This window comes from Nerophis ophidion, unplaced genomic scaffold (genome assembly GCF_033978795.1).
Source record: "Nerophis ophidion isolate RoL-2023_Sa unplaced genomic scaffold, RoL_Noph_v1.0 HiC_scaffold_159, whole genome shotgun sequence".
NCBI classification, from domain to species: Eukaryota; Metazoa; Chordata; class Actinopteri; order Syngnathiformes; family Syngnathidae; genus Nerophis; species Nerophis ophidion.
This window is the reverse complement of record NW_026907081.1, coordinates 1-206,397: the sequence shown is the minus strand read 5'-3', so window position 1 is coordinate 206,397 and position 206,397 is coordinate 1. Positions and strand designations below refer to the sequence as shown.

General features: G+C 33.0%; 3 protein-coding genes across 12 annotated transcripts; all 3 read left to right on the top strand.

Annotated features, from left to right (window-relative positions):
- Positions 1 to 14,125: 14,125 nt before the first annotated feature.
- On the top strand, positions 14,126 to 33,524 carry LOC133547701 (pre-mRNA-splicing factor 38A). The gene is made up of 10 exons (XM_061893260.1): positions 14,126 to 14,364; positions 19,578 to 19,737; positions 23,841 to 23,962; positions 24,315 to 24,400; positions 24,475 to 24,582; positions 28,729 to 28,832; positions 28,965 to 28,991; positions 29,102 to 29,187; positions 32,153 to 32,201; positions 33,071 to 33,524. Exons 1-10 carry the CDS (start codon positions 14,235 to 14,237, stop codon positions 33,114 to 33,116), a joined length of 918 nt encoding a protein of 305 aa, XP_061749244.1. The 5' UTR covers positions 14,126 to 14,234; the 3' UTR covers positions 33,117 to 33,524.
- An 862-nt stretch (positions 33,525 to 34,386) lies between these two features.
- LOC133547700 (TRMT1-like protein) lies at positions 34,387 to 65,591 on the top strand. 7 transcript variants are annotated; one of them, XM_061893258.1, is made up of 16 exons: positions 34,387 to 34,439; positions 38,733 to 38,828; positions 39,049 to 39,111; positions 41,727 to 41,840; positions 42,360 to 42,424; positions 47,823 to 47,991; positions 51,054 to 51,174; positions 51,249 to 51,328; positions 53,138 to 53,390; positions 54,426 to 54,638; positions 54,708 to 54,898; positions 57,755 to 57,821; positions 62,931 to 63,094; positions 63,161 to 63,226; positions 63,308 to 63,434; positions 64,143 to 64,312. In XM_061893258.1, exons 1-16 carry the CDS (start codon positions 34,397 to 34,399, stop codon positions 64,309 to 64,311), a joined length of 2,001 nt encoding a protein of 666 aa, XP_061749242.1. In that variant the 5' UTR covers positions 34,387 to 34,396; the 3' UTR covers position 64,312. The 7 variants fall into 7 exon arrangements, with proteins under 7 accessions (XP_061749242.1, XP_061749237.1, XP_061749241.1 ...); XM_061893257.1 differs by lacking the exon at positions 64,143 to 64,312 and adding an exon at positions 64,448 to 65,591 and having other exon boundaries at positions 34,392 to 34,439; positions 41,730 to 41,840; XM_061893256.1 differs by lacking the exon at positions 64,143 to 64,312 and adding an exon at positions 64,448 to 65,591 and having other exon boundaries at positions 34,392 to 34,439.
- Positions 65,592 to 71,737: 6,146 nt separating this feature from the next.
- On the top strand, positions 71,738 to 133,927 carry LOC133547703 (protein Niban 1-like). Of its 4 annotated transcripts, none has more exons than XM_061893261.1 (14): positions 71,738 to 71,952; positions 85,791 to 85,921; positions 89,489 to 89,617; positions 89,735 to 89,855; positions 91,967 to 92,131; positions 94,969 to 95,084; positions 103,095 to 103,199; positions 106,837 to 106,999; positions 107,110 to 107,297; positions 107,486 to 107,617; positions 112,971 to 113,081; positions 114,201 to 114,308; positions 118,686 to 118,797; positions 130,995 to 133,927. In XM_061893261.1, the coding sequence occupies exons 1-14, from the start codon at positions 71,898 to 71,900 to the stop codon at positions 133,307 to 133,309; spliced, it is 3,951 nt and encodes a 1,316-aa protein (XP_061749245.1). In that variant the 5' UTR covers positions 71,738 to 71,897; the 3' UTR covers positions 133,310 to 133,927. The 4 variants fall into 4 exon arrangements, with proteins under 4 accessions (XP_061749245.1, XP_061749248.1, XP_061749246.1 ...); XM_061893264.1 differs by lacking the exon at positions 130,995 to 133,927 and adding an exon at positions 118,868 to 118,985 and having other exon boundaries at positions 71,739 to 71,952; XM_061893262.1 differs by lacking the exon at positions 71,738 to 71,952 and adding an exon at positions 72,376 to 72,407.
- The last annotated feature ends 72,470 nt before the right edge of the window (positions 133,928 to 206,397 follow it).

Here is a 206,397-nt window from a genome sequence, read left to right as displayed (position 1 = left end):
CACCTATTTATTATTAATACCTTCACATTTGACAACCAAACATGTATACACCTATTTATTATTAATACCTTCACATTTGACAACCAAACATGTATACACCTATTTATTATTAATACCTTCACATTTGACAACCAAACATGTATACACCTATTTATTATTAATACCTTCACATTTGACAACCAAACATGTATACACCTATTTATTATTAATACCTTCACATTTGACAACCAAACATGTATACACCTATTTATTATTAATACCTTCACATTTGACAACCAAACATGTATACACCTATTTATTATTAATACCTTCACATTTGACAACCAAACATGTATACACCTATTTATTATTAATACCTTCACATTGACAACCAAACATGTATACACCTATTTATTATTAATACCTTCACATTTGACAACCAAACATGTATACACCTATTTATTATTAATACCTTCACATTTGACAACCAAACATGTATACACCTATTTATTATTAATACCTTCACATTTGACAACCAAACATGTATACACCTATTTATTATTAATACCTTCACATTTGACAACCAAACATGTATACACCTATTTATTATTAATACCTTCACATTTGACAACCAAACATGTATACACCTATTTATTATTAATACCTTCACATTTGACAACCAAACATGTATACACCTATTTATTATTAATACCTTCACATTTGACAACCAAACATGTATACACCTATTTATTATTAATACCTTCACATTTGACAGCCAAACATGTATACACCTATTTATTATTAATACCTTCACATTTGACAACCAAACATGTATACACCTATTTATTATTAATACCTTCACATTTGACAACCAAACATGTATACACCTATTTATTATTAATACCTTCACATTTGACAACCAAACATGTATACACCTATTTATTATTAATACCTTCACATTTGACAACCAAACATGTATACACCTATTTATTATTAATACCTTCACATTTGACAACCAAACATGTATACACCTATTTATTATTAATACCTTCACATTTGACAACCAAACATGTATACACCTATTTATTATTAATACCTTCACATTTGACAACCAAACATGTATACACCTATTTATTATTAATACCTTCACATTTGACAACCAAACATGTATACACCTATTTATTATTAATACCTTCACATTTGACAACCAAACATGTATACACCTATTTATTATTAATACCTTCACATTTGACAACCAAACATGTATACACCTATTTATTATTAATACCTTCACATTTGACAACCAAACATGTATACACCTATTTATTATTAATACCTTCACATTTGACAACCAAACATGTATACACCTATTTATTATTAATACCTTCACATTTGACAACCAAACATATATACACTTATTTATTATTAATACCTTCACATTTGACAACCAAACATGTATACACCTATTTATTATTAATACCTTCACATTTGACAACCAAACATGTATACACCTATTTATTATTAACACCTTCACATTTGACAACCAAACATGTATACACCTATTTATTATTAATACCTTCACATTTGACAACCAAACAATTCCACACTTCATCTGTAAACATCTGTTCAGTGTTTCAAGATAAAAGTGTTTGATTGTGAGGCATTAAAAGCCACAAAACACAAGGGGTCCATCAGACCCACAAATGCTGGCTGAGAAACAACAATATGAACATTACACAAGGGTTAAATGATTATATTATAACTGTTAATAATGTATTTTTCAAATTAGCTTTAATTGGAAAAAAAAGATTTAACTTATTACCTTAAGCTATTTTATCTAAAACACTGCCATTTTGGGGAAGCCATTTCCGGGTACAGTCACATGACTGCCACGTGACAACTAAACGTCATTTACACTCCTTGTCAACTAGGTAGCTAAATAGTTCAATTCAATGCTCTTAACACTTGTTTAGAGTTGTGGCTTCTTTTAGTTTTGAATAGTGTTAAGTCACACTAGTTATTGCTTGTTTAAAACCCAAATAAATGGCGGGTAAAGGTTATTAAGGTGTTATTGACAATAAGTAAAGTTGAACAAACGACAAAAAATAGGACATAAGTTGGAATATCATCATCTTGAAAGGTGAAATGCACAAAAATGCCATACATAGGCTGGATATGTGGATGAATGTGGTATAATAGACTTGTGCATGTTTTATCGTGTTTTGTGTGAGAAGATCTTACCCATATTCAAAGTTTCTCAGCTTCCTGTCGAAGTGCAGAGGTTCTCCTTTCCACTTGTAAACTCGTCTGACTCGCATTCTAGTCTTCATCCCGGCTCACCAATAAAACTAAAAACAACGTAGAAATAAATCCAAGGAGTTTAGGACGAGACCACGACACGTTTTCTCTGGAGTGTGCTTGCAGCGGAAGACGTTTCCCGCGAAAATGTAGTCATTTCCGGTAACGTGATAGACGTTTCTCGGCATTAATTTTCAAATTTTATTTGTGTATTTTGAATGCATTCAATATTCAACTGTCATCTAAAGCGTTGCATTTCGTGTTTTTTAGAGGCAAAATTGATGCCTTAAAAGATGGGCTTTCGGGTAGCGGAAGTGACGCATGGAATTTCACAATAAAATCCCAGTGAACCGGATTTAACTTGATTTAATTGTTATTGTATATTGTTACTTTGTTTTACTAGACTCCCCAAAAAGAGGACACATATATGCGTGCCAAGGCCGGGACTGGGTGAAAATTTGCCAATGATACTCGAACTTGCTTTGTAAACAAAATATTTATTTAAATAAAGCATTTTTCTCCTCTGTTGACCGCCCTGTTGTCGCTAGGAATTTCCAAAATGGGCTCCCACAGTAAACTTTTGGGGACCCACTTTTTTGTAAGCGTTTTGAGAAAGAAAAGATAAACATATGCATTATCCTTTTATATCTCACATTCTATATTGTGTTTTGGAAAAAGGTTGTCATGAACGTTACTTATTTCATAAAAAAAAAAAAAAAAAAATTGTATGCATAGGTAAATGTATTCAGTTACAAACATTCATTCACTTTCTTATTTCCTTCTTGGATCTGAACTTTACTGCTGCTGGTACATTTTTTTCCATGTTTTTATTTAATAAGTTGTATTTATTTCAATATAAAAGTGTAAAAAGTGTTTTGCTTCGGTCATGAAATGATGATAATGGTGTGCCAAAGCATACAAAACAATTTATATTTAATACTTAAACCAAACAAAACTATGTTTTTAATGTCAAACACACAAAATATGCAAAATCTTCCACCAAAAATATTTTTCCAAGTGGAATATTTGATGTGACGTAATCAGAACCGTGGATAGGTCAATAATTCATAATAACATTGATTTTAATTCAATATTATGTTTTGAGCAATGTCAGTTTGAAAGAAAAAAAAACAGCTTTGTTTTATTAGTCAACATTACAACTTTTTCTAAATTACATTTCACCTTTAAGCTTTTTTATTTTACTTTTGTTATGTTTTTATTTATTTCAATAGTATTATTAGAATGTATTATAGGCTTTAAAACATTCGCTGTGGGCCGCTAATGGCCTCCGGGGCACACTTTTGACACCACTGCTATAGATAATAAAACATGTAATCTGATAAATCTATTTGAAAAAAGCAGAGCCTGGCGACGCATGCATGTTTATCATAACTCTCTCGCTCTCTCTGTCTCTGCCCCTCCCTCACGAATGATGCAACAAGCTCACACCTTCACAATTTGTTTTGTTTTCAAACCCTTCTCAACCCTGAACGTACATTGAAAATACACGCAACCCTGACTCAAAATGCCAGACATTTGAGGCATTTAGGAAACTCCGGACAGCCCTGCAAAAGAGGGCATCCATCCATCCATCCATTTCCTACCGCTTATTCCCTTTAGGGTCGCGGGGGGGGCTGGTGCCTATCTCAGATACAATCGGGCGGAAGGCGGCGTACATCCTGGACAAGTCGCCACCTCATCACAGGGCCAACACAGGTAGACAGACAACATTCACACTCACATTCACACACTAGGGACCATTTAGTGTTGCCATTCAACCTATCCCCGTGTACGGGGGAAAGAGGACGTATGGTCAGTGTAGTTTTACATCATATGGAATATTCACATCATCAATAGTATACATCCAATAACAAGTTGAAGAAGTATACACTATAATTAATGCATTGCCAAAAGTACGTGCCGGAAATGGTTAAAACTGTTACAAAGAAAAGAATGCATACAGTTTAATGTTTGATTGACTTAGAGGAAAAGCTACACTTGATATATATTCTGTGAGAACTTATTTGATTTGGCAGGTGTGTCAAAAGTCCGGCCTGAAGGTCGTTAGTGCACCCATTGCAAGTTGTTTTTTTTTATTGGCCAGCATCACATCATTTGCTAATAACAAAATAACAATGCAAAGGGGAATAAGATAATTATTTCCCTCAAATCGGAAAACCAAAAATAAAAAATCTATTTTAAAGCTAAATTAAGCAACTATAAAAAAAAAAGAAATAGCAGTGTTTTATTTGCATTATAATTCCATTTTAGAAAATGGATGGATGGATGGATGAAATATTTGTTAAATTATGAACAAAAATGTAAATTGAGAAATGTGTAATCATTAGTAATCTACCACCAACTATTATATTAAATCTAACTGTCCAAAAAAAAAGAGAGAAAATCACAAAGAAAAATGTAATGGCGATTACAATACAATATATTGTAATATAGTAATATAGGCTAATCCCCACAGAACACCACTTCCCTCCATCCTGAAGCCGGATTTAAATGGAAGATGCGAGACTACTGGTCTGGGTAAGGAGTCAGTTAAATTAGAACAAGTTTTTTCTGCTTTGATTGTTTCAGAGTTGGACATGCGTTCTACTGAGGTGGCAAACTATGATGCGTTCAGTTTATCAAAGCAACATACAAACAATCGGAAAATTCCCGTCGTATCAATTCCTAGATATGGTCGTAATTATACTAAATGCACTGGGCATAATAAACACAACATTATTAATATTGCTACTACGGATAATTTGATCAAAAAATTCCTAAAACAGCCCACTTCCGATAATATAAGTTTTTTAAACATAAGATCATTGTCTCCCAAAACGTTGTTAGTTAATGATAATCTTAACGTCATCGGTCTCAGCGAAACCTGGCTTAAACCAAACAACTTTTTTGCGCTAAATGAGGCATGTCCTCCTAACTTTACACATGCGCATATTGCCCGTCCCCTTAAAAGGGGTGGGGGGTCGCACTAATATACAATGAAAACTTTAACCTTAGTCCTAACATAAATAATAAATACAAATTGTTTGAGGTGCTTACTATGAGGTCTGTCACACCGCTGCCTCTACACCTGGCTGTTATCTACCGCCCCCCAGGGCCCTATTCAGACTTTATCAATGAATTCTCAGAGTTCGTTGCTGATATAGTGACGCACGCCGATTATATAATTATAACGGGGGACTTTAATATCCATATGAATACCCCATCGGACCCACCGTGCGTAGCGCTCCAGACTATAATTGATAGCTGTGGTCTCACACAAATAATAAATGAACCCACGCATAGCAATGGCAATACGATAGACCTAGTGCTTGTCAGGGGTATCACCGTTTCCAAAGTTACGATACTCCCGTTTACTAAAGTATTGTCCGATCATTACCTTATAAAATTCGCTAACCCAACAAGGGACCCCTTCCAGTAGCTCCACCCACTCAGCTGATGACTTTATGCAATTCTTTAATAAGAAAATTGAAGTAATTAGAAAGGATATTAAAGACAATGCGTCCCAGCTACAACTGGGTTCTATTAACACATATACGATTGTATATACGGTGGATACTGCCCTCCAAAATAGTTTCTCTCGTTTTGAGGAAATAACATTAGAGGAATTGTTACAACGTGTAAATGGAATAAAACAAACAACATGTTTACTTGACCCTCTTCCTGGGAAACTTATCAAGGAGCTCTTTGTATTATTAGGTCCATCAGTGCGAAATATTATAAACTTATCACTCTCCTCGGGCACTGTTCCCCTAGCATTCAAAAAAGGGGTTATTCATCCTCTCCTTAAAAGACCTAACCTCGATCCTGACCTCATGGTAAACTACCGACCGGTGTCTCACCTTCCCTTTATTTCAAAAATCCTCGAAAAAATTGTTGCGGAGCAGTTAAATGAACACTTAGCGTCTAACAATCTATGTGAAACCTTTCAATCCGGTTTCAGGGCAAACCACTCTACGGAGACAGCCCTCGCAAAAATGACTAATGATCTATTGCTAACGATGGATTCTGATGCGTCATCTATGTTGCTGCTCCTCCATCTTAGCGCTGCTTTCGATACCGTCGATCATAATATTTTATTAGAACGTATCAAAACACGAATTGGTATGTCAGAGTTGAAGTGAATTATATTTATATAGCGCTTTTTCTCTAGTGACTCAAAGCGCTTTACAAACCCAATATCAAAGTTACATTTAAACCAGTGTGGGTGGCACTGGGAGCAGGTGGGTAAAGTGTCTTGCCCAAGGACACAACGGCAGGGACTAGGATGGCGGAAGCGGGAATCGAACCTGCAACCCTCAAGTTGCTGGCACGGCCGCTCTACCAACCGAGCTAAACCGCTCCTTAGCCCTGTCTTGGTTTAACTCTTATCTTACTGACAGGATGCAGTGCGTCTCCCATAACAATGTGACCTCGGACTACGTTAAGGTAACGTGTGGAGTTCCCCAGGGTTCGGTCCTTGGCCCTGCACTCTTCAGCATCTACATGCTGCCGCTAGGTGACATCATTCGCAAATACGGTGTTAGCTTTCACTGTTATGCTGATGACACCCAACTCTACATGCCCCTAAAGCTGACCAACACGCCGGATTGTAGTCAGCTGGAGGCGTGTCTTAAAGAAATTAAACAATGGATGTCCGCTAACTTTTTGCAACTCAACGCCAAAAAAATGGAAATGCTGATTATCGGTCCTGCTAGACACCGACCTCTATTTAATAATACAACTTTAACATTTGACAACCAAACAATTAAACAAGACAACTCGGTAAAGAATCTGGGTATTATCTTCGACCCAACTCTCTCCTTTGAGTCACACATTAAAAGCGTTACTAAAACGGCCTTCTTTCATCTCCGTAATATCGCTAAAATTCGCTCCATTCTGTCCACTAAAGACGCTGAGATCATTATCCTTGCGTTTGTTACGTCTCGCTTCGACTACTTTAACGTACTATTTTTGGGTCTCCCCATGTCTAGCATTAAAAGATTACAGTTGGTACAAAATGCGGCTGCTAGACTTTTGACAAGAACAAGAAAGTTTGATCACATTACGCCTGTACTGTAAATACCTTTATATACATATATACATAGATATATACCTATACTGTATATACCTTTATATACATATATACCTATACTGTATATACCTTTATATACATATATACATACATATATACCTATATTGGCTCGCCTGCACTGGCTTCCTGTGCACTTAAGATGTGACTTTAAGGTTTTACTACTTACGTATAAAATACTACACGGTCTAGCTCCATCCTATCTTGCCGATTGTATTGTACCATATGTCCCGGCAAGAAATCTGCGTTCAAAGGACTCCGGCTTATTAGTGATTCCCAAAGCCCAAAAAAAGTCTGCGGGCTATAGAGCGTTTTCATTTCGGGCTCCAGTACTCTGGAATGCCCTCCCGGTAACAGTTCGAGATGCCACCTCAGTAGAAGCATTTAAATCTCACCTTAAAACTCATTTGTATACTCTAGCCTTTAAATAAACTCCCTTTTCAGACCAGTTGATCTGCCGTTTCTTTTCTTTTTCTCCTATGTCCCACTCTCCCTTGTGGAGGGGGTCCGGTCCGATCCGGTGGCCATGTACTGCTTGCCTGTGTATCGGCTGGGGACATCTCTGCGCTGCTGATCCGCCTCCGCTTGGGATGGTTTCCTGCTCTGTTGGATCCGCTTTGGACTGGACTCTCGCGGCTGTGTTGGATCCATTATGGATTGAACTTTCACAGTATCATGTTAGACCCGCTCGACATCCATTGCTTTCGTCCTCTCCAAGGTTCTCATAGTCATCATTGTCAGCGACGTCCCACTGGGTGTGAGTTTTCCTTGCCCTTATGTGGGCCTACCGAGGATGTCATAGTGGTTTGTGTTGTGGTTTGTGCAGCCCTTTGAGACACCAGTGCTTTAGGGCTATATAAGTAAACATTGATTGATTGATTGATTGATTGATATTATTTGTATAATCGGAATAATTTGTCATTCCTTAAAAATGAGTAATCCTGAGTTCAATCCCGGGCAGGGGATCTGTGTATGTGGAGTTTGCATGTTCACCCCGTGACTGCGTGGGTTCCCTCCGGGTACTCCAGCTTCCTCCCACCTCCAAAGAGATGCACCTGGGGATAGGCCCCTCCCACCTCCAAAGACATGCACCTGGGATAGGTTAATTGGCAACACTAAATGGTCCCTAGTGTGTGAATGTTGTCTGTCTATCTGTGTTGGCCCTTTGATGAGGTGGCGACTTGTCAAGAGTGTACTCCACCTTCCGTCCGATTGTAACTGAGATAGGCGCCAGTGCCCCCACGACCCTGAAGGGAATAAGCATTATATATACATATATATATATATATATATATATATATATATATATATATATATATATATAGGCGCCAGCGCCCCCCGCGACCCCGAAAGGGAATAAGCGGTAGAAAATGGATGGATGGATATATATCAATGTTTATTTATATAGCCCTAAATCACCACAACACAAACCACTACGACATTTTATATATATACATTATATATGTATATATATATATATATATATATATATATATATATATATATATATATATAAATATATATACATGCATATATATATATATGTATATATATATGCGTACATATATATATATATATATATATATATATATACATATATATATATATATATATATATATGGATATACATATATTTGTATATAGAAAAAAAAAAATATATATATATTTATATATATATATATATATATATATATATATATATATGTATATATATATAGACAAAGACAAACAACAACACAACTTTATCTCCTTCGACATTGAAGAATTTTACCCTTCCATCACGCAAGACCTACTGACCCAGGCACTAAACTTCGCCTCGGACTACGACTCAATCACAGGCAACGAAAGAAACATCATCATCCACGCAAAGAACTCCATACTCATCCGCAACAGTACACCATGGCAAAAAAAGAACAATTCAACATTTGACGTTACTATGGGGAGTTTTGACGGCGCAGAAACGTGCGAACTCGTTGGGAGTTTCCTCCTCTCCCAGCTTGCTAGCCTCAACCTGAACCTTGGTATTTACCGTGATGATGGACTGGCAGTGTGCCGCGCCTCGCCAAGGAGCAGCGAGAACACCAAGAAGCGCATATGCCAAATCTTCAAAGAAAACGGCCTACGGATCACGATTGAAGCCAACAAGCAAACCGTCAACTTCCTCGACGTCACTTTCAACCTGAGAAATAACAGCTACCAACCATTCACGAAACCCAATACAACACTCCAATACGTGCACCACGACAGCAACCACCCACCCACCACCACGAAAAGAATACCTACCGGAATTAATAAAAGACTATCGATGCTGTCATCCAGCAAAGCTGAATTCGACCAAGCAACCCCCCCGTACCAGAAAGCACTTGATGAAAGCGGATACAACTTCACCCTCACCTATGAACCCACTCCAGGAAACCAACCAAAAAAGAGCAGAGAACGAAACAACATCATCTGGTACAATCCACCATTCAGCAAAGACGTCTCAACCAACATCGGCCGCAAGTTCCTCACTCTGATCGACAAACACTTCCCCAAAGGCAACACCCTAAGAAAAATATTCAACAAGAACAACATTAAATTGAGCTACAGCTGTATGAATAACATGCAACAAATCATTTCAAACCACAACAAAGCAATTGCAAAAGGACTGCCTACCCCCAGACTAAACGACTCTGAAACCAATAATGAATGTAACTGTCGCAAGAAACCTGATTGCCCTCTCAACGGAAGGTGCTTACAAACATCAGTCGTTTACCAAGCAAAGGTAATACGCAAGGACATTAACACATCCGACACGTACGTAGGATTAACCGAAGGAGCGTTCAAAACAAGATGGAATAATCACAAGGCCTCCTTTAGAAACCAGACTTTGCAGAATTCTACAGAACTCAGCAAACACATTTGGAACCTCAAAGACAATAATGTTGAATATTCAATAACATGGCAAATTCTTGCATCCAGCACACCTTACAACAGTGGTAATAAAAGATGCAACCTATGCTTAAAAGAGAAACTGTTTATTATATATCATCCAGATCTATCATCTCTCAACAAGCGCAGTGAAATCATTTCAACATGCCGCCATAGACGGAAACACCTCCTAGGTAACACATGAGCCAATCACCACACCCTACGCCTGCTTGTACCCACCCACTCTGTGCTCTATATAAACCATTGTATGTGAATGCTTCCATTAAAATCCCCTGATGATTGAGGGAACCCCTCATGAAACAGATCTGTAGAGATGAAGTAGTCTTGTGATTTTTCCCACACCTACATATTGCGCTCTACCACGGTATCGAGCACTATTCTCTGGATAATCCAATCAAGACATATGTATATATATATATATATATATATATATATATATATATATATATATATATATATATATATGTCTACTTCATCCCTACAGAACTGTTTCATGAGGGGTTCCCTCAATCATCAGGAGATTTTAATGGAAGCATTCACATACAATGGTTTATATAGGGCACAGAGTGGGTGGGTACAAGCAGTTGTAGGGTGTGGTGATTGGCTCATGTGTTACCTAGCAGGTGTTTCCGTCTGTGGCGGCATGTTGAAATGATTTCACCGCGCTTGTTGAGGGATGAGAGGTCTGGATGATATATAATAAACAGTTTCTCTTTTAAGCATAGGTTGCATCTTTTATTACCACTGTTGTAAGGTGTGCTGGATGCATGAATTTGCCATGTTATTGAATATTCAACATTATTGTCTTTGAGGTTCCAAATGTGCTTGCTGAGTTCTGTAGAATTCCGCAAGATCTGGTTTCTAAAGGAGGCCTTGTGATTATTCCATCTGGCTTTAAACGCTCCTTTGGTTAATCCTACGTACGTGTTTGTATGTGCTAATGTCCTTGCGTGTTACCTTTGCTTGGTAAACGACTGATGTTTGTAAGCACCTTCCGTTGAGAGGGCAATCAGGTTTCTTGCGACAGTTACATTCATTATTGGTTTCAGAGTCGTTTAGTCTGGGGGTAGGCAGTCCTTTTGCAATTTCTTTGTTGTGGTTTGAAATGATTTATTGTATGTTATTCATACAGCTGTAGCTCAATTTAATGTTATTCTTGTTGAATATTTTTCTTAGGGTGTTGCCTTTGGGGAAGTGTTTGTCGATCAGAGTGAGGAACTTGCGGCCGATGTTGGTTGAGACGTCTTTGCTGAATGGGGGGTTGTACCAGATGATGTTGTTTCGTTTTCTGCTCTTTTTTGGTTGGTTTCCTGGCGTGGGCTCATAGGTAAGGGTGAAGTTGTATCCGCTTTCATCAAGTGCTTTCTGGTACGGGGGGGTTGCTTGGTTGAATTCAGCTTTGCTAGATGACAGCATCGATAGCTTTTTATTAATTCAGGTAGGTATTTTTTTCGTGGTGGTGGGTGGGTGGTTGCTGTCATGGTGCACGTATTGGAGTGTTGTATTGGGTTTCGTGAATGGTTGGTAGCTGTTATTTCTCAGGTTGAAAGTGACGTCGAGGAAGTTGACGGTTTGCTTGTTGGCTTCAATCGTGATCCGTAGGCCGTTCTCTTTGAACATTTGGCATATGCGCTTCTTGGTGTTCTCGCTGCTCCTTGGCGAGGCGCGGCACACTGCCAGTCCGTCATCACGGTAAATACCAAGGTTCAGCTTGAGGACAGCAAGCTGGGAGAGGAGGAAACTCCCAACGAGTTCACACGTTTCTGCTCTGTCAAAACTCTCCATAGTAACGTCAGATGTTGAATTGTTCTTTTTTTGCGATGGTGTACTGTTGCGGATGAGTATAGATTTCTTTGCGGGGATGATGATGTTTCTATCGTTGCCTGTGATTGAGTCGTTTTAATTTAGATTCAGCATTAAATATATATATAGATATATATATATATATATATATATATATATATATATATATATATATATATATATATATATATATATATATGTATATATATACATATATATACAAACCCCGTTTCCATGTGAGTTGGGAAATTGTGTTAGATGTAAATATAAACAGAATACAATGATTTGCAAATCCTTTTCAAGCCATATTCAGTTGAATATGCTACAAAGACAACATATTTGATGTTCAAACTCATAAACTTTTTTTTTATGCAACAACAACACGTGACAAAGAAGTTGGGAAAGGTGGCAATAAATACTGATAAAGTTTAGGAATGATCATCAAACACTTATTTGGAACATCCCACAGGTATGCAGGCTAATTGGGAACAGGTGGGTGCCATGATTGGCTATAAAAGCAGCTTCCATGAAATCGTAAGTAATTGACAAACAAGGATGGGGTGAGGGTCCCCACTTTGTAAGCAAATTGTTGAACAGTTTTAGAACAACATTTCTCAACGAGCTATTGCAAGGAATTTAGGGATTTTACCATCTACGGTCTGTAAAATCATCAACAAGTTCTGAGAATCTGGAGAAATCACTGCATGTAAGCGATGATATTACGGATCTTTGATTCCTCAAGCAGTACTGCATCAAAAACCGACATCAGTGTGTAAAGGATTTCACTACATGGGCTCAGGAACACTTCATTAAACCACTGTCAGTAACTACAGTTGGTTTCTACATCTGTAAGTGCATGTTAAAACTCTACTATGCAAAGCGAAAACCATTTATCAACAACACCCGCTGGCTTGGCCGGGCCCGAGGTCATCTAAGATGGACATATGCAAAGTGGAAAAATGTTCTGTGGTCTGACGAGTCCACATTTCAAATTATATTTGTAAACTGTGGACGTGGTGTCCTCCAGAACAAAGAGGAAAATAACCATCCGGATTGCTATAGGTGCAAAGTTTAAAACCCAGCATCTGTGATGGTATGGGGGTGTATTGGTGCCCAAGGGGTGGTTAACATATGTTGTCATCTAAGCAACGGTATCATAGACGCTCCTGCTTATTTCAGCAAAACAATGCCAAGCCACATGTTACAACAGCGTGGCTTCGTAGTAAAAGAGTGTGGGTACTTTCCTGGCCCGCCTGCAGTCCAGACCTGTATCCCATCGTAAATCTGCAGCGCATTATGAAGTGTAAAACAACAAGACCCCGGACTGTTGAAGGACTGAAGCTCTACATAAAAGAAGAATGGGAAAGAATTCCACTTTCAAAGCTTCAACAATTAGTTTCCTCAGTTCCCAAACGTTTATTGAGTGTTGTTAAAAGAAAAGGTGATGTAACACAGTGGTGAACATGCCCTTTCCCAACTACTTTGCCACGTGTTGCAGCCATCAAATTCTAAGTTAATTATTATTTGCAAAAAAAAAAAAGTGTATGAGTTTGAACATCAAACATGTTGTCTTTGTAGTGCATTCAACTAAATATGGGTTGAAAAGGATTTGCAAATCATTGTATTCCGTTTATATTACCATCTAACACAATTTCCCAACTCATATGGAAACAGGATTTGTATATTAAATATATAAATAATATGTAAATAAATACATTAAAAAACAACAACAATGTATTGATATAATGCCTTTTAATTTAGTTTTTCGTCAACTATAGTTTAAGAGTAATTTTAATTGTTTGATTATCAAAACCTTAAGTAATTGAAAGTAACCACTTTAATATATTGTCCTCATCCCTTGGATCAATATTTTAGTTGAAACCAGGTCGTTTTTAATAGATTTGTTTTATTTTAAAATGTCCTGAACTCGGTGTTTGAGCCTGAATCACACTCCTTACCAAAAGGGGGCAGTGATGTACACTAAATGACTTGCCTACTGCTAATACACGACGAGGAAGAAAGCGAAGTAGTAGAAGAAGAAGAAGAAGAAGAAGAAGAAGAAGAAGAAGACGGAGAAGAAGTCTAGTCTCCAAAAAGAAGCAAAAGCAGACTAGAAAGAAGCACAAGCAGAATAATGGCCAACAGGACAGTCAAAGATGCAACCAGCATCCACGGCACTAATCCTCAGTATTTAGTGGAGAAGATCATCAGGACCAGAATCTATGAGTCCAAGTACTGGAAAGAAGAATGCTTCGGTCTGACAGGCAAGTCGCATGTTTGCATGCTAACATGTGTTTGTAGCACATAGTAGTTTTAAACATGTTTGTAGTACATAGTAGTTTTAAACATGTTTGTAGTACATAGTAGTTTTAAACATGTTTGTAGTACATAGTAGTTTTAAACATGTTTGTAGTACATAGTAGTTTTAAACATGTTTGTAGTACATAGTAGTTTTAAACATGTTTGTAGCACATAGTAGTTTTAAACATGTTTGTAGTACATAGTAGTTTTAAACATGTTTGTAGTACATAGTAGTTTTAAACATGTTTGTAGTACATAGTAGTTTTAAACATGTTTGTAGTACATAGTAGTTTTAAACATGTTTGTAGCACATAGTAGTTTTAAACATGTTTGTAGTACATAGTAGTTTTAAACATGTTTGTAGCACATAGTAGTTTTAAACATGTTTGTAGTACATTGTAGTTTTAAACATGTTTGTAGTACATAGTAGTTTTAAACATGTTTGTAGTACATAGTAGTTTTAAACATGTTTGTAGTACATAGTAGTTTTAAACATGTTTGTAGTACATAGTAGTTTTAAACATGTTTGTAGTACATAGTAGTTTTAAACATGTTTGTAGTACGTAGTAGTTTTAAACATGTTTGTAGTACATTGTAGTTTTAAACATGTTTGTAGTACATTGTAGTTTTAAACATGTTTGTAGTACATAGTAGTTTTAAACATGTTTGTAGTACATTGTAGTTTTAAACATGTTTGTAGCACATAGTAGTTTTAAACATGTTTGTAGTACATTGTAGTTTTAAACATGTTTGTAGTACATTGTAGTTTTAAACATGTTTGTAGCACATAGTAGTTTTAAACATGTTTGTAGTACATAGTAGTTTTAAACATGTTTGTAGTACATAGTAGTTTTAACATGTGTTTGTAATACATTGTAGTTTTGAACATGTTTGTAGTACATTGTAGTTTTAAACATGTTTGTAGTACATAGTAGTTTTAACATGTGTTTGTAATACATTGTAGTTTTAAACATGTTTGTAGCACATAGTAGTTTTAAACATGTTTGTAGTACATAGTAGTTTTAAACATGTTTGTAGTACATTGTAGTTTTAAACATGTTTGTAATACATTGTAGCTTTAAACATGTTTGTAATACATTGTAGCTTTAAACATGTTTGTAATACATTGTAGTTTTAAACATGTTTGTAGTACATTGTAGTTTTAAACATGTTTGTAGTACATAGTAGTTTTAAAATGTGTTTGTAATACATTGTAGTTTTAAACATGTTTGTAGCACATAGTAGTTTTAAACATGTTTGTAGTACATAGTAGTTTTAAACATGTTTGTAATACATTGTGTTTTAAATGTGTTTGTAGTACATAGTAGTTTTATCATGTTTGTAATACATTGTGTTTTAACATGTGTTTGTTGCACATAGTAGTTTTAAACATGTTTGTAGTACATAGTAGTTTTAACATGTGTTTGTAATACATTGTAATTTTAAACATGTTTGTAGCACATAGTAGTTTTAACATGTGTTTGTAGTACTTAGTAGTTTTAAACATGTTTGTAATACATTGTGTTTTAAATGTGTTTGTAGTACATAGTAGTTTTATCATGTTTGTAATACATTGTGTTTTAACACGTGTTTGTAGCACATAGTAGTTTTATCATGTTTGTAATACATTGTGTTTTAACACGTGTTTGTTGCACATAGTAGTTTTAACATGTGTTTGTAGTACATAGTAGTTTTAAACATGTTTGTAATACATTGTTTTAACATGTTTGTAGTACATAGTAGTTTTATCATGTTTGTAATACATTGTGTTTTAACACGTGTTTGTTGCACATAGTAGTTTTAAACCAGTGTTTGTAATACATTGTGTTTTAACGTGTGTTTGTAGCACATAGTAGTTTTAAACATGTTTGTAATACATAGTAGTTTTAAACATGTTTGTAGTACATCGTTTTAACATGTGTTTGTAGTACATAGTAGTTTTAGACATATTTGTAGTACACAGTAGTTTTAAACATGTTTGTAGTACATGGTAGTTTTAAACATGTTTGTAATACATAGTTTTAACATGTGTTTGTAGTACATAGTAGTTTTAGACATATTTGTAGTACACAGCAGTTTTAAACATGTTTGTATTACATAGTAGTTTTAAACATGTTTGTATTACATAGTAGTTTTAAACATGTTTGTAATACATAGTAGTTTTAAACATGTTTGTAGTACATAGTAGTTTTAACATGTGTTTGTAATACATTGTGTTTTAACATGTGTTTGTAGTACATGGTAGTTTTAAACATGTTTGTAGTACATAGTAGTTTTAACACATGTTTATAGTAGTTTTAACATGTGTTTTTAATACATAGTAGCTTTAACATGTGTTTGTAATACATAGTAATTTTAACATGTGTTTATAGTAGTTTTAACATGTGTTTGTAATACATAGTAGTTTTAATTTGGACTATTAATATGTGTCATCATTTTAACTTTAATTTTCAAACCAACTTATTAAATATACGCTGTCTTGACCAAAGTCAATAAATGAATGAATCAGACCCACACGTGTATTTCCACCATCAAAAACTATTAGATATATTGTTAACATCTGCCTGTAATTTACATCTATTTAATACACTCATTTTTTTTTTTTGCATCAGTTTTGGTATGTGCGCCATTTTCCTGTTACTTTCTTTCTTTCTTTTAGTTTATTTGGAACATGAACACACTTACAGCATAATACATCACACCATTTCATATCATTTATGTTTACATCATGTCCGAAAAGGAGTAGGAAGAAGCAATCAATCAATCAATCAATCAATCAATCAATGTTTATTTATATAGCCCTAAATCACAAGTGTCTCAAAGCGCTGCACAAGCCACGATATCAGCGGTATGGAGCCCACATAAGGGCAAGGAATAACTCACCCCAGTGGGACGTCGGTGACAATGACTATGAGAAACCTTGGAGAGGACCGCATATGTGGGCAACCCTTCTCACTTTTTGTAAGTTACCGCCAACGATGTAATGATCCATCTTAATAGCTACGGCTATAGCATATAGCAGTTAGCATTCCATGACCCACAATGCACATCTGCCATGACCCTCCCCTGCCAAATTCTTATTGGTTGACGTGTCTGTGACGATTGCTGACATTTTCTTCGTCTGTTCCACGAATGAGATAAATAATATTGTTTGATATTTTACGGTAATGTGTTAATAATTTCACACATAAGTCGCTCCGGAGTATATGTGGCACCCCCGGCCAAATTATTTAAAAAACTGCGACTTACAGTCTGAAAAATACGGTACCCAGCACCCCTTGCTGCACTTACTCTTCCGGGACGCTGCAATATACACCCACCCGCTACCGCCTACCCTGCCCACCTCAACGTCCTTATGCTCTCTCAGGGAGAGCATGTTCCGAATTCCAAGATGCTGTTTTGAGGAACGTAAAAAAAAAAATAATGCACTTTGTGACTTCAATAATAAATATGGCAGTGCCATGTTGGCATTTTTTTTCCATACCTTGAGTTGATTTATTTTGGAAAACCTTGTTACATTGTTTAATGCATCACAACAAAACTAGGCATAATAATGTGTGTAAATACGTATCGGTTGATATCGGAATCGGTAATTAAGAGTTGGACACTGTCGGAATATCGGAAATCGGCAAAAAAGCCATTATCATGCAACTCTATTTTCAACCCTTTGTGAGGATTATTATTATTTCCTCGTCTAAACTGGAAGATATAAACATCTCATCACCCGTAATCCCACCCAGTGAGAGCAAATATTGTACAGTAAGCGTTTTTTTTATTATTTGTATTTCTTGTTTAGCACTGTGCAATACTGCTACATGATGCTTAATGTTTCACTAAAACTGCATCAGTTTTAGCATACATTGTCTCACACGTGTAGCTCATTCTCCTTAGATTCAGAATAGAAAAAATATAAGGTTCTTGATCATCATTCAATCAATCAATCAATCAATGTTTACTTATATAGCCCTAAATCACTAGTGTCTCAAAGGGCTGCACAAACCACCACCACATCCTCGGTAGGCCCACATAAGGGCAAGGAAAACTCACACCCAGTGGGACGTCGGTGACAATGATGACTATGAGAACCTTGGAGAGGACGAAAGCAATGGATGTCGAGCGGGTCTAACCTGATACTGTGAAAGTTCAATCCATAATGGATCCAACACAGCCGCGAGAGTCCAGTCCAAAGCGGATCCAACACAGCAGGAAACCATCCCAAGCGGAGGCGGATCAGCAGCGCAGAGATGTCCCCAGCCGATACACAGGCGAGCAGTACATGGCCACCGGATCGGACCGGACCCCCTCCACAAGGGAGAGTGGGACATAGGAGAAAAAGAAAAGAAACGGCAGATCAACTGGTCTAAAAAGGGAGTACATTGGTACTAAAGTACTCTTTCTTGTCTCTTATTAAGTCTGTTATGATTAGTAGTGTTGTTGTTGTGGTTGAAGGGACACACAGATGTTGTGATGCGCCTGTAAAATGAATACCCCACCAAAATACGTAAATATTACATGTTGTTATGAATGTGCCTCCCACATATGGCCTGTTTATTTCTGTTTCGCTTTCCTGGAATTCCCCCTCACATTCCAGTGATATATCTCGAGAAATGGACAGACGACAAGAAATCTCTGGCTTCAGCCATGATATTCTTTACTTTCTCTCCGGAGCACACCGCTGAATTTGGGTCATGATCAAAATCCCCAAAAATATTTGTGAATCTCTGTAAAAATGTATATTTTGATCATATCTGTTTCCTCGCAAACTGTAAGTGTCTTGGTCTTATAAATCAGAAGTATATGATAATAGCGACAATAAAAAGTCAACATATTTTACCATTTTACTGCTACTTTAATCCGATTCTTTTTCCAATGCCGCGTCTCAATTGGTACACTTTTGTACTTTACATTTACTCTTTTTAGTGCCTAAGTGCAATCCCTTTGGAGCGATCTGCACTCTGAATAGTCACCATCTTGGCTACATGGGGGAAAGACTATCCAAAGAAAATTTCCGTAAGGTGGTGTAAGACACAAAAAATAAAAAACCTCTTGAACGATGACAAGGAAACAAAGCGATTTGGCGCTCTGGCCCTTACTAAGTTGATATCTGGCAGGGCCTGTTTGTGCGTCCCTCATTTAATGATTTAATGCATTACTTTTTCCTTTTGTTATTCCACAGCTGAGCTGGTTGTGGATAAAGCCATGGAACTGAGATATGTTGGCGGAGTGTTTGGTGGAAACATCAAGCCCACTCCCTTCATCTGTCTTTTGCTGAAGCTGCTGCAGATCCAACCCGAAAAAGACATTATTGTGGAGTTCATCAAAAACGAAGATTTTAAGTGAGTAGAATCTAATGTTTGATGTAGGGCTGGGTGATACGGCCTTTTAATTATTATCTCGATATTTTTTGGGCCATGTCACGATACACGATATATATATCTCGATATTTTGCCTGAGACTTGAATAAACACTTGATGCATATAATCACAGCAGTATGATAATTGTATGTGTCTTCATGAAAACATTAATACATGCTCATTTTAAACTTTCATGCAGAGAGGGAAATCACAACTAAGTCAATTGACCAAAAGTGTATTTATGAAACAGTTATTAAGCAGTGGCACAAACATTCATGTCATTTCAAAACAGAAAGTACAAGATTGTCAGAGACATTTTAAAACAAGCTATCAGTGCACTTTTGTGCATGATGTCACTAAGATGACATATCAAAACAACACTAAATTAAAGTGCACTATTTGTACAGAATGCCACTACAATAGTTTAAAACAAATAAAGTGCACTTTTGTGCATGATGTCACACAAGATATTTAAAAAACTGTCAAATAGAAATGAGTTGCATAATAGAAAATCAAATAGTGTATGTCCTTCGTTCTGTGGTAGGTTCCTGCGGACGTTATCTCCTTCTGTTGCTGATTTTTTTTTCATACGGTGTTGATCTGGAAATTGTTGTTTCGGCATTTTGTGGATGTGGCACAGAACGGAGATGTTGACATGTAGTTTCAAACACTCTTCATTCTCTAGTAGGTGACTTTTCAAATGATGCTACATTAGTAGAGCTGCTACTTTTTGTAGCAACGCTTTTGCTGCATAATTGTTCAACTTATTCCCGCTTAAAGCCAAACCACCGCCTGACGATGCACCCCGTGCTGTTTTTCTTGGGAATTAACTCTACCTCCATTTGTTACCAGATTCGCACCTTCTCTCTCTCGTATTACCACTCTCAACGCACTGTTAGCATCACAGCTAATGTTACCCATGTAGGCTTCCTCTCTGCTCGGGGAGGGCGTGTGACGTTGCACACGTGACGTATGTAAGAAGGTGCGCTTGCTGTCTGAGAAGGAGAGACGGGAGAGTGGGAAGAGCCTGTAGTGTAATGCCAGCAGCTAAAAGCAACTGCGTGAGAATGTATACTAGAATATCACGATATAGCCATTTTCTATATCGCACAGAGACAAACCCGCGATATATTGGGTATATCGATATAATGTCCAGGTCTACTTGCCTAGCTTGGCAAATATGCATGGTATGGCACGTGAATGGGGCATTGTTTGGTTTTGTTATTATTTTTAATTTCTCTATTGCCGCAATAGATTATTCCTTTTACCTGCATTGTTAGCTGCCATGTACTAGCATTTTTTCACTATTTAAAACACATTAAAAAGTGCAATTCCCCTTTTAAAGGCCTACTGAAAGCCACTACTACCGACCACACAGTCTGATAGTTTATACATCAATGATGACATATTAACATTGCAACACATACCAATACGGCCGATTTAGTTTACTAAATTACAATTTTAAATATCCCCGGAGTTTCCTGTTTAAAACATCGCGGAATGATGATGCGTGTTTGTGACGTTATTGGTTGGAGGGGACATATTAGCCCCGCACCACTTGCGGCTAAAAGTCGTCTCTTTTCATCGCGCAATTACAAAGTATTCTGGACATCTGTGTTGCTGAATCTTTTGCAATTTTTCAATTAATAATGGAAAATAAAAGTCAAAAGATGGAGGTGGGAACTTTTAGCCTTTGGCCACACATCCACACGGTGTTTCCTTGCTTAAAATTCCCGAAGGTGAAGCTTTACTATGGATCAGAGCGGTCAAGCGAACATGGATCCCGACCACTTGTCAACTGGCAGGTTTCGGTGACAAAATTGTAGTAAAAAGTCGCCATTTACCGGGGATCAGCGTAGCTTCTGTCCTGCTGCAGCTTCCAGACTTCTCTCAGACACTGGCGTCAACACACCCGTCAATAGTACCTCTCCAACACTCAGGTACTATTTAACACACTAAAACACTAGCAACACAATAGAAAGATAAGGGATTTCCCAGAATTATCCTAGTAAATGTGTCTAAAAACATCTGAGTCACTCCCAATACAATCACCTTTTTTTTTCTTCCTTCACTCTAAAGTTCCTCATCTACAAATTTTTCATCCTCGCTCAAATTAATGGGGAAATTGTCGCTTTCTCGGTCCGAATAGCTCTTGCTGCTGGAGGCTGACATTATAAACAATGTGAGGATGTGAGGAGCCCTCACTCCAGTGACGTCATCGTCTGCTACTTCCGGTACAGGCAAGGCTTTTATATTAGCGACCAAAAGTTGCGAACTTTATCGTGGATGTTCTCTACTAAATCCTTTCAGCAAAAATATGGCAATATCGCGAAATGATCAAGTATGACACATAGAATGGACCTGCTATCCCCGTTTAAATAAGAACATCTCATTTCAGTAGGCTTTTAAGCAATGTCGCTTAACACCTCAACCCTCACTTAAAAAACCCCATCAAACTAGGGCAGATACTCGATATATCGTGGGTTTGTCTCTGTGCGATATAAGAAATGACTATGTTGTGATATTCGAGTATACATTCTCACGCAGTTGCTTTTAGCTGCTGGCATTACACTGCAGGCTCTTCTCACTCTTTGTTGTCTCTCCTTCTCAGACAGCAAGCGCACCTTCTTACATAGGTCACATACCTATACACCCTCGCGGAGCAGAGAGGTAGCAGCATGGGTAACATTAGCTGTGGTGCGAGTGGTAATATGAAAAGGTTCAGATCTGGTAAAATCTGGTGCCAATCTGGTAACAAATGAAGGAAGAATTAATTCCCAAGAAAAACAGCAGGGGTCCATCGTCTGGCGGTGGTTTGGCTTCAAGTGGGAATATGTCGAACAGACAACAGTAATTTGTCAAGTGTGGGGCAAAAGTGTTGCTACAAAAAGTAGCATTACTGCTATAATGTTACATCATTTGAAAAGTCACGCACTAGAGAATGAAGAGTGCTTGAATATCCGCATGTCAACATCTCCATTCACTGCCACACCAACAAAATGCCAAGACAAACATTTCCACATCAACACCGTATGAAAAGAATAGTCAACAACAGAAGGAGATAACGTCCACTGTAACCTACCACATAGCAAGTGATTTCCTATTATGCAGATCATTTTTATTTGACAGTTTTTGAAATATCTTGTGTGACATCATGCACAAAAGTGCACTTTACTTGTTTTAAACTATTGTAGTTGCGTACTGTACAAAAAGTGCACTTTAATTTAGTGTTGTTTTGATACGGCGTGGCGCAGTGGGAGAGTGGCCGTGCGCAACCCGAGGGTCCCTGGTTCAAATCCCACCTAGTACCAACCTCATCACGTCCGTTGTGTCCTGAGCAAGACACTTCACCCTTGCTCCTGATGGGTGCTGGTTGGCGCCTTGCATGGCAGCTCCCTCCATCAGTGTGTGAATGTGTGTGTGAATGGGTAAATGTGGAAGTAGTGTCAAAGCGCTTTGAGTACCTTGAAGGTAGAAAAGCGCTATACAAGTACAACCCACTTATCATTTATCATATGTCATCTTAGTGACATCATGCACAAAAGTGCACCAATAGCTGGTTTTAAAATGTCTCTGACAATCTTGCACTTTCTGTTTTGGAAATGACATGAATGTTTGTGCCACTGCTTAATAACTTTTTAATAAATACACTTCTGGTCAATTGACTTAGTCGTGATTTCCCTCTTTGCATGAAAGTTTAAAAGTAGCATACATGAATGCAGTATGAAGAAGAATGTTTGAATGTAGACACAGAATCATCATACTGCTGTGATTATATGCATCAAGTGTTCATTCAAGGCTAAGGCAAAATATGGAGATATATATCTTGTATCGTGATATGGCCTGAAAATATTAAGATATTAAAAAAAAGCCATATCGCCCAGCCCTACTCTCTACTATACTTTGAACTTGACATGATTTATTTTGTCACCCGTTACTACAGAACCAGAATAAGTCTGACATGCTGCTGCTTCTGCAATAGTGACAAAACTCCACTATTAGCTATTGTTCTATGGAGATCTTACATTTGCGAAAGTTTGGCAAATGTAGAAAAAAAACATAATTGATTTTTTTTTTTGTTTCAGATATGTTCGTTTACTTGGAGCCATGTACATGCGGTTAACAGGCACGGCAGTGGATTGTTACAAATACCTGGAGCCCTTGTACAATGATTACCGAAAAATAAAGACGCAAAACAGAAACGGGGGTAATGTATGTTTTAAATATTGAATGATATCTGTCTGATTCATTTAATTTGTCATCTAGTAACCATAGTAATGTTAATGTGCTTTCAGCACCACAATAAGAAATTCTAATAGTTCATCTATATGTATATAAAAAGTGTACAATGTGTGTGTATGTGCGTGCGTGCGTGGCAATGATTCACACCTTGGGTTCATTTAATCAGCGCAATCGCTCCTCCACATGCAATACATAGTAGATATGATCAATTGTAGACATTGTCATTAACATGAGAAACAAAATGACATAACAAAGATCAGATTATGCCATTGCAAGAATGAGGTGGTGGGTGTTTCTAATAAAGGTCTCCATTCCAGAGTTTGAGTTAATGCACGTGGATGAGTTCATCAACCAGCTTCTTCACGAAGAGCGAGCATGTGACATCATCCTGCCCCGGCTTCAGGTATCTTAAAGCGTGTCTTACTGTATATCGCCACTTGTTCCACTGAAGTATCTGCTGAAACTTTTGTGTCTCAGAAAAGACAAGTCCTTGAGGAGGCCGAGTTGTTAGACCAACGTATCAGTGCTCTGGAAGAGGACCTCGATGAAATGGAGAGCAGTGAGGAAGAGGACGAAGAAGAGAGGGTAACGATGCACTTAGGGATGGGTATCGTTTATATTTTAACCGATACTAACACCAAACTAGACATTCCATTTGAACAGACTAGTAATTCAAATACTTCAATTATACAAATGACATGATAACCACAACAAATTGTCATAACCATTGCAGCAACACAAAACATAAAGAATGCGCTAAAAATGATTGACTTGTGTTGTATTATTGATGCTCATAATTCCGGGCGCTCCTAAATGCAACCTCGTTCATTTCGAATAGTTATTGGTGCATAATAAGGAAGTGCTGTATTGTTGTGGCTACTGGCTAGCACCGTGGCTTTTGCCATCTTTCATAATCTTTATTTGAGCATCACATGTTTCTGGTCTTTTTTGTTTAATATAAATGTTAAAAAGTGATAACAACACAGGAAAAGTAGAATCTCTATTCACAACCGTAATTGGTTTTGGAACAGGGTCGTGAATAGAAAAGTATGTATACTGAAGCAAATTTCTCACTAAGAAACAACGTAGATATGAATAATGGGTTCCAGCCTCAACTAAAGTCCGTGTTTTGATGAAAGTATGTACACATTAGGTAGGGCTGGGCAATATGGCCTTTCATTATTATCTCGATATTTTTAGGCCATGTCACGATATACATCTGGATATTTTGACTTAGCCTTGAATGAACACTTGATGCATATAATCACAGCAGTATGATGATTCTATGTGTCTACATTCACACATTCTTCTTCATACTGCATTAATAAATGCTCATTTTAAACTGTCATGCAGAGAGGGAAATCAGAACAAAGTCAATTGAGCAAAAGTGTATTTATTAAACAGTTATTAAACAGCGGCACAAACATTCATGTCCTTTCAAAACAGCAAGTGCAAGATTGTCAGACATTTTAAAACAAGCTATTAGTGCACTTTTGTGCATGATGTCACTAAGATGACATATCAAAACAACACCAAATTAAAGTGCACTTTTTGTACAGAACGCCACTACAATAGTTTAAAACAAATAAAGTGAACTTTAGCACATGATTTTACACAAGATATTTCAATAACTGTCAAATAAAAATGAGCTGCATAATAGGAAATCAAATAGTGTATGTCCTTTGCTATGTGATAGGTTACTGCGGATGTTATATCTTTTTTTTGACTATTTTTTTCATACGGTGTTGATCTGAAAATGGTGTTGATGTGCAAGTTGTTTTGGCATTTTGTTGGTGTGGCACCGGCCGAGATGTTGACATGCAGAGTTTCAAGCACTCTTCATTCTCTAGCGGGTGACTTTTCAAATGATGCTACAATTTAGTAGTGGCGCTACTTTTTGTAGCAACGCTTTTGCCGTATACTTGACATATCCCACCGCCAGATGATGGACCCCGCGCTCTTTTCCTTGGGGATTAATTCTTCCTCCATTTGTTACCAGATTCGCATCTTCTCTGTCTCGTATTACCACCTGCACCTGCCACAGAAGTTAGCTGCCACAGCTAACTTTACCTATGGTACATTCCTTTCTGCAACCTTTGTATGACATTGCACGTGCGACATCATGTGATGTATGTAACAAGGTGCGCTTGTTTTATCACTTTTTGAGAAGCAGAGACAGAAAAACGTGAGAAGAGCCTGTAGTGTGATGCCTGCAGCTAAAAGCAACTGCGTGAGAACGTATACTCATTATAGTTATTTTCTTTATCGCACAGAGACAAACCCGTGGTACTGTATATCGAGTATATTCGATATATCGTCCAGCCCTTCTTTGAAGACAATATAACGTGGTGTACAGTAGTGTATATCAAATAAACATAAGGAGGTGATGAATTAACTATCTCTTTATTAACAAGCTAAAACAACGAGTAGCTTAAACTGTGCTCTATGCACTGCTCTGCCATTGCACAAAAGTCCCGTTGGTGCCCTCACAAACTATCATTAATCACAAAAATCCTGACCCTTTAACAACCATATTGCCACAGTGAGAAACAAAATGAGCTGCTGATGAAAGGAGAGAAAGGAGCAATACCACAATAATATCGTGACGTGAGATTTTGATATCAATACATCCCTAATATTCAATATTTCCTAAGTGTGTGACAATTGGTTCATGACTGCTTCATTAATCATTGTTAGCTTGAAATTAGCAACTTGCTAGTCTTGGGGCAGGGGTCTCAAACTCAATTCTCCTGGGGGCCACTGGATGCAGAGTCTGGGTGAGGCTGGGCCGCAAGAAAAAATGTATTTAAAAAAAATGTTGCATACTCCTCAGCATGTCTAGTTGTATAATGACGTTTCAAATTGTATCCCTTGTGCAGCGCAACTTTCTCTGTGCAAATAAGACACGTCATGGTGCTCCTGTGCTCAACAAAGAAATATTGCATCTCCCACTTTTCCTGGAATTGTCTTTGATCATCACTGACCTTTCTCTTCACTGCAGGCTTTGAAAAAGACATGTCTGGTGTCTAGCCGACGCAAGGAAAATAATTTTATTTCCGCAATGTCTGTAGTTCCGCTTTTCCTCCCTACAGCAACACGGCGGGGGTCACTATAGACAGCAATTTTAAACTACACAAACAAGTCAATGGCGTTTTAAAATCGTGTTTTTATCACCTTCGTCTTTTAGTAAAGGTTAAACCGTTTTTATCTTTTAACCTTATTGAACAAGTGGTTCATACTTTTATTTCAAGTGGCCTGGACTACTGCAATGCACTTTATGCTGGCATTAGCCAAAAAGCTCTCTCCCGGTTGCAGTTAGTCCAGAACGCAGCAGCAGGACTTTTAACAGGGGCCAGGAAACGCCAGCATATAACCCCAATTCTTCAGAGTTTGCACTGGCTCCCTGTTCATTTTAGAATTGATTTTAAAACATTGCTGTTTGTTTTTAAATCTTTACATGGACTGGCACCTCAATATATCTCGAACCTCATCCAAATTTACATTCCTGCGCGCGCTCTGAGGTCCGAGAGCCAGTTCCAGCTCGTGGTGCCCAAGACCAGAGTTAAGACCAGGGGAGACAGGGCCTTCTCTGTGGTCGGCCCTAAGCTCTGGAACACTCTGCCCCTCCATGTTCAAACTGCTTCCACAGTGGAGTTTTTTAAGTCTCGTCTTAAGACCCACTTTTATTCTTTGGCTTTTAACACTACGTGAGTTGTGTGGTCCTCTGTCCTCTGTTGTCCTCTGTGTTTTTTATACACTTTGATTTCTATTTTATTGTTTTAATTGATTTTACACTTTAAAATAGTTTTTAATCATATTTGTTTTTATATTGTTTTTATTGGTTTTATATTTATTTATTTTTTGTTTTTATTCAGTCATTGGTGGAGAATAATATTGTTTTTTGTTTTCTTAATATTGTTTTTAACATGGCTGTGCAGCACTTTGGAAACGTTATTGTTGTTTAAATGTGCCATATAAATAAAGTGGATTGGATTGGATAATAGTCGGGAAAGTACCTGGATAGTTAGCGCAAAAAAGTGACTGCTCCTGGAGGGTTCTCCGGCGTCATATAGAAATATATGTAGTGTTCATCGTGTGAGGCAATGCAAATTAATCAAGAAAAAAAAAACAATAACGGTTTGAATTGGTCCAGATTATCAGGGACTGTTATTACTGACGGACAGGTGTCGCGGTGTGACTGCAGCCAGGCACGTAAGAAAACCCTCGTCTCCATGGCAACGTATCTGTGGCTTTCACTTATTTGCCGCTTTTCCACTAATGCAGAGGTAGGCAACCCAGAATGTTGAAAGAGCCATTTTGGACCCAAATAACACAACGCTCTCAAGCGCCATTCACATAAAACTCGCGAGCCCCACCAACATTAAACTTTCATAATAAGGTGGGGGCCGCAAATTAACGTCTCGCGGGCCGTGTGTCTGGGAACCCTGTCCTGGAAGGGTGGGGTCATGTGTGAACACAATCCACAGAACCCTGCTGTGCACCAACCAAGCGGGTCGAGAGCGGTTGAGAGATGGGTCTCAGTCCGCTTGCACGTGAGTCTTTGTTTGACTTGAACACAAGACCAACCGTCTACATCTTCTATTTATGTCATAACGCTTACTCGACTTGTGATATCTATCCATTTTCTACCGTTTGTCCCTACCAGGGTCGCACATTCGCACTCACATCATGTGAATTTTGGCTTTGCTGACTTTGTATTTCTGCTTCCAGCCAGAGAGAGTCGTCACTCCTGAACCTCACAGACGTGGTTACCGTGAGGACCGAATTCGCCGTTCCCAGTCGCCTCGTCATAAACGGAGTCGCTCACCGAGACGGTTGGTCTTTTAGTTATGACAAAAAAGTTATTAATGCAACTATTTTATTATTGACAGCTATTAAGAAGGTTAAGTGTGTATTCAATCGGTATTCTAATACTCAGCTATTTTGTGTGTGTTTTTTGTTTTTAGGAGGAGCCGATCTCCAAAGAGACGAAGGTGTGTGTGAATTCCACATATTAAACATTAACAATGCCGACCAGTGGTGTCCACAAATTGTCTTGGAGATTTCTAACAATGTCATTAATAAGACTATCATGTTTTTAAAGCCTTTCTCCTAGAAGAGAGCGCCATCGCAGTAAAAGCCCCCGTCGCCACCGCAGTCGGTCTCGAGAACGACGCCATCGATCCCCAGGTAAGCTCTGTGATGTTTTTAAAGTGGACAAGCACATTTTTGCCTCAGAGGTTTTACAATCCATGAAGAAAACATAATTTCTCTCTTCTTAAAGGAGAACTGCCCTTTTTCCCCCCTATAATTACAAATCCTTTTGTAAGAACACATATGTTTTTGTTTTTTATGCATTCTAAATTGTAAATACATTTTAGCAAAAATCAGCTGACAATAGAGTCAATGGGAACTTCTATATGACGCCCTCGAAATAAACATCTTGAAAAACGCCAGTAATACTCCATTTACATCTCAAGACCTGAATATCAAGCAAGTATTAGCAATAGTGGTATTTTAAGCTATAATCACAGAGTGCTAACTGCTTTATTGACATATTGAGCCGCTAAGATGTTGCATCGCCTCTTGGTTGGTAAAAGTTAATTCTTGATTGTAAATCATGCTTCTCATCTGGATAGTAGAAAGATGTAGCCATAAACCAAGAAGTCGCTCAACTTTGACAAAAAAAAAAGACGCTCGTTTGCGGCAACTTTTTTTTTGTAACCTGGGTGACAATTGTGATTAATTTTTTATCCAAACGGGAAGATATAAAGGTCCCAACATTTGGCATATTAGTGAGAGCAGACACTGTAAAGTGATTGTTTTATTATGTTGGTAGTTTTTATTTCTTGTTTAGCACTTAAGAATACTGTTACGTGATGCTTACTGTTTCCCAAAAGGATCGGCTTATCACACAGATTGTAAAACTTGTAGGTCATCCTCTTTATATTCAGGTTTGAAAAAATATAAGGTTTTGGATCACCATTTTTCCTAAAGTAGTAGTGTTTGTTGTCTCTCATGAAGTGTGATACAAGTAGTAGTTATTGTTTATGGAAATAGCATTTGTTGTGATGTGTCTGTTAAATCAATACACCGCCATATGCTTAAAATGAGCTTAATATGTAAATATTACATGTTCTTATGAATGTGCCTCTAACTAAATTACATCTATATTTACAGGGTGTGTATCAAACCCTGTAAATATAGATGTAATATAGTTACTTGTGCCTGTTACTAAATTACCTATATATTTACAGGGTGTGTATAAAACCCTGTAAAAATATTTATGTAATTTAGTTACAGGCACATTTATAAGAACATGTAATATTTACGTATTTTGCTACGGCGGTGTATTAATTTAACAGACACATCACAACAAATGCTATTTCCATAAGCAATAGCAACAACATTTACAGGGTTTGTGTTAAACCGGGCGGCACGGTGGATCAGGGGTTAGTGCACGTGCCTCACAATATAAAGGTCCTGAGTAGTCCTAAGTTCAATCCCGGGCTCGGGATCTTTCTGCATGGAATTAGCATGTTCTCCCCGTGGCTGTGTGGGTTCCTTCCTAATGATGTGACGACTTCTCCAAGGTGTATACCGCTTTCCACCCAAATGCAGCAGAGATAGGCTCCAGCACCCCCCGTGACCCCGAAAGGGACAAGCGGTAGAAAATAGATGGATGGATGGATGGTGTAATAAACCTTGATGGAGGCTTTTGGATGTTTTTAGAGTGCTAGAATGCGGAATAGAGCGATTCCCGCTGGCTACTTTGTTAGCTGACTTTTGCTAGCATTTATTTATGACTTAGAATGCATAGAAAAAACTAAACATATATATGTTCTTGTCTTACATAAGGGTTATAATGAAAATCCCCCAAAAAGTGCAGTTTCTCTTTAAATATATTTTTATTTCAAGATTTTTTCAAGTATATATTGAATATGGAATTATAATCTATATTTCAAAAAGATGTATCAAATTAATTAATGTTAATTGTGATTTAATTTATTAATATCTTTTAGCTATGTTAATCTTATTTTTAACTTGAAATGTTATATGCCTGCAAATTGCTCCGCCCTCTTCTTGTGCTCCACTGTGGGCAACAACACTGTGATATCTATGAAGCACACTAAGGCCATGCAGCACAAAGATTATATATTTTACCAGCTGCGAAAAAGAGGTCTCACTCTGTCACGAGACTTGGCTGGTGATTTTGGCGGTTTTAGGATAAATTATATCGAATAAATAGTGTCAAATATTCATTAGAAACTTCAAAGGTGTGTGAGGAGTGTGTAAAATGTAGACAACGCTTTATTTTATTTACTTTTTTTATGTAACTCATCTATTTATTACACAAGCTATTGAGAAATGGCGTCACATCAAGCTGACTTAATACTATGATGTAACACAGTGTATCAGTATAGTGAGATAGTACATGTACTTTAAACTGTATTTTAAATGAGAGCATACTTACATTGAGGAAAATGTTAATTGTGTGTGTCATAAGTCGCTGGCACGCGTCTGCAGCCGGACAAAAGGAAACCAAAACCCCTACGTAATAAAGTTCATGTTCTGTTGTTTAATAAGGTTTAAAACAGCAAATAATGTTGCATATTGACGTACTTGACAGCTGTGGAAAGTCAATCAAAGCCAACATTTCCTCCAATCCATGGGAAATATTTTAAAAAGACTAACCTGAAATTGTGACCAGTATAGACGTTTATTTGTTAAGTGTGTTGTCTGAAACCACAGTTTGTTCAACTATGCTAGCACTGTGATTGGTAGGCGCGGACGAGGAAAAGCCACAAGTTCAACATTCAATACTTATTACTCAAAAAACTGTTCAGCACTTTATATTGACCAGATGTTTTATTTTAGTGAATAAAACACACTACATTTGTTCAAAAATATACCTTTTAAAGCAACTCTTTGTTTATTTCTGTTTTTATAACAATGTAATTAATTTACATGAAATAGTACAATTTAAAGGCTTTTCTCAGTATTTTGTAGGTGAGCATAATTAATTACTAAACACAATTAATTACCGTAATCGCTTATTACTTCATTAATTTTATAATTTGTTTGACAGCACTAATTTGAACGCAGTGAGTTTTGGTGGTGAATTATTTTGTCTTTTTTCTTTCTTTTGAAACAGGTCACCACCGAAGCCACAGACATCGCAGCCACTCAAAGTCCCCAGAGAGGTAAACTTACTTTAGAATGACTTAGTCTATATCAATGGTTCCCAAACTTTTGCAGGCTGCCGCCCCCTTGGCTCCCCAGTGAATTCCTAGCGCCCCCCCCCCACAGACACATATGGAAACAAACACCTCTATCTTGATATTTGGTATGCTGCAATTTGAAAAGAGAAAGGTTAAACACAAATGTGTATTTCACAAATAAAACCCAATTTAGTAAACCAATTAATTTTTTAGCAGTTTTAACTGTTTCAGCAACATAGAATGGTAAATAAACATTCCACCAGTAACCTTCATTGTCTCACACTTAATATTAATGGTATGGATGTGCTTGATGCAGGGACATAAGCTTCTCAACATCAGGCTGGAACTCATTAAGAAGAAGTCGTAGATCCCCGCGGTCAGTAATTTTCAGTCGGTTTCTTTGCTTGGAAAGAAGCAAGGCGACTGCACTGAAGCCCCGTTCTACTAAATATGATGTTGGCGTGTGGTAACCGAACCCTGATGCGTCGTCCACTGACTCGTCCTGCTGCAGGTGTTGTGTAAAAATCGTCAAACAAACGTTCGAACTTCTGACTTCGACTTCGGACTGCCGCCCCCGTACCGCCCCCTTCTTCCTCACCGCCCCCCCAGATCTTTCCACCGCCCCCAGGGGGGCAGTACCGCCCACTTTGGGAACCACTGGTCTATATCTATCTAGGGTTTATATCTTTAAAACTATCCATAAAGCTTTATAACTTACTTTTTCCCATATCCCTTGATCTATAACTTACTCTATAATTATCCATGTATTTTTATAACTTACTCTGTAATTATCTATATATCTCACTCTTGAGTTAAATTCACATTTAAATCTGTTTGCTTTCTTTCCACAGGAGTTCCAAAAAGAGTCACAAGAAGAGCCGAAGAGGAAAGGAATAGTTTATTTGAATTGTTTTATTTTTTATGTTTTTTTAAACCTACTAACCGGTAACTGAATTTCAATTGAGAGTTCTGGGAATTGGACTGCCTGTGTGATGTGTCTTTATGTGCCAGATTACAAACTGTCTTGTTGATACTTCAGCTCATACTGTATCATTTTCTCATGATTAAAGTCACTTTTGAACGCATGCAAATGAAAATACTGGCACTGAAAGAAAAGTAATACCATATTTCTGAGAAAAGGTTGACTGCAAAAATGTGTACATTCCAATTAGTAGAAAGGGATCACTCTTGTTTTAGACAGTAGTGAGTAGTAGGTAGTACAGTCACATCTTGATAGTAAAAAGAAAATACCTGAGCAATATGTTGAATCAAATGGAACATAAATAAATCTTTGAATTTTTTAAATGTGGTATTGTATTCAATATAATTGATATTTACATAGTTTTTTTACATACTAGTGATTTAGGGCTATACAAGTAAACTCTCCTTTGTGGAGGGAGTCCGGTCCGATCCGGTGGCCATGTACTGCTTGCCTGTGTAAAGGCTGGGGACATCTCTGCGCTGCTGGTCCGCCTCTGCTTGGGATGGTTTCCTGCTGGCTCCGCTGTGAACGGGACTCTCGCTGCTGTGTTGGATCCGCTTTGGACTGGACTCTCGCGACTGTGTTGGATCCATTATGGATTGAACTTTCACAGTATCATGTTAGACCCGCTCGACATCCATTGCTTTCCTCCTCTCCAAGGTTCTCATAGTCATCATTGTCACCGACGTCCCACTGGGTGTGAGTTTTCCTTGCCCTTAAGTGGACCTACCGAGGATGTCGTAGTGGTTTGTGCAGCCCTTTGAGACACTAGTGATTTAGGGCTATATAAGTAAACATTGATTGATTGATTGATAAACATTGATTGATATTAAATGCATAAATGTTTCGTTATTGTATTTGATGTAAAAGTACATTTTACCTGTGTTGCAAGACTTTTCAAATTAAAAAAAAATCAGCCGTCAAAGTTGGAAACAAATCTGCCTAGGACACATTTAAAAGATTTTGAGATACATATTGGATGTTTTGAGTTTACATTTTCCTCGTCACTTCCAGGACATATGACGTAACTACGTACGTACGTAACACGTGCACGCGCATGATCTTTGAGTGTTGTTAGTTGTTGAATAGCAATTTAGATTGCTGTTATTAAATGTAATTGCATGTCCATAATGTATTTTATCAGAACAACAACATGACTGTAAATTGTTTGTTGCTTCTCTTGGATTACGTTTGCATGTGTGCACGCGCTCCATGCGCGTACGTGTTGAGGAGCGCGGGTGAGTGGCAGCCTTAAACACCAATCTCTTTTTTAAGTAATTATGAAAAATATAGACTGTTTTAAAAAAAAGCATGCTCTGTTAAACTACTAATGGTAACATAAGCTGGAGGAAAAAGTTTTAAAAAGGCCCTCTAAACGGAATTAACACATTAATTTGGGTCAAAAAACATAACGTTGCGAAACGGAGACGTAGTTGCATGCGGTATTACGAACATTGCGTACACACACAGCGGGTTTAGTAACGTAACAATGACGTAGTTGCGTGCGGTATTACGAACATTGCGTGTACACACCGCTGGTTTAGCAACGTAACGGTGACGTAGTTGTGTGCGGTATTACGAACATTGCGTACGCACACTGCTGGTTTAGTAACGTAACAATGGCGGACACGGAGCAAAATGAAGCAGACTCCGCTCAGCTGCACCAGGAGGCCGTCGATAAGAAACGTAAGTTAAATTCACATGTTTGACCTTTTATTTATTTTTTTGTACTCAAATATGAGCTGGGCCTATGCTTCCGTACTAGTAATTTTAGCCCCGCTTCACAAATTCAAGTTTATCATCGCTTAACTTAACATTGGCCTCACCGCGGAGCTCCGCCGTAGGACCCAAATAATAACAAAAGGCTAGCTTAGCTTAGCACATGTAGCCAACTTCACTAAACTTTCTCTTTTTATAAGCAAATTAATGCATTAAAATAATTTGGACTTAAATATTTTCTTTTGGAACTGTACAAGACTGCCTAATTACACTCGCAACATATGTTTAAGGATCAACGTTAAACGACGTAAGTAGTGTACTTGTTTAATGGTTTTGTATCATAAACAAACGAACATCTCCATTTAGTCTACATAACATTTAACAATATTCTCTTAACTAGGATTTTGGAAACTATTAAAAGTTTCAGTCATTGTTCTATGAATTCTTCCTCACCATCAATGATTATATTTTCACAGCATTTTGTTTTTGAGAAAGCATTGGATGTTGAAAAGTAGGAATTTTTTTATGATGGCTCAAACATAATATATATCTACATTTTCTTGTGCTATAACGAGAGGGATTAAAAAATTGGGCCGTCAAATTATACGAATTGACTCATGTGATTAATTACCAAAAATGATGACATAAATCATGTTCAAGCTTAGTATTGCAACTTATTTTGACCGTACAAGCTCTTGTAGCTTTACCGCTGTACGGTCAATGCATTCGTCTACAAAAATGGGTGCGGAGAACCCGACTACTGTGCTCGCTGGAAAATGTTTCTCTAAAATACAGCCTGAAAGAACTTTATATAAAACTGTTACCAAATTTAAAAACATTCCTGGACGACATTCTGACAGTAAAAGTTAATTTGTGTACATATGTTGGGGTCTTTTCTTCCGATCATTTTGATTATGCAAGCTCGTCATTAAACATGATTAATCCAAATTCCAAAATGATTAAACAAATTTATTATTTGATAGCCCTGAAAATGTAAACATGTATTATTTTGAAGCAGGGGTGTCAAATCTACGGCCTGCGGACAGGTTTTATCCGACCCACGAGATGAGTTTGCCAAGTATTATAGTGAGCTGCTTTTTTTTTACAAAATAAACTGCTGTTCTAAATGTGTCCACTGGATGTCACAATAGCAATTCTGTTAGGCAAGCAAACAGTTTATACTGGGGCCAAGCAAGAGGTACACAGTAAAGCGGGACTGTGGCTCCTCCTCCTCCACCCACATGAAACTTAAAACCTGCCGTTTTATGTCTTCTGCTTCGAACACATCGTCATTTGGCGCCCTCCTTGCCCCAAAATGTCTCTGTCAAACACGAGAAAAATAAACTTAACCCTTTTGAATAGCTTTTACCTCCGTTTGTTACAGTTTGTTGAGTTAGCTCCGGATTGATACATGGACATGACAAAGGAGGTATTCGATACCTCGGCGTAGGGCTGGGCGATATATCGATATACTCGATATATCGCGGGTTTGTCTCTGTGCGATATAGAAAATGACTATATCGTGATATTGGAGTATACGTTCTCACGCTGTGGGCATTACACTACAAGCTCTTCTCACTCTTTCTTGTCTCTCCTTCTCACAGAGACGTAAACCAAGCGCACATTCTTACATATGTCACGTGTGCAACGTCACATGCTCACGCGGAGCAGAGAGGTAACGACATTGTAACGTTAGCTGTGATATTAAAGGTGAGGTGTGAATCTGGTAACAAATGGAGGAAGAATGAATTCCGAAGAAAAACAGCCCGGGACCCATCGTCCGGCGATGGTTTGGCTACAAGCGGGAATATGTTCAACATTTATGCGGCAAAAGCGTTTCTACAAAAAGTAGCAGCACTGCTAATGTAGCAGAATTTGAAAAGTCATCCGCTAGAGAATGAGGAGTGCTTGAAACTCCGCATGTCAACATGCCCGGCCGGTGCTGCACCCACAAAATGCCGAAGCAACCATTTTCAGATAAGCGGCGTATGAAAAAAAAAGGTCAACAACATAAGGAGATAACATCCGCAGGAACCTACCACATAGCGAAGGACATACACTATTTGATTTCCTATTATGGAGCTCATTTTTATTTGACAGTTATTGAAATATCATGTCTGACATCATGCACAAAAGTGCACTTTATTTATTTTTAACTATTGTAGTGGCGTTCTGTACAAAAAGTGCACATTAATTTAGTGTTGTTTTGATATGTCATCTTAGTGACATCATGCACAAAAGTGCACTAATAGCTTGTTTTAAAATGTCTCTGACAATCTTGCACTTTTTGTTTTGAAATGACATGAATGTTTGTGCCACTGTTTAATAACTGTTTAATAAATACACTTTTGGTAAATTGACTTAGTTGTGATTTCCCTCTCTGCATGAAAGTTTAAAAGTAGCATATAGGAATGCAGTATGAAGAAGAATGTTTGAATGTAGACACATAGAATCATCATACTGCTGTGATTATATGCATCAAGTGTTCATTCAAGGCTAAGGCAAAATATTGAGATATATATTGTGACATGGACTAAAAATATTGAGATATCAAAAAAAGGCCATATCGCCCAGCCCTACCTCGGAAAGTTTACATGTTGTGTTTTTTGTTCAATCCCAGAAAGACTTTGACTTAAAGTTTAATCCTGGTTTTGTAGAGACACTGAGAATTTCTAGAGCTGTCTCATAATATCTGCCAATAAATGCTTTAAAATGTAATATCGGAATTTATCGGTATCTGTTTCAAAAAGTAAAATAAATGATTTTTTAAAACACTGCTGTACGTAGTGGTACATGGACGTAGGGAGAAGTACAGATCGCCAATAAACCTTAAACGCACTGCTTTTGAGTGCCGGCCCAATCATATAATCTCTACGGCTTTTCACACACACACAAGTGAATGCAAGGCATACTTGGTCAACAACCATACAGGTCACACTGAGGGTGGCCGTATAAACAACTTTAACACTGTTACAAATATGCGCCACACTGTGAACCTACACCAAACAAGAATGTTAAACATTTCGGGAGAACATCCGCACCGTAACACAACATAAACACAACAAAACAAATACCCAGACCCCCTTGCAGCATTAACTCTTCCAGGACGCTACAGTACACCCCCCCCGCTAAATCCTATCCCCCCGCCCACCTCAACCTCCTCATGCTCTCTGTCCCAAATTCCAAACTGCTGTTTTGAGGCATGTTAAAAAAAAAAAGCACTTCGAAACTTCAATAATTGTTACTTGTTACATTGTTTAATGCATCCAGCGGGGAATCACAACAAATTTAGGCATCAGTATCGGTTGATATCGGAATCGGTAATTAAGAGTTGGAAAATATCGGAATATCGGATATCGGCAAAAAAGCCATTATCGGACATCTCTACCAGTTTCCTCAGAATTTTCAACAAACTTGAAGTGTTTTTTTCAGCGGATTATTTGTGATTTGTACATTTTCAGAATGTGCTTGTTCTATTTTTGGCCAAAGAAAACAACCGAGAAGTGTGTTTATTTTTAAGTTATCATGCCATGATTTTATTATTCCAGCCCACTTGGGAATAGATTTTCCTCCATGTGGCCCCTGAGCTAAAATGAGTATGACAACCCTGTTTTAAAGGCTAAACTATTCCTATTAATCTTAATGTTTATGGATTTTAGAACACTTTTTCGAAAGAGACTGTTATAAGTGTGTGTTTTTCTGGCACAGTTTACCTTTTTTTTTTTTTTACCTGTCACTGAATCATTACTTTTAGAATAATTAGCATTTTTGTAGATGATAGAATGTTTTCTTAATCTTTCACATGTTTAAAGAAGCTGATGGCGAAGGTGAGCCCTCAACTGATGACGTTTCCAACAAGGCAGCAGAGAATGAAGCAGACAGCGACACCAAACCCTCCACCACTACTGGTGACCAAATACAACTCATGTCCACGACATGTTATGTGTCATTGCAAAGCTTAGTTTAATGATATACAGTACCTCATTACACTATACTTTTGTAACCACAGGCTACGTTAACACTAATTATTAGCTGTCATCTTATAGCTAAGATAGTAAAGATTGCAACTTTGCAGCTTTAGGTGTCTTTGCATCAACACAGCTTCAGTAACATGTTTGTCGCCCACAGACCGACACATCTCCATCCAAACCAAACTGGAAGATCTTGAGATGCTGGTGGACCTCAATGGTGGTGAGTTAAAATAAAATGATAATTCACAATAGGGCTGTATGATTTTGAAAGAATAAATAAATGATAAAAGCTGCCTGGGTGTCTACAGGAGAGGTCCAAACATAGTTAGAGTCCCTATGACCTCAGAGGCTCAGCTGTCTTTCAGAAAACAGACAAAAGTAGGGGGGTTCATATGTGGAACAGCTTGGATCAGAACTGGGCAATTATTTTGACTCAGGCGCCAAATTTTGTGAAATAAATGTGTCTGGGGGCATATATGTCTATCTTTAGGAACAAAACCTCCCAATAATGTCTGATTGAATGCTTAAAACTTTATAACAGACCGCCTTAAAATAACGGAATGGAACTTTAGTTTTTTTTTTACTGAATGACACACCCTGAATGTACATGGAAATGTGGGATTTACAATATTAACCATGACCGATAAAACACTGAATATTGACAACATAAAAACATCACACCCCCTCTCAATCCTCATATTTTACAATCAAGCAAAATGCAACAAACGCAGTGAAATATGAACGCGAAGAGTTAAAAAAAACCCACCTACAATGTGATATATTTGATATGTCACTAAGCTTTAAAACTTTGTTGTAAAACTGTCCCCTTCTGCATCCGTCCCTGACACCCACATTTTAGGCTGGCCGCTCTGGAAACACTCTGTGGAAACACTCCCCGCCCACACTGCTTGGTGCCTCGTCTCAGCTGCCGTGACTTACATTACCATAGTAACTCATTACATGACCACAGTAACTACTTACATGACCATAGTAACTCATTACATTACCATAGTAACTAATTACAAACCCCGTTTCCATATGAGTTGGGAAATTTTCTTAGATGTAAACATAAATTGAATACAATGATTTGCAAATCATTTTCAAGCCATATTCAGTTGAATATGCTACAAAGACAACATATTTGATGTTCAAACTCATAAACTTTTTTTTTTTTTTTTGCAAATAATCATTAACTTTAGAATTTGATGCCAGCAACATGTGATAAAGAAGTTGGGAAAGGTGGCAATAAATACTGATAAAGTTGAAGAATGCTCATCAAACTCTTATTGAGAACATCCCACAGGTGTGCAGGCTAATTGGGAACAGGTGGGTACCATGATTGGCTATAAAAACAACTTCCCAAAAAATGCTCAGTCTTTCACAAGAAAGGATGGGGCGAGGTACACCCCTTTGTCCACAACTGCGTGAGCAAATAGTCAAACAGTTTAAGAACAACCTTTCTCAAAGTGCAATTTCAAGAAATGTAGGGATTTCAACATCTACGCTCCATAATATCATCAAAAGGTTCAGAGAATCTGGAGAAATCACTCCACGTAAGCGGCATGGCCGGAAACCAACATTGAATGACCGTGACCTTCCATCCCTCAGACGGCACTGTATCAAAAACCGACATCAATCTCTAAAGAATATCACTACATGGGCTCAGGAACACTTCAGAAAACCACTGTCACTAAATACAGTTGGTCGCTACATCTGTAAGTGCAAGTTAAAGCTCTACTATGCAAAGCGAAAGCCATTTATCAACAACATCCAGAAACGCAGCCGGCTTCTCTGGGCCCGAGATCATCTAAGATAGACTGATGCAAAGTGGAAAAGTGTTCTGTGGCCTCAGGAGTCCAAATTTCAAATTGTTTTTTGAAATAATTTACATCGTGTCTTCCGTACCAAAGGGGAAGCGAACCATCCAGACTGTTATCGACGCAAAGTTCAAAAGCCAGCATCTGTGATGGTATGGGGGTGTATTAGCGTCCACATCTGTGAAGGCACCAATAATGCTGAAAGGTACAAACTGGTTTTGGAACAACCTATGCTGCCATCTAAGTGCCGTCTTTTTCATGGACGCCCCTGCTTATTTCAGCAAGACAATGCCGAGCCACATTCAGCAAGTGTTACAACAGTGTGGCTTTGTAAAAAAAGAGTGCGAGTACTTTCCTGGCGCGCCTGCAGTCCAGACCTGTCTGCCATGGAAAATGTGTGGCACATTATGAAGCGTAAAATACGACAGTGGAGACCCCGGACTGTTGAAGGACTGAAGCTCTACATAAAACAAGAATGGGAAAGAATTCCACTTTCAAAGCTTCAACAATTAGTTTCCTCAGTTCCCAAACGTTTATTGAGTGTTGTTAAAAGAAAAGGTGATGTAACAGAGCGGTGAACATGCCCTTTCCCAACTACTTTGGCACGTGTTGCAGCCATGAAATTCTAAGTTAATTATTATTTGCAAAAAAAAATAAAGTTTATGAGTTTGAACATCAAATATGTTGTCTTTGTAGCATATTCAACTGAATATGGCTTGAAAAGGATTTGCAAGTCATTGTATTCTGTTTATATTTACATCTAACACAATTTCCCAACTTATATGGAAACGGGGTTTGTATAATATATCAGTATATATTATATACTGTACATATATTATGTAAATATTACGTTTATATGTAATATTTTATATTGCTTTTAGTGTGTTTTATACCTGTATTGTCTTTTCCATCATTTGGAACTGAGCTACTGTGTGGAACAATTTCCCTCGTGGATCATTAAAGTTTGTCTAAGTCTAACATAAAAGGAGGATGCTCATATTTTTTTCCCTCCCATCAGCAGGACGTAAGTCCTGTCCCCTGTGTCCGGAGGAGAAGTTTAAAGCGTGTTACAACCACAAGCTGCGGAGACACCTGCATAACCTCCACTGGAAGGTCTATGTGGAATTTGAAGGTGGGAAATGAAAGACAGTAATGGTTGTTTAAACAACTCAAATGTACTTCTAATGTATATACTTGTTCTTATGCTATCTGAACTCACTATGTTCTCTGCTGGCTGTACATATCCTACTAAATAAGACCTACACTGTTTCAATGTCCACATTTCTCTGTTGATGCAATTGTTGATGACCGAAGTTCTGATATCAACCAAAGCTCCTCATCCCACCCCCCGGATGGTAAATAATGTAAATAATTCAATGTACATACTATGATGATTAACTTGTGTGATGACTGTATTATGTTGATAGTATATATTTGTACCAGGAATTGATTAACGTGGACCCCGACTTAAACAAGTTGAAAAACTTATTCGGGTGTTACCATTTAGTGGTCAATTGTACGGAATATGTACTGTACTGTGCAATCTACTAATAAAAGTATCAATCAATCAATCAATCAATGTTCACCCAGGCTTGGGGTGTTCTAGTAACACGTGTCCTTTTTCTCTATGGCTCTTTTTTACTTGTATTAGGCCAGAAGATGTGCATCTGCCATCTGCCTTGTAGAAATCCAAAACCAAGCCTGAGTGGAGAGCAGGTGAGTTGACGCTGAATGTATCATGTTCTGTAAAATGTCTTCCCTTCCAAATATGCTGTGCTTTACAGCAACCTCCTTATTCAGATTTTTGTTGTTTATTGCTGGGAATTTTTGCTGAGAAACAAGAAAATGGAATGCAAGTGCAGATTTTCATTATTTGTGTGTTCACTATAGTATTCATTTAATCAGAATCAGAATAGTTTTTATTGCCATTGTTTGAGAACAGGTTCACAAACTAGCAATTTTTCTCGGTGCAATGGTGCAACATAAAAGAGATATAAAACAGAATAGAATAACATGAGCTGTAACTGAGCTATCATATATTGTTATTGTTATTATTTACTATTATTAGTTATTACTTGTTATTATTAGAACAATAGACAAGCCCGCAGCTAGGTGGCAGCAGTAATAGTGATTTATTTAATAAACAGGGGCACTGTTCTACTAAGTAGTAGTAAGTACACTGCAGGAGGTGGAGAAATTGAGAAGTTTTTCAAATAAATAGATCTTAAATTAATAATAATTCAAGTCTGAACAATCGGGTCACGTTCATCCGACCCGCCATAGTTCTTCGCCAAAATAGACGGTCGCAAAAGTAATAGCGGGCAAATGAGCAGCAGACAGGTGACAAGAAGATGTTTTCGACATCAGGTCAATGTCCCACCACTCCTGTCACGCTCCTTGATCACACGTCTAAACAAATCCCAACAAGCGAGAATGAGAGACAAAATTCTTGCCCTCTTTTTTTCCTTATGTCCAATGCCAAACAATTTGAGTTTGAGTTCATTTATAGTTCCAGTTTCTCTTTTCAACATGTTCGAAAATGAAAAGGAAGAAGCAGAGCTTATTTAGTCCCATCCCTTTTCTTTGACATAACAGTTGCTAAAACTTTTGTTCACTTCCTGTTCTCAATTTGGTTAAGAAAATATTAACTCGGGTTGCACAAAATCTTTCAAATGTCCACAAATGCGATGCAGCGTGTGTGACGTCATGGACCCACTTTAGGGACATACCCTATCCATTTGCATTAAAAAATGTTTTTTTTTGTTAATGTTGATGCCTACAGAAAAAGATTGGACTATGCATTGCGAGCGTATCTCTAGTCACAGACCTCCTGCAGTTGGCTGGTTAATACACATGGCAGATGTTGTTGCCGTTGCTCTTACCTCCTCAACAGTTTCAATGACAAAATTGTGAAAGTGGAGCTTTATTTCTTGTTCACGATCATGACTGACTGCAGATGTTAGTTTCTCTTTCGCACCATCAATTATGTTTTGACATGGCGACTTGTCCAGGGTGTACCCCGCCTTCCACCTGAATGCAGCTGAAATAGGCTCAACAACAATTTCAAAGTAGAAATGGTCTCAGCTAACGAGATGCTTAATAAATTGAGCGCGCTCCACCCAAACAAGACCATTGGCCTTGACAATATCCCCTCCAGATTCCTCATGGACTCTGCCACCACCATCGCCCCAATAATCACTCATATAATAAACCACCATTGCCCCAATAATCACTCATATCATAAACCTCTCAATCAAACAAGGCCAAGTACCCAAGGATTTCAAGTTACCAAGAGTAACCCCCCTTTATAAAAAAGGAAGCAAATTAGAACCTGGTAACCACCGACCTGTTTCTATTCTCAGTTCCATTTCCAAAGTAAAGGAGAAAATAGTTTATGAACAGGTTGATAGATACCTTGCTACTAATAAATTAATGTACAAATTCCAATCCGGCTTCAGAACTAACCACTCCACTGACACATGTCTTCTCTATCTGACCGACCACATCAAACATGAGGTGGACGCCACCAAATACTGCATTATAAATACTGCGGCATGGTCATGCTGGACATTATAAATACTGCGGCATGGTCATGCTGAACATTATAAATACTGCGGCACGGTCATGCTGGACATTATAAATACTGCGGCATGGTCATGCTGGACATTATAAATACTGCGGCATGGTCATGCTGGACATTATAAATACTGCGGCATGGTCATGCTGGACATTATAAATACTGCGGCATGGTCATGCTGGACATTATAAATACTGCGGCATGGTCATGCTGGACATTATAAATACTGCGGCATGGTCATGCTGGACATTATAAATACTGCGGCATGGTCATGCTGGACATTATAAATACTGCTGGACATGCTGGACATTATAAATACTGCGGCATTGTCATGCTGGACATTATAAACACTGCTGGACATTATAAATACTGCGGCATGGTCATGCTGGACATTATAAATACTGCGGCATGGTCATGCTGGACATTATAAATACTGCTGGACATGCTGGACATTATAAATACTGCGGCATGGTCATGCTGGACATTATAAATACTGCGGCACGGTCATGCTGGACATTATAAATACTGCGGCATGGTCATGCTGGACATTATAAATACTGCGGCATGGTCATGCTGGACATTATAAATACTGCGGCATGGTCATGCTGGACATTATAAATACTGCTGGACATGCTGGACATTATAAATACTGCTGGACATTATAAATACTGCTGGACATGCTGGACATTATAAATACTGCGGCATGGTCATGCTGGACATTATAAATACTGCGGCACGGTCATGCTGGACATTATAAATACTGCGGCATGGTCATGCTGGACATTATAAATACTGCGGCATGGTCATGCTGGACATTATAAATACTGCGGCATGGTCATGCTGGACATTATAAATACTGCGGGATGGTCATGCTGGACATTCAGAAGGCCTTTGACACCGTTAACCATGCTATACTGTTGGATAAGCTCCGAGCAATCGGATTCGACGAAACCTCATGGAGCTGGATGCAATCTTACTTGGAGGGGAGGAATCAGGTGGCAGAGGTGAACAGCAGCGTGTCCCCTCCCCTCTCAGTAAGATGTGGAGTCCCCCTAGGCAGTATACTAGGACCTTTACTGTTCCTAATATAGGTAAATGACATGCCATCAGCATGCCACTGTGAAGTGTTCCTGTTTGCGGATGACTCGGCCCTGCTGGTATCCGGCAAGGACAAGTCACAGGTGGAACAAATCCTCAGTGCTGAACTCCTCAATATTTGCACCTGGCTCGCTGACAACAAGCTATCCATACACTTAGGTAAAACGGAACCCATCCTATTTGGGTCCCATATCAAACTTAAGAAGGTCAGTGACTTCACTATAAAAGTGGGTGACATTGTTATCACCAGGAAGGATGAGATCACCTGCCTAGGTTCCATTCTAGAGGCTAATCTTTCCTGTGATAAAATGGCAACCAAGGTGATCAAAAAGGTCAACCACAGAACGAGATTCCTCTACAGAATCTCCTCTCTGGTCAATAAAAGCACCTTGAGGATTCTAGCGGGAACTCTCATTCAACCCTTCTTCGATTACGCTTGCACCTCCTGGTACCCCAGCACCTCCAAAACCCTCAAATCTACACTCCAAACATCCCAGAATAAGCTAGTCCGGTTACTTTTAGACCTCCACCCCAGATCACACCTCAATCCAACCCACTTCTCCAAAGTGGGCTGGCTCAGGGTGGAGGACAGAGTAAAACAACTTGCACTGAGCCTAGTCTATAAAATCCGCTACACCTCCCTGATACCGAAGTACATGTCAAACTAATTCCTTAACGTAAATGAGCGCCATAACCACAACACCAGGGGGAGCTCCACAAACCACGTTAAACCCAGGTTCCCATCTAACAAAGGTCTTAACTCATTCTCTTTCTATGCCACATCAATGTGGAATGCACTCCCAACAGGTGGAAAAGTAAGTGCATCTCTATATTCCTTCAAAACTGCTCTAAAACAACACCTCCAGGCAACTTCAACACTTTACTAATACCCTCCTCCATTCACATCCCATCTCCCCAGATTGTAAACAACTCAAATGTACTTCTAATGTATATACTTGTTCTTATGCTATGTGAACTGACTATGTTCTCTGCTGGCTGTACATATCCTACTAAGTCACACAGACACTGTTTCAATGTCCACATGTCTCTGTTGATGCAATTGTTGATGACTGAAGTACTGATATCAACCAAAACTCCTCATCCCACCCCCCGGATTGTAAATAATGTAAATAATTCCATGTACAAACTATGATGATGAACTTGTGTGATGACTGTATTATGCTGATAGTATATATTTGTACCATGAATTGATGAAGGTGGACCCCGACTTAAACAAGTTGAAAAACTTATTGGGGTGTTACCATTTAGTGGTCAATTGTAGGGAATATGTACTGTACTGTGCAATCTACTAATAAAAGTATCAATCAATCAAAAAAAACCCCGCAACCCCAAAAGGGACAAGCGGTAGAAAATGGATGGATGGATAAATATTTGATGCCGCCCACAAATTGAGATACGATTGAAAACCTGATATTTATTAATTTAGATATTTATTGGTGTATCTACAAACCATTGTGAGTTGCTGGGACCAGCACCTACATGCCACCTAGCTGAAGACTTTTAAATTGTTTTCTCATGCCCCTCCCCCTTATAACTATGAAGAGGTACCGGTTTAATGGTTATAAATTGAGCGTCTAATTCAAAATCTAATCCATTATTATTATAAAACAATAAGGATATTCCTATTTCATATATGCAAGCATGTTTTGGCAACAACCAATAGGGGGCGTCATAAATGCTATTTAACCCTTGTTCCTCCTCCTGTGTAGGCCTGCTGTGTGTGTGTGTGTGTGTGTGTGTGTGTGTGTGTGTGTGTGTGTGTGTGTGTGTGTGTGTGTGTGTGTGTGTTAAAGTTAAAGTACCAATGATTGTCACACACACTCTTGGTGTGGTGAAATTATTCTCTGCATTTGACCCATCACCCTTGTTCACCCCCTGGGAGGTGAGGGGAGCAGTGGGCAGCAGTGGTGCCACGCCCAGGAATCATTTTTGGTGATTTAACCCCCAATTCCAACCTTTGATGCTTAGTGCCAAGCAGGGCGGTAATGGCTCCCATTTTTATAGTCTTTGGTATGACTCGGCTGGGGTTTGAACTCACAACCTGCCCATCTATGGGCGGACACTATAACCACTAGGCCACTGAGTAGGTGTGTGTGTGTGTGTGTGTGTGTGTGTGTGTGTGTGTGTGTGTGTGTGTGTGTGTGTGTGTGTGTGTGTGTGTGCGTGTGTGTGTGTGTGTGCGTGTGTGTGTGCGTGTGTGCGTCTGTCCATTCAGTTCACTTCTATGTGATAGAAATGTGTAAGGGGGGTGTATGGTGTGTGGTCATTAAATATGTATTCTGATGTATGTTCTTCACAGAAAATGAGCCAAAATCAGTGAGTCTCAGTTTGAAAAATTAATTAATTGTATAATTTTTCTTTGAATAAAAAATGAAAACGGGTTGACTTGTTTTGTTCGTATTTAATAATAATGTGTAGGAATCCTCGCAGGTGTCGGGGAGACACGTGGCCCACTACCACTGTGTCGTGTGTTCGGTCACCATCGCACGCAAGACGGACATGGTCAGCCATTTGAAACGCCACATCAACAAGGGAGAGACAAAGTCCAGCTACCCGGGCAGTTTGGATGTTCTGCTGGAAGAGCCCGGTAATCATTTTTATTGAGAGTATTAACGTCAACTTAACAATGAGTCTGTTTGCTACGGCTATAGATGTGCTTCTCAAATAGTGGTCCGGGCCCCCAATTAGGGGAGGCAGCGCGTGATATGCCTGGGAGGGCGCTGTAGTATGTATGGGGGGCGTGAGAGGCTATCAGCGTAATCATGTATATCTTCACACTTATAGATAAATAAATTAACATCCACAAGTTCTGTGCCCTAGAAAAATGGTACTGTGAGCAAGTTCCAAACAGCCCCTTTAATGCATTGCTTAAGGAGTCAGGGGAAGGGGAGCCTGAGAGGCAATAACCTATTAGCCTCTTTAGTGTTAGTAAAGAATTATCTTGACATGTACTAATAAAGAAATAAACATTAACATCAGGTGGGGTGTGAAAAATATTATTTCCCCCTAGGGAGGGCGTGACAGGAAATGTATGAGAATCCCTTTTATTGAGTCTAATCGAGTCCATTGTTCTCTCCCGGAAAAGGGTGGAGTGCCATCTCCAGGTTGGGGAGGAGTGGAGGATTTTAAGTACCTAGGAGTCTTGTTCACAAGTGAGGGAAGAGTGGATGGAGAGATCGACAGGCGGATCGGTGCGGCGTCTCCAGTAATGCAGACGCTGTATCGAATCGATCCATTGTGGTGAAGAAGGAGCTGAGCCGGAAGGCAAAGCTCAATCAATCAATCAATGTTTATTTATATAGCCCCAAATCACAAATGTCTCAAAGGACTGCACAAATCATTACGACTACAACATCCTCAGAAGAACCCACAAAAGGGCAAGGAAAACTCACACCCAGTGGGCAGAGAGAATTCACATCCAGTGGGACGCCAGTGACAATGCTGACTATGAGAAACCTTGGAGAGGACCTCAGATGTGGGCAACCCCCCCCCCTCTAGGGGACCGAAAGCAATGGATGTCGAGCGGGTCCAACATGATACTCTCAATTTACCGGTCGATCTACGTTCCCATCCTCACCTATGGTCATGAGCTTTGGGTTATGACTGAAAGGACAAGATCACGGGAACAAGCGGCCCAAATGAGTTTCCTCCGCCGGGTGGCAGGTCTCTCCCTTAGAGATGGGGTGAGAAGCTCTGCCATCCGGGAGGAGCTCAAAGAAGATGGATGGATGAATGTTTCCAGGCCTGACTGTGGTCAATTTATGTTTGGAAAGTAGGATTACCGTATTGTCCGGACTATAGCGCGCACCGGTATATAAACCGTACCCACTACATTTTAGGGAAAAAAAAATACATTATTTATATTATCTTTAAGCCGCAAATATATACGTTGAAAAAATGTATAATTTACACAAAAATATTTTGTAAATGTTTATATACATACCTATATACATACCTTAATTGTTTCAAAACAGCGTCCCTAACACCGTTAGGCTGATGAAACAAAACAGAAGTCATGGTCATGGACCCACGAGCTGCGGAAGCTAGCTTTCCAATCAGCTAAACAGACACGATGAGACGCCACAGTGACGTTTTGGCGGATTTACTGAAGAATTTGTGAAACTGAAACAATACAAAAATAATATTATGGTATGTTAACAATACTAACACAGACACTCGACATATCAGCTAAAGCTAACGATGCTAGCTAATTACATTCCGATAGCACATACAAATATGCATGAAAACACTCCTACATACATCACACTTGGGAGGATGTAGTAGGTATAAACAGTTTTAATTATATTATAAAACTTACAAACATTGCTTGAAGTGATAGATGAAGAATCCATGAGAGTAAAAACGCTATGGATGGCTAGAAAACTGAACGACACTTCTACTTCCGGTTGAAAGCATGAAATGGAAGGACGCCGCAGCACCTGCTGTGGGCAAATTCGTCCACAAGTTGGCCGCATAGAACAAACAAAAAAAACCACCCTTTTAGTGTATTTGCTTGTTTTTTTTAATTATTTGTATTATGGTCGTCAGCGAAGAAGCCGCAGGGTTCAGAGTGTAGGAAAAAAGTGGCAGCTTATAGTCTGGAATTTTGGGTACTATTAGTATTTCAAACATTTTCATAGTTTACGACCTTCTAAATAAGTTTTTAACATTATTAGAGCACCCCTACAGCCCATATACTCACTTTTTAAACTAGTTTCACCCAATAAAGTAACCTAGAGTTCCTAACAAGCAAATGGTCATCGCAAATGTTATTTTAGCACGGTTACTACGTGGACATACTTTATGTCCTTGGTAATTCCTCTCTGTTAAAACTGGGCTTCGTTGTGCCGAAACCGGGTGTGGGTTTACCGCTAAAAGCTGGTACAACTTGAAAATCGCAGCGAAGAGAGCCGCCGACATTAACAGTGTCGTTAGCAGGAAGTGTCACATCGAGTCCTGTACACGTTGGTCCTCCCGTTGTTCACGTCAAAAGCTCACCAATGAGAAGAAGGAAAATAATGTTACAGGTGTGGCGGGAGTCAAAAATGACCTGGAATAATCTGTTTTATACTCTCCGTTTAACGTCTGTTGAATAGACATGGCAGATGTCTATTTGGAACTATGATAACAGGTCATCTGCTGATTGCATTGATAGTTCAGAAGATGACCGGCGGGCGTTTAAGGACCACAGAAGCTGCTACTTTGGCAAATTTATGCATTGAATCGCAGATTGTATAACATCGGAGAAGCTTTCCGCTCTGCAAGGCGAAATTATGATCAATTTGAGAGTCAAAATGGACAACTACAGCACACAAATCATTGGAATTTGTCTTAACCAAAACAATCCTTATCTATAATTCGCCTCCCTCCGCCTTGGCTTTGGCTACGCCTCTCAGTGAGACACCCCAGTGAGACCATTACAGCAAAAGAGGTTTTGAAATCCCTCCCCCCTTCATCTAAGACACCTGGGATGTTGATGTTGCGACTTCCAGGCCTATGGACAAAACATATTTTCATACCCAAGACAGAAAAAAATCAGTTTCTCAGTGCAAATAATACATGTAAATAGTTGACTGTACATCATAATATAAACATAAGGTATTCAGTAAATCTATGAATGAATAGTACATTGTGTGATTTTATTGACAGCATCATCTGGTCAGGTGTATGAAATCATGAAAGAACTGGACACAAATGTGCAGCTGCTTCCAATGTACAACACTCCTCAGAAAAGTGACACGTACTTCAACCGCAAGATGAAGAGCAACAGGTGTGTTGGAAACATTTATGACGTTCCTCACGTGTACCAAACAGCTTTCTTCATGTTATATGCATGTTCTGTAGACAGCTGGTGTTCTGCTCGCTGGCAGCTCTGGCTAAAGAGAGGAACCATCTGGAGTGTTTAGACGCTTTCGGAGCCACAGGTGAGACCTTCAATATCTTTGTATTACATTTGCAATCTTTTTCACACAATTGTACATTTTAGGGTTTTAGGGTCTTCATTATGATCGATTTATTACAGTAATTCACAGAATGTGAGTGATGTGGTCACATGACAGTAAAACAGATGTTTGTCATCAAGTGGACTGAACATGTTTGTTTGTGGAGAAATATTAAATATGAATCAACCACAACATCTCTGCTGTCAAACATGGATGCGCAAACTTTCTCATTTTGAGAATTTCGCTCACTAAAATACACACTGACATGTTTGTTACCTGCTGAGCAACTATGATGAACGACAATAAACGACTACAAGTACAGGGAACTGCCATGTAACTACAATGTCTTCCACATGTATTGAAACTACAAGTACACTACCGCAAGTACTACAAGTACACTGTCTTCCACATGTATTGAAACTACAAGTACACTACCGCAAGTACTACAAGTACACTGTCTTCCACATGTATTGAAACTACAAATACACTACCGCAAGTACTACAAGTACACTGTCTTCCACATGTATTGAAACTACAAGTACACTACAGCAAGTACTACAAGTACACTGTCTTCCACATGTATTGAAACTACAAGTACACTACCGCAAGTACTACAAGTACACTGTCTTCCACATGTATTGAAACTACAAGTACACTACCGCAAGTACTACAAGTACAATGTCTTCCGCATGTATTGAAACTATAAGTGCACTACTGCAAGTACTACAAGTACACTGTCTTCCACATGTATTGAAACTATAAGTGCACTACTGCAAGTACTACAAGTACACTGTCTTCCACATGTATTGAAACTACAAGTACACTGCCGCAAGTACTACAAGTACAATGTCTTCCACATGTATTGAAACTACAAGTACACTACCGCAAGTACTACAAGTACAATGTCTTCCGCATGTATTGAAACTACAAGTACATTACCACAAGTACACTGTCTTCCACATGTATTGAAACTACAAGTACACTACCGCAAGTACTACAAGTACAATGTCTTCCACATGTATTGAAACTACAAGTACACTGCCGCAAGTACTACAAGTACACTGTCTTCCACATGTATTGAAACTACAAGTACACTACCGCAAGTACTACAAATACACTGTCTTCCACATGTATTGAAACTACAAGTACACTACCGCAAGTACTACAAGTACACTGTCTTCCACATGTATTGAAACTACAAGTACACTACCGCAAGTACTACAAGTACACTGTCTTCCACATGTATTGAAACTACAAGTACACTACTGCAAGTACTACAAGTACACTGTCTTCCACATGTATTGAAACTACAAGTACACTACCGCAAGTACTACAAGTACACTGTCTTCCACATGTATTGAAACTACAAGTACACTACCGCAAGTACTACAAGTACACTGTCTTCCACATGTATGAAACTACAAGTACACTACTGCAAGTACTTCAAGTACATTGTCTACCACATGTATTGAAACTACAAGTATACTACCGCAAGTACTACAAGTACACTGTCTTCCACATGTATTGAAACTACAAGTATACTACCGCTTGTACTACAATCTAAAACAAATGTATACTTTATTTACATACTTTGTTTACATTCTGTTTCTTTGTTTGAATTAGTCCGCTGTAAAAAATGCTTTCTTGTTTATATCTTTGTAAAGGGTTAACATGCTTATTGTTACTAATTATATTTACATTGTTGTCATCAGGGTCTCAGGTCATTACAATTGTTTGTCAGCACTAAATACTAACATACAGCCTTTTTGTGTGTTTGTGCGTGTGTGTCAGGTATCGCAGGCTTGCAGTGGGCCAAGCATCTTCACAACGCAGTGAAAGTGACCATTACGGATATCAGTGAGACCTGTGTGAAAATGATCAAAGAAAACTGCCAACTCAATCAAATCCAGGTGGACAGAAGTTCGGAAGGACCAGATTGTTGTGAGGAGGCTCCGGGTGAAGTTGAAGGAGAAGGCGTCACGGCGGTGGAAGTGGTCAAGATGGACGCCAATGTCATGATGCACTTGCGGGCCTTTGACTACATGTAAGTCGTCAGCTGTTTGAAAGATCCTCCGTGATTGATGGATTGTCAATTGTGGACCGCATATGGTTTGCCCGCGGTTACACGCAGAAAACTGCTGAGCGTGCACGTGAGTGACCCGCAGTAAACAAGGAAGAAAGGACGTAAATGTGCGATGCATGGACGCATTTCAGTGGTCAGCATAATAATTTGAGTTAGTCTCCCCCAGAATATTTGTTAGTTAAGGTGGTGTCTCTCCAGGGGGAAGGGGAGGCGTCGCGAACGCAAGGGATTTTTTTCCCTAAAGTAAAAACAAAACAGTCCTAGTTGCCTGAGATACTAAGTATGCAATTATTTTGACTTTGTAAATATTGACTTACTAAGACAAAATAACGACTAAGTTAAATTATTGACTTACTGTAAATAAGCGTTTGAAATAAAGGGTTAAAAGTAGGGCCACATGCTGACATATGCTCAAATCATCATGCTTCATTTATTACAGCATTTGGGAAGCGCTAACAGCCAACTACTGATTGGCTGTTACCGCTCTGCGTGTAACCAATCAGATGCTTGTGTGGGTGGGACAATGCTGGCTGCTGCAGAGACCTACTGACAGAGGCAGAGGCAGTACGAAGCTTAGCAGCTTGTTAAAACTTTAGTTTAGCACCAAATGATAATATAAATACATTTAATAAAGTCAAACACAAATAAGGCAACAAGAGAAGTATCCTACACTTGTCTTTTGTAAAGTAAATGTGTACAGCCGATATGAGCATCGACATCAACTATATGATTTGCCTGAGAAGCTGGATAAAACAAAACACAAACAACTTAAAAAAAAAAAAAAATTTAATACTTTAGTTTAGGCGATGGCCATTAGTTGTTAACAGATTCTTATAAAAAAAATACATCAAAACAATTTTTTTTATCGATTTTTGGAAAATAGAAATCGATATAGAATGTGGGTGAATAAAATCGTGATTCAGCTAGTAAAGAAGTGCACAAATGCTTCACGAGTTGTGTTTCTTAATAAATAATACATTGTTTGTATTCTTTCAGTCACTTGGATCCCTTCGGCACTGCCGTCAATTACTTGGACGCTGCTTTCAGAAATGTCCGAAACATGGGCATCGTCTCGGTGACGTCCACCGACACCGGGTCGCTGTACGCTAAGTCGCCCAATGTCACCCTCCGACACTACAGTACTCACATCGTGCGCACGGAGTACTTCAAAGAGCTGGCTGCACGCATCGTTCTCGCCACAGTGGCTCGGTAAGATGAGGGACGTCGTTGACGCAAAAACGTCATCTTGATTTCTTGCCGTGCGGTTTTACCCTGCAGAGCAGCTGCCCGCTGTAACAAAGGCATCGATGTGCTGCTGGCGGTGGCACTGGAGCATTTCGTCTTGGTGGTGGTTCGAGTCCTCCGAGGTCCCACGCAAGCTGATGAGTCGGCAAAGAAGCTGAGGAAACTAGTCCACTGTCAGTGGTGTGAGGAACGAATCTTCCTCAAACAAGGCAACCTGGTGGACGGTCAGTTCACAAAGCCGATTCAACATAGGAATTTCCACTTTTGCTGAATTGTAGTTCACCTTAAAAACTAGTAATAATGCTTTGCCACTCTGCTCTTATTATTTTCATTTGTCATTGACATGACAAAATAGGTATATACATACAAAGTGCGGCTCATGGGCAATTTGCAGCCTGCATCTAATATTTTTAAGGCCCGTGGCACATTTTAAAATATTACAAAAAATACATTGAAAAGTGGACTAAAAGAGCAAACAGGTGTAATGCAATGAGAAAAGGTTACAATATTACGGTACACTAATAACACAAAGTTTCCATGTAGGCAGTTTTTTACATTAAAGCGCTCATTGCTCAAAAAATAATAAAAACTTATAATTGACTGATAAATCAGAAGTTGATTTGTAGATTTGAGAGTTTCAACTGCGGAACCTCTTTCCAGAGCAGGCTTCCTTAATTGAACAATATTGCAGTCTAAAACAGCACATTTGTCAATATAAGCAAGTAAGTATCAAATAATTATAGTTCCATATTACTAACACATACAAAGTCTACAAGGCAGAAGCATATTGGAAGGTACATAGTATCAAACTTGTCTGCATCATTTAACTTACAAAGATTTAGGGTAGGTCTGGGCAATATAACGATATTCTGGATATATCCCGGGTTTGTCTCTGTGCGATATAGAAAATGAATATATCGTTCAATCAATCAATGTTTATTTATATAGCCCTAAATAACAAGTGTCTCAAAGGGCTGCACAGACTACGACATCCTCGGTAGAGCCCACATAAGGGCAAGGAAAAACTCACCCCAGTGGGACGTCGACAATGATGACTATGAAAAACCTGGGAGAGGACTCCATATGTGGGTACCCAACCCGCGACCCCAGGGGACCGAAAGCAATGGATGTCGAGCAGATCTAACATGATATTGTGAAAGTCCAATCCATAGTGGTTCTAACATAGCCGTGAGAATCCAGACCAAAGTGGATCCAATGTAGTAGCGAGAGTCCCGTCCAAAGTCCATAGCATTGCACACATTAAACATGGTAGGTATATCACACCAACTTGCAACAGAGGGAGGGGTGGGTTTGAGGAGACACCGCTGCCGCTATTTAGCGCTGCTCAGCCATCTACAGCCCCAGAGGAATTAAGCGGTGGTGAAGGTGTTGATTCGAGGGTGAGGGTCGTGTGTGCATATATACCCAATTAACTTGGGAGAGATGATGAAATGTTATTATATGGATTGAGGCCGATCTCGAAGTTCGACCACAGGTGTTGTTGACAAAAAGGAAGGTCAAAAGCGTCCATCTTTGAGGAGTCCTCGGGAGAGTTTCTTCAGAACAGCCTGTTCCTGATTGTGTCAAGGCCATTTGAAGGAGTCAAATCATAGATTAAGAAGTTGTTTTTCTTCCAGAAGACAAAATAGTGACTTATCTCCGCTGTTTGTCCATGCTGGATTTCTTCAATTCCAATTTAATTATTCATTCTCCGCAAGCTTTTCCAAGATGAGATCCATTTTGCGATTCAACTCAGAAATCGCCCCAGTCTGTGTTCCCACAGCCCGACCCAACAGCCGTTGGGCCCCTTGAGTGGCTGCCATCGTCTTCCGAAGTTGTCGATACACCAGAGTAATGCCCAGCCCAATCAGCAAGTGCCCCGCGATCACAGCTCCAAATAGGTAGATGTCTTCCACGTCCTCAATGGAAAGGACTGAGAGGCACATAATCCTCCATCTATCCCAGGAGTCTCTCACGTACCCCGCAGCGATGGTTCCATCAGGGCAGCCAGGCTCCCTCCAAACCTCTTTTCCTTCTCCAAAAGACTGTCAATTGCGTCGAGAGTCCAGCTGGTCAAATTCATATTTGATGTTTAGATCAGAGGACAGCGCAAAGAAAGAGGCTTTAGAAAAGTTCAGACAAAGACAAGACACAGAGAGCAAGCAGGGAAGGAGGGAGCAGAGAAAATTGCAACGGCCTCCACCAGAGGCAAGACAAAAAGTTTATTTGTTTTTAACTATAGTAGTGGCCTTCTGTACAAAAAGTGCACTTTAATTTAGTGTTGTTTTGATATGTTATCTCGGTGACATCATGCACAAAAGTGCACTTTATTTGTTTTAAACTATTGTAGTGGCGTTCTGTACAAAAAGTGCACTTTAATTTAGTGTTGTTTTGATATGTCATCTTAGTGACATCATGCACAAAGGTGCACTAATAGCTTGTTTTAAAATGTCTCTGACAATCTTGCACTTTCTGTTTAGAAATGACATGAATGTTCGTGCCACTGCTTAATAACTGTTTCATAAATACACTTTTGCTCAATTGACTTAGTTGGGATTTCCCTCTCTGCATGAAACTTAAAAATATTAATACAGTATGAAGAAGAATGTTTGAATGTAGACACATAGAATCATCATACTGCTGTGATTATATGCATCAAGTGTTCATTCAAGGCTAAGGCAAAATATCCAGATATATACTGTATGGTGTATCGGGACATGGCCCAGAAATATTGAGTTATTAATAAAAGGCCATATCACCCAGCTCTAATTTAGGGTAATGATCAGATTGGAGTCTATGTGTATGATTTCCACACTGTGTGGATTCAAAAAAGTACCTTCAAACTTGTGCACCAAATTCTTGTATTCAAAAGCATTCAAAAAGTTATGCTGCATAATCCTTCCACCCTGGAAATACAATGGTTTAAAGAAATCATGACGCTCTAAATTAGTGATATGAGTGTGTCTTAAGTACATATAAAATGCTAGTTATAAGATGAATGATTCCTTCGGAACAAACGGTTGAAATGAAATGGGACTGCTCCTCATGCATGAAAGAGAAAATGTGTTGGTTTCTTTCAGGAACGTTGCCATGCAAGTGTCATGGAAGCCTGCCTGGAAAGACGGCCGTGCAGCTGGGACCGTTATGGTAAAGCCATAGAATTGTAGTCACTTGGTGCTGTTGATCTTTCAAATGAATATGGATGACTGGTAACGCATGTTTGGGACTCTTGGGAATGCGGACTCATTGTTGTCCTTCAGGCTTTTTTGCCCATATCCGATATTTGGATATTGTTCAACTCTTAATTACCGATTCCGATATCAACCAATACCGATATATAGAGTGGTGGAATGAACACATTATTATGCCTAATTTTGCTGTGATGCCTCGCTGGATGCATTAAACAATGTAACAAGGTTTTACTAAATAAATCAACTCAAGTTATGGAAAGAAATGCCAACATGGTACTGCCATATTTATTATTGAAGTCACAAAGTGCAGCATTTTTTTTTTAAATGCCTCAAAACAGCAGCTTAGAATTTGGACATGCTCTCCCTGAGAGAGCATGAGGAGGTTGAGGTGGGCGGGGTTGGGGGGTAGGAGGTAGCCGGGGATGTATATTGTGGCGTCCCGGAAGAGTTAGTGCTGCAAAGATTTCTGGGTATTTGTTCTGTTGTGTTACGGTGCGGATGTTCTCCCGAAATGTGTTTGACATTTTTGTTTGGTGTGGGTTCACACATATTTGTAACAGCATCAAAGTTGTTTATACGGCCACCCTCAGTGTGACCTGTATGGCTTTTGTCCAAGTATGCCTTGCATTCACTTGTGTGTGTGAAAAGCCGTAGATATGTGATTGGGCCGGCACGCAAAGGCAGTGCCTTTAAGGTTTATTGGCGCTCTGTACTTCTCCCTAAGTCCGTGTACACAGCGGCGTTTTAAAAAGTCATACATTTTACTTTTTGAAACCGATACCGATAATTTACGATATTACATTTTCAAGCATTTATCGGCCGATGATATCGGCAGTCCGATATTATCGGACATCTCTAATTTCAGGAGTGGAAAATATTGTTCTTCAGCGGGATGTATTAGATATACAGTATATAGAAGTATAGGGAAGTTTGCAATATCACAATTCAGGCAACTTTATTGACATTATTTACATGAGATGTCATAGAATGTGGTATCGTACGTCCCAGATATGACCCCATAAGTACTAAAATGAGAATCGATGTAAAATATTAAAGTTAAAATAGCAATGATTGTCACACACACACTAGGTGTGGTGAAATTTGTCCTCTGCATTTGACCCATCCCCATGATCACCCCCTGGGAGGTGAGGGGAGCAGTGAGCAGCAGCGGTGCTGCGCCTGGGAATCTTTTTGGTGGTTTAACCCCCAATTCCAACACTATTGTAAAAAAAAAAGATTTAGACAAAAAAAGCCAAAGGATCCGTATGGAATTCAATACTTTTGTAGGTACCGACCGTATTCTATCGATACTGCCGAGTACAGATTCACGTAAAATGAAACTGAACCATCATTTTTTGATACCATTTATTGCACTTTGCGTGCATACAGGGGGACTCAGCCGGACTGCCTTTAAGTAATGTTGCAATTTTCCATGCAAACCAAGCAAGCACGACTGATAAAAAAAAAGCGCTCAAAACTGAGCCCCCAATTTTCAAAACGCGCAAGCTCTTTGCTAAATTACGCGGGTTGTGCCATATACATGCTATCGATTAGCATTACCGATTTTACATGCCGATTTGTACGCCTTCACATTTGGTAGTCAAAACTACAACTAAGATGCACGTTACAATCAAACAGCTTGTAATAAGTACAATTCTTAGAGTATAAAGACTTTGTAGGACTCAACAAAACGCAACTTAATGGCAAAGACTCGTACTTGCAAATGAGACTCAGAAGTGTAAGAAAACAAGATATAGCAAGCACAGTTATCAGCTCACTGTTAAATCCCATCCATCCATCCATTTTCTACCGCTTATTCCCTTTGGGGTCGCGGGGGGCGCTGGTGCCTATCTCAGCTATAATCGGGCGGAAGGCGGTGTACACCCTGGACAAGCAGATTAAAAAAAAAATTGCCCCATCCATCCATCCATCCATTTTCTACCGCTTATTCCCTTTTGGGGTCGCGGGGGGCGCTGGTGCCTATCTCAGCTACAATCGGGCAGAAGGCGGTGTACACCCTGGACAAGCAGATAAAAACAAAATTGCCACATGAACACACAAAACAGTACCAATAATATTTTTTCTGAGTACCGGTATTGATTCCCGGTAATTATTACTACCACTATTATGATCCACTTCAAGAAACTCTTCAAACTTAGTGTTTACAAAGTACAAAGAAGAAGAACCATGAGAAACATTCTGAATGTATTCATCCATCCATTCTTTCATTCTCCAAATAATCTTACTTATCTCACCATATGAAATATGACTTACTTCACCAATCATTATTTATTTATTTTTATTGCGATTACTGATGAAGTATATTGTGAATACATTGAGAAAAGGAAGTGGACAAAAGTTTGAGCAACTGTTATGTAAAAGAAAAGACGTAAGATTAATAAATAAGCTCGGCTTCTTCCTACTCCTTATCGAACACGTTGAAAAGAGAAACTGGAAATTGTGATGTATCATGTTGTATGCTTGCATGTTTCAAATAAACTCAACCTCAATATAGCTCATCAAATCTCAACAACAATCTGTAATATCTTACTGAGATCATTAAGGACCAAAACACTTAAAAGAAGTCAAACACTCTAACATCAAATCTGCTTAGTGAGAAGAATGATCTTATCAGACAGAAAATAAGCAAATATCACACTTATTTGAGACATTTCATCTTACTTAGATTTCAGTTTTTGCAGTGTAGTAACAGTACATTGAAGTACACTGCAAAAAGTCGGTGGTCAAAAACAAGAACAAAAAATACAAAAATGAGGGGTATTTTATTTGAACTAAGCAAAATGATCTGCCAATAGAACGAGCTCGTCAAGACTTTCCAAAACAACTAAAATTAGCTAACCTCAATGAATCCCAAAATACTTTAAAATAAGTATATTCTCACTAATAACAAGTGCACTTTTCTTGATAGGAAAAAAAAATAGACCTCTTTGGTGAATATGTTGAAAACTATTCTTAAATGAAGTAAATGCTAGTGCGATTATCTTGACATCATGATATGCGCTCGGCATTACATCTCTTGAAACCAGCAAACTTATACTAAAAACTCCTTTATTGTTCTTAATGGAAAGGCAACAAGGCAACTCTCGGGGTTTACTAGCCGCTCAGGCAAATCATATTGTCTCAAAATGCATTTTCCCATCCATAACATGACATCATCGCGCCAAGTGCGTGCTCTGTCATTCAATTAGTGTGCATGTATACAGCCCGGCCCCTGGCCCAAAAAATGTTTATTGTAATTTTGAAGAATTTATCTGAATGTGCATGAACTATTTCTGTTCAAAATTGTATGAAATGTCACATGTCAAATGTTAAAATATTAACTGTCAGTTTCCTGTACTGTGCCAACTCTACTATTATAAGAGTACCGTATTTTTCGGACTATGAGTCGCAGTTTTTTTCATCGTTTGGCCGGGGGTGCGACTTATACTCAGGAGTGACTTATGTGTGAAATTATTAACACATTACCATAAAATATCAAATAATATTATTTATCTCAGTCACGTAAGAGACAAGATGTATACGATTTCATGGAATTTATGGATTAGGAGTGAGAGATAGTTTGGTAAAAGTATAGCATGTTCTATATGTTCTAGTTATTTGAATGACTCTTACCATAATATGTTAGGTTAACATAGCAGTTGCTTATTTATGCCTCATATAACCTACACTTATTCAGCCTATTCTTCACTATTCTTTATTTATTTTAAATTGCCTTTCAAATGTTTATTCTTGGTGTTGGCTTTTATCAAATACAAAAATGCGACTTATACTCCAGTGCGACTTATATGTTTTTTCCCTTCTTTATTATGCATTTTCAGCAGGTGCGACTAATACTCCGAAAAATACGGTACATATTTTCTATTGTTTCATTGAAAATAGTACGGCAAAGTCCATTTGGCTGTCATCTGTTTTAATTATGAGACACAATTGTGTCAAAGTCATGATTTTTATTTTCATGCTTGAAATAGGAAATGATTACTTTAAAAAGGTAGTTTTATACTTTTGAGTGTTGATGACACAGCTTTGCAACACTTGATATTCTAGTTTCAAGCATGTTCTACTCAATATAGGTCCTCACATCTTAGCAACAAGCTGTAATATCTTACTGACATCATTTAGGACCAAAACCCTTATAACAAGTACCGTATTTTTCGGAGTATAAGTCGCACCTGCCGAAAATGCATAATAAAGAAGGAAACAAACATATATAAGTCGCACTGGAGTATAAGTTGCATTTTTGGTGGAAATTCATTTGATAAAACCCAACAGCAAGAATAGACATTTGAAAGGCAATTTAAAATAAATAAAGAATAGTGAAGAACAGGCTGAATAAGTGTAGGTTATATGAGGCATAAATAAGCAACTGAGATCTTGTTAACCTAACATATTATGGTAAGAGTCATTCAAATAACTATAACATATAGAACATGCTATACCTTTACCAAACTATCCCTCACTCCTAATCCATAAATCCCATGAAATCTTATACATCTTGTCTCTTACGTGAATGAAATAAATAATATTATTTGATATTTTACGGTAATGTGTTAATAATTTCACACATAAGTCGCTCCTGATTATAAGTCGCACCCCCGGCCAAACTATGAAAAAAACTGACTTATAGTCCGAAAAATACGGCAGTATCGGTTAGAAACAGAAAGATCACCATTCATCCATCCATCCATTTCCTACCGCTTATTCCCTTGTGGGGTTGCGGGGGGTGCTGGTGCCTATCTCAGCTGCAATTGGGCGGAAGGCGATGTACACCCTGGACAAGTCGCCACCCTATCGCAGGGCCACAAGTAAACACTCTAACATAAAATCTGCTTAGTGAGAAGAATGATCTTATCAGACAGAAAATAAGCAAATCTCAGCCTAATTTGAGACATTTCATCTTACTGAGATTTCACTTTTTGCGGTGTAGTAACAGTAGATGGAAGTAGAGTACATGCATTGTCGTCTACTGCTTGTTCCTCTTGAAAAGCAAAGGTCTCTGCATCACAGACAATCACAAAGAGTGACTTACCCCCGTGCTCGTGTACAGGTCCGGCGCTCTGTTCAACACGGGCTTCCTGAGGAAGATGCTGTTGGCGGCCACGCAGCACAACATGGACAACATCCAGACGCTGGTCAAAACTCTGATTTGTGAGTCCGAGTGCACCACCCTGAAGCCAGTGATCCACGGAGCGCCTGCGCTCATCAACCAGGGTAAAAAAACCAACATCCTCTCACCCATTGACATCCTGATTCACCTGTGTGGGTGTGACCTGGCAGTCGAGTGTGGCGTCATCATTAGGACCTTGCAGAGTGAGGAGGAGGCGTGTCCTGCTGACTCGTCCGGTCAGTCGCTTTCACCGTTTGACCCACCAACCGCTTAGCGCAGCTTCCACTTCATTGCGGTCTGTTGTTTGTGGGCTGCAGGAAAGAGGAAAGCGGGCGAGGAGTCAAGCAACGCTGTAAAGAAGCTCAAGCCTGACGCGTCCCTGGAACATCCGCCATTTTACTACAGCATCCATCGCCACAGCATGCGTGGCATGAACATGCCCAAGTGAGTTATTTTGGTCTTCCTACACACATTTGCACATGGACATACATTTGTGAAGCACAGGCATGGGAACTAAACTTTCCAATGGATTTTATTAATACTTGAGTGCATGGATTTGAACAATTTCCTGCACTCTGCTGCTGGCCAAGGTGAAGATACAAAGTAGGTACCAGATGGGCCAGTGTCCTAAAAAAATGTGCTGCTTCATTAAAAAAAAATGCAACTAGTAACGTAATCCGGTAGTCAGTAACATAGGTAGGACAGATTTTGATGACAATTTCAAAAAATCTCCAAAATAGGTTCTGGAACAAATGCTTTTGTAGTTTATTATTCAGATATAAGCCTGTCATAATGCATATTATGTTCCTTCTTGACTGCACTTAAATGTACAACACTGTATATATATATATATATATATATACAGTATATATATATATATATATTAATTTTCCTGAAGGAAAATCGAAAGAAATGTGTATATATATATATATATATATATATATATATATATATGTTATCCATCCATCCATTTTCTACCGCTTCTTCCCTTTCGGGGTCGCGGGGGGCGCTAGCGCCTATCTCAGCTACAATCGGGCGGAAGGCGGGGTACACCCTGGACAAGTCGCCACCTCATCGCAGGGCCAACACAGATAGACAGACAACATTCACACACTAGGGACCATTTAGTGTTGCCAATCAACCTATCCCCAGGTGCATGTCTTTGGAGGTGGGAGGAAGCCGGAGTACCCGGAGGGAACCCACGCATTCACGGGGAGAACATGCAAACTCCACACAGAAAGATCCCGAGGCTGGATTTGAACCCAGGACTGCAGGACCTTCGTATTGTGAGGCAGACGCACTAACCCCTCTGCCACCGTGAAGCCCATATATATATATAGATATATATATATCTATATATATATATAGATATACAATTTTACTAAATGGACTTAAAGTGTTGTTTTGTCGAGGATGTGAATATTATGTTGATATTCTGGTGGCCTTCTCATCCACAGGTTAAATAAGTTCCTCCAGTACCTGAGAGAAGCTGGTTTCAGGGTGAGTCGCACTCACTTCGACCCAACTGGGGTTCGAACAGATGCCACGCTGGAGGAGTTTAAGTCCGTCCTGAGCAAGTACAGCATTCCCTCGTGTCCCAGCCAGGTTTGTGCCGCTCAGGCGAGTGTCAGCTAAAACTCCACAATGTGAACGACTCATAGATTTTTACTTTAGATTTTTTAGCACGTTAGCACATTTGAAGAAAAGCCATTGACGTACGATCAGTACTAAAGTCCTAAACGTGTTTTGTTTTTTGCGTCCCTGGCAAGCACTGACTCTCAGAGCATTGAGTTGATGGCAACTGGAATGTTCGGATTGTCCTGGAAAACGTTTCGCCTCTGATCCCAGCAGGCTTTATCGGTTCATGCTCACAGACTTAGATTGGACGGATGGCGTCTGGGCGCTTGATCCCAAGTATTTATCCTCGACAGGAGCAACTTTCCCCGAAAAGAATGATTTTGCTTGGGAACTGTAAGCTAGTTCAATCCCGATTCTGTGAGCGTAAACTGATGAAGCCTGTTTGAATTAAAACGTCGAAGACAAGTTGACATCCATTCAATGGCTAATGTGGATGAATGACAATATTCAGACATAAGCTCACCTAATTGATTCATGTTCCTGTTTAAAAAATAGTTTTGTATTTTGTTATGTCATAACATATTTTTGCTTCATGATAATAAAATGGTTGTGCAAAACCTTTTAGTTTGTTTGAACTCAGCAGCACCTGACAGGTTTCTCCGGCGACATCAGATAATGACTGCGTACTCGGGTCCAAGAGTGTGATCTAGTTCTGAATACATGTAGCTCTACAGCCTGAATAAGCCCTACTGCTAAAACTGTTAACAACACTCCAATGTCTGCTAACTACAAAGGGATAACATTTTGGTTTTTTTACATGAAGGATCAATGTAGGTCAGGGATGTCAAACTGGTTTTCATTGAGGGCCACATCAGAGGGCCGTTTGTAACCGTGAATAATCTATGAATATGCATCTGGATTTCATTATTAATTATATCAATTGTTTTAAGTAGACTGTCCATTTTACAGTAAAAACTTGACATTTACAGAAAAAGCTGGCAGCTTTGTTGCCAGAATTTTAAATTGTGTTATATTTGGTTTCGATGAGGTGGCGACTTGTCCAGCGTGTACCCAACCTTCCGCCCCAATGCAGCTGAGGTAGGCTCCAGCGACCCCAACCCGCCCCAAAAGGGACAAGCGGTAAAAAAATGGATGTATGGATGCGTCTGAATTGCATTATTAGTTATATTGATTGTTTTAAATGGATTTTACAGTAAAAAAATTAACATTTATATTTTACTGTAAAATATGGTGGTTTTTTTCTTTTGTTTTAAATATTTAACGGTAAATGGAAAAAAAGTATCACTGTTGTTTTTTTTTTGTTTTTGTTTTTTGGAGGGGGGGTGTAAACAGAAAAAGCTGGCAGCTTAGTTGCCAGAATTTTAAATTGGTTTCGATAAGGTGGCGACTTGTCCAGTGTGTACCCAGCCTTCCACCCAAATGCAGCTGAGATTGGCTCCAGCGACCCCCGTGATCCTGAAAGGGACAGGAGGTAGAAAATGGATGGATGGGTTTTAAAACATTACATTGTTAATGGCAAAACAGTACTTTTTTTTTTTTATTCTGGCAACTTTCCTGACAGTTTTTCTACCGTTAAAAACGAATGTAGCGTCTTTCCATTTACAGTAATACACCGCTAAAAAGCCACTCTAGATTTTACAGTCAAAAACCGGCCGCTCAGTCAACAGAATTTTGACCAAAAACAGTAGTAGTTTTTTTCAATTTACAGTAATCAGCTGTAAAGCACGTACATCCATTCTACTGCTCGAATGCAGCTAAGATAGGCTTCAGTGACCCCAAAAGGGACAAGCGGTAGAAAATGAATGGATGGATGGATGCTGTAAAGCACAACGTTTATTGTCATTTTAAATAATTTGATGGTTAGTTTGCTGTAAAGTTAAGTATTTTTATTTAGACAAAACATGTTTGTGGTGAAGAAGGAGCTGAGCCGGAAGGCAAAGCTCTCAATTTACCAGTCGATCTACGTTCCCATCCTCACCTACGGTCATGAGCTTTGGGTCATGACCGAAAGGATAAGATCACGGGTACAAGCGGCCCAAATGAGTTTCCTCCGCCGGGTGGCGGGTCTCTGCCTTAGAGATAGGGTGAGAAGCTCTGCCATCCGGGAGGAACTCAAAGTAAAGCCGCTGCTCCTCCACATGGAGAGGAGCCAGATGAGGTGGTTCGGGCATCTGGTCAGGATGCCACCTGAACGCCTCCCTAGGGAGGTGTTTAGGGCACGTCCAACCGGTAGGAGGCCCCGGGGAAGACCCAGGACACGTTGGGAAGACTATGTCTCCCGGCTGGCCTGGGAACGCCCCGGGATCCCCCGGGAAGAGCTAGACCAAGTGGCTGGGGAGAGGGAAGTCTGGGCTTCCCTGCTTAGGCTGTTGCCCCCGCGACCCGACCTCAGATAAGCGGAAGATGATGGATGGATGGATGTTTGAAAAGTATGATTATACTGTAATATGTGTTGCAATATTTGATACTATTAAAGTTTAAAGGGTATGCAATTTCTGTCAAAATGAAAAAAATAAATTACATTTAGTGAGAAAATATTAAGTACTTCATTGATACATCATCTCCAGGTGTTTGAGGGCCAAATAAAAGGATGTCACGGTAGGGCTGGGTGATATATCGATACGCTCCATATATCGTGGGTTTGTCTCTGTGCGATATAGAAAATGACTACCGTATTAGATTAGATTAGATAGTACTTTATTTATATACATGGTGATATTCCAGTATACATTCTCACGCAGTTGCTTTTAGCTGCTGGCATTACACTGCAGGCTCTTCTCACTCTTTCTTGTCTCTCCTTCTCAGACAGCAAGTGCATCTTCTTACATACCTCACATACTGTCACCTCACACCTCACATACTGTCACCTCATACCTCACATACTGTCACCTCACACCTCACATACTGTCACCTCATACCTCACATACTGTCACCTCACACCTCACATACTGTCACCTCATACCTCACATACTGTCACCTCACACCTCGTCACCTCACACCTCACATACTGTCACCTCACACCTCACATACTGTCACCTCATACCTCACATACTGTCACCTCACACCTCACATACTGTCACCTCATACCTCACATACTGTCACCTCACACTTCGTCACCTCACACCTCACATACTGTCACCTCACACTTCGTCACCTCACACCTCACATACTGTCACCTCACACCTCACATACTGTCACCTCATACCTCACATACTGTCACCTCACACCTCACATACTGTCACCTCACACCTCACATACTGTCACCTCATACCTCACATACTGTCACCTCACACCTCGTCACCTCACACCTCACATACTGTCACCTCACACCTCGTCACCTCACACCTCACATACTGTCACCTCACACCTCACATACTGTCACCTCATACCTCACATACTGTCACCTCACACCTCACATACTGTCACCTCATACCTCACATACTGTCACCTCACACCTCACATACTGTCACCTCATACCTCACATACTGTCACCTCACACCTCGTCACCTCACATAATGTCACCTCACACCTCACATACTGTCACCTCATACCTCACATACTGTCACCTCACACCTCACATACTGTCACCTCATACCTCACATACTGTCACCTCACACTTCGTCACCTCACACCTCACATACTGTCACCTCACACTTCGTCACCTCACACCTCACATACTGTCACCTCACACCTCACATACTGTCACCTCATACCTCACATACTGTCACCTCACACCTCACATACTGTCACCTCACACCTCACATACTGTCACCTCATACCTCACATACTGTCACCTCACACCTCGTCACCTCACACCTCACATACTGTCACCTCACACCTCGTCACCTCACACCTCACATACTGTCACCTCACACCTCACATACTGTCACCTCAAGCCGCACATACTGTCACCTCACACCTCACATACTGTCACCTCACACGTCACATACTGTCACCTCACACCTCACATACTGTCACCTCACACCTCACATACTGTCACCTCATACCTCACATACTGTCACCGCACACCTCACATACTGTCACCTCACACCTCACATACTGTTACCTCACACCTCACATACTGTCACCTCACACGTCACATACTGTTACCTCACACGTCACATACTGTCACCTCATACCTCACATACTGTCACCTCATACCTCACATACTGTCACCTCACACCTCACATACTGTCACCTCATACCTCACATACTGTCACCTCATACCTCAGATACTGTCACCTGACACGTCACATACTGTCACCTCACACCTCACATACTGTCACCTCACACGTCACATACTGTCACCTCACACCTCACATGCTGTCACCTCACACGTCACATACTGTCACCTCACACGTCACATACTGTCACCTCACACCTCACATACTGTCAGCTCATACCTCACATACTGTCACCACATACCTCAGATACTGTCACCTCATACCTCAGATACTGTCACCTCACACGTCACATACTGTCACCTCACACGTCACATACTGTCACCTCACACCTCACATACTGTACCATCACACCTCACATACTGTCACCTCACACGTCACATACTGTCACCTCACACGTCACATACTGTCACCTCACACCTCACATACTGTCACCTCACACGTCACATACTGTCACCTCACACGTCACATACTGTCACCTTACACGTCACATACTGTCACCTCACACGTCACATACTGTCACCTCACACGTCACATACTGTCACCTCACACGTCACATACTGTCACCTCACACGTCACATACTGTCACCTCACACGTCACATACTGTCACCTCACGCGTCACATACTGTCACCTCACACGTCACATACTGCCACCTCACACCTCACATACTGTCACCTCACACCTCACATACTGTCACCTCACACGACACATACTGTCACCTCATACCTCACATACTGTCACCTCATACTTCACATACTGTCACCACATACCTCAGATACTGTCACCTCATACCTCAGATACTGTCACCTCACACGTCACATACTGTCACCTCACACGTCACATACTGTCACCTCACACCTCACATACTGTACCATCACACCTCACATACTGTCACCTCACACGTCACATACTGTCACCTCACACGTCACATACTGTCACCTCACACGTCACATACTGTCACCTCACACGTCACATAGTGTCACCTCACACCTCACATACCGTCACCTCACACGTCACATACTGTCAACTCACACGTCACATACTGTCACCTCACACCTCACATACCTTCACCTCACACGTCACATACTGTCACCTCACACGTCACATACTGTCACCTCACACGTCACATACTGTCACCTCACACGTCACATACTGTCACCTCACACGTCACATACTGTCACCTCACACCTCACATACCGTCACCTCACACGTCACATACCGTCACCTCACACGTCACATACCGTCACCTCACACGTCACATACTGTCACCTCACACGTCAAATACTGTCACCTCACACGTCACATACTGTCACCTCACACGTCACATACTGTCACCACACGTCACATACTGTCACCTCACACGTCACATACTGTCACCTCACACGTCACATACTGTCACCTCACACGTCACATACTGTCACCTCACAGGTCACATACTGTCACCTCACACGTCACATACTGTCACCTCACACGTCACATACTGTCACCTCACACGTCACATACTGTCACCTCACACGTCACATACTGTCACCTCATACGTCACATACTGTCACCTCATACCTCACATACTGTCACCTCATACCTCACATACTGTCACCTCACACGTCACATACTGTCACCTCACACGTCACATACTGTCACCTCACACGTCACATACTGTCACCTCATACGTCACATACTGTCACCTCATACGTCACATACTGTCACCTCATAGGTCACATACTGTCACCTCATACGTCACATACTGTCACCTCATACGTCACATACTGTCACCTCATACGTCACATACTGTCACTTCATAGGTCACATAGTGTCACCTCATGTCAATACTGTCACCTCATACGTCACATACTGTCACCTCATACGTCACATACTGTCACCTCATAGGTCACATAGTGTCACCTCATAGGTCACATACTGTCACCTCACACGTCACATACTGTCACCTCACACGTCACATACTGTCACCTCACACGTCACATACTGTCACCTCATACGTCACATACTGTCACCTCATACGTCACATACTGTCACCTCATAGGTCACATAGTGTCACCTCATAGGTCACATACGTATACGCCCTCACCCAGCAGAGAGGTAGCAGCGTGGGTAACGTTAGCTGTGATGCTAGCAGAGTTGTGCGAGTGGTAATACAAGAGAAAGAAGATGCAAATCTGGTAACAAATGAAGGAAGAGCTAATTCCCATGAAACACAGCGGGGGGTCCATCGTCTGGCGGTGGTTTTGCTTCAAGCGGGAATATGTCGAATAGATAAGTTTAATTTGTCAATTGTGGGGCACAAGAGTTGCTACCAGAAGTAGCATTACTGCTAATATATAGCATCATTTGAAAAGTCACCTGCTAATAACTGTTTCATAAATAGAGTTTTGGTCAATTGACTTAGTTGTGATTTCCTTCTCTGCATGAAAGTTTAAAAGTAGCATATATGAATGCAGTATGAAGAAGAATGTTTGAATGTAGACACATAGAATCATCATACTGCTGTCATTATATGCATCAAGTGTTCATTCAAGGCTGAGGCAAAATATTGATATATATATTGCGTATCACGATATGGCCTAAAAATATTGAGATATTAAAAAAAGGCCATATCGCCCAGCCCTATGTCACGGGCCAGATGTGGCCCCCGGGCCTTGAGTTGGACACCTGTGATGTAGGTCAATAAATGCTAAACTATCTGAACAAAACATCCACAGCTTAGCTTTGTGTTAAAGCTATTGAAGAAAATTAAATCAATTCATGATTACTTCAGAGAATACACATTCACACTTTTAGGAAAACAACAAATAAAAGTGTTCAAGCTGTGCTCATAAATGACTTGGTCCAAAAATAATAAAAAAGACTTGTTTAAAGCTGATGTACTTTTGGAGGGAATAAAACAAAAATGGCGTCTTTGGATGACGTCGACCATGACGTAGTAGAGGAAGACAAGAGGACGTCGTGGCTCCTCCCACTGCATGCTGGCCACTGATTCCACGGCCGACTCACCTGTGGCGTGGACGACACCTGAGGACCTCGCACTGCATTCTGGCCACTGATTCCACGGCCGACTCACCTGTGGCGTGGACGACACTTGAGGACTGAGGAGTGTTCTTTTTGCAAGGATGGGCGCCAGTAAATCCAGTCTGGTGGATGAGGCCACGAGTGTTTATATTACCGGTAAGATGTTCCACTTACGAGTGTTTATATTACCGGTAAGATGTTCCACTTACGAGTGTTTATATTACCGCTAAGATGTTCCACTTACGAGTGTTTATATTACCGCTAAGATGTTCCACTTACGAGTGTTTATATTACCGCTAAGATGTTCCACTTACGAGTGTTTATATTACCGCTAAGATGTTCCACTTACGAGTGTTTATATTACCGCTAAGATGTTCCACTTACGAGTGTTTATCTTACCGCTAAGATGTTCCACTTACGAGTGTTTATATTACCGCTAAGATGTTCCACTTCCGAGTGTTTATATTACCGGTAAGATGTTCCACTTCCGAGTGTTTATATTACCGCTAAGATGTTCCACTTACGAGTGTTTATATTGCCGCTAAGATGTTCCACTTACGAGTGTTTATATTACCGCTAAGATGTTCCACTTACGAGTGTTTATATTACCGGTAAGATGTTCCACTTCCGAGTGTTTATATTACCGTTAAGAACACAACTTGTTCCACTTTATTTGATGCTCTGTTCACAATGAATCTGGTTTCAGTTCATGTTGTTTGAGTGACAGCTTGGCTAAAAATGTCGTCTTTAGTTGCTCTTTGTTCAAAGTTGTGTTCGTCTTTTTCTGTTGTTGCTGTCGTTAAACCTGTTCAACCACTTTTCTGTCACTCTTCTTAAACAGCGACGTCTGGTCCATTTTGGACATGTTTGCATGTTTCCTTAAGTTTATTATCTGAACAATATTGAATGACAGCAAAATATTTGTTGTCTTTCTAATTGTTGTCCTGCCGGCTGTGTCCGTGATGACCTCACTGTTGTGACTCAAGGTTAACACAAGTATGTCTTCTCTTATATTGGACTACTTGCATTGCACATTTTGTGTGTGTTTTCATAAGCGTATTATCTTAATTTTGAATGACAGTAAACTATTTTGGACTTTGTAATTGTTGTCCTGCCGGCAGTGTCCCCGTGATGACGTCACTGTAGTCTCCAGGTTAACACAAGTAGAAAGTCTTCTCTCATATTGGACTAACTTAATGTCTTGTATTGCACTGTATGACAATTTCATTTTACAGTTAAGTTTATTCTGAGTATACAGTAACAAAATGATACATTTGACACATTTAATTTCTCTACATGTCCAAAAGGGAGTAGGAAGAAGCAAAGCTCATTTAATCCACACAATTAATATCAATTTCTGACACATGTTGACTTCCTTTTCTCATTTTGTAATTTGTAAATACAACAGTTCTGGTAAATAAAGAGCTAAGCCAATTATGATTCACATAATGAGATGAATAATATCTCATTTTCAATAAAATTCAAGACATTTAGCAGAATTCTTCTTTGTATTTTGTAAATTCATTGAGTTTGAACAGTTTCTTAAACTGGATCACATTAGTACTTTGACTTATTTGCTTAATCCATTCTTGATTAATTCATCATACTGAAATGCTAAATGTTGTTTGCATACATACAAATGTTTTAAGTTGGATTTATCGCTAAGGTTTTGTGTGTTTTCTCTTGTTAAGAAGAATTGTACATTCTTGACTAGGTTATAGTTTGCTTTATGCAGAATTTTAGCGCACCAAATCATTGAATTTCAATATTGTGTATTCAATAAATAAAACATATAGGTGTATTTGTATTTTTTTTTTTAAGGGACAAGCGGTAGGAAATGGATGGATGGATGCATCTTACTGATTTTTTTTGCAACACAGTTAGCGAATGACATGTACTTTTGTACTTATTTCTACAGCATAACTCAGATATTGTAACACCAATAATCACCATCATCTTTATCACAGTATTATTTGAATGTGCTCAACTAGTACACTGAAATATTGTTCAGCATCAATGTGTCTTGTATTCTTGTTAGCATCAATGTGTCTTGTATTCTTGTTAGCATCAATGTGTCTTGTATTCTTGTTAGCATCAATGTGTCTTGTATTCTTGTGAGCATCAATGTGTCTTGTATTCTTGTTAGCATCAATGTGTCTTGTATTCTTGTTAGCATCAATGTGTCTTGTATTCTTGTTAGCATCAATGTGTCTTGTATTCTTGTGAGCATCAATGTGTCTTGTATTCTTGTGAGCATCAATGTGTCTTGTATTCTTGTTAGCATCAATGTGTCTTGTATTCTTGTGAGCATCAATGTGTCTTGTATTCTTGTTAGCATCAATGTGTCTTGTATTCTTGTGAGCATCAATGTGTCTTGTATTCTTGTGAGCATCAATGTGTCTTGTATTCTTGTTAGCATCAATGTGTCTTGTATTCTTGTTAGCATCAATGTGTCTTGTATTCTTGTGAGCATCAATGTGTCTTGTATTCTTGTGAGCATCAATGTGTCTTGTATTCTTGTTAGCATCAATGTGTCTTGTATTCTTGTTAGCATCAATGTGTCTTGTATTCTTGTGAGCATCAATGTGTCTTGTATTCTTGTGAGCATCAATGTGTCTTGTATTCTTGTGAGCATCAATGTGTCTTGTATTCTTGTGAGCATCAATGTGTCTTGTATTCTTGTGAGCATCAATGTGTCTTGTATTCTTGTGAGCATCAATGTGTCTTGTATTCTTGTTAGCATCAATGTGTCTTGTATTCTTGTTAGCATCAATGTGTCTTGTATTCTTGTGAGCATCAATGTGTCTTGTATTCTTGTGAGCATCAATGTGTCTTGTATTCTTGTGAGCATCAATGTGTCTTGTATTCTTGTGAGCATCAATGTGTCTTGTATTCTTGTGAGCATCAATGTGTCTTGTATTCTTGTGAGCATCAATGTGTCTTGTATTCTTGTGAGCATCAATGTGTCTTGTATTCTTGTGAGCATCAATGTGTCTTGTATTCTTGTGAGCATCAATGTGTCTTGTATTCTTGTGAGCATCAATGTGTCTTGTATTCTTGTGAGCATCAATGTGTCTTGTATTCTTGTGAGCATCAATGTGTATTCTTGTTAGCATCAATGTGTCTTGTATTCTTGTTAGCATCAATGTGTCTTGTATTCTTGTTAGCATCAATGTGTCTTGTATTCTTGTGAGCATCAATGTGTCTTGTATTCTTGTGAGCATCAATGTGTCTTGTATTCTTGTGAGCATCAATGTGTCTTGTATTCTTGTGAGCATCAATGTGTCTTGTATTCTTGTGAGCATCAATGTGTCTTGTATTCTTGTTAGCATCAATGTGTCTTGTATTCTTGTGAGCATCAATGTGTCTTGTATTCTTGTGAGCATCAATGTGTCTTGTATTCTTGTTAGCATCAATGTGTCTTGTATTCTTGTTAGCATCAATGTGTCTTGTATTCTTGTGAGCATCAATGTGTATTCTTGTTAGCATCAATGTGTCTTGTATTCTTGTTAGCATCAATGTGTCTTGTATTCTTGTTAGCATCAATGTGTCTTGTATTCTTGTGAGCATCAATGTGTCTTGTATTCTTGTGAGCATCAATGTGTCTTGTATTCTTGTGAGCATCAATGTGTCTTGTATTCTTGTGAGCATCAATGTGTCTTGTATTCTTGTTAGCATCAATGTGTCTTGTATTCTTGTGAGCATCAATGTGTCTTGTATTCTTGTTAGCATCAATGTGTCTTGTATTCTTGTTAGCATCAATGTGTCTTGTATTCTTGTGAGCATCAATGTGTCTTGTATTCTTGTGAGCATCAATGTGTCTTGTATTCTTGTTAGCATCAATGTGTCTTGTATTCTTGTTAGCATCAATGTGTCTTGTATTCTTGTTAGCATCAATGTGTCTTGTATTCTTGTGAGCATCAATGTGTCTTGTATTCTTGTGAGCATCAATGTGTCTTGTATTCTTGTGAGCATCAATGTGTCTTGTATTCCTGTGAGCATCAATGTGTCTTGTATTCCTGTGAGCATCAATGTGTCTTGTATTCTTGTGAGCATCAATGTGTCTTGTATTCTTGTGAGCATCAATGTGTCTTGTATTCTTGTGAGCATCAATGTGTCTTGTATTCTTGTTAGCATCAATGTGTCTTGTATTCTTGTTAGCATCAATGTGTCTTGTATTCTTGTGAGCATCAATGTGTCTTGTATTCTTGTTAGCATCAATGTGCCTTGTATTCTTGTTAGCATTTAAGCTCGCTAGTGAATAATGCATTTGCTGCTTCCTGTGGAAAGGAGTAAAATCACTAAGTTGTCCAACGCTTGGTAACCAATCCTGGTTTTACGATCATTCAATCTATCAATCAATGTTTATTTATATAGCCCTAAATGCTAAGTTTCTCAAAGGGCCGCACAAGCCACAACGACATCCGCGGTTCAACACCCACGTTAGGGCAAGGAAAAACTCACAACCTAGTGGGACATTGATGAGAATGACTGAGAAACATTGGAGAGGACCACAAATGTGGGTAACCCCTCCCTCTAGGCCAGACTGAATGCAATGGATGTTGAGGGTCTGACAATATTGTGAAAGTCCAGTCCATAGTGGATCTAACATAATAGTGAGAGTCCAGTCCATAGTGGATCTAACATAATAGTGTGAGAGTCCAGTCCATAGTGGATCTAACATAATAATGAAAGTCCAGTCCATAGTGGATCTAACATAATAGTGTGAGAGTCCAGTCCATAGTGGATCTAACATAATAGTGAGAGTCCAGTCCATAGTGGATCTAACATAATAGTGTGAGAGTCCAGTCCATAGTGGATCTAACATAATAGTGAAAGTCCAGTCCATAGTGGATCTAACATAACAGTGTGAGAGTCCAGTCCATAGTGGATCTAACATAACAGTGTGAGAGTCCAGTCCATAGTGGATCTAACATAATAGTGTGAGAGTCCAGTCCATAGTGGATCTAACATAATAGTGTGAGAGTCCAGTCCATAGTGGATCTAACATAATAGTGTGAGAGTCCAGTCCATAGTGGATCTAACATAATAGTGAGAGTCCAGTCCATAGTGGATTCAACATAAAAGTGAGAGTCCAGTCCATAGTGGATCCAACATAAAAGTGAGAGTCCAGTCCATAGTGGATCTAACATAATAGTGAGAGTCCAGTCCATAGTGGATCTAACATAATAGTGAGGGAGTCCAGAATGCAATGGATGTTGAGAGGGTCTGACAATATTGTGAAAGTCCAGTCCATAGTGGATCTAACATAATAGTGTGAGAGTCCAGTCTATAGTGGATCTAACATAATAGTGAGAGTCCAGTCCATAGTGGAGCTAACATAATAGTGAGAGAGTCCAGAATGCAATGGATGTTGAGAGGGTCTGACAATATTGTGAAAGTCCAGTCCATAGTGGATCTAACATAATAGTGTGAGAGTCCAGTCCATAGTGGATCTAACATAATAGTGAGAGAGTCCAGTCCATAGTGGATCTAACATAATAGTGAGAGTCCAGTCCATAGTGGATCTAACATAATAGTGGGAGATTCCAGTCCATAGTGGATCTAACATAATAGTGAGAGTCCAGTCCATAGTGGATCTAACATAATAGTGAGAGTCCAGTCCATAGTGGATCTAACATAATAGTGTGAGATTCCAGTCTATAGTGGATCTAACATAATAGTATGACAGTCCAGTCCATATAGGATCTAACATGACCAACTTCAGACCCAGTAACCCTTCGGCTGACGGCGACGCCTCTCGAGCGGGGGAGTTAAACAGCTTCTTCGCCCGATTTGAGAGAAAAACACCTGCAGCCGTCACAACAGTTCCACCCAACACCCACAGCAGCTGCACCCTTATACTGGAGGAGCATGAGGTGAGACGCACGCTGAAGGCAGTGAACCCGAGGAAGGCTACGGGCCCAGATGGAGTCCCGGGACAGGTACTAAGAGACTGTGCAGACCAGCTGGCCGGAGTATTTACGAAGATCTTCACCCAGTCCCTCTCCCAGGCCGTCATCCCATCATGCCTGAAGACCTCCACAATAATCCCGGTGCCGAAGAAGAACTCTGTCAGATGTCTGAATGACTACCGTCCAGTTGCACTTACACCTATAGCTATGAAGTGCTTCGAGAAGCTGGTACGGACCCATATCACCTCAGTCCTCCCTCCCGAGCTCGACCCACACCAGTTTGCCTACAGAGCCAACAGGTCCACAGAGGACGCCATCGCCACAGCCCTACACTCCTCCCTGGGTCACCTGGAGACGGGGGGAAGCTACGTGCGGCTGCTTTTTGTGGATTATAGCTCGGCATTTAACACCATTATTCCTGATAGACTGGTGTCCAAACTGTCAGACCTGGGTCTCTCGAACTCCATCTGCATGTGGATTAAGGACTTCTTATCCAACCGCCCCCAGAGGGTGCAGTTGGGTCGCCACATGTCATCAAGCCTGCACCTCAGTACCGGCTCTCCACAAGGCTGCGTGCTGAGCCCCCTTCTCTACTCCATCTACACATACGACTGCACACCTGCCCACTCCAGCAACTCCATCATCAAATTTGCGGATGACACCACCGTAGTGGGGCTCATCTCGGAGGGAGACGAGGCTGCATATCGGGATGAGGTGGAGAAGCTGTCGGATTGGTGCAAAGTCAACAACCTGGCCCTGAACACCTCCAAGACCAAGGAGCTGGTCATAGACTTCAGGAGGAAAAAAACGGACATCCTGCCCCTGATCATCAGTGGTGACTGTGTGGAGAGGGTCTCCGACTTCCGCTCCCTGGGAGTCCACCTGGCCAACGACCTATCCTGGAGCACCAACACCACGGCTACCATCAAGAAGGCACACCAGAGACTGCACTTCCTGAGAATACTCAGGAACAACCACCTCTCACAGGAACTGCTGGTGTCCTTCTACCGGTGCTCCATTGAGAGCATCCTGACCTACTGCATCTGCGTGTGGTTCAGCAGCTGCACGGCCGCAGAGAGAACGGCGCTCCAGAGAGTCATAAAGACCGCCCAGAAGTTAATCGGATGCCTCCTCCCCCCCCTGGCTGACCTGTACAGCTCCCGCTGTCTCAGGAAAGCACAGAGCATCCTGAAAGACCCATTCCACCCCGGGCACAGCCACCTGGAACTGCTACCCTCAGGCAGACGCTACAGGGTGCTAAAAGCGAGCACCAATAGACTAAAAAAATAGCTTTTACCCAAGAGCCATAGTAGCACTAAACAGGCACTGAGTGTCCATATGTCCATCATGTCCTCATGTGTAATGTTTAAATGTTTTTCTATTTTTTTGGACTACAATGTGAAATGTTTTATGTATGTATACATAGATACATCTGTCATCTCTATCTTTTTTTTTTTTTAATTTATTTTTTATTTATTTATTTATTTATTTATTTATTTTTTTAATTTATACTACCATATTGTATATGCACATTAAGAGGATCTGCTCCAATTTCGTTGTTCTTTGAACATGTTCATTGCAATAATGACAATAAAACTCTATTCTATTCTATTCTAACATAATAGTTTGAGAGTCCAGTCCATAGTGGGTCTAACATAATAGTGAGAGTCCAGTCCATAGTGGGTCTAACATAATAGTGAGAGTCCAGTCCATAGTGGATTCAACATAATAGTGAGAGTCCAGTCCATAGTGGATCTAACATAATAGTGAGAGTCCAGTCCATAGTGGATCTAACATAATAGTGAGGGAGTCCAGAATGCAATGGATGTTGAGAGGGTCTGACAATATTGTGAAAGTCCAGTCCATAGTGGATCTAACATAATAGTGTGAGAGTCCAGTCCATAGTGGATCTAACATAATAGTGAGAGTCCAGTCCATAGTGGATCTAACATAATAGTGAGAGAGTCCAGAATGCAATGGATGTAGAGAGGGTCTGACAATATTGTGAAAGTCCAGTCCATAGTGGATCTAACATAATAGTGTGAGAGTCCAGTCCATAGTGGATCTAACATAATAGTGAGAGAGTCCAGTCCATAGTGGATCTAACACAATAGTGAGAGTCCAGTCCATAGTGGATCTAACATAATAGTGAGAGTCCAGTCCATAGTGGATCTAACATAATATTGGGAGATTCCAGTCCATAGTGGATCTAACATAATAGTGAGAGTCCAGTCCATAGTGGATCTAACATAATAGTGAGAGTCCAGTCCATAGTGGATCTAACATAATAGTGTGAGATTCCAGTCCATAGTGGATCCAACATAATAGTGTGAGAGTCCAGTCCATAGTGGATCTAACATAATAGTGAGAGAGTCCAGTCCATAGTGGATCTAACATAATAGGGAGAGCCCAGTCCATAGTGGATCTAACATAATAGTGTGAGATTCCAGTCCATAGTGGATCTAACATAATAGTGAGAGTCCAGTCCATAGTGGATCTAACATAATAGTGAGAGTCCAGTCCATAGTGGATCCAACATAATGTTGTGAAAGTCCAGTCCATAGTGGATCCAACATAATGTTGTGAAAGTCCAGTCCATAGTGGATCTAACATAATAGTGAGAATCCAGTCCATAGTGGATCTAACATAATAGTGAGTCATAATTAGATTCCTAATTATGACTATAAATTATCTCGTGATTAAAGTTTGAAACATTTATACTAACCGTTAGAATTTTACCGCGATTTATCATTATACTGTTATCTGTTATAGCTCCAGTTGTTTCATATATTGTACTATTATGTCTTACACTGTAGTATTGTACTATTATGTCTTACACTGTAGTATTGTACTATTATGTCTTACACTGTAGTATTGTACTATTATGTCTTACACTGTAGTATTGTACTATTGTCTTACACTGTAGTATTGTACTATTATGTCTTACACTGTAGTATTGTACTATTATGTCTTACTCTGTAGTATTGTACTATTATATTTTACACTGTAGTATTGTACTATTATGTCTTACTCTGTAGTATTGCCTTGCAGTGTCTCTAAAGTATACAGTCTTTTGAAAAGATATGTGTAGAATGATATTTTTAATCATTCATTTTAAAAGTGGCAGCAGTGTGCACAAAGATGCACATAGTTGTATTGTCTCTTATATTGTTATTATTTTTCAATGGACAAAATACTACTAGGCCGCTAAGTACAGTGCAGCTAATGAGGCAGCTTGTCCCGACACAACTTGCCCCAAGTTAGTCATCACTGGAATGATTCATTTTACTGGTAGATATTTGCAGTCCCAACCCTGTGGGCAAGTGTATTATATTTGTGTGTTTAGCATAGTTTGTTGCACGAGATGAAAGACAGACTTGCAATGGCGGCAGAAAGACCATCGGAGGAGATATCCTACACAAGGCCTAGTCGGAATGATAACTGAGTCAGACGCTTCGCAACTTTAGGTTTGAGCTCCCTCCACAGATTTGTAAGTAGATCAAGGTCCAGTAACAGGTTAGGCCACTGCAGGATTGTAATGTGCTTCTTCTTGAGCCACTCCTTCGGCTGACTCACTCGTATGTCGTCTGTCTTGCTAGAAGAAGAACTGAGACCATGCAGGATTCTGCACTTCATGACTGCTGTGTATCAAGCCCTCGATGAGGTCCACCTGTACTTGTAGCCAAGAATGTTTTGTCCTCCCTGTTAGACACTAGACCACTTGTGAGTCATTCAGGTGTTGTCAAACGTCAGAGAGTACTTGTCTTCTTGTGCAATCCATCACAGCAAAGTGTGACTAGAGCGACTCCTCCCTTGGAATTCTGGGCGGCACCTTCCCCTTTCTCACAGCCCGCATAGCAACGGCCGGGTCTGCAGTGTTGTTAAGACCGTCGCTGGGGAAAAACTGCCATTTAGGTGACATCAACAAATAAAGGGAAAATTCCACATTGATGCAACTTTTGGACGGGATAGATCCAAGTCTTTTGAACAGCTCTTGTAAGTGAACAGAGACAACTGATCCACAGTTTCAAGATGTTGGTTAGGGAATTTTTTTTTTTTTTTTTTTTTTTTTTTTTTTTTTTTTTTTTTTTTTTTTTTTTTTTTTTTGTGCATGCAAATTTTTTACCCACTCTGCCTGTGCGTGCAACCCGACTAGCAACTGGACCAGCAAGTTTCCTTTAACGCTGAATAGACATGTCCGATGATATCACCCTGCTGATATTATCAGCCGATAAATGCTTTAAAATGTAACATCGAAATTATCGGTAGTGCATGATCCTCACAATACGAAGGTCCTGAGTAGTCCTGGGCTCAATCCCAGGCTCGGGATCTTTGTGTGGAGTTTGCATGTTCTCCCCGTGAATGTGTGTGTTCCCTTTGGGTACTCCGGCTTCTTCCCACCTCCAAAGACATGCACCTGGGGATAGGCCCCGCCCACCTCCAAAGACATGCACCTGGGGATAGGCCCCTCCCACCTCCAAAGACATGCACCTGGAGATAGGCCCCTCCCACTTCCAAAGACATGCACCTGGGGATAGGCCCCTCCCACCTCCAAAGACATGCACCTGTGAATGTTGCCTATCTGTGTTGGCCCTGCTATGAGGTGGCGACTTGTCCAGGGTGACCCGCCTTCCACCTGATTGTAGCTGAGATAGGCTCCCCAAAACAGGACAACCAGTAGAAAATGGATAGATGGATGGTTTCAAAATTATCGGTATCAGTTTTTCAAAAAAGTAACATTTATGACTTTCTAAAACTCCGTTGTGTACACGGACGTAGGGAGAAGTACAGGGCGCCATTAGACCTTAAAGACACTGCCTTTGTGCGGCGGCCCAGTCACATAATATGTACGGCTTTTCACGCACACAAATGAATGCAAGCATACTTGGTCAACAGCCATACAGGTCACACTGAGGGTGGCCGTATAAACACCTTTAACACTGTTACAAATATGCGCTACACTGTGAACCCATACCAAAAAAGAATGACAAACACATTTTGGTAGAACATCTGCACCGTAACACAACAAAACAAAAACTCAGACCCCTTGCAGCACTAACCCTTCGGGAAGCTACAATATACACCCCCCTCCCACCCCCCTTTAAATTCCAAGCTGCTGTTTTGAGGCATGTTAAAAAAAATAATGCACTTTGTGACTTCAATAATAAATATGGCAGTGCCATGTTGGCATTTTCTTCCATAACTTAAGTTGATTTATTTTGGAAAACCTTGTTACATTGTTGAATGCATCCAGCGGGGCATCACAACAAAATTAGGCATAATAATGTGTTCATTCCACCACTCTATATATCGGTATCGGTTGATATCGGTATGGGTCATTAAGAGTTGGACAATATCGGAACATCGGATATCGGCAGAAAAGCTTTTATCGGACATCTCTAACGCTGACGTGTGTGTGTGTGTGTTGTGCGCATTTCTCAGTATATATAAACAGTTAATAAAACTATCCATTATAACCAGACACTCTTGAACGGCTGCTTGATAGGCTCCCTTCAAACTGCATTAAATCTCAGTTCTAGTTCAGACGCTTACACATTTTTCCCCACAGAGCATCCATCAAGTATTATGACTTCTTGCACATTTTCATCAGTATTTAATCCTATTGTTTGTATCTCCAAGTATTATGACTTCTTGCACATTTTCATCAGTAATTAATCCTATTGTTTGTATCTCCAAGTATTATGACTTCTTGCACATGTTCATCAGTAATTAATCCTATTGTTTGTATCTCCAAGTATTATGACTTCTTGCACATTTTCATCAGTAATTAATCCTATTGTTTGTATCTCCAAGTATTATGACTTCTTGCACAGTTTCATCAGTAATTAATCCTATTGTTTGTATCTCCAAGTATTATGACTTCTTGCACATGTTCATCAGTAATTAATCCTATTGTTTGTATCTCCAAGTAGTATGACTTCTTGCACATTTTCATCAGTAATTAATCCTATTGTTTGTATCTCCAAGTATTATGACTTCTTGCACATTTTCATCAGTATTTAATCCTAATGTTTGTATCTCCAAGTATTATGACTTCTTGCACATTTTCATCAGTATTTAATCCTAATGTTTGTATCTCCAAGTATTATGACTTCTTGCACATTTTCATCAGTATTTAATCCTAATGTTTGTATCTCCAAGTATTATGACTTCTTGCACATTTTCATCAGTATTTAATCCTAATGTTTGTATCTCCAAGTATTATGACTTCTTGCACATTTTCATCAGTAATTAATCCTACTGTTTGTATCTCCAAGTATTATGACTTCTTGCACATTTTCATCAGTAATTAATCCTATTGTTTGTATCTCCAAGTATTATGACTTCTTGCACATTTTCATCAGTAATTAATCCTATTGTTTGTATTTCCAAGTATTATGACTTCTTGCACATTTTCATCAGTATTTAATCCTAATGTTTGTATCTCCAAGTATTATGACTTCTTGCACATTTTCATCAGTAATTAATCCTATTGTTTGTATCTCCAAGTATTATGACTTCTTGCACATTTTCATCAGTAATTAATCCTATTGTTTGTATCTCCAAGTATAATGAGTTCTTGCACATTTTCATCAGTATTTAATCCTATTGTTTGTATCTCCAAGTATTATGACTTCTTGCACATTTTCATCAGTAATTAATCCTATTGTTTGTATCTCCAAGTATTATGACTTCTTGCACATTTTCATCAGTAATTAATCCTATTGTTTGTATCTCCAAGTATAATGACTTCTTGCACATTTTCATCAGTAATTAATCCTATTGTTTGTATCTCCAAGTATTATGACTTCTTGCACATTTTCATCAGTAATTAATCCTATTGTTTGTATCTCCAAGTATTATGACTTCTTGCACATGTTCATCAGTAATTAATCCTATTGTTTGTATCTCCAAGTATTATGACTTCTTGCACATTTTCATCAGTAATTAATCCTATTGTTTGTATCTCCAAGTATTATGACTTCTTGCACATTTTCATCAGTATTTAATCCTATTGTTTGTATCTCCAAGTATTATGACTTCTTGCACATTTTCATCAGTATTTAATCCTATTGTTTGTATCTCCAAGTATTATGACTTCTTGCACATTTTCATCAGTATTTAATCCTAATGTTTGTATCTCCAAGTATTATGACTTCTTGCACATGTTCATCAGTAATTAATCATATTGTTTGTATCTCCAAGTATTATGACTTCTTGCACATTTTCATCAGTATTTAATCCTATTGTTTGTATCTCCAAGTATTATGACTTCTTGCACATTTTCATCAGTATTTAATCCTAATGTTTGTATCTCCAAGTATAATGACTTCTTGCACATTTTCATCAGTAATTAATCCTATTGTTTGTATCTCCAAGTATTATGACTTCTTGCACATTTTCATCAGTAATTAATCCTATTGTTTGTATCTCCAAGTATTATGACTTCTTGCACATGTTCATCAGTAATTAATCCTATTGTTTGTATCTCCAAGTATTATGACTTCTTGCACATTTTCATCAGTAATTAATCCTATTGTTTGTATCTCCAAGTATTATGACTTCTTGCACATTTTCATCAGTATTTAATCCTATTGTTTGTATCTCCAAGTATTATGACTTCTTGCACATTTTCATCAGTATTTAATCCTATTGTTTGTATCTCCAAGTATTATGACTTCTTGCACATTTTCATCAGTATTTAATCCTAATGTTTGTATCTCCAAGTATTATGACTTCTTGCACATGTTCATCAGTAATTAATCATATTGTTTGTATCTCCAAGTATTATGACTTCTTGCACATTTTCATCAGTATTTAATCCTATTGTTTGTATCTCCAAGTATTATGACTTCTTGCACATTTTCATCAGTATTTAATCCTAATGTTTGTATCTCCAAGTATTATGACTTCTTGCACATGTTCATCAGTAATTAATCCTATTGTTTGTATCTCCAAGTATTATGACTTCTTGCACATTTTCATCAGTAATTAATCCTTATTGTTTGTATCTCCAAGTATTATGACTTCTTGCACATTTTCATCAGTATTTAATCCTAATGTTTGTATCTCCCACAGAGCAGGCCAAGGCTGAGCTGAAGGAGTTCAGTCCGTACTACAGGAAGCAGTTCTCAGTGGAGTGGTTTTCTCAGCTGCAGTATGAGCTGCAACAGCAGAAGGAAGAGATGGTGCATCTGCTGCAACAACGGGTAGAAACTCTGAAAATGACATTATGATAGTTTTGTTACGAAGGAGCTTGACAAAAAGTGGGCCTTCTTTGATTGCTCATTATGAGAAACATACAAAGTACACCAAAACAGCCATTCCAAACCAAATTGTGGATCAACAGCTGGACTTCAACAAAAACAGAGGCCAAAAAAATAATCAAATAATTCAATGACAATAGAGCATACATGGTTATTTTTTCTTAGATTTGTTTGATTTGATTAAAAAAGATGAATAAAATCCAGTCTGCATTGACAACATAAATCCGCGGTCATTATTTCTGCACGACTACTTAGCCTGCGTGTGTTTGACGGGGGCGGCCGAGTGGCTATGGAGACAGATGGCTCAATGAAAAACAAGGGTGAAAGAGAGCAAAGGGCCCAAAGAAAACGCCAAAAGAGATCATTGCAAACTGAAAAAGACAAATGCTGGCGTTTCACAATAGCACTACATTATTTCTGCTGCACGTCACTAGAAAGCAGGTCTATTTTGATGTTGTATTTCTACACTTGATCCCACTTTTTGTGAGGAGAGAAGTTCTTTATATTCCAAATATGTCCGGTTCCTGTGTATCAGGAACAATATTAGGGCTTTTATTTTTTGTCACGCAAACTTCCTGCTTCCGTTCCCTAAGGATCATGGGAAATTGAGGTCATTTGGCCTAAAGAATGAACACTTTTAAATTGGCCATCGACAGTCGTATCGACAGATAAGTACAAATGAACATTTATGAATAATAATATAGCATTGCTCTTCAAATGAAATGAGCTGTTAAAACATACTTCACAACGAACACCATGGGCAGGTTTGGAGCTCAGAACATCTTCACATGTTGAGGGTTTTGTACTCAATTATTGACTTTTTATTAAAAAAACAACTGTTGTTCTAGTTCTTAATTATAGAACCTTTCTTTTTAGTTTGGTTCTTTATTATGTGATAACTGGTTTAAAGCTAGAGTTTAAACTTTTAACTGATTTTTTGTATTTACTTGTATATTGATGCGCTCATGTTAAAGTGCAATTTCAACATTTATGATGTGCATTTCTAACAGAAAAACATCGTACTTTATTTAAACTATGAGTCTATAAAGGGTGTTTAATTCGATTACTCCATTTTTTAGATGAAACACAAGATCAATGAACAGTTCCAAAACTGACAGGTGAGGCTAAGCAACAAGGTGAGCAGGGAATCGGTGTAGATAAAACATGATAGCAAGTACAAAAACATGGAGGCAAAAAAGAAAATACTGCAGGCGGACTGGAAAGGAAACCAGCTCAGAAAGCAGAAGAAGTCAGAAGTGAAGTATAATCCGATGTCTTCCTGCTGCATCTCCTTTTCTAATAAGCACAACTAATTGGCTGCTGGTCTTCAAAAACATGAAAATAAGGAAATCTGAAGGCAGGAAACATAAGTAAAGGAAAGTACAAAACACAAGACAACACATCATCAGGAAGCAGATTAGCGCCTCCAACAGCCAGTCTTGAATAATATTTATAACCTTTATATAAAGTTATTTTTTGACATTGTGTCTAAGATATAATAAATGTAATATTAAAAAGATGTAATTTTCATTAAGGATGGGTACTGATTAGAGATGCCCGATAATGGCTGTTTTGCCGATACCTGATATATATATATATATATATATATATATATATATATATATATATATATATATATATATATATATATATATATATATATATATATATACATATATATACATATATACATATATATATATATACACACACACACACACACACAGTCGTGAAATTTACACATTATTATGCCTAGTTTTGTTGTGATGCCTCGCTGGATGCATTAAACAATGTAACAAGGTTTTCCAAAATAAATCAACTCAAGTTATGGAAAAAAATGCCCACATGGCACTGCCATATTTATTATTGAAGTCACAAAGTGCGTTATTTTTTTTTTTTTACATGCCTCAAAACAGCAGCTTGGAATTTGGGACATGCTCTCCCTGAGAGAGCATGAGGAGGTTAAGGTGGGGTTGGTAGAGGGTAGCGGGGGGTGTATATTGTAGCGTCCTGAAATAGTTACTGCTGCAAGGGGTTCTGGGTATTTGTTCTGTTGTGTTTATGTTGTGTTACGGTGCAGATGTTCTCTCAAAATGTGTTTGTCATTCTTGTTTGGTGTGGGTTCATAGTGTGGCGCATATTTGTAAAAGTGTTAAAGTTGTTTATACGGCCACCCACAGTGTGACCTGTATGGCTGTTGACCAAGTATGCCTTGCATTCACTTGTGTGTGTGTGTGTGAAAAGCCGTAGATCTTATGTGATTGGCAGTGCCTTTAAGGTTTATTGTGGTGCTCTGTACTTCTCGCTACGTCCGTGTACCACTCTGTACAGCGACGTTTCAATGAGTCATAAATTTTACTTGTTGAAACCGATGTCGATAATTTCCGATTTTACATTTTAAAGCATTTATCGGCCGATAATATTGGCAGTCCGATAATATCGGACATCTCTAGTACCGATCACATATGAAACGTTGCAGTACCAATTGCCGGTACCTGGGAGTCGATACTGGTACCCAATGGTACCAATTTTTGGCAAAGTTGTGGTTGTTGATAGATATCAATTGTTTTTAATGATACAATCTAATTTTAAATTGCAACATTTAAAAATGAACTGATTATGATAACTACTGTCCAATTATTATATCTTGTTTCATCATCACATTTTTGAGTCTCAATTACAGTTCCAAGTCCAAGACCTTAGTGACAGTAGTGTACAGTTTAAGGTGTTTTGGCTAGTCGTTTCAGTCTTGATTGTCTAATTTTTTGTTACGCCCCACAAAGGGCTTATACTGTATCTTACCTATTACGCACAAGCTGTTTGTGACGTTCATCTTATTAGTTTCAGCATCAGCTGTTGGAATTGGGGGTTAAATCACCAAAAATGATTGCCGGGTGCGGCCACCGCTGCTGCCCACTGCTCCCCTCACTCCCCAGTGGGTGATCAAGGGTGATGGGTCAAATGCAGGGAATCATTTCGCCACACTGCGTGTGTGACAATCATTGGTACTTTAACTTTAACACACACACACACTTTAATATGTAGTTTTCCTTTTAACAAATTTGTAGGTGTTGAAGTCGTTAATGCTAATCAGTAGCACATCGATAGCAAAGCCAATTAGCGTCAAGGTAGGGAATTTTTGGAACATTAACACCTTGCTTTACTTACGTTGGAGCGTTTTTTTTCTCAACAATTTCTTTGTTGGCATTGAAAATTCCAACAATACCGAGAGGTAGTTTTGCTGAGTCCGCTCTCAGTGCTGCTGGAGTGATTGTCTGGAGTCCTGGCTGAGTCGGCAACCGGGCGTAATGTCACACGGAACCATTTGACGCAAATCTGTGACCGGCAGGATTCAATTGGTGCCCATCCCTACTGCAAATATCTTCTGTAAGGCTAAACTTACTAAATCAGCAGAGGATCAAATACTTACTTTTCACTCTACGTACAGTATGTGAAATATGAGCAAACTGATGAAAGGTGTGCATAATATGGTACCTGTGTGCTTACCAGGAGTCTCCTGCAGGAAGTGAGGTGCTGTATGAAAAACAGTTACATTTTTTTGACGAGAGCAGAAAATGGAAGGAGAGGTACATAGTAGTGAGGGCCAACTACTGCTTGGAGTGTTATGAAAGCATCGAGGTAAGTTACACTTGCAGTACCTGCAATCACATTTCAACAACGTGGACATTTCAAATCACTCAACTAACTTCCTTTTTGTTGTCCCAAAACCTTGTTTTTCTGTTTTGGTTTCGTCAGACTTTTCTCAAAGGAAGTCCTCCATATCACACACTGCTACCAATAGGAGGAAATGTACTAACCAATGAGAAAAAGTACATGGCTGTCGTGGACAACTGCTGCCCCAATGATGACTTTACTGGTAATACAGCTTCAAATAGCAAAATAAGCCAGCCAATCACAGGTCACTTATAGCTAAGAAACCATTCACACGTACATTCATGGCCGCAGAGTCTGGGTGAGGCTGGGCCGCAAGAAAGGATTTAAAAAAAAATGTTTTGCATACTTCTCAGCATGTTTCAAATTGTATTCCTTGTGCAGCGCAACTTTCTCTGTGCAAATAAGACACGTCATGGTGCTCCTGTGCTCAACAAAGAAATGTTGCATCTCCCACTTTTCCTGGAGTTGTCTTTGCTCATCACTAACCTTTCTCTTCAATGCAGGCTTTGAAAATGCATGTTTGGGCTTGTGGAATATATTTGTGTTTACGGAGAATAATGTTATGTCCGCAATGTGTGTTGTTCTGCAATTCCTCACTACAGCAACACGGCGGTCGGCGGGCAAAAAAGTGTTATCCGGCGTCATATAGAAATATATGTAGTGTTCATCGTGTGAGGCAATGCAAATTAAACAATAAAAATAAACAAATAACGGTTTCAATTGGTCCAGATTATCGGGGACTGTTATTACTGACGGACAGGTGTCGCGGTGTGACTGCAGCCAAGCATGTACGAAAACCCTTGTCCCCATGGCAACGTCTCTGTCGCTTTCACTCATTTGCCGCTTTTCCACTAACGCAGGGGTAGGCAACCCAGAATGTTGAAAGAGCCATTTTGGACCCAAATAACACACCGCTGTCAAGCGGCCTTCATATAAAACTTCGGCTTCGCACTAACATTAAACTTTCATATTAAATTGGTGGTCCCAAAATAACGTCTCACAGGCCGCGTGTCTGAGAGCCCTGCTGTAGACTATTTAGACTCTCCAATGAACCTAACATGCACATTTTTGGAATGTGGGTGGAAACCGGAGTACCCGCAGAGAACGCAAACACACGAGGAGAAAATGCAAAGTCCACACACAGAGATGTCCAAACAGAGATTTAGAAGATGCACACGGTGTAAAGTTAGACTTTGCTGTCAATAGTAATGGCCAAAATTGGGATAGTTTTCACAGGCTCAAACAAGGACTGCCTTTCTTCTGTCCTTACTTTTGCTGAGTGCCAACTCCATAAGATCAACGTTTAGATGGAGCATTTATATATGTTACTTGAGATGTTTTCAAAGTCTGCCAATAGTGTGGAAATAATAAACTATCTGATGTATCCATCCATACAACACATTACTTAAATTTGTTTTTGCATAAAAAACACATTTTTAAGGTGTGGCTTTTATTTTGCCGTGGCGGGCGCACGGTCAATGCCATGTAGGGGAATAGAGGAAACCTTGATATGTCTAAGTTACCTTAATCTTATTGGGTAAACATTTGTAATATTTTCAAAATGATTGGGATGCTAATTTTCATTAGCCTGTCAATGGGATCGTTCATTGTATGTTAGCATCAAGCGAGCGACAAAAGTTTCAACTTTTTTACTGCAAGGTTTGGTAAATGGTAAATGGGTTGTACTTGTGTAGCGCTTTTCTACCTTCAAGGTACTCAAAGCGCTTTGACACTACTTCCACATTCACACACTGATGGTGGGAGCTGCCATGCAAGGCGCTAACCAGCACCCATCAGGAGCAAGGGTGAAGTGTCTTGCCCAAGGACACAACGGACGTGACGAGGTTGTTAGAAGGTGGGGATTGAACCAGGAACCCTCAGGTTGCTGGCACAGCCATTCTCCCAACTGCACCACACCGTCCCCAATACTAGTTTTAACACCAATTTCAGTTCATAGCAGTTTGTATAGTTGGTTTTAACATGCTTCATACATGTTTTTGCACTTCATGTGTATATTAATGTACTTTGTATTGGAAGCAACTGGTTAACAACCTCAACTTGGAATTTAGCAGCTGTTCACCTACTAAATTAAATACCCACATTTTGGGAAGGTAGAATATTCACCGTGGGTCAACTTTTAAACTCTCCATATTCTCGACGTTACCAAACCATCCTTTTATTTGACATCTGTCAGTTCTGTTGAATGGGATTGTGCTGAAAATCAGAATTCCCCCTCTGGGGATTAATCAAGTATTTCTGATTCTGATCAATGAAAATGTTTCTAATCACACAATCTTTTTTTCTTTGGTTTAGATTTGAAGGAAGAGTTTTGTCCTCCTCTGTCTGGGATGCCTGGACCGTTTCCCGTCTACCTCCGCCTGCCGTACAGGAGAGATTCTTATTTCTGCTTCAACCAGCAGGACAAACAACTTCAGTTCATAAGCATCCTGTCTGAATGCATCAGACACCAGAACCAAGGTAGGACTTGGCAACAGTAGATTGAAATACTAAACATTTCACAAGAAAAATCGTCAATATGGCGACAAACGCTCACATTCAATCAAACACCTTTTTTGCAGACTTTTGTCGTGTAAATTGAGTAATATTTAGGAGAGCATGTGTTCTTACCAGTGTTGGGTTAGTTACTGAAAACCAGTAACTATATTATTTATTTCAAGACTAACTCAGTTACTTACACCCCCAAAAAAATGTGTTGCTGCGAAAAGTAACTATTTAGTTACTACTTTTTTTTTTAATGCTCCCATTAATGACCTTTTAGCCTTCATTTCAGTCCTGTTATTGCAGTGGAGAATAATACAATGTATTGATCAACTTGACATGCATTTGCATCACTGAACTTTGCTAAGCCATGTGGTCTACATACAACACATATACAAAGATAAGTTTCAAAGGGACAATTTATTTCAGGGAAGAACAAATTGACAAAAGTATTTGAAATAGCTGCAACATAAAATACATAAGTAAGAAACAGCATAATAAGAATATACTTTTAAACCTGGCTTCACCATAGAAGGCACACATGACACACACAAAGCCTAACCAGGCAATTTTTTCTCTCAAGGAATTGTGAAATAAAATCATGTCTTTAGGAGATCAACACTGTACTGAAGCCCAGAACACTCTACGCATTTCCCCAGTTTTAGTTTAGAGATAAGGAAAGATTGGCCTGGCCCACTAGGATCCCTCTTTATGTTTGGGAACTTTATAGTCTGTCTGCAACCCGCATGCGGCTCTTAAGCGCCGCCCTAGTGGCTCTCTGGAGCTTTTTCAAAAATGTATGAAAAATGGAAAAAGATGAAGGGAAAAAAATATATTTTTTGTTTTAATATGGTTTCTGTAGGATAAACATGACACTAACCTCCCTAATTGTTATGAAGCACACTGTTTGCATTAAACACGCTTCACTGATTCCAGCGCCGTTTTGTCCTACTCATTTTGGAGGTCATGTACAACTTTCTCCCACTTTCTAGGACATGTTTTATGCCACTTCTTTTTCTGTCTCATTTTGTCAACCAAACCTTTAACGTTGTACATGAATGCACAAAGGTGATTTTTGTTGATGTTATTGACTTGTGCGGAGTGCTAATCGGGCATATTTGGTCCCTGCATGACCGCAAGCTAATCGATGCTAACATGCTATTTAGGCTAACTATATGTACACATTGCATCATTATGCCTCATTTGTAGCTATATTTGAGCTCATTTAGTTTCCTTTAAGTCCTCTTAATTCAATTTAAATCTCACGACACACTATCTGTATGTAATATGGCTTTTAAATTTGTTTTGCGGCTCCAGACATATTTGTTTTTGTATTTTTGGTCCAACATTTTGGGTTGCCGACCCCTGGTCTATACATTTGAAGTGATGTGATAATCAAACACTCTAGAAGTCTAGAATGAAAGAGTATATATGAGAATTGACAGAGTGTGTGTATCTTCAGTGCTGAATGATGAGCAGAGGCCTAGTTTGGAGTGTCTTCTTTAGCTTGCTTATGTTCTCACTGTCCACTGTGTCCAGCTGCCTGAAAGCGGGTGACTCCACTGTAGAAATAGCCTGCATGTCTTCCAGCACATACGCTGCAATTTCTCTATCAATGTTGTCCTGGCTAGCAGTTCCCCCGTTAAAATCCTGCCTCTGTTGGAGGTGAAGTGTGTCTATCTTTACTTGCTTCGTCGAAGCATGTTGCTTTTCTAGCTGTTTCAGCAGATTTGAATTGCTGTTTTGGGCAGGAGATAGGTTCTTTGATCTAATGCACAACTTACATTTAACTCAAATGTTCTTTACTTTGTGCTCGACAAAAGAAAAGCTGTGAGAATATCTCCATGTTAAGAAACTCGGCTTCTGGCTCCGCCATGTTTTGTTTTCAAACACAGACACCCGCCCCCATCCACACAGAGAACGCCTTTTCTTTTCCGCAGCGCTCCAATAAAACACACTGAGATCTTTCTGTTTCTAACCGATACTGACGTATTTTTCGGACTATAAGTCCCCGTTTTTTTTCATAGTTTGGTCGGGGGTGCGACTTATACTCAGGAGCGACTTATGTGTGAAATTATTAACACTATCGTAAAATATCAAACAATATTATTTATCTCATTCACATAAGAGACTAGATGTATAAGATTTCATGGGATTCATGGATTAGGAGTGAGAGATAGTTTGGTAAAGGTATAGCATGTTCTATATGTTATAGTTATTTGAATGACTCTTACCATAATATGTTAGGTTAACACAGCAGGCACCTTCTCAGTTGCTTATTTAGGCACCTGCGACTCCAAAGGGAATACGCGGCAGAAAATGGATGGATGGATAACGTAATACTTATTCAGCCTGTTGTTCACTGTTCTTTATGTATTTTAAATTGCCTTTCAAATGTCTATTCTTGCTGTTGGGTTTTATTTCCCCCAAAAATGCGACTTGTTTTTTTTTTCTTTATTATGCATTTCCGGCATGTGCGACTTATACTCCAGACCGACTTATACTCCGAAAAATACGGTACATAAAAAGTAACGTAAAAACCGCAGTAATGCATCATGTAGTAATGGTAACTGAGTTACTGATTATAAAAAATAATGCGTTAGACTACTAGTTACCGCCGAAAATAACGGCGTTACAGTTAGTCCCAAGACTAGTTCTCACGTCATTTATGCATAGCATGTTTGTTTTGTTGTCATGGTAACCGCTCCTTGTCTTGTGAATAAAAATAATTAGAAAGTCGTTACCTGCTGGCTCTTTTGAATGTTTGAATATGTAATGTACGGCGAGGTAATAATTGACCCATCTAACTCTTTCAGATTTCCTAAAAAAGAAGACGTGTGAGGTCCAGGCCTTCCTCAAAGCCATCCAGCTCTACAGACAGGACAAGGGCAAATATGAAGCTTGGGAAATGCTGATTGGCAGCGATGTCAGGGTAAACCACAAATTGTCCTTCTACCTCAGTACGCGTTCATTCATGTTCTATTCAGGCATACAAATCATTTGACTACTTGCCATGCTCGTCTTGGTTCAAACAAACTGGTCTCAAAGGTGTAAACTAGCATGACACACCTTGGAAGCTTGCTGCCGGCGTCATTAACAATCACTTGGCAACCCCACTGCAGTGTCCTTAATCATGAGGCACCAAGAAACCCTGCTGCCGTAGTCTGTAACGACCAAAATTCTGGCAACCCTGTACCGCCGTTAGTAATAAACACACTAGTCTCTAAGTACTAGACTAGCAGGACACACCTAGAAATCCTGCTGCCGGTGTCGTTAACAAAGACACACCTGCATTAATGATGATCATTTTGCAACCCTACTGCAGATGTCATTAACAGTCACACACCTTCCTAGCCACCCTGCTGTCGTTGTCGTTAACGATCACACACCTTCCTAGCCACCCTGCTGTCGTTGTCGTTAACGATGACACACCTTCCTAGCCACCCTGCTACCGTTGTCGTTAACATAGACACACCTGCTGCCGTCGTTGTCAGGTTCAAACACTGATGACATCTATTAAACAGACAAGAAGCAAGGAATTAAACAGAGACAGGATTCAATTTAGCTCAATGAGGAGAAACGTGTAGATCTGTACCCTTGTACAGTGTCATTCCACACTGATGAAAGATTGTACGCCTGCTCTTTGATTTGGACTGTCCCTGATGACATGACAACAGCTGTTTCTAAAAGAAGGGGGATCGTAAACAGCTTTAGTTACAAAACAGTTCAAAGAAAAGGTGCCTTGAGGGGGGTCAGGTCCTGCTTCCTCTCCGCTTTGTAGATCTCTGGTCAAGACAAAATCCTCCTGTGGATTACAATACTTCAAAGAAACCGACACCTTCATGTCGCTTTCCATCCTACACAGTGGAGTTTTACAAGCCTTTTGATTGGTAAGATCAAAGACGACAGCTTTTGTCTTCTGGTCGGGAACTCATTGAAACACAAAAAGTTTTGTGATGATTTGGAAACAATCATTCTGACAGTCATTAGTAATAATAGTACATCTGGCAACTCTGCCAGATGTACATTACTGGTATTTGTAATGGTGACACACATAGCAAACCTGGCAAGCCCGCTGCAGGTGGTAGTGATGATAAGCACACCTGGCAACCTTGTTGAGGTGTCATTAACAGTGAGACACCTGGCAACCTTGTTGAGGTGTCATTAACAGTGAGACACCTGGCAACCTTGTTGAGGTGTCATTAACAGTGAGACACCTGGCAACCTTGTTGAGGTGTCATTAACAGTGAGACACCTGGCAACCTTGTTGAGGTGTCATTAACAGTGAGACACCTGGCAACCTTGTTGAGGTGTCATTAACAGTGAGACACCTGGCAACCTTGTTGAGGTGTCATTAACAGTGAGACACCTGGCAACCTTGTTGAGGTGTCATTAACACTGAGACACCTGGCAACCTTGTTGAGGTGTCATTAACAGTGAGACACCTGGCAACCTTGCTGTTGGCGTCGTCAGCGATGACACGAATGGAAGCCCGACTGCACCCTGCTGGAGTGTCGTTACCAATAACTTACAGTTGTGATTAAAATGATTCAACCCCCACACAATTTTGGTGTTTTAGCAAGTTGGACATTTATTCCATATTTAGTTTATAGTCATATCAAATAAAGATGTGTCAAATAGACAAATGCAACTTCAATTGTAACACTGTATTTGACAAAATAGCTAAAAAGGACATTTTTCTTAATATCTCATTGACAAAATGATTCCACCCCCTAGTTCCATGCATCTTTAGTACTTAGTAGAACAGTAATGACATCCTTCAAAGGTGATACACAAGCTTCTTGCAAGCATCTACAGTATTTTAGCCCATTCCTCTTGGGCAAAGGCCTCCAGTTCATTCATATTCTTGGGCTTGTGTGCTGCAACTGCCTTCTTCAAGTCCCACCACAGCTTTTCTAGAGGATTTAGGTCTGGCCACTCCAGAGTCTTCCAGCCCTTCTTCTGCAACCACTCTGATGTATGCTTGGGATCCTTGTCCTGTTGGAAGGTCCAACGTCTCCCAAGCCTCAGCTTCCTCACTGACTTCATGACATTTGCAGCTAATATATCCTGCTAGGAAATAGAATTCATAATGCCTTGAACGTGCTGGAGATTCCCGGTACCTGAGGCAGAGAAACAGCCCCAGAGCATGATTGACCCCCCACCATGCTTAACAGTAGGAAAGGTGTTCTTCTCTTTGTAAGCTTCATTTTTTCTCCTCCAGACATAACGTTGATTCATAGGCCCAAAGAGTTCCACTTTTGTCTCATCACTCCATAGAACAGTTTCCCAAAACCTTTGGGGTTTGTCCAGATGATTTTTGGCATACTGGAGTCTATTTTCCTTGTGCCTGGTAGTCAGAAGTGGGGTGGGCCTGGGAGTTCTGGCATGGAGGCCTTCATCTCGTAGTGCGCACCTTATTGTCTGGGACGAAACCTGCGTTCCCCCCTCTGCAATGTCCTGTTGTAGTTCTTCAGCTGTTACCCGGGGGTTTTTCACCACTGTACGCTTCAAATACCGGACAGCAGTTGCACACAGCATCCTCTTTCTAGCTTTAAACTTGCCAATTATCCTCCCAACTGTGTCTCTTGGAATGTGTAATGTCTTTGCTATTTTCTTATATCCATATCCTTTCTTATGAAGAAAAATGACCTCCTCTCTTGACTTCTTTGACCACTCCCTGGACTTCACCATGTTGCAAATACACCATTGACCATCTACAAGAAGCTGAGCGTCACAGTCTTTTTCAATCAGTTTAATTGTTGCTGGTTATGGTTCTAATCACATCTACAGGTGTTTTCAACACCTGATTGAAAAGACCTTATTCAAATTCTGTTCTTAAGAGTTATGATCTTCAAGGGGTAGAATAATTTTGTCAATGATATATTAAGAGAAATGACACTGTTTGGTAAGTTACAAAATATAATGTTGTAATTCAAGTTGCGTTTGTCTATTTAATGCATCTTTATTTGATATGACTATAAACAAAATACAGAATAAATGTCCAACTTGCTAAAACACCAAAATTGTGTGGGGGTTGAATAATTTTGATCACAACTGTACCTAGCAACCCTGCATTTGGCACTGGTAATAACTAGAGATGTCTTATATCGGACTGCCGATATTATTGGCCGATAAATGGTTTAAAATTTAATATCGGAAATGATCGGTATCTGTTTCAAAAAGTAAAATTTACGACTTTTTAAAATGCTGCTGTACAGACGTAGGGAGAAGTACCAAGCAGTTGTGTCTCCCAGTCATACTTGCCGAATCCTCCTGATTTTCCCTGGACACTCCCAAATTTCAGTGTCCCTCCCGACAATTTGCCGGGGCAACCATTCTCCCGATTTCCACCCAGACAACAATATTGGGGGCGTGCCTTAAAGTCACCGCATTTGCGTGCCGGCCCAATCACATAATATCTACGGCTTTTCACACACACAAGTGAAAGCAAGGCATACTTGGACAAAAGCCATACAGGTCACACTGAGGGTGGCCGTATAAACAACTTTAACACTGTTACAAATATGCGCCACACTGTGAACCCACACCACACAAGAATGACAAACACATTTCGGGACAACATCTGCACCGTAACACAACATAAACACAACAGAACAAATACCCAGAATCCCTTGCAGCACTAACTCTTCTGGGACGCTACAATATACACCCCCTTGCCCACCTCAACCTCCTCATGCTCTCTCAGGGAGAGCATGTCCCAAATTCCAAGCTGATGTTTTGAGGCATGTTAAAAAAAAATGTTGCACTTTGTGACTTCTATAATAAATATGGCAGTGCCATGTTGGCATTTATTTTTCCATAACTTGAGTTGATTTGTTTTGGACAACTTTGTTACATTGTTTAATGCATCCAGCGGGGCATCACAACAAAATGAGGCATATTAATGTGTTCATTCTACGACTGTATTTATCGGTATCAGTTGATATCGGAATCGGTAATTAAGAGTTGGAAAACATCGGATATAGGCAAAAAAAAGCCATTATCGGACATTTCTAGTAATAACACCAACCGGGTGTTGTTGAGGACATGTGGCAACTCTACAGCTCTGATGGTTTATTGAACACTGCAGTTGAAGCAAGAAACTTAAACAACAAATGAAGAAGTTCAACTGCATTATTTTTCTAGATAACGAAAAACCTTGTCCACTAACATCACTCAGTAGTAAAAGTCATGTGAAAAGGAGGTGATTACCTTTTAATGAGCCGCTGATTAAATGTTATCAAGCATTAGTAGCTGTAGCTTTTTACTCTGTAAAAGTGTATCATTAAGATAAAAGATCCCGAAAGTGCGGGGGAAAAAAGGGCACTACTGGATGGAACTTTTTTTTTTTTTTTTAAAGATTTTCAATCAGTGGACAAACAAAATAAGACCATATAGAAACGAAAATGAGCATAGACCATGTAGACTCCTTGACAAACTTGACAGCAGAATCAAATCAAATAATTCATGTAAGAAACACATTTTTACAAAAAAGAAAACACACACTGCAGAATTAAAGTCCTACTGAAAGCCACTACTAGTCTGATAGTTTATATATCAATGATGAAATATTAACGTTGCAACACATGCCAATACGGCCGCTTTACTTTACTAAATTACAATTTTAAATTTCCCGGGACTTTTTTCTTGAAAACGTCGCGTAATGATGACGTGTACGCGTGACGTCACAGGTTTTTAGGAAGTATGAGCGCTACGCACAGCTAAATGTCGTCTGCTTTAACGGCATAATTACACAGTATTTTGGAGATTTGTGTTACTGAATCTTTTGCAATTTGTTCAATTAATATTGGAGAAGTCACAGTAGAAAGATGGAGTTGGGAAGCTTTAGCCTTTAGCCACACAAACACACGGTGATTCCTTGTTTAAAATTCCCGGAGCTGAAACTTTACTATGGATCAGAGCGCGGTCAAGCCAACATGGATCCCGACCAAGTGTCAACCAGCAGGTTCTGGTGAGAAAATTGTGATAAAAAGTCGCTTCTTAACGGAGATCAGCTGAGCTTGTGCCGTCCATAAAGCTGCTGTTGAATCCCCTGAGACACTGGCGTCAACACACCCGTGGACACACCCCTCCGACTATCAGGTACTATTAAACTCACTAAAACACTAGCAACACAATAGAAAGATAAGGGATTCCCCAGAATTATCCTACTAAATGTGTCTAAAAACATCTAAATCTGTCCCAGTGCAATCGCATTTTTTATTTTATTTTATTTATTTTTTCTAGTCCGTCGCTATCAATATCCTCAAACACGAATCTTTCATCCTCGCTCAAAGTAATGGGGAAATTGTTGTTTTCTCGGTCCGAATAGCACTTTTTGTTGGAGGCTCCCATTAAAAGCAATGTGAATATGTGAGGAGTCATCAACATGTGACGTCATCGTCTGCGACTTCCGGTAGAGGCGAGGCTTTTCTGTTAGCACCAAAAGTTGCCTACTTTATCGTGGATGTTCTCTACTAAATCCTTTTCAGCAAAAATATGGCAATATGGCGAAATGATGAAGTATGACACATAGAATGGAGCTGCTATCCCCGTTTAAATAAGAACATCTCATTTCAGTAGGCTTTTAACTGGGGTTAAAAACAACTTGTCCTCCTCAGTATTGATGATTACAACATCAAGACGATGTTCATGTTTTCCACCAAGAGGACGACCGTGTCATGTTTCATGAGAGTTTACTTTGAAAGTGGATCCACCTTCTTTTGTCCTGCAACAAAGTCGTGTAAACATGCAACAAAGTGATCACATAAAGGCGCCCAAAAGTCATGGACAATTATGTTTACAAATGTGGTTTTGCACCATTTAAAGCAGGGGTGTCATAAGTGTGGCCCACATAAATATTTATTGTAAATATACAATAAAAAATAAACATAAAAATATGAAATAAAAGAGCAATTGGGTGAAATGTAAAGAGAAAAAGTTGCAGTGTTGACTCTAATAACACAAAGATGCCATGCAGGCTGTTTTATTTTTTATTTTTTGAGCTGTGATTGCTCAAAAAATAATAATGAATCTAAATCAACGTTATGAATTATTGACCTATTCAATGTTTCACTTACCTCACATCAAAAAATTTCACTTTGCAATACTTTTTGGAAAAAAAATATGAAGTTTTCTTTGAAGAACAAAAAAACCCACGTTAAAGTTAAAATACCACACACACACACACTAGGTGTGGCTAAATTATTCTCTGCATTTGATCCATCACCCTTGATCACCCCCTGGGAGGTGAGAGAGCAGTGAGCAGCAGCAGTGGCTGCGCCCGGGAATCATTAACCATGAAAAAAATAACCTATTGAGGGATGGATATGAAGTTGATCTAGAGAAAATGTATGACTCATTTTTAATACTTTGATGAGTAAGGCCCTTTTTGGATCCCAAATACTTAAAACTTCAAAATAAATGTATATAATTGCTCAAAAAATGACAATGAATTAAAATCAATATTGTTAATTACTTATTTAAAATGCTCCAATTACTTCACACATTGAATTTTCTTGTGGGGGGAAAATTTGCATATTTCATGTTTTCTGCCATTAAAAAAAGGGTTTTTGACAAAAACGGCATAAAAAAAACTTTATATCAGCAGACAGACCTGAAGTTGATCTGGAGATAAAAGTGTTGAATGAAGAAGAAAAAATGGTATATGAAAAAAAAATTTTTAATGCCTTTTTTTTGACCAAAGCTTCCCGTCCAAGCTGATAAAGCATATAGATGCTGCAAAGAGGAATGGGCAAAGATAGGTGTGCCAAGCTTGTGCCATCACATTTATAAATCAAGGCTGTAATTGCTGCCATTGCTCCATTGAGCAGAGGCTGCCAATACTTATGCATGTGATTTTTAAAAAAATGTTTATTTTAAATACATTTGTGAAAATGTAAACTTTTCCTATTTCCATTTTGGGGTATTACATCTAGAATGTTGAGGACTAAATTAAATTAATTCAATTTTTGAAAAAGGCTGTACACTGCAAAAAGTCAGTGTTAAAATACTCGAAAAAAAATACAAAAATTAGGGGTATTTTACTTTAACTAAGCAAAATTATCTGCCAATTGAACAAGAAAATTTGGCTTGTCAAACCTTCCAAAATAAGAAAGAAAAAAAACATTTGTATTTTACCTAAACTAAGCACAATTATCTGCCAATAGAACCAAAAAAATTGGCTTGTCAAGACTTTCCAAAACAAGTAAAATTAGCAAACCTCAATGAACCCCAAAATACCTTAAAATACGTATACTCTCATTAATAACAAGTGCACTTTTCTTGGTTGAAAAAAAAAGACCTTTTTGCTCAATGTGTTGAAAAATATTCTTAAATGAAGTAAAGTGCCATTATCTTGACATAACATGCGCTCGGCATCATGATTTTTTTTTCATGCTCGAAGTAAGACATTACTTTAAAAAAGCAGTTTTATACTTGAGTGTTGATGACACAGCTTTGCAACACTTGATATTCTAGTTTCAAGAATGTTTTACTCAATATAGGTCATAATATCTCAGCAACAAGCTGTAATAACTTACTGACGTTATTTAGGACTAAAACAAGTAAAACACTAACATAAAATCTGCTTAGTAAGCAGAAATATCTTATCAGACAGAAAATAAAAAAATATCCCCCTTATTTGAGGTATTTAATCTTACTTACATTTCAGTTTTTGCAGTGTGAATATTTTCCAAATGCACTGCCTGAAGTGGATATTTGAACATTTTAAATTGATTAAAGTAGTGGCAAAATGCAAATGTTCTGAGGACAACCAGTACACAAATTAAACGAACACAACAATCTTGTGACAACTTTTGGTCACATAATAAAAATGCTACAGGATGCTGAGCCAATCAAGTATGAAAGGTTGTGTGTAATTCTATTCTAAAATGAATACCGGGTGAGGATTTTTTTTTTTACCTTGCTAATCCGTCAGGTGTTGGCCAACCTCGTGATGGAGAAGCTGCTGCCGTCTTTGGAAAAAGAAATGCTCCCATACCTCAAAGCCAAGAAGACAGAGAAGAAGAGAGTTTGGTTTGCGGTGAGTTGCGTTGCTGTTGAAGTACTCTGCAAAAAGGCAGTGTTTAAAAACAAGAAAAAAAAATAGGGGTATTTTACTTGAACTAAGCAAAATCATCTGCCAATAGAACAAGAAAACTTGGCTTGTCAAGACTTTCCAAAACAAGTCAAATTAGCTAACTTCAGTGAACCCAAAAAGACCTTAAAATAAGTATATTCTCACTAACAACAACTGTACTTTTCTCTTGTTTCATTGAATATAAAAGAGCAAAGTCCATTTGGCTGTCATCTGTTTTAATATGAAACACAATTGTGTCAATCATGATTTGTTTTTCTTCACATGCTTGAAATAAAAAATGATCACATGCTTGAAATAAAAAATGATTACTTTAAAAAAGTAGTTTTATACTTGTGAGTGTTGATGACAGGGCTTTGCAACACTTGATATTCTACTTTCAAGCATGTTCTACTCAATATAGGTCATCACATCTCAGCAACAAGCTGTAATATCTCACTGGCATCATTTAGGACCAAAAACGCAAGTCCCGCCGCCGGCCGGGATGCCCAAAATGTCCAAAACGCGCCCAGCAAAGTCCCACAGGAAGGCGAGGTGAAAAGTGAGAAAAGTCGGTAAATGTTCAAAAATCCCACCCGGCTTGTGGCACTTCATGTGGGACTCAAAACTTGATGTGGGACTCAAAATTTAAGACTTGTGACAACCGGGTGGGATTTTTTCCATGTGGAAGTTGAACCTGGGTAGTAGAGATGCACGGTTTGCGGTCTCATCTGCGGATAAACCCCGGGTCGGGCGGGTGACATGACGAAAAAATAGATTTTGATTAGATTCGGGCGGGTGGCGGTTGAACCATCCAGAAATATTTGATATACATGGTTCTGGAATCAGTATCCTTTACCATTCAAAGAGCCACTTAAGACCCGTGTCACAAAGCGAAGAAGACAATAGGAGTCGCTAATATTCTCTAGAATGACTGCCGGCAGTCACCCAGTTAATAAGTATTAGGGCGTGCTATGAAGCCATTGGCTTTGTCGCCTTCTACAACTTGTGCGATCTGCTTGTCAGTCCAGCATCATGTTGTGTGTGGTTTCCGCGGCAACACGCACACAACTGCAAGGCATACTGGGTGACACACAGTACACTAGTGGTTGTGATATAAACAATTTTAACACTCTTACTAATATGCGCCACGCTGTGAAGCCACACCAAACAAGATTAACAAACACATTTCGGGAGAACATCCTCCAAGTAACACAACATAAACGCAACGCAACACAACAAATACCCAGACTCCTTTGTATCCATGACAATTCCTGACTATTTTATACACCCGCTAGCAGCAAACCCCGCCACCCTCCGTGCGTCAGTAAGGTGGGCGGGGTTGGGGGCGCGGGGGTGTCAAATATATTCAGGATGTCTCACGGACACAAAGGATTCTGGGTATTTGTTGTGTTGCGTGTATGTTGTGTTACTGGGAGGATGTTCTCCCGAAATGTGTTTGTCAATCTTGTTTGGTGTGGCTTCACAGCGTGGCGCATATTAGTAAGTGTTAAAGTTGTTTATATCACAACCATCGGTGTACTCTGTATCACCCAGTATGCCTTTCAATCTTGTACGTGTGATTGCGGAAGCTGCACACATGTTGCTGGACTAACAATCAGTTTGTACGTGTTGTTGAAGGTGTCAAAGGCAATGGCTTCACAGCACGCCCATATTCTTGTCATCAGGATGAACGCTATTGGATATTCGCGAGAATGTTAGCGTTTCCCATTGTCTTCATTCATCTGTGAAACGGGTTTAAATAGCTCTGTGAGTGGTAAAGGCGGCCAACCTATTTCAGCGGGCGGCTACGGTCCTGATAAAATGTTGGTTCGGGTGGACGGCGGGTGGATGACGACTTTGGTGATGCGGTTGCGGATGATATAATTGCCTATCCGCGCATCTCTACTGGATAGGTATTTTGAACATTTTTGGGGACTTTTGCTGACTTTTGTCACTTTTCTCCCTCACTTCCCATGGGGCTTTGCTGGGTGCGTTTTGGACATTTTTTGTATCCCAGGATTTATGCGGCGGGACTCGTGAGACTGGAACCCGGGGAGGTATTTTGGACACAATGGGACTTTGGAACATTTTGGCCACCTCTTCCCCGCCTTCCTGTGCACCATTGCTGGGTGTGGACAAAACTAGTTTCAAGCATGTTTTAAAGTTAAAGTAGCAATGATTGTCACACACACACTAGGTGTGGTGAAATGTGTCCTCTGCATTTGACCCATCACCTTGTTCACCCCCTGGGAGGTGAGGGGAGCAGTGAGCAGCAGTGGTGGCCGCGCCCAGGAATCATTTTTGGTGATTTTAACCCCCAATTCCAAGCCTTGATGTTGAGTGCCAAGCAGGGAGGTCATGGCTCCCATTTTTATAGAGTTTGGTATGACTCGGCCGGGGTTTGAACTCACAACCTACCCATCTCAGGGCAGACACTCTAATAATAATAATTATGGATTAGATTTATATCGTGCTTTTCTATTACTAGATACTCAAAGCACTCACAGAGAAGTGGGAAGCCATCATTCATTCACACCTGGTGGTGGTAAGCTACATCTGTAGCCACAGCTGCCCTGGGGTAAACTGACGGGAGCGTGGCTGCCCTCCGACCACCACCTATCATTCATTCACCAGTGTGAGCGGCACCAGGGGCAAGGGTGAAGTGTCCTGCCCAAGGATACAACGGCAACGATTTGGATGTCAATATGTGGGAAGCGAACCTGCAACCTTCAGGTTGGTGGCACGGCCGCTCTACCCACTACGCCAAGCCGCCCCACACCCTACCCACTACACCATGCCGCCCCACACTCTAACCACTACACCATGCCGCCCCACACTACCCACTACACCATGCCGCCCCACACTCTACCCACTACACCATGCCGCCCCACACTCTACCCACTACACCATGCCGCCCCACACGCTAACCACTACACCATGCCGCCCCACACGCTAACCACTACACCATGCCGCCCCACACTCTACCCACTACACCATGCCGCCCCATACTCTACCCACTACACCATGCCGCCCCACACTCTACCCACTACACCATGCCGCCCCACACTCTACCCACTACACCATGCCGCCCCACACTCTACCCACTACACCATGCCGCCCCACACTCTACCCACTACACCATGCCGCCCCACACTCTACCCACTACACCATGCCGCCCCACACTCTACCCACTACACCATGCCGCCCCACACTCTACCCACTACACCATGCCGCCCCACACTCTACCCACTACACCATGCCGCCCCACATTCTACCCACTACACCATGCCGCCCCACACTCTACCCACTACACCATGCCGCCCCACACTCTACCCACTAGGCCACGGAGTACTCAATGCAGGTCATAAAATGTCTGCAACAAGCTGTAATATTTTACTGAGATCATTTAGGAGCAAAACCCGTAAAAGACTAACATAAAATCTGCTTAGTGAGAAGAATTATTTCATCTGACAGAAAATATGCAAATATCAGCCTTATTTGAGGTATTTCATCTTACTTAGATTTGAGTTTTTGTGGTGTGAATATTAGTGTCATGTCGTGTGCTCAACTGGAATCCATTGAGATGCACTTTGCCAACCAGACGGTGGAGGCAGCCTACATTTTGGTCCTGGAACATCTGCTGGTTGCCTTCGCAGCCTTGAAGGAGGAATGTCGGAAGCGTGTGGAGAAAGAAGAGGTGGTGGTCCACTCGGACATGGACCACATCCTCAACTCCCGGCAGCAGCTGCAGGAAAAAGTCAGAGGTGAAGGATTTTGCTCTTCCCTGCTTTAGCTCCGTTTAGGAATTTTAAGTACTTTCAATTTTGGATCCTTGTCAAGTGTCCTCAGTCACGGAAAAGTTTGGTTCCTCCAGCTAAAGTATGGGCGGAAGCGGAGAAGGAGTTTGCTGAGAGCATCCAGCCACACCTCGGAGCCGTCCTGGAGGAACTCATGGAGCCAATCAGCTCTGCTTTTCTGGAAGGACGTCAGCTCAGCGAGAGCCTGATGGACAAGTTGTTCCATGAAGTTCAGCAAGGCAAAGACATCCAGGAACTCAAACAGGTCAGACATTCGTACGCTTGGTGCCTGGTTGGAGGTGATCTGGTCTCATTCATTTCAATGACAAAAAAGGCAAATGAGTATCGTTGGCTTTGTAGTACTTCCTGTCTGTGGGCCTGTTTGCAGGTTTAAATGCAGTTCTGCTCTACAAATAACATCTTTATTGGCCTTTTCCCAATCCTGTCCTTCAGACTCGGGCTGCCATGGCAAGACCTGAACTACAAAGTTGCTACCAAAGGATTGACTCCCTGCAGGGAAGGAATCTGTTTGCCTTCTCAAACATCAAAGGACTCATTCATAGTACTCAGATCCACCTGCAGCAGGTACATGTTTCATTATTAATAATAATAATATATCACATCACGTCTTTTGTCCACTTTCTATTCTACTATTATCTTATTAGGATCACATTCATTTGGATGATTTAAGTTCTAGTGATTCTCTGTTGTATTACATTGTTTATATCATCTTCTTCTTGTTGTATGTCATGTTGTAGTTTTTATGTCTTGTATGTCATGTTTGTTTTATTTCATGTTGTTCTTGTTTTTTGTCATGTTGTATTTCATGCTGCGCAGTATTCCATGTTCTTATTTGTTGTCGTCATCTTTACATTATGTTGTTTTATTTCATGTTGTTCTTGTTTTTTGTCATGTTGTATTTCATGTTGTGCAGTATTCCATGTTCTTATTTGTTGTCGTCATCTTTACATTATGTTGTTTTATTTCATGTTGTTCTTGTTTTTTGTCATGTTGTATTTCATGTTGTGCAGTATTCCATGTTCTTATTTGTTGTCATCATCTTTACATTATGTTTTTTGTTTTATTTCATGTTGTTCTTGTTTTTTGTCATGTTGTATTTCATGTTGTGCAGTATTCCATGTTCTTATTTGTTGTCATCATCTTTACATTATGTTTTTTGTTTTATTTCATGTTGTTCTTGTTTTTTGTCATGTTGTATTTCATGTTGTGCAGTATTCCATGTTCTTATTTGTTGTCGTCATCTTTACATTATGTTGTTTTATTTCATGTTGTTCTTGTTTTTTGTCATGTTGTATTTCATGTTGTGCAGTATTCCATGTTCTTATTTGTTGTCATCATCTTTACATTATGTTGTTTGTTTTATTTCATGTTGTTCTTGTTTTTTGTCATGTTGTATTTCATGCTGTGCAGTATTCCATGTTCTTATTTGTTGTGTCGCCATCTTTACATTATGTCGTGTTTGTTTTATTTCATGTTGTTCTTGTTTTTTGTCATGTTGTATTTCATGCTGTGCAGTATTCCATGTTCTTATTTGTTGTGTCGCCATCTTTACATTATGTCGTGTTTGTTTTATTTCATGTTGTTCTTGTTTTTTGTCATGTTGTATTTCATGCTGTGCAGTATTCCATGTTCTTATTTGTTGTGTCGCCATCTTTACATTGTCGTGTTTGTTTTATTTCATGTTGTTCTTGTTTTTTGTCATGTTGTATTTCATGTTGTGCAGTATTCCATGTTCTTATTTGTTGTCATCATCTTTACATTATGTTGTTTGTTTTATTTCATGTTGTTCTTGTTTTTTGTCATGTTGTATTTCATGTTGTGCAGTATTCCATGTTCTTATTTGTTGTCATCTTTACATTATGTTGTTTGTTTTATTTCATGTTGTTCTTGTTTTTTGTCATGTTGTATTTCATGCTGTGCAGTATTCCATGTTCTTATTTGTTGTGTCGCCATCTTTACATTATGTCGTGTTTGTTTTATTTCATGTTGTTCTTGTTTTTTGTCATGTTGTATTTCATGTTGTGCAGTATTCCATGTTCTTATTTGTTGTCATCATCTTTACATTATGTCGTGTTTGTTTTATTTCATGTTGTTCTTGTTTTTTGTCGTGTTGTATTTCATGTTGTGCAGTATTCCATGTTCTTATTTGTTGTCATCATCTTTACATTATGTCGTGTTTGTTTTATTTCATGTTGTTCTTGTTTTTTATCATGTTGTATTTCATGTTGTGCAGTATTCCATGTTCTTATTTGTTGTGTCGTCATCTTTACATTATGTCGTGTTTGTTGTATTTCATGTTGTTGTTTTTTGTCATGTTGTATTTCATGTTGTGCAGTATTCCATGTTCTTATTTGTTGTCATCTTTACATTATGTTGTTTTATTTCATGTTGTTCTTGTTTTTTGTCATGTTGTATTTCATGTTGTGCAGTATTCCATGTTCTTATTTGTTGTCATCATCTTTACATTATGTTGTTTGTTTTATTTCATGTTGTTCTTGTTTTTTGTCATGTTGTATTTCATGTTGTGCAGTATTCCATGTTCTTATTTGTTGTCATCATCTTTACATTATGTTGTTTGTTTTATTTCATGTTGTTCTTGTTTTTTGTCATGTTGTATTTCATGCTGTGCAGTATTCCATGTTCTTATTTGTTGTCATCATCTTTACATTATGTCGTGTTTGTTTTATTTCATGTTGTTCTTGTTTTTTGTCATGTTGTATTTCATGTTGTGCAGTATTCCATGTTCTTATTTGTTGTCGTCATCTTTACATTATGTCGTGTTTGTTTTATTTCATGTTCTTGTTTTTTGTCATGTTGTATTTCATGCTGTGCAGTATTCCATGTTCTTATTTGTTGTCGTCATCTTTACATTATGTTGTTTGTTTTATTTCATGTTGTTCTTGTTTTTTGTCATGTTGTATTTCATGTTGTGCAGTATTCCATGTTCTTATTTGTTGTCGTCATCTTTACATTATGTTGTGTTTGTTTTATTTCATGTTGTTCTTGTTTTTTGTCATGTTGTATTTCATGTTGTGCAGTATTCCATGTTCTTATTTGTTGTCGTCATCTTTACATTATGTTGTTTGTTTTATTTCATGTTGTTCTTGTTTTTTGTCATGTTGTATTTCATGTTGTGCAGTATTCCATGTTCTTATTTGTTGTCGTCATCTTTACATTATGTTGTTTGTTTTATTTCATGTTCTTGTTTTTTGTCATGTTGTATTTCATGCTGTGCAGTATTCCATGTTCTTATTTGTTGTCGTCATCTTTACATTATGTTGTGTTTGTTTTATTTCATGTTGTTCTTGTTTTTTGTCATGTTGTATTTCATGTTGTGCAGTATTCCATGTTCTTATTTGTTGTCGTCATCTTTACATTATGTTGTTTGTTTTATTTCATGTTCTTGTTTTTTGTCATGTTGTATTTCATGCTGTGCAGTATTCCATGTTCTTATTTGTTGTCGTCATCTTTACATTATGTTGTTTGTTTTATTTCATGTTGTTCTTGTTTTTTGTCATGTTGTATTTCATGTTGTGCAGTATTCCATGTTCTTATTTGTTGTCGTCATCTTTACATTATGTTGTGTTTGTTTTATTTCATGTTGTTCTTGTTTTTTGTCATGTTGTATTTCATGTTGTGCAGTATTCCATGTTCTTATTTGTTGTCGTCATCTTTACATTATGTTGTTTGTTTTATTTCATGTTGTTCTTGTTTTTTGTCATGTTGTATTTCATGTTGTGCAGTATTCCATGTTCTTATTTGTTGTCATCATCTTTACATTATGTTGTTTGTTTTATTTCATGTTGTTCTTGTTTTTTGTCATGTTGTATTTCATGCTGTGCAGTATTCCATGTTCTTATTTGTTGTCATCATCTTTACATTATGTTGTGTTTGTTTTATTTCATGTTGTTCTTGTTTTTTGTCATGTTGTATTTCATGTTGTGCAGTATTCCATGTTTTTATTTGTTGTCGTCATCTTTACATTATGTTGTTTGTTTTATTTCATGTTCTTGTTTTTTGTCATGTTGTATTTCATGCTGTGCAGTATTCCATGTTCTTGTTGTCGTCATCTTTACATTATGTCGTGTTTGTTTTATTTCATGTTGTTCTTGTTTTTTGTCATGTTGTATTTCATGTTGTGCAGTATTCCATGTTCTTATTTGTTGTCGTCATCTTTACATCATGTCATGTTGTTCTTGTTTTTGTTTCGCATTATTTTTTAGATGTTGTGTGTTTTGTCATGTTGTATTTCATGTTTTACAGTCTTCCATGTTCTAGGGGATATTTGTGTTTTATGTCATGTTGTTTACATTATGTCATGTTTGTTTTTTCATGTTGTTTTAGTTGTATTTCATGTTGTACAGTATTCCATGTTCTTGGTGATATTTGTGTTTTTATGTCATGTTGTTTACGTAATGTCATGTTTGCTTTATTTCATGTTGTGTCATGTTTGTTTTGTTTCACCTTATTTTTTGGATGTCTTGTGTGTTTTGTCATGTTGTATTCAGTGTAGTTCTTATGTGTTGTATTTCATGTTGTATTCCATGAGTTTCTTATTTGTGTTGTATGTCATTCCAGTGTTTCCCCCAGAAAATGTGAGTTAAAATGGTGTCTCTCCCGGGGGAAGGGGGTGCCACCCGGGACAGACGGGGAAGGGGGGAAGGGGCTTGGTGGGTATAAGGATCAGTGTAATTTGGCCTGTCGCCACCATCACGACTCCATTTCACCACAGCCTGGAGGGCAATAGACTACAGACTGTGGTGAAGTAGGCCGGCTTCGTCGCTTGAAGAAGCCTACAATTTTGGGTTGTGTTTTCCACTCCGTATGCTGAGTAGCAATATACGATATATATCTCGATATTGTTGCCGTAAAGTAAAAGTAAAAAACAGTCCTAATTAGCTGCGATATACTATGTATGTCATTATTTTGACATAGTAAATATTGACTTACTAAGACAAAATAATGACTAAGTCAAATGAATGACTTACTGTAAATAAGCGTTTGAAGAAGAGTTAAAAGTGGGGGCCACATGCTGACATTTGCTCAACTCATCATGCTTCATTTATAGAACAGAAAAAATGTTAAGACTTTTGTTGAGGCAGTGGCTCTTTGTTGCCTTAACAACAAAGCGCTGCGGGAAACCTTGCATTTATGTTGTATGACGTGTTTGTTTTATTTCATGTTGTTCTAGTTGTATGTTATTTGTTATATGTCATGTTGTTTGTTGTATTTCATGTTGTACAGAATTCCATGTTCGAGGTGATATTTGTGTGTTATGTCATGTTTTTTTTATTTCATGTTGTGGCGTGTTTGTTTCGTTTCACCTTATTTTTTGGATGTTGTGTGTTTTGTCATTTTGTATACAGTGTAGTTCTTATTTGTGTTGTATTTTGTTTATGTTGTATTTCATGTTGTATTCCATGTGTTTATTTGTGTTGTATGTCATTCATGTTGTATGTCGTGTTTTATTTCATATTGTTCCAGTTGTATGTTATTTGTTATGTCATGTTTGTCTTTTATTTTTTTTGTTGTATTTCATGTTGTACAGTATTCCATGTTCTAGGTGATATTTATGTTCTATTTCATGTCCTATTTTGTTTGTTTTCACGTTTATTTTTTGGATGTCGTGTGTTTTGTCATGTTGTATTCTGTGTAGTTCTTATTTGTGTTGTATTTCATGTTGTATTCCATGTGTTTCTTATTTGTGTTATGTCGTTTATTTCATTTCATGTTGTTCTAGTTGCATATCATGTTTTATTTGTTGTTGTTCATGTTGGATGTCAGGTTTGTTTTATTTCATGTTGTATTTCATATTTATTCTGTATGCCATTTTGTATTCCATGTTCTTATTTGTGTTATGACATGTTTGTTGTATGCCATGTTGTTGTACTTATTTATGTTGTCATGCTTTCTTCAGCTGGTTGAAAATTCAACGTTTACGTTTAATCAGCTGGTCTGCAAGAACCTCCAGGATGACAGTGAAGAAGCACTCTCTCTGATAGAAAAGGCCAAACACCGAGTTCTCAAGGTCATACAAAAGCTGCAATGTTTTATACATACTGTATATACAGTACATACACTCTACATGTTTCTTGTTGTAATGATTATTGAAAAGGTTTCATGTTAGCTTGTCTTATTCATTTTTCAAGCACTTTAGTCAATGCCCACGCGCATTAATGTATTATAATATTACAGCACTGTAATATTACCATTAACAAACGTATTACTGTCTTACTCCAGTTTTTGTGCACTTTCTGGCTTATCACCAAATATTTTACCCTAACAAAATTCAATATTTCGTGATCAGAGCCTTATGTTTAATAAATAAGGGACACTCCTTTCTCTCTCGCCGACAGCTGTTTGAGTGCAGTGTGTAATGTCTTACCAACGTGTCATCATGACTTGTTATTACAGTACTTTGGTTGCATACATTATGGACAAAATGAGCAGATCTTGATAGTTTTTGGCAATGTCATAAGAAACAATATTGATAAAATGCTGATAACCATGTGTAGTTTCCTAATGAAGCCTTAGCTTGATGTCCCTCTACTTTCTCCTGCTCTGCTTGCTGCGGCAACAACAAACAAAACTCCAGACGCTCCTCTTCGTTTTGTATGATATACTTGTGAACTTCATCATTCAAAACCTCAAACAATAACGATGTGGGAGAAAATGAATGGCAAAATAAAGCATGTGTGTTACAGTACAAAGTAAGAGTACAGTCAAAAATAGTTGTGATAATTACAAAAAGTGTACGTTATATTTATTCTAAACATGCAATTTATATATTTTTGTATTATTTAAATAAAGTAAACAGTCCCCTTTTGGCTGAATAAACAAAGCACCTTCCATAAAATGTAAAGGAACTTAAATAGCCTTCAGGCTTCTACACCTTGTAAACTGTAATATTTGTATCACTTGTGGAAACAAACACATCTTGCCTTAAATATAAATTAATATTGTAAATGAAGATTATGAAAATGGTGGAGAGTTGGTTGTTATGATGAAGTAGAGGTTGTAGCGCTGTAGATGACAACATATATTTATGAAACATCTTTTCAGGTATTTAGACAATTATGACTCTTATTTGAATGTCAACTAGTAAGGTGGTCTGAGCTGCACGTTGAAGGTTCCATTGTGCTTGCAGCAATATGACTATGACAGCAGCACCGTCAGGAAGAAAACCTTCCAACAAGCTTTGGTGTCCTTCACGCTGCCCGTCGTCAAGAAGATGCTGGCCGACACCTGCAAACCTGTGAGCAAGGCACACACACACATTTCAACATACTTTATGTGGAGCAGCACAATCCTAATACATTTAAGAGAACTGACTGAACATTACTTAAGCAAGCACTTTGCGATGGAGGCAAGGAAAAACTCCCTCGAGGGACGAACCCAGACTGTGGGGCGGCTGTCTGTCTGGACCGGGTGGCTTAAGCAAGAGTGACTGTGGCTAGATAGTGGGAGAAAATAGGATCAGGGGGTTAAGCGATGGGGGAGGGAAAAGAGAACTATAGGCAATACATCGTAACGACAAAAGTAATGTGATGATGCTAGTGATACTAGCACATTATGCTGGTTATTATGTGAATGTGGAAATGGTGTCAAAGCGCTTTGAGTACCTTGAAGGGAGAAAAGAGCTATACAAGTCAGTGTTTCCTCCAGCATATTTGTTAGTTAAGGTGGGGGCAATATACTATATATGTATATGTATGTGTGTATATATATATATATATATATATATATATATATATATATATATATATATATATTATATATTAGGGCTGCGGATCTTTGGGTGTCCCACGATTCGATTCAATATCGATTCTTGGGGTCACGATTCGATAATATATCGATGTTTTTCGATTCGATTCAAAAACAATATTTTTCCGATTTAAAAGGATTGTGTAATCATTCAATACATAGATTTCAGCAGGATCTACCCCAGTCTGCTGACATGCAAGCAGAGTAGTAGATTTAAAAAAAAGAAGCTTTTATAATTGTAAAGACAATGTTTTATCAACTGATTGCAATAATGTAAATGTAACTATTAAAGGAAGCAAAAATATGACTTATTTTATCTTTGCGAAAACATTGGACACAGTGTGTTGTCCAGCTTATGAGATGCCATGCAAGTGTAAGCCACTGTGACACTTTTGTTCTTTTTTTTTATTTTTATAAATGTCTAATGATAATGTCAATGAGGGATTTTTAATCACTGCTATGCTGAAATGATAACTAATATTGATACTGTTAATCATTTTTGTTTCACTACTTTTGTTTTGTTCTGTGTGGTGTTTGTGTCTCCTCTCAATTGTTCTGTTTATTGCAGTTCTGAGTGTTGCTGGCTCAGCTTTGCTTTTGGAATTGGATTGCATTGTTATGATATTGCTGTGTATTGTTTTGTTGGATTAATAAAATAAAATTAAAAAAAAAATAGATTTTTTAAAAATGAGAATCGATTCTGAATTGCACAACGTATTTGATTCGTATTCGAATCGATTTTTTCCCACACCCCTAATATATATATATATATATATATATATATTTTTTTTTTTTTTTTTTTCTCCGTAAAGTAAACCCAAAACATTCCTAGTTACCTGAGATACTAAGTATGTCATTATTTTGTCTTAGTAAGTCAATATTTACTAAGTCAAAATAATGACATACTTAGTATACATATTCCGTACAATTGACCACTAAATGGTAACACCCGAATAAGTTTTTCAACTTGTTTAAGTCGGGGTCCACGTTAATCAATTCATGGTATGGTATTCATACATAATAAAAATCAACTGCAGGCTTCCCAAATGTTGTAATGAATTAAGCATGATGTGTTGAACATATGTCAACACGTGGCCCCACTTTTAACTTTTTTTTTCAAACGCTTATTTACAGTAAGTCATTAATTTGACTTAGTCATTATTTTATCTTAGTAAGTCAATATTTACAGTAAGTCAATATTTACTAAGTCAAAATAATGACTAAGTCAAATTAATTGGATTGTTTTGAGCATCTGTAACGGTACAAAATGTATCAACGTGTCCCTCATCAATTCATATTTATGTAAGTCGACTTTCATAAAAAAGTTTCGACACCCTGATGTAAGACTACTTGAGTTTAAAGTGGAGTTTGAGTTTAGTTGGAACATGCAAGCATAAAATATGACACGTCACAATTTCCAGGAGTAAGAAGAAGCTGATCTTATTTAATCCTACCCCTTTTTCTTTTACATAACTGTTGCTAAAACTTTTGTTCACTTCCTGTTCTCATATTATTCACAATATACTCCATAAGTAATCACAATAAAAATAAATAGATAAATAATAATTGGTGAAGTAAGTTATTTTATATGATGAGATGAGTAGGATTATTTTGAGAATAAATGGATGAAATAAATTCAGAATGTTTATCATGGTTCATCTTCTTTGTACTTTATAAACACTTTAAGTTTGAAGAGTTTCTGAAGTGGATCCTATTAGTACATTGTTTGATTGCTTTGCTTAATACATTCCATCATTTAATTCCACATCCTGATATACTGAAGGTCTTAAGTGTTGTATGTGCATACAAATGTTTTAAATTAAATTTTTCTCCAAGATTATATTCCTCTTTTTTTTGAGAAGAATTGTTGTATATTCTTGGGTAGCAGGTTATAGTTTGCTTTGTGTATTATTTCAGCTGTTTGCAAATTCACTGTCGTGGAATTTCAGTATTTTTGATTCAATGAATAAAGGGTTTGTATGTTCTATATCATGGGTGTCAAACTCTGACCCGCCGTGTAATTTAATTTGGCCCTTGAGGCAATATCAATTTAGCATTCCAGCTGGCCCGCCGCTGTTATACAGCGTCTGTGCTGCTGCAACACCGCATTCACCGCTAATACTCATACTTGCCAACCCTCCTAATTTTCCCGGCAGACTCCCGAAGTTCAGTGCCCCTCCCGAAAATCTCCCGGGGCAACCATTCTCCCGAATTTCTACTGATTTCCACCCGGACAACTATATTGGAGGCGTGCATTTAAGGCACTGCCTTTAGCGTTCTCTACAACCTGTCGTCACGTCCGCTTTTCCTCCATACTAACAGCGTGTCACATATTTGTGGCCTTTAAACACACACACACACACACACACACACACACACACACACACAAGTGAATGCACAGCATACTTGGTCAACAGCCATACAGGTCACACTGAGGGTGGCCGTATAAACAACTTTAGCCCTGTTACAAATATGCGCCACACTGTTAACCCACACCAAACAAGAATGACAAACATATTTCGGGTGAACATCCGCACCGTAACACAACAGAACAAATACCCAGAACCCCTTGCAGCACTAACTCTTCCGGGAAACTTCCAGCAAACTGACCAATAATTAACGTTTTATTCATGCATTTTCTATTGCTACTTCAAGGCTTGAATGTTTGGTTCATTCATTATTGTTTTTTTTTTTTTCAAATTTATTATTAGCCTGTGGAAAAAATGTATTTACCTCAGAAGATTGCAAATAGAAAAAAAGGCATACAATTTTTATTTAAATTGTATTTGATATGCCATTGATATTTTTTTAATTATTATTTGAAACTGGATTTTGCATGTCACTAAAGTTATATAAGCCTTGCTTGTTCAATATTTAATGCAAAACTTGTTTGGGTCCCTATTAAAAGGTTCATTTGTTCAACCTTTGTTCCGTTGAAAATTTTGGCCCACTCTGTGTTTGAGTTTGACACCCCTGTTCTATATCCAACATTATGTATTATTCTAACTCATCTTTTTTGTAACACTGTTAGTGAATGACGTGTACTTTTGTAGTTATTTCCCCATATTTCTACACAATAACTCATATGTAACACTAGTGAGCAGTAGAGAATATGAAGTGATTTTTGGTCTAGAACATGTTTTGCTTTATTCATTATTGACGTGTTTCTTGCTACTCTGTTGTATATTTTTACATGAGATTTCCAGTTCAATTTATCATCAATCATTAGACCTAGTGTCAGGTTCAAACACTGATGACATCTATTAATCAGACAAGAAGCAAGGAATCATGTAGAGACAGAGTTCAATGTAGCCTATGAGGAGAACGCATGGAGCTGAACACTTAGTCACTGTCTCGCCCTAACCCGTCCCTCTTTTTATTCAGAGTTCCATAGTCAACATCACTTAAGCCGCCTCTTAAAGGAGTGTTCTCATATATTACGCAAAGCGGGTCCAGGAGACACAGTATGTGACAGAATGGGCTGGGGGCCTTGTGATTTCGCCTTGTCCCCGCTTCGTCTGCGTGTTATCTTTTCTTCGTTGAGGTCCTTGAAGAAGTTTTGTCCTTGCATAGATTAGAAAAACTCTAACTTGAGCACAAAGGCTAATAACTAAAGCGACGGACTTTAAGCATAACAAAGTTAGTGTGATAATAAAGACATAATTATTCTATTACTAGAAATTTGGTTTCATTTATTTTTTCAATTTCTATTGCATCTATTTGTATTTGTGTTTGACTGTCAACTTGAGTTGATTAAATGTAAATGTTTGCATAAGATTCACTATTATTTCAATTGTTTTTTCAAAATGTAAGGAATAAATACAAACTAAAGACCAAAGTCTTAACTAAAACCACTTTGTTAATGTAGGAACTTGAGGTCCTTAAAACTTCTGTGGACACGGACTACTCCAACTTCATCCACGTGGACAACATTTATGAGGACGTCCTCCTCCAAATGCTGGACAAGGAAGTCACCAAAGGTACAAAATCAAACGCCGTCTTGCATATTCAGGGCCTGATTTACTAAAGTGCCGATACCATTCCTGACAGAGCATGCAAACATCTTGTCACACACGTCTGACTGAGGATTCTCTTTGCAGCACCAGCATCGAGTGTGTGTGTGTGTGTGTGTGTGTGTGTGTGTGTGTGTGTGTGTCAGTACGGACCTACTTTTCAGGGCCGCTAAAGAAAACTCTAAATAGTGCTCGCAAAACGGTGATGAGTGTTGATAAATCACATTGCATGTGCTTAACAGCTACATTTGCATCTTTTTCTCCCAGTCTTGTGGACCTTTTGTATATTTAGCAACAATAATGAAGACACACGCCTTATTCTGCTCACTTTACCCATGCAGTACACTTTGCACACCTGGAGTAGATCAGCTTTGCGTGTGCAATCAAGTTGGCACGCCTTTCAGCACACAAAGACTTTTAGCAAATCAGACACTTAGTCTCCCAAGTGCATAAGTGCATTCACTCATGCATACTTGCATTCATCTTTCAAGTCCATTACACTTGCATACTTAGTCTTTTCAGTGCACATTTAGTAAATCGGACACTTAGTCTTTCAAGTGAATAAGTGCATTCACTCATGCATACTTGCATTCATCTTTCAAGTGTGTTACACTTGCATACTTATTAGTCTTTTCAGTTCACATTTAGTAAATCAGACAGTCTTTCAAGTGAATAAGTGCATTCACTCATGCATACTTGCATTCATCTTTCAAGTGTGGTACATTTGCACACTGAGTCTTTCCAGTGCATAAGTGCATAAGTGTGTTCACACGTGTATACTTACCCTCAATCTCTCCAGTGTGTTACACTTGCACGCTTAGTAATTCAAGTGCAAAAGTACGTTCACACTTGTTCAGTATACGTTATACTAAGACGCAATATTTTAGGTGTTAAATTGTATACTTACACTCAGTCTTCAAAGTTCATAAGTGTGTTTACACTTGTATGTGTACTTACCCTCAATACTTTAGGTGTGTTGCACTTGTATACTTGCACTTAGTCTTCCAAGTGTGTTCACACTAGTGGATTAACTTGCCCTCAATATTTTAGGTGTTACACTTGTATACTTACACTTAGTCTTTCAAGTGCATAAGTGTGTTCACACATGTATATGTACTTATCCTCAATATTTTAGGTGTGACACACTTAGTCTACTAAGTGCGTTCACACTTGTATACGTACTTACCCTCAATACTTTAGGTGTGTTACACTTGTATACTTAGTCTTTCAGGTGCATACTTCACACTGATCACTATACAACAAAATGCAGTACACTGTCACTCCCCAAGTGTTGAGTGTGCAATGACGGACACTCAACATTGTCAATAGTGGCCATCTTGGCTACGTGGCGTAAGGGGCGGGACTACAAACCTAAAGGTAGGCCGTCAACACCGCCTCATTCCAAGCTGGAAAAATCAGTTCCTAGTGTTTCTATAGTGAAGACGTAGGAAAAAGCCAGCAGGTTTGTAATTTTGGCGATCCAAAGGTTGGTTTAAGTTGAAATGGCAAGAAGAAGGTAAACATGTTGATTTACACACGCCCACAATGTTTGGAGACGCAGTCCCAGAGTGAAAGTACATTTGTCTTGCAGTGGTGTCAGAGGCAGTCCCAGAGTGAAAGTACATTTGTCTTGCAGTGGTGTCAGAGGCAGTCCCAGAGTGAAAGTACATTTGTCTTGCAGTGGTGTCAGAGGCAGTCCCAGAGTGAAAGTACATTTGTCTTGCAGTGGTGTCAGAGGCAGCCCCAGAGTGAAAGTACATTTGTCTTGCAGTGGTGTCAGAGGCAGTCCCAGAGTGAAAGTACATTTGTCTTGCAGTGGTGTCAGAGGCAGTCCCAGAGTGAAAGTACATTTGTCTTGCAGTGGTGTCAGAGGCAGCCCCAGAGTGAAAGTACATTTGTCTTGCAGTGGTGTCAGAGGCAGCCCCAGAGTGAAAGTACATTTGTCTTGCAGTGGTGTCAGAGGCAGTCCCAGAGTGAAAGTACATTTGTCTTGCAGTGGTGTCAGAGGCAGTCCCAGAATGAAAGTACATTTGTCTTGCAGTGGTGTCAGAGGCAGTCCCAGAGTGAAAGTACATTTGTCTTGCAGTGGTGTCAGAGGCAGTCCCAGAGTGAAAGTACATTTGTCTTGCAGTGGTGTCAGAGGCAGTCCCAGAGTGAAAGTACATTTGTCTTGCAGTGGTGTCAGAGGCAGTCCCAGAGTGAAAGTACATTTGTCTTGCAGTGGTGTCAGAGGCAGTCCCAGAGTGAAAGTACATTTGTCTTGCAGTGGTGTCAGAGGCAGCCCCAAAGTGAAAGTATATTTGTCTTGCAGTGGTGTCAGAGGCAGCCCCAGAGTGAAAGTACATTTGTCTTGCAGTGGTGTCAGAAGCAGTCCCAGAGTGAAAGTACATTTGTCTTGCAGTGGTGTCAGAAGCAGTCCAGAGTGAAAGTACATTTGTCTTGCAGTGGTGTCAGAGGCAGTCCCAGAGTGAAAGTACATTTGTCTTGCAGTGGTGTCAGAGGCAGTCCCAGAGTGAAAGTACATTTGTCTTGCAGTGGTGTCAGAAGCAGTCCCAGAGTGAAAGTACATTTGTCTTGCAGTGGTGTCAGAGGCAGTCCCAGAGTGAAAGTACATTTGTCTTGCAGTGGTGTCAGAGGCAGTCCCAGAGTGAAAGTACATTTGTCTTGCAGTGGTGTCAGAGGCAGTCCCAGAGTGAAAGTACATTTGTCTTGCAGTGGTGTCTGAGGCAGTCCCAGAGTGAAAGTACATTTGTCTTGCAGTGGTGTCAGAGGCAGTCCCAGAGTGAAAGTACATTTGTCTTGCAGTGGTGTCAGAGGCAGTCCCAGAGTGAAAGTACATTTGTCTTGCAGTGGTGTCAGAGGCAGTCCCAGAGTGAAAGTACATTTGTCTTGCAGTGGTGTCAGAAGCAGTCCCAGAGTGAAAGTACATTTGTCTTGCAGTGGTGTCAGAGGCAGTCCCAGAGTGAAAGTACATTTGTCTTGCAGTGGTGTCAGAGGCAGTCCCAGAGTGAAAGTACATTTGTCTTGCAGTGGTGTCAGAGGCAGTCCCAGAGTGAAAGTACATTTGTCTTGCAGTGGTGTCAGAGGCAGTCCCAGAGTGAAAGTACATTTGTCTTGCAGTGGTGTCAGAGGCAGTCCCAGAGTGAAAGTACATTTGTCTTGCAGTGGTGTCAGAGGCAGCCCCAGAGTGAAAGTACATTTGTCTTGCAGTGGTGTCAGAGGCAGTCCCAGAGTGAAAGTACATTTGTCTTGCAGTGGTGTCAGAGGCAGTCCCAGAGTGAAAGTACATTTGTCTTGCAGTGGTGTCAGAGGCAGCCCCAGAGTGAAAGTACATTTGTCTTGCAGTGGTGTCAGAGGCAGCCCCAGAGTGAAAGTACATTTGTCTTGCAGTGGTGTCAGAGGCAGTCCCAGAGTGAAAGTACATTTGTCTTGCAGTGGTGTCAGAGGCAGTCCCAGAATGAAAGTACATTTGTCTTGCAGTGGTGTCAGAGGCAGTCCCAGAGTGAAAGTACATTTGTCTTGCAGTGGTGTCAGAGGCAGTCCCAGAGTGAAAGTACATTTGTCTTGCAGTGGTGTCAGAGGCAGTCCCAGAGTGAAAGTACATTTGTCTTGCAGTGGTGTCAGAGGCAGTCCCAGAGTGAAAGTACATTTGTCTTGCAGTGGTGTCAGAGGCAGTCCCAGAGTGAAAGTACATTTGTCTTGCAGTGGTGTCAGAGGCAGCCCCAAAGTGAAAGTATATTTGTCTTGCAGTGGTGTCAGAGGCAGCCCCAGAGTGAAAGTACATTTGTCTTGCAGTGGTGTCAGAAGCAGTCCCAGAGTGAAAGTACATTTGTCTTGCAGTGGTGTCAGAAGCAGTCCCAGAGTGAAAGTACATTTGTCTTGCAGTGGTGTCAGAGGCAGTCCCAGAGTGAAAGTACATTTGTCTTGCAGTGGTGTCAGAGGCAGTCCCAGAGTGAAAGTACATTTGTCTTGCAGTGGTGTCAGAAGCAGTCCCAGAGTGAAAGTACATTTGTCTTGCAGTGGTGTCAGAGGCAGTCCCAGAGTGAAAGTACATTTGTCTTGCAGTGGTGTCAGAGGCAGTCCCAGAGTGAAAGTACATTTGTCTTGCAGTGGTGTCAGAGGCAGTCCCAGAGTGAAAGTACATTTGTCTTGCAGTGGTGTCTGAGGCAGTCCCAGAGTGAAAGTACATTTGTCTTGCAGTGGTGTCAGAGGCAGTCCCAGAGTGAAAGTACATTTGTCTTGCAGTGGTGTCAGAGGCAGTCCCAGAGTGAAAGTACATTTGTCTTGCAGTGGTGTCAGAGGCAGTCCCAGAGTGAAAGTACATTTGTCTTGCAGTGGTGTCAGAAGCAGTCCCAGAGTGAAAGTACATTTGTCTTGCAGTGGTGTCAGAGGCAGTCCCAGAGTGAAAGTACATTTGTCTTGCAGTGGTGTCAGAGGCAGTCCCAGAGTGAAAGTACATTTGTCTTGCAGTGGTGTCAGAGGCAGTCCCAGAGTGAAAGTACATTTGTCTTGCAGTGGTGTCAGAGGCAGTCCCAGAGTGAAAGTACATTTGTCTTGCAGTGGTGTCAGAGGCAGTCCCAGAGTGAAAGTACATTTGTCTTGCAGTGGTGTCAGAGGCAGTCCCAGAGTGAAAGTACATTTGTCTTGCAGTGGTGTCAGAGGCAGTCCCAGAGTGAAAGTACATTTGTCTTGCAGTGGTGTCAGAGGCAGTCCCAGAGTGAAAGTACATTTGTCTTGCAGTGGTGTCAGAAGCAGTCCCAGAGTGAAAGTACATTTGTCTTGCAGTGGTGTCAGAGGCAGTCCCAGAGTGAAAGTACATTTGTCTTGCAGTGGTGTCAGAGGCAGTCCCAGAGTGAAAGTACATTTGTCTTGCAGTGGTGTCAGAGGCAGCTCCAGAGTGAAAGTACATTTGTCTTGCAGTGGTGTCAGAGGCAGCCCCAGAGTGAAAGTACATTTGTCTTGCAGTGGTGTCAGACGCAGCCCCAGAGTGAAAGTACATTTGTCTTGCAGTGGTGTCAGAGGCAGTCCCAGAGTGAAAGTACATTTGTCTTGCAGTGGTGTCAGAGGCAGTCCCAGAGTGAAAGTACATTTGTCTTGCAGTGGTGTCAGAGACAGTCCCAGAGAGAAAGTACATTTGTCTTGCAGTGGTGTCAGAGGCAGCCCCAGAGTGAAAGTACATTTGTCTTGCAGTGGTGTCAGAGGCAGTCCCAGAGTGAAAGTACATTTGTCTTGCAGTGGTGTCAGAGGCAGTCCCAGAGTGAAAGTACATTTGTCTTGCAGTGGTGTCAGAGGCAGCCCCAGAGTGAAAGTACATTTGTCTTGCAGTGGTGTCAGAGGCAGCCCCAGAGTGAAAGTACATTTGTCTTGCAGTGGTGTCAGAGGCAGTCCCAGAGTGAAAGTACATTTGTCTTGCAGTGGTGTCAGAGGCAGCCCCAGAGTGAAAGTACATTTGTCTTGCAGAGGTGTCAGAGGCAGCCCCAGAGTGAAAGTACATTTGTCTTGCAGTGGTGTCAGAGGCAGTCCCAGAGTGAAAGTACATTTGTCTTGCAGTGGTGTCAGAGGCAGCCCCAGAGTGAAAGTACATTTGTCTTGCAGTGGTGTAAGAGGCAGCCCCAGAGTGAAAGTACATTTGTCTTGCAGTGGTGTCAGACGCAGCCCCAAAGTGAAATTACATTTGTCTTGCAGTGGTGTCAGAGGCAGTCCCAGAGTGAAAGTACATTTGTCTTGCAGTGGTGTCAGAGGCAGTCCCAGAGTGAAAGTACATTTGTCTTGCAGTGGTGTCAGAGGCAGTCCCAGAGTGAAAGTACATTTGTCTTGCAGTGGTGTCAGAAGCAGTCCCAGAGTGAAAGTACATTTGTCTTGCAGTGGTGTCAGAGGCAGTCCCAGAGTGAAAGTACATTTGTCTTGCAGTGGTGTCAGAGGCAGTCCCAGAGTGAAAGTACATTTGTCTTGCAGTGGTGTCAGAGGCAGTCCCAGAGTGAAAGTACATTTGTCTTGCAGTGGTGTCAGAGGCAGTCCCAGAGTGAAAGTACATTTGTCTTGCAGTGGTGTCAGAGGCAGTCCCAGAGTGAAAGTACATTTGTCTTGCAGTGGTGTCAGAGGCAGTCCAGAGTGAAAGTACATTTGTCTTGCAGTGGTGTCAGAGGCAGTCCCAGAGTGAAAGTACATTTGTCTTGCAGTGGTGTCAGAGGCAGTCCCAGAGTGAAAGTACATTTGTCTTGCAGTGGTGTCAGAAGCAGTCCCAGAGTGAAAGTACATTTGTCTTGCAGTGGTGTCAGAGGCAGTTCCAGAGTGAAAGTACATTTGTCTTGCAGTGGTGTCAGAGGCAGTCCCAGAGTGAAAGTACATTTGTCTTGCAGTGGTGTCAGAGGCAGCTCCAGAGTGAAAGTACATTTGTCTTGCAGTGGTGTCAGAGGCAGCCCCAGAGTGAAAGTACATTTGTCTTGCAGTGGTGTCAGACGCAGCCCCAGAGTGAAAGTACATTTGTCTTGCAGTGGTGTCAGAGGCAGTCCCAGAGTGAAAGTACATTTGTCTTGCAGTGGTGTCAGAGGCAGTCCCAGAGTGAAAGTACATTTGTCTTGCAGTGGTGTCAGAGACAGTCCCAGAGAGAAAGTACATTTGTCTTGCAGTGGTGTCAGAGGCAGCCCCAGAGTGAAAGTACATTTGTCTTGCAGTGGTGTCAGAGGCAGTCCCAGAGTGAAAGTACATTTGTCTTGCAGTGGTGTCAGAGGCAGTCCCAGAGTGAAAGTACATTTGTCTTGCAGTGGTGTCAGAGGCAGCCCCAGAGTGAAAGTACATTTGTCTTGCAGTGGTGTCAGAGGCAGTCCCAGAGTGAAAGTACATTTGTCTTGCAGTGGTGTCAGAGGCAGTCCCAGAGTGAAAGTACATTTGTCTTGCAGTGGTGTCAGAGGCAGCCCCAGAGTGAAAGTACATTTGTCTTGCAGAGGTGTCAGAGGCAGCCCCAGAGTGAAAGTACATTTGTCTTGCAGTGGTGTCAGAGGCAGTCCCAGAGTGAAAGTACATTTGTCTTGCAGTGGTGTCAGAGGCAGCCCCAGAGTGAAAGTACATTTGTCTTGCAGTGGTGTAAGAGGCAGCCCCAGAGTGAAAGTACATTTGTCTTGCAGTGGTGTCAGACGCAGCCCCAAAGTGAAATTACATTTGTCTTGCAGTGGTGTCAGAGGCAGTCCCAGAGTGAAAGTACATTTGTCTTGCAGTGGTGTCAGAGGCAGTCCCAGAGTGAAAGTACATTTGTCTTGCAGTGGTGTCAGAGGCAGTCCCAGAGTGAAAGTACATTTGTCTTGCAGTGGTGTCAGAGGCAGTCCCAGAGTGAAAGTACATTTGTCTTGCAGTGGTGTCAGAGGCAGTCCCAGAGTGAAAGTACATTTGTCTTGCAGTGGTGTCAGAGGCAGCCCCAGAGTGAAAGTACATTTGTCTTGCAGTGGTGTCAGAAGCAGTCCCAGAGTGAAAGTACATTTGTCTTGCAGTGGTGTCAGAAGCAGTCCCAGAGTGAAAGTACATTTGTCTTGCAGTGGTGTCAGAGGCAGTCCCAGAGTGAAAGTACATTTGTCTTGCAGTGGTGTCAGAGGCAGCCCCAGAGTGAAAGTACATTTGTCTTGCAGTGGTGTCAGAAGCAGTCCCAGAGTGAAAGTACATTTGTCTTGCAGTGGTGTCAGAGGCAGTCCCAGAGTGAAAGTACATTTGTCTTGCAGTGGTGTCAGAGGCAGTCCCAGAGTGAAAGTACATTTGTCTTGCAGTGGTGTCAGAGGCAGTCCCAGAGTGAAAGTACATTTGTCTTGCAGTGGTGTCAGAGGCAGTCCCAGAGTGAAAGTACATTTGTCTTGCAGTGGTGTCAGAGGCAGTCCCAGAGTGAAAGTACATTTGTCTTGCAGTGGTGTCAGAAGCAGTCCCAGAGTGAAAGTACATTTGTCTTGCAGTGGTGTCAGAGGCAGTCCCAGAGTGAAAGTACATTTGTCTTGCAGTGGTGTCAGAGGCAGTCCCAGAGTGAAAGTACATTTGTCTTGCAGTGGTGTCAGAGGCAGCCCCAGAGTGAAAGTACATTTGTCTTGCAGTGGTGTCAGAGGCAGTCCCAGAGTGAAAGTACATTTGTCTTGCAGTGGTGTCAGAGGCAGTCCCAGAGTGAAAGTACATTTGTCTTGCAGTGGTGTCAGAGGCAGTCCCAGAGTGAAAGTACATTTGTCTTGCAGTGGTGTCAGAGGCAGTCCCAGAGTGAAAGTACATTTGTCTTGCAGTGGTGTCAGAGGCAGTCCCAGAGTGAAAGTACATTTGTCTTGCAGTGGTGTCAGAGGCAGTCCCAGAGTGAAAGTACATTTGTCTTGCAGTGGTGTCAGAGGCAGTCCCAGAGTGAAAGTACATTTGTCTTGCAGTGGTGTCAGAGGCAGTCCCAGAGTGAAAGTACATTTGTCTTGCAGTGGTGTCAGAGGCAGTCCCAGAGTGAAAGTACATTTGTCTTGCAGTGGTGTCAGAGGCAGTCCCAGAGTGAAAGTACATTTGTCTTGCAGTGGTGTCAGAGGCAGTCCCAGAGTGAAAGTACATTTGTCTTGCAGTGGTGTCAGAGGCAGTCCCAGAGTGAAAGTACATTTGTCTTGCAGTGGTGTCAGAGGCAGTCCCAGAGTGAAAGTACATTTGTCTTGCAGTGGTGTCAGAGGCAGTCCCAGAGTGAAAGTACATTTGTCTTGCAGTGGTGTCAGAAGCAGTCCCAGAGTGAAAGTACATTTGTCTTGCAGTGGTGTCAGAGGCAGTCCCAGAGTGAAAGTACATTTGTCTTGCAGTGGTGTCAGAGGCAGTCCCAGAGTGAAAGTACATTTGTCTTGCAGTGGTGTCAGAGGCAGCTCCAGAGTGAAAGTACATTTGTCTTGCAGTGGTGTCAGAGGCAGCCCCAGAGTGAAAGTACATTTGTCTTGCAGTGGTGTCAGACGCAGCCCCAGAGTGAAAGTACATTTGTCTTGCAGTGGTGTCAGAGGCAGTCCCAGAGTGAAAGTACATTTGTCTTGCAGTGGTGTCAGAGGCAGTCCCAGAGTGAAAGTACATTTGTCTTGCAGTGGTGTCAGAGACAGTCCCAGAGAGAAAGTACATTTGTCTTGCAGTGGTGTCAGAGGCAGCCCCAGAGTGAAAGTACATTTGTCTTGCAGTGGTGTCAGAGGCAGTCCCAGAGTGAAAGTACATTTGTCTTGCAGTGGTGTCAGAGGCAGTCCCAGAGTGAAAGTACATTTGTCTTGCAGTGGTGTCAGAGGCAGCCCCAGAGTGAAAGTACATTTGTCTTGCAGTGGTGTCAGAGGCAGCCCCAGAGTGAAAGTACATTTGTCTTGCAGTGGTGTCAGAGGCAGTCCCAGAGTGAAAGTACATTTGTCTTGCAGTGGTGTCAGAGGCAGCCCCAGAGTGAAAGTACATTTGTCTTGCAGAGGTGTCAGAGGCAGCCCCAGAGTGAAAGTACATTTGTCTTGCAGTGGTGTCAGAGGCAGTCCCAGAGTGAAAGTACATTTGTCTTGCAGTGGTGTCAGAGGCAGCCCCAGAGTGAAAGTACATTTGTCTTGCAGTGGTGTAAGAGGCAGCCCCAGAGTGAAAGTACATTTGTCTTGCAGTGGTGTCAGACGCAGCCCCAAAGTGAAATTACATTTGTCTTGCAGTGGTGTCAGAGGCAGTCCCAGAGTGAAAGTACATTTGTCTTGCAGTGGTGTCAGAGGCAGTCCCAGAGTGAAAGTACATTTGTCTTGCAGTGGTGTCAGAGGCAGTCCCAGAGTGAAAGTACATTTGTCTTGCAGTGGTGTCAGAAGCAGTCCCAGAGTGAAAGTACATTTGTCTTGCAGTGGTGTCAGAGGCAGTCCCAGAGTGAAAGTACATTTGTCTTGCAGTGGTGTCAGAGGCAGTCCCAGAGTGAAAGTACATTTGTCTTGCAGTGGTGTCAGAGGCAGTCCCAGAGTGAAAGTACATTTGTCTTGCAGTGGTGTCAGAGGCAGTCCCAGAGTGAAAGTACATTTGTCTTGCAGTGGTGTCAGAGGCAGTCCCAGAGTGAAAGTACATTTGTCTTGCAGTGGTGTCAGAGGCAGTCCCAGAGTGAAAGTACATTTGTCTTGCAGTGGTGTCAGAGGCAGTCCCAGAGTGAAAGTACATTTGTCTTGCAGTGGTGTCAGAGGCAGTCCCAGAGTGAAAGTACATTTGTCTTGCAGTGGTGTCAGAAGCAGTCCCAGAGTGAAAGTACATTTGTCTTGCAGTGGTGTCAGAGGCAGTCCCAGAGTGAAAGTACATTTGTCTTGCAGTGGTGTCAGAGGCAGTCCCAGAGTGAAAGTACATTTGTCTTGCAGTGGTGTCAGAGGCAGCTCCAGAGTGAAAGTACATTTGTCTTGCAGTGGTGTCAGAGGCAGCCCCAGAGTGAAAGTACATTTGTCTTGCAGTGGTGTCAGACGCAGCCCCAGAGTGAAAGTACATTTGTCTTGCAGTGGTGTCAGAGGCAGTCCCAGAGTGAAAGTACATTTGTCTTGCAGTGGTGTCAGAGGCAGTCCCAGAGTGAAAGTACATTTGTCTTGCAGTGGTGTCAGAGACAGTCCCAGAGAGAAAGTACATTTGTCTTGCAGTGGTGTCAGAGGCAGCCCCAGAGTGAAAGTACATTTGTCTTGCAGTGGTGTCAGAGGCAGTCCCAGAGTGAAAGTACATTTGTCTTGCAGTGGTGTCAGAGGCAGTCCCAGAGTGAAAGTACATTTGTCTTGCAGTGGTGTCAGAGGCAGCCCCAGAGTGAAAGTACATTTGTCTTGCAGTGGTGTCAGAGGCAGTCCCAGAGTGAAAGTACATTTGTCTTGCAGTGGTGTCAGAGGCAGTCCCAGAGTGAAAGTACATTTGTCTTGCAGTGGTGTCAGAGGCAGCCCCAGAGTGAAAGTACATTTGTCTTGCAGAGGTGTCAGAGGCAGCCCCAGAGTGAAAGTACATTTGTCTTGCAGTGGTGTCAGAGGCAGTCCCAGAGTGAAAGTACATTTGTCTTGCAGTGGTGTCAGAGGCAGCCCCAGAGTGAAAGTACATTTGTCTTGCAGTGGTGTAAGAGGCAGCCCCAGAGTGAAAGTACATTTGTCTTGCAGTGGTGTCAGACGCAGCCCCAAAGTGAAATTACATTTGTCTTGCAGTGGTGTCAGAGGCAGTCCCAGAGTGAAAGTACATTTGTCTTGCAGTGGTGTCAGAGGCAGTCCCAGAGTGAAAGTACATTTGTCTTGCAGTGGTGTCAGAGGCAGTCCCAGAGTGAAAGTACATTTGTCTTGCAGTGGTGTCAGAGGCAGTCCCAGAGTGAAAGTACATTTGTCTTGCAGTGGTGTCAGAGGCAGTCCCAGAGTGAAAGTACATTTGTCTTGCAGTGGTGTCAGAGGCAGCCCCAGAGTGAAAGTACATTTGTCTTGCAGTGGTGTCAGAAGCAGTCCCAGAGTGAAAGTACATTTGTCTTGCAGTGGTGTCAGAAGCAGTCCCAGAGTGAAAGTACATTTGTCTTGCAGTGGTGTCAGAGGCAGTCCCAGAGTGAAAGTACATTTGTCTTGCAGTGGTGTCAGAGGCAGCCCCAGAGTGAAAGTACATTTGTCTTGCAGTGGTGTCAGAAGCAGTCCCAGAGTGAAAGTACATTTGTCTTGCAGTGGTGTCAGAGGCAGTCCCAGAGTGAAAGTACATTTGTCTTGCAGTGGTGTCAGAGGCAGTCCCAGAGTGAAAGTACATTTGTCTTGCAGTGGTGTCAGAGGCAGTCCCAGAGTGAAAGTACATTTGTCTTGCAGTGGTGTCAGAGGCAGTCCCAGAGTGAAAGTACATTTGTCTTGCAGTGGTGTCAGAGGCAGTCCCAGAGTGAAAGTACATTTGTCTTGCAGTGGTGTCAGAAGCAGTCCCAGAGTGAAAGTACATTTGTCTTGCAGTGGTGTCAGAGGCAGTCCCAGAGTGAAAGTACATTTGTCTTGCAGTGGTGTCAGAGGCAGTCCCAGAGTGAAAGTACATTTGTCTTGCAGTGGTGTCAGAGGCAGCCCCAGAGTGAAAGTACATTTGTCTTGCAGTGGTGTCAGAGGCAGTCCCAGAGTGAAAGTACATTTGTCTTGCAGTGGTGTCAGAGGCAGTCCCAGAGTGAAAGTACATTTGTCTTGCAGTGGTGTCAGAGGCAGTCCCAGAGTGAAAGTACATTTGTCTTGCAGTGGTGTCAGAAGCAGCCAGCCTGCAGAGGTACAACTTGTGCAAGGACACCCCAGACCTGCTTGGACATTCCAGCCGCTCCAGCCTGGCCTCACTCTCCCTCTCTGCACCACAAAGTCCTGACCGAGACTTCATTTCCACGCGCACCAGCGAGGGGCGGCCTACCGTTTCATCCGACATCCCCAAACACCAAGACGGGGACGTGGCCCCCAAGGCGCCCGGTGACGGAGATCACATGACCTCACAGGAGGACACCCACGCTTCCAGTCCCAGTCCGACACGGCCAGCGGTGGAAATGTCCACAGCGGATGTTGGCTCCAACCCAAAAGATGAGGATGGAAGACAGGAGACGCACAAAGACGCACGACTCCACGCTCAACACAGCCAGACCTTAGACCAGGCCGCTCCTAAGTCCCAAAACCTGGTGGAGGTAAATGCCTTGAAGAGTCCCACACCTCAAGTTCGCACTGAAATGACCACCTGTCTCATCCACACTCATGCTGAAACTGCTGAATCAGCTAGAATTGCTGAAACTGCTGAATCAGCTAAAATTGCTGAAACTGCTGAATCGGCTAGAATTGCTGAAACTGCTGAATCAGCTAAAATTGCTGAAACTGCTGAATCAGCTAGAATTGCTGAAACTGCTGAATCTGCTGAAACTGCTAAAATTGTTGAAACTGCTAAATCTGCTGAAACTACTAAATCAGCTAAAGTTGCGGAAACTGCTAAATCTGCTGAAACTGCTAAAATTGTTGAAACTGCTAAATCTGCTGAAACTACTAAATCAGCTAAAGTTGCGGAAACTGCTAAATCTGCTGAAACTGCTAAAATTGTTGAAACTGCTAAATCTGCTGAAACTACTAAATCAGCTAAAGTTGCGGAAACTGCTAAATCTGCTGAAACTACTAAATCAGCTAAAGTTGCGGAAACTGCTAAATCTGCTGAAACTGCTAAAATTGTTGAAACTGCTAAATCTGCTGAAACTACTAAATCAGCTAAAGTTGCGGAAACTGCTAAATCTGCTGAAACTGCTAAAATTGTTGAAACTGCTAAATCTGCTGAAACTACTAAATCAGCTAAATCTGCTGAAACTGCTAAAATTTCTGAAACTGATCAATCTGCTGAAACTGATAAATCAGCTAAAATTGCTGAAACTGCTAAATCTGCCGAAACGGCTGAATCAGTTAAAACTGCTGACTCAGCTCAAGGTCAAGAAGTTGGTGAAACTGCTAAAAGTGCTGAATCAGCTAAAGATGCTGGAGATTCCAAAGCCGCTGAACCTGCTGAATCGGCAAAATCTGCTGGGGTTTTTAAAGTTGCTGAAGTTGCTGAATCAGCGGAAGTTGCTGAATCTTCTAAGTTGTTTGAAACTGCCGCAATCGGTGAATCGGCTCAAGGCGCTAAAACTGCACAAGATGTCAAAGCTGCTAAATCAGCACAAGCTTCTCAAATAGCTGAAACGGCCAAAACTGCTGAATCCGCTCTAAGTATAGAAGAAGCTGAGGCTCTTAAAAAGGCTGAAGCTGCTAAAACGGCTGCATCTGGAGAAGCTGCTGAAACTACTGAAGTTGCTAAAACTTCCAAAACTGCTGAAGTTGCTAAAATTGCTGAAGTTGCTAAAATTGCTGAAGCTGCTAAAAAGGCTGCATCTGTAAAAGTTGCTGAAACCGCTGAAGTTGCAAAAATTGCTGAAGCTGCTAAAACGGCTACACCTGTTGAAGTTGCTGAAACCGCTGAAGCTTCTAAAACTGCCGAAACCGCTGAAGTTGCTAAAATTGCTGAAGCTACTAAAACAGCTGCATCTGTAGGAGTTGCTGAAACCGCTGAAGTTGCTAAAATTGCTGAAGCTACTAAAACAGCTGCATCTGTAGGAGTTGCCGAAACCGCTGAAGTTGCTAAAATTGCTGAAGCTACTAAAACAGCTGCATTTGTAGGAGTTGCTGAAACCGCTGAAGTTGCTAAAATTGCTGAAGCTACTAAAACAGCTGCATCTGTAGGAGTTGCTGAAACCGCTGAAGTTGCAAAAATTGCTGTAGCTGCTAAAAAGGCTGCATCTGTAGAAGTTGCTGAAACTGCTGAAGCTTCTATAACTGCCGAAGCTGCTAAAATTGCTGAAGTTGCTAAAATTGCTGAAGTTGCTAAAACAGCTGCATCTGTAGAAGTTGCTGAAACCGCTGAAGTTGCAAAAATTGCTGAAGCTGCTAAAACGGCTGCATCTTTGGAAGCTGATGAAACCGCTGAAGTTGCTCAACCTGCTGAAGCTTCTAAAGCTGCCCAAGCTTGTAAAAGTGCAGAGGTTGCTGGTGGAAGTGGTTGAGGTGGTGAAGCAGTGAGGCCTTCTAGAAGGAGGAAGAAGCTGCTCCTGACTCCCAACTGGCGACGTATGAAAACATTCTTGAGTGCTGCTACAAAATCAGAGTGGGCCTAAAATGCTTTTTTCCGTTCTAAACATCCCCATGAGGAGATTTCCCATTAAAAAAAAAAAAAAGAGAGAAATAAAACATATTTATACACAATATCAGATATTTCCTGTTTGTACAACCTCAGCTCATGATGAAAATATATCTTGTGTGGACTTAAACGTAAACATTTTCATACATTTGTTTTATTTTGTAAAGATGGGACATGCTTAATTTTCAAATGAAGGTACGTATTAATTCCCTTTTATTTAGAAAATAGTTCAGGTTTGAATCACCCGATGTGTTTTAATGTCCTTTGCTCTAAAATACATCCAAGGATAGAGATGTCTGATAATGGCTTTTTTGCCGATATTCCGATATTGTCCAACTCTTAATTACCGATACCGATATCAACCGATGTATGCAGTGGTGGAATGAACACATTATGCCTAATGTTGTTGTGATGCCCTGTTTGATGCATGAAACAATGTAACAAGGTTTTTCAAAATAAATCAACTCAAGTATTGGGAAAAAAATGCCAACATGGCACTGCCATATTTGTTATTGAAGTCACAAAATGCATTTTTTATTTTATTTTAACATGCCTCAAAACAGCAGTTTGGAATTTGGGACATGCTCTCCCTGAGAGTGAATGAGGAGGTTGAGGTGGGTTGTAGGGGGTAGCGAGGGCGTGTATTGTGGCTCCCGGAAGAGTTAGTGCTTCAACGGGTTCTGGATATTTGTTCTGTTGTGTTTATGTTGTGTTACGGTGTGGATGTTCTCCCAAAATGTTGTTTGGTGTGGGTTCACAGTGTGGCGCATATTTGTAACAGTGTTAAAGTTGTTTATACGGCCACACTCAGTGTGACCTGTATGGCTGTTGACCAAGTATGCTTTGCATTCACTTGTGTGTGGAAAGTTGTAGATAATATGTTATTGGGCCGCCACACAGTGGCAGTGCCTTTAAGGTTTATTAGCGCTCTGTACTTCTCCCTACGCCCGTGTACACAGCGGCGTTTTAAAAAGTCAAAAATGTTACTTTTTCAAAATCAAAAAAACAATGATTTTGAAGCCAATAATTTCCGATATTACAAACCCCGTTTCCATATGAGTTGGGAAATTGTGTTAGATGTAAATATAAACAGAATACAATGATTTGCAAATCCTTTTCGAGCCATATTCAGTTGAATGCACTACAAAGACAACATATTTGATGTTCAAACTGATAAACTTTATATTTTTTTGCAAATCATAGTTAATGGCTGCAACACGTGCCAAAGTAGTTGGGAAAGGGCATGTTCACCACTGTGTTACATCACCTTTTCTTTTAACAACACTCTATAAACGTTTGGGAACTGAGGAAACTAATTCTTGAAGTTTTGAAAGTGGAATTCTTTCCCATTCTTGTTTTATGTAGAGCTTCAGTCCTTCAACAGTCCGGGGTCTCCGCTGTCGTATTTTACGCTTCATAATGTGCCACACATTTTCCATGGGAGACAGGTCTGGACTGCAGGTGGGCCAGGAAAGTACCCGCAGTCTTTTACTACGAAGCCACGCTGTTGTAAGACTTGGCTTGGCATTGTCTTGCTGAAATAAGCAGGGGCGTCCATGATAACACTGCTTGGATGACAACATAGTTGCTCCAAAACCTGTATGGACCATTCAGTATTAATGGTGCCTTCACAGATGTGTAAGTTACCCATGCCTCGGGTACTAATACACCCCCATACCATCACACATGCTGGCTTTTACACTTTGTGTCAATAATAGTCAGGATGGTTCGCTTCCGCTTTGGTCCGGATGACACCACGTCCACAGTTTCCAAATATAATTTGAATTGTGGACTCGTCAGACCACCGAACACTTTTCCACTTTGCATCAGTCCATCTTAGGTGAGCTCGGGCCCAGCGAAACTGACGGCGTTTCCCGGTGCTGTTGATAACTGGGTTTGGCTTTGCACTTACGTGCAGTTAGGTTAAGAGGGTCTGGTTAAAAAGAGCGAGAGAGAGAGAGAGAGAGAGCAAGAGAGAGAGGGGGGGGGGGGTTGCACAGTCAATCACAATCCGCCAATGCGATGCCACGCCCTACCCAGAGGACCCCGAAAGAGGCAAATCAGACATGTTATACCAAATGAGGGCTCCCCTTGTGAGGTAGGCCAGTCCACCATCGGAGCCACTGTATCAGCACCTCTGGGGGGGCGGTGCTGGACTCTCTTGTTGCTTCGAGAGCGGGCATGAACCAGCTGTAGTCAGGAGGCCGGGTGCGTTCAGCACTCGTACGTCTCGACCTCTCCGTCCCAAGTCGCCTGCAGGTGGGAGGGGGTTCACAATGAGTCCTGTTTCGTACCTGGGGGGCCTGGGGTCCGCTGGTCCATGGTCTCCAGTCAATCACAGGACTTCTGCATTCTCGCATTCTACTGCCATCTTGCGTCACAGGAGCGGAGTAGCTAGCCTGGACATGTATGCTGGACCGTTGTGGAGTTGTGCGGACAGCCGGTGCCGTGCAAGTAGTAGGAGGGAACTCTCCATGGATCTCCGCCTGGGCCCGAGGTTTTGGGGATGGAGCTGGGGGAGTCGCCGGTGTGACGTCATTGGCCGGTCCTGATGGTGCTGCTCATCCTCCACCTTCCTGGTCTCCAGTTGTTGCGGCCATGTGGGGGTCAGGTGACACCAGCCAAGTGATTTGGGTCTCCACTTTTTGTAGGGTGTTACCAGTCAATTTTGAGCCCAATTTTTTCTTGGCCCAGTTAAAGGCGACAAAAAAAGTGAACTCCAATTTGAGTCAATTAAAGGAGTCAGCTCGTCCATCTCAATTTTTAAGGAATTTGTGTAATGATTCCTCAATATGCCAATTGTTGTGTCAGCCCAATGTTTTGCATTCACTGAGATCTGGGCCTGCGTGCCGGCATTGTTGTGTGTTGGCCTGATCATATTAATCTGATCATATTGTTGTGTGCAGGCCTGATCATGTTAGTCTGATCATATTGTTGTGTGCAGGCCTGATCATATTAATCTGATCATATTGTTGTGTGCAGGCCTGATCATATTAATCTGATCATATTGTTGTGTGCAGGCCTGATCATATTAATCTGATCATATTGTTGTGTGCAGGCCTGATCATATTAATCTGATCATATTGTTGTGTGCAGGCCTGATCATATTAATCTGATCATATTGTTGTGTGCAGGCCTGATCATATTAATCTGATCATATTGTTGTGTGCAGGCCTGATCATATTAATCTGATCATATTGTTGTGTGCAGGCCTGATCATATTAATCTGATCATATTGTTGTGTGCAGGCCTGATCATATTAATCTGATCATATTGTTGTGTGCAGGCCTGATCATATTAATCTGATCATATTGTTGTGTGCAGGCCTGATCATATTAATCTGATCATATTGTTGTGTGCAGGCCTGATCATATTAATCTGATCATATTGTTGTGTGCAGGCCTGATCATATTAATCTGATCATATTGTTGTGTGCAGGCCTGATCATATTAATCTGATCATATTGTTGTGTGCAGGCCTGATCATGTTAGTCCGTGTGCCGGCATTGTTGTGTGTTGGCCTGATCATGTTAGTCCGTGTGCCGGCATTGTTGTGTGTTGGCCTGATCATGTTAGTCCGAGTGTTGGCATTGTTGTGTGCAGGCCTGATCATGTTAGTCTGATCATATTGTTGTGTGCAGGCCTGATCATATTAATCTGATCATATTGTTGTGTGCAGGCCTGATCATATTAATCTGATCATATTGTTGTGTGCAGGCCTGATCATGTTAATCTGATCATATTGTTGTGTGCAGGCCTGATCATATTAATCTGATCATATTGTTGTGTGCAGGCCTGATCATATTAATCTGATCATATTGTTGTGTGCAGGCCTGATCATGTTAATCTGATCATATTGTTGTGTGCAGGCCTGATCATGTTAGTCCGTGTGTTTACCATTCTCATAATAGTTGGTGGCCAATGATGTTTAGTAATATTTTTTGATGATGTATCATAATTGATATTTTGCATACATCTAATTTTGAGGCTGAAATGATTGTCTCGGGGGCTACCTCAGTTTTGTATTCAATAGCCTATATGGTCGCTTTTGTGTGGCCCAGCATCAAAGCCATGCCCATCTTTTGTGGCCCAGTGTGCGTGGCCCAGTGTGCGTGGCCCAGTGTGCGTGGCCCAGTGTGCGTGGCCCAGTGTGCGTGGCCCAGTGTGCGTGGCCCAGCATCAAAGCCATGCCCAGTGTGCGTGGCCCAGCATCAAAGCCATGCCCAGTGTGCGTGGCCCAGCATCAAAGCCATGCCCAGTGTGCGTGGCCCAGCATCAAAGCCATGCCCAGTGTGCGTGGCCCAGCATCAAAGCCATGCCCAGTGTGCGTGGCCCAGCATCAAAGCCATGCCCAGTGTGCGTGGCCCAGCATCAAAGCCATGCCCAGCGTGCGTGGCCCAGCATCAAAGCCATGCCCAGCGTGCGTGGCCCTGCATCAAAGCCATGCCCAGCGTGCGTGGCCCAGCATCAAAGCCATGCCCAGCGTGCGTGGCCCAGCATCAAAGCCATGCCCAGCGTGCGTGGCCCAGCATCAAAGCCATGCCCAGCGTGCGTGGCCCAGCATCAAAGCCATGCCCAGCGTGCGTGGCCCAGCATCAAAGCCATGCCCAGCGTGCGTGGCCCAGCATCAAAGCCATGCCCAGCGTGCGTGGCCCAGCATCAAAGCCATGCCCAGCGTGCGTGGCCCAGCATCAAAGCCATGCCCAGCGTGCGTGGCCCAGCATCAAAGCCATGCCCAGCGTGCGTGGCCCAGCATCAAAGCCATGCCCAGCGTGCGTGGCCCAGCATCAAAGCCATGCCCAGCGTGCGTGGCCCAGCATCAAAGCCATGCCCAGTGTGCGTGGCCCAGCATCAAAGCCATGCCCAGTGTGCGTGGCCCAGCATCAAAGCCATGCCCAGTGTGCGTGGCCCAGCATCAAAGCCATGCCCAGCGTGCGTGGCCCAGCATCAAAGCCATGCCCAGTGTGCGTGGCCCAGCATCAAAGCCATGCCCATCTTGATGCGGGCTAATGGTTAGCATTAATGGCGACCGTCCGCGTGTCTGCTCTTTGTTGTTTGAGCTGACAATAGCAGCTGCATCCGCAAAAACTCAAGACGATATATCCAATAAAAAAAAAGGCTACCGTAAATAAATGTGTATATGAGCAGCTAAAAGGCAAAAATAAAGAGAGACATTGAAAAATAAAGCACTATTTACAAAACTATGACAAAACCATGCAACGTTTCGGTGTATAATTACATATACGTTTAGTATATGATTATTAAATACATGTTCAGTGTATTAATATTAAATACATGTTTAGTGTATGAATATTAAATACATGTTTAGTGTATAAATATTAAATACATGTTTAGTGTATAAATATTAAATCAATGTTTAGTGTATGAATATTAAATACATGTTTAGTGTATAAATATCAAATACATGTTTAGTGTATGAATATTAAATACATGTTTAGTGTATAACTATTAAATACATGTTTAGTGTATGAATATTAAATACATGTTTAATGTATGAATATTAAATACATGTTTAGTGTAAAAATATTAAATACATGTTTCGTGTATTAATATTAAATATATGTTTAGTTTATTAAGAATTAAATACATGTTTTTGTATTAATATTAAATACATGTTTAGTGTATTAATATTAAATACATGTTTAGTGTATTAATATTAAATATATGTTTAGTTTATTAAAATTAAATACATGTTTTTGTATTAATATTAAATACATGTTTAGTGTGTTAATATTAAATACATGTTTAGTGTATTAATATTAAATACATGTTTAGTGTATTAACATTAAATACATGTTTAGTTTATTAAAATTAAATACATGTTTTTGTATAAATATTAAATACATGTTTAGTGTATTAATATTAAATACTGGTTTAGTGTATAAATATTAAATACATGTTTAGTGTATGAATATTAAATACATGTTTAGTGTATGAATATTAAATACATGTTTAGTTTATGAATATTGAATACATGTTTAGTGGATAAATAATAAATACATATTTAGTGTATTAATATTAAATACATGTTTAGTGTATAAATATTAAATACATGTTTAGTGTATAAATATTAAATACAGGTTTAGTGTATTAATATTAAATACATGTTTAGTGTATAAATGTTAAATACATGTTTAGTTTATGAATATTAAATACATGTTTAGTGTATGAATGTTAAATACATGTTTAGTTTATGAATATTAAATACATGTTTAGTGTATTAATATTAAATACATGTTTAGTGTATTAATATTAAATACATGTTTAGTGTATGAATATTAAATACATGTTTTTGTATTAATATTAAATACTTGTTTACTGTATAAATATTAAATACATGTTTAGTGTATTAATATTAAATATATGTTTAGTTTATTAAAATTAAATACATGTTTTTGTATTAATATTAAATACATGTTTAGTGTGTTAATATTAAATACATGTTTAGTGTATTAACATTAAATACATGTTTAGTTTATTAACATTAAATACATGTTTTTGTATAAATATTAAATACATGTTTAGTGTATTAATATTAAATACTGGTTTAGTGTATAAATATTAAATACATGTTTAGTGTATGAATATTAAATACATGTTTAGTGTATGAATATTAAATACATGTTTAGTTTATGAATATTAAATACATGTTTAGTGTATTAATATTAAATACTGGTTTAGTGTATAAATATTAAATACATGTTTAGTGTATGAATATTAAATACATGTTTAGTGTATGAATATTAAATACATGTTTAGTTTATGAATATTAAATACATGTTTAGTGGATAAATAATAAATACATATTTAGTGTATTAATATTAAATACATGTTTAGTGTATAAATATTAAATACATGTTTAGTGTATAAATATTAAATACATGTTTAGTGTATAAATATTAAATAGATATTTAGTGTATTAATGTTAAATACATGTTGAGTGTATAAATGTTAAATACATGTTTAGTGTATGAATATCAAATACATGTTTAGTGTATGAATATTAAATACATGTTTAGTGTATTAATATTAAATACATGTTTAGTGTATTAATATTAAATACATGTTTATTGTATAAATGTTAAATACATGTTTAGTGTATAAATATTAAATACATGTTAATTGTATAAATAATAACTACATGTTAAGTGTATGAATATTAAATACATGTTTAGTGTATGAATGTTAAATACATGTTTAGTTTATGAATATTAAATACATGTTTAGTGTATTAATATTAAATATATATTAAGTTTATTTAAATTAAATACATGTTTTTGTATTCATATTAAATACATGTTTAGTGTATAAATATTAAATACATGTTTAGTGTATGAATATTAAATACATGTTTAGTGTATGAATATTAAATACATGTTTAGTTTATGAATATTAAATACATGTTTAGTGGATAAATAATAAATACATATTTAGTGTATTAATATTAAATACATGTTTAGTGTATAAATATTAAATACATGTTTAGTGTATAAATATTAAATACATGTTTAGTGTATAAATATTAAATAGATATTTAGTGTATTAATATTAAATACATGTTTAGTGTATAAATGTTAAATACATGTTTAGTGTATAAATATTAAATACATGTTTAGTGTATGAATATCAAATACATGTTTAGTGTATGAATATTAAATACATGTTTAGTGTATTAATATTAAATACATGTTAAGTGTATTAATATTAAATACATGTTTATTGTATAAATGTTAAATACATGTTTAGTGTATAAATATTAAATACATGTTAATTGTATAAATAATAACTACATGTTAAGTGTATGAATATTAAATACATGTTTAGTGTATGAATGTTAAATACATGTTTAGTTTATGAATATTAAATACATGTTTAGTGTATTAATATTAAATATATATTAAGTTTATTTAAATTAAATACATGTTTTTGTATTCATATTAAATACATGTTTAGTGTATAAATGTTAAATACATGTTTAGTTTATGAATATTAAATACATGTTTAGTGTATTAATATTAAATCAATGTTTAGTGTATGAATATTAAATACATGTTTAGTGTATAAATATCAAATACATGTTTAGTGTATGAATATTAAATACATGTTTAGTGTATAACTATTAAATACATGTTTAGTGTATGAATATTAAATACATGTTTAATGTATGAATATTAAATACATGTTTAGTGTAAAAATATTAAATACATGTTTCGTGTATTAATATTAAATATATGTTTAGTTTATTAAGAATTAAATACATGTTTTTGTATTAATATTAAATACATGTTTAGTGTATTAATATTAAATACATGTTTAGTGTATTAATATTAAATATATGTTTAGTTTATTAATATTAAATACATGTTTAGTGTGTTAATATTAAATACATGTTTAGTGTATTAATATTAAATACATGTTTAGTGTATTAACATTAAATACATGTTTAGTTTATTAAAATTAAATACATGTTTTTGTATAAATATTAAATACATGTTTAGTGTATTAATATTAAATACTGGTTTAGTGTATAAATATTAAATACATGTTTAGTGTATGAATATTAAATACATGTTTAGTGTATAAATATTAAATACATGTTTAGTGTATAAATATTAAATACAGGTTTAGTGTATTAATATTAAATACATGTTTAGTGTATAAATGTTAAATACATGTTTAGTTTATGAATATTAAATACATGTTTAGTGTATGAATGTTAAATACATGTTTAGTTTATGAATATTAAATACATGTTTAGTGTATTAATATTAAATATATATTAAGTTTATTTAAATTAAATACATGTTTTTGTATTCATATTAAATACATGTTTAGTGTATAAATATTAAATACATGTTTAGTGTATTAATATTAAATACATGTTTAGTGTATGAATATTAAATACATGTTTTTGTATTAATATTAAATACTTGTTTACTGTATAAATATTAAATACATGTTTAGTGTATTAATATTAAATATATGTTTAGTTTATTAAAATTAAATACATGTTTTTGTATTAATATTAAATACATGTTTAGTGTGTTAATATTAAATACATGTTTAGTGTATGAATATTAAATACATGTTTAGTGTATGAATATTAAATACATGTTTAGTGTATGAATATTAAATACATGTTTAGTTTATGAATATTGAATACATGTTTGGTGGATGAATAATAAATACATATTTAGTGTATTAATATTAAATACATGTTTAGTGTATAAATATTAAATACATGTTTAGTGTATAAATATTAAATACAGGTTTAGTGTATTAATATTAAATACATGTTTAGTGTATAAATGTTAAATACATGTTTAGTTTATGAATATTAAATACATGTTTAGTGTATGAATGTTAAATACATGTTTAGTTTATGAATATTAAATACATGTTTAGTGTATTAATATTAAATATATATTAAGTTTATTTAAATTAAATACATGTTTTTGTATTCATATTAAATACATGTTTAGTGTATAAATATTAAATACATGTTTAGTGTATTAATATTAAATACATGTTTAGTGTATGAATATTAAATACATGTTTTTGTATTAATATTAAATACTTGTTTACTGTATAAATATTAAATACATGTTTAGTGTATTAATATTAAATATATGTTTAGTTTATTAAAATTAAATACATGTTTTTGTATTAATGTTAAATACATGTTTAGTGTGTTAATATTAAATACATGTTTAGTGTATGAATATTAAATACATGTTTAGTTTATAATATTAAATACATGTTTAGTGGATAAATAATAAATACATATTTAGTGTATTAATATTAAATACATGTTTAGTGTATAAATATTAAATACATGTTTAGTGTATAAATATTAAATACATGTTTAGTGTATAAATATTAAATAGATATTTAGTGTATTAATATTAAATACATGTTTAGTGTATAAATGTTAAATACATGTTTAGTGTATAAATATTAAATACATGTTTAGTGTATGAATATCAAATACATGTTTAGTGTATGAATATTAAATACATGTTTAGTGTATTAATATTAAATACATGTTTAGTGTATTAATATTAAATACATGTTTATTGTATAAATGTTAAATACATGTTTAGTGTATAAATATTAAATACATGTTAATTGTATAAATAATAACTACATGTTAAGTGTATGAATATTAAATACATGTTTAGTGTATTAATATTAAATACATGTTTAGTGTATTAATATTAAATACACGTTTAGTGTATGAATATTAAATACATGTTTAGTGTATAAATATTAAATACATGTTTAGTGTATTATTATTAAATATATGTTTAGTTTATTAAAATTAAATACATGTTTTTGTATGAATATTAAATACATGTTTAGTGTATGAATATTAAATACATGTTTAGTGTATGAATATTAAATACATGTTTAGTGTATTAATATTAAATATATATTTAGTTTATTAAAATTAAATACATATTTTTTGTATTAATATTAAATACATGTTTAGTGTATAAATATTAAGTACACTTTTAGTGTATGAATATTAAATACACGTTTAGTGTAAAAATATTAAATACATGTTTTTTGTATAAATATTAAATACATGTTTAGTGTATGAATATTAAATACATGTTTAGTGTATTAATATTAAATATATGTTTAGTTTATTAAAATTAAATACATGTGTTTGTATTAATATTAAATACATGTTTAGTTTATTAAAATTAAATACATGTTTTTGTATTAATATTAAATACATGTTTAGTGTATAAATGTTAAATACATGTTTAGTGTATAAATATTAAATATATGTTTAGTTTATTAAAATTAAATACATGTTTTTGTATTAATATTAAATACATGTTTAGTGTATAAATATTAAATACATGTTTAGTGTATTAATATTAAATACATGTTTAGTGTATAAATATAAGTGTATGAGAAACCAAAAATGTGTAAAAAAAAAATAAAAGAAACCAAAAAAAAAAAGGAAAAAGAGAGAGAGAGAGACAGAGAGGACCGGACTTATTAAGAGGGAAGATGCGCCCTCCTGTGGAGTTTTGCCGCAACTGCACACATAAAAGAATTCATTATTTCCAAGTGTGCCTTATTTAGTGGATAATAAATACATGTTTACTGTATGAATATTAAATATATGATTAGTATATAATTACATATGCGTTTAGTATATGATTTTTAAATACATGTTCAGTGTATTAATATTAAATACATGTTTTGTTTTTTAAACTTAAATACATGTTTATGTATTAATAATAAATACATGTTTAGTGTATGAATATTAAATACAGGTTTAGTGTATGAATATTAAATACATGTGTAGTTTATGAATATTAAATACATGTTTAGTGTATGAATATTAAATACATGTTTAGTGTATAAATATTAAATACATGTTTAGTGTATTAATATTAAATAAATGTTTAGTTTATGAATATTAAATACATGTTTAGTGGATAAATAATAAATACATATTTAGTGTATTAATATTAAATATATATTAAGTTTATTAAAATTAAATACATGTTTTTGTATTAATATTAAATACATGTTTAGTGTATTAATATTAAATACACTTTTAGTGTATAAATATTAAATACACGTTTAGTGTAAAAATATTAAATACATGTTTAGTGTATTAATATTAAATACATGTTTAGTGTATTAATATTAAATACACTTCTAGTGTATAAATATTAAATACACGTTTAGTGTAAAAATATTAAATATATGTTTAGTTTATTAAAATTAAATACATATTTTTGTATGAATATCAAATACATGTTTAATGTATGAATATTAAATACATGTTTAGTGTATAAATATTAAATACATGTTTCGTGTATGAATATTAAATACATGTTTACTGTATACATATTAAATACATGTTTAATGTATGAATATTAAATACATGTTTAGTGTATGAATATTAAATACATGTTTCGTGTATGAATATTAAATACATGTTTAGTGTATAAATATTAAATACATATTTAGTGTATAAATATTAAATACATGATTAGTGTATTAATATTAAATACATGATTAGTGTATAAATATTAAATACATGTTTAGTGTATAAATATTAAATACATGATTAGTGTATTAATATTAAATACATGATTAGTGTATAAATATTAAATACATGTTTAGTGTATTAATATTAAATATATGTTTAGTTTATTAAAATTAAATACATGTTTTTGTATTATTATTAAATACATGTTTTTGTATTAATATTAAATACATGTTTAGTGTATGAATATTAAATACATGTTGAGTGTATTAATATTAAAAACATGTTTAGTGTATAAAAGTTAAATACATGTTTAGTGTATAAATATTAAATACATTATTAGTGTATTAATATTAAATATGTTTAGTTTATTAAAATTAAATACACGTTTTTGTATTAATATTAAATATATGTTTAGTGTATAAATATTAAATACATGTTTAGTGTATTAATATTAAATATATGTTTAGTTTATTAAACTTAAATACATGTGTTTGTATTAATATTAAATACATGTTTAGTGTATGAATATTAAATACACGTTTAGTGTATGAATATTAAATACATGTTTAGTTTATGAATATTAAATACATGTTTAGTGGATAAATATTAAATACATGTTTAGTGTATGAATATTAAATACATGTTTAGTGTATTAATATTAAGTACACTTTTAGTGTATAAATATTAAATACACGTTTAGTGTGAAAATATTAAATACATGTTTAGTGTATTAATATTAAGTACACTTTTAGTGTATAAATATTAAATACACGTTTAGTGTGAAAATATTAAATACATGTTTAGTGTATTAATATTAAGTACACTTTTAGTGTATAAATATTAAATACACGTTTAGTGTGAAAATATTAAATACATGTTTAGTGTATTAATATTAAATACATGTTTAGTGTATTAATATTAAATACATGTTTAGTGTATTAATATTAAATATATGTTTAGTTTATTAAACTTAAATAAATGTGTTTGTATTAATATTAAATACATGTTTAGTGTATGAATATTAAATACATGTTTAGTTTATGAATATTAAATATATGTTTAGTGGATAAATATTAAATACATGTTTAGTGTATTAATATTAAATACATGTTTAGTGTATAAATATTAAATACATGTTTAGTGTATTAATATTAAATCAATGTTTAGTGTATGAATATTAAATACATGTTTAGTGTATTAATATTAAATCAATGTTTAGTGTATTAATATCAAATACATGTTTAGTGTATTAATATTAAATATATGTTTAGTTTAATAAAATTAAATACATATTTTTGTATTAATATTAAATACATGTTTAGTGTATTAATATTAAATACATGTTTAGTGTATTAATATTAAATACATGTTTAGTGTATAAATGTTAAATACATGTTTAGTGTATAAATATTAAATACATGTTTAGTGTATGAATATTAAATAAATGTTTAATGTATGAATATTAAATACATGTTTAGTGTATAAATATTAAATACATGTTTCGTGTATGAATATTAAATACATGTTTAGTGTATAAATATTAAATACATGTTTTGTGTATAAATATTAAATACATGTTAAGTGTATAAATATTAAATACATATTTAGTGTATGAATATTAAATACATGATTAGTGTATTAATATTAAATACATGTTTAGTGTATTAATATTAAATACATGTTTAGTGTATAAATGTTAAATACATGTTTAGTGTATAAATATTAAATACATGTTTAGTGTATGAATATTAAATAAATGTTTAATGTATGAATATTAAATACATGTTTAGTGTATAAATATTAAATACATGTTTCGTGTATGAATATTAAATACATGTTTAGTGTATTAATATTAAATACATGTTTAGTGTATAAATGTTAAATACATGTTTAGTGTATAAATATTAAATACATGTTTAGTGTATGAATATTAAATAAATGTTTAATGTATGAATATTAAATACATGTCTAGTGTATAAATATTAAATACATGTTTAATGTATGAATATTAAATAAATGTTTAGTGTAAAAATATTAAATACATGTTTCGTGTATGAATATTAAATACATGTTTAGTGTATTAATATTAAATATATGTTTAGTTTATTAAAAATTAAATACATGTTTTTGTATTAATATTAAATACATGTTTAGTGTACAAATATTAAATACAGGTTTAGTGTATAAATATTAAATACATGTTTGTATTAATATTAAATACATCTTTAGTGTATGAATATTAAATACACGTTTAGTGTATGAATATTAAATACATGTTTAGTTTATGAATATTAAATACATGTTTAGTGGATGAATAATAAATACATATTTAGTGTATTAATATTAAATACATGTTTAGTGTATAAATATTAAATACATGTTTAGTGTATAAATATTAAATACAGGTTTGGTGTATTAATATTAAATACATGTTTAGTGTATAAATGTTAAATACATGTTTAGTTTATGAATATTAAATACATGTTTAGTGTATAAATGTTAAATACATGTTTAGTTCATGAATATTAAATACATGTTTAGTGTATTAATATTAAATATATATTAAGTTTATTAAAATTAAATACATGTTTTTGTATTAATATTAAATACATGTTTAGTGTATAAATATTAAATACATGTTTAGTGTATTAATATTAAATACATGTTTAGTGTATGAATATTAAATACATGTTTAGTGTATGAATATTAAATACATGTTTAGTGTATTAATATTAAATACATGTTTAGTGTATTAATATTAAATACACTTTTAGTGTATAAATATTAAATACACGTTTAGTGTAAAAATATTAAATATATGTTTAGTTTATTAAAATTAAATACATGTTTTTGTATTAATATTAAATACATATTAAGTGTAAGAATAATAACTACATGTTTATTGAATGAATATTAAATACATGTTTAGTGTATAAACATTTAATACATGTTTAGTGTATTAATATTAAATATATGTTTAGTGTATTAATATTAAATACATGTTTAGTGTAATAATATTAAATACATGTTTAGTGTATAATATTAAATACATGTTTCGTGTATGAATATTAAATACATGTTTACTGTATACATATTAAATACATGCTTAATGTATGAATATTAAATACATGTTTAGTGTATGAATATTAAATACATGTTTAATGTATGAATATTAAATACATGTTTAGTGTATAAATATTAAATACATTTTTCGTGTATGAATATTAAATACATGTTAAGTGTATGAATATTAAATACATATTTAGTGTATAAATATTAAATACATGATTAGTGTATTAAAATTAAATACATGATTAGTGTATAAATATTAAATACATGTTTAGTGTATGAATATTAAATACATGTTTAGTGTATAAATAAAAACTACATGTTTAGTGTATGAATATTAAATACATGTTTAGTGTATGAATATTAAATACATGTTTAGTGTAATAATATTAAATGTATGTTTAGTTTATTAAAATTAAATTAATGTTTTTGTATTAATATTAAATACATGTTTAGTGTATAAATATTAAATACATGTTTAGTGTATTAATATTAAATACATGTTTAGTGTATAAATGTTAAATACATGTTTAGTGTATAAATATTAAATATATGTTTAGTTTATTAAAATTGAATACATGTTTTTGTATTAATATTAAATACATGTTTAGTGTATAAATATTAAATGCATGTTTAGTGTATTAATATTAAATACATGTGTAGTGTATAAATATAAATGTATGAGAAACCAAACTTATGTAAAAAAAAATAAAAGAAACAAAAAAAAAGGGAAAAAGAGAGAGAGGGAGAGAGAGACGGAGAGGACCGGATTTATTTTAAGAGGGAATCTGCGCCCTCCTGTGGATTTCTGCCGCAACTGCACACATAAAGAAATTCATTATTTCCAAGTGTGCCTTATTTAGAGGATAATAAATACATGTTTACTGTATGAAAATTAAATATATGATTAGTGTATGATTACATATACGTTTAGTATATGATTATTAAATATATGTTCAGTGTATTAATATTAAATACATGTTTAGTGTATGAATATTAAATACATGTTTAGTGTATAAATATTAAATACATGTTTTGTGTATGAATATTAAATCAATGTTTAGTGTATAAATATTAAATACATGTTTAGTGTATAAATATCAAATATATGTTTAGTGTATGAATATTAAATACATGTTTAGTGTATAAATATTAAATACATGTTTAGTGTATAAATATTAAATACATGTTTAGTGTATGAATAACAAATACATGTTTCGTGTATGAATATTAAATACATGTTTAGTGTATGAATATTAAATACATGTTAAGTGTATGAATATTAAATACATATTTAGTGTGTGAATATTAAATATATGTTTAGTTTATTAAAATTAAATACATGTTTTTGTATTAATATTAAATACATGTTTAGTGTATAAATATTAAATACAAGTTTAGTGTGAAAATATTAAATACATGTTTAGTGTATAAATATTAAATACATGTTTAGTGTATTAATATTAAATACATGTTTAGTGTATATTTATTAAATACATGTTTAGTGTATGAATATTAAATATATGATTAGTGTATAATTACATATACGTTTAGTATATGATTATTAAACACATGTTCAGTGTATTAATTTTAAATACATGTTTAGTGTATGAATATTAAATACATGTTTAGTGTGTAAATATTAAATACATGTTAAGTGTATTAATATTAAATACATGTTTAGTGTATTAATATTAAATATATGTTTAGTTTATTAAACTTAAATACATGTTTTTGTATTAATATTAAATATATGTTTAGTCAATGAATATTAAATACATGTTTAGTGTATTAATATTAAATACATGTTTAGTGTATTAATATCAAATATATGTTTAGTTTATTAAAATTAAATACATGTTTTTGTATTAATATAAAATACATGTTTAGTGTATTAATATTAAATACATGTTTAGTGTATGAATATTAAATACATGTTTAGTGTATAAATAATAACTACATGTTTAGTGTATGAATATTAAATACATGTTTAGTGTATTCATATTAAATACGTGTTTAGTGTATAAATGTTAAATACATGTTTAGTGTATTAATATTAAATATATGTTTAGTTTATTAAAATTAAATACATGTTTTTGTATTGATATTAAATACATTTTTAGTGTATTAATATTAAATACATGTTTAGTGTTTAAATGTTAAATACATGTTTAGTGTATAAATATTAGATACATGTTTAGTGTATTAATATTAAATATGTTTAGTTTATTAAAATTAAATACATGTTTTTGTATTAATATTAAATACATGTTTAGTGTATGAATATTAAATACATGTTTAGTGTATGAATATTAAATACATGTTTAGTGTATAAATATTAAATACATGTTTAGTGTATGAATATTAAATACATGTTTAGTGTATAAATATTAAATACATGTTTAGTGTATGAATATTAAATACATGTTTAATGTATGAATATTAAATGCATGTTTAGTGTATAAATATTAAATACATGTTTCATGTATGAATATTAAATATGTTTATTGTATACATATTAAATACATGTTTAGTGTATGAATATTAAATACATGTTTAGTGTATTGATATATCAAATACATGTTTAGTGTATTAATATTAAATATATGTTTAGTTTATTAAACTTAAATACATGTGTTTGTATTAATATTAAATACATGTTTAGTGTATGAATATTAAATACACGTTTATTGTATGAATATTAAATACATGTTTAGTTTATGAATATTAAATACATGTTTAGTGTATTAATATTAAATATATATTTAGTTTATTAAAATTAAATACATGTTTTTGTATTAATATTAAATACATGTTTAGTGTATAAATATTAAATACATGTTTAGTGTATAAATATTAAATACATGTTTAGTGTATTAATATTAAATACAGGTTTAGTGTATGAATATTAAATACATGTTTAGTGGATAAATAATAAATACATATTTAGTGTATTAATATTAAATACATGTTTAGCGTATTAATATTAAATACATGTTTAGTGTATAAATATTAAATACAGGTTTAGTGTATTAATATTAAATACATGTTTAGTGTATTAATATTAAATATATATTTAGTTTATTAAAATTAAATACATGTTTTTGTATTAATATTAAATACATGTTTAGTGTATAAATATTAAATACATGTTTAGTGTATAAATATTAAATACATGTTTAGTGTATTAATATTAAATACAGGTTTAGTGTATGAATATTAAATACATGTTTAGTGTATGAATATTAAATACATGTTTAGTGTATGAATATTAAATACATGTTTAGTGTATTAATATCAAATACATGTTTAGTGTATAAATATTAAATACATGTTTAATGTATGAATATTAAATACATGTTTAGTGTATGATTATTAAATACATGTTTAATGTATGAATATTAAATACATGTTTAGTGTATTAATATTAAATACATGTTTAGTGTATAAATATTAAATACATGTTAAGTGTATAAACATTAAATACATATATAGTGTATGAATATTAAATACATGATTAGTGTATTAATATTAAACACATGTTTAGTGTATTAATATTAAATACATGTTTAGTGTATAAATGTTAAATACATGTTAAGTGTATAAATATTAATTACATGTTTAGTGTATTAATATTAAATATGTTTAGTTTATTGAAATTAAATACATGTTTTTGTATTAATATTAAATACATGTTTAGTGTATAGATATTAAATACATGTTTAGTGTATTAATATTAAATATATGTTTAGTTTATTAAACTTAAATAAATGTGTTTGTATTAATATTAAATACATGTTTAGTGTATGAATATTAAATATACGTTTAGTGTATGAATATTAAATACATGTTTGGTTTATGAATATTAAATACATGTTTAGTGGATAAATAATAAATACATATTTAGTGTATTAATATTAAATACATGTTTAGTGTATAAATATTAAATACATGTTTAGTGTATTAATATTAAATCAATGTTTAGTGTATTAATATCAAATACATGTTTAGTGTATGAATATTAAATACATGTTTAGTGTATAATTAATAACCACATATTTAGTGTATGAATATTAAATACATGTTTAGTGTATAATAATAAATATATGTTTAGTTTATTAAAATTAAATACATGTTTTTGTATTATATTAAATACATGTTTAGTGTATTAATATTAAATATATGTTTAGTTTATTAAACTTAAATACATGTTTTTGTATTAATATTAAATACATGTTTAGTGTATAAATATTAAATACATGTTTAGTGTATGAATATTAAAGACATGTTTAATGTATGAATATTAAATACATGTTTCGTGTATGAATATTAAATACATGTTTAGTGTATTAATATTAAATATATGTTTAGTTTATTAAAAATTAAATACATGTTTTTGTATAAATATTAAATACATGTTTAGTGTATGAATATTAAATACACGTTTAGTGTATGAATATTAAATACATGTTTAGTTTATGAATATTAAATACATGTTTAGTGGATAAATAATAAATACATATTTAGTGTATTAAAGTTATATCCATGTTTAGTGTATGAATATTAAATACATGTTTAGTGTATAAATATTAAATACAGGTTTAGTGTATTAATATTAAATACATGTTTAGTGTATAAATGTTAAATACATGTTTAGTTTATGAATATTAAATACATGTTTAGTGTATAAATGTTAAATACATGTTTAGTTTATGAATATTAAATACATTTTTAGTGTATTAATATTAAATATATATTAAGTTTATTAAAATTAAATATATGTTTTTGTATTAATATTAAATACATGTTTAGTGTATAAATATTAAATACATGTTTAGTGTATTAATATTAAATACATGTTTAGTGTATGAATATTAAATACATGTTTTTGTATTAATATCAAATACTTGTTTACTGTATAAATATTAAATACATGTTTAGTGTATTAATATTAAATATATGTTTAGTTTATCAAACTTAAATACATGTGTTTGTATTAATATTAAATACATGTTTAGTGTATGAATATTAAATACACGTTTAGTGAATGAATATTAAATACATGTTTAGTTTATGAATATTAAATACATGTTTAGTGGATAAATAATAAATACATATTTAGTGTATTAATATTAAATACATGTTTAGTGTATAAATATTAAATACATGTTTAGTGTATAAATATTAAATACAGGTTTAGTGTATTAATATTAAATACATGTTTAGTGTCTAAATGTTAAATACATGTTTAGTTTATGAATATTAAATACGAGTTTAGTGTATAAATGTTAAATACATGTTTAGTTTATGAATATTAAATACATGTTTAGTGTATTAATATTAAATATATATTAAGTTTATTAAAACTAAATACATGTTTTTGTATTAATACTAAATACATGTTTAGTGTATAAATATTAAATACATGTTTAGTGTATTAATATTAAATAAATGTTTAGTGTATGAATATTAAATACATGTTTACTGTATAAATATTAAATACATGTTTAGTGTATTAATATTAAATACATGTTTTTGCATTAATATTAAATACTTGTTTACTGTATAAATATTAAATACATGTTTAGTGTATTAATATTAAATATATGTTTAGTTTATCAAACTTAAATACATGTGTTTGTATTAATATTAAATACATATTTAGTGTATGAATATTAAATACACGTTTAGTGAATGAATATTAAATACATGTTTAGTTTATGAATATTAAATACATGTTTAGTGGATAAATAATAAATACATATTTAGTGTATTAATATTAAATACATGTTTAGTGTATTAATATTAAATACACTTTTACTGTATAAATATTACATACACGTTTAGTGTAAAAATATTAAATATATGTTTAGTTTATTAAAATTAAATACATGTTTTTGTATTAATATTAAATACATATTAAGTGTATGAATAATAACTACATGTTTATTGAATGAATATTAAATACATGTTTAGTGTATTAATATTAAATATATGTTTAGTTTATTAAAATTAAATACATATTTTTGTATTAATATTAAATACATGTTTAGTGTATTAATATTAAATACATGTTTAGTGTATTAATATTAAATACATGTTTAGTGTATAAATATTAAATACATGTTTAATGTATGAATATAAAATACATGTTTAGTGTATAAATATTAAATACATGTTAAGTGTATAAATATTAAATACATATTTAGTGTATAAATATTAAATACATGATTAGTGTATTAATATTAAATACATGATTAGTGTTTAAATATTAAATACATGTTTAGTGTAAGAATATTAAATACATGTTTAGTGTATAAATATTAAATACATGTTTAGTGTAATAATATTAAATATATGTTTAGTTTATTAAAATTAAATTAATGTTTTTGTATTAATATTAAATACATGTTTAGTGTATAAATATTAAATACATGTTTAGTGTATTAATATTAAATACATGTTTAGTGTATAAATGTTAAATACATGTTTAGTGTATAAATATTAAATATATGTTTAGTTTATTAAAATTGAATAGATGTTTTTGTATTAATATTAAATACATGTTTAGTGTATAAATATTAAATACATGTTTAGTGTATTAATATTAAATACATGTTTAGTGTATGAATATTAAATACATGTTTTTGTATTAATATCAAATACTTGTTTACTGTATAAATATTAAATACATGTTTAGTGTATTAATATTAAATATATGTTTAGTTTATCAAACTTAAATACATGTGTTTGTATTAATATTAAATACATGTTTAGTGTATGAATATTAAATACACGTTTAGTGAATGAATATTAAATACATGTTTAGTTTATGAATATTAAATACATGTTTAGTGGATAAATAATAAATACATATTTAGTGTATTAATATTAAATACATGTTTAGTGTATAAATATTAAATACATGTTTAGTGTATAAATATTAAATACAGGTTTAGTGTATTAATATTAAATACATGTTTAGTGTCTAAATGTTAAATACATGTTTAGTTTATGAATATTAAATACGAGTTTAGTGTATAAATGTTAAATACATGTTTAGTTTATGAATATTAAATACATGTTTAGTGTATTAATATTAAATATATATTAAGTTTATTAAAACTAAATACATGTTTTTGTATTAATACTAAATACATGTTTAGTGTATAAATATTAAATACATGTTTAGTGTATTAATATTAAATAAATGTTTAGTGTATGAATATTAAATACATGTTTACTGTATAAATATTAAATACATGTTTAGTTTATTAATATTAAATACATGTTTTTGCATTAATATTAAATACTTGTTTACTGTATAAATATTAAATACATGTTTAGTGTATTAATATTAAATATATGTTTAGTTTATCAAACTTAAATACATGTGTTTGTATTAATATTAAATACATGTTTAGTGTATGAATATTAAATACACGTTTAGTGAATGAATATTAAATACATGTTTAGTTTATGAATATTAAATACATGTTTAGTGGATAAATAATAAATACATATTTAGTGTATTAATATTAAATACATGTTTAGTGTATTAATATTAAATACACTTTTACTGTATAAATATTACATACACGTTTAGTGTAAAAATATTAAATATATGTTTAGTTTATTAAAATTAAATACATGTTTTTGTATTAATATTAAATACATATTAAGTGTATGAATAATAACTACATGTTTATTGAATGAATATTAAATACATGTTTAGTGTATTAATATTAAATATATGTTTAGTTTATTAAAATTAAATACATATTTTTGTATTAATATTAAATACATGTTTAGTGTATTAATATTAAATACATGTTTAGTGTATTAATATTAAATACATGTTTAGTGTATAAATATTAAATACATGTTTAATGTATGAATATAAAATACATGTTTAGTGTATAAATATTAAATACATGTTTCGTGTATGAATATTAAATACATGTTTACTGTATACATATTAAATACATGTTTAATGTATGAATATTAAATACATGTTTTGTGTATGAATATTAAATACATGTTAAGTGTATAAATATTAAATACATATTTAGTGTATAAATATTAAATACATGATTAGTGTATTAATATTAAATACATGTTTAGTGTTTAAATATTAAATACATGTTTAGTGTAAGAATATTAAATACATGTTTAGTGTATGATTATTAAATACATGTTTAATGTATGAATATTAAATACATGTTTAGTGTATTAATATTAAATACATGTTTAGTGTATAAATATTAAATACATGTTAAGTGTATAAACATTAAATACATATATAGTGTATGAATATTAAATACATGATTAGTGTATTAATATTAAACACATGTTTAGTGTATTAATATTAAATACATGTTTAGTGTATAAATGTTAAATACATGTTAAGTGTATAAATATTAATTACATGTTTAGTGTATTAATATTAAATATGTTTAGTTTATTGAAATTAAATACATGTTTTTGTATTAATATTAAATACATGTTTAGTGTATAGATATTAAATACATGTTTAGTGTATTAATATTAAATATATGTTTAGTTTATTAAACTTAAATAAATGTGTTTGTATTAATATTAAATACATGTTTAGTGTATGAATATTAAATATACGTTTAGTGTATGAATATTAAATACATGTTTGGTTTATGAATATTAAATACATGTTTAGTGGATAAATAATAAATACATATTTAGTGTATTAATATTAAATACATGTTTAGTGTATAAATATTAAATACATGTTTAGTGTATTAATATTAAATCAATGTTTAGTGTATGAATATTAAATACATGTTTAGTGTATTAATATTAAATCAATGTTTAGTGTATTAATATCAAATACATGTTTAGTGTATGAATATTAAATACATGTTTAGTGTATAATTAATAACCACATATTTAGTGTATGAATATTAAATACATGTTTAGTGTATAATAATAAATATATGTTTAGTTTATTAAAATTAAATACATGTTTTTGTATTATATTAAATACATGTTTAGTGTATTAATATTAAATATATGTTTAGTTTATTAAACTTAAATACATGTTTTTGTATTAATATTAAATACATGTTTAGTGTATAAATATTAAATACATGTTTAGTGTATGAATATTAAAGACATGTTTAATGTATGAATATTAAATACATGTTTCGTGTATGAATATTAAATACATGTTTAGTGTATTAATATTAAATATATGTTTAGTTTATTAAAAATTAAATACATGTTTTTGTATAAATATTAAATACATGTTTAGTGTATGAATATTAAATACACGTTTAGTGTATGAATATTAAATACATGTTTAGTTTATGAATATTAAATACATGTTTAGTGGATAAATAATAAATACATATTTAGTGTATTAAAGTTATATCCATGTTTAGTGTATGAATATTAAATACATGTTTAGTGTATAAATATTAAATACAGGTTTAGTGTATTAATATTAAATACATGTTTAGTGTATAAATGTTAAATACATGTTTAGTTTATGAATATTAAATACATGTTTAGTGTATAAATGTTAAATACATGTTTAGTTTATGAATATTAAATACATTTTTAGTGTATTAATATTAAATATATATTAAGTTTATTAAAATTAAATATATGTTTTTGTATTAATATTAAATACATGTTTAGTGTATAAATATTAAATACATGTTTAGTGTATTAATATTAAATACATGTTTAGTGTATGAATATTAAATACATGTTTTTGTATTAATATCAAATACTTGTTTACTGTATAAATATTAAATACATGTTTAGTGTATTAATATTAAATATATGTTTAGTTTATCAAACTTAAATACATGTGTTTGTATTAATATTAAATACATGTTTAGTGTATGAATATTAAATACACGTTTAGTGAATGAATATTAAATACATGTTTAGTTTATGAATATTAAATACATGTTTAGTGGATAAATAATAAATACATATTTAGTGTATTAATATTAAGTACATGTTTAGTGTATAAATATTAAATACATGTTTAGTGTATAAATATTAAATACAGGTTTAGTGTATTAATATTAAATACATGTTTAGTGTCTAAATGTTAAATACATGTTTAGTTTATGAATATTAAATACGAGTTTAGTGTATAAATGTTAAATACATGTTTAGTTTATGAATATTAAATACATGTTTAGTGTATTAATATTAAATATATATTAAGTTTATTAAAACTAAATACATGTTTTTGTATTAATACTAAATACATGTTTAGTGTATAAATATTAAATACATGTTTAGTGTATTAATATTAAATAAATGTTTAGTGTATGAATATTAAATACATGTTTACTGTATAAATATTAAATACATGTTTAGTGTATTAATATTAAATACATGTTTTTGCATTAATATTAAATACTTGTTTACTGTATAAATATTAAATACATGTTTAGTGTATTAATATTAAATATATGTTTAGTTTATCAAACTTAAATACATGTGTTTGTATTAATATTAAATACATATTTAGTGTATGAATATTAAATACACGTTTAGTGAATGAATATTAAATACATGTTTAGTTTATGAATATTAAATACATGTTTAGTGGATAAATAATAAATACATATTTAGTGTATTAATATTAAATACATGTTTAGTGTATTAATATTAAATACACTTTTACTGTATAAATATTACATACACGTTTAGTGTAAAAATATTAAATATATGTTTAGTTTATTAAAATTAAATACATGTTTTTGTATTAATATTAAATACATATTAAGTGTATGAATAATAACTACATGTTTATTGAATGAATATTAAATACATGTTTAGTGTATTAATATTAAATATATGTTTAGTTTATTAAAATTAAATACATATTTTTGTATTAATATTAAATACATGTTTAGTGTATTAATATTAAATACATGTTTAGTGTATTAATATTAAATACATGTTTAGTGTATAAATATTAAATACATGTTTAATGTATGAATATAAAATACATGTTTAGTGTATAAATATTAAATACATGTTAAGTGTATAAATATTAAATACATATTTAGTGTATAAATATTAAATACATGATTAGTGTATTAATATTAAATACATGATTAGTGTTTAAATATTAAATACATGTTTAGTGTAAGAATATTAAATACATGTTTAGTGTATAAATATTAAATACATGTTTAGTGTAATAATATTAAATATATGTTTAGTTTATTAAAATTAAATTAATGTTTTTGTATTAATATTAAATACATGTTTAGTGTATAAATATTAAATACATGTTTAGTGTATTAATATTAAATACATGTTTAGTGTATAAATGTTAAATACATGTTTAGTGTATAAATATTAAATATATGTTTAGTTTATTAAAATTGAATAGATGTTTTTGTATTAATATTAAATACATGTTTAGTGTATAAATATTAAATACATGTTTAGTGTATTAATATTAAATACATGTTTAGTGTATGAATATTAAATACATGTTTTTGTATTAATATCAAATACTTGTTTACTGTATAAATATTAAATACATGTTTAGTGTATTAATATTAAATATATGTTTAGTTTATCAAACTTAAATACATGTGTTTGTATTAATATTAAATACATGTTTAGTGTATGAATATTAAATACACGTTTAGTGAATGAATATTAAATACATGTTTAGTTTATGAATATTAAATACATGTTTAGTGGATAAATAATAAATACATATTTAGTGTATTAATATTAAATACATGTTTAGTGTATAAATATTAAATACATGTTTAGTGTATAAATATTAAATACAGGTTTAGTGTATTAATATTAAATACATGTTTAGTGTCTAAATGTTAAATACATGTTTAGTTTATGAATATTAAATACGAGTTTAGTGTATAAATGTTAAATACATGTTTAGTTTATGAATATTAAATACATGTTTAGTGTATTAATATTAAATATATATTAAGTTTATTAAAACTAAATACATGTTTTTGTATTAATACTAAATACATGTTTAGTGTATAAATATTAAATACATGTTTAGTGTATTAATATTAAATAAATGTTTAGTGTATGAATATTAAATACATGTTTACTGTATAAATATTAAATACATGTTTAGTTTATTAATATTAAATACATGTTTTTGCATTAATATTAAATACTTGTTTACTGTATAAATATTAAATACATGTTTAGTGTATTAATATTAAATATATGTTTAGTTTATCAAACTTAAATACATGTGTTTGTATTAATATTAAATACATGTTTAGTGTATGAATATTAAATACACGTTTAGTGAATGAATATTAAATACATGTTTAGTTTATGAATATTAAATACATGTTTAGTGGATAAATAATAAATACATATTTAGTGTATTAATATTAAATACATGTTTAGTGTATTAATATTAAATACACTTTTACTGTATAAATATTACATACACGTTTAGTGTAAAAATATTAAATATATGTTTAGTTTATTAAAATTAAATACATGTTTTTGTATTAATATTAAATACATATTAAGTGTATGAATAATAACTACATGTTTATTGAATGAATATTAAATACATGTTTAGTGTATTAATATTAAATATATGTTTAGTTTATTAAAATTAAATACATATTTTTGTATTAATATTAAATACATGTTTAGTGTATTAATATTAAATACATGTTTAGTGTATTAATATTAAATACATGTTTAGTGTATAAATATTAAATACATGTTTAATGTATGAATATAAAATACATGTTTAGTGTATAAATATTAAATACATGTTTCGTGTATGAATATTAAATACATGTTTACTGTATACATATTAAATACATGTTTAATGTATGAATATTAAATACATGTTTTGTGTATGAATATTAAATACATGTTAAGTGTATAAATATTAAATACATATTTAGTGTATAAATATTAAATACATGATTAGTGTATTAATATTAAATACATGTTTAGTGTTTAAATATTAAATACATGTTTAGTGTAAGAATATTAAATACATGTTTAGTGTATAAATATTAAATACATGTTTAGTGTAATAATATTAAATATATGTTTAGTTTATTAAAATTAAATTAATGTTTTTGTATTAATATTAAATACATGTTTAGTGTATAAATATTAAATACATGTTTAGTGTATTAATATTAAATACATGTTTAGTGTATAAATGTTAAATACATGTTTAGTGTATAAATATTAAATATATGTTTAGTTTATTAAAATTGAATAGATGTTTTTGTATTAATATTAAATACATGTTTAGTGTATAAATATTAAATACATGTTTAGTGTATTAATATTAAATGCATGTGTAGTGTATAAATATAAGTGTATGAGAAACCAAACTTATGTAAAAAAAAAATAAAAGAAACAAAAAAAAAGGGAAAAAGAGAGAGAGAGAGAGAGACGGAGAGGACCGGACTTATTAAGAGGGAACGTGCGCCCTCCTGTGGAGTTTTGCCGCAACTGCACACATAAAGAAATTCATTATTTCCAAGTGTGCCTTATTTAGAGGATAATAAATACATGTTTACTGTATGAAAATTAAATATATGTTTAGTGTATAATTACATATACGTTTAGTATATGATTATTAAATATATGTTCAGTGTATTAATATTAAATACATATTTAGTGTATGAATATTAAATACATGTTTAGTGTATAAATATTAAATACATGTTTAGTGTATGAATATTAAATCAATGTTTAGTGTATAAATATTAAATACATGTTTAGTGTATAAATATCAAATACATGTTTAGTGTATGAATATTAAATACATGTTTAGTGTATAAATATTAAATACAAGTTTAGTGTAAAAATATTAAATACATGTTTAGTGTATAAATATTAAATACATGTTTAGTGTATTAATATTAAATACATGTTTAGTGTATAATTATTAAATACATGTTTAGTGTATGAATATTAAATATATGATTAGTGTATAATTACATATACTTTTAGTATATGATTATTAAACACATGTTCAGTGTATTAATTTTAAATACATGTTTAGTGCATGAATATTAAATACATGTTTAGTGTGTAAATATTAAATACATGTGTAGTGTATAAATATTAAATACATGTTTAGTGTATTAATATTAAATATATGTTTAGTTTATTAAACTTAAATACATGTTTTTGTATTAATATTAAATACATGTTTGGTGTATAAATAATAACTACATGTTTAGTGTATGAATATTAAATACATGTTTAGTGTATAAATATTAAATACATTATTAGTGTATTAATATTACATATGTTTAGTTTATTATAATTTAATACACGTTTTTGTACTAATATTAAATACATGTTTAGTGTATAAATATTAAATACATGTTTAGTGTATTAATATTAAATATATGTTGAGTTTATTAAACTTAAATACATGTGTTTTTATTAATATTAAGTACATGTTTAGTGTATGAATATTAAATACACGTTTAGTGTATGAATATTAAATACATGTTTAGTTTATGAATATTAAATACATGTTTAGTGGATAAATAATAAATACATATTTAGTGTATTAATATTAAATACATGTTTAGTGTATAAATATTAAATACATGTTTAGTGTATAAATATTAAATACAGGTTTAGTGTATTAATATTAAATACATGTTTAGTGTATTAATATTAAATATATATTTAGTTTATTAAAATTAAATACATGTTTTTGTATTAATATTAAATACATGTTTAGTGTATTAATATTAAATACATGTTTAGTGTATAAATGTTGAATACATGTTTAGTTTATGAATATTAAATACATGTTTAGTGTATAAATGTTAAATACATGTTTAGTTTATGAATATTAAATACATGTTTAGTGTATTAATACTAAATATGTATTAAGTTTATTAAAATTAAATACATGTTTTTGTATTAATATTAAATACATGTTTAGTGTATGAATATTAAATACATGTTTAGTGTAATAATATTAATTACACTTTTAGTTTATGAATATTAATTACACGTTTAGTTTAAAAATATTAAATACATGTTTAGTGTATTAATATTAAATATATGTTTAGTTTATTAAAATTAAATACATGTTTTTGTATTAATATTAAATACATGTTTAGTGTATTAATATTACAAACATGTTTAGTGTATAAATGTTAAATACATGTTTAGTGTATAAATATTAAATACATGTTTAGTGTATAAATATTAAATACATGTTTAGTGTATTAATATTAAATACATGTTTAGTGTATTAATATTAAATACACTTTTAGTGTATAAATATTAAATACACGTTTAGTGTAAAAATATTAAATACATGTTTAGTGTATAAATATTAAATACAGGTTTAGTGTATTAATATTAAATACATGTTTAGTGTATAAATGTTAAATACATGTTTAGTTTATGAATATTAAATACATGTTTAGTGGATAAATAATAAATACATATTTAGTGTATTAATATTAAATACATGTTTAGTGTATAAATATTAAATACATGTTTAGTGTATAAATATTAAATACAGGTTTAGTGTATTAATATTAAATACATGTTTAGTGTATTAATATTAAATATATATTTAGTTTATTAAAATTAAATACATGTTTTTGTATTAATATTAAATACATGTTTAGTGTATTAATATTAAATACATGTTTAGTGTATAAATGTTGAATACATGTTTAGTTTATGAATATTAAATACATGTTTAGTGTATAAATGTTAAATACATGTTTAGTTTATGAATATTAAATACATGTTTAGTGTATTAATACTAAATATGTATTAAGTTTATTAAAATTAAATACATGTTTTTGTATTAATATTAAATACATGTTTAGTGTATGAATATTAAATACATGTTTAGTGTAATAATATTAATTACACTTTTAGTTTATGAATATTAATTACACGTTTAGTTTAAAAATATTAAATACATGTTTAGTGTATTAATATTAAATATATGTTTAGTTTATTAAAATTAAATACATGTTTTTGTATTAATATTAAATACATGTTTAGTGTATTAATATTACAAACATGTTTAGTGTATAAATGTTAAATACATGTTTAGTGTATAAATATTAAATACATGTTTAGTGTATAAATATTAAATACATGTTTAGTGTATTAATATTAAATACATGTTTAGTGTATTAATATTAAATACACTTTTAGTGTATAAATATTAAATACACGTTTAGTGTAAAAATATTAAATACATGTTTAGTGTATAAATATTAAATACAGGTTTAGTGTATTAATATTAAATACATGTTTAGTGTATAAATGTTAAATACATGTTTAGTTTATGAATATTAAATACATGTTTAGTGTATTAATACTAAATATGTATTCAATCAATCAATCAATCAATGTTTACTTATATAGCCCTAAATCACTAGTGTCTCAAAGGGCTGCACAAACCACTACGACATCCTCGGTAGGCCCACATAAGGGCAAGGAAAACTCACACCCAGTGGGACGTTGGTGACAATGATGACCCAGTGGGACGTCGGTGACAATGATGACTATGAGAACCTTAGAGAGGAGGAAAGCAATGGATGTCGAGCGGGTCTAACATGATACTGTGAAAGTTCAATCCACAATGGATACAACACAGTCGCGAGAGTCCAGTCCAAAGAGGATCCAAGACACAGCAGCGAGAGTCCCGTTCACAGCGGAGCCAGCAGGAAACCATCCCAAGCGTAGGCGGACCAGCAGCGCAGAGATGTCCCCAGCCGATACACAGGCGAGCAGTACATGGCCACCGGATCGGACCGGACCCCCTCCACACGGGAGAGTGGGACATAGAAGAAAAAGAAAAGAAACGGCAGATCAACTGGTCTAAAAAGGGAGTGTATTTAAAGGCTAGAGTATAAAAATGAGTTTTAAGGTGAGACTTAAATGCTTCTACTGAGGTGGCATCGCGAACTGTTACCGGGAGGGTATTCCAGAGTACTGGAGCCCGAACGGAAAATGCTCTATAGCCCGCAGACTTTTTTTGGGCTTTGGGAATCACTAATAAGTTTATTAAAATTAAATACATGTTTTTGTATTAATATTAAATACATGTTTAGTGTATAAATATTAAATACATGTTTAGTGTATTAATATTAAATACATGTTTAGTGTATGAATATTAAATACATGTTTAGTGTATAAATATTAAATACATGTTTAGTGTATTAATATTAAATACATGTTTAGTGTATTCATATTAAATACACTTTTAGTGTATAAATATTAAATACACGTTTAGTGTAAAAATATTAAATACATGTTTAGTATATTAATATTAAATACATGTTTAGTGTATTAATATTAAATACATGTTTAGTGTATAAATGTTAAATACATGTTTAGTGTATAAATATTAAATACATATTTAGTGTATGAATATTAAATATATGTTTAATGTATGAATATTAAATACATGTTTAGTGTATAAATATTAAATACATGTTTCGTGTATGAATATTAAATACATGTTTAGTGTATAAATGTTAAATACATGTTTAGTGTATGAATATTAAATACACGTTTAGTGTATGAATATTAAATATATATTTAGTTTATTAAAATTAAATACATGTTTTTGTATTAATATTAAATACATGTTTAGTCAATAAATATTAAATACATGTTTTGTGTATTAATATTAAATACATGTTTAGTGTATGAATATTAAATACATGTTTAGTGTATAAATATTAAATACATGTTTAGTGTATTAATATTAAATACATGTTTAGTGTAATAATATTAAATACACTTTTAGTTTATGAATATTAAATACACGTTTAGTTTAAAAATATTAAATACATGTTTAGTGTATTAATATTAAATATATGTTTAGTTTATTAAAATTAAATACATGTTTTTGTATTAATATTAAATACATGTTTAGTGTATTAATATTAAAAACATGTTTAGTGTATAAATGTTAAATACATGTTTAGTGTATAAATATTAAATACATGTTTAGTGTATAAATGTTAAATACATGTTTAGTTTATGAATATTAAATACATGTTTAGTGTATAAATATTAAATACATGTTTAGTGTATTAATATTAAATACATGATTAGTGTATTAATATTAAATACACTTTTAGTGTATAAATATTAAATACAAGTTTAGTGTAAAAATATTAAATACATGTTTAGTGTATAAATATTAAATACAGGTTTAGTGTATTAATATTAAATACATGTTTAGTGTATAAATGTTAAATACATGTTTAGTTTATGAATATTAAATACATGTTTAGTGTATAAATGTTAAATACATGTTTAGTTTATGAATATTAAATACATGTTTAGTGTATTAATACTAAATATGTATTAAGTTTATTAAAATTAAATACATGTTTTTGTATTAATATTAAATACATGTTTAGTGTATAAATATTAAATACATGTTTCGTGTATTAATATTAAATACATGTTTAGTGTATGAATATTAAATACATGTTTAGTGTATGAATATTAAATACATGTTTAGTGTATTAATATTAAATACATGTTTAGTGTATTAATATTAAATACACTTTTAGTGTATAAATATTAAATACACGTTTAGTGTAAAAATATTAAATACATGTTTAGTGTATTAATATTAAATACATGTTTAGTGTATTAATATTAAATACACTTTTAGTGTATGAATATTAAATACACGTTTAGTGTAAAAATATTAAATATATGTTTAGTTTATTAAAATTAAATACATGTTTTTGTATTAATATTAAATACATATTAAGTGTAAGAATAATAACTACATGTTTATTGAATGAATATTAAATACATGTTTAGTGTATGAATATTTAATACATGTTTAGTGTATTAATATTAAATATATGTTTAGTTTATTAAAATTAAATACATATTTTTGTATTAATATTAAATACATGTTTAGTGTATTAATATTAAATACATGTTTAGTGTATGAATGTTGAATACATGTTTAGTGTATAAATATTAAATACATGTTTAGTGTATGAATATTAAAAATATGTTTAATGTATGAATATCAAATACATGTTTAGTGTATAAATATTAAATACATGTTTCGTGTATGAATATTAAAAACATGTTTAGTGTATAAATATTAAATACATGTTTAATGTATGAATATTAAATACATGTTTAGTGTATGATTATCGAATACATGTTTAATGTATTAATATTAAATACATGTTTAGTGTATTAATATTAAATATATGTTTGGTGTATTAATGTTAAATACATGTTTAGTGTATGAATATTAAATACACGTTTAGTGTATGAATATTAAATATATATTTAGTTTATTAAAATTAAATACATGTTTTTGTATTAATATTAAATACATTTTTAGTGTATAAATATTAAATACATGTTTTGTGTATTAATATTAAATACATGTTTAGTGTATGAATATTAAATACATGTTTAGTGTATAAATATTTAATACATGTTTAGTGTATGAATATTCAATATATATCTAGTTTATTAAAATTAAATACATGTTTTTGTATTAATATTAAATACATTTTTAGTGTATGAATATTAAATACATGTTTTGTGTATTAATATTAAATACATGTTTAGTGTGTGAATATTAAATACATGTTTAGTGTATAAATATTTAATACATGTTTAGTGTATTAATATTAAATATATGTTTAGTTTATTAATATTAAATATATGTTCAGTTTATTAAAATTAAATACATGTTTTTGTATTAATATTAAATACATGTTTAGTGTATTAATATTAAAAACATGTTTAGTGTATAAATGTTAAATACATGTTTAGTGTATAAATATTAAATACACGTTTAGTGTATGAATATTAAATACATGTTTAGTTTATGAATATTAAATACATGTTAAGTGGATAAGTAATAAATACATATTTAGTGTATTAATATTAAATACATGTTTATTGTATGAATATTAAATACATGTTTAGTGTATAAATATTAAATACAGGTTTAGTGTATTAATATTAAATGCATGTTTAGTGTATAAATGTTAAATACATGTTTAGTTCATGAATATTAAATACATGTTTAGTGTATTAATACTAAATATGTATTTAGTTTATTAAAATTAAATACATGTTTTTGTATTAATATTAAATACATGTTTAGTGTATAAATATTAAATACATGTTTAGTTTATGAATATTAAATACATGTTTAGTGTATAAATGTTAAATACATGTTTAGTTTATGAATATTAAATACATGTTTAGTGTATAAATGTTAAATACATGTTTAGTGTATAAATATTAAATACATGTTTAGTGTACAAATGTTAAATACATGTTTAGTTTATGAATATTAAATACATGTTTAGTGTATAAATATTAAATACATGTTTAGTGTATTAATATTAAATACATGTTTAGTGTATTAATATTAAATACACTTTTAGTGTATAAATATTAAATACACGTTTAGTGTAAAAATATTAAATACATGTTTAGTGTATAAATATTAAATACAGGTTTAGTGTATTAATATTAAATACATGTTTAGTGTATAAATGTTAAATACATGTTTAGTTTATGAATATTAAATACATGTTTAGTGTATAAATGTTAAATACATGTTTAGTTTATGAATATTAAATACATGTTTAGTGTATTAATACTAAATATGTATTAAGTTTATTAAAATTAAATACATGTTTTTGTATTAATATTAAATACATGTTTAGTGTATAAATATTAAATACATGTTTCGTGTATTAATATTAAATACATGTTTAGTGTATGAATATTAAATACATGTTTAGTGTATAAATATTAAATACATGTTTAGTGTATTAATATTAAATACATGTTTAGTGTATTAATATTAAATACACTTTTAGTGTATAAATATTAAATACAAGTTTAGTGTAAAAATATTAAATACATGTTTAGTGTATTAATATTAAATACATGTTTAGTGTATTAATATTAAATACACTTTTAGTGTATGAATATTAAATACACGTTTAGTGTAAAAATATTAAATATATGTTTAGTTTATTAAAATTAAATATATGTTTTTGTATTAATATTAAATACATATTAAGTGTAAGAATAATAACTACATGTTTATTGAATGAATATTAAATACATGTTTAGTGTATGAATATTTAATACATGTTTAGTGTATTAATATTAAATATATGTTTAGTTTATTAAAATTAAATACATATTTTTGTAATAATATTAAATACATTTTTAGTGTATAAATATTAAATACATGTTTTGTGTATTAATATTAAATACATGTTTAGTGTATGAATATTAAATACATGTTTAGTGTATGAATATTTAATACATGTTTAGTGTATTAATATTAAATATATGTTTAGTTTATTAATATTAAATATATGTTCAGTTTATTAAAATTAAATACATGTTTTTGTATTAATATTAAATACATGTTTAGTGTATTAATATTAAAAACATGTTTAGTGTATAAATGTTAAATACATGTTTAGTGTATAAATATTAAATACACGTTTAGTGTATGAATATTAAATACATGTTTAGTTTATGAATATTAAATACATGTTTAGTGGATAAGTAATAAATACATATTTAGTGTATTAATATTAAATACATGTTTATTGTATGAATATTAAATACATGTTTAGTGTATAAATATTAAATACAGGTTTAGTGTATTAATATTAAATGCATGTTTAGTGTATAAATGTTAAATACATGTTTAGTTCATGAATATTAAATACATGTTTAGTGTATTAATACTAAATATGTATTAAGTTTATTAAAATTAAATACATGTTTTTGTATTAATATTAAATACATGTTTAGTGTATAAATATTAAATACATGTTTAGTTTATGAATATTAAATACATGTTTAGTGTATAAATGTTAAATACATGTTTAGTTTATGAATATTAAATACATGTTTAGTGTATAAATGTTAAATACATGTTTAGTGTATAAATATTAAATACATGTTTAGTGTACAAATGTTAAATACATGTTTAGTTTATGAATATTAAATACATGTTTAGTGTATAAATATTAAATACATGTTTAGTGTATTAATATTAAATACATGTTTAGTGTATTAATATTAAATACACTTTTAGTGTATAAATATTAAATACACGTTTAGTGTAAAAATATTAAATACATGTTTAGTGTATAAATATTAAATACAGGTTTAGTGTATTAATATTAAATACATGTTTAGTGTATAAATGTTAAATACATGTTTAGTTTATGAATATTAAATACATGTTTAGTGTATAAATGTTAAATACATGTTTAGTTTATGAATATTAAATACATGTTTAGTGTATTAATACTAAATATGTATTAAGTTTATTAAAATTAAATACATGTTTTTGTATTAATATTAAATATATGTTTACTGTATAAATATTAAATACATGTTTCGTGTATTAATATTAAATACATGTTTAGTGTATGAATATTAAATACATGTTTAGTGTATGAATATTAAATACATGTTTAGTGTATTAATATTAAATACATGTTTAGTGTATTAATATTAAATACACTTTTAGTGTATAAATATTAAATACACGTTTAGTGTAAAAATATTAAATACATGTTTAGTGTATTCATATTAAATACACTTTTAGTGTATAAATATTAAATACACGTTTAGTGTAAAAATATTAAATACATGTTTAGTGTATGAATATTAAATACATGTTTAGTGTATAAATATTAAATACATGTTTAGTGTATTAATATTAAATACATGTTTAGTGTATTAATATTAAATACACTTTTAGTGTATAAATATTAAATACAAGTTTAGTGTAAAAATATTAAATACATGTTTAGTGTATTAATATTAAATAAATGTTTAGTGTATTAATATTAAATACACTTTTAGTGTATGAATATTAAATACACGTTTAGTGTAAAAATATTAAATATATGTTTAGTTTATTAAAATTAAATATATGTTTTTGTATTAATATTAAATACATATTAAGTGTAAGAATAATAACTACATGTTTATTGAATGAATATTAAATACATGTTTAGTGTATGAATATTTAATACATGTTTAGTGTATTAATATTAAATATATGTTTAGTTTATTAAAATTAAATACATATTTTTGTAATAATATTAAATACATGTTTAGTGTATTAATATTAAATACATGTTTAGTGTATGAATGTTGAATACATGTTTAGTGTATAAATATTAAATACATGTTTAGTGTATGAATATTAAATATATGTTTAATGTATGAATATCAAATACATGTTTAGTGTATAAATACTAAATACATGTTTCGTGTATGAATATTAAAAACATGTTTAGTGTATAAATATTAAATACATGTTTAATGTATGAATATTAAATACATGTTTAGTGTATGATTATCAAATACATGTTTAATGTATTAATATTAAATACATGTTTAGTGTATTAATATTAAATATATGTTTGGTGTATTAATGTTAAATACATGTTTAGTGTATAAATATTAAATACACGTTTAGTGTATGAATATTCAATATATATTTAGTTTATTAAAATTAAATACATGTTTTTGTATTAATATTAAATACATTTTTAGTGTATAAATATTAAATACATGTTTTGTGTATTAATATTAAATACATGTTTAGTGTATGAATATTAAATACATGTTTAGGGTATAAATATTTAATACATGTTCAGTGTATTAATATTAAATATATGTTTAGTTTATTAATATTAAATATATGTTCAGTTTATTAAAATTAAATACATGTTTTTGTATTAATATTAAATACATGTTTAGTGTATTAATATTAAAAACATGTTTAGTGTATGAATGTTAAATACATGTTTAGTGTATAAATATTAAATACACGTTTAGTGTATGAATATTAAATACATGTTTAGTTTATGAATATTAAATACATGTTTAGTGGATAAGTAATAAATACATATTTAGTGTATTAATATTAAATACATGTTTATTGTATGAATATTAAATACATGTTTAGTGTATAAATATTAAATACAGGTTTAGTGTATTAATATTAAATGCATGTTTAGTGTATAAATGTTAAATACATGTTTAGTTCATGAATATTAAATGCATGTTTAGTGTATAAATGTTAAATACATGTTTAGTTTATGAATATTAAATACATGTTTAGTGTATTAATACTAAATATGTATTAAGTTTATTAAAATTAAATACCTGTTTTGTATTAATATTAAATACATGTTTAGTGTATAAATATTGAATACATGTTTAGTGTATTAATATTAAATACATGTTTAGTGTATGAATATTAAATACATGTTTAGTGTATAAATATTAAATACATGTTTAGTGTATTAATATTAAATACATGTTTAGTGTATTAATATTAAATACACTTTTAGTGTATGAATATTAAATACACGTTTAGTGTAAAAATATTAAATATATGTTTAGTTTATTAAAATTAAATACATGTTTTTGTATTCATATTAAATACATATTAAGTGTAAGAATAATAACTACATGTTTATTGAATGAATATTAAATACATGTTTAGTGTATGAATATTTAATACATGTTTAGTGTATTAATATTAAATATATGTTTAGTTTATTAAAATTAAATACATATTTTTGTATTAATATTAAATACATGTTTAGTGTATTAATATTAAATACATGTTTAGTGTATGAATATTAAATATATGTTTAATGTATGATTATTAAATACATGTTTAGTGTATAAATATTAAATACATGTTTCGTGTATGAATATTAAATACATGTTTACTGTATACATATTAAATACATGTTTAATGAAACAATATTAAATACATGTTTAGTGTATGAATATTAAATACATGTTTAATGTATGAATATTAAATACATGTTTAGTGTATAAATATTAAATACATGTTTCGTGTATGAATATTAAATACATGTTAAGTGTATAAATATTAAATACATATTTAGTGTATAAATATTAAATACATGTTTAGTGTATAAATATTAAATATATGTTTAGTTTATTAAAATTGAATACATGTTTTTGTATTAATATTAAATACATGTTCAGTGTATAAATATTAAATACATGTTTAGTGTATAAATATTAAATACATGTTTAGTGTATAAATATTAAATACATGTTTATGGTATTAATATTAAATCAATGTTTAGTGTGTGAGTATTAAATACATGTTTAGTGTATGAATATCAAATACATGTTTAGTGTATGAATATTAAATACATGTTTAGTGTATTAATATTAAATCAATGTTTAGTGTATAAATATTAAATACATGTTTAGTGTAAAAATATTAAATACATGTTTAGTGTATTAATATTAAATATGTGTTTAGTTTATTAAAATTAAATACATGTTTTTGTATTAATATTAAATACATGTTTAGTGTATTAATATTAAAAACATGTTTAGTGTATAAATGTTAAATACATGTTTAGTGTATAAATATTAAATACATGTTTAGTGTACAAATGTTAAATACATGTTTAGTTTATGAATATTAAATACATGTTTAGTGTATAAATATTAAATAAATGTTTAGTGTATTAATATTAAATACATGTTTAGTGTATTAATATTAAATACACTTTTAGTGTATAAATATTAAATACACGTTTAGTGTAAAAATATTAAATACATGTTTAGTGTATAAATATTAAATACAAGTTTAGTGTATTAATATTAAATACATGTTTAGTGTATAAATGTTAAATACATGTTTAGTTTATGAATATTAAATACATGTTTAGTGTATAAATGTTAAATACATGTTTAGTTTATGAATATTAAATACATGTTTAGTGTATTAATACTAAATATGTATTAAGTTTATTAAAATTAAATACATGTTTTTGTATTAATATTAAATACATGTTTAGTGTATAAATATTAAATACATGTTTCGTGTATTAATATTAAATACATGTTTAGTGTATGAATATTAAATACATGTTTAGTGTATAAATATTAAATACATGTTTAGTGTATTAATATTAAATACATGTTTAGTGTATTAATATTAAATACACTTTTAGTGTATAAATATTAAATACAAGTTTAGTGTAAAAATATTAAATACATGTTTAGTGTATTAATATTAAATACATGTTTAGTGTATTAATATTACATACACTTTTAGTGTATGAATATTAAATACACGTTTAGTGTAAAAATATTAAATATATGTTTAGTTTATTAAAATTAAATATATGTTTTTGTATTAATATTAAATACATATTAAGTGTAAGAATAATAACTACATGTTTATTGAATGAATATTAAATACATGTTTAGTGTATGAATATTTAATACATGTTTAGTGTATTAATATTAAATATATGTTTAGTTTATTAAAATTAAATACATATTTTTGTAATAATATTAAATACATGTTTAGTGTATTAATATTAAATACATGTTTAGTGTATGAATGTTGAATACATGTTTAGTGTATAAATATTAGATACATGTTTAGTGTATGAATATTAAATATATGTTTAATGTATGAATATCAAATACATGTTTAGTGTATAAATATTAAATACATGTTTCGTGTATGAATATTAAAAACATGTTTAGTGTATAAATATTAAATACATGTTTAATGTATGAATATTAAATACATGTTTAGTGTATGATTATCAAATACATGTTTAATGTATTAATATTAAATACATGTTTAGTGTATTAATATTAAATATATGTTTGGTGTATTAATGTTAAATACATGTTTAGTGTATAAATATTAAATACACGTTTAGTGTATGAATATTAAATATATATTTAGTTTATTAAAATTAAATACATGTTTTTGTATTAATATTAAATACATTTTTAGTGTATAAATATTTAATACATGTTTAGTGTATTAATATTAAATATATGTTTAGTTTATTAATATTAAATATATGTTCAGTTTATTAAAATTAAATGCATGTTTTTGTATTAATATTAAATACATGTTTAGTGTATAAATGTTAAATACATGTTTAGTGTATAAATATTAAATACACGTTTAGTGTATGAATATTAAATACATGTTTAGTTTATGAATATTAAATACATGTTTAGTGGATAAGTAATAAATACATATTTAGTGTATTAATATCAAATACATGTTTAGTGTATAAATATTAAATACATGTTTCGTGTATGAATATTGAAAACATGTTTAGTGTATAAATATTAAATACATGTTTAATGTATGAATATTAAATACATGTTTAGTGTATGATTATCAAATACATGTTTAATGTATTAATATTAAATACATGTTTAGTGTATTAATATTAAATATATGTTTGGTGTATTAATGTTAAATACATGTTTAGTGTATAAATATTAAATACACGTTTAGTGTATGAATATTAAATATATATTTAGTTTATTAAAATTAAATACATGTTTTTGTATTAATATTAAATACATTTTTAGTGTATAAATATTAAATACATGTTTTGTGTATTAATATTAAATACATGTTTAGTGTATGAATATTAAATACATGTTTAGTGTATAAATATTTAATACATGTTTAGTGTATTAATATTAAATATATGTTTAATTTATTAATATTAAATATATGTTCAGTTTATTAAAATTAAATGCATGTTTTTGTATTAATATTAAATACATGTTTAGTGTATTAATATTAAAAACATGTTTAGTGTATAAATGTTAAATACATGTTTAGTGTATAAATATTAAATACATGTTTAGTGTATGAATATTAAATACATGTTTAGTTTATGAATATTAAATACATGTTTAGTGGATAAGTAATAAATACATATTTAGTGTATTAATATTAAATACATGTTTATTGTATGAATATTAAATACATGTTTAGTGTATAAATATTAAATACAGGTTTAGTGTATTAATATTAAATGCATGTTTAGTGTATAAATGTTAAATACATGTTTAGTTCATGAATATTAAATACATGTTTAGTGTATAAATGTTAAATACATGTTTAGTTTATGAATATTAAATACATGGTTAGTGTATTAATACTAAATATGTATTAAGTTTATTAAAATTATATACATGTTTTTGTATTAATATTAAATACATGTTTAGTGTATAAATATTAAATACATGTTTAGTGTATTAATATTAAATACATGTTTAGTGTATGAATATTAAATACATGTTTAGTGTATTAATATTAAATACATGTTTAGTGTATTAATATTAAATACATGTTTAGTGTATTAATATTAAATACACTTTTAGTGTATGAATATTAAATACACGTTTAGTGTAAAAATATTAAATATATGTTTAGTTTATTAAAATTAAATACATATTTTTGTATTAATATTAAATACATGTTTAGTGTATTAATATTAAATACATGTTTAGTGTATTAATATTAAATACATGTTTAGTGTATGAATATTAAATACATGTTTAGTGTATGAAATTAAATATATGTTTAATGTATGATTATTAAATACATGCTTAGTGTATAAATATTAAATACATGTTTCGTGTATGAATATTAAATACATGTTTACTGTATACATATTAAATACATGTTTAATGTATGAATATTAAATACATGTTTAGTGTATGAATATTAAATACATGTTTAATGTATGAATATTAAATACATGTTTAGTGTATAAATATTAAATACATGTTTCGTGTATGAATATTAAATACATGTTAAGTGTATAAATATTAAATACATATTTAGTGTATAAATATTAAATACATGTTTAGTGTATAAATATTAAATATATGTTTAGTTTATTAAAATTGAATACATGTTTTTGTATTAATATTAAATACATGTTTAGTGTATAAATATTAAATACATGTTTAGTGTATAAATATTAAATACATGTTTAGTGTATAAATATTAAATACATGTTTATGGTATTATTATTAAATCAATGTTTAGTGTGTGAGTATTAAATACATGTTTAGTGTATGAATATCAAATACATGTTTAGTGTATGAATATTAAATACATGTTTAGTGTATTAATATTAAATCAATGTTTAGTGTATAAATATTAAATACATATTTAGTGTAAAAATATTAAATACATGTTTAGTGTATTAATATTAAATACATGTTAAGTGTATAAATGTTAAATACATGTTTAGTGTATAAATATTAAATACATGTTTAGTGTATTAATATTAAATATGTTTAGTTTATTAAAATTAAATACATGTTTTTGTATTAATATTAAATACATGTTTAGTTCATGAATATTAAATACATGTTTAGTGTATAAATGTTAAATACATGTTTAGTTTATGAATATTAAATACATGGTTAGTGTATTAATACTAAATATGTATTAAGTTTATTAAAATTATATACATGTTTTTGTATTAATATTAAATACATGTTTAGTGTATAAATATTAAATACATGTTTAGTGTATTAATATTAAATACATGTTTAGTGTATGAATATTAAATACATGTTTAGTGTATTAATATTAAATACATGTTTAGTGTATTAATATTAAATACATGTTTAGTGTATTAATATTAAATACACTTTTAGTGTATGAATATTAAATACACGTTTAGTGTAAAAATATTAAATATATGTTTAGTTTATTAAAATTAAATACATATTTTTGTATTAATATTAAATACATGTTTAGTGTATTAATATTAAATACATGTTTAGTGTATTAATATTAAATACATGTTTAGTGTATGAATATTAAATACATGTTTAGTGTATGAAATTAAATATATGTTTAATGTATGATTATTAAATACATGCTTAGTGTATAAATATTAAATACATGTTTCGTGTATGAATATTAAATACATGTTTACTGTATACATATTAAATACATGTTTAATGTATGAATATTAAATACATGTTTAGTGTATGAATATTAAATACATGTTTAATGTATGAATATTAAATACATGTTTAGTGTATAAATATTAAATACATGTTTCGTGTATGAATATTAAATACATGTTAAGTGTATAAATATTAAATACATATTTAGTGTATAAATATTAAATACATGTTTAGTGTATAAATATTAAATATATGTTTAGTTTATTAAAATTGAATACATGTTTTTGTATTAATATTAAATACATGTTTAGTGTATAAATATTAAATACATGTTTAGTGTATAAATATTAAATACATGTTTAGTGTATAAATATTAAATACATGTTTATGGTATTATTATTAAATCAATGTTTAGTGTGTGAGTATTAAATACATGTTTAGTGTATGAATATCAAATACATGTTTAGTGTATGAATATTAAATACATGTTTAGTGTATTAATATTAAATCAATGTTTAGTGTATAAATATTAAATACATATTTAGTGTAAAAATATTAAATACATGTTTAGTGTATTAATATTAAATACATGTTAAGTGTATAAATGTTAAATACATGTTTAGTGTATAAATATTAAATACATGTTTAGTGTATTAATATTAAATATGTTTAGTTTATTAAAATTAAATACATGTTTTTGTATTAATATTAAATACATGTTTAGTGTATAAATATTAAAAACATGTTTAGTGTATAAATGTTAAATACATGTTTAGTGTATGAATATTAAATACATGTTTAGTGTATTAATATTAAATATATGTTTAGTTTATTAAAATTAAATACATGTTTTTGTATTAATATTAAATACATGTTTAGTGTATTAATATTAAAAACATATTTAGTGTATAAATGTTAAATACATGTTTAGTGTATAAATATCAAATACATGTTTAGTGTATTAATATTAAATATATGTTTAGTTTATTAAAATTAAATACATGTTTTTGTATTAATATTAAATACATGTTTAGTGTATGAATATTAAATACATGTTTAGTGTAATAATATTAAATACACTTTTAGTTTATGAATATTAAATACACGTTTAGTTTAAAAATATTAAATACATGTTAAGTGTATTAATATTAAATATATGTTTAGTTTATTAAAATTAAATAAAAGGTTTTTGTATTAATATTAAATACATGTTTAGTGTATTAATATTAAAAACATATTTAGTGTATAAATGTTAAATACATGTTTTGTGTATAAATATTAAATACGTGTTTAGTGTATAAATGTTAAATACATGTTTAGTTTATGAATATTAAATACATGTTTAGTGTATAAATATTAAATACATGTTTAGTGTATTAATATTAAATACATGTTTAGTGTATTAATATTACATACACTTTTAGTGTATAAATATTAAATACACGTTTAGTGTAAAAATATTAAATACATGTTTAGTGTATGAATGTTAAATACATGTTTAGTTTATGAATATTAAATACATGTTTAGTGTATAAATGTTAAATACATGTTTAGTTTATGAATATTAAATACAGGTTTAGTGTATTAATATTAAATACATGTTTAGTGTATGAATGTTAAATACATGTTTAGTTTATGAATATTAAATACATGTTTAGTGTATAAATGTTAAATACATGTTTAGTTTATGAATATTAAATACATGTTTAGTGTATTAATACTAAATATGTATTAAGTTTATTAAAATTAAATACATGTTTTTGTATTAATATTAAATACATGTTTAGTGTATAAATATTAAATACATGTTTAGTGTATTAATATTAAATACATGTTTAGTGTATGAATATTAAATACATGTTTAGTGTATAAATATTAAATACATGTTTAGTGTATTAATATTAAATACATGTTTAGTGTATTAATATTAAATACACTTTTAGTGTATAAATATTAAATACACGTTTAGTGTAAAAATATTAAATACATTTTTAGTGTATTAATATTAAATACATGTTTAGTGTATTAATATTAAATACATGTTTAGTGTATAAATGTTAAATACATGTTTAGTGTATAAATATTAAATACATGTTTAGTGTATGAATATTAAATATATGTTTAATGTATGAATATTAAATACATGTTTAGTGTATAAATATTAAATACATGTTTCGTGTATGAATATTAAATACATGTTTAGTGTATAAATATTAAATACATGTTTAATGTATGAATATTAAATACAAGTTTAGTGTATTAATATTAAATACACTTTTAGTGTATAAATATTAAATACACGTTTAGTTTAAAAATATTAAATACATGTTTAGTGTATTAATATTAAATATATGTTTAGTTTATTAAAATTAAATACATGTTTTTGTATTAATATTAAATACATATTAAGTGTAAGAATAATAACTACATGTTTATTGAATGAATATTAAATACATGTTTAGTGTTTAAATATTCAATACATGTTTAGTGTATTAATATTAAATATATGTTTAGTTTATTAATATTAAATATATGTTTAGTTTATTAAAATTAAATACATGTTTTTGTATTAATATAAAATACATGTTTAGTGTATTAATATTAAAAACATGTTTAGTGTATAAATGTTAAATACATGTTTAGTGTATAAATATTAAATACATGTTTAGTGTATGAATATTAAATACATGTTTAGTTTCTCCTCTCTGAGCTGCTACCTTACCGTGGTAGAGGAGTTTCCGTGTCCCAATGATCCTAGGAGCTATGTTGTCTGGGGGTTTTCATGCCCCCTGGTAGGGTCTCCCAAGACAAACAGGTCCTAGGTGAGTGATCAGACAAAGAGCAGCTCAAAGACTTCTATGGAATTACAACGAAATGAACCCAGATTTCCCTCGCCCGGACGTGGGTCACCGGGGCCCCGCTCTGGAGCCAGGCCCGGAGTTGGGGCACGATGGCGAGCGCCTGGTGGTCGGGCCTGTCCCCATGGGGCCCGGCCGGGCACAGCCCGAAGAGGCAACGTGGGTCATCCCTCCAATGGGCTCACCACTCATAGGAGGGGCCATAGAGGTCGGGTGCATTGTGAGCTGGGCGGCAGCCGAAGGCAGGGCACTTGGCGGTCCGATCCTCGGCTACAGAAGCTAGCTCTTGGGACGTGGAACGTCACCTCACTGGGGGGGAAGGAGCCTGAGCTAGTGCGCGAGGTAGAGAAGTTCCGGCTGGATATAGTCGGACTCACCTCGACGCACAGCAAGGGCTCTGGAACCAGTTCTCTCGAGAGGGACTGGACCCTCTTCCACTCTGGCGTTGCCGGCAGTGAGAGGCGACGGGCTGGGGTGGCAATTCTGGTTGCCCCCCGGCTCAAAGCCTGTACGTTTGAGTTCAACCCAGTGGACGAGAGGGTAGCTTCCCTTCGCCTTCGGGTGGGGGGACGGGTCCTGACTGTTGTTTGTGCTTACGCACCAAACAGCAGTTCAGAATACCCACCCTTTTTGGGTACACTCGAGGGAGTACTGGAAAGTGCTCCTCCGGGTGATTCCCTTGTCCTACTGGGAGACTTCAACGCTCATGTTGGCAACGACAGTGAAACCTGGAGAGGCGTGATTGGGAAGAATGGTCGCCCGGATCTAAACCCGAGTGGTGTTTTGTTATTGGACTTTTGTGCTCGTCACAGTTTGTCGATAACAAACACCATGTTCAAACATAAGGGTGTCCATATGTGCACTTGGCACCAGGACACCCTAGGCCGCAGTTCCATGATCGACTTTGTAGTTGTGTCATCGGATTTGCGGCCTTATGTTTTGGACACTCGGGTGAAGAGAGGGGCGGAGCTTTCTACCGATCACCACCTGGTGGTGAGTTGGCTGCGATGGTGGGGGAGGATGCCGGACAGACCTGGCAGGCCCAAACGCATTGTGAGGGTCTGCTGGGAACGTCTGGCAGAGTCTCCTGTCAGAGAGAGTTTCAATTCACACCTCCGGGAGAACTTTGAACATGTCACGAGGGAGGTGCGGGACATTGAGTCCGAGTGGACCATGTTCCGAACCTCTATTGTCGAGGCGGCTGATTGGAGCTGTGGCCGCAAGGTTGTTGGTGCCTGTCGTGGCGGTAATCCCAGAACCCGTTGGTGGACACCAGCAGTGAGGGATGCCGTCAAGCTGAAGAAGGAGTCCTATCGGGTTCTTTTGGCTCATAGGACTCCGGAGGCAGTGGACGGGTACCGACGGGCCAAGCGGTGTGCAGCTTTAGCGGTCGCGGAGGCAAAAACTCGGACATGGGAAGAGTTCGGGGAAGCCATGGAAAACGACTTCCGGACGGCTTCGAAGCGATTCTGGACCACCATACGGCGCCTCAGGAAGGGGAAGCAGTGCACTATCAACACCGTGTATGGTGCGGATGGTGTTCTGCTGACTTTGACTGCGGATGTTGTGGATCGGTGGAGGGAATACTTCGAAGACCTCCTCAATCCCACCAACACGTCTTTCTTTGAGGAAGCGGTGCCTGGGGAATCTGTAGTGGACTCTCCTATTTCTGGGGCTGAGGTCGCTGAGGTAGTTAAAAAGCTCCTCGGCGGCAAGGCCCCGGGGGTGGATGAGATCCGCCCGGAGTTCCTTAAGGCTCTGGATGCTGTAGGGCTGTCTTGGTTGACAAGACTCTGCAGCATCGCGTGGACATCGGGGGCGGTACCTCTGGATTGGCAGACCGGGGTGGTGGTCCCTCTCTTTAAGAAGGGGGACCGGAGGGTGTGTTCCAACTATCGTGGGATCACACTCCTCAGCCTTCCCGGTAAGGTTTATTCAGGTGTACTGGAGAGGAGGCTTCGCCGGATAGTCGAACCTCGGATTCAGGAGGAACAGTGTGGTTTTCGTCCTGGTCGTGGAACTGTGGACCAGCTCTATACTCTCGGCAGGGTTCTTGAGGGTGCATGGGAGTTTGCCCAACCAGTCTACATGTGCTTTGTGGACTTGGAGAAGGCATTCGACCGTGTCCCTCGGGAAGTCCTGTGGGGAGTGCTCAGAGAGTATGGGGTATCGGAATGTCTTATTGTGGCAGTCCGCTCCCTGTATGATCAGTGTCAGAGCTTGGTCCGCATTGCTGGCAGTAAGTCGGACACGTTTCCAGTGAAGGTTGGACTCCGCCAAGGCTGTCCTTTGTCACCGATTCTGTTCATAACTTTTATGGACAGAATTTCTAGGCGCAGCCAAGGCGTTGAGGGGTTCAGGTTTGGTGACCGCAGGATTAGGTCTCTGCTTTTTGCAGATGATGTAGTCCTGATGGCTTCATCTGGCCGGGATCTTCAGCTCTCACTGGATCGGTTCGCAGCCGAGTGTGAAGCGACCGGAATGAGAATCAGCACCTCCAAGTCCGAGTCCATGGTTCTCGCCCGGAAAAGGGTGGAGTGCCATCTCCGGGTTGGGGAGGAGACCCTGCCCCAAGTGGAGGAGTTCAAGTACCTAGGAGTCTTGTTCACGAGTGGGGGAAGAGTGAATCGTGAGATCGACAGGCGGATCGGTGCGGCGTCTTCAGTAATGCGGACGTTGTATCGATCCGTTGTGGTGAAGAAGGAGCTGAGCCGGAAGGCAAAGCTCTCAATTTACCGGTCGATCTACGTTCCCATCCTCACCTATGGTCATGAGCTTTGGGTCATGACCGAAAGGATAAGATCACGGGTACAAGCGGCCGAAATGAGTTTCCTCCGCCGGGTGGCGGGTCTCTCCCTTAGAGATAGGGTGAGAAGCTCTGCCATCCGGGAGGAACTCAACGTAAAGCCGCTGCTCCTCCACATCGAGAGGAGCCAGATGAGGTGGTTCGGGCATCTGGTCAGGATGCCACCCGAACGCCTCCCTAGGGATGTGTTTAGGGCACGTCCAGCTGGTAGGAGGCCACGGGGAAGACCCAGGACACGTTGGGAAGACTATGTCTCCCGGCTGGCCTGGGAACGCCTCGGGATCCCCCGGGAAGAGCTAGACGAAGTGGCTGGAGATAGGGAAGTCTGGGCTTCCCTGCTTAGGCTGCTGCCCCCGCGACCCGACCTCGGATAAGCGGAAGATGATGGATGGATGGATGGATGGATGTTTAGTTTATGAATATTAAATACATGTTTAGTGGATAAATAATAAATACATATTTAGTGTATTAATATTAAATACATGTTTATTGTATAAATATTAAATACATGTTTAGTGTATAAATATTAAATACAGGTTTAGTGTATTAATATTAAATGCATGTTTAGTGTATAAATGTTAAATACATGTTTAGTTCATGAATATTAAATACATGTTTAGTGTATAAATATTAAATACAGGTTTAGTGTATTAATATTAAATACATGTTTAGTGTATAAATGTTAAATACATGTTTAGTTTATGAATATTAAATACATGTTTAGTGTATAAATGTTAAATACATGTTTAGTTTATGAATATTAAATACATGTTTAGTGTATTAATATTAAATATGTATTAAGTTTATTAAAATTAAATACATGTTTTTGTATTAATATTAAATACATGTTTAGTGTATAAATATTAAATACATGTTTCGTGTATTAATATTAAATACATGTTTAGTGTATGAATATTAAATACATGTTTAGTGTATAAATATTAAATACATGTTTAGTGTATTAATATTAAATACATGTTTAGTGTATTAATATTAAATACACTTTTAGTGTATACATATTAAATACAAGTTTAGTGTAAAAATATTAAATACATGTTTAGTGTATTAATATTAAATACATGTTTAGTGTATTAATATTAAATACACTTTTAGAGTATGAATATTAAATACACATTTAGTGTAAAAATATTAAATATATGTTTAGTTTATTAAAATTAATACATGTTTTTGCATTAATATTAAATACATATTAAGTGTAAGAATAATAACTACATGTTTATTGAATGAATATTAAATACATGTTTAGTGTATGAATATTTAATACATGTTTAGTGTATTAATATTAAATATATGTTTAGTTTATTAAAATTAAATACATATTTTTGTAATAATATTAAATACATGTTTAGTGTATTAATATTAAATACATGTTTAGTGTATGAATGTTGAATACATGTTTAGTGTATAAATATTAAATACATGTTTAGTGTATGAATATTAAATATATGTTTAATGTATGAATATCAAATACATGTTTAGTGTATAAATATTAAATACATGTTTCGTGTATGAATATTAAAAACATGTTTAGTGTATAAATATTAAATACATGTTTAATGTATGAATATTAAATACATGTTTAGTGTATGATTATCAAATACATGTTTAATGTATTAATATTAAATACATGTTTAGTGTATTAATATTAAATATATGTTTGGTGTATTAATGTTAAATACATGTTTAGTGTATAAATATTAAATACACGTTTAGTGTATGAATATTAAATATATATTTAGTTTATTAAAATTAAATACATGTTTTTGTATTAATAATAAATACATTTTTAGTGTATAAATATTAAATACATGTTTTGTGTATTAATATTAAATACATGTTTAGTGTATGAATATTAAATACATGTTTAGTGTATAAATATTTAATACATGTTTAGTGTATTAATATTAAATATATGTTTAGTTTATTAATATTAAATATATGTTCAGTTTATTAAAATTAAATACATGTTTTGTATTAATATTAAATACATGTTTAGTGTATTAATATTAAAAACATGTTTAGTGTATAAATGTTAAATACATGTTTAGTGTATAAATATTAAATACACGTTTAGTGTATGAATATTAAATACATGTTTAGTTTATGAATATTAAATACATGTTTAGTGGATAAGTAATAAATACATATTTAGTGTATTAATATTAAATACATGTTTATTGTATGAATATTAAATACATGTTTAGTGTATAAATATTAAATACAGGTTTAGTGTATTAATATTAAATGCATGTTTAGTGTATAAATGTTAAATACATGTTTAGTTCATGAATATTAAATACATGTTTAGTGTATAAATGTTAAATACATGTTTAGTTTATGAATATTAAATACATGTTTAGTGTATTAATACTAAATATGTATTAAGTTTATTAAAATTATATACATGTTTTTGTATTAATATTAAATACATGTTTAGTGTATAAATATTAAATACATGTTTAGTGTATTAATATTAAATACATGTTTAGTGTATGAATATTAAATACATGTTTAGTGTATAAATATTAAATACATGTTTAGTGTATTAATATTAAATACATGTTTAGTGTATTAATATTAAATACACTTTTAGTGTATGAATATTAAATACACGTTTAGTGTAAAAATATTAAATATATGTTTAGTTTATTAAAATTAAATACATGTTTTTGTATTAATATTAAATACATATTAAGTGTAAGAATAATAACTACATGTTTATTGAATGAATATTAAATACATGTTTAGTGTATAAATATTTAATACATGTTTAGTGTATTAATATTAAATATATGTTTAGTTTATTAAAATTAAATACATATTTTTGTATTAATATTAAATACATGTTTAGTGTATTAATATTAAATACATGTTTAGTGTATTAATATTAAATACATGTTTAGTGTATAAATATTAAATACATGTTTAGTGTATGAAATTAAATATATGTTTAATGTATGATTATTAAATACATGCTTAGTGTATAAATATTAAATACATGTTTCGTGTATGAATATTAAATACATGTTTACTGTATACATATTAAATACATGTTTAATGTATGAATATTAAATACATGTTTAGTGTATGAATATTAAATACATGTTTAATGTATGAATATTAAATACATGTTTAGTGTATGAATATTAAATACATGTTTCGTGTATGAATATTAAATACATGTTAAGTGTATAAATATTAAATACATATTTAGTGTATAAATATTAAATACATGTTTAGTGTATAAATATTAAATATATGTTTAGTTTATTAAAATTGAATACATGTTTTTGTATAAATGTTAAATACATGTTTAGTGTATAAATATTAAATACACGTTTAGTGTATGAATATTAAATACATGTTTAGTTTATGAATATTAAATACATGTTTAATGGATAAATAATAAATACATATTTAGTGTATTAATATTAAATACATGTTTATTGTATAAATATTAAATACATGTTTAGTGTATAAATATTAAATACAGGTTTAGTGTATTAATATTAAATGCATGTTTAGTGTATAAATGTTAAATACATGTTTAGTTCATGAATATTAAATACATGTTTAGTGTATAAATATTAAATACAGGTTTAGTGTATTAATATTAAATACATGTTTAGTGTATAAATGTTAAATACATGTTTAGTTTATGAATATTAAATACATGTTTAGTGTATAAATGTTAAATACATGTTTAGTTTATGAATATTAAATACTTGTTTAGTGTATTAATACTAAATATGTATTAAGTTTATTAAAATTAAATACATGTTTTTGTATTAATATTAAATACACGTTTAGTGTAAAAATATTAAATACATGTTTAGTGTATTAATATTAAATACATGTTTAGTGTAAAAATATTAAATACATGTTTAGTGTATTAATATTAAATACATGTTTAGTGTATAAATGTTAAATACATGTTTAGTGTCTAAATATTAAATACATGTTTAGTGTATGAATATTAAATATATGTTTAATGTATGAATATTAAATACATGTTTAGTGTATAAATATTAAATACATGTTTCGTGTATGAATATTAAATACATGTTTAGTGTATAAATATTAAATACATGTTTAATGTATGAATATTAAATACATGTTTAGTGTATGATTATTAAATACATGTTTAATGTATTAATATTAAATACATGTTTAGTGTATTAATATTAAATACATGTTTAGTGTATAAATGTCAAATACATGTTTAGTGTATGAATATTAAATACACGTTTGGTGTATGAATATTAAATATATATTTAGTTTATTAAAATTAAATACATGTTTTTGTATTAATATTAAATACATGTTTAGTGTATAAATATTAAATACATGTTTTGTGTATTAATATTAAATACATGTTTAGTGTATGAATATTAAATACATGTTTAGTGTATAAATATTAAATACATGTTTAGTGTATTAATATTAAATACATGTTTAGTGTAATAATATTAAACACATGTTTAGTGTATTAATATTAAATACATGTTTAGTGTAATAATATTAAATACACTTTTAGTTTATGAATATTAAATACACGTTTAGTTTAAAAATATTAAATACATGTTTAGTGTATTAATATTAAATATATGTTTAGTTTATTAAAATTAAATACATGTTTTTGTATTAATATTAAATACATGTTTAGTGTATTAATATTAAAAACATGTTTAGTGTATAAATGTTAAATACATGTTTAGTGTATGAATATTAAATACATGTTTAGTGTATAAATGTTAAATACATGTTTAGTTTATGAATATTAAATACATGTTTAGTGTATGAATATTAAATACATGTTTAGTGTATTAATATTAAATACATGTTTAGTGTATTAATATTAAATACACTTTTAGTGTATAAATATTAAATAAACGTTTAGTGTAAAAATATTAAATACATGTTTAGTGTATAAATATTAAATACAGGTTTAGTGTATTAATATTAAATACATGTTTAGTGTATAATGGTTAAATACATGTTTAGTTTATGAATATTAAATACATGTTTAGTGTATAAATGTTAAATACATGTTTAGTTTATTAATATTAAATACATGTTTAGTGTATTAATACTAAATATGTATTAAGTTTCTTAAAATTAAATACATGTTTTTGTATTAATATTAAATACATGTTTAGTGTATAAATATTAAATACATGTTTAGTGTATTAATATTAAATACATGTTTAGTGTATGAATATTAAATACATGTTTAGTGTATAAATATTAAATACATGTTTAGTGTATTAATATTAAATACATGTTTAGTGTATTAATATTAAATACACATTTAGTGTATAAATATTAAATACACGTTTAGTGTAAAAATATTAAATACATGTTTAGTGTATTAATATTAAATACATGTTTAATGTATTAATATTAAATACACTTTTAGTGTATAAATATTTAATACATGTTTAGTGTATTAATATTAAATATATGTTTAGTTTATTAAAATTAAATACATGTTTTTGTATTAATATTAAATACATGTTTAGTGTATTAATATTAAATACATGTTTAGTGTATAAATGTTAAATACATGTTTAGTGTATAAATATTAAATACATGTTTAGTGTATGAATATTAAATATATGTTTAATGTATGAATATTAAATACATGTTTAGTGTATAAATATTAAATACATGTTTCGTGTATGAATATTAAATACATGTTTAGTGTATAAATATTAAATACATGTTTAATGTATGAATATTAAATACATGTTTAGTGTATGATTAATAAATACATGTTTAATGTATTAATATTAAATACATGTTTAGTGTATTAATATTAAATACATGTTTAGTGTATAAATGTTAAATACATATTTAGTGTATGAATATTAAATACACGTTTAGTGTATGAATATTAAATATATATTTAGTTTATTAAAATTAAATACATGTTTTTGTATTAATATTAAATACATGTTTAGTGTATAAATATTAAATACATGTTTTGTGTATTAATATTAAATACATGTTTAGTGTATGAATATTAAATACATGTTTAGTGTATAAATATTAAATACATGTTTAGTGTATTAATATTAAATACATGTTTAGTGTAATAATATTAAATACACTTTTAGTTTATCAATATTAAATACACGTTTAGTTTAAAAATATTAAATACATGTTTAGTGTAATAATATTAAATATATGTTTAGTTTATTAAAATTAAATACATGTTGTTGTATGAATATTAAATACATGTTTAGTGTATTAATGTTAAATACATGTTTAGTGTATGAATATTAAATATATGTTTAATGTATGAATATTAAATACATGTTTAGTGTATAAATATTAAATACATGTTTCGTGTATTAATATTAAATACATGTTTAGTGTATTAATATTAAATACACTTTTAGAGTATGAATATTAAATACACATTTAGTGTAAAAATATTAAATATATGTTTAGTTTATTAAAATTAATACATGTTTTTGCATTAATATTAAATACATATTAAGTGTAAGAATAATAACTACATGTTTATTGAATGAATATTAAATACATGTTTAGTGTATGAATATTTAATACATGTTTAGTGTATTAATATTAAATATATGTTTAGTTTATTAAAATTAAATACATATTTTTGTAATAATATTAAATACATGTTTAGTGTATTAATATTAAATACATGTTTAGTGTATGAATGTTGAATACATGTTTAGTGTATAAATATTAAATACATGTTTAGTGTATGAATATTAAATATATGTTTAATGTATGAATATCAAATACATGTTTAGTGTATAAATATTAAATACATGTTTCGTGTATGAATATTAAAAACATGTTTAGTGTATAAATATTAAATACATGTTTAATGTATGAATATTAAATACATGTTTAGTGTATGATTATCAAATACATGTTTAATGTATTAATATTAAATACATGTTTAGTGTATTAATATTAAATATATGTTTGGTGTATTAATGTTAAATACATGTTTAGTGTATAAATATTAAATACACGTTTAGTGTATGAATATTAAATATATATTTAGTTTATTAAAATTAAATACATGTTTTTGTATTAATAATAAATACATTTTTAGTGTATAAATATTAAATACATGTTTTGTGTATTAATATTAAATACATGTTTAGTGTATGAATATTAAATACATGTTTAGTGTATAAATATTTAATACATGTTTAGTGTATTAATATTAAATATATGTTTAGTTTATTAATATTAAATATATGTTCAGTTTATTAAAATTAAATACATGTTTTTGTATTAATATTAAATACATGTTTAGTGTATTAATATTAAAAACATGTTTAGTGTATAAATGTTAAATACATGTTTAGTGTATAAATATTAAATACACGTTTAGTGTATGAATATTAAATACATGTTTAGTTTATGAATATTAAATACATGTTTAGTGGATAAGTAATAAATACATATTTAGTGTATTAATATTAAATACATGTTTATTGTATGAATATTAAATACATGTTTAGTGTATAAATATTAAATACAGGTTTAGTGTATTAATATTAAATGCATGTTTAGTGTATAAATGTTAAATACATGTTTAGTTCATGAATATTAAATACATGTTTAGTGTATAAATGTTAAATACATGTTTAGTTTATGAATATTAAATACATGTTTAGTGTATTAATACTAAATATGTATTAAGTTTATTAAAATTATATACATGTTTTTGTATTAATATTAAATACATGTTTAGTGTATAAATATTAAATACATGTTTAGTGTATTAATATTAAATACATGTTTAGTGTATGAATATTAAATACATGTTTAGTGTATAAATATTAAATACATGTTTAGTGTATTAATATTAAATACATGTTTAGTGTATTAATATTAAATACACTTTTAGTGTATGAATATTAAATACACGTTTAGTGTAAAAATATTAAATATATGTTTAGTTTATTAAAATTAAATACATGTTTTTGTATTAATATTAAATACATATTAAGTGTAAGAATAATAACTACATGTTTATTGAATGAATATTAAATACATGTTTAGTGTATAAATATTTAATACATGTTTAGTGTATTAATATTAAATATATGTTTAGTTTATTAAAATTAAATACATATTTTTGTATTAATATTAAATACATGTTTAGTGTATTAATATTAAATACATGTTTAGTGTATTAATATTAAATACATGTTTAGTGTATAAATATTAAATACATGTTTAGTGTATGAAATTAAATATATGTTTAATGTATGATTATTAAATACATGCTTAGTGTATAAATATTAAATACATGTTTCGTGTATGAATATTAAATACATGTTTACTGTATACATATTAAATACATGTTTAATGTATGAATATTAAATACATGTTTAGTGTATGAATATTAAATACATGTTTAATGTATGAATATTAAATACATGTTTAGTGTATGAATATTAAATACATGTTTCGTGTATGAATATTAAATACATGTTAAGTGTATAAATATTAAATACATATTTAGTGTATAAATATTAAATACATGTTTAGTGTATAAATATTAAATATATGTTTAGTTTATTAAAATTGAATACATGTTTTTGTATAAATGTTAAATACATGTTTAGTGTATAAATATTAAATACACGTTTAGTGTATGAATATTAAATACATGTTTAGTTTATGAATATTAAATACATGTTTAATGGATAAATAATAAATACATATTTAGTGTATTAATATTAAATACATGTTTATTGTATAAATATTAAATACATGTTTAGTGTATAAATATTAAATACAGGTTTAGTGTATTAATATTAAATGCATGTTTAGTGTATAAATGTTAAATACATGTTTAGTTCATGAATATTAAATACATGTTTAGTGTATAAATATTAAATACAGGTTTAGTGTATTAATATTAAATACATGTTTAGTGTATAAATGTTAAATACATGTTTAGTTTATGAATATTAAATACATGTTTAGTGTATAAATGTTAAATACATGTTTAGTTTATGAATATTAAATACATGTTTAGTGTATTAATACTAAATATGTATTAAGTTTATTAAAATTAAATACATGTTTTTGTATTAATATTAAATACACGTTTAGTGTAAAAATATTAAATACATGTTTAGTGTATTAATATTAAATACATGTTTAGTGTAAAAATATTAAATACATGTTTAGTGTATTAATATTAAATACATGTTTAGTGTATAAATGTTAAATACATGTTTAGTGTCTAAATATTAAATACATGTTTAGTGTATGAATATTAAATATATGTTTAATGTATGAATATTAAATACATGTTTAGTGTATAAATATTAAATACATGTTTCGTGTATGAATATTAAATACATGTTTAGTGTATAAATATTAAATACATGTTTAATGTATGAATATTAAATACATGTTTAGTGTATGATTATTAAATACATGTTTAATGTATTAATATTAAATACATGTTTAGTGTATTAATATTAAATACATGTTTAGTGTATAAATGTCAAATACATGTTTAGTGTATGAATATTAAATACACGTTTGGTGTATGAATATTAAATATATATTTAGTTTATTAAAATTAAATACATGTTTTTGTATTAATATTAAATACATGTTTAGTGTATAAATATTAAATACATGTTTTGTGTATTAATATTAAATACATGTTTAGTGTATGAATATTAAATACATGTTTAGTGTATAAATATTAAATACATGTTTAGTGTATTAATATTAAATACATGTTTAGTGTAATAATATTAAACACATGTTTAGTGTATTAATATTAAATACATGTTTAGTGTAATAATATTAAATACACTTTTAGTTTATGAATATTAAATACACGTTTAGTTTAAAAATATTAAATACATGTTTAGTGTATTAATATTAAATATATGTTTAGTTTATTAAAATTAAATACATGTTTTTGTATTAATATTAAATACATGTTTAGTGTATTAATATTAAAAACATGTTTAGTGTATAAATGTTAAATACATGTTTAGTGTATGAATATTAAATACATGTTTAGTGTATAAATGTTAAATACATGTTTAGTTTATGAATATTAAATACATGTTTAGTGTATGAATATTAAATACATGTTTAGTGTATTAATATTAAATACATGTTTAGTGTATTAATATTAAATACACTTTTAGTGTATAAATATTAAATAAACGTTTAGTGTAAAAATATTAAATACATGTTTAGTGTATAAATATTAAATACAGGTTTAGTGTATTAATATTAAATACATGTTTAGTGTATAATGGTTAAATACATGTTTAGTTTATGAATATTAAATACATGTTTAGTGTATAAATGTTAAATACATGTTTAGTTTATTAATATTAAATACATGTTTAGTGTATTAATACTAAATATGTATTAAGTTTCTTAAAATTAAATACATGTTTTTGTATTAATATTAAATACATGTTTAGTGTATAAATATTAAATACATGTTTAGTGTATTAATATTAAATACATGTTTAGTGTATGAATATTAAATACATGTTTAGTGTATAAATATTAAATACATGTTTAGTGTATTAATATTAAATACATGTTTAGTGTATTAATATTAAATACACTTTTAGTGTATAAATATTAAATACACGTTTAGTGTAAAAATATTAACTACATGTTTAGTGTATTAATATTAAATACATGTTTAATGTATTAATATTAAATACACTTTTAGTGTATAAATATTTAATACATGTTTAGTGTATTAATATTAAATATATGTTTAGTTTATTAAAATTAAATACATGTTTTTGTATTAATATTAAATACATGTTTAGTGTATTAATATTAAATACATGTTTAGTGTATAAATGTTAAATACATGTTTAGTGTATAAATATTAAATACATGTTTAGTGTATGAATATTAAATATATGTTTAATGTATGAATATTAAATACATGTTTAGTGTATAAATATTAAATATATGTTTCGTGTATGAATATTAAATACATGTTTAGTGTATAAATATTAAATACATGTTTAATGTATGAATATTAAATACATGTTTAGTGTATGATTAATAAATACATGTTTAATGTATTAATATTAAATACATGTTTAGTGTATTAATATTAAATACATGTTTAGTGTATAAATGTTAAATACATATTTAGTGTATGAATATTAAATACACGTTTAGTGTATGAATATTAAATATATATTTAGTTTATTAAAATTAAATACATGTTTTTGTATTAATATTAAATACATGTTTAGTGTATAAATATTAAATACATGTTTTGTGTATTAATATTAAATACATGTTTAGTGTATGAATATTAAATACATGTTTAGTGTATAAATATTAAATACATGTTTAGTGTATTAATATTAAATACATGTTTAGTGTAATAATATTAAATACACTTTTAGTTTATCAATATTAAATACACGTTTAGTTTAAAAATATTAAATACATGTTTAGTGTAATAATATTAAATATATGTTTAGTTTATTAAAATTAAATACATGTTGTTGTATGAATATTAAATACATGTTTAGTGTATTAATATTAAATACATGTTTAGTGTATGAATATTAAATATATGTTTAATGTATGAATATTAAATACATGTTTAGTGTATAAATATTAAATACATGTTTCGTGTATGAATATTAAATACATGTTTAGTGTATAAATATTAAATACATGTTTAATGTATGAATATTAAATACATGTTTAGTGTATGATTAATAAATACATGTTTAATGTATTAATATTAAATACATGTTTAGTGTATGAATATTAAATACATGTTTAGTGTATAAATATTAAATACATGTTTAGTGTATTAATATTAAATACATGTTTAGTGTAATAATATTAAATACACTTTTAGTTTATCAATATTAAATACACGTTTAGTTTAAAAATATTAAATACATGTTTAGTGTAATAATATTAAATATATGTTTAGTTTATTAAAATTAAATATTTGTTTTTGTATTAATATTAAATACATGTTTAGTGTATTAATATTAAAAACATGTTTAGTGTATAAATGTTAAATACATGTTTAGTTTATGAATATTAAATACATGTTTAGTGTATAAATGTTAAATACATGTTTAGTGTATGAATATTAAATACACGTTTAGTGTCTGAATATTAAATATATATTTAGTTTATTAAAATTAAATACATGTTTTGTGTATTAATATTAAATACATGTTTAGTGTATGAATATTAAATACATGTTTAGTGTATAAATATTAAATACATGTTTAGTGTATTAATATTAAATACATGTTTAGTGTAATAATATTAAATACACTTTTAGTTTATGAATATTAAATACACGTTTAGTTTAAAAATATTAAATACATGTTTAGTGTATTAATATTAAATATATGTTTAGTTTATTAAAATTAAATACATGTTTTTGTATTAATATTAAATACATGTTTAGTGTATTAATATTAAAAACATGTTTAGTGTATAAATGTTAAATACATGTTTAGTGTATAAATATTAAATACATGTTTAGTGTACGAATATTAAATACACGTTTAGTGTATGAATATTAAATACATGTTTAGTTTATGAATATTAAATACATGTTTAGTGTATAAATGTTAAATACATATTTAGTGTATGAATATTAAATACACGTTTAGTGTATGAATATTAAATATATATTTAGTTTATTAAAATTAAATACATGTTTTTGTATTAATATTAAATACATGTTTAGTGTATAAATATTAAATACATGTTTTGTGTATTAATATTAAATACATGTTTAGTGTATGAATATTAAATACATGTTTAGTGTATAAATATTAAATACATGTTCAGTGTATTAATATTAAATACATGTTTAGTGTAATAATATTAAATACACTTTTAGTTTATGAATATTAAATACACGTTTAGTTTAAAAATATTAAATATATGTTTAGTGTAATAATATTAAATATATGTTTAGTTTATTAAAATTAAATACATGTTTTTGTATTAATATTAAATACATGTTTAGTGTATTAATATTAAAAACATGTTTAGTGTATAAATGTTAAATACATGTTTAGTTTATGAATATTAAATACATGTTTAGTGTATAAATGTTAAATACATGTTTAGTGTATGAATATTAAATACACGTTTAGTGTCTGAATATTAAATATATATTTAGTTTATTAAAATTAAATACATGTTTTTGTATTAATATTAAATACATGTTTAGTGTATAAATATTAAATACATGTTTTGTGTATTAATATTAAATACATGTTTAGTGTATGAATATTAAATACATGTTTAGTGTATAAATATTAAATACATGTTTAGTGTATTAATATTAAATACATGTTTAGTGTAATAATATTAAATACACTTTTAGTTTATGAATATTAAATACACGTTTAGTTTAAAAATATTAAATACATGTTTAGTGTATTAATATTAAATATATGTTTAGTTTATCAAAATTAAATACATGTTTTCGTATTAATATTAAATACATGTTTAGTGTATTAATATTAAATACATGTTTAGTGTACGAATATTTAATACACGTTTAGTGTATGAATATTAAATACATGTTTAGTTTATGAATATTAAATACTTGTTTAGTGTATGAATATTAAATACACGTTTAGTGTATGAATATTAAATATATATTTAGTTTATTAAGATTAAATACATGTTTTTGTATTAATATTAAATACATGTTTAGTGTATAAATATTAAATACATGTTTAGTGTATTAATATTAAATACATGTTTAGTGTATGAATATTAAATACATGTTTAGTGTATAAATATTAAATACATGTTTAGTGTATTAATATTAAATACATGTTTAGTGTATTAATATTAAATACACTTTTAGTGTATAAATATTAAATACACGTTTAGTTTAAAAATATTAAATACATGTTTAGTGTATTAATATTAAATATATGTTTAGTTTATTAAAATTAAATACATGTTTTTGTATTAATATTAAATACATATTAAGTGTAAGAATAATAACTACATGTTTATTGAATGAATATTAAATACATGTTTAGTGTATAAATATTTAATACATGTTTAGTGTATTAATATTAAATATATGTTTAGTTTATTAAAATTAAATACCTAATTTTGTATTAATATTAAATACATGTTTAATGTATTAATATTACATATATGTTTAGTGTATTAATATTAAATACATGATTAGTGTATGAATATTAAATACATGTTTAGTGTATGAATATTAAATATATGTTTAATGTATGAATATTAAATACATGTTTAGTGTATAAATATTAAATACATGTTTGTGTATGAATATTAAATACATGTTTACTGTATAAATATTAAATACATGTTTAATGTATGAATATTAAATACATGTTTAGTGTATGAATATTAAATACATGTTTAGTGTATTAATATATCAAATACACGTTTAGTGTATGAATATTAAATACATGTTTAATGTATGAATATTAAATGCATGTTTAGTGTATAAATATTAAATACATGTTTCATGTATGAATATTAAATACATGTTTATTGTATACATATTAAATACATGTTTAGTGTATGAATATTAAATACATGTTTAGTGTATTAATATATCAAATACATGTTTAGTGTATTAATATTAAATATATGTTTGGTTTATTAAAATTAAATACATGTTTTTGTATTAATATTAAATACATGTTTAGTGTATTAATATTAAATACATGTTTAGTGTATTAATGTTAAATACATGTTTAGTGTATGAATATTAAATACATGTTTAGTGTATTCATTATAAATATATGTTTAGTTTATTAAAATTCAATACATGTTTTTGTATTATTATTAAATAAATGTTTTTGTATTAATATTAAATACATGTTTAGTGTATTAATATTAAATACATGTTTAGTGTATTAATATTAAAAACATGTTTAGTGTATAAAAGTTAAATACATGTTTAGTGTATAAATATTAAATACATTATTAGTGTATTAAAATTAAATATGTTTAGTTTATTAAAATTAAATACACGTTTTTGTATTAATATTAAATACATGTTTAGTGTATAAATATTAAATACATGTTTAGTGTATTAATATTAAATATATGTTTAGTTAATTAAACTTAAATACATGTGTTTGTATTAATATTAAATACGTGTTTAGTGTATGAATATTAAATATATGTTTAGTGTATTAATATAAAATACATGTTTAGTGTATTAATATTAAGTACACTTTTAGTGTATAAATATTAAATACACGTTTAGTGTGAAAATATTAAATACATGTTTAGTGTATTAATATTAAATATGTGTTTAGTTTATTAAAATTAAATACATATTGTTGTATTAATATCAAATACATGTTTAGTGTATAAATATTAAATACATGTTTAATGTATGAATATTAAATACATGTTTAGTGTATGATTATTAAATACATGATTAATGTATAAATATTAAATACATGTTTAGTGTATGAATATTAAATACATGTTTCGTGTATAAATATTAAATACATGTTTAGTGTATGAATATTAAATACATGTTTAGTGTATTAATATTAAATATGTTTAGTTTATTAAAATTAAATACATGTTTTTGTATTAATATTAAATACATGTTTAGTGTATAAATATTAAATACATGTTTAGTGTATTAATATTAAATACATGGTTAGTTTATTAAACTTAAATAAATGTGTTTGTATTAATATTAAATACATGTTTAGTGTATGAATATTAAATACACGTTTAGTGTATGAATATTAAATACATGTTTAGTTTATGAATATTAAATACATGTTTAGTGGATAAATAATAAATACATATTTAGTGTATTAATATTAAATACATGTTTAGTGTATAAATATTAAATACATGTTTAGTGTATTAATATTAAATCAATTTTTAGTGTCTGAATATTAAATACATGTTTAGTGTATTAATATTAAATCAATGTTTAGTGTATTAATATCAAATACATGTTTAGTGTATGAATATTAAATACATGTTTAGTCTACAATTAATAATTACATATTTAGTGTATGAATATTAAATACATGTTTAGTGTATTAATATATCAAATCCATGTTTAGTGTATAATATTAAATATATGTTTAGTTTATTATTATTAAATACATGTTTTTGTATTAATATTAAATACATGTTTAGTGTATTAATATTAAATACATGTTTAGTGTATTAATGTTAAATACATGTTTAGTGTATGAATATTAAATACATGTTTATTGTATACATATTAAATACATGTTTAGTGTATGAATATTAAATACATGTTTAGTGTATTAATATATCAAATACATGTTTAGTGTATTAATATTAAATATATGTTTAGTTTATTAAAATTAAATACATGTTTTTGTATTAATATTAAATACATGTTTAGTGGATAAATATTAAATACATGTTTAGTGTATTAATATTAAATACATGTTTAGTGTATTAATATTAAATACATGTTTAGTGTATAAATGTTAAATACATGTTTAGTGTATAAATATTAAATACATGTTTAGTGTATGAATATTAAATATATGTTTAATGTATGAATATTAAATACATGTTTAGTGTATAAATATTAAATACATGTTTAGTGTATTAATATTAAATACATGTTTAGTGTATGAATATTAAATACATGTTTAGTGTATAAATATTAACTACATGTTCAGTGTATTAATATCAAATACATGTTTAGTGTATAAATATTAAATACATGTTTAATGTATGAATATTAAATACATGTTTAGTGTATGATTATTAAATACATGATTAATGTATAAATATTAAATACATGATTAGTGTATTAATATTAAATACATGTTTATTGTATACATATTAAATACATGTTTTGCGTATGAATATTAAATACATGTTTAGTGTATTAATATATCAAATACATGTTTAGTGTATTAATATTAAATATATGTTTAGTTTATTAAAATTAAATACATGTTTTTGTATTAATATTAAATACATGTTTAGTGTATTAATATTAAATACATGTTTAGTGTATCAATGTTAAATACATGTTTAGTGTATGAATATTAAATACATGTTTAGTGTATTCATTATAAATATATGTTTAGTTTATTAAAATTAAATACATGTTTTTGTATTATTATTAAATAAATGTTTTTGTATTAATATTAAATACATGTTTAGTGTATTAATATTAAATACATGTTTAGTGTATTAATATTAAAAACATGTTTAGTGTATAAAAGTTAAATACATGTTTAGTGTATAAATATTAAATACATTATTAGTGTATTAAAATTAAATATGTTTAGTTTATTAAAATTAAATACACGTTTTTGTATTAATATTAAATACATGTTTAGTGTATAAATATTAAATACATGTTTAGTGTATTAATATTAAATATATGTTTAGTTAATTAAACTTAAATACATGTGTTTGTATTAATATTAAATACGTGTTTAGTGTATGAATATTAAATATATGTTTAGTGTATTAATATCAAATACATGTTTAGTGTATTAATATTAAGTACACTTTTAGTGTATAAATATTAAATACACGTTTAGTGTGAAAATATTAAATACATGTTTAGTGTATTAATATTAAATATGTGTTTAGTTTATTAAAATTAAATACATATTTTTGTATTAATATTAAATACATGTTTAGTGTATTAATATTAAATACATGTTTAGTGTATTAATATTAAATACATGTTTAGTGTATAAATGTTAAATACATGTTTAGTGTATAAATATTAAATACATGTTTAGTGTATGAATATTAAATATATGTTTAATGTATGAATATTAAATACATGTTTAGTGTATAAATATTAAATACATGTTTAGTGTATTAATATTAAATACATGTTTAGTGTATGAATATTAAATACATGTTTAGTGTATAAATATTAAATACATGTTTAGTGTATTAATATCAAATACATGTTTAGTGTATAAATATTAAATACATGTTTAATGTATGAATATTAAATACATGTTTAGTGTATGATTATTAAATACATGATTAATGTATAAATATTAAATACATGATTAGTGTATTAATATTAAATACATGTTTATTGTATACATATTAAATACATGTTTTGTGTATGAATATTAAATACATGTTTAGTGTATTAATATATCAAATACATGTTTAGTGTATTAATATTAAATATATGTTTAGTTTATTAAAATTAAATACATGTTTTTGTATTAATATTAAATACATGTTTAGTGTATTAATATTAAATACATGTTTAGTGTATCAATGTTAAATACATGTTTAGTGTATGAATATTAAATACATGTTTAGTGTATTCATTATAAATATATGTTTAGTTTATTAAAATTAAATACATGTTTTTGTATTAATATTAAATAAATGTTTTTGTATTAATATTAAATACATGTTTAGTGAATTAATATTAAATACATGTTTATTGTATTAATATTAAAAACATGTTTAGTGTATAAATGTTGAATACATGTTTAGTGTATAAATATTAAATACATTATTAGTGTAAAAATATTAAATACATGTTTGGTGTATTAATATTAAATACATGTTTAGTGTATTAATATTAAATATATGTTTAGTTTATTAAACTTAAATACATGTGTTTGTATTAATATTAAATACATGTTGAATGTGTATGAATATTAAATACACGTTTAGTGTATGAATATTAAATACATGTTTAGTTTATGAATATTAAATACATGTTTAGTGGATAGATAATAAATACATATTTAGTGTATTAATATTAAATACATGTTTAGTGTATAAATATTAAATACATGTTTAGTGTATAAATATTAAATACAGGTTTAGTGTATAAATATTAAATACACGTTTAGTGTATAAATATTAAATACATGTTTAGTGTATTAATATTAAATACATGTTTAGTGTATGAATATTAAATACATGTTTAGTGTATAAATATTAAATACATGTTTAGTGTATAAATATTAAATACACGTTTAGTGTAAAACTATTAAATACATGTTTAGTGTATCAATATTAAATATATGTTTCGTTTATTAAAATTAAATAAATATTTTTGTATTAATATTAAATACATGTTTAGTGTATTAATATTAAATACATGTTTAGTGTATTAATATTAAATACATGTTTAGTGTATGAATGTTAAATGCATGTTTAGTGTATAAATATTAAATACATGTTTAGTGTATGAATATTAAATATATGTTTAATGTGAGAATATTAAATACATGTTTAGTGTATAAATATTAAATACATGTTTCGTGTATGAATATTAAATACATGTTTAGTGTATAAATATTAAATACATGTTTAATGTATGAATATTAAATACATGTTTAGTGTATGATTATTAAATACATGTTTAGTGTATTAATATTAAATACATGTTTAGTGTATGAATATTAAATACATGTTTAGTGTATAAATATTAAATACATGTTTAGTGTATAAATATTAAATACACGTTTAGTGTAAAACTATTAAATACATGTCTAGTGTATTAATATTAAATATATGTTTAGTTTATTAAAATTAAATAAATATTTTTGTATTAATTTTAAATACATGTTTAGTATATTAATATTAAATACATGTTTAGTGTATTAATATTAAATACATGTTTAGTGTATGAATGTTAAATGCATGTTTAGTGTATAAATATTAAATACATGTTTAGTGTATAAATATTAAATATATGTTTAACGTGAGAATATTAAATACATGTTTAGTGTATAAATATTAAATACATGTTTCGTGTATGAATATTAAATACATGTTTAGTGTATAAATATTAAATACATGTTTAATGTATGAATATTAAATACATGTTTAGTGTATGATTATTAAATACATGTTTAATGTATGAATATTAAATACATGTTTCGTGTATAAATATTAAATACATGTTAAGTGTATAAATATTAAATACATATTTAGTGTATAAATATTAAATACATGATTAGTGAATTAATATTAAATACATGTTTAGTGTATTAATATTAAATACATGTTTAGTGTATAAATGTTAAATACATGTTTAGTGTATAAATATTAAATACATGTTTAGTGTATTAATATTAAATATGTTTAGTTTATTAAAATTAAATACATGTTTTTGTATTAATATTAAATACATGTTTAGTGTATAAATATTAAATACATGTTTAGTGTATTAATATTAAATATATATTTAGTTTATTAAACTTAAATAAATGTGTTTGTATTAATATTAAATACATATTTAGTGTATGAATATTAAATACACGTTTAGTGTATGAATATTAAATACATGTTTAGTTTATGAATATTAAATACATGTTTAGTGGATAAATAATAAATACATATTTAGTGTATAAATATTAAATACATGTTTAGTGTATTAATATTAAATCAATGTTTAGTGTCTGAATATTAAAAACATGTTTATTGTATTAATATTAAATCAATGTTTAGTGTATTAATATCAAATACATGTTTAGTGTATGAATATTAAATATATGTTTAGTGTATAATTAATAACTACATATTTAGTGTATGAATATTAAATACATGTTTAGTGTATTAATATATCAAATCCATGTTTAGTGTATAATATTAAATATATGTTTAGTTTATTAATATTAAATACATGTTTTTGTATTAATATTAAATACATGTTTAGTGTATAAATATTAAATACATGTTTAGTGTATGAATATTAAATACATGTTTAATGTATGAATATTAAATACATGTTTAGTGTCAAAATATTAAATACATGTTTCGTGTATGAATATTAAATACATGTTTAGTGTATTAACATTAAATATATGTTTAGTTTATTAAAAATTAAATACATGTTTTTGTATTAATATTAAATACATGTTTAGTGTATAAATATTAAATACATGTTTAGTGTATTAATATTAAATACAGGTTTAGTGTATAAATATTAAATACATGTGTTTGTATTAACATTAAATACATGTTTAGTGTATGAATATTAAATACACATTTAGTGTATGAATATTAAATACATGTTTAGTTTATGAATGTTAAATACATGCTTAGTGGATAAATAATAAATACATATTTAGTGTATTAATATTAAATACATGTTTAGTGTATAAATATTAAATACATGTTTAGTGTATAAATATTAAATACAGGTTTAGTGTATTAATATTAAATACATGTTTAGTGTATAAATGTTAAATACATGTTTAGTTTATGAATATTAAATACATGTTTAGTGTATAAATGTTAAATACATGTTTAGTTAATGAATATTAAATACATGTTTAGTGTATTAATATTAAATATATATTAAGTTTATTAAAATTAAATACATGTTTTTGTATTAATATTAAATACATGTTTAGTGTAAAAAAATTAAATACGTGTTTAGTGTATTAATATTAAATACATGTTTAGTGTATGAATATTAAATACATGTTTTTGTATTAATATTAAATACTTGTTTACTGTATAAATATTAAATACATGTTTAGTGTATTAATATTAAATATGTTTAATTTATTAAACTTAAATACATGTGTTTGTATTAATATTAAATACATGTTTAGTGTATGAATATTACATATATGATTAGTGTATGAATATTAAATACATGTTTGGTGTATGGATATTAAATACATGTTTAGTGTATAGATATTAAATACATGTTAAGTGTATAAATATTAAATACATATTTAGTGTATGAATATTAAATACATGATTAGTGTATTAATATTAAATACTTGTTTTGTGTATAAATATTAAATACATGTTTAGTGTATAAATATTAAATACATGTTAAGTGTATTAATATTAAATACTTGTTTTGTGTATAAATATTAAATACATGTTTAGTGTATAAATATTAAATACATGTTAAGTGTATAAATATTAAATACATATTTAGTGTATGAATATTAAATACATGTTTAGTGTATTAATATTAAATACATGTTTAGTGTATAAATATTAAATACATGTTTAGTGTATGAATATTAAATACATGTTTAAAGTATGAATATTAAATACATGTTTAGTGTATAAATGTTAAATACATGTTTAGTGTATGAATATTAAATATATGTTTAGTGTATGAATATTAAATATATGTTTAGTTTATTAATATTAAATACATGTTTAGTGTATGAATATTAAATACATGTTTAGTTTATGAATATTACATACATGTTTGGTGTATAAATATTAAATACATGTTTAGTGTATAAATATTAAATACATGTTTAATGTATTAATATTAAATACATGTTTAGTGTATAAATAATA

Excerpts from the sequence above, each read along its gene's own strand:
- LOC133547701 (XM_061893260.1), top strand. The coding sequence starts at position 14,235 with ATGGCCAACAGGACAGTCAAAGATGCAACCAGCATCCACGGCACTAAT. Across the intron at positions 24,401-24,474 it reads TCATCCTGCCCCGGCTTCAG|AAAAGACAAGTCCTTGAGGA; the intron begins GTATCTTAAAGC and ends TTTGTGTCTCAG. Across the intron at positions 28,833-28,964 it reads CGGAGTCGCTCACCGAGACG|GAGGAGCCGATCTCCAAAGA; the intron begins GTTGGTCTTTTA and ends TTTTGTTTTTAG.
- LOC133547700 (XM_061893254.1), top strand. The coding sequence starts at position 34,821 with ATGGCGGACACGGAGCAAAATGAAGCAGACTCCGCTCAGCTGCACCAG. Across the intron at positions 53,391-54,425 it reads TTGCGGGCCTTTGACTACAT|TCACTTGGATCCCTTCGGCA; the intron begins GTAAGTCGTCAG and ends GTATTCTTTCAG. Across the intron at positions 57,822-62,930 it reads GTGCAGCTGGGACCGTTATG|GTCCGGCGCTCTGTTCAACA; the intron begins GTAAAGCCATAG and ends GCTCGTGTACAG.
- LOC133547703 (XM_061893261.1), top strand. The coding sequence starts at position 71,898 with ATGGGCGCCAGTAAATCCAGTCTGGTGGATGAGGCCACGAGTGTTTAT. Across the intron at positions 71,953-85,790 it reads CACGAGTGTTTATATTACCG|AGCAGGCCAAGGCTGAGCTG; the intron begins GTAAGATGTTCC and ends TATCTCCCACAG. Across the intron at positions 92,132-94,968 it reads CATCAGACACCAGAACCAAG|ATTTCCTAAAAAAGAAGACG; the intron begins GTAGGACTTGGC and ends TAACTCTTTCAG.